General features: G+C 40.9%; 4 protein-coding genes and 4 long non-coding RNA genes across 10 annotated transcripts in view; 2 read left to right on the top strand and 6 right to left on the bottom strand.

Annotated features, from left to right (window-relative positions):
* The first annotated feature begins 8,304 nt into the window (after nt 1-8,304).
* Nucleotides 8,305-226,232, top strand: cemip (cell migration inducing hyaluronidase 1). 3 transcript variants are annotated; one of them, XM_086071134.1, is made up of 30 exons: nt 8,305-8,450; nt 8,978-9,042; nt 78,737-78,915; nt 79,962-80,099; nt 82,748-82,886; nt 96,679-96,915; nt 101,510-101,689; nt 105,476-105,546; nt 105,844-105,939; nt 110,589-110,710; nt 120,119-120,266; nt 120,900-121,091; nt 136,572-136,741; nt 141,277-141,486; nt 145,496-145,701; nt 169,273-169,342; nt 172,349-172,477; nt 176,827-176,912; nt 178,702-178,833; nt 178,900-178,935; nt 186,214-186,366; nt 188,912-189,092; nt 189,446-189,661; nt 190,751-190,962; nt 200,265-200,450; nt 211,003-211,207; nt 214,048-214,134; nt 215,223-215,380; nt 215,640-215,740; nt 222,014-226,232. In XM_086071134.1, the coding sequence occupies exons 3-30, from the start codon at nt 78,861-78,863 to the stop codon at nt 222,139-222,141; spliced, it is 4,044 nt and encodes a 1,347-aa protein (XP_085927260.1). In that variant the 5' UTR covers nt 8,305-8,450; nt 8,978-9,042; nt 78,737-78,860; the 3' UTR covers nt 222,142-226,232. The 3 variants fall into 3 exon arrangements, with proteins under 3 accessions (XP_085927260.1, XP_085927261.1, XP_085927262.1); XM_086071135.1 differs by lacking the exons at nt 8,305-8,450; nt 8,978-9,042; nt 78,737-78,915; nt 79,962-80,099; nt 82,748-82,886 and adding an exon at nt 86,531-87,662; XM_086071136.1 differs by lacking the exons at nt 8,305-8,450; nt 8,978-9,042; nt 78,737-78,915; nt 79,962-80,099; nt 82,748-82,886 and adding an exon at nt 86,532-87,666 and having other exon boundaries at nt 222,014-226,231.
* Nucleotides 32,689-33,909, bottom strand: LOC147178129 (uncharacterized). The gene is made up of 3 exons (XR_015094311.1): nt 33,820-33,909; nt 33,621-33,694; nt 32,689-32,862 (listed from the first exon to the last, which is right to left on the bottom strand). It is a non-coding gene; the product is annotated as an uncharacterized LOC147178129 (long non-coding RNA).
* LOC147178130 (uncharacterized) lies at nt 199,165-210,013 on the bottom strand. The gene is made up of 3 exons (XR_015094354.1): nt 209,950-210,013; nt 209,811-209,874; nt 199,165-199,933 (listed from the first exon to the last, which is right to left on the bottom strand). It is a non-coding gene; the product is annotated as an uncharacterized LOC147178130 (long non-coding RNA).
* A 2,499-nt stretch (nt 226,233-228,731) lies between the features above and the next one.
* On the bottom strand, nt 228,732-231,856 carry LOC147178131 (uncharacterized). The gene is made up of 2 exons (XR_015094422.1): nt 231,403-231,856; nt 228,732-229,593 (listed from the first exon to the last, which is right to left on the bottom strand). It is a non-coding gene; the product is annotated as an uncharacterized LOC147178131 (long non-coding RNA).
* A 5,727-nt stretch (nt 231,857-237,583) lies between these two features.
* LOC147178132 (uncharacterized) lies at nt 237,584-237,974 on the bottom strand. The gene is made up of 2 exons (XR_015094396.1): nt 237,858-237,974; nt 237,584-237,772 (listed from the first exon to the last, which is right to left on the bottom strand). It is a non-coding gene; the product is annotated as an uncharacterized LOC147178132 (long non-coding RNA).
* Nucleotides 237,975-244,482: 6,508 nt separating this feature from the next.
* On the bottom strand, nt 244,483-265,122 carry mesd (mesoderm development LRP chaperone). Its single transcript, XM_086072376.1, has 3 exons — nt 264,941-265,122; nt 250,826-251,058; nt 244,483-244,868 (listed from the first exon to the last, which is right to left on the bottom strand). Exons 1-3 carry the CDS (start codon nt 265,085-265,087, stop codon nt 244,604-244,606), a joined length of 645 nt encoding a protein of 214 aa, XP_085928502.1. The 5' UTR covers nt 265,088-265,122; the 3' UTR covers nt 244,483-244,603.
* Nucleotides 253,957-257,075, bottom strand: LOC147178134 (uncharacterized). Its single transcript, XM_086072459.1, has 2 exons — nt 256,657-257,075; nt 253,957-256,146 (listed from the first exon to the last, which is right to left on the bottom strand). The coding sequence occupies exon 2, from the start codon at nt 255,331-255,333 to the stop codon at nt 254,149-254,151; it is 1,185 nt and encodes a 394-aa protein (XP_085928585.1). The 5' UTR covers nt 255,334-256,146; nt 256,657-257,075; the 3' UTR covers nt 253,957-254,148.
* Nucleotides 265,123-286,977: 21,855 nt separating the features above from the next.
* The window catches only part of tlnrd1 (talin rod domain containing 1), a 3,012-nt gene continuing 1,631 nt past the window's right edge, over nt 286,978-288,358 (top strand). Inside the window, exon 1 of the mRNA XM_086070488.1 lies at nt 286,978-288,358. This exon is cut by the window's right edge and continues 1,631 nt beyond it. Coding sequence (XP_085926614.1) covers nt 288,341-288,358 — 18 coding nt within the window. The 5' untranslated portion in view covers nt 286,978-288,340.

The raw sequence follows: 288,358 nt of genomic DNA on the forward strand, positions 1-288,358 counted from the left end.
GGAACTAAGATTGAAATTAATTTTTTTTCCCAATCCCTCATTCCAAATTCACATATGTCGTGTTCAATTTCCTGAAATACCTTGCTATAGATCACAGTTCCCCATCCAACACATTAAAAATGCCTTGCATATCACTATGTAGCATATCTCTGAACAAGGATCACATCCCATTCCGACCACCAACTTTCTTTGTCCAGTCCCCCAGCAGAAGGCAGGACGGCAGCTGTTGTCAATGTTCAATCCTGGCCAGCAGGGCGGCTGCTGTGGCAGCAATGTTCAGAGCAGGCATTTAGATTTCCTCTGGATGCAAAACAGCCATAGGAGAGAAGTCACTGGAATGAGACGTGTACACAGTCACTGGGCATTGAGGAATTTGAGCATTATGATTGTCTGTCGGCACAGGAGGAGAATGACTGTGCTGCGGCGCGAAGCTCTTTGACTCTTTGTCACGTACATCCAAACGTTGGAAATTGCTGTCTGCAATGGCGGACTCGATGACACATAGTCTTTCTGAGAGCTCACCTGACCAAAAAATGCACACTCGTTGATGCAATGCATTAAAAATGCCAGATTGAGGATGTGGGATTATAGCAAGATATTTCACTTCCCGTTTTCTTAAAAATATTTCAAACTTGTTCTTTTTAGAATGCCCCTCAAAAACAGCCACTAGAAATACTTGCGAATACAATGTATCAGTAGAGCTGGGCGCATCCCGTTTGCAGATAGTCATCAAACCCCATCCGCTTTGGAACTTAAGCATCAGTTTCTGAAATGACACACTCAGAAAAAAAAAAAACATTAAACATCATAATCATTATGTTGACTACAAAAACATTTATAACTTCTCATTCAACTATCCTAAATCCAGCCACAGCTGTACGGATATAGGGATAATTATTTTAACTCAACATAGCTCAATACAAAATGCTATTATTTCATCATTATTCCTTTAGTTGCAATTGCCCAAAAAAGAAAAAGTTAACCTGGCTCGTCTTTATCAAAAATAGTATAGTATAAAAGACTGTCAATTGTAGTCACTAAAAATAAAAACACTAAATTAATATTTTTCTACAAGAACTTAGCAACAGCCTTAAAAAACTGTTACTTATTTTGTTTTATCATCCTTCTCTTACCTATGAAAGAGAAAAACTCACAATACGAGGACACATGACTAATCCCCCACTCACACTCAAACCCCCTCTTTTTCCATACAGAGGAGGAGAGAAAATTTCTTCATTTAGCATCCCTCAACATCGCAAAACCCATTTTACCACATTCCTTTTCATTACTTTATTCCATCTGCCATCATCTCACCAGTCTAAACTTACCCAAAACCAACTTACAGTTAAGAATATTGAAGAAAATCAAACAAAACCTCCCAATATCCAAACACTTCCAATACACCCCCAACAGAGCAGCCCCCACCTTTTTTTAGAAGCTAGTTCCAATTTAAAAGCACTTGCTTTGTCCAATTTCACTTTCGGACTCTCCCTCATTTCCAAAATTTCGTTCAAGAGAGTCTCCAATCGTGTTACAGAGGCGGTTACGCCAGCTGCCAAGCCGTCAGCCGCGGCCTGTAACATAGACCGAAGTGGTCCAGAATTTTTATCATTACCACTATGCCAATCCACATCAAGATTACCGCTATTTACCGTCAACATCGGTGCCTGCAAATTCTGCAGCATCTGAGCCGCAGGCTTGTACGGCGAGCCTGTAAACGGGTTAACAACATCAGACAAAACAGCCACGAGTGGCCCGCTGCTTGCCAGAGGTGCAACAATGTTAGCATCACAATTAGCCACATCCTTAGCACCCGCCTTTACCAACGCTCCTCGAGCAATTTTAACCGAACTGCCCATCGCCAACATTCTAGCATTCCTCATCATTTGATCCACATTTCTACAATTTCGTCGTACTTCTCTACCCCTCAAAGAAAACACAAAAGTCTGTCGTACCATTTTTTCCAGCGAGAGCCGTTTGTTTACACATGCTAATTCCACAGCTTTCATCAGACCGATCAAACAAACCGTGGACATCAACGGTGGGAACCAACCCTTGTCGCAAGCAGCCGTAACCCAATCTATCAACAATGCTTGCATCTTTCGCCGACTCTTTTCTCGTATGGTCCCAACTGCAACTCCGGAAGCATGCTTAACTTGCGCGTCCAAGTTCAAATTTCCACTATGTACCGGAAGTACATTAAGATCAAACCATTCAGTATTACGATCAAAATCGCCCTCCATTATTCAGAGTTCTTACCACTCGTAGTTCCAACAAGTGTATATACTACCTAAGCAGTATTAATATTTATCAATGCAGTGACGTCTCACTTTACAATATGATAGTTCAATAGGGTAAATTTATTCGACAACGTTTAAACAACCGTACAACGAGCAACACAGAAGCTCACAAAACACACAGAACATACAGCACAACATATAACATACACAGACAACGAATACACAACGAATCACGTGACCTATCGTTTCTAACAGACAGCAGTGTCATCCAATTCCGCTGTGCCAAAACTGTCTCTCTTTTACTGCATATTTCATGCAAGGCGCTCGTTCAGCGCAAAACCAAAAAAAATCACGTAATCTTGCGATCGCAAATATAACGGCATAAAACCCAATGTCCGTTGTAATCGACCTGACTCCCCCAACTGTTCAATTTCAACAGGGCGCGCTTTTTTAAGAACTTATTACGTGTAAATGGAATGGAAGCTAAAACAACGTCATGCCCACTAAGATTAGCCCCCCCTTCTTCAATAACTGTCTTATATTTCATAAAACAGGCGCGCTACCATGACGTCCTTCATCTTTAATGCAAGGACAACTCTCTACGTCCAACGGTCACAGTCTATCGGCTTTATTAGTGAAAAGATGAAATATTACCACTTCAACCTGTCAACATGGCTCTGTCCCCAGCAGCCGCGCGCATTAACCGGTCCGGGCCAGCACGTTCGTCACCACATGCTCCACCCGACGTAGTTCAATGTCGTAGGAATTTTTAGAACGACATTAAACTACAACTTGTCCACACAGACCTCATGTAAAAAATTTATACAATTTAGAAGACGAAAACAAGTTGCAGCGATCCCAAACAGACAGACCTTCTCTACGTGGACAAAAGTCTCCACTTACCGTACTTAATTATCTAGGCCTAGAAGTTCCATTCATTCATGAAATACTGCAGCTCGAAATCCTCTTAACACCATTCAGCGTCGGGGGTCACCAATTGTTGGAAATCATTTCTCTGATTTCTGCGTGTTCAAATAAAATTCAAAGTTGAAGTCTTGTGGAGAAGTTTTGCTAGCTTTATTTCAGATTCTGAAAGCCACTTGGAGTTACTGCTCAATCATGCAGCTCACCCACAAATGTGTTCTTCTCAAAGTTCATGCATGCATATATACAGAAAACGTTCCCACCCCCTTCATTGACAAAGAAAGTACCATTTGGTCTATCAGAACATGTGACATTTCCTGTCAAAACAAGTCTACACACCCCCTATCCTTATCTCTTCCTCAAGGATGTGGGCAAACACCTTGCCCCCGCCACCTCCCTGCACCAGGGACCCCCCATAAAACCCCACACAGAGCACAGCCCCCGAGGAAGAGACTGTGCCCCCCCTTTGATCTTGTCCTGTCAGCAGAGTGAAATACAATCAGGCCATCTCCCATTGAGTTCTTTCAGTCCTTAACAGATGTGAGGTAAATTATTGGCTTCCTAGATAAACTATTGAACTCTGTAGCAGCTTCGCACCAGAGATTCCCGCATATCTGCCCTATAGATTCCGACACCTCACTTCCTTAGGGGGAAAAACAGACCACATTCTACTAACATATGGGAACAGTTTTACATATCTAACTAAAATCAAAAACACTTTGAAGAATATATATTGAAACAGAAAAACAATGTTAATAATCCAACAGCTCCTACATACGCATTCAAAAAGCAATTAAAGACAATAATATCCAGTGTGGTTGGACGTAAATGCATTCTTTAGCGTGCTGTTAATACAGTGGTATGTTGAAGTCAAGGAGGAAGAGGAGGGACGAAAATGCCCAATACTGTATACTTAAACATTTTTATAAACTGACCGTCCTTCACTGTCACGGACCTTTTTGACTAACTATCCAAAAATAAATGTCTACAGATTGGCAAAATAGGTAGAAAAATCACAGGGATTACTCCTAGTGTGAAAGATCAAAGATGGCGGTTGCCGACGTTTTCCAGGTCTGGTCTCGACATCCTGCCAGCCAACCACTGATCACCACAGATTTGTACTCCTACATTCACAAAGTAAGGGTACAAAAACGTTCTCCTGTATGCCCTTTTGATAGTTAGGACCATTTATTAGGGGTAGGAATCTTTGACTGTCTCACGATTCGATTTGATTCCGATTTTTGGGTCTGCGATTTAATTCAGAATCGATTTTCAATTCAGAATCATCTTTGATTCAAAATTATTTGATTGACAATGATTTCTGCTTCAATTTATAGAATTTTCATGACCTACTCCAGTCTGGTTTGCAAGACAGAATGATGAATGGAGACATTAAAATATACTAAACACACAAAACAAAGAAAATTACATACAGTTCACACTTAAATGCAAACACACTTTGTTTAGCTTGTTTCCTGAACAGACCTAGCTCAAGGCTAACGCACAAACAAAAGGGCCATTGACTTGCTAATGCTAATTAGCATGCTACTTACCCAAAAGAATGGCTATTCATTCAAAACGCTTCAGGAATGTATACAGAGAAGCATCTTAACATTACTCACCGGCATATGCTATTTCTACGCTCCAAAAAAACAACTTTTATTGGCATAACTTGATCGTGACTTTTTCCTTCTACTCTAATGTGGCTACAACTTAACTGTGTATCAGAACGCGCTGAACCACATTGCCCCATAGTGGCCAAATCGTATACAAAATATATATAAAATAATTTAAATTAAATCTATTTTAGGACATTTAAAATCGATTCGGAATCGTACTAAATGAGAATCGATTTTTTGGGGGGGCACGTCCCTACCATTTATGTACCTTTTTAACCATAAACAGTACTTATTTGTACCCAAAGGGTTCAAGCAGGGCCGGACTGGGATCCATTTTTAGCCCTGGAGTTTCAGGGCTCAGACCGGCCCACTTTAGTTCACATTTTAATGAACATACACAATTTTACAGTTTGTGTATCAATGTAGATTTGGTGAGCATTCCCTCCAATGATATTCATATTGCATTTTATCAAAAAATTAATTTACAATTGAATGTTCTTTCAAGAGCACAATCAGTGTTTATTTGAACAAGTTTGTGAACATAAAATGGGCCAAAAAAGGACAAAAATAAACCAATAAGCAAATGTACATTAAATGGGATAAGACATTTTACAATTCACAAGACACACTTACCAAATTTAGTTAAATCATTAAGATTAAGGCAACTAACACTGTACTTCCTATTAGTACTCTTATTTTGAAATGTGTTCTCACCACTTCTGGTGCACATTACTGAGCTGACACCAACTTGAAGAGAGCAACTGTAAACATAGGAGCTTTCCCATCATGCTTTGTTAATGTTACTAGTAACACTTGTGATTGCGTTTTGACTCTTTTATGTGTTATTTTTGTACAGACAAGGTTTAATATAGTTGTAATTTTTATTGTTTCTATTTGTGGATTGAAGTTTTGCTACTTTTGATATCAAATTATTGTAACTCAGTGACACCCTTTTAGTAACAGAGGCAGGCAGTCAGTGCCATATATAATGGCCTGTAAGGATCATTGCATTTACAGTTGATTGACAATGAGACAATCAACATAGGAGTAGGTGGATATTTTAATTACTTGCTGGTTATATGTGGGCTGCTGCTATGTGATTTTGAGATTCGCTGCCCAAAATATAGGACGGCCCACCTATTTCAATCCAGATGGCTCAGTCCAGGCCTGGGATGAAGTATGAGCCCTGTAGGGTACATTACAAACAGTTGTACTTACATAAATGGACCCCAACAGTACCCTTTTTTTCTGACAGTGTACAATAACAGGAACCCGACTGGCTGCCTAACTATGTCACACATCAGAAGAAGTACAATGATGACTGGCGTATGTGACTTAACCCCTGCGAGCTATTTAAACAACACAAAAGACAGCCTTTTACACTAGGAGCTACATGAATGTTTCAATGAAATACAATTGAGAGACTAACGTGAATTGAAGCATACATCCATTATGGACATTTTTAACACATTTAAGCACTTATCATTCATACAACAGGAAATATATAGCTTTATGATAAATTAAATAGGCCCGGATTTCACACTGAGTAAGTAAATGTGTGAGTAAATTGAGACAAGATGGTCAATATTTAAAGCACAACTCAACAGGAAATCAGATTCTTAAATCAGCGCTGAAATGGGGTGTTGCCTGGAAGACTGTTGCGTTACGAATGGGAAGAGCGTTGGGCGTGATCTGGCTGTGACTGACAGGAGCAGCGAAAACTATGATCTAAATAATTTCTATACTATGGACAAACTATGCTAAATAAACTAACCAAATGCAATGCTAATACATCACTAACCTGAAAATGGTAATAAGGATGTTTGCAAAACACTAGCATACTACTACAACAACTCGTGAGTACGAGATTGAGCCAGTAGGTGGCAGAGCGACTTCGTCACACTTGACAAGTGACATAGTAACTGACTTCTCGTATGAGAGGACAAACAGCCACATTGTGTTTATCCCAGTGTTTACCCTAAGATGGCGGCAAGCACACGGTTTTGGCCCCAAATTGTAATTTTCAACAAACATGCTCTAAAATGTTGAAATAATGACCAGGACATGTAGGCATGTAAACTGAGCACAGTTTATACAGTTTATCAGCATAAAAGATTATTTAGTTTGAGTACCTCTTTAATTTTCATAAATTTTGTGACATTTGCAGTGGTGTGTACGACGGCGTATTAAGGCCACGTATAAATATATATATTTTTAGAGGGTGGGGGCAATATTATGAGAAAAAAAAAAGAAAATTTTAATGAAGTGGCAAATTTAAAAAACGTACAAGTAGCGTGCTACTCGGATGTTTGTGCCAAAACCTTTCGGTCGGGTTTTCAAATAAAGAGATAGTAATTGCTTTAGCAGAGATTAACCATATGATGTTAAGCATTCACTCTTTGAAGCATTGGGTACGGCCAGCGACAAAGACGCCTCGCTTTGCGAAGGTGTACAATGCTAAAGTTAAGTTAATTTGTTAAAATGTATATTTACTTATATATTTATGTTTCCAGAATTATTATTTACACATGAATACATATTGGTATTTTTTTGTACAAGGAGCTAATTTGATGTGTCAAATCTACTGTTACCTAAAGTATGCTAGCTTCTGATTGGTAAGTGTTTAGTCAGCTGATAGAATATCAGGAAGTGTTGTCACTCTAGCTGCTATGTATGATGAGTAAAGTTTAAATTAAGAATGCATCCATCTTGATCCTGCTTTTTTATCGTCCTATTAACCACCAACGAATCCTCACATTAGACTATAGCTACGCAACATGTATTTGTCGTAAGTTTCTGAGTATTTGCGAGTTTTCGCTCGAAATATTACCCCCTTCTAAATATATATATATATGGCCCTAATATGCCGTCCTGGGTGTGCAATGAGAGCTTTGAAATGAAAAATGGTTGGTAAACACTGCTGTAGCCTGCTTTAGATTCCTTGGTGTCCTTCAAGCACTCCATAAGTGTGTTTGATTGATTGTTTAGAATAAAGCAGTCATGAAAATGAAACATACTCAAAACATATAAATACACAAACTGATGAGTTGAGAATTCATGACATTCAATCACTCACTGGTTCTCCACATGGTAATGTGGAATGTGCTCATAACCAGCTGTTTTGTTGCACATCAGGCAGTTAAAAAGAGCACTGCAGTTTTTTCTGGTATGCAGTCTGCTTAAGTGGCTGGTGCCCAGCTGTCCCTTTTTAAAATGAAAAAACAAAAAACAAAAAAACATACAAACAAAAAAACAAAAACGACAGCCTAGTTTTTCACAATGTCAATTAAAGACACCACCACCAAAAATTAGACATTCAAGCAAGAACGTTACAAATAACAAATACTGATCAGTTATTATATGTGGACGCACTACCGCACGCAAACTCATACGCGCACGCGCGCGCGCACCCACACCCACACCCACACGCACCCCCACACCCCCACACACGCACACACACTCAAACAAGCGCCTTCACAGACACGCGGTGGGCGTGTCTTTCCTCCTGCACGAGTAAATAGAAGCGCGCTTCTGTGCTCCCTGGTCGAGAAATGACAGTGTCTCTTCGCTCCGGTACCGGCACCAGCAATTGCACATTTGCTCCATCACTTCACGGCTTCGAACTGTCAGGTTCAGAGATCCGGCACAGGTTATTTGCCACCTTTCGGTAAGAATGTACCCCTCTTTAACCCTTGTCGTTATGATGGTTTGTATCCAATGACTGTTACTCTTTAACACATCCTGAATATAACCAATTGTGTCATATGTCCGCTTGGAGCCACAAGTGTGCTTTGTGCTTTGTGTGTGTGTGTGTGTGTGTGTGGGTGTGTGCATGTGTGTGTGTGTGTGTGTGGGGGGGGGGGGGGGGTGCGTGCGTGTGCGTTTCACGCTCCTCGGCTCTAAAAATGCGGGTCTCGCTGTCTGCTGCCTGGAGGTAGCTTCGGTGTCATTAAGTGGGTAGTGAATTGTTGAACGCACTGTCATGCTAAGTTTGACGAAGGTAGGTTTGACACTCACCGTGCGTGCAAGTGCGATTTAACTAAAATTACCACTGTATAGTGCACAGAATGTTTCGCTTGTGCCTAGCATGGTATTCCCTTATTCTATTTAGAAATCTAAGCCATATACTAATAAATAAATAAATAAATTGAAATGCTTTTGATTTATTGGTCTACTGTACTGTTGTGTATGCAGTGCCCAGTGGCTGGCTGACACTAGAAGTAACAAGTGCAGTCTGCAGTGCACCCCACAAGTATAAAGTAAGTGTTATTTTCTCTTCTTGGCAATCAAGCAAATGAAGGGCTTCAGTCTTCTTGTTTTCGGGAATTATCTTCCCCGCCGTTTTAGCCCACGTTTCCTACTCTTCTTACTGTTTGAAGAAGATAAAACAAAAAATGTGGTATGTAAAAAACAATGTCAGTAAATAAAATACCATATGGGATTAAAGCAAACAGATCAGTCAACAGAGTCTAGTAGTCTACAAATAAAAAATAAAAAATGGCTCCAATGTGTAATATTGAATCAAGAAAAAAAAGCTTCCCTTATACAAGAGAAAGAATGTCATATAGAGAATAAATAACGCTGCCATATAAAATGAAGTTTTCAAGTAAAGTATCAAAGTAAAATAGATGGGCATTCCCTCCAACGATATTCATATTGATCAAAAATGTAATTTACAATTGAATGCTCTTACAAGAGCACAATCAGTGTTTATTTGAACAAGTTTGTGAACATAAAATGGGTCATAAGGACATAAAGAAACCAATAAACAAATGTACATTAAAAGAGATAAGACGTTTTACACAGTCACAAGAGATATTTACCAAATGAAGTTAAATCACCAAGATTAGGGCAGCTAACACTGTACTTCCTGTTAGTACTCTTATTTTGAAATGTGTTCTCACAACTTCTGGTGCACAATACTGAGCTGACATGCAAACTTGGAGAGCAACTGTAATTGTAGGAGGCTTTCCTATCATGCTTTGTTGCTTTTACGAGTAACACTTGTGATTGTGTTTTGCCTCTTTTATGTTATTTTTGTACAGTAAATGTTTAATATAATTATATGGTTATTATTTCTATTTGTGGATTCAAGTTTTGCTACTTTTGATATTGAATTATTGTAACTCGGTGACACCCTTTGTAACAAAGGCAGGCAGTCAGTGCTATATATATATATATATATATATATATTATACTGGCCTGTAATGAGTTGTAGATGTAGTTACAGTTGATTGTACTGGCCTGTAATGAGTTGTAGATGTAGTTACAGTTGATTGACGATGAGACGTGACATGGATACTCTTTATGTATGGGCTGATTTCAAAACGCAAAACGAGCGATTGTGAAACAAATGTGTTGGCTCCTCCCCGCCGATTTGTGGCCTGAAATATAGGGCTGCCCACCGGGAAATGTCCCGCCCCTCCAGATAACATTGTATTATTGTTACATTTCTTTTAGCATGATAATACAAATACACATGTAAAGACATTTTCATACAGTTTTATCTTTTTTTCCAAGCATGGCAATGTGATACTACACAAGTGACGGAAACCACAGCTGGTTACTCTTTTTTAGGTCAGATTTGTCACTAAAGATTCATTCTAACTTTTGTGGCTACACAGTGAGAAATGACAAAAAATAGCACCCATGCTAACAATAAGCTTCCCCAGTTGTGTGTCTTGACCCTACATGCTGTAGCCAAGCATGTTCCTTCTCAGTCAGCCCTCTGCTGCAGCAGCAAGTGTCATTGTGTCATTGGTCTCCTCTGGAATAAAATGTGTGTTCAACAGCCACATGTTAGGAAGTAAATACATACCTTTACTCTTTTTAGTTTTTGTGTGTTAGCGTGTATAGTTCCAACTGGTGATTTCAATTTGGCAGTCAATTTGCAGTTTCCCGCTATACTATTTTTAAATGGAAAACATCACTAGAACAGAGCCAATGAGTTGGCCTACTACACAGTGGAAAGGCGCCCTATTAAAAGTGACTAGGATTGCACTAAAACTTGCAAATGGTCCATTTGGAATAAAATTACATGGTACTGTAATATGGAAGCAGTTCTTGGATGAGACATTTCTATCTTTTTCAATTCAATAACATACTGCATTTACATGAGCGCTGCACGATATTGGAAAAACATGCAATATGCGATATAGTTGTGGAATATAGCGATATCGATATTATTACGATATTTAACTCATTCACTCCCAGCCATTTTCACTGAAACAACCCCCTTCGCTCCCGGCTGTTCTACTGGATTTTGACTGATTTTGCAAAGTCTGCAGAATATTCTGTTCTACTGCTATAAAAATATGGATCCTACCAAAAGAAAGATTACAGTCTCTTCTTTCATCAGGAAAAAAGTATACTTGTATCTGTTTCCGTTTTGCAGCAATTAGCATGAGAATAGAGCTAAGTTTCATCATTATTCACAAACCTGTTGAAAACACTGGGAAAAAGAGCTTTGCAACATAGCCCTGGCTGATCTCTTATACTCTGCTGCCACCTGCTGGCCGTTTTTTGTAATAACTACCATTGCTTCAACTGTTCTCTGCAGTTCTTCTATATGTTGTAGCATTAAAAAAAACATTAACAAAAAGGTATAAATATGTCTTTGGGACACTTAAAACATTTAAAATAGAACATGTAGATGATGACATAGAAATGTTTTTGGGTGCTAATGAGTTAAGAATAGGGTTGCGATATTGACCCATGCAATATGCATATCGCAAAGACATGCAATACGTTTTTATAGCTTTATAGCTAAGTTTTATAGCTTTATAGTTTTTATAGGGGGTTGCTTCGGGGGTCGGCTAGCTGCTTGCTACATGCTAGCATTGAATATCAAGGGTTAAATTAAGCTCCCGTTTGAAACAAAACACCACAGTCATGAATGTAGCGATTTCCAGCCAGTTGTAATTCTGAGGTCTATTTTATGTATCAATTTATGTATCAATAAAGACTCGGCAGCGATGCCTTTGTAAGCTAACGGCAGTAGTCATCATGAAACCTGAGAAGCTTTACCCGGCCTGTTGTATCGCTAGATGGATATGACGCATATCCCATGATGCGCGCCGTAACCATGGACGCAACTGTAACCATGGACGCCGCCATATTGGTGTAGCGTCGCTGGGAGTCTGGAGGTGCTCCCATCCCAGCATGCTTTGAGGCGCTAAGGATGGAAATAGTGTTTACATTTTTTTTGTTTTTTCAAATTTTTTTAAATTAATTATTAGTGATGCTATCAAGTTCGCTGTTATGTGGTGATTTTAGTTTTCCTGTGACACAGTGATTGTGCATGACGTGGAATAATGAATTGCCTACATTGTGTGGCTTTGAAAGCGAAGGTAAGTGAGATCTTCTGCTTATAGAAAGCAAATTGTGAACTGTTCCACACTGGCTTGTGAGCGTCACGTTGGGTTTGCGCTCATGAGGGGGGACAAAAAAAAGAAAAATAAATGAATGAAGGGACCGAACTATCAAACAGATCGGCTTTATCGGTTTTCAAAAAACATTCCAGCCCTAATATATATATATATATATATATATATATATATATATATATATATATATATATATATATATATATATATATATATATATATATATATATTAGTGATGCACCGAAAATTAAAATAAAATTCAAGCCGAAAGAACATGGCCGAAAGAGGATGTTGTGGTGATGCAAGCAAAAAAAATAAAAATACCCGCTGCAAGCAAGTGTCTGTTTGAATTAAACACCAAACACGGGAGTGAGTGTCCGCCTCTCCGTTTGTGAGTACCGGAAGCTTGATTGTGCACACCGGAGAAGGAGAGGGTCGCTTGGTAAACTATGTAAAAAAAAAGAGCGGTGCCGAGTACTGCAGTACAGGTGAGCCACTCTTTCGCCTGCAGCGCCTTCCTTTTTTTCTTTAATGAGACCCTCAAGTGCTTCCACTTTTTCACTTGCATTCTGGTGACCGTGCTAAATACTTTAGCTAATGTTAGCACTATTGCTATCAACAGTTTTAAACAAGTAAACACTTATCACTATCTCTGGGTGACTACAGATCTGTACAGGTCTCCGTGTGTGACTTTGCACTCCATTCCCAAAGCCGATTGGCTTGTGCGAAGAAATTAATAAATTTTTAAATGTTGGTCAATATGTGAATGTCCCGATTTTAAGTGCGCCGCACCGTGTCCCGCTACAAATAGTCTACAAATGCGTCATCCGCACCGCACCGCACGCATCCGTGCCCGCCGGTGCGAAATACTGTACATTGACTATAAAGTGCAATTGCACCGCCAGAAAATGCTCAGTTGCTCACCCCACGTTTGGTGTTTAATGTACCATTTGCCAACATGTCTCTGATGTCTGTGGTGTGGACGCATTTCAATTTATATTGTGCTTTTGTTAAAATGCCCGTGCTAAATAGGCCTAAATATTTTATAATAAAATTATTGATGTTAAATTAATTATAATAAATGCAATAATAATAAATGTGTTGTCGCTGCAATTCAGTTTGTTTATGTGGAAACTTGTAGTTCAGACCTTCTCAATGCGTGGATTTTCAACAGTGTAAGCAGAGAGTGACAGTTAGTTTTACAGTGTTGATAGAGTAGTATTAATTTTGCTAGCACCATTCCACAAAGCCTTGCACAAGTCCTCTGGAGTCTTGGTCATTCCGTCATTAATGAGGCTGACATTAATACAGTCTTATGATTTGTGTTTCTTTCAATGTTTAGTTTGGTGTACAATCTGTTCAAGGAGCGTGTGGTGTGTGTGTTTATAGATCTAAATCATCTTCCAGATGGCAAAGTTAAGAAAAATAGGGCTGGTTGGGTGATAAGCGCGTTTGAGGATGAATGTGACCAGTGCAACTTGATTAATATTTATTACTTTTGGATTAATCCAATTCCAGACATGTTAATGAGGACAACATAAAAATAAATATCACTACAATATATATTTGTATACAGTGGATCCCTTTATGCCTTATCCCTTGCATGGAATAGTACTGCAAATAGCAAAAATCTGTGCAAAACTGACACCCATTGAAATGCACATTTTTATACTGTATATTTATAGAAAGACAGACAAACAGACAACGCTGGATGGATGAGTGCGGATGGATGAACTTATTGATTGAAGGCCATGTGAAACAATTGCCTAGTTACATGAGGAAAGCTGATCACCTCACAAGCAGACAGCTAGACAGACATACATCGCTAGAAAGCAATATTTGTGGAGGTATCTTCACACAAACGCGCGCACACGCACGCACGCACGCAAGTGCGTCCTCACACACACACACACACACGCACACCCCCCCCCCCCCCCACACACGCGCACGCACCCCCCCCCCCCCACACACACACACATAAAGTATGAAACTACATGGTTACGGTGCGTGACGTCAAAGAACATATGTTTAGTCTGCAGGGGCAGTACGGTTTGTGTCCTCACTTATCCATGTAGATAAATTGTTTTCTTGGGTTGGGAGGGGCTGGTGCTTGGAGAGCAGGAATGAGCAGGAATGCTCTGAGGTGGGTGAATGGAGGAAAACACCACGTTGGCGGTGTTTTTAGAGAGAAATTTGCATTTTAATATGGTTTCAAGCAAACAACAACAACTGATTTTGCATATGGGCCCCTTATATTAAAGTGTGCTTTTTTTTTTAAACTCAATTATATGTATTGCTGCTGGAATTTCTCCACTGTGGGATAAATAAAGGTGTATCTTATCTAACCCTAACCTAATTCTAACCCTACAATGCACATCAGAATATATATTTACTGTATACTGTATTGACAACAAAAAACATTGCATTTGTTATATGGTCCTATGTTCATTCATTTGTTTATGTAGTTATAGTAAAATCTTTTACAGTGTTCCCTTCTATAAACTAAAAAAAAGTAAGCCTGCAAGTGAGGAAGGAAATACTTTTTATAAAATCCCTTCCTGCTTACTTTGAAACTTTTTCATAAAAGCAATATGAAGAACATGACTTTTGGCAGCTGCAAAGCTCAAATTTTCCAGTCTAGGTTGTAGTTTCCACTCATGCAAACACACATAGAAAGACAAAGAGAAGTCCTGGCAGAGGGCTGGCATGAGGGATGAGGGCAGACAGCCAAATGCCACATTTTACTTGACAAAACCATCAAGTTTTAAAGAACATATGAGTTACTTCTGGTCAGGCCTGCGGGCTGCTATTTGTGATGCCCGGTGTTTTAAATATGAACAATAACTACTGCACTGTATAGGAGGTTGCATGGGCAGAATTCAAAACTAATCTTTGAAGCATCTGTCAATTTCTTAATGAGATGTGAAATTGTTAACAGCAGTTGCTTGTCTGTCTCCACTAGCTCCACATATCTTTCCCCTAATACCATAGGGCAATAAACTAAATAAAAAGTGCAACACAACCTTCATGGAACGCTTAATGTAAAATAATTCATAGTATATATATAATTGTGCTTGCTGTATGTTTGACAGAAAAATATGTTTGAATCTCATACCACTTGAGGTACTTGAATACAGTAATTCAGTAACTGTTTACAAATCTTAGTACAGCCGACTTAACATTGAGATCAATCAAAATGATCTGTACATACACAGTACATACTCACATTATATAGAACCAACACATCCATTATTCATTAAATTAAATCTCTCAAATTCTATGACCTCGACGAATTTAAAACAGCTCAAATAATGTACAATGTATGTACAATAATCAGCTTTGCCACAGTATTCAGAAGTTATTAAAAATCAAAGAGGGGTGTTGGTATGAGTTAAGGAGCACCAGTGACTTGAAACACCCCCCCAATAAGAACAAACATAAAGCAAATGCGTGTTTCTGTTAAAGGGGTTAATCTGTGGAACAATTATTAAACTGGACTGAAAAAATGTGAATCAATTACTGCATTTAAAAAGAGGTTTAAAAAGATAATGATACAAAAATATGTAAATGAGGTATAAATGTAAATACATTTGTACGGGCATGTATGTTTATATGTGTATATACTCATGTGCCTGTATGGGCTCACATATATCCAACAATTAATATTTGTGAATTTATTGTATTGTATATGTAGCGCTTTACTTAAAGTAAAGTACCACTGATTGTCACGTCTATCTAAGTGGGATGAAATTCGTTCTCCGCATTTGACTCATCCACTGAGGAAGCGCCGAGGAGCTGCAGGGGCTTGCGCTCGGGGATCATTTGGTGATCTAACCCCCCAATTCCAACTCTTAATGCATTTTTATGGTCTTTGGTATGACCTGACCGGCGATAGAACCCATGACCTCCCAGTCTCAGGGCGGAGACTCTACCACTAACCCACTGAGTTGGTCTGTCTCTCTCTCTCTCTCTCTCTCTCTCTCTCTCTCTCTCTCTCTCTCTCTCTCTCTCTCTCTCTCTCTCTCTCTCTCTCTCTCTCTCTCTCTCTCTCTCTCTCTCTCTCTCTCTCTCTCTCTCTCTCTCTCTTTTGCGTATATGTAAAGAATAAGGGCTTACAACATACCAATATATCCGTGCACTAAGATAAACATGTGTTGTTTATTTTCTATTCTTCAATTATTTTGTTAGTAAATAAGAACAACTTATTAGTATATTAACATGATATAAGTATTAGGGAGTAGGACTAGATACGTTTTTGTACTTCTTCCTACTCCTTTTGAACATGTAAATTATTATACGATTGATGAATTACTTTCTTTCTTTCTTCATTTTTTTTTTAACTTCAACTTGTATTTTATATTTGTAATGTGTTTACCGGTATGTTTATATGTTCAATAAAACCAAACTAATACTTATAGACTAAGAACAATAAACAAAAAACAGTTTAACATATTACATATCGGTAGATTAATATTTGGCCAGGTTTGTTATTACAAGTAATTGTCCCCCCCCTCATGTAATCTCCTAAAATGTTATACTTTAGTGTAATGTCATAGTTTAAGATTTGATTGTTGGTGCACAATAACCCTTGCCTTTGCCCGTCATATGAAAGGCCTCCAAACAGAGTCTAAAATTTTTGAGGATGGTTGAATAGATGGAGACACTGAAAAATAATTGCTATCATATCTCCTCATCCACTTTCTCACAGCGTGCCCCGCACTCACACCCGGAAGTGACGTGTAAAAGCTCATTATAAAGTCGTTTGGAGTTGACTGGTAAAAACATTGCTGTCATTTTCTAGCAGAAAAGTCATGTCATCATCATTGCTCTCTTTTTTTAATTAATTTTTTATTAATTTTTATTTTGAATGTGGATGAGTATGTGTGTGTGTGCGTGTGTGTGCATGTGTGAGTGTGTATTCATTAGTTCACCTAAAACCTATTAAAAATCCCATACCGTTCACCTAAACCGAATACTTCAGAATCCAGCTAGAGTCGTGAGGTTGTCAGGAGACCCGAGGAAGGATCAAAGAAAAGAAAGGAAAGTGAAATACAGCACCGACCAGACATTACCTACTACCCACCGAGTTACCAACCAGAGTCTTTCACCAACCCCAGAAACATCTAAATTCCAACAAATTAGGGAGACCTCAAGATACCAAGGGAGAGACTAAGGAAAGGAAGGAAGTGCAGATGAAGCAGAGGGAGATCCACAGACACCAGCCTCCACCGATTCAGCGACCAGAGGAAGAAGCAGATTGTGTTTGAGTTTCGATAGATGCTGGTGTGGTGGATCTGGCATGCATGAAAATATCCACCAAAAAGGGGAGCCGTCGACCCCTGCTAGGACAGAGCAAGCGCAACACCTCAGGGCCCCCCAGGCCACGGCAGTGCCAAGGGACAACCCCCGGGCCTCGCAGGGGCCACCGGCCGGAGAGCAAACCCAGGAGCCAGGAGTGCCCCCCATCCCAACACGGCCCGCGCCCCCAACCCAACGCAGCAGGACGGGGCACGGCAGGCCCGCCAGGCACCCCACCGGCCCACAGCCCTCGCTCCATCATACAATGACGGCGTAATTAATAACGGTTTCTTAGCGTCCTAAATTAGCGATTGAATATGAGTTCGGGCTAGCGTTGGGTTGATGTTGGTCGCAGCTATAATGTCAATAAAGTCTACGATAAAGAAATCCTAAACTAAAAGGGAAGTCACGCTAGCCATCATGCCACAACGTGGGCCAACCTCAAAGTAAAAGTCTACTAAGGCTATTTGATTTGCTGTCATTGTATTATTTGGTAAACTTTATTTAGAATTTAGCCTTGGGCGGCGTGTTAAGTTGAGTATGTTTCCGCTTCCTTGACGTGATTGGTGCCCACTGTGAATGTCAACTGTGATTGCGTACTGTTGTTTTTTTCCCACCCCACCAACTAATCAGCGGATTGTGGGCGATCCGAACAGTGGGGCCTGACCCGAACCGACCACAGATCAATGACGATCCGTTGCACCACTACTAATTGGAAATAATTTTGAATCTTGTCTGGGAAATAGCAGGTGAATTTGTTCTTTCAAAGGTTTGCCACCCTACATTACTGTTATAGATGGTACAGCTGTCATAGTTTATACAACATGTTAATGAATACCTGTATAGCTCAATTCTGATAAGTTATAGTCACAGAGCAGTAGGAAAATATAATATAGTAGCAGAGGAAATGGTCTCCAGCTACATGTATCTTGGGGTAGATTTTTCTGAGGACTTTACCTCTCTATTTCAACTGGAAGCTGCAACATGCCGGACTGGGGAGCTGTGTCTTGAGGAGCTTCAACAGATGTGATGTGGAGGGTGTCTTCAACACCAGAATCATGGTGTGGCACAGTAGCTGCAGGGCTGCATTTATCTGTGGCGGGCTGCCACATATGTATTTCGTCTGCTTCTAAGAGATGACCAACATTATTTGTCAATTTATAACCATTGTATTAACTTTTGTTTGCTGCACAAAGATGCTGCTATGCTGCAAATGGGCATCTGCTAATCGATACTGCTTTCCTTTGTAGTACGATTCTGCAAATGCAGTACCTCGAATGACTGAAGTATCAAAAGTATAATGTAATTCTGAGAATCGATCTTGGCAGCATCAGCTCAAACAGTATACATTCCCCAAGCTGCTCCAGCAGACGTAATCATCACAACACACATGCCAACTGACTACGAGCATGGTGATTGATGTATTTTTTCCCCTCCATGCATATTTTAGAGAGAATAACTGTCCACAATTACAAGTTGTGTAACTTGTCTTTGTGAAACAAATAAAGATATACGCTGTACATGCAAACGCCATAATGTGATGACTTTTCTTTAAAACACTCACAGCTTTCAAATATTTCATCTATGGTTAATAATACCATCAAAAGATTCACAGAATCTGGAGAAAATCTCTGCACTTAAGCGGCAAGGCAGAAAACCAACAACCCTGTGACCATTGATCCCTCAGGCAGAAATGCATTAAAAACCAGCATCATTGTTTCAAGAATATTGTCATGTAGGCTCAGGAACACTTTAGAAAACCATTGTCAGTTATAACAGTTTCATCTCATTATCTACAAATACAAGTTAAATCTTTACCATGCAAAATGAACGTCATAGATCAACAACACCCAAAAACGCTGTATCTTTTAAGGACTGACGGCAAGTGGAAAAGTTTGCTCTGAGTCCACATTTCAAGTTGCTTTTGAAAATCATGGACGTCGTGTCCTTCAAGCCAAAAAAGAAAAGGGCCATTTCAATTATCAGCACGATGTTCAAAAGCCAGCATCTGTGATGATATGGGGATATATTAGTGAAAAGGCCTAAAGCAGGGTCACCAACCTATTTGACAGTGAAAGTTACTTTTTGGTTTCTGATTAATGCAAATAAATGAAATACATTTGCTGGAATCAAAAAGGCTTCGAAAATATCTATAAAAATATATAACAAATAACACATCCGATGACTGTATTTTGGTGAAATGATTCAGTCGTCCGGTAAGCGTAAACGGTAAATGTTCTGATCGGATAGCTTCAAACCCTCCTCCATGTTTTCCTGAATAATCAGCAAGTTTTATACTAAAATAAGATCTGTCATTGTTAATGTTGCAAGGGGTTTTAACCAACTAACAGTAAACAAGTACAATGAAAAAAACTAAACCATAATTTTTGACCGTGTGTCCAAATGTTTTCAAATGTTTTGTGTTTTTGTACCTTATACCTAAAAAAAAGAAAAGAAAAGAAAAAAGTACAAATGTACAATATATCATCTATCGACCATTCCCCCCCCAGACTTCACAATATCTCTGAATGAAATTGTGGTTCATGACTGTGAATGTACTCATGGGTGAGGAGGGAAACCTTTTATTAAATTTTGAGGGACACCGGGAGCCAATGCAGTGATAAGATAAGATAAGATAAGATTCACATTTCATTATCCCACAGTGGATAAATTCACAGCTTTACCAGCAGCAATACACATCATCACACATCATATATAAATAATATGTATCACAAAAAATACTTATGTAACCTATAGTTAAATAAAAACAGAGAAACACAGTAGTGCACATAGATGACATCATCATCACATTTGTTAAATTTGAAATTAAAACATCACATCACACCACATCAATGGTCTACCGAGAGTAGAGCTGATTGTAAAGTCTAACAGCAGCGGGTAGGAAGGACTTTCGGTACCTTTCCTTGTTACAGCGTGGGTGAAGAAGCCTAGCACTAATGGTGCTCTCCATGGCTCAAACAGTCCCACACAGGGAGTGGGAGGCATTACCCCGGATAGATGACAGTTTTGTCACCATTCTCCTGTTGCCTACCACCTCTACCGTCTCGAGACCGGAGCCCAGAACAGAGGGAACAGGATGACGAGTACAGGTGCAAACAAAACCAAAACTAGCAAGACAGGACACAAATCCAAAACAACAAACCTAAGCATGATATACACAAATCATAACAATAAATAATATTTGCTTTATTTTTACATTTTTTATGATCAATAGGAACAACATTCATTGTGTTTGTGTATGTGTGTGTGTGTGTTTTAAAGTGCTCTAGAGATAAAGAGAGTTGAAATGGTGTAAACCTGGCTTTAGAGACTTTTATTGAATTGACTCTTGAAACACTATTCTTGTTTTAGAGGATGTAGAGCTAAATGTCAGTCGCAGCCAAGCGTTATCTATCTTTCCCGCATTTGCTAAAATGAGAATGATGATGAGAAAATGAGAGAAAATGTGAGGTCACTGAACATGTGTATAAAGCTCAGAATTGTAATTAGCTCTCATTTTAAGGTCACAGTGTGAAGGAAACTAAGAATAGTTAAATGTTAGTTTATAACCAGTATGACTTTGACCCTTAGTCTCATATGCATCTTACAGTAGATCTCCCTGATGAGGATATGTATAGCTTGTTAAGTCAGTTACAAATTACTATTGTATATCATATTTTAGACCTAAAATTTACAAGGTCCTTTTTTCCGCAAACCTCATCATCATAAGCTCTGTAACTTCCATACAAGCTCGACATAATTTATGCTTGTTGATTAAATATTTCTTTCATAAGTTTTATCTCGATTGGCTGGTAAACAGTTCAGGGTGTACCCCACTGTAGCGATAATTGATGTTGTCTTTTGGACGAATTAGTAATTTGATCAACGCTTGAGGAAGTCGTAATTCCCTCAATCGCTTATAGGGGCACCACGTTCTGTTTACTTTCAGTTTGGAGAAACACAACGTATAAAATCCAAATTCTCATTTATTTATTCATTCATAATCTGAAGTCGCCACATTCAATGTTCGTGGTTCTTTGTATTACTAAAATAATTACTAATCCACTCGGACACAAGCACGATTGAGACTGAACTAGATTAAAAAAAACATGCATCTATTCACTCCGGTTACACATACAGAATCAAAATACTGCCTACCTATCATACGGTGGAAAGAAAAGGGATACAAATAAAACTAATAAATATAAGATAGGAATAATTTAACGAGGTAGAAAGAAAAGGTTTGACTTGCCAAATCTGTGAGATATTTGAAATGGAAGTTGCACCAGCGATATGTCAAATTAGCTATGAGACGTGCAACTTACTGGAGTGAGTTGGATGGAGTGAGCGGAGGGGAGATCGGTTGAAGAAAAAAAAATGCTTCCAAAAAGGCAAGGCAAAAGAAAAAAAAAAAATTGTTCCACAGTCGGACGAGGGGCAACACAGCTCAGCTCAAGGTGGATTGGGTTTTCAGGCACGGTCGGGACTTCAGGACAAAGCGCGCGAGAAGATCCGCATATCAGCTGGCTAAAACCCGCTACTGAGGCCGAGATCTGCTGCGTCCCGAGGGAGACCAGCCGTTGAACCAGCTCTCGCCGCGATGGGACACTTGGAGCAGGTGCTGGTTGACGCACGGGAATTGCGCACTGCCCGTCCAAACTGTGGTTGCTGGGTGACACACGGGGTCACGAAAAAGTTTGTCGCGACTGTGTCGGCGAGGTGGGACGAACACAAAAAAAGGAAAAAAATATGAAAAATTAAAAAGCCCCCCAAAATGTGTCAGGAGGGCGCACGCCTGGATTTGGTGCACGGCGGCAGCGGTGCGATCGCCAAGTCCGAGACACTTGGTCGTTCAGGGAACGTGGTTGAGGAATGTGGCACAGCACCGGGTAGTCCTTTTGTCAGTTCGGGTCCAGACGGAGGGGAGAAAATGGAAAATAAACAGGAACAGCGGCCGGAAAACGAGAGAGAGAACAAAGTTCGCGCCGGCTGTTTTAAAGTTGTGGGGCGTGTTCTTCTTCTTTTGACTCGACTCAACTCCAAGACTTTTTAAACTCCAAATTATTTAAAGAATTAATAATTAAATTTGGTCAGGCTTGCAAGTTAAGTTCTTCCAAGCAAAACATGTTATTGTTACACATATCAACTAATAACGCATCATGAGATCATTTCGTTCTTTCTGGAGTAACTAAGAACTCTCTTGATTTACCATCATCATTCAGGTTGAAATACATATGACATTCTTTTCCAAACAAAAAAAACCCATACATGATGTGAAACATTCAGTTGTGCATAAATTCACTTGTATGTGATGAATTTCTTATGTGAAATGTGTAAGATTGCTTTGTGGGTCATCGGTGTTCCATGTGAGGGCAGTTCCGATCGTCCCCACTTGAAGGTGCTCTGGTCTCATGTAACTTTCAAGAACGCTGGAATGTGACTGACCTGGATTTCATTGGGCGATCTGGTTCATTTTTATTTATGACTCTAACAAACAAACAAAAGGGGAGGAGATGGAGCTTTCCGATAAAATACTTTGGTGCCATAAAATCGTGGTTCTGGCTGGTAAAAAGCAAACATTCACATCCTGGTGACATGGCCGGTGGTTGACTTCAAAAGGGTGGAATCCCTTTTGGCCGTCTCTGGCTGAGGTGAAAAAGGGGGAGAGCTGAGACCTCTCGACCCCCACCCCAGGTTGACCTTGCGCATATTTCCAAGAGTGAAATGTTTGAGGGAAGGGAGAAACAAAAATTGAGGGTGACTGGCAATATTCGTTACACCACCTACTGCCCAAAGCCATCTGGGATAAGGTCCAGCACCCCCGAGACCCTTGTGAGGAATAAGCGGCTCCGAAAATAGATGGATGGAAGTTTTATCTCAACTATAGTGGCTGATCAGATAGTTGGATTATCCACTACTCATAAAGCCAGTTATTTTGTGCATAGACATAGTGTCTATGTTAACAGACTTTAGTGATTTAAAGATGAGGGGTGAATGAAGCCATTGACCTTTGAGGTTCCTCAACATTATGTTCATTATTCCACAACAGTATGTAGCAAGGCAAAAATTGCAGCACCTCTTCTAGTTATTTGTTAGAAAGTATCACTAATTCAAACCAAGCTTTAAAATCAGTGACTGATGGTAATGTTTAAAAGGCAAAAAAATAAAATAAATGGAAAAAGAAAATATGTAGAACATCTTAGGTATGCACCCACTGATAAGGTGTGTTTTGTTAGTGTATAAAATAAAAGGCATTGGGAGAGAAATTCTCAGCTTGTGTAAACATTTCTGAAATGCCAGAAACAAAAAACATACATTATGTACATCTATTCAAGTGTGCAATTTTGGAACTTCTGAATGATCTAAGGGCTCTCTTGGAGCCATTCACGAGAAATAGTTTATTTTACTTTGTTTCTCTTGAACTTCTCTCAGCTTTATCTTTTCAAGTGTACTGACCAAACTTTTAAATGTTACACAGGATGGGCACGTTCATCCCATGCACTCGGAATTGGCTTTTATGGAGTTAATTGGTGGCTTCATTAAAATTGTCGTAATAATCTATATGTTTTCTTGTTGTTTACCTCTTTCACTAACACTTCCTTCTTTGTGGTGGTCTCCCAAATTTTCCATGGTGAAAACCTGGTGAGCTACCTAAGCGCTAAACCCTCTCTTAAAAATGTCAGTCTCAACCACTTTTACAGCTACTGACAACAGAATATCCAATCTGTTAGTGAGTGAACATTCAATTCAGCACCTGCTATTTGGTATCTTAGTAAAAGCTAGCAATCTTAGTGGATCACTCGCAAAACACATAGACAGCTCAACAGTGCACGCAGACTGCGAGAGTAAAGATGCAATTTAGCACCTGCTATTTGGTAGTATTAAGTAGCAGTATAAGTAGGAAATCAGGCCCATTGTGAGTTATAGGCATTTTTGTGACATAACTATGCTTTTGGAGGAATTCATTGCCTCATTTATTCATTGGCTCATTCATTTATACTACCAATTCTGTCACAATTTTGTCTCCATTTTCAGCCAACAAAATATGATTACTATTTCTATTTTCAAGATAGTTCCTGTTGTTAATAAAAAAGTTGTTCATTTTTTTTAATTTAAGGAAGAAGTATCTGAATGCTTATAGTGTGCTTATGTGTAAGCTTCTGTTGCGGCAAGCATGCACCACTAGTAACATATTGGAGAACTGAGCAGCTTGCATTCATATCTTTTGACTCATATCTTCGACAAGATTGCTGTTGATTGAATATATCAAAGTCAAGTGCACTGACCGCTGAGCTCAAAGCCTGGATTGCTAATTCAGAGGCCAGCACTCTCGTGGGTATTCCAAGGAGTGAAGTTTGACATACATTGTGTCACAAACACCTTCCTCGAAATCCGGGTAATGGCACCATTGTCCAGCCACACCCGAGATTCAAACCCACAACGCAAACTGTGTCACCAAGTAGAAGTCTTCTGAATCCTCAAACAAGGGTTCTGGCTGCTGAGTTAGCAGATGACTGAACAGTGCAAGATTGGAACCGTTTCATATTATACAGTACATAAGACTCGAACTAGCAGCATTTTCATTTCACCAAACGCAGACATCCTGTACTGCACTAATGACTAGTGACCGGGCAACAATAGAAAATAAATCATGCTTCATTGTACAGTCCAAATAAATGAGAACATTGAGACATCAGCAACATGTTTCTGAAAGCTTAAACATTGATAAATATTTTACAGAGATTTGCAACAAATGTCTGAAATTAGAGAAAGACAGTTTGTGCAGAATGAAACATTGCTTGGAAAGACTTTGCAAAAGTATTTCCGAAATTAAATTTTGTGGTGGGAGGAGCTGTAACAAGACTCACTCATGTCAGTCTTAAAGGCCTTTTCATAGATGGTATTCACATGACCTCATGTTACCCACATTGTGTTCCGTTCACGGGTAAAGGGAATGTCGAATGTCGTATGTGAACAAAGGAGTGTCCATAGAAGAAACACATGGAAGTATAAATCGAAAAGATTTCCAACCTACAAAGTCTACCAAATTGTGTTCTGACCATTTTATTTAAGGTAAGATTGTTGATTGTTGAAGATGTAATGCGATCGTGATATGTATATGTGACCCGCTCTGGCTAAAAATAGATCAAGTGGTTGAAAGTTTAGATTTTGAGATTCCTCCAAATACCCTCTCTAGCACCTTTGCTGTTTTAATAGATTTGGACTGATTTTGCAAGGTCCACAGAATATTCTGTTCTATTCCTGTAAAAAATGGAATCTACCAAAAGTAAGACTAGAGTCTTCTTTTATCAGGAAAAATAAGTATATTTGCATCTGTTTCCATTTTGCAGCAATTAGCACTAGAATATAGCTTTATGATAGTTTTATCATTATTCACAAATCTGTTTAGAACTGTGGGTAAATTAGCTTTTTTCAACATGGCCCTGGTTGATCTCCTTTGCTCTCCTGCCACCTGCTGGCCGTTTTTTGTAACAACCATTGCTTTAAGCCACCTCTTCATTTCAGAAGCTGTATCAAAGCCTTCTGTATGCTCTAGCTCTAAAAATTTAGAAATAAGTTTTTGGGTTTGAATGAGTTAAGCACTTTAAGCTTTAAGCACCCAAACGACAGAGTACGTTTACAGAGAAGCATAATATATGTATTGGCGACAAAATTGAAATTATTCAAAGCCCATATGAGATGTGGGATGTGCGTTAGAAATAAGGGTAAAATACACTGAAGGGTGAAGGCAAAATGAAAAAGTGTTCCAAAAACAGAGGCGTCATCATGTGGTGCGGTGCCATACTATGGATCAAAACACAGATGCAGAATGTAATATTGATTCGGATAAGATGAACATGTGGATACAAACAAGTATAAATTAGCCACACAAAAAAATATATTTTGTCTCATAGGAATCCATAATGAAATTCTGATACTCGTTGCCTTTTTATCCTCCATTCCTTTTTTTTCCCCTTTTTTTTTGAGAGCTCAGTATTGTTCATTCGGTAATTTTACCGATTTGACATGTCATCATCATTGCTCTCTTTGTTTGTTTTTTGTTTTTTTATTTCATTTTTTAATTTTGTATGTGCGTGAGTATGTCAATTCCTAATGCTGGACGGCTTTTTCTTTAGCCTTCAGGTTTAGCGATCCAGGATATCCCATTTCAAGGCGAGGAACAAGTCAGGGTGGCTGTCGATTGTGCTTTGGAACACCTGAATGAGACCGCAAAAACAATATGACTCAGTGGATTTTATACTGCACAAACTCAAATTTTTAATTTTTTTTAATTTTTTAAACCTCTCCAAATAAGAAATATATAGTCACAAGTATTTACCAATAATAAAGTGAGCCTCAAAAACCCTGTCAACATCAGTCAGAATCAAGGTTTTGAGCTTACAGGTTTACCCTCCTAATCGCTCGCAGCCATTCCTTTCTTTTTATCAGGCCCCCAACGGGCCATACAATTGATGGCACAACAAGAATGAACCAACTACCTCTCTTACTCCTCCTCCAAAACCATAGAACTACATGTAAAACATGCTGTTTCTTGCCACCCAGCTCCTGTGATGCAACGCGCAAAACATAAACGACGTCACACAGGAGTCTCTTATAGGTTTAAGATAAGTTCACAGATAAAATCACTAAGGAATTATTTTGACTTCTCTTTTTATTGCAGCCATTGTAGATACAGCTCATAACATTTGTATTATGGCTTTTCCATATTTAAATATTTGATAGTCAGAGGAAACCCTAGTTTGGATTTTCCAACACTTTCAACCAAGGGAATATTTGGGCCATTTCTCCAGGAATGTTGGAGTGTTTAAAAGAACTGGCTTCAGTCTGACATTCTAAAAGAAAGGACAGGGCGATCTGAGGACACAGTGGATCAAGCTTTTCAACTTCTCAACTTGTTTTTACAGAGAACCTGCTTTGATTATGGAAATACTGTTTGCAAACAATCATTCACCCATTTATTTTCTATACATCGCTTCTAGTTATAGATATGTATGTCATTTTATTACATATTACTTTACTGTAATTTACTATTAAATGAAATGTTCCAGCGGCACGGTGGCTGACTGGTTAGCACGTCCACCTCCCAGTGCAGAGGACGTGAGATCAAGTCCGGGCTTCGGCCTTCCTGGGTGGAATTTGCCTGTTCTCCCTGTGCTTGTGGGGTTTTTCTCCGGATACTCCAGTTTACTCCCACATTCCAAAGACATGCATGGCAGGTTAATTGAACACTCCAAAATTGTCCATAGATGTGAGTGTGGATGGTTGTTTGTCTCTGTGTGCCCTGCTATTGGCTGACAACCAGTTCAGGGTGTACCCTGCCTACTGCCCGAAGTCATCTGGGATAGGCTCCAGCGCCCCCCGCAACCCTTGTGAGTACAAGCGGTTAAGAAAATGGATGGATGAAATGTTCAAACATTGATGAAAAACTACAATATATCTTCACTTTTTACATAGTGTATGCACATCTGCCTTTGCTATTTGTACATTCACAGTGTGGTATGGTATATAGTACAGTAAAAGTGCAGAAGCCAAATATAATTTGTGGTATCCTTCAATATGTCTGATATCCGCAAGTATTTACTTTTATTTGTCTGTGATTCTGTGATACACCTATTTTCTCATGTACCTAATAATAAATTTTAGGTGAGCCAGTTGAGATGTTTATTCCAAATGTTAGATTCCTTTTATTCACCAAGCATTAGACTGTTTTACAAGTGATAATCAGTCTCTTTCAGTCAGTCCTGATATATTTGACCTGGATGCCAAGGGCTACTCTGGGGAATTGCTGGCTCACAGACTTCATGGCTATGATTAAAAGTGATGTGTTGGATTGTGGCACTTTGCATCAGCCTCTAAGCGTCTTTGCTCTTTCACAGTTCTATATCCTTCAGTCTTTAAAGATTTTCAATCCCATTCATTTTATCGTAGTGGCCTTTTTACTCATATTACAGTTGCTACTTCTGCTTTGGCAAAACAAAGTTACTCCAGGATGATTTTTGCATTAATATATACTCTTTAGGTCCTTCCTAGTTATGAGTTTAATTTGTTCCGTGACCACACCTGTAACCCGAAACATTCATAAGTTATCTTTCCTCATTGGAATGGATGGAAATGCCATTAATCTTTTCCAGTCCTTCCAAAAACAAATGCAATCTGTTTTTTAATGTGAAAAATATGACTTTATGACATGGTAACTACATATAATACATCCATAACACAATGATCCACTTTCCTGCATAAGCGTAATATGCATAAGCATTAAACACCAACATCTTAACACAATGACCACAGGACCCAACCCAAAACACTCTGACCCATGTGACTATGACCCAGTGACCCAACCCAAAATACAGTCATAACAGATTTAGTAGGAATATGATTAAATTTGATATAGCAACAACATGTAAAATGTCTCCAAAGCCCAAACGCTATACAGGTTTATTTAATGTAAAGGAAAAAAAAACATTTATGCTGATTTATACCTGCTGTGGATCTCTCATGAAAGACAATTCGATAGGTGTCTCGATACATGGGAGGCGATACAATTCAAGAATGTAATGATTTTAAAATGAATTTGGTTCATTATATATATATTTTTTTCCAATTCTAATTTTATTTTTATTTTTTTATCTCACCCCTGCTCTTAGGTCACTGCATTATATTAGTTTACCACTAGATGGCCCAAAAAATATACACACTGGCCCTTTAAAGGGTTTTAACAGTCAACTGCAAGATCACATTATTTTTTCTCTCAAAAAACATATTCTTGTAGGCCACACAAAATAGAGTTTTGTTTAATTTTGCATACAGAGGTGTTACCACTAAATATCTGTCGTGTATACTGTAAAGATTTTGATACAGTCTTGTACCAAATGTATGATCCATTGCAGTGCAAGGCATTACTAAGTCAGACAGTTGATATTTGAGGGTGTTTGAGGCCGTATGTATGTGTGGCATCCCTCAGTACTCCAGACTCAACTTCCATGGCTTTAGTGGTTAGCAAACACTATAAATAGCTGTGATGACTCAGAAGTTCCCATGTTTTTTCACCAAGTATAATTTTATCATCGGTCCATGCAGTCAAACATATTAATTTTGTTCTCAGTGAACTTATTTTATTTGAAACTGAAGTTTTTATTTATTCATTTTTTATTTGTTTGCTGTTGTTTGGAGGAGTGCCTTGATACATTTGATTGGCAAGAGATGTCAAAAGACAGCAAGAGAATGTTTTGAATATGACAAGTATGTAAAAATGCCACAAGCATTACCAGGCACTAGAAAGTAAATTAACACCTTTGTGTCCACTTTTTAGTTTTTGGCATGTTTAGTTTTTGGCATCCATCGATGGGTTTTAGCTGAGATTACCATTCATTGTGGGAATGCTGTTCTATGGCTGGAGTGTTTTCCAGTGGTTAAGGGAAAGGACTGGTGATCAGTGTAGCTGGGTTCAAATTCCGCTTTGACCACTCTTTAGTACAAATGCAATTCTGAATGATCATTGTCAAAATATTACACAGCCATTACTTTTGATGTCATTCATCATTATAGTTATTATTCCATTCTATATTCAAAACTCAAATTCAATGCAAGTTCAGTATGTACTGATGTATTCACTACAATTATATACGTCACAGATTCTTCTATGGCAGCAGTGGTTCACTGGTTAGAGCAATTGCCTGACACCACGGAGGACCTGGGTTCAATCCCCGCTTGGATAACTCTTCAGCTAGTGCAGCGAGCACCTTAGACATACTGCAGTTCAAGTGTTCTTTTTATTCATTTATCTTTCAACTACAATTAATTATTTGTAATTTTCTCAGAATTTATCTTTCAATTTACTTCATGAGCATTCAGCGCAGTATTCAACTATTAACATTCAGCTATTCAGCATTCCCACACAATTTCTCCAGACAATGCACGTTGTCTAGTTACATAATAATGTTTCACAAGAATTCTACATTATTGTAACTGTAACTTCAGATTTCACTTTTGTAAGTATTGCATTTGTATGCAGTACCTGTATTACAAGTAAGATTTGGCTTTAAAAAAATTATATAACAATCCCAGTTGTCCTTCAGCCATATACTTAAGGTATGCATCATCTCTACGCACATGTTTAATATCTAAATCAGGAAGAGGAAGTGATTGCGTTGTGTTGAGTGACAACATTTATCTTTGCTCTGAGGAGCAGTGCATCAACTAGTGGATTACCTGCTGTGCCTAGACACATTAATCCACTGATGGGACCTCTGAATGGTGGCTGCACCCCAAAAATTTGTCCCATGCGATGCTGAGGTTGCTGTTTCTGGCTGTTTAAACCACAAATCTGTGAAATGTCAGCGGTCTGTGTTGAAGGAAAAGAGCAAACAAAGTGCTGTTTCATAACCTTAAGGAGGGTGTGTGTAAACTGTGTGTGATATTTCAGGTCAAACGGTGTAATTTAAGATTGCATTGTCTCTGTATTTGTTAGAAGTAGACAAAACCACAGACACTTTATTTCCCAGTTGTGCTATGTCCGTGCTGTATTTTATTTATTTTTACATTTGACAACTTTCTGTCCTGTTTACATGATGCCTCTAATAATATTGGGAAGTAATGAGCTCTATACAAATCACAGTCATGGCCAAAGGGAAACATTTAGTCAAACAGGTTGAGGTGATTTGAACGTAATTTACTGTTGAAGTCTTTGATTATAATGTCACTGCATTTTAGTTATTTGTGTGAGTAAGTTCACCTAAGAGGTCAGCTGCTAATATATGGTAACAGCATTACAAGGTCTTGGCATACAGACCGCTTATCAGTCCATAACACTAAACCCTTCTGGTACAAGACACAAGTAACTCTTTAATTTTGGAATTTTTATTTTCTCAAAAACATTCATACCTTTTCTCTACTTTCAGGCAAGTTGAAATGTGTGTGTGCAGTGACTTGTCATGTGGAGAACTCTGGAGTGATTGCAACACCTTTGAAAAGCGAGCAGTTGCATTTTGGTGCATGTGAACATTTGTTCATTTGATCTTGGGATTCATAATTACTTTTAAACCAATCTATATTAATTTTGACCCAAATATTAATGAATTATGAGATTGGATTGCACAATTGGAATGTCTGATCATTATTATCATTTAGTCTTCAAACAAACAAACGAACAACCAAAATAAATAAATTAATTGGATTTTTGTTATTTAAAATGAGTGCAGACTTGTCGCCAGAGCCCACTCTTAAGGGGGACCCCAATTATTATCAATACACTACAGACAACATTAACTTGCCCCATACATCCGGATAAATTCATGTAGCACTGCCGTGCATCCATCCATTAAATGGCGCCCGCTGACAAGTATTATCATAGACAGTCTTTGCAGTACATACACATACAGTAGACAGCAACACCGTTGTGAGTACGTTGACGCCACAGCCATATTTGATGAGGCAAAGTGAAACAATTTGTAAAGATGCCTTGTTCACTTTCTCTTTGGAGATGTATCATCAAGCCACAACTCATTGGATTAATAAGGAGCCATTACCTTTGATTGTATTATCCCATTCTAACTCAATCTTACTATTTATTTGCCGATTTAATGGCAAATACAATTGCCACATTCAATATCCAATCCAGCGGATGTGCTGACATATCGCTTCAAACGGGACACCTGTTTGAACAGTGTTACAGCAGAATTAAAAAGGAAAGCAAAATCCAACCTCATTTTAGATGCCCAAATGATGTGGCTCCCGTGGTTTCTATTTTCAAGTGACTCTTTAGCTGCCGACTAATGTAGTATGTCACTCCTCACTTGCCCTACGCTGGTTGTGTGCCCCAGCGTCCATGGAACTCTTTATTTCATACTACGTACGTACATGTTATCCAGACATGTCTTGCCACAGTACACAAGACAAAAAAAAAATAACTTGCAGCTTCACTTTGAAAAATGTACGGACGGCAACATTGACGTATTTGTCGCGTATAAGCCAGCGTACCTAACATTATTTTCAGTAAGGCCGTGATTGGCTGTTGCAGATAAGACTGGCCATCAATCAAACAAAATCACACCACTATTTCTTCATATTTTTAATGTCTTAGTGATAAACAACTCAACATTAGTATTTTAAAACACAAAAATAGCTACTATTAAAAATATAAAATTATTAAAAATGTTTATTTATTTCTATGCTTCAAATGGGGGGGGGGGGGGGCATAATCATCTTGCTGGGCGGGCATGGACCCCTATGGCCCATCCATGGCGGCGGGTGTGGATGAGTAGTTAGCACACTGGGTATCTGAGTTCAGGCCTTCCTCTGTCCTTTATGCCCTGCAATTGGCTTTCAAACCTTCTTGTCCAGTCAGCTGTAATAAGCTCCAGCTCACCTGTGACCCTAATGAGGATACATGGTAAAGAAAATGGATGAGTATGGATGGGTTAGTTAGTTAGTTAGTTAGTTAGTGAAAAGGTATGAATTGAGTATACAGTAAGGCAAACTTGACTCACAATTTCTCTTTGATGACCACATTAAATTAATGACAAAGAAAGTACCCCACCTGCAGTGGTGTAGTGGTCCTTGAAGAAAGTGGGTATACTTGAAAGTTCCACTTTTTTTTTTTTTTTAAGTAGTCCAGAAAACCGTCCTGTTTAAGATACATTGACGTAAGAAAAATCCATAATTTTTACTTGCTCGCAATAATAAAATTATTTAGCAATTTGTAGTTATTGCTGGTAACAAAGGCGGCCAGAGGCGGGCGTGTCAATGAATTTTGAGCATCTGTCTTTCGACAATCATCAACAGTCAGGACACCCTTCAGTCATTGTCAATCCGTCAATAATTCAAGCCAAATGGTAATGTAATTAACAATCCGTCATTTGTCATTCCCTCAGCAAAACGGACGTCCGCCATGGCATCCGTCGTTGACTTTACTGGCGGAACTTCCGTCAATATTGACGGAATGCCCACTTTTCCCCCCGACCTAACTTTAGCTCTATGTGCTAGGCATTACTGGCACCTAGTTGTAGAAACCGCACACTGCATAACACACTTCCAATTTTAAGACCACCACACAAAATTAATCACCATTAATAAAGTACATTTCATCAAATTATTATCTTAAACAATCATCACGAATAAAAAATCCTACTTACACAGAGAATTCACTCTGCCTTTAGCACATTGAGTGCAGAACGGATTGACGTCAATATTGACGGAATGCCCACATCTGATAAATAATGTAAAACAATATTTAGTGAACAATGAACAAAAATTTTGAAAAACTATTAGATCTCAATATTGTTTTAGGCAGAATCTTAAAGTACATATCTCCATTCTTGTGTTTTAACTTACTTTAAAATCAACTACAAGCCTAGCTACTAAAACAAAACTAGATCATGTAGGTAAGAGTGTAACCGGCCGTGCCTATTGCGGGGATCGAAACAACACCGCAAGTAGTCTCTGGTGTATGAGCGCGATGCACTATGGTTAAGCTAAAACTCCGGAATGCTGACGGCGCTCAGGACATTATTAGAAGGACCATTCACCCTGTCTATGACCCTCCCTACTCTGCTTACAATTGGCTCATCAGTTCTTATGCAAGTTAGCCAATCTAATCAGCAAAGGCATCGCCTACCAGCCAATTAGAGGCAGAGGAGGGTGGGCCATTGCTTCACCATCTTCACATATTACTGAACAGTGCGCATCAAGGAGGATTTAGAAGTGGGTAGACGCAAAACTGAGGATTTAGAAGTGGGTAGATGCAAAACTGACTGAAAAAGAAGTGGATATATGCCATATACACGCATATACCCTGAACTACACCACTGCCAGCCTGTCTTTGACATTTCAGTCTCTGTTTGATGGACAAGTACAGCTATGTTTTCTTTTCTTTGCTTTGTAATTAGATGTTGCTGACTGATGTTGAAGTACTTATTGCACATTTATGAGTTCAACTATTTGTAACTTTATATCCTGCATGTGTCAACATGTCAAGGCTGAGTTTAAGCTTATTAAGATCATGCTGAAACTCAGCTGACTGTGTGCGGTCGTGCAAGTGTCAACAGGTCAGTGAATGGGGATCAAACTTGGGAAATGACAACAATGCAGTGGAACGTTTTCAGAATGGTAACCACAAGTGACATCTTGGCCAAGACAACATGGAGAACTTGAAGTTGATGAAATGTTCAAATTTCATGGCACCAAACATAGTGACAAAACTATAACAACAGTATTGGTCAAATACATTTTCACAGATAGACATACTGAAATCGTTGCAACAAGTTATTTTTTTCAATACAAAAATAAAATAAAAGCAGCATTCCAACTGTAAACCGTGGCAACCAAAATACAATTTCAAGCATGCAAGATCTCATAACATTTATTTAAAATATAAAATAACTTGACAACAGTGATTATGAACTAGAAAAATTCCCGCGGAAATTTTGAATGGGCCTGCTAACTCTTGCAACTCTTTTCAATGAGCTGAACAGTTTAAAATTTCAACCGTTGAAATCGCTCAAGAAATGTGGAAGTTAACCATAATCTACTAAAAGTATTACTGCCCCTTTAAGAAACATGCACATTCACGCAGACACATTTGATTATAACCAACATTTCAATGAGCTGAAAAGTTTAAAATTTAAACCATTGAAATCGCTCAAGAAATGTAAAAGTTAACCATAATCAAGATCAAATAAAGTATCTTACTGTCCCTTTAAGAAATATGCACATTCACGCACACACATTTGATTTTAACCAACATTTCAATGAGCTGAACAGTTTAAAATTTCAACCATTGAAATAGCTCAAGAAATGTAAAAGTTAACCATAATTAACAGTATGTTACTGCCCCTTTAAGAAACATGCACATTCACGCACACACATTTGATTTTAAGTAACATTTCAATGAGCTGAACAGTTTAAAATTCAAACCATTGAAATCGGTCAAGAAATGTGGAATCTACCATAATTAACAGTATCTCACTGCCCCTTTACAAAACATGCACATTCACGCACACACATTTGATTTTAAGTTGTGAGGAGACGTCACGCACCAACACTCCATTGATTTGTATAGGATTACGCTCACCTCAAACAAAAGCCTCTCGCGACTTAACGGTTGAAGATGCAGATTCCAGAAATGGCTCGTTAGAACGGCAAGGGTTTGGGGAACGCGAGCATGTTCTCAGTTTTTTAATCGGATGAAAAATGACCAAATGAGAGCAGGTTGAAAACTTATGATTGATCGAAAATGAAGAGGGAAAAAGGGCGAAAATTACATTGAAAAGAGATCAAAAATGTGCGACTTCTCCTCGCTTAAAGTGAAAATAAAGGTACTAAATGAAACCTTAGCCAAATAAAACTTAGTTCTTCAGAAAGCAGAGGCTTGTGGCTACAAAATGTGCGAATTTGATGTCTAGTGAGCAAAGATTGTGGCCATGGTGACGAGTTGAAGTGAAACTTTTGGAAATAGATTTTTTGGTTCCCGTCACTGAAGCCTTAATTGGGTATCAGAGTGGCGATTACACTCACTGTCTTTGAACCCGCACAGGGGGAAGAGCTTTCATTCCTTAATTTTTTTTTTGACACTGAGTTAAAGATGACAAAAATTCCAACAAAATGAGCTAATTTTCATATCAATCGGTTAACGTATGCGCGCGCAGCGTCTCTTTGAAAAAGGTGCTTGATGTGTGATTTTGTCTTTCCTTTTCCCATTCATTCCTATGGGACTTTTATTTGGGAGTTTTTTGGGAATAGCGTCGCCATGGTAACTGGGAATTCTTATAAAAATAATAGCGCACCGAGTCAGATCGAGCCGCATCGTTTGATACCTCATTTGTCCCGGTGCGATCTACGGTACGGGCCGCATTTTAGCAGAAAAAACGCGGAAGATTAAAAAATAAGAAGAAAAACTAGAAAAATTCCCGCGGAAATTTTGAATGGGCCTGCTAACTCTTGCAACTCTTTTCAATGAGCAGTTTAAAATTTCAACCGTTGAAATCGCTCAAGAAATGTGGAAGTTATAATCAACTAAAAGTATTACTGCCCCTTTAAGAAACATGCACATTCACGCACATACATTTGATTTTAACTAACATTTCAATGAGCTGAACAGTTTAAAATTTCAACCATTGAAATCGCTCAAGAAATGTAAAAGTTAACCATAATCAAGATCAAATAAAGTATCTTACTGTCCCTTTAAGAAATATGCACATTCACGCACACACATTTTATTTTAACCAACATTTCAATGAGCTGAACAGTTTAAAATTTAAACCATTGAAATCGGTCAAGAAATGTGGAAGTTAACCATAATCAACACTATGTTACTGCCCCTTTAAGAAACATGCACATTCACGCACACACATTTGATTTTAAGTAACATTTCAATGAGCTGAACAGTTTAAAATTCAAACCATTGAAATCGGTCAAGAAATGTGGAATCTACCATAATTAACAGTATCTCACTGCCCCTTTACAAAACATGCACATTCACGCACACACATTTGATTTTAAGTTGTGAGGAGACGTCACGCACCAACACTCCATTGATTTGTATAGGATTACGCTCACCTCAAACAAAAGCCTCTCGCGACTTAACGGTTGAAGATGCAGATTCCAGAAATGGCTCGTTAGAACGGCAAGGGTTTGGGGAACGCGAGCATGTTCTCAGTTTTTTAATCGGATGAAAAATGACCAAATGAGAGCAGGTTGAAAACTTATGATTGATCGAAAATGAAGAGGGAAAAAACGGCGAAATTTACATGGAGGAGATAGGCGCCAAAGTCCGACTTCTCCTCGCTTAAAGTGAAAATAAAGGTACTAAATGACACCTTAGCCAAATAAAACTTAGTTTTTCAGAAAGCAGAGGCTTGTGGCTACAAAATGTGCGAATTTGATGTCTAGTGAGCAAAGATTGTGGCCATGGTGACGAGTTGAAGTGAAACTTTTGGAAATATATTTTTTGGTTCCCGTCACTGAAAGCTTAATTGGGTATCAGAGTGGCGATTACACTCACTGTCTTTGAACCCGCACAGGGGGAAGAGCTTTCATTCCTTAATTTGTTTTTTGACACTGAGCTAAAGATGGGAAAAATTCCAACAAAATGAGCTAAAATTCATATCAATCGGTTAACGTATGCGCGCGCAGCGTGTCTTTGAAAAAGGTGCTTGATGTGTGATTTTGTCTTTCCTTTTCCCATTCATTCCTATGGGACTTTTATTTGGGAGTTTTTTGGGAATAGCATCGCCATGGTAAGTGGGAATTCTTAGAAAAATAATGCCGCATCGAGTCAGATCGAGCCGCATCGTTTGATACTTCATTTGTCCCGGTGCGATGTACGGTACGGGCTGCATTCTTGCGGAAAAAACTGTGGAAGATTAAAAAATAAGAAAAATAAGAATAAAAAAAATAAACCCTTTTTCTAGGATAGTAATATGTGCCTGCTTGCTCCGCAAGCAGCAGCTTCGCTGCTGCTTGCTCCGCTTAGCAGGCCCATAACTAGAAAAATTCCCGCGGAAATTTTGAATGGGCCTGCTAACTCTTGCAACTCTTTTCAATGAGCAGTTTAAAATTTCAACCGTTGAAATCGCTCAAGAAATGTGGAAGTTATAATCAACTAAAAGTATTACTGCCCCTTTAAGAAACATGCACATTCACGCACACACATTTGATTTTAAGTAACATTTCAATGAGCTGAACAGTTTAAAATTCAAACCATTGAAATCGGTCAAGAAATGTGGAATCTACCATAATTAACAGTATCTCACTGCCCCTTTACAAAACATGCACATTCACGCACACACATTTGATTTGAAGTTGTGAGGAGACGTCACGCACCAACACTCCATTGATTTGTATAGGATTACGCTCACCTCAAACAAAAGCCTCTCGCGACTTAACGGTTGAAGATGCAGATTCCAGAAATGGCTCGTTAGAACGGCAAGGGTTTGGGGAACGCGAGCATGTTCTCAGTTTTTTAATCGGATGAAAAATGACCAAATGAGAGCAGGTTGAAAACTTATGATTGATCGAAAATGAAGAGGGAAAAAACGGCGAAATTAACATGGAGGAGATAGGCGTCAAAGTCCGACTTCTCCTCGCTTAAAGTGAAAATAAAGGTACTAAATGACACCGTAGCCAAATAAAACTTAGTTCTTCAGAAAGCAGAGGCTTGTGGCTACAAAATGTGCGAATTTGAGGTCTAGTGAGCAAAGATTGTGGCCATGGTGACGAGTTGAAGTGAAACTTTTGGAAATAGATTTTTTGGTTCCCGTCACTGAAGCCTTAATTAGTCACACTCTAAATAGGCGACTTTTCCCCTTTGCTCACTGTCTTTGAACCCTCACAGGGGGGAGAGCTTTCATTCCTTAAAATTTTTTTTGACACTGAGCTAAAGATGACAAAAATTCCAACAAAATGAGCTAATTTTCATATCGGTCGGTTAATGTATGCGCGCGCAGCGTGTCTTTGAAAAAGGTGCTTGATTGGAGTTGATCTCTTTCGGATTCCCATTCATTCCTATGGGACTTTATTTGGGAGTTTTTTGGGAATAGCGTCGCCATGGTAACTGGGAATTCTTAGAAAAATAATGCCGCACCGAGTCAGATCGAGCCGCATCGTTTGATACCTCTTTTGTCCCGGTGCGATCTACGGTTCGGGCCCTATTTTTGCGGAAAAGTCGCTGGAAGATAATATAAAAACTAGAAAAATTCCCGCGGAAATTTTGAATGGGCCTGCTAACTCTTTTCAATGAGCTGAACAGTTTAAACTTTCAACCATTGAAATCGGTCAAGAAATGTGCAAGTTAACCATAATCAACAGTATGTTACTGCCCCTTTAAGAAACATGCACATTCACGCACACACATTTGATTTTAAGTAACATTTCAATGAGCTGAACAGTTTAAAATTTCAACCATTGAAATCGCTCAAGAAATGTGCAAGTTAACTAAAATCAACAGTATGTTACTGCCCCTTTAAGAAACATGCACATTCACGCACACACATTTGATTTTAACTAACATTTCAATGAGCTGAACAGTTTAAAAATTCAACCATTGAAATCGCTCAAGAAATGTGCAAGTTAACCATAATCAAGATCAAATAAAGTATCTTACTGTCCCTTTAAGAAATATGCACATTCACGCACACACATTTGATTTTAACCAACATTTCAATGAGCTGAACAGTTTAAACTTTCAACCATTGAAATGGGTCAAGAAATGTGGAAGTTAACCATAATCAACACTATGTTACTGCCCCTTTAAGAAACATGCACATTCACGCACACACATTTGATTTTAAGTAACATTTCAATGAGCTGAACAGTTTAAAATTCAAACCATTGAAATCGGTCAAGAAATGTGGAATCTACCATAATTAACAGTATCTCACTGCCCCTTTACAAAACATGCACATTCACGCACACACATTTGATTTAAGTTGTGAGGAGACGTCACGCACCAACACTCCATTGATTTGTATAGGATTACGCTCACCTCAAACAAAAGCCTCTCGCGACTTAACGGTTGAAGATGCAGATTCCAGAAATGGCTCGTTAGAACGGCAAGGGTTTGGGGAACGCGAGCATGTTCTCAGTTTTTTAATCGGATGAAAAATGACCAAATGAGAGCAGGTTGAAAACTTATGATTGATCGAAAATGAAGAGGCAAAAACGGCGAAAATTACATTGAAAAGAGATCAAAAATGTGCGACTTCTCCTCGCTTAAAGTGAAAATAAAGGTACTAAATGACACCTTAGCCAAATAAAACTTAGTTCTTCAGAAAGCAGAGGCTTGTGGCTACAAAATGTGCGAATTTGATGTCTAGTGAGCAAAGATTGTGGCCATGGTGACGAGTTGAAGTGAAACTTTTGGAAATATATTTTTTGGTTCCCACCACTCAGACCTTAATTAGTCACGCTCTAACTGATGCAAGAAAGGCGACTTTCACCCCTTTGCTCACTGTCTTTGAACCCTCACAGGGGGGAGAGCTTTCATTCCTTAAAATTTTTTTTGACACTGAGCTAAAGATGACAAAAATTCCAACAAAATGAGCTAATTTTCATATCGGTCGGTTAATGTATGCGCGCGCAGCGTGTCTTTGAAAAAGGTGCTTGATTGGAGTTGATCTCTTTCGGATTCCCATTCATTCCTATGGGACTTTATTTGGGAGTTTTTTGGGAATAGCGTCGCCATGGTAACTGGGAATTCTTATAAAAATAATAGCGCAGCGAGTCAGAGCGAGCCGCATCGTTTGATACCTCTTTTGTCCCGGTGCGATCTACGGTTCGGGCCGCATTTTTGCGGAAAAGTCGGTGGAAGAATAAAAAAGAAAAAAAACTAGAAAAATTCCCGCGGAAATTTTGAATGGGCCTGCTAACTCTTGCAACTCTTTTCAATGAGCTGAACAGTTGAAAATTTCAACCGTTGAAATCGGTCAAGAAATGTGGAAGTTAACCATAATCTACTAAAAGTATTACTGCCCCTTTAAGAAACATGCACATTCACGCACACACATTTGATTTTAACTAACATTTCAATGAGATGAACAGTTTAAAATTTCAACCATTGAAATCGCTCAAGAAATGTAAAAGTTAACCATAATCAAGATCAAATAAAGTATCTTACTGCCCCTTTAAGAAACATGCACATTCACGCACACACATTTGATTTTAACCAACATTTCAATGAGCTGAACAGTTTAAAATTTCAACCATTGAAATCGGTCAAGAAATGTGGAAGTTAACCAAAATCAACAGTATGTTACTGCCCCTTTAAGAAACATGCACATTCACGCACACACATTTGATTTTAACTAACATTTCAATGAGCTGAACAGTTTAAAATTCAAACCATTGAAATCGGTCAAGAAATGTGGAATCTACCATAATTAACAGTATCTCACTGCCCCTTTACAAAACATGCACATTCACGCACACACATTTGATTTTAAGTTGTGAGGAGACGTCACGCACCAACACTCCATTGATTTGTATAGGATTACGCTCACCTCAAACAAAAGCCTCTCGCGACTTAACGGTTGAAGATGCAGATTCCAGAAATGGCTCGTTAGAACGGCAAGGGTTTGGGGAACGCGAGCATGTTCTCAGTTTTTTAATCGGATGAAAAATGACCAAATGAGAGCAGGTTGAAAACTTATGATTGATCGAAAATGAAGAGGCAAAAAGGGCGAAAATTACATTGAAAAGAGATCAAAAATGTGCGACTTCTCCTCGCTTAAAGTGAAAATAAAGGTACTAAATGACACCTTAGCCAAATAAAACTTAGTTCTTCAGAAAGCAGAGGCTTGTGGCTACAAAATGTGCGAATTTGATGTCTAGTGAGCAAAGATTGTGGCCATGGTGACGAGTTGAAGTGAAACTTTTGGAAATAGATTTTTTTGGTTCCCGTCACTGAAGCCTTAATTGGGTATCAGAGTGGCGATTACACTCACTGTCTTTGAACCCGCACAGGGGGAAGAGCTTTCATTCCTTAATTTTTTTTTTGACACTGAGTTAAAGATGACAAAAATTCCAACAAAATGAGCTAATTTTCATATCAATCGGTTAACGTATGCGCGCGCAGCGTCTCTTTGAAAAAGGTGCTTGATGTGTGATTTTGTCTTTCCTTTTCCCATTCATTCCTATGGGACTTTTATTTGGGAGTTTTTTGGGAATAGCGTCGCCATGGTAACTGGGAATTCTTATAAAAATAATAGCGCACCGAGTCAGATCGAGCCGCATCGTTTGATACTTCATTTGTCCCGGTGCGATGTACGGTACGGGCTGCATTCTTGCGGAAAAAACTGTGGAAGATTAAAAAATAAGAAAAATAAGAATAAAAAAAATAAACCCTTTTTCTAGGATAGTAATATGTGCCTGCTTGCTCCGCAAGCAGCAGCTTCGCTGCTGCTTGCTCCGCTTAGCAGGCCCATAATAATAAACCCTTTTCTAGGGTGGATAGTAATATGTGCCTGCTTGCTCCGCAAGCAGCAGCTTCGCTGCTGCTTGCTCCGCTTAGCAGGCCCATAACTAGAAAAATTCCCGCGGAAATTTTGAATGGGCCTGCTAACTCTTTTCAATGAGCTGAACAGTTTAAACTTTCAACCATTGAAATCGCTCAAGAAATGTGCAAGTTAACCAAAATCAACAGTATGTTACTGCCCCTTTAAGAAACATGCAAATTCACGCACACACATTTGATTTTAAGTAACATTTCAATGAGCTGAACAGTTTAAAATTCAAACCATTGAAATCGGTCAAGAAATGTGGAATCTACCATAATTAACAGCATCTCACTGCCCCTTTACAAAACATGCACATTCACGCACACACATTTGATTTTAAGTTGTGAGGAGACGTCACGCACCAACACTCCATTGATTTGTACCAAAATCAACACTATGTTACTGCCCCTTTAAGAAACATGCACATTCACGCACACACATTTGATTTTAAGTAACATTTCAATGAGCTGAACAGTTTAAAATTCAAACCATTGAAATCGGTCAAGAAATGTGGAATCTACCATAATTAACAGTATCTCACTGCCCCTTTACAAAACATGCACATTCACGCACACACATTTGATTTTAAGTTGTGAGGAGACGTCACGCACCAACACTCCATTGATTTGTATAGGATTACGCTCACCTCAAACAAAAGCCTCTCGCGACTTAACGGTTGAAGATGCAGATTCCAGAAATGGCTCGTTAAAACGGCAAGGGTTTGGGGAACGCGAGCATGTTCTCAGTTTTTTAATCGGATGAAAAATGACCAAATGAGAGCAGGTTGAAAACTTATGATTGATCGAAAATGAAGAGGGAAAAAACGGCGAAATTAACATGGAGGAGATAGGCGTCAAAGTCCGACTTCTCCTCGCTTAAAGTGAAAATAAAGGTACTAAATGACACCGTAGCCAAATAAAACTTAGTTCTTCAGAAAGCAGAGGCTTGTGGCTACAAAATGTGCGAATTTGATGTCTAGTGAGCAAAGATTGTGGCCATGGTGACGAGTTGAAGTGAAACTTTTGGAAATAGATTTTTTGGTTCCCGTCACTGAAGCCTTAATTAGTCACACTCTAAATAGGCGACTTTTCCCCTTTGCTCACTGTCTTTGAACCCTCACAGGGGGGAGAGCTTTCATTCCTTAAATTTTTTTTTGACACTGAGCTAAAGATGACAAAAATTCCAACAAAATGAGCTAATTTTCATATCGGTCGGTTAATGTATGCGCGCGCAGCGTGTCTTTGAAAAAGGTGCTTGATTGGAGTTGATCTCTTTCGGATTCCCATTCATTCCTATGGGACTTTATTTGGGAGTTTTTTGGGAATAGCGTCGCCATGGTAACTGGGAATTCTTATAAAAATAATAGCGCAGCGAGTCAGATCGAGCCGCATCGTTTGATACCTCTTTTGTCCCGGTGCGATCTACGGTTCGGGCCCTATTTTTGCGGAAAAGTCGCTGGAAGATAATATAAAAATAATATTAAACACTTTTCTAGGGTGGATAGTAATATGTGCCTGCTTGCTCCGCAAGCAGCAGCTTCGCTGCTGCTTGCTCCGCTTAGCAGGCCCATAATAAAAAAAATAAACCCTTTTTCTAGGATAGTAATATGTGCCTGCTTGCTCCGCAAGCAGCAGCTTCGCTGCTGCTTGCTCCGCTTAGCAGGCCCATAATAATAAAAATAAGAAGAATAAACACTTTTCTAGGGTGGATAGTAATATGTGCCTGCTTGCTCCGCAAGCAGCAGCTTCGCTGCTGCTTGCTCCGCTTAGCAGGCCCATAATTATCATGCAATGATAATTCTGTTGGGTCACAAAAAAACTAGCCTGGATAAATTAATGGTACCTTTTTTAGAAAAAAAAAAAGGCAGGACCTTTTGAGGCAATCACTGCATAAAAATTATTTAATTAACGCTCAAGAGACTAGTATACCTTGGCCCACTTTCATAAGAAAACTGCCTCAGCTGTTTTAGCTTTCAACTCCTTCCACAAAGGTTCTATGGGATTTTATTTTTTATTTTTTTACTTTCCTGTCGAATTAGTCATAGGGCTGAGACCAAGCTTAGTGGCACTCAGCAGCACATATTGGTCTAGAATGTCTTGACATTCTTGAGATTTCTTCTCGGTAAAGTGATTGTATGTTTCATATGTGACCCGCTCCGGCAAAATGGTCCGGATGTCGGAAGGATGTTTATCCAGCTACACACGAAAATGTACAGTTTGCACGAAAAGGTCGATTTTTAGATTTCTTCACAAATAGCCTCCTTGGGGTCCCAGCAGCACAAAGGTAAAAAAATGTAATAGAAGTGTATGAAAATAAGCAATTATTAGACAGTATGCATCGTAACCAAGTAGTGTTTTTTGCCTTGCTGCTAGCTAGCGCCGCATCTTGCACCTGTTTATTAAAACCAACCCGGATTTCCTCTCCTTAAACGGAATTCACAGATGGTTTATATAAATGTTGTGAGTATAAGCGGTTCTGATAATGGTTGGATGGATGGACATAGCAACCAAAAAAAGTCGAAGTCCACCATAATGAATGCATGGTTTTTCCTGTGCCACCTCCAACTAATTTGTTCGCAACTTCCAGCCTGAGCCACTGATATCGCTCAACACAGCGCTCCAGCTGTGTTGATTGAGCTCAGCAGCAACGCATTTTAACTGCAGTTGCAGTGTTGCGCCATTAGGGAGGCGCTATATCAACAGCAGTGCACTGGAAAGACCTGAAGCAACAACCGAAGAAGAAACAGACTTTTTTTTTTTTCTCCCCCCTTCTAAAAAAACAAAACTTTAAAGTACCAAAGAAGAAACAGATCATGGAGCAACCGTTGCACATGCTCATTTCCTGATTGTGAGGCAGAGGTGGCACACTCCAGCCATCGACAAAGTCATAAAAACACAGTATATACAATAAACATAATAGTGTTTTACAACAATGCTGAATAGATTTACGATTTATCATGTACTAGTGGATGCATTTTTAATGAATGTAGTTAAAAAATGGCAACAAATTAATGACAACTTTGTATTCATTTAATTTCTAGTCCCTGATCGTAAAATGGCAGCTGGAGGGTGGTCGATAATGGTATAGGTCACCGCCGCGAGTACCGATTAAAATAAGACTGGTATTGGCACCGATACCGATACCTGGTATCGGTAGACATCCATTATAGTCAGGGTGATACCACCTCTGCCTCAATTTGAGCCAGGAAGAACCCTGGAATGTATGAATGAATGACGCGCACATCATAACACGCCATCATATCTTAGAAGAGCGTCGTCACAGTCCGGTTACGTGCTTTGTAATCCAGAGATAATCTTCAATTCCGGGATCTCTTTCTTAATGAATCAATTTCTACTTTTAATTTAAATGACTACATTCACACTAAGGCATGGCCACTGACGAGGTGCAAGCGTTGAGGAGTCAACACATTGTCAGGTGCTGTTACTCGATCTGCGTTGCTGTCACTGACATGACTGACACAGCAAGTCCGGATGAGTAAACTTCTTCCACATACACAATATCACTATTTCTCTCAAGTATTGTTCACAATCCAGTTTTAGGCCCCGTCCAGACGGAAGAAAAGCCGGCTTCGTTCCTCAAACAAATCTCGTACACACAGAAGCATTTAAAGACTTGCGTGTGTCCAAAAGCCTTTTAACGGCTGTAATGTATATGCCAAGTCTGGAGTGGCGCTGTAGCGCGGCCACAGGGAGTTAACGGAAAGCGTAGAAGAAGAATCAGCGAAGAAGACGAACACTTTTTATTTGAACTTTATTGCAATCTACAGAACAAACATGGCTTTGCATGTATCAATACAACATGAAAAAGACAAACACAGGAGAAGTGACAATGGCGGGTGATAAAATATTTTGCGCAAAACGACTACGACACGGCTATCCTCCATTGTTGTTGACAGACTGACGGTTCGCGCACAGTCACGCGAGAATTGGCGCATACGTCATCAATCTGCGACAATGCGTCGTCATCGAGCTGCGACCATTACGTCATCACTGGAGCAGTATCCTGCATATGGTGTCCAGACGGATGCATACGGGGCGCGTTTTGAAATCTTTCCATTCTGGAGCCCAGCTTCAAAAGTGATCGGTTTCAAGCTCCGAAACCGCGCCATCGTGTGGATGAACGGCCTGAACGGTATGAAATTTATGAGGATACATTGAAACTGGCTTTCGTGTGGACGGGCCTAAATATGTGATAGTAGCACTTCTCCTTTGCTGAGATAATCCATCCCACCTCACAGGTGTGCCATATCAAGATGCTGATAGGCACCATGATTAGTGTGCCTTAGACTGCCCACAATAAAAGGCCACTCTGAAAGGTGCAGTTTTATTTAATTTTATTTTTTTATTTGTGGCAGTCGGCTCCAATCAGGTCTGAGTAATTTTCTGAGTCCCCAGAACCCCCCTAAAAAATAAATACAATAAATAAACTAGAAAAATTCCCGCGGAAATTTTGAATGGGCCTGCTAACTCTTGCAACTCTTTTCAATGAGCTGAACAGTTTAAAATTTCAACCGTTGAAATCGCTCAAGAAATGTGCAAGTTAACCATAATCAAGATCAAATAAAGTATCTTACTGTCCCTTTAAGAAATATGCACATTCACGCACACACATTTGATTTTAACCAACATTTCAATGAGCTGAACAGTTTAAAATTTAAACCATTGAAATCGGTCAAGAAATGTGGAAGTTAACCAAAATCAACAGTATGTTACTGCCCCTTTAAGAAACATGCACATTCACGCACACACATTTGATTTTAAGTAACATTTCAATGAGCTGAACAGTTTAAAATTCAAACCATTGAAATCGGTCAAGAAATGTGGAATCTACCATAATTAACAGTATCTCACTGCCCCTTTACAAAACATGCACATTCACGCACACACATTTGATTTTAAGTTGTGAGGAGACGTCACGCACCAACACTCCATTGATTTGTATAGGATTACGCTCACCTCAAACAAAAGCCTCTCGCGACTTAACGGTTGAAGATACAGATTCCAGAAATGGCTTGTTAGAACGGCAAGGGTTTGGGGAACGCGAGCATGTTCTCAGATTTTTAATCGGATGAAAAATGACCAAATGAGAGCAGGTTGAAAACTTATGATTGATCGAAAATGAAGAGGGAAAAACGGCGAAAATTACATTGAAAAGAGATCAAAATAGTGCGACTTCTCCTCGCTTAAAGTGAAAATAAAGGTACTAAATGACACCGTAGCCAAATAAAACTTAGTTCTTCAGAAAGCAGAGGCTTGTGGCTACAAAATGTGCGAATTTGATGTCTAGTGAGCAAAGATTGTGGCCATGGTGACGAGTTGAAGTGAAACTTTTGGAAATAGATTTTTTGGTTCCCGTCACTGAAAGCTTAATTGGGTATCAGAGTGGCGATTACACTCACTGTCTTTGAACCCGCACAGGGGGAAGAGCTTTCATTCCTTAATTTTTTTTTTGACACTGAGCTAAAGATGGGAAAAATTCCAACAAAATGAGCTAAAATTCATATCAATCGGTTAACGTATGCGCGCGCAGCGTCTCTTTGAAAAAGGTGCTTGATGTGTGATTTTGTCTTTCCTTTTCCCATTCATTCCTATGGGACTTTTATTTGGGAGTTTTTTGGGAATAGCGTCGCCATGGTAACTGGGAATTCTTATAAAAATAATAGCGCACCGAGTCAGATCGAGCCGCATCGTTTGATACCTCATTTGTCCCGGTGCGATCTACGGTACGGGCCGCATTTTAGCAGAAAAAACGCGGAAGATTAAAAAATAAGAAGAAAAACTAGAAAAATTCCCGCGGAAATTTTGAATGGGCCTGCTAACTCTTTTCAATGAGCTGAACAGTTTAAAATTTCAACCATTGAAATCGCTCAAGAAATGTAAAAGTTAACCATAATCAACAGTATGTTACTGCCCCTTTAAGAAACATGCACATTCACGCACACACATTTGATTTTAAGTAACATTTCAATGAGCTGAACAGTTTAAAATTCAAACCATTGAAATCGGTCAAGAAATGTGGAATCTACCATAATTAACAGTATCTCACTGCCCCTTTACAAAACATGCACATTCACGCACACACATTTGATTTTAAGTTGTGAGGAGACGTCACGCACCAACACTCCATTGATTTGTATAGGATTACGCTCACCTCAAACAAAAGCCTCTCGCGACTTAACGGTTGAAGATGCAGATTCCAGAAATGGCTCGTTAGAACGGCAAGGGTTTGGGGAACGCGAGCATGTTCTCAGATTTTTAATCGGATGAAAAATGACCAAATGAGAGCAGGTTGAAAACTTATGATTGATCGAAAATGAAGAGGGAAAAAACGGCGAAATTAACATGGAGGAGATAGGCGGCAAAGTCCGACTTCTCCTCGCTTAAAGTGAAAATAAAGGTACTAAATGACACCTTAGCCAAATAAAACTTAGTTTTTCAGAAAGCAGAGGCTTGTGGCTACAAAATGTGCGAATTTGATGTCTAGTGAGCAAAGATTGTGGCCATGGTGACGAGTTGAAGTGAAACTTTTGGAAATAGTTTTTTTGGTTCCCGTCACTGAAGCCTTAATTAGTCACACTCTAAATAGGCGACTTTTCCCCTTTGCTCACTGTCTTTGAACCCTCACAGGGGGGAGAGCTTTCATTCCTTAATTTTTTTTTTGACACTGAGCTAAAGATGACAAAAATTCCAACAAAATGAGCTAAAATTCATATCGGTCGGTCAACGTATGCGCGCGCAGCGTGTCTTTGAAAAAGGTGCTTGATTGGAGTTGATCTCTTTCGGATTCCCATTCATTCCTATGGGACTTTATTTGGGAGTTTTTTGGGAATAGCGTCGCCATGGTAACTGGGAATTCTTATAAAAATAATAGCGCAGCGAGTCAGATCGAGCCGCATCGTTTGATACCTCTTTTGTCCCGGTGCGATCTACGGTTCGGGCCCTATTTTTGCGGAAAAGTCGCTGGAAGATAATATAAAAATAATATTAAACACTTTTCTAGGGTGGATAGTAATATGTGCCTGCTTGCTCCGCAAGCAGCAGCTTCGCTGCTGCTTGCTCCGCTTAGCAGGCCCATAACTAGAAAAATTCCCGCGGAAATTTTGAATGGGCCTGCTAACTCTTGCAACTCTTTTCAATGAGCTGAACAGTTTAAAATTTCAACCGTTGAAATCGCTCAAGAAATGTGCAAGTTAACCATAATCTACTAAAAGTATTACTGCCCCTTTAAGAAACATGCACATTCACGCACATACATTTGATTTTAACTAACATTTCAATGAGCTGAACAGTTTAAAATTTAAACCATTGAAATCGGTCAAGAAATGTGGAATCTACCATAATCAACAGTATGTTACTGCCCCTTTAAGAAACATGCACATTCACGCACACACATTTGATTTTAACTAACATTTCAATGAGCTGAACAGTTTAAAATTTCAACCATTGAAATCGCTCAAGAAATGTGGAAGTTAACCATAATCAACACTATGTTACTGCCCCTTTAAGAAACATGCACATTCACGCACACACATTTGATTTTAAGTAACATTTCAATGAGCTGAACAGTTTAAAATTCAAACCATTGAAATCGGTCAAGAAATGTGGAATCTACCATAATTAACAGTATCTCACTGCCCCTTTACAAAACATGCACATTCACGCACACACATTTGATTTTAAGTTGTGAGGAGACGTCACGCACCAACACTCCATTGATTTGTATAGGATTACGCTCACCTCAAACAAAAGCCTCTCGCGACTTAACGGTTGAAGATGCAGATTCCAGAAATGGCTCGTTAGAACGGCAAGGGTTTGGGGAACGCGAGCATGTTCTCAGTTTTTTAATCGGATGAAAAATGACCAAATGAGAGCAGGTTGAAAACTTATGATTGATCGAAAATGAAGAGGCAAAAACGGCGAAAATTACATTGAAAAGAGATCAAAAATGTGCGACTTCTCCTCGCTTAAAGTGAAAATAAAGGTACTAAATGACACCTTAGCCAAATAAAACTTAGTTCTTCAGAAAGCAGAGGCTTGTGGCTACAAAATGTGCGAATTTGATGTCTAGTGAGCAAAGATTGTGGCCATGGTGACGAGTTGAAGTGAAACTTTTGGAAATATATTTTTTGGTTCCCACCACTCAGACCTTAATTAGTCACGCTCTAACTGATGCAAGAAAGGCGACTTTTACCCCTTTGCTCACTGTCTTTGAACCCGCACAGGGGGGAGAGCTTTCATTCCTTAATTTTTTTTTTGACACTGAGCTAAAGATGACAAAAATTCCAACAAAATGAGCTAATTTTCATATCGGTCGGTTAACGTATGCGCGCGCAGCGTGTCTTTGAAAAAGGTGCTTGATTGGAGTTGATCTCTTTCGGATTCCCATTCATTCCTATGGGACTTTATTTGGGAGTTTTTTGGGAATAGCGTCGCCATGGTAACTGGGAATTCTTATAAAAATAATAGCGCAGCGAGTCAGAGCGAGCCGCATCGTTTGATACCTCTTTTGTCCCGGTGCGATCTACGGTTCGGGCCCTATTTTTGCGGAAAAGTCGCTGGAAGATAATATAAAAACTAGAAAAATTCCCGCGGAAATTTTGAATGGGCCTGCTAACTCTTTTCAATGAGCTGAACAGTTTAAAATTTCAACCATTGAAATCGGTCAAGAAATGTGGAAGTTCACCATAATCAAGATCAAATAAAGTATCTTACTGTCCCTTTAAGAAACATGCACATTCACGCACACACATTTGATTTTAACCAACATTTCAATGAGCTGAACAGTTTAAAATTTCAACCATTGAAATCGCTCAAGAAATGTAAAAGTTAACCATAATCAAGATCAAATAAAGTATCTTACTGTCCCTTTAAGAAATATGCACATTCACGCACACACATTTGATTTTAACCAACATTTCAATGAGCTGAACAGTTTAAAATTCAAACCATTGAAATCGGTCAAGAAATGTGGAATCTACCATAATTAACAGTATCTCACTGCCCCTTTACAAAACATGCACATTCACGCACACACATTTGATTTTAAGTTGTGAGGAGACGTCACGCACCAACACTCCATTGATTTGTATAGGATTACGCTCACCTCAAACAAAAGCCTCTCGCGACTTAACGGTTGAAGATGCAGATTCCAGAAATGGCTCGTTAGAACGGCAAGGGTTTGGGGAACGCGAGCATGTTCTCAGTTTTTTAATCGGATGAAAAATGACCAAATGAGAGCAGGTTGAAAACTTATGATTGATCGAAAATGAAGAGGGAAAAAGGGCGAAAATTACATTGAAAAGAGATCAAAAATGTGCGACTTCTCCTCGCTTAAAGTGAAAATAAAGGTACTAAATGAAACCTTAGCCAAATAAAACTTAGTTCTTCAGAAAGCAGAGGCTTGTGGCTACAAAATGTGCGAATTTGATGTCTAGTGAGCAAAGATTGTGGCCATGGTGACGAGTTGAAGTGAAACTTTTGGAAATAGATTTTTTGGTTCCCGTCACTGAAGCCTTAATTGGGTATCAGAGTGGCGATTACACTCACTGTCTTTGAACCCGCACAGGGGGAAGAGCTTTCATTCCTTAATTTTTTTTTTGACACTGAGTTAAAGATGACAAAAATTCCAACAAAATGAGCTAATTTTCATATCAATCGGTTAACGTATGCGCGCGCAGCGTCTCTTTGAAAAAGGTGCTTGATGTGTGATTTTGTCTTTCCTTTTCCCATTCATTCCTATGGGACTTTTATTTGGGAGTTTTTTGGGAATAGCGTCGCCATGGTAACTGGGAATTCTTATAAAAATAATAGCGCACCGAGTCAGATCGAGCCGCATCGTTTGATACCTCATTTGTCCCGGTGCGATCTACGGTACGGGCCGCATTTTAGCAGAAAAAACGCGGAAGATTAAAAAATAAGAAGAAAAACTAGAAAAATTCCCGCGGAAATTTTGAATGGGCCTGCTAACTCTTGCAACTCTTTTCAATGAGCAGTTTAAAATTTCAACCGTTGAAATCGCTCAAGAAATGTGGAAGTTATAATCAACTAAAAGTATTACTGCCCCTTTAAGAAACATGCACATTCACGCACATACATTTGATTTTAACTAACATTTCAATGAGCTGAACAGTTTAAAATTTCAACCATTGAAATCGCTCAAGAAATGTAAAAGTTAACCATAATCAAGATCAAATAAAGTATCTTACTGTCCCTTTAAGAAATATGCACATTCACGCACACACATTTTATTTTAACCAACATTTCAATGAGCTGAACAGTTTAAAATTTAAACCATTGAAATCGGTCAAGAAATGTGGAAGTTAACCATAATCAACACTATGTTACTGCCCCTTTAAGAAACATGCACATTCACGCACACACATTTGATTTTAAGTAACATTTCAATGAGCTGAACAGTTTAAAATTCAAACCATTGAAATCGGTCAAGAAATGTGGAATCTACCATAATTAACAGTATCTCACTGCCCCTTTACAAAACATGCACATTCACGCACACACATTTGATTTTAAGTTGTGAGGAGACGTCACGCACCAACACTCCATTGATTTGTATAGGATTACGCTCACCTCAAACAAAAGCCTCTCGCGACTTAACGGTTGAAGATGCAGATTCCAGAAATGGCTCGTTAGAACGGCAAGGGTTTGGGGAACGCGAGCATGTTCTCAGTTTTTTAATCGGATGAAAAATGACCAAATGAGAGCAGGTTGAAAACTTATGATTGATCGAAAATGAAGAGGGAAAAAACGGCGAAATTTACATGGAGGAGATAGGCGCCAAAGTCCGACTTCTCCTCGCTTAAAGTGAAAATAAAGGTACTAAATGACACCTTAGCCAAATAAAACTTAGTTTTTCAGAAAGCAGAGGCTTGTGGCTACAAAATGTGCGAATTTGATGTCTAGTGAGCAAAGATTGTGGCCATGGTGACGAGTTGAAGTGAAACTTTTGGAAATATATTTTTTGGTTCCCGTCACTGAAAGCTTAATTGGGTATCAGAGTGGCGATTACACTCACTGTCTTTGAACCCGCACAGGGGGAAGAGCTTTCATTCCTTAATTTGTTTTTTGACACTGAGCTAAAGATGGGAAAAATTCCAACAAAATGAGCTAAAATTCATATCAATCGGTTAACGTATGCGCGCGCAGCGTGTCTTTGAAAAAGGTGCTTGATGTGTGATTTTGTCTTTCCTTTTCCCATTCATTCCTATGGGACTTTTATTTGGGAGTTTTTTGGGAATAGCATCGCCATGGTAAGTGGGAATTCTTAGAAAAATAATGCCGCATCGAGTCAGATCGAGCCGCATCGTTTGATACTTCATTTGTCCCGGTGCGATGTACGGTACGGGCTGCATTCTTGCGGAAAAAACTGTGGAAGATTAAAAAATAAGAAAAATAAGAATAAAAAAAATAAACCCTTTTTCTAGGATAGTAATATGTGCCTGCTTGCTCCGCAAGCAGCAGCTTCGCTGCTGCTTGCTCCGCTTAGCAGGCCCATAACTAGAAAAATTCCCGCGGAAATTTTGAATGGGCCTGCTAACTCTTGCAACTCTTTTCAATGAGCAGTTTAAAATTTCAACCGTTGAAATCGCTCAAGAAATGTGGAAGTTATAATCAACTAAAAGTATTACTGCCCCTTTAAGAAACATGCACATTCACGCACACACATTTGATTTTAAGTAACATTTCAATGAGCTGAACAGTTTAAAATTCAAACCATTGAAATCGGTCAAGAAATGTGGAATCTACCATAATTAACAGTATCTCACTGCCCCTTTACAAAACATGCACATTCACGCACACACATTTGATTTGAAGTTGTGAGGAGACGTCACGCACCAACACTCCATTGATTTGTATAGGATTACGCTCACCTCAAACAAAAGCCTCTCGCGACTTAACGGTTGAAGATGCAGATTCCAGAAATGGCTCGTTAGAACGGCAAGGGTTTGGGGAACGCGAGCATGTTCTCAGTTTTTTAATCGGATGAAAAATGACCAAATGAGAGCAGGTTGAAAACTTATGATTGATCGAAAATGAAGAGGGAAAAAACGGCGAAATTAACATGGAGGAGATAGGCGTCAAAGTCCGACTTCTCCTCGCTTAAAGTGAAAATAAAGGTACTAAATGACACCGTAGCCAAATAAAACTTAGTTCTTCAGAAAGCAGAGGCTTGTGGCTACAAAATGTGCGAATTTGAGGTCTAGTGAGCAAAGATTGTGGCCATGGTGACGAGTTGAAGTGAAACTTTTGGAAATAGATTTTTTGGTTCCCGTCACTGAAGCCTTAATTAGTCACACTCTAAATAGGCGACTTTTCCCCTTTGCTCACTGTCTTTGAACCCTCACAGGGGGGAGAGCTTTCATTCCTTAAAATTTTTTTTGACACTGAGCTAAAGATGACAAAAATTCCAACAAAATGAGCTAATTTTCATATCGGTCGGTTAATGTATGCGCGCGCAGCGTGTCTTTGAAAAAGGTGCTTGATTGGAGTTGATCTCTTTCGGATTCCCATTCATTCCTATGGGACTTTATTTGGGAGTTTTTTGGGAATAGCGTCGCCATGGTAACTGGGAATTCTTAGAAAAATAATGCCGCACCGAGTCAGATCGAGCCGCATCGTTTGATACCTCTTTTGTCCCGGTGCGATCTACGGTTCGGGCCCTATTTTTGCGGAAAAGTCGCTGGAAGATAATATAAAAACTAGAAAAATTCCCGCGGAAATTTTGAATGGGCCTGCTAACTCTTTTCAATGAGCTGAACAGTTTAAACTTTCAACCATTGAAATCGGTCAAGAAATGTGCAAGTTAACCAAAATCAACAGTATGTTACTGCCCCTTTAAGAAACATGCACATTCACGCACACACATTTGATTTTAAGTAACATTTCAATGAGCTGAACAGTTTAAAATTCAAACCATTGAAATCGGTCAAGAAATGTGGAATCTACCATAATTAACAGTATCTCACTGCCCCTTTACAAAACATGCACATTCACGCACACACATTTGATTTTAAGTTGTGAGGAGACGTCACGCACCAACACTCCATTGATTTGTATAGGATTACGCTCACCTCAAACAAAAGCCTCTCGCGACTTAACGGTTGAAGATGCAGATTCCAGATATGGCTTGTTAGAACGGCAAGGGTTTGGGGAACGCGAGCATGTTCTCAGTTTTTTAATCGGATGAAAAATGACCAAATGAGAGCAGGTTGAAAACTTATGATTGATCGAAAATGAAGAGGGAAAAAACGGCGAAATTAACATGGAGGAGATAGGCGAGAAAGTCCGACTTCTCCTCGCTTAAAGTGAAAATAAAGGTACTAAATGACACCTTAGCCAAATAAAACTTAGTTTTTCAGAAAGCAGAGGCTTGTGGCTACAAAATGTGTGAATTTGATGTCTAGTGAGCAAAGATTGTGGCCATGGTGACGAGTTGAAGTGAAACTTTTGGAAATAGATTTTTTGGTTCCCGTCACTGAAGCCTTAATTGCATATCAGAGTGGCGATTACACTCACTGTCTTTGAACCCGCACAGGGGGAAGAGCTTTCATTCCTTAATATTTTTTTTGACACTGAGCTAAAGATGGGAAAAATTCCAACAAAATGAGCTAAAATTCATATCAATCGGTGAACGTATGCGCGCGCAGCGTGTCTTGGAAAAAGGTGCTCGTTTGGAGTTGATATCCCATTCATTCCTATGGGTTTTTCCTTCCTTGAATTTTGGGTGGTTTTTTGGGAATAGCGTCGCCATGGTAACTGGGAATTCTTATAAAAATAATAGCGCAGCGAGTCAGAGCGAGCCGCATCGTTTGATACCTCATTTGTCCCGGTGCGATCTACGGTTCGGGCCGCATTTTTGCGGAAAAGTCGGTGGAAGAATAAAAAAGAAAAAGAAAAATAATAAACCCTTTTCTAGGGTGGATAGTAATATGTGCCTGCTTGCTCCGCAAGCAGCAGCTTCGCTGCTGCTTGCTCCGCTTAGCAGGCCCATAACTAGAAAAATTCCCGCGGAAATTTTGAATGGGCCTGCTAACTCTTTTCAATGAGCTGAACAGTTTAAACTTTCAACCATTGAAATCGGTCAAGAAATGTGCAAGTTAACCATAATCAACAGTATGTTACTGCCCCTTTAAGAAACATGCACATTCACGCACACACATTTGATTTTAAGTAACATTTCAATGAGCTGAACAGTTTAAAATTTCAACCATTGAAATCGCTCAAGAAATGTGCAAGTTAACTAAAATCAACAGTATGTTACTGCCCCTTTAAGAAACATGCACATTCACGCACACACATTTGATTTTAACTAACATTTCAATGAGCTGAACAGTTTAAAAATTCAACCATTGAAATCGCTCAAGAAATGTGCAAGTTAACCATAATCAAGATCAAATAAAGTATCTTACTGTCCCTTTAAGAAATATGCACATTCACGCACACACATTTGATTTTAACCAACATTTCAATGAGCTGAACAGTTTAAACTTTCAACCATTGAAATGGGTCAAGAAATGTGGAAGTTAACCATAATCAACACTATGTTACTGCCCCTTTAAGAAACATGCACATTCACGCACACACATTTGATTTTAAGTAACATTTCAATGAGCTGAACAGTTTAAAATTCAAACCATTGAAATCGGTCAAGAAATGTGGAATCTACCATAATTAACAGTATCTCACTGCCCCTTTACAAAACATGCACATTCACGCACACACATTTGATTTAAGTTGTGAGGAGACGTCACGCACCAACACTCCATTGATTTGTATAGGATTACGCTCACCTCAAACAAAAGCCTCTCGCGACTTAACGGTTGAAGATGCAGATTCCAGAAATGGCTCGTTAGAACGGCAAGGGTTTGGGGAACGCGAGCATGTTCTCAGTTTTTTAATCGGATGAAAAATGACCAAATGAGAGCAGGTTGAAAACTTATGATTGATCGAAAATGAAGAGGCAAAAACGGCGAAAATTACATTGAAAAGAGATCAAAAATGTGCGACTTCTCCTCGCTTAAAGTGAAAATAAAGGTACTAAATGACACCTTAGCCAAATAAAACTTAGTTCTTCAGAAAGCAGAGGCTTGTGGCTACAAAATGTGCGAATTTGATGTCTAGTGAGCAAAGATTGTGGCCATGGTGACGAGTTGAAGTGAAACTTTTGGAAATATATTTTTTGGTTCCCACCACTCAGACCTTAATTAGTCACGCTCTAACTGATGCAAGAAAGGCGACTTTCACCCCTTTGCTCACTGTCTTTGAACCCTCACAGGGGGGAGAGCTTTCATTCCTTAAAATTTTTTTTGACACTGAGCTAAAGATGACAAAAATTCCAACAAAATGAGCTAATTTTCATATCGGTCGGTTAATGTATGCGCGCGCAGCGTGTCTTTGAAAAAGGTGCTTGATTGGAGTTGATCTCTTTCGGATTCCCATTCATTCCTATGGGACTTTATTTGGGAGTTTTTTGGGAATAGCGTCGCCATGGTAACTGGGAATTCTTATAAAAATAATAGCGCAGCGAGTCAGAGCGAGCCGCATCGTTTGATACCTCTTTTGTCCCGGTGCGATCTACGGTTCGGGCCGCATTTTTGCGGAAAAGTCGGTGGAAGAATAAAAAAGAAAAAAAATAATAAACCCTTTTCTAGGGTGGATAGTAATATGTGCCTGCTTGCTCCGCAAGCAGCAGCTTCGCTGCTGCTTGCTCCGCTTAGCAGGCCCATAACTAGAAAAATTCCCGCGGAAATTTTGAATGGGCCTGCTAACTCTTTTCAATGAGCTGAACAGTTTAAACTTTCAACCATTGAAATCGCTCAAGAAATGTGCAAGTTAACCAAAATCAACAGTATGTTACTGCCCCTTTAAGAAACATGCAAATTCACGCACACACATTTGATTTTAAGTAACATTTCAATGAGCTGAACAGTTTAAAATTCAAACCATTGAAATCGGTCAAGAAATGTGGAATCTACCATAATTAACAGCATCTCACTGCCCCTTTACAAAACATGCACATTCACGCACACACATTTGATTTTAAGTTGTGAGGAGACGTCACGCACCAACACTCCATTGATTTGTACCAAAATCAACACTATGTTACTGCCCCTTTAAGAAACATGCACATTCACGCACACACATTTGATTTTAAGTAACATTTCAATGAGCTGAACAGTTTAAAATTCAAACCATTGAAATCGGTCAAGAAATGTGGAATCTACCATAATTAACAGTATCTCACTGCCCCTTTACAAAACATGCACATTCACGCACACACATTTGATTTTAAGTTGTGAGGAGACGTCACGCACCAACACTCCATTGATTTGTATAGGATTACGCTCACCTCAAACAAAAGCCTCTCGCGACTTAACGGTTGAAGATGCAGATTCCAGAAATGGCTCGTTAAAACGGCAAGGGTTTGGGGAACGCGAGCATGTTCTCAGTTTTTTAATCGGATGAAAAATGACCAAATGAGAGCAGGTTGAAAACTTATGATTGATCGAAAATGAAGAGGGAAAAAACGGCGAAATTAACATGGAGGAGATAGGCGTCAAAGTCCGACTTCTCCTCGCTTAAAGTGAAAATAAAGGTACTAAATGACACCGTAGCCAAATAAAACTTAGTTCTTCAGAAAGCAGAGGCTTGTGGCTACAAAATGTGCGAATTTGATGTCTAGTGAGCAAAGATTGTGGCCATGGTGACGAGTTGAAGTGAAACTTTTGGAAATAGATTTTTTGGTTCCCGTCACTGAAGCCTTAATTAGTCACACTCTAAATAGGCGACTTTTCCCCTTTGCTCACTGTCTTTGAACCCTCACAGGGGGGAGAGCTTTCATTCCTTAAATTTTTTTTTGACACTGAGCTAAAGATGACAAAAATTCCAACAAAATGAGCTAATTTTCATATCGGTCGGTTAATGTATGCGCGCGCAGCGTGTCTTTGAAAAAGGTGCTTGATTGGAGTTGATCTCTTTCGGATTCCCATTCATTCCTATGGGACTTTATTTGGGAGTTTTTTGGGAATAGCGTCGCCATGGTAACTGGGAATTCTTATAAAAATAATAGCGCAGCGAGTCAGATCGAGCCGCATCGTTTGATACCTCTTTTGTCCCGGTGCGATCTACGGTTCGGGCCCTATTTTTGCGGAAAAGTCGCTGGAAGATAATATAAAAATAATATTAAACACTTTTCTAGGGTGGATAGTAATATGTGCCTGCTTGCTCCGCAAGCAGCAGCTTCGCTGCTGCTTGCTCCGCTTAGCAGGCCCATAATAATAAACCCTTTTTCTAGGATAGTAATATGTGCCTGCTTGCTCCGCAAGCAGCAGCTTCGCTGCTGCTTGCTCCGCTTAGCAGGCCCATAATAAACCACTTTTTCTAGGATAGTAATATGTGCCTGCTTGCTCCGCTTAGCAGGCCCATAATAAACTTTTTCTAGGATAGTAATATGTATATAAAGGTACTAAATGACACAAACCCTTGCTGTTCTAACAAGCCATTTCTGGAATCTGTATCTTCAAGGCTTTGAGTTGAATGTTTTGTTTTTTTGTATTCTTTTAATGGGCATAATATAAATATATATTATAATATATATTTATAATATATAATTATAATATATAAAAATATTTATCAAATAAATGAAAACAAAGTTCTATTTATCTTTTTATTTAATTAATAATGAAAAGACCTCAAAGTACAATTTAAGGCACATCCCCTTCCTTTAAACAAGGAGAGTGAATTACAAAGTAGCCTTGAAAAATAATTAAAGTAAGCCAGTTACCATCTGTCAAACTCATTTCCAGTTACCAGCCAGGCACTCGTTGTTAATGCTAATAGCTAGCTGCTTGCCTCTTACGTCGGAGACTTCTGCCATATCATACAATGACGGCGTAATTAATTACCAGTTTCTTAGCGTCCTAAATTAGCGACTGAATATGAGTTCGGGATAGCGTTGTGTTGATGTTAGTCGCAACTATAATGTCAATAAAAACTACGATAAAGAACTCCTAAATGATTCACAGGGAAGTCAAGCTAGCCATCACGCCACAAAGTGGGCCTACTTTAAAGTAAACGTCTACTAAGGCTATTTGCCGTCAATGTATTATTTGGCAAACTTTATTTTGAAGTTAGCCTTAGTGTAGTGTAACTTTTTTCACGAACCAATCAGCGGATTGTGCGCGATCTGAACCGTGGAGCCTGATCCGAATCGATCACAGATCAATGATGATACGTTGCACCACTAATACATGCTAATGCTTTGGAGTGATTCATCCATTTCGCCCGTCATGACACGGTTTGTTTTTGCATAGCTTTCTCGACTCAGCTAGTGCTGATTGAGTGGGTTATGCATTATGGATATGTAATGTGTTAGGGCAGACACATTACAGCTTTGTTAAGATCAACAAACCTGTCAAACAGCGGACATTCAGACAGATTAATAGATGAGTTGGGAATACTCCATTTTCCTCTATATAGCAGTCCAGCCAGACAAATCAACCATTTAATACAACACCGTCACATTGGACTTGCTAATCCAATATGGGCTGGCATGGCTCACTGTTGAGATGAGTGTTTGGGAGAAGTCATTTATCAGGGATGGGAGGGTTGTTAGCCAACCTCACGTCAACAATGTAAAAAGGAGTTACTATTTCTCTGCATGTAGGCGGGTGGAAGAATTTTACGTTAGTTTAAAGGTGATTTGCACTCTATGACTTGCGTCTGCCATCGCGTAACTGCAGACTCTGTGTCAAGCTTGAGGCAGCCGATCGGAGCTGTGGCCGTAAGGTGGTCGGTGCCTGTCGTGGCAGCAATCCCTGAACCCGCTGGTGGACACCAGCGGCAAGGGATGCCGTCAAGCTAAAGAAAGAGTCCTATCGGGCCTTTTTGGCCTGTGGGACTGGGCAGCTGACAGGTACCGGCTGGCCAAGCGGTACACGGCTTCAGTGGTCAGCTGAGGAATTCGGTGAGGCCATGGAAAACGACTTCTGGACGGCTTCGAGGAAATTCTGGTCCACCATCTGGTATCTCAGGAGAGAAAAGCAGTGCACCATTAACAATGTGTATAGTGGAGATGGGGTGCTGCTGACCTCGACTACTAATACTTCGAAGACCTTCTCAATTCCACGCCTTCCTTTAAGGAAGCAGAGTCTGGGGACTCTGAGGTGGGGTCTTTTATCTCTGGGGTCGAAGTCACTGAGGTGGTTGGAAAGCTCCTCCGTGGCAAGGCCCCAGGGGTCAATGTGATCCGCCTGGAGTTTTAGGAATTCATCCACCCTCGGTCAAAACAAAATGTTGGTCAAAACAAAATGTGCAAACATGCCGCATCGTCCAATCAGCTCGAAGTATTGTACAGCAAGCCCCCTGTCTCCGCGACCCGCTCAGCACAGACACTCCTATTTATCAGCTACACTGTCACACGCGCATAAGATGGCAACTGAAACAATAACAAATACACAACACACACGGATGGTGAAGTTATATATATATATATATATACATTATTATTATTTTTTTTACTTGCCTCAAGGTCTCATGAGACAGAAAACTCACCAAAAATTACACGGACCTACAGCGGATGGCTTTAATTGCAGCACTGACATCTCTGCTCCGCAACTAATGACATGGCAAATAGCAGTCTTTGCGACTAGCAAGTCGTGTTTTGTTAAATCGCAATTACATTGCAAATGCAGTTAATGGTTCAGCCCTACAGTGAGAAATGTTTGAATCTGACCTCTGATACTTGACTCTTCTCACACAATATCAGCATTGTATAGTGTGTATCAATTTCATCATCCAAATTCAGATGTAATGTACACTTTATGTTATGTTTGGCGACTGCAGTGTTTGCGGAGGATGCTCTTGATGTTACTGAATTTAAGTAGATAACGTTTTCTGTTCTGCTATAGCCAAAAGAACCATCCTGTTTTCACTTAACTAATCAGTCTTATGTATTCTTAAACATGTAGTATTGTTGGACAGAAAATTTAATTACAAAAAAAAACAGCATAGCAGTTGAAGCGTGCCAGTGTTTTGAGTCTGAGTTTATTTGAACATTATAAAGAGTAAAAACAACACAAAAACAATAACAGTAATAAACATACAACAACAACAAAATGAAATAGCTACAAAACAAGCAAAATTCAACAAAGCACACCTAACAACGATTTTGCATGTTCAAAAGGGAGTGGGAAAAAGTCGCAAGACTTATTAAATCCCCTCCCTTCTCCATATTTTCTTAGTTTACATCAATGGTAATAAATAAAAAATACAAAAATATATTGCTGAGGATAACAAAAGTAACTAATAATGAACCACTCCATAATAATAATATAAAATAAATACTCAGAGAACTCATCATTATAAATCCACAGAAAATATAGTAAAGTACAACCTCGATCCAAAAAGCCAACAATAATAAAACACAAGACACGAACCATAGTAAACATAAATATGTAGTCAACAAATCAGCAACACTCCTAATCACTTAGTGGTTGTCTACCCCCCTTCCATTCCTTCTGTATCTCGTAAATACATAACTTTTATATTTAGTTTTAAATTGATTTATATTTGTACATTATTCTAAGTTCTCACATTGACTGTTTCATAATTTCACCCCACAGAAAGATATACAGAACTGTTTGTTAAAATAATGTTAATTTTTAAATTGTGTTCCCCTCTTAATTTTAACCCCCCATCTTTCTCTCTTTTCTCTAATTTTTTGAACATTTTGTGGTAACATAATATTTTTATTATCTATGTTTTATTATTTTATTATTATTCATTATTTATATCTGAAAACTCAATATATCAACACATTTTAAGAGTTTTGACCAGCCACAAATACCCAACCTTATGTAAGATTCTTATTGCCCTTTTTTGTAACATTATTATTGAACTGATTGAACTTATGTAATTATTCATTACCCAAATTTTTGCCGCAGTAACTAAAATATGGCAGAATTATGGAACAGTACAAAATGTGAAGCGAATTGTAATCAAGTATCCATTTGACTTTATTCAATACTGCAATGTTTTTTGATAATTTGGTATGTATGTGTTTATTGTGTGGCTTCCAACTAATTTTCTCATCTTTTATGACACCCAAAAATTTATTTTCTTGAACCTTGTCAATCTGCACCCCATGAATCTTTATTTGTATTTGTACATTTGTTCTGCAAATCCCAAACAACATGAATTTTGTTTTATATAAATTTAATGATAGTTTGTTTCTGCCAAACCAGATTCTCATTTTTTTCATTCCTTCGGTGATTTCATTCAATAACTCGTTAAAATTTTCCCCAGAACAAAAAAAATATTGGTATCATCGGCAAACAAAACCAGTTTCAGAACATCCGATATCTTACAAATGTCATTCTTCTTCTTTTCCTTTCGGCTTTTCCTTTCAGGGGTCGCCACAGCAAATCAGTTGCCTCCATCTAACCATGTCCTCTGTATCCTCTGCTCTCACACCAACTACCTTCATGTCTTCTTTAACTACATCCATAAACCTCCTCTTTGGTCTTCCTCAAACCTCCTGCCTGGCATTTGTAAACTCAGCATCCTTCTGCCAATATACTCACTATCTCTACTCTGGACATGTGCAAACCATCTCTGTCTGGCCTCTGACTTTATCTCCAAAGCCTCTAACATGTGCTGTCCCTCTGATGTACTCATTCCTTATTCTATCCATCCTGGTCAATCCCAAAGAGTACCTCAGCATCTTCATCTCTGCCACCTCCAATTTCTCACTATCTAAGATCCTGTTGAACAACCCAGTCAGAAATTATACTGCTACTTCTCCTAGGGACTTCCATACCTCCACAGGTATATCATCAGGACTTAGCGCCTTTCCACACTTCATCCTCTTCAATGCCCTACTCACTTCCTGGTTCACAACAGTCACCTCTTCTATTCTTCGTTCTCTCTCATCTACCTCATTCATCAACTCTTGAAAGTATTCTTTCCATCTTCCCATCACACTACTGGCATCTGTCAAAACACTATGCTTTATTACCCTAATCTGCTGCACGTCCTTCCCTTCTCTGTCTCTTTGCCTTGCCAACCTGTATAGATCAGTATCTCTCTCCTTACTGTCCAACCTAGCATGCAAGTCATCGTAAGCCCCTTGTTTGGCCTTTGCCACTTCTACTTTCACCTTATGCTGCATTTCCCTGTACTCCTGTTTACTTTCTTCAGTCCTCTCAGTGTCCAAAAGTACTCCTCCTCCAGCTCACATCCTACTTGTGGCGCATTCCCACTAACAACATTGATCATCACACCTTTAATTCCTAGCTTCAGGCTCATCACTCTATCTGACACACTTTTTACCTCCAGGACGTTCCTAACAAACTCCTCCTTCACAATAACTCCTACTCCATTTCTCTTCCTATCTACACCATGATAGAATAACTTGAACCCTGCTCCTAAAATTTGTTCCAACATTCAAAGTCCCTACTCTCAGTCCTAGACTCTTGATGTTTCTCTTCTCTTTATTCCTACGGACACACCTTCCTCCACTCCTTCTTGGACCAACTGTAGTCCAGTTTCCACCGGCACCCTGTAGGTCAACAGCACTGATGGCGGTCGCTGTTAACCCGGTCCTTGCCCGATCCGGTATGGAAGTCATATATTTAATTCATATGTTTGATTTGGCCAAGGTTTTATGTCGGATGCCCTTCCTGACACAACCCTCTGTTTTTATCCGGGACCGGCACAAGTCACTTACAAATGTCATTGATATACAAAATAAACAATTTGGGGCCCAAAGCCTAAGGGGCTTAGGGCTGTGCCTTGGGGCACACCTACCACATGCAATATCCAAGTAGGATGAAGATAGATCACCAAGCTTCACATACTGTTGTCTCTTATGTAAATAGCTCTTAAATACTCCAATAGCATACGTTTGCTCATCAATAGCACTTATTTCTTCAATCGCTTCTGTTATTGCCAGTGACGTTGATCTGCCTGCTCTGAAACCATACTGGCTGTCAGAGAGTAATTTGTGCTTTTCTATAAATGCATCCAAACGATTATTAAACAGTTTTTCTAGTATTTTTGAAAGTTGGGGAAGTGAGGAAATAGGTCTGTAATTAGTGAGGTGATGTTTGTTTACAGTTTTGTACAGTGGAATGACTTTGGCTATTTTAATTTTGTGTGGGAATGTACCAGTTTGAAATGATAAATTACAAATATATGTTAATGATTTTGAAATTCCTTCAATTACTTCTTTCACTATTATCATATCCATATCATTATAATCGGGTTTACTTTTTGTTTTTAAAACTTCTAACAATATTCAATATTTCTTCTTCTCTTACTGCAGTAAGAAACATTGAATAGGGATTTCTGTCTATAAAATCTTCCACAGTCTTCTCAGTTTTGAGATTTTTCTTCGTGTGCAAGATCAGGTCCTATGCTTACAAAAAAAATATTGAAAACATCATATTCCTTTAATATTGTTTTTGTTTTCATTTAATATTTTTCTACAATAATATTTCTTACTTGCCCTCATAATACGAGTTGATTTATTTTTATATCTTTTATATTTATTTTCCAATTGTTTAGTTCCCAGTCTCACACATTTCCGGTATAAGGTATTTTTCTTTTTACAAGCATTTTGCAATCTCTTTGTGATCCATGGACAGTTACTATATTTTCGTTTGCGTATATATTCCTTAACTGGACAATGCTTATCTTATATGCCGTTAAATATACTCAATAATGTTTCAAATGCTTTATCTACAGTTTTTTGTTGATATATTATCTCCCAATTTCGGGTCAGCAGCTCATTCTTAAAAGCTTCTATTGTTTCTTTCTATCTGTTTACCTATTTGTCTGTTCTTGTACTTTTGATCATAAATAATAAAAACTGGTAGATGATCACTTATTTTTATTGTTTCCCATTTCATTAGTATTAATATTGTCAATTAAAGTGGCACAGTTCGATGTAATTCTGGTGGGTCAAGTTATCTTTGGAAATAAGCCCAAACTGTACATTGTGTTGATGAATTCATCCGTTATTTTATTGAAATCCAAATTATGGTTTGAGGAACTTCTTAAACACACAGGTTTCAATTAATGACGTTTATGAAGGATTTTACAACATTGCAGGGGCTACTTTATGGAGGACCAAAAACGCCAAAATAATAAATAAATAAATAAATAAACTGAAGATAAAACTAATATAACAAATATCATACAAAAATAATTGTAACGAATATTGCCAGTCACCCTCAATTTTTTTTCTTATTTTCCTTTTTAAACACTTCCCCCTGGGGTATGTGTGTGTGTGCCTTAAACCTGTGTTTTCTCAAACCAACCAGAGACAGTTCAAAAAGGAAAAACTCTTTGAATTTCCCTCCAGCAGGGACTAGATTTCGTTTTTACAACCCACAGGAAACACATAAGCAAGCAGACTAGCGATACGATAAGATAAGACCACTTTTATGGTCTGGTCTATTCACAGGAATCAGCCATGTGTTTTTGGAAACAATGGCCCTTGGAAGTTATACGGTACAACAGTGCCCTCCAGCGGCCACTATTGGTATTATCCTCAAGAATCCTGCCGCTCATAATTAATCTGAAGTCTACATAATTAGGACATAAACGGACTCTATGTACTTGACTGACATCAAGTGACTTCTGTTGTTTATCTTTGTACACAATCTGTATGTCTATCTCAAATGAATGATGTGTGTAACTTCTGCAGCCATCTAAGTTTAGCTAATTAGTAAGCTTAGCGGATTCAATAACTTTATGATCGTGGTAATGTTTGAAATGTATTGAGAATGATAAATGAAGCATCTGGCTTGTCAATTCTGATAAAAAATTATCAAATGCTATCCCAAAAGCTTGGTCTCAGTCGACCAAGTCTGCTTCAAGCTCACGGAAGAGGCGGGACTACTGCTTGACACCTCCCGGGACACCAGTTCAAAAGCCAGCGCGCGAAGGAACTTCCCCCTCTTCTTCGCTCTTCTCCCTCTTCGCTCTTCTTGCCTCATGAACTTCTCCTGACCCATCATGAGAGACGTGGTCGCCGAACACGCTGAGAGCGACCACGTGGCTTCCTTCTTGAGCCATGCCGCACCCCCCAAAGCACGCATCATGCAAGGACTCGCAACCACACTGCGCATCCCAAAACGCGTTGTGTCTGTTCCTGCCGAGAGCCGACCCACCTACCTTCCGCTCACTGAACCACACAGCGTCCCGCCGACCCGGTTCCACAACAGCTGTTAGGCATCGCGCCGCTGCGCGCCAGCGAACCATTTCTGCTCCAGCCATGTGCCCGAGACGCCCCGCAGCACCCAAACCAACTGACTGCGGCCTCTCAACCGCGCAAGCACATCACTACCAACCGGGACTTGTGCCAGCCAAGGACCTGCCGCAGCCTCCACACCGCGCGAGCACCTCTCCACCAACCGGGGACCTGCAGCGGCCTCTCAGTCGTGCGGCCATCACCATCAGCCAGAGACTCCAGTGCAGCATTCCAGCTGTGCGTGCGCTGACCGCTCAGATCGCCTCCAACGGAGTTTTCTTCAACTGAGGATCGACGCTCGCTGAGTCCCTCTCTCTCCCGTGCGCCTTCATTGCAATCTGACCATATACCACTGGCCCAACGCTTATTCAAATAAAAAAGGGTTGACAGGTCAAAATGCTTTCATCTCTATTCACCAGCTACCTTTTTCATTCCTTTTATCTTAGTTCGTTATGTTGCATGTTTTCTTTTTATCTTTGATTCACATTTTTTATTCCGTTTCATTAATAGGTTGGGCTGTGACGGATATATGTGTGTGTTTACTAAATAAATATGTTGTCTAGAAATTCAATTTCTGCCAAATCATTTGTGTTTACTGAGTGGATTAGTAATTCTCTTATTAAAGCAAATAACTCCTTGATTAACAAAAGTAGCAACTTCAGATTATGAATACGTGATAATAGGATTTTTATCGTTTAATTTGCTCCTACAAACAAGCAAAGTCAACGTGGTGCCTCCAGAGGTTGCTGAGCAAATTACAACTCCCCTCAGTACCGTCTAAATTTCTCATTCGCCATTACAGCAACCCAAATAATCGCTACATTATATATATATATATATATATATACATACACATGTATGTATATATATATATATATATATATATACATACACATGTATGTATATATATATATATATATATATATATATATATATACACATGTATGTATATATATATATATATATATATATAGAGAGAAACTCAACTTATAGGTCTACCATCAATATTTATGTTCATGTCATGATCACTGTATTTATGTTTATTCATACAGAAGACAATATATTTGGTTTTACTAATATTCAAAGATAATTTATTTGAAAGAAGTGTTTACCTTTTCTAGCTGATCAATATGTTTATGTGACACAAATAAATTTAAAAATAGATCCCTGGGGAACTCCAAATTATATGTTTTCCATTAATATTTACATATTGCTGTCTGCCATAAACATAGTCCCTGAACCACTATAGTACTATACCCCTGACACCGTAATGGTCCAACTTCCCAAGTAAGATAGAATGATCGATTGTATCAAATTCCCTTGAGAGATTGAGAAAAACACAAATGCCAATTTCTCCTCTCTCAAAAGCATAATTTATTTTCTCAAGCAAGTCTAAAATGGCTATACACGTGCAGTTTTGTTTTCTGAAACCTTGCTGCGAAAACACCAGTATATTGTGTTTTTCTAAATATTCTACTAAATATTCTAGTCTCTTAAGTAACCCACTCTTTCTAGAACTTTTGATATGGTTGATAAAATTGATCTCGGTTTACTCTATATACTGGTATTACTTATAGACACATTAATTTGTTTTGGAACAATGCCAGTCAGTCTCCATAACACTTCACTCTGTCCTCTCTCACATTGATAATAAGGACATGCATAACTTTATTGACTTCTGTTCAGCATTTAACAAAGTTACCCCCTCCAAGATAATTACCAAACTCATGGATCTGGGTATCTGTGTTTTCATATTATTGAACTTTCTGACTTACATGCCCCAATTTGTTCGGCTAGACCACCACTTCCTCTCCACTAAAACCACCAGGAGCAGCTTTTTCTCTACTACTGTTTCCCTGCTTAGCTCTACCTTCTCACACCCCACCCACTCTACAAAACATACACCTCAGGAAGGTACCCTGAGTGGTGCAACAGATTGCCATGTTTGCAATGTGTGAGTTTACAGTCTCATTAACTATGCAGCTAGAAACGATAATTAGCCGATAAACAACTGACATTAGCTTACTTACCGTTCTTTGTGCAACTTCAGATGTTGAACGAAGTTTGAAGTTGTTGCCTCTCCGTCAGTGATCTAATCTTGGACATACTGCAATTCATTTTTTGTTGACTACCTCATAGTTTTTGTAGCCAAACAAGTAAATATATATATATATAATGTCTAATATGGCAGTTAGGATTTAGGAACACAACTTTACGTGCAATATAAGGCAAGATACATAATTATTTTATACATGGTCCATGTATAAAATAACAAGGTATCCTGCCTTACGTTATATTGCACTATATATGAAGGCAATGTTCTATTTTTGTTTTCAATAATGAAAAATACATCTAAATGCAATTTAAGGCACATTCCCTTCTTTTAAACAGGGAGAGTGGATTACAAAGTAGCATAGTTCCACAATAAGAAAAGCAAGCCAGTGTTGGAAATCGTTTCTTTGATTTCCTGCGTGTTCAAATAAAACTCAAAGTTGAAGTCTCGTGAATAAGTTTTTGCCAGCTTTTATTATTCAGAATTCTGAAGTCACTTTAGAACCTTGCTCAAACAGCATCTGGTCTAGAAGTGTGCCCTCTCTTTCCGCTCTCCCTCACTTATACAAAAAACAGTTTACTCCCCCCTGTCAGCTTGTCCTGTCAGCAGAGTGAAATACACTACTTGATAATCTTACTTCAGTTCCTATCTTAGTCCACTCCAGATGTGGGTAAACAATTGGCCCCCGTCGCCTCCTCGCACCAGGGATTTTTATGGACAGACCTTTGCTTGCACTTTCAAACATCCTTTCATTTAGATAACTCAGAACCCTTACTCTTACATTTCTTTCCAGGGAGGAGAACAAAAGACTATAGATTGACTAACATATTAATTAACTGTTGTCTTATTATTACACATTTCTAACTAATATCAAAAACAATTAAAATATAAATTGAAACAGAAAAACAATGTTAATAATCTAACATTCCCTCATTTGAGCTCTCACGAGCTCAACACATTGAAACATTTTTTTCTTTCTTGTTCAAAGGAAAATACCAGCCGGATCTTCATCATCGCAAACAGCAACGCAACATTAAGCAATGGTTGTGTGGGGGAAAATAGTTATCATTAAAACATCCCTTAAGCAGGAGAGGAGGTAGTTTAGTAGTCATATGGCATTAAAGAACAATTTGATACATTAAAAGATTTTTTAGTGGAATAAGCATAGCATATGTGAGGCTTAACATGAAATGTTGTTCAAGAAAGAGTGTCGCAATGTATCGGCAGATGTAGATGCGTTCTTGCTTTGAAGTCATCTCTGGTTTGTTCTTTGTTGAATGAGAAGAGTGTCACGGTAGTTTTTCTCTTCTTTCAGGATTTCGGGGTAGACTTCCCTAAATTCTTCGATTTGTCGCCGGGATTATTCTGCCCGAAAATGTGACTCTTCGTGGAATGATTGCCCAAGAAAAGGCACTTGATTTGATCTCGGTTGACTGATGTCCTCAAACGGCCGCTCCAGAACCGGACACTGTCATCAGCTGACGTTGTTTTCCCAGTTTGGGGTGATAAGATTGATGATCATCAGGTGATGAGATTGCTGAGCCTGGGACGTTTCCGGCAGCCTTGTAGACCAGTTGTGGAATTTCGTCTCCCCCTCCTTTGAACTCCGGATAACCTCTCCCTCACAATCCGAGAGCGAAACATTTTCACATTTAGTCTCTCATAAACTCACATACATTTTATTTGGAGAAAAAACCCTGATAGTTTTTGTTAGTTGGGATTAGTAAATGTTATTTGATTAAGATCCGTAGGTCCTGCGCTGTCTGTTGGAACAGGAAAATATCTATTTTTGTGACAGTGAAAATAGAGCCCAGCCTTTGATTGAGTTGAATGACATTCGCTCATTCATTAATACAACAGACAGAGCTTGTAAATATTTATTTTTCAAATAGGTTTCATATAATAGTAGGTAATTTTTTACCACGATATTTACTGTTCTAAATTTGCATGACTGTGCCTTTCACCATCCTGAAAGGAATCATTTTACTAGCATATCATATAATCTCAACCCAGAACCTCACGACCGGCCGGACCGTGACCTCCCTGGCAGAGACTCATATATTCTTTTGCAAACACTGGGCTCCAAACATTACATTTTTCAATTGTTTCTGAGATAAAATATATAATATAATATAATTACCTTCATTTGGCGATATGCATTATTGTCTCCGCTTGCTTCAAACTTACTTTGTTTCTGACAGCTTGATTTCCTCCTTTGTAGATTTCTCACATTCAGACTGTGGATTATCACTTCAAAACATTTTCATTTTTTAATCTACTAATTCGTCTACATTAATACATTTTTTAAACATAAACTCTCCTATAAACACCCTCCTTTTGACAAAGACCCACTGATCTTTTCAAACACATCAAGATAAAGGGAGGAAAAAACAGAGACCTCGTAGCTCATAAATAAAGAATACCAGACCATAGCTTTTCGCAAAAGACGTCGTAAATAACACAACCCTCTAAATCAGATTGTGAGGTAAACGAGAGAGCTGCAGGACACTGCAATAAAAATGACACTAGTATATGAGGACTTTGGGGATATGAAAAAATAGAGGTAACCACATTAATCTAATTGAGGATACGAATTACACAAAACCTACAAATATCTACCATCTCAACGAGTAAAACAAATGTATTATAATCAAAAGCAAAAAATAAAAAATAAAAATACTCCTAGATTTAAGCAAACTAAAAATTATTCTCAAACTGCATAAATCACAGTGCTGTGAAAGAAAAAAAATATATCTAAAATTGACCAGCAAACTCGCTGTTATTTGTTAAATAACATTAACTCAGTACAATAAGATATATGGTACAATATTATGTATATAGAACATATACTTAGATAATATATATATATATTTATAATATATACTACTGTGAAGACTTCTACTTATTGCTGCTCTTGTTATTCTATTATTTTTTCTATACTATAGCTGCAGCTGGACGGAGTCCAGGAAAAAGTTCCCCACGGGGAAAATGAAAGTATATCGTATCGTATCGTATTAGTCAAATTCCCATTGTACCAATTCAGAAACTGATTCTCCCAAGAAAATAGGCAAAAATCTAGTAGGCTAAACCCAATAATAAATAGAGTAATTAAGATTGAAATAAATGTTCACAATCCCTCATTTCAAATTCACATATGTCATTTTCAATTTCCTGAAATACCTTGCTATAGATCACATTTCCCCATCCAACACATTAAAAATGCCTTGCATACAACCCGTGTAGCATATCAATGATTGAAGGGTCGCATCCCAGTCGGACCACCAGCTTTTAGTAGTCAATGTTCAGTCCTGGCCAGCAGATGGCAGGGCGGCGGATGTGTCAGGCAATGTTCAAAGCAGGCATTGAGATTTCCACTGGAGCCAAAACAGCCGTAGGGGATATGTCTCTGTAATGAGGCGTGCACACAGTCACTGGGCATTGTGGAATTTGAGCATCATGTTTGTTGGTCACAGAGGAATGACTTTGCTGCGGCGTGAAGCTCTTTGATCTCTGCCACGTCCACCCAGACGCTGGAGGTTGCTGTCTGCAATCGTGGACCCGATGACACATTTCGGCCCTCCCAGGCGCTCACCTGACCAATGAATGCACCCGCCTGATCCAATGCACTTCAAATGCCAGACTGAGGAGGATGAGTTCTATAGCAAGACAGTTCACTTCATGCTTTCTCAAAAATATGTCAACAATACTTGTGTTTTGGGAATGCCCTTCAAAATAGCCACCAGAAATACTTGCATATACAATGTATCAGCAGCTGGGGCGCATCCCGTTCGCAGATAGTCATCAAACCCCCATCTGCTTTGGAACTTAAGCATCAGTTTCTGAAATGACACACTCAGAGAAAAAACTAATATTAAAAATCATTATTATTATGTCGACTTCAAAAACATTTATAACTTCTTATTCAACTATCTTAAATCTAGCCACAGCTGTACAGATGTAGGTATAATTATGTTTACTCAATATAGCTCAATACAAAATACCATTATATTTTCATTATTCTTTTTTTCATTTGCCCAAAAAAGAGAAAGTTAACAAGTTTATTGTCTGTATCAAAAATAATATAGAGTAAAAGACACTAAAAAAACACTAATCTAATATTCTTCTACAAGAACTCAGCAATATCCTTCAAATACTCTTACTTATTTTATTTTTTATCATTCTTCTCTTACTTAGAAAAGAGAAAAACTCCCATCACGAGGACACATTATACTCTAACCCCCAACTCACACACACACAGCCCCCCCCTTTTTTCCTCTGTTTTTTAGAGACAGGGGGGGAGCGGAAAAAGAAAAAATCTTAGCATTATCACATCGCAAAACCTATTTTACCACATTCCCATTCGAAAAACAAACGCCATTATCACACCAGTCTCATCTTACTCAAAAACAACACCAAACTTACAGTTAAAGATATTGAAGGAAAACAAACAAAATCTCCATACGCACATTTCTCACTCACAATCACAACCCACCAGGGTAGCCCCCACCTTTGGAAGCTAGGTCACACACGATTACTCAACAAGTCTCCCAATTTCTCAAACTTTTGCAAGTACATACGAACACACTCTTTATTCATTTTAAAATAATAAACGGTTTTGTTCTATCAATTTATCGTCTGCAAATCTTGCAGCATTTAAACCGCAGTTTTGTACGGTAATTCAGTAAATGGGTTAATAGCTTTAAACAAATCACCCGTGAACGGCTCAGCATATTTCGGAGGAGAAGTTATTTTAGCATCAAAATCAGCCACTTTTTTAACACCAGCTTCTGTCAACGCCCCCCGAGCGATTTTAGCGGAACTGGCCAAAGCCAACATCCTAGCATTTCACATAATTTGATCCACTTTTTTACAATTTCGTCCGACACTCCTATCATTCAAAGAAAATATAAAAGTCCCTCGTACCATTTCGTCCAGCGACAGCCTTTCATTCAATCAATCAATAGTTTTTTTCATTTTTCGTCGACGTTTTTCCGCATGGCTCCGACTGCAACCTCGGAAGCATTCTTAACTTGTGCATCCAAGAATAAGTTCCGACTATGAACCGGAAGTACATTTAGGTCAAACCATTCGGTGTCACGGACAAAATCGCCCTCCATTTGTAGTTTTAATTATTCACCACTTCAGTTTATATTCTACTCAAGTCGTATTAATATTCATCAATGCAGTGACGTCTCACTTGTAGTTCAATAGGTTAAATTTATTCGACAACGTTAAACAATTTCACAAGAACAACACAGGCGCCCACAAAAACATACACACATACCTTGAACAGACATAAATAACAAATCACGTGATCTATCGATCGCATAAACAGCGGTACAGATCCAATCCCCGCTGCGTCAACCTGAACATACCCTCAATACTGCTCTTTTAGCAGGGCGCGCTTTTTAAAAATAACTTATCACGTGCTAAATGGACGCTTATTAGAGGCATCATGAACTACCCACAAAGCGGTCCTCACCAACAAAACTGCCGAGGCAGGCGCGCTCACCATAATCTCTAGAATCCTTAGTGGAAGAAAAAAAATCTCCACGTCACCCCGTAATCCTCTTTATCTTCATAAAAACAACTATTATGGTCTATCGGATTCTTCGCAGTGGGACGAAAAAAATAGATAAAATCATAAGCCGCTACTTCACCCTGTATCCAACTGCGCATCACTTTCCAGGCCAGCACTTTCGTCACTTTAATGCTCCACCCCACGTACGTGTACAGTTCAATGTCGTAGGAAAAATCCCAAATCAAGGACTCCGCGTCCCTCTCTTAATAGAACGACATCAAACTACAACTTGTTCACACAGACCTCATGTAAAAAATTAGACAATTTAGAAGACGAAAACCAGTTGCAGCGGTCCCAAACAGACAGAACTTCCCTACGTGGATAAAAGTCTCCACTTACCGTACTTATTTATCTAGGCCTAGAAGTTCCACCCGTCCGTGAACGCTGCAGCTCGCAAACATCTAGAACGTCACCATTCCTTCAAGAAATCACGTCGGGTTCACCAATTGTTGGAAATCGTTTCTTTGATTTCCTGCGTGTTCAAATAAAACTCAAAGTTGAAGTCTCGTGAATAAGTTTTTGCCAGCTTTTATTATTCAGAATTCTGAAGTCACTTTAGAACCTTGCTCAAACAGCATCTGGTCTAGAAGTATGCCCTCTCTTTCCGCTCTCCCTCACTTATACAAAAAACAGTTTACTCCCCCCTGTCTGCTTGTCCTGTCAGCAGAGTGACTACTTGATAATCTTACTTCAGTTCCTATCTTAGTCCACTCCAGATGTGGGTAAACAATTGGCCCCCGTCGCCTCCTCGCACCAGGGATTTTTATGGACAGACCTTTGCTTGCACTTTCCAACATCCTTTCATTTAGATAACTCAGAACCCTTACTCTTACATTTCTTCCCAGGGAGGAGAACAAAAGACTATAGATTGACTAACATATTAATTAACTGTTGTCTTATTATTACACATCTCTAACTAATATCAAAAACAATTAAAATATAAATTGAAACAGAAAAACAATGTTAATAATCTAACACCAGCCAAGCAACAGCTGTCAAACTACTGTTGCAGCTAATGCTAACAGTTAGCTACTAGCCACGAACGCCGGAGACTTGTACCGTATCGTGGAATGATGGCGTAATTAACTTGCAGTTTCTTCACGTCCTAAATTTGCTATTTAATATACTTTCGGGGTGGCATCATGATAATGGTGGTCGAAAATATGTAATTTTAATAAAAACGTTGATAATGCAAGCCAAAATGTCAAAGGTCAAGCTTGCATTTACGCCACCCTGCAGGCAGACTTCAAAGTAAAATCAGCCAAGGCTGTTGCATTGGTATCAATGTATTATTTGGTTAGCTTTATTTTGAAGTGTGTTTGCGCCTTTCCGGCTTCCCTGACAGGCTGAAATGTCTGAATGATGGTGTTGCACAACACCAGCTCGCACAGAGGAACTTACTCGTTAACATACATTTTAATCTTTTTGTTTTGGTGGAAGAAGCAAGTCTTTTCAAAGTCAAAGGGCTCAAGTCCAAGTGAAGTCACAAGTCATTGTTGGTAAAATCCAAGTCGAGTTGCAAGTCTTTTAACTAGGGGTGTGAATTGCCTAGTAACTGGCGATTCGATTCATATCACGATTCATAGATCACGATTCGATTCGATTAATCCCGATGCACATCTATAATTTGATTATTGCGATTTTTTTAGATTTAGAAAATACAAATCAGTAAACTTGTACATGTACTCTGTAAGATTTGTATGAAAATGTATTTATTTATCTTAAAATTCAGGCTTATAACTGAGCCACTGCATTTAACAAACAGGTTGCAGTCTGTCTCATGTTTGAACAGCACTGAAATAAAATATTAAGGCTTAATGTTCCATTAATATAACATTCTTCCATGCTTAATGTGTGAATCCTAACCCTAAGTAAGACGTTTTGTTGAATATTCCCATAAAAAATGTATGTTTAAAAATCGATTCGGCCGCATATCGAATCGACTGTAATATCGCGATATATTGCCGAATCGATTTTTTCTAACACCCCTACTTTTAACATTTTGTCAAGTCAAATCTAAAGTCGTCAAATTCATGACTTGAGTCTGACTCGAGTTCAAGTCACATGACTCGAGTCTACACATCTGATAGCGACTGCCAACTTTCGGTGGTTTAAAAACTTCCATCCCTCCTTTGACCAATCCCATGAAGGCAATCAGTTTGAAACAGCCAACCAGCAGGTGCCACCTGTTCACAATCCAGGCACTCAATTGCTCACATTTCCACAACACACACGCACACACAACCCCACACACACACACACACACACACACACACACGCACACGCACGCAGGTTTGTTTTACTATATTTGTGGGGCCATCTCATTGACATAATGCATTTCGTAGCCCCAAGCCCCCTCCTTACCCTAACCTCAACCATAACCCAATCCAAACCTAAACTCAAAAACCAAGTCTTGACGCTCAAAAAGAGGTCTAAACTTGTGGGGCCCAGCAAAATGGCCTCATACGGACGGGTGGGCCCCACAACTCTGTGAAATCCCCCACTATGTAACAAAAACAAGACCACACACACACATGCACACCCCTTTCTATCTAAAACCTATAATCACCACCAACAAACTGAACAAAAATGAACAGGGTCATAACAAATAACAAAGTTGAATTTATCTAAAAATACAGTAAACAAATTTAACTGAAAATATGCTGCACCCAGCTCGTTAAGTCATCACCAACATACTGCTGGTTCTCCAAGGACAAAATCACAATATATGCATAATGAAATAGACAGCTAATTAAATTTTCCCAAAAAGATTAATCACTTACAGGATTGCATTGCAATCATTTTCCCCTCAGTGATCTCCCCAAATGTCTGTAGAATCTAATTAAATACTGCACAATCAAAATTTGGGCTATGTGGCACACTTAACAAAGATTCTGCCATTTATTACACGTAGAAATATAAATAGTCTGCAGGGGAGCTTTTTATTCTGGTAATTTACTAGTTCAGGGGCAATTACACATGCAAAGAATTGTTATTTTTACACATCTGTAATCAGGATGAATTTACCATCATTGCAAAGCAAAGCAGACCATATTGCCCATGGTCAATTACTCATGGCCTTCAATTTGGGAAATTTGTGAGTTTAATGTTTTTTTTGTTTTTTAATATAAAAACCCTAAAATGGAATGGTATTTAGTGGGCTAGCAATATATGCCAGGAGAAATTAAAGGATATTAAAATCAAGCCAATTTAAACTTTTAGTAAAGGGTTACTAAGATCTTGTCATGCTGGAATCTTGGGACAAGCTATGTTAATAATATTGTAAAGGTGTACACGTCATGTACATTCATTTTTGCATATTTTCTTTTTCAGATCTCTTTGATAACCGCTCCCTGTGAACTTGGCACACTGCTACTCCATCTGCAGCCCAGTGGGAGGTCCAAAACGACCTTAGAAGGCCTCTGGTGTGAGGTTGGTTTGTGGGAAGCCGAGAGAGATGAAGACATGTTTTGTGTTCTATGCAGCTCTGCTGTTCCCCAGCATCCAAGCATGTGAGTTCACTGACCTATTTCAAAATAGAAAAAGTGAGTTAATGGCACCTAAAACACTACCGTAAGTGTCAAAATCAGGCCAAAGCAATATTTGAAAATAATGTTTTATGTTATGTTAAGAGGAAGAATCTTTTTCTGCTCCTCTTTGAGCTTAGCCTGGCAAGCCACACTCACTTCGTTCATAGACAGCGATTCGGCTCCAGCCGAAAACAGGCCGGCCAATCAAATTCGTCTATTTGCGTGACGTTGTCTTCGTGAGCAATGTTTCTCTTTACTCCAAGTTTTTCCCGCAACGACATAAGTGATTCACTACTGTCTCTCTTTGGCTGGATGTTGGATTTTTACTCAGAAAAAAACAAATACTTCAACGAGTCGCTTTTCTGACGTCACTCCGCTTTTTGCTCATTGGTTCATTCCACTGTCTGTTAGCTCAAGTTTGCCCCACCTCAGAAATGCGACTGAATGAACGGTTGACCAATCCAGACTCACTCTCGAGTAACTGTACCGGCAGTGAAAAGATGCCGGTGAAAGCAGCAGCGGCAGCCGGTGCGGAATCACAGCCGTCCGCCGGTTCTAAAAGCAGCAACGGCCGTTATTGACAGTGGGTGTGTATGATGAATAATGCTAGCAGATACGATCACAGGCCTCCAGTGTCAGACAAGGCGAAACAGCGAGAAAAAACAAAAACAAAAAGCAAGAGCAAGTCAAATGCGCGAGAAAGTTTTCGAAACTGTCTTCCGGGTACAATGGCCTTTTATACACATGACATGGGTCACCTAGGGGACACTGACTACGTGTCTATTTGGTATGCATTGTCGTCTGCGCGTGTGCGAAGACACTTTGCGTGCTGTTCAGCACCACCACTTGGCGGTCAATGAGGGACGAAATAGAACCTTCATTTGTGAGCTGTTGTAATCCTTTTTTTCTATTACAGTTGTCACTCAGTAATAACCAATATTAACTCATTTGTGTTTTGCATGAATAGATGAGACGTTCCGTGGATTACTGGAAGTGTAACTCTTGTTTCCTCTCGCACACTCTTACAGTGTGTCCTGACAAAGAACCTGGGCTGAAGCCATGGATGCCAGGACATAGTATACATCATCGTGTTGTCATCAGTTATGGCAGGAAGGTCCTCCTCACAGCTTCTGCTACTGTACACTCCATTGAGATTCTTAATGGGGGTAAGTCAAAAAGCAATTTTTGACCCATTTTTTTTGCTCTGTGGAGCAGCACCTTGTTTGATCCAACAAAGCATCAAGGTCGTCTTTATATCAGCTTTTTTTCCCTTTTTCGTCTGAAACTCTCGAGTGATCCAGTGGCCACTCATCGTGATTCGTCAGACTCCCTGTCAGCTTTGTCTGAGAATGTAGCTGTAAAGTCTCCTCTGAAGTACAGTTTATTATTCGCCATGGTGATCTAGCTTGTGAAAGCTCCAAAGCCAAAGCTTCCATTCTGAATTGCAGTTGCCCAGCGGCGCAAACCCACGGGTCCCGGCAACAAAGATGTACATTGAAATGAATATAACCATCAAAATGACGGCCCTGGGAGATAAAGTAAAAACATTTTATTTTATCAGTACCACTGATTGTCACCCACCTAAGTGGGGTGAAATTCGTTTTCCACATTTGACCCATCCCATGAGGGAGCAGTGAGCAGCAGCAGGGGCTGCGCTCGGGAGTCATTTGGTGATATAATCCCCAAATTCCAACCCTTAATGCTGAGTGTCAAGCAGGGAGGCCAATTTTATAGTCCTTAGTATGAACCGACCAGGAATTGAACCCACAACCTCCCAGTCTCAGGGCGTACACTCTACCACTGAGCTGATGGATCTAGGTCCAAGTAAGTTTGCCTCGCTCTCCTGTGCTGCACTTCCATATCTGCTGTTGTCACTCTGGTCCTAATTTTTATTTATTAAATTTTTTAAACTTTATACATGGCGAAGACATTGCAGCCTACGGGTGCCTCAATGGGCCAAATTTCAAATGCTTGCGCATTGACTTACCACTCAGGGTCCTCGTTCTGCTGGGGGACTTTAACACTCACGTGGGCAATGACAGGGAGACCTGGAGGGGCGTGATTGGGAGATTAGATCCACCCAGCGTTCCTAAAGGCTCTGGATGTTATGGGGCTGTCATGGTTGACATGCCTCTACAACATCGCTTCGACATTGGGGACAGTGCCTCTGGATGGACACACTGTGGTGGTGGTCTCCATTTTTAAGAAGGGGGACCTGATGGTGTATTCCAACTATAGAGGGATCACATTCCTTAGCCTCCCTGGTAAGGTCTATTCAGGGGTGTGCTGGAGAGGAGGGTCTGTCAAGAAGTCGAATCTCGGATTCAGGAGGAGCAGTGTGGTTTTTGTCCCAGCCGTGGAACAGTGGACAAGGCTGCCCTTTGTCACCAATTATTTTCATGACTTTTATGGACAGAATTTCTAGGCGCAGCCAAAGCGTTGAGGGGGTCCGGTTTGGTGGCCTCAGCATTGCATCTCTGCTTTTTGAAGATGATGTGGTGCTGTTGGCTTCATCAAGCCGTGATCTCCAACTCTCACTGGAGCAGTTCACAGACAAGTGTGAAGAGGTTGGGATGAAGATTAGCACCTCCAAATCCGAGACCATGGCCTCAGTCAAAAAAGGGTGACGTGCCCTCTCCGCGTCGGGGATGAGATCCTGCCCTAAGTGAAGGATTTCAAGTATCTTGGGGTCTTGTTCACGAGTGAGGGCAGGATGGCGCGGGAGATCGATAGGCGGATCGGTGCAGCGTCTGCAGTGATGCAGACTCTATATCGGTCCGTTGTGATGAAGAAGGAGCTGAGCCAAAAGGTGAAGCTCTCAATTTACCGGTCAATCTACGTTTCTACCTTCACCTATTGTCACGAGCTGTGGGTCGTGAATGAAAGAACAAGATCCCGGATACAAGCGGCCAAAATGAGTTTCCTCCGCTCTCCCTTAGAGATAGGGTGAGAAGCTTGGTCATCCGGGAGGGTCCTAGAGTCGAGCCGCTACTCCTCCGTATGGAGAAGAGCCAGTTGGGAGGCGTCCAGGACGACCCAGGACACGCTCTGGCCTGGGAACACCTTGGGATCCCGCTGAAAGAGCTGGTTAAAATGTCTGGGGAGGGAAGTCTGGGCTCCAGACTCCTATTGAGGTGGATTACAACATATTGTGGTGCGCCACCTAATGTGCAAAAGGAGCATAACAATTAGTAGGCGTCTGATTGAAAAAAATGGGAGGCTGCACTGGCAAGACGTGCGGCTCCACTGCGCTGGTGCCATGATATGTCAATCATTTGCCGTCTGCGGGGTCCAATCTCATTTGAGCAGGGGCACGTGCCATCCCGGCCTCCCCTCTGGCTCCGCCAGTGACTGCAATTGATGTGACATCAATTGAAACTATGTCTAAAAAGCACAATGACTCTTACTTCTTCACATTTATAAACGCTGCATTTTACTTAGGTCTCACAAACAATGACTTTGGGAGCATGCTATGCAATGCGCTGTTTCTACAACTAGGTGTCAGTAATGCCTAACGCATGGAGTTCCATGCGAGCCTGACATTAAGGTCAAGTTTGAAAAAAAGTAAGCATTCTGTCAATATTGACGAAAGGTCAGTCAGTCCGTCAATGATGGATGCCATGGCAGACGCCCATTTCGCAGAGGGAAAGACTAACTGTTGACGATTGCCAAATGACAGACGCTCAAAATTCATTGACGCGCCCATTTCTGGTAAATAGCATAAAAGAAAGTAAATGTCTGAGGGTAATGGAGCTTCAATAATGTCTTTCTTTCTTCTTCCTGTCTCCTTTACTTGTATCTCTCATCTGTTCAGGGAAACTGGTGATTGCTGACACCAACCGTCCAATTCTTCTTCGGACCAAACACATTCTTATCGGAAATAAAGGGGAACTGCACATTGGAAGTCCAGACTGTCCTTACAAGGGCAACCTTACCATTTCTCTGTTTGGAAGGTAGGCTTGAGTCAAGAATTTAAAACGTGGTTGTATATTATACGCACACGCACACACGCACGCACGCACGCACGATAGAGTCCGGGCTTGGAGTTTGCATGTTCTCCCCGTGCTTGCGTGGGTTTTCTCCGGGTGCTCCGGTTTCCTCCCACATTCCAAAGACATGCATGGCAGGTTAATTGAACACACGAAATTGTCCATAGGTGTGATTGTGAGTGTGGATGATTGTTCGTCTCTGTGTGCCCTGGATTGGCTGGCAACCAGTTCAGGGTGTCCCCCGCCTGCTGCCCAAAGCCAGCTGGGATACGCTCCAGCGCCCCCTGCCACCCTTGTGAGGACAAGCGGTTAAGAAAACAGATAGACCGAACATGCAAACTCCACCCAGGAAGGCCGAAGCCCGGACTCTATCTCACGTCCTCTGCACTGGGAGGCGGACGTGCTAACCAGTCAGCCACCGTGCCGCCCACAATGTCATCAGACAAAAAACATAAAATTATTTGCAAATTTTGACATTTTCAAATCATAAAATAAAAAATACAACTTTTTGCTCAGTGCAAGCAGACACGTCATCTTTCAGTTGAGTCTTTCGGGTTCTCACCATGCCTGCCAGTCCTCAACCAGGGCCGCATTTTCTGTATACAAGCAATGTGTCCGCGGAAATGCTCCCACGCAGTCAGCCAAGCAGAGTGCTTACCGAAGTTGCACAACACCTTTTACAGATTTTGTAACTCGTGCACGCACTGTAGAAATTGTTATATGCAGTTGTTCATTCAAAGTAACAAAAGTAATAATTGCCATTCAAAACGGGATAAAGTTATTCATTGGAAAACCTTTTATTTTGCATTGACAGACATCAAGTTTGATTTTTACTGGGCTAAATATACATCCAAAGGACCCAAAATAAAGTTTTTGATTTTCTTCCAATTAAACTCTTTTACTGCCACGCGTTATCCAAAAAACAACCCAGACAGCGCCAGACGCTTTTGAGCATTTTAACTAATCTTTCAAGGCAAACAGAATATTGTGTGCTTTGACTACATAAACAATGGATTTGGGATCACATAAAAGATCGCGTTCCATTCTTTCATTCGGGAAAAAAAAGTATTTTTCTACCTTATTCCGTTCTTTAGCCATCACCATTTGAAAATAGGTAATTTGAGTGACATTGAGCGAAAATTGAAAACAAGCTTTTTGTGAAAAGATACATTTTCTGCACAACAGTGACTTTGACACTAATATATTTTGTTTAGTGATGCTCTGTAAATTAGATTTAATGTGACAAAGGTTTTGATCAGTCACGTCATCCTTGAAAACGTTCTATTTCATCAGATTCGTCATGTTTCAGTGTCATTCCCTGATACCGGGAGCCCATTAAAAATAGATACAATGCTGCCATCTGCTGGCCATAGTAAGTTGCTTTTTTGTGATTTTTACACCCAGTCACAAAAGGAATGCTGCGCAAGTTCAATTGCCCATTGAGAAAAAAAAAAACAGAGTAAACGTCAATGAACGTCTTTCGCGGCATTCATTTGGATTTTAGTATACGTCATTATTACGTTTTTGGCACTAAAAGAGTTTAAAAAAAATCTTCATGCTGTCCAGGTAATATATTTAGTTTGAGTCAAATGGACTTGCACATGCGCATTGAAAACGATAACACGTCAGTACCACAATGGCAGTCATTGAACAAAGAGAAAACTCGAGCCTTCTACAACAACCTAAAGAGACTGAGATCAGATGATGACATGATTTGTCTTCTGTAGCAATGGGAGTGGTAATGCTCTTTGGACTCTTATGCTCTTAATGTGGAAAATCCAAAGGGGTTCAGGTTTACCTTTGATGCTTTTCAGAAGATCCTGATGGATCTTAAATTCAACAAGATGAGCTCCAAGATTTTCAAATTAAATAATGAAATCCATACTGCACAGTAGTATGTGTGGCATCTATACACATGCTTGTGTGTTTGCGGTATCCACAGTGTGTGCACCTTTGCTTGAGTGTATTTAATTTTGTTAAGATAAGCAATTAGCTAAAATAAGCTAATTTTGCTGAGATAATTTTGCTTATCTTGTGTGTATTTAATTTTGTATTTAGATTCAGGTAGCCTTTACAAGTGGGAAGAACCTTAGCAGCACTCCTCCCCTACCTTAGGCCACTAAACTTTGTTGCACCTAGCCATGTGTGCTGTAGCCATTTAAGGCTTTGTTATTTTGTCGGGCTTTGAGTGAGTGTTTTGAATGTGGTAGTTTAAGGGTCAACGTTGCTTTCAGAAAGCAGTCTTTCATTTGATATTGTTTAATTACAGCTTAGATTATGTAGGCCTGTTACCACGTATGTATGTCCGGGCTAATTTGCTTCTTAAACAATCAGTTTTTTGTTGTTGTCTGACATCTTTTGAAAAGACTGCCCATATAAATTATATATATATATATTCCAGTATTCTCTATCCTTCTCTCTTCTGCCTCTAATCCTCTCCATCCTTTCCTCTTTTCCCATCTCCACTCTGCCTTCTCCAGCTTGTGCGTGTGTGTGTCTGCATATGTGCGTGCGTGTGTGCTCATGAATTCACCTAAAACCCTTTTAAAAATCCCATACTGTTCACCTAAACCGAATACTTCAGAATCCCGCTAGAGTCGTGAAGTTGTCAGGAGACCCGAGGAAGGATCAAAGAAAAGAAAGAAAAGTGAAATCCACCGGGTTACCAACCAGAATCTTTCACCAACCCCGGAAACATCTAAATTCCAACCAATTAGGGAGACCTCAAGAGACCAAATGAAAGAATGAGGAAAGGAAGGAAGGATAGGTGAAGCAGAGTGAGATCCACAGACATCTGCCTCCACCGATTCAACGACCCGAGGAAGAAGCAGATTGTGTTTGAATTTCGGTAGATGCTGGTGTGGTGGATCTGGCATGCATGAAAACCTCCACCAAAGAGGGGAGCCGTCGACCCCGGCCAGGACAGAACAAGCACAACCCCCCAGGGCCCCCCAGGCCGCGGCAGCGCCAGGGCACAACCCCCGGGCCATGCAGGGGCCACCGGCTGGAGAGCAAACCCAGGAGCTCGGAGCGCCCCCCACCCTAACACGGCCCGCGACCCAAGCCCAACGCAGCAGAACGTTGTTGTTGTCAAAGGCCTGTGTTGTTGTCAAAGGCCTGTGTTGTTGTCAAAGGCCTGTGTTGTTGTCAAAGGCCTGTGTTGTTGTCAAAGGCCTGTGTTGTTGTCAAGCTAAGCCTTGTCACAGTCTAGCCGTCTATGTCTCAGTCTAGCCGTCTACGTCTAGCCTAGTCTAGTCCTCGTCTCAGTCTAGTCTAGTCCTCGTTGCAGTTAAGTTCTCCACGTCCCGGCTAAGTTCTCCCAAGTCAGCCCCGGTCAAGCCGGTCCCGTCACGGCGACCAGCCTCCTCTCCTCTCGCGCCATCCTGTCACGGCGACCCGTCCCCACTTGTTCCAATATAGTTTCCCCTTTTGTTCACAATTCCTGTCTCTTCGCCTTTAGGTCCACTCTCTCCTACGCGCACCTTTACATGACAGAATGATCCCACCAACCAAGGACCCAACTAGAGGCATATGGACCGTCCCGGCTCCACGGCAGCCCCAGTCTCAAGCTCTTTTCGCCTGTGCCGCTGCTGCCCCTGGCTTCCTCGCCTGTGCCGCCGTCTCAAAGCCAGGATTCAAGCCCAGGCGGGGCGAGCACTGCGGCCGTCCTCAGACCCAGCGGCGCAAGCGCCACGCTCAAAGGCGGATCCAGCCCTTGGCGCTACATTCCTTGTGGCCACTCCCTGATCCGGCTCTGTCGCCGCTTTTGTCAGGCTGTCTTCAGCCCGTTAATGACTTCCGACACTGGCTCTGTCTAAGGGCAGTGTTCACGCCTTCCTACCCGTCCCTGCCCTCCCCGTTTTGGCTACATTTTGTTTAGGTACTGTCACGTTTCGGTTTTGTATGGGTTAGGGTTTTGTTTATTTTAGTTAGTTTGTTGTGTCTTTCTGTGATTGGTGTGTTTGTTGTTTCCCCTGTCTCGTTATGTCTGATTACGTGTGCCTGGTCCCTTCCCAGTGAGTTTGACCAATTGGTGCCCTCTTCCTATTGTGTTCCCCAGGTGTGTCTTATTAGTGTTGGTGTATTTAGTCTGTTGTGTTTGTCCAGTCGGTGTGGGATCATTGTCTACGTCAGGTGTCAAAATCCTGTGTGGGAGTCTATGTTTCCTCAGTCTAGTCGTCCTCGCTCCAGCCAAGCTTCCCAAGTTCTGCCAAGTCAGCCCCGGTCAAGCCAGTCCCGTCACGGCAATCAGTCTGCCCCCCGCTCAGTCCCGTCACGGCAATCAGTCTGCCCCCCGCTCAGTCCCGTCACGGCAATCAGTCTGCCCCCCGCTCAGTCCCGTCACGGCAATCAGTCTGCCCACCCGCTCAGTCCCGCAGCTTTGGCCCGCTGGATCGTTTGTCCGACACTATTATGAGCCTCGCCGCCTTATAGGTGCAGTCGGAGGGCTACCTGGAGTTGACGCGCACTCCTATCAGCAAGATGGGTTGCTGCCCGATGGTGAGGTTGGAGCGCATGCTGCATCCGAGCAGGAGACCTCTGTAACGGGCAACTGCGCTGTGGGCAGCTAAAAGATTCAATAATGTAGATTGTGTCATACAACACTCGCAGATTGCGAGTAGGATATACTGCAACAGACAGGACAGGTCGTCTGGTGGTGGGTGCACTGCTTGACGAGTGTGATATCCTGCCAAACAAGATCTGGACAAATTGAACACTCTCCACAAGGAATTTCATGGGGTGGGTAAGTCCACTATTAATCTTAGCATGTGTATGGTTCATGGGAGAATAGCTGAGGGTGTTGTCATTTTGTGGAATATTAAATATGATCCACTGGTGAAGGTGGTACGTCTAAATGTTGACTAGGCCATTGGGCTAGAGTTCAATCATAATGAAAATAAATTTACTATTATAACTATCTATATGCCTTATGAATCATATGAGAATGAGTGGGAATTTTTGAGTCGATTAGCTTTTATTCAAGCTTTTGTAGAGGGCAATAGCTCCTCCTGTGTTCATAAAATGGGTGATTTTAATGCTGACATGTCAGGTAGCAAATCCTTATTTGCACATCTACAGCAATTTTGTGATGACTCTAAACTATATCAAGTGCAGCCTTATTGCCAGACAATAGTTTTACTTACATTAGAGAAGCTTGGCAAACAACATCTTGGTTAGACCACATTTTGACCACAGCTGATGCTCATGAATCACTGCAAAGTATAGAGATATGCCACTTCTTATCATGTACCTTTTGCTGTTATGATAAATATTGATTATGTTCCCCAGTTGGCCAACAATAGTAAGGCTGTCTCCCTAACTAAATTGGATTGGTCAAAAATTAGCAGAGGGGATCTGGCTGAGCACTCTCTGTTGACTGACAGCTTTTTAAATGATATTGTGTTGCGTAAGGAGGCCTTAATATGCTCAGATGGGAACTGTAAGGCCGTACATCATGATAAGTGTGCCATGTATGATGACATTGTGAACTGTTTACATGTGTCCACTGCAACTTTACATAAATGTATCCAACATATGGGCTGGGTGAAATGAGTTTGTGGCTGAAAAACATGCAACTGCCAGAGAGGCCTTCAGATTATGGTCAAATACAGGCAGACCAAGACAGGAGGTGTTATTGGATAATAAAAAGCTTTTTGAGCATTTGGGCTCAATTTAAAAATGAATTTAATTTTAAGAAAAATGAAAAATCAATGAGAGCTTGCTAAAAAGCTTCAAAATAAAAATGTAACAGATTTTTGGCGAGATGTCAAGGCCATGAATAACAACAAGGCTCCGCTACATTTAGATATTGAAGGTGTTTCCAGGTGAACCCTGGAAAAATTGCTGAGGTATGGCAGATGCATTATTGTAACCTTTTAAATTGTGTTGAACAAAATAACATTATTATTGATCCTGACCATATTGGGCTCATAGGAGAAATAATAGTCAGACCAGCAGGTATTTACGATGCAATTCACATGCTGGAGAATTCAAAAGCATGTGGCATGGATTGCATTACTGCAGAACATCTAAAATATGCCAGCAACAGACTCATCCCACTTGTAGCTATATACTTTACTGGATTTTTGGTTCATGGTGTCTTAACCAATTCTATTATGTCTGTATTGTTAGTACCAATACTAAAAGATAAAGTTGATAAATTGAAAAGTTTGGACATTTATCAGCCAATTGCTCTAGCCAGTATCTTCTCTAGGGTACTGGAGCGAATTCTGCTAGCAAAGCTGGAAATGTTTCTCCTATCCACTGACAACCAGTTTGGTTATAAGCGAAAACATGGAACTGACCACTGTCTATGCACTTAAAGAGATTGTATCTAGGTATTTCAGCCTCAATACATCTGTATTTTTAGATTTTATTGATGCAACTAAAGCTTTTGATAGAGTTAACCATGACACCAAGCATTCATTTTTGTTTTTTTGGGGGGGACTGTTAGAGTACACAATATTAAGTATTGTACTCTTTGCGTGTTCAATTAACTGAATGGTGAGATTCTGTTGAAGAAGTTCCTTTGCAAAGGTATTAATTACCAGAAGCTTCTGATCACACAATTGAAGTCACCCAAGCAGTGCTCTGTTCAAATGTGTCCTTCTCTCCAGCCCACATCATTATTTATTCACAAAGAGGGTTCATAGAAAGGTCAGCCCACAACACACCTGGTTACAACTGAATGAATACAAGAGAATCCGTTCCCATGGGTATAAATCAGATTAGAAAAAATACAATAATAATAAGCCTGACTCCCTTCCGACCAGTAGAGACCGGCCCTCCCATTTAGAGATAGCGAATGAATGTTTGAACTCGTTGCCCTTCCTCATGAAAGTAACACAGACAAGAATACAATTCATTGAGCCTACACTGAGTCAACTAAATCCAAAACGGCTAAAATATAAATTAAAACTAAAAAACAATGTTAATAACTCATCATTCCCTCATTTGAGCTCTTGAGAGCTCAACACATTAAAACTTTTTTTTTTTCAATGTTTGTGTGGTAAAAATAATTATCCTTAAAACATCCCTTTAGCAAAAGAGGAGATAGTTTAACAATCATATGACATTAAAAAACAATTTGATACATTTAAAAGATTTTTAGTGAAATAAGCATAGCATATGTGAGGCTTAACATAAAATGTTATTCATTAAAAAGTATCGCAATATATCGGCAGACGAATATGTGTTCTTTGAAGCCATCTTGTGATGAAGTTCTTTGAAGGTCTTTTTTTTTAATGAAAAGAGTGTCGCAATAGTTCGTCTCTTCTTTAAGAATTTGGGGTAGACTACCCAAATTCTTCGATTTGTCACGGGATTATTCTGCCCGAAAAATTTGACTGTTCGTGAAATGATTGCCCAAGAAAAGGCACTTGACTTGATCCGTTGACTGATTTCCTCAAACGGTGTCGAATGATGTCAAAACGGCCGCTCCAGAACGATCACTGGGTCAGCTGACGTGGCTCCAGGTCGGAGGTGATAAGATTGATGATCATCAGTTGATGAGATAGCCGAGCCTGGCACGTCTCCGGAAGCCTTGTAGACCAGATGTGGAATTTTCTCTGTGCAGAGAACTGCACAAGATTTCCTCACCAACCCCCTGGGGCCGTTCTCCTGAGTGCAGAACATTTTCATTTTTAGTTTCTCATAAACTCACATAAATTTTATTTGGAGGAAAAAACCCTGATAGTTTTTGTTAGTTGGGATTAGTAAATGTTATTTGGTTAAGATCTGTAGGTCCTGTGCTGTTGGAACAGGAAAATATCTATTTTTGTGACATTAAAATAGAGCCCAGCCTTTGATTGAGTTGAATGACACTCGCTCATTCATTAATATAAGACAGAGCTTATAAATATTTATTTTTCAAATAGGTTTTGTTCAATAATAGGTAATTTTTTTAATTTTTTTTTACCATGACTAAATTTGTTCTAAATTTGCATAACTGTGCCTTTCATATCTCTTATTCTCTTCCCAGAATCCCATGACCGGCCGAATCCTGGCATGCTGGGAAAAACTCACATATATTCATATTATCTATACTCTTTTGCAAACACTGGGCTCCAAACATTACATTTTTCAAATATGATTCTGAGATAAAAGATATAATATAATATACTTACCTTCATTCGGCGAATATGCATTATTGTCCTTGTTTGCTTCAGACTTACTTTGCGATCGATTTCCTCTGGTAGATTTCTTCATATTCAAACTGTGGATTATCACTTTCAAACTCATCCTGTCAATTAGAGTGTAGGCCGATACCCCACAACCTTTTTAATTTTGTTTTTAAGTTTGATTTTAATTTTCTAACTCGTCTACATTGGTTAATTTCTTAAACATAAACTCCCTCATTTGACAAAGATCCACTGATTTTTTCAAACACGTCAAGATAAAGGGAGGACAAAATAGAGACCACATAACTCAAAAAACGTCATAAATAACTCAACCCTCTAAATCAGGCCATGAGATAAACAAAAGAGCTACAAAACACTATAAAACTGAGCATAAGCAAATACAACTTAAGACACTAATATATGATGACTTTGGGACCATAAAAATAGAGGTAACCATATTACTCTAATTCTCCTAGAGTCCCGAAAATTATTTAAACTGCCAATCAACCTCACCTCTTTTACAGATTAGTGGGGCTGAGGATAAAATCACACAAAATTTACAAATATCTACCATTTCCTAGATTTAATCAAACTAAAAATCATCTTCAAACTGCTAATCTTTCACATATTAGCGGAGCTCATAAAAAACACAGCACACAAAATATTTCTGGGATTTATAAATCACAGTGCTATAAAAAAAAAATCTAATTTAGCCATCAAACTCTTAGTTAGTCTTTTACTTGTTACTACTCATTTTATTCTATTATTTATTTTATACTATAGCTGCAGCTGGACGAAGTCCAAAAAAGTTCCTCACGGGGAAAATAAAAATATATCATATCATAACATATTAATAAAATTCCCATTGTACCAATTCAGAAACTGATTCTCCCAAAAATATAGGCAAAAATTTAGTAGGCTATAGATTGAAATAAATTTTCTCAATCCCTCATTTCAAATTTACATATGTTGTTTTCAATTTCCTGAAATATCTTGCTATAGATCACAGTTCCCCACTCAACACATTAAAAATGCCTTGCATACACCGTGCAGCATTTTACTGAATGGATCACATCTCATTCCGACCACCAACTTTCTTTGTCCAGACCCCCAGCAAAAGGCAGGACGGCAGCTGTTGCCAATGTTCAATCCTGGCCAGCAGGGCGGCTGCTGTGGCAGCAATGTTCAGAGCAGGCATTTAGATTTCCTCCGGATGCAAAACAGCCATAGGGGAGAAGTCACTATAATGAGGCGTATACACAGTCACTGGGCATTGAGGAATTTGAACATCATGTTTTTCTTAGGCACAGGACGAGAAGACTGTTGCTCTGCGGCTTTTGACCTTTGATCTCTGCCACATCCATTCAGACGCAGTCTGCAATGTGGATCCGATGACACACAGTCTTTCTGAGAGCTCACCTGATCGTTGATACAATGCATTAAAAATGCCAGACTGAGGATATGGGATCATAGCAAGACAGTTCACTCCCTGCTTTCTCAAAAATGTTTCGTAAAAAACACAGGCTCTTTTTTTTTTTTTTTTTTTTTTTTTTCCCAATACCCCTTCAAATAGCTACTAGCCATACAACGTATCATCAGCTGGGGCGCATCCCGTTCGCAGTTTGTAATCAGTGAAGGCCATCAAACCCTCATCTGCCTTGGAACTCAAACATCAGTTTCTGAAATGACACACTCAGAGAAAAAACAAATATTAAAAATCATTATCAACATGTCAATTTCAAAAACATTCATAACTCCTTATTCAACTATCTTACTTCCAGCCACAGCTATACAGATGTAGGCATAATTATATCAACTCAACATAGCTCAAACAAAATGCCATTATTTTATCATTATTCTTTCTTCATTTGTCCCGAAAAGGGAAAGTTAACAAATTAACCATCGTCATCAATCATTAAAATATAAAGACTATTAGCTCAGTCACTAAAAAAAAAAATAATAATAAAAAAAATAAAAAATAAATAAAACACTAATTCAATATTCTTTTTTCAAAAACTCAACAATATCTTTCAAATATTATTACTTATTTTATATTGTTTATCATTCCTCTCTTACCATTTTGACAAAGAAAAAGTCCCATTACGAGGACACATTATGCTAACAGCGCACAGCCCAGCCCCCACCTTTTTTTCTAACCTAGAAACGGGGGGGGGGGGGGGAGGAATCTTAACATTATAAATCGCAAAACCTATTTTATCATATTCCCATTAATAAAACAAACGCCACTATCACAACAGTCTCATCTCACACAAAACAACACCAAACTTAGTTAAAATATTGAAGAAAAACAAACAAAATCCCCATATGCACACTTCTCACTTACAAACCCCCACCTTTTTTAGAAGCTAGGTCACACACTCAAATGCATACGCACACACTCTTCAGTCATTATAAAAAAATAAACGGTGTTATTCTATCAATTCGTTGTCTACAAATCTTATAGCATTTAAACCGCAGTTTTATACGGTAATTTCAGTAAACGGGTAACTTCGAACAAACCACCCGTAAACTGCTCCACAAATGCTGGAGTCATTTTAGCATCAAATTCAGCCTTTTTTCATTACCAACAAAGAAAATACAAAATTCTGACATACCATTTTGTCCAGCGAAAGCTTTGTATACAATCGATCCATAGTTCGTTTTTTCATTGTTCATCGACGCTTTTATTTTTCGCTGAACCGGAAGCGCATTCAGGACAAACCATTCTATATCCGGGTCGAAATCGCCTCCATTTTGTTTGTAGTTTTTGATGTTTACTTTCGGTTTCAACACAGTGACGTCTCACTTTTAGTATTAATAGTTCAATATGTTAACACATATGGCCACACACAGACAGACATAAGAATTACGTGACCTCTCGTTTATACACAGCGGTTACCCAATCCCGCTGAGCTAAACTGTTCTCCATATATTGCCAAATTTCTGCAAGGCGCTTATTTTTTAAAGAAATTGTCACGTACCATCGAATTCAACCGTGGAACAAAAGGAATTCAAACGGGAATCCTGACCTCAAAACTACATATTGTAGAAGCGCCAACAAAATAAAACAAAAGTTACACGTAATCTCTCGATTGCAAATACAGTGATACAAAATCCAATCATCGCTGTAATCAACCTGGACCCCTCAATACTGTTCAATTTCAAACAGGCGCTTTTTCAAATAAAAGACATATTACGTGTACGAGAACTTTCACACCAAGAGCCATGAACAATTATGTTACTTGTCCTCAAATCCGGTCAAAACTGCTAAAAAAGCAGAGCGCACACCATAATCTTCGCGATCCTTAGTAAACAAGAAAGACTTGTTACGTCATCCGGCAAACCCTTTTATTCAATATATATTATGGTCTAAGGATTCTTCATAGCGTTGACGAAAAACAAAACAAATCAAAAAATTAACCGCTATTTCTTCCTGTACAAAAAAAGCTTCATCACTTCGAGTCTGCATCACGTCACCTTCAAATGCACCACTCCACGACGTGTTTAGTTCAATATCGTCGGAATTATCAACTCTCTAACGACATCAAACTATAACTTGTTCACACAGATCTCATTTAAAATTTAGACAATTTGGGAGACGAAAAACCAGTTGCAGCGGACCAGACAGACAGAACCTCTTCTACGTGGATAACAGTCTCCACTTACAGTACTTTATTTATTTAGGCCTAGAAGTTCCGCCCGTCCTTGAACGCCGCATCTAGCTCCACGTCCGTTCGGTTCAACGGAGGAGACCATTCGTTATAATTCAGCGTCGGCGGTCACCATTTGTTAGAGTAGACAATATTAAGTATTGTACTCTTTGCGTGTTCAATTAACTGAATGGTGAGATTCTGTTGAAGAAGTTCCTTTGCAAAGGTATTAATTACCAGAAGCTTCTGATCACACAATTGAAGTCACCCAAGCAGTGCTCTGTTCAAATGTGTCCTTCTCTCCAGCCCACATCATTATTTATTCACAAAGAGGGTTCATAGAAAGGTCAGCCCACAACACACCTGGTTACAACTGAATGAATACAAGAGAATCCGTTCCCATTGGTATAAATCAGATTAGAAAAAATACAATAATAATAAGCCTGACTCCCTTCCGACCAGTAGAGACCGGCCCTCCCATTTAGAGATAGCGAATGAATGTTTGAACTCGTTGCCCTTCCTCATGAAAGTAACACAGACAAGAATACAATTCATTGAGCCTACACTGAGTCAACTAAATCCAAAACGGCTAAAATATAAATTTAAACTAAAAAACAATGTTAATAACTCATCAGGACACTTCTTCAACCTACATCTAATGTTCTCCTGGCTGAACAGTGGCGTTGTGACTACTGCAAAAGTGCTCAGAAATATTTTCTGTCACTTAAAAGCGGCAGTTCATCATGAAATCTAAAAGACAAAGGTGCAGTTCTGTGTTCATTTATTCAACTCAAAAGTGAATTAGTAACAAAGCCGAACGCCATTTCTGTAGACAACTATGTCCGAAGGAATGATTCTGTGACTCAGCCCCTTTTATCTGCGAGCGGCGAGCAAATGCCTTCCTTCGCTGGTTGGATTTAAGGCTGTACGATACGGACAAAATTTCACATCTCGTGGTTTTTGTCAGACATCTCTATTCTTTGGTTTTTGACTAATCATGAGACTGCATCGCTTCAGTGTTTTATGGCGTCTGCATCTTGCAATTTGTTATTTTATTGATACTTTACTACTCATGATATTAATACATTTTATTTTGTGTTATCTCATTTAACTTGTCTCTTCTGCAAAACTGATACAAGAACGATATTACATGGGTTCAGTGAAAACTAAGCACAATCTAAAAGGATCATGTGTAAAAGGCATTGTTTTAGGCATTATTAGAACTTGGTGACAGTCTTCAACATTAACAAGCTTGGCAATAAAAAACAGAACTGAACTCACATTGTACTGCAGTGTGCTAATTAATTTTATCCTCCAACATAAGTTGTTGTCGTTGTGTTTATGTGCCTGCATGTAACTGTCTCGTTTTAACCACATCACTGTGCGTTGCGTGTGTGTATGTTTGTGTGTGGATTGACATATTAAAATAAAAGTTTGCCTCTCGTGAACGTTGTAATGTGAGGACTCACACGAATTCCAGCGATGTCAACTGTGTCAGCCTGAATCAAGGTTTGACGTTTGGTGGCTCCCATTACAACACGTTGCTTTGCATCACTTTTTTTAATCCATCAAAAGGCAGCAGAAGACGCAGGTTGCTACATAAATATGACGTGGGCGGTCATTTGGCCGGTGACGAGTGCGCGCTGGCCGTATACATCAGCTCCCCTCCTCCTTGCCTTCCGATTTGAGTCTCATCAGTCAGTTGACGTGACGATGAGGGCGCCCCGGCACTCACTCCACTAACTCGATGTGGAAATGTCCGGTAGTCTAGCGAGTAAACTAGCTAGTCTTGTTTCGATTTTTTTTGGGCGCCTGTACGCCACTGCGTTCTCGAATATATTGCGCCCTGGGTGGTCACCCAGGTCGCCCAGAGCAAAAACCGCCACTGGACCTGTGTCTGCAATACAGAATGACTTGACTTGTATGTACTATTCTTTGCAGCTTTTGTTGTTGTTTTTAATGACTCTTTCACATTTCTGTTCTCAGGTCAGATGACACTGATCAGGAGCACAGCTATTTTGGGCGCAAATACATTGGTGTCGGGACTGGAGGGACGTTGGAAATCCATGGGGCAAAAAAGCTCTCGTGGACTTTCTTGAATAAAACCCTCTACCCTGGAGAAAGCCACCAAAATCACTACTTGATGGAGAGGAGCTGGGGGAACCGAGGCATTATTGTCCATGTAATTGACCCCAAGACTGGAGAGATACTGAGTAGTGACAGGTGAGTGGACACTCATATTGTTGGCTATTTCTCTGTCTGTCTGTCTATTAGAGACAAATATGAAAACAACCATTTTAAACAATTTTATATTCTGTGTCATGTTACTTGGGATTAGTTAGAATATGCACGCTTTGTTTGTGTGTCTATCACTGTACCAAATCCCCCCCAAATACTGATTGTGATTTATTCATTAATTAAACCATTTGTTGTTTCAGTTTTGTAGGGGTTGGGGTTTTGTTTTATTTTGGTGGGTTTGTTGTGTTTGTCTTGTGTTTCCCCTATCTCGTTATGTCTGATTACGTCCACCTGTGTGTCTTTCCCCTTCGCAGTGTGTTTGACCAATCAGTGCCCTCACCCTATTGTGTGTCTCATTAGTGTTGGTGTATTTAGGCCCCATCCACACGAAAGCCAGTTTCAATATATCCTCACAAGTGTCTTACCGTTTAGGCCGTTCGTTCACATGATGGCACGGTTTCGGAGCTTGAAACCGGGCTCCAGAGTGGAAAGATTCCAAAACGCGCCCCCGTACGCACCCGTCTGGACACCATATGCAGGATACTCCTCCAGTGATGACGTAATGGTCGCAACTCGATGACGACGCGTTGTCACAGATTGATGACGTATGCGTCAATTCTTGCGTGACTTCGCGCGAATCGTCTGTCAACATCAATGGCGGCTAGCCGTGTCGTAGTCGTTTTGCGCTTGAGCTTGCTTATGCTTTTGCAGCAAAATATTTTGCTTCTTTATTCCCACGTTCAACAAGCGGTGTTGTACTTGAATCACCCGCCATTGTCACTTTTCCTCTGTTCGTCTTTTTTATGTTGTTTTGATACATGTTTGTTCTGCAGATTGCAATAAAATTAGGGAATGAAAGTGTTCATCTTCTTCGCTGATTCTTCTTCTACGCTTTCCGTTAACTCCCTGTGGCTGTGCTACAGCGCCACTCCAGACTAGGCATATACATTACAGCCGTTAAAAGTCTTCAGCGTCGTCTTTTGGACACACGCAAGTCTTGAAATGGTTCTGTTTGTCTGAGATTTGTTTGAGGAACAAAGCCGGCTTTGCTTCAGTCTGGACAGGGCCTTAGTCTGTTGTCTTTGTCCAGTCAGTGTGGGATCATTGTCTTTGTCAGGTGTCGAAGTCGTGTGTCGTTCTTGTGTGGGAGTCTGTGTTTCTTCGTCGCATTATGCTAAACACTGTTTTTAGTAAGTCATCCACGTTTTAGTATAGTCGTCACATCTCAGTCTTCTTCGCCTTAACTATCAAGTCTTCCTCGCCCTCATCACGAAACTTTCCTTCAAGTCTTCCACGGTAAACCCTGCCATCCACGTCAGAGTTACGATCCCTGGCTACAGAAGCAGGCTCTAGGGACGTGGAATGTAATTTCTCGGGCAGGGAAGGAGCCCAAGCAAAGTTGAGAAGCTCCAACTAGATATAGTCTGACTCTCTTCTACACACAGCTTGGGCTCTGCTGCCATTCCACTCAAGATGGGTTGGGCACTCTTCCACTCTAGAGATGCCCACTGTGGGAGACACCGAGCAGGTGTTGGCCTACTTATGCCACCTGGTGCCTGTACATTGTGGTGGACGAGAGGGTAGTCTAGTAGTCTCCCTTGAGTTGAGTCCTGACTGTGGTTTGTGCCTATGCACCAAAAAGCAGTTCAGAGTACCCACTCTTCTTGGAGTCCTTAAAGTGGGTGCTGGAGAACACACCGGCTGGGAGTCCATCATTCTGCTGGGGAATTTCAATGCTCACGTGGGAAATGACAGTGAGACATGGAGGGACGTGATTGCGAGGAACGCTGCCCGTACAGAACACAGATCACAGAGTGGTGTTCTATTATTGGACTTACTGTATGTGCTCGTCATGGCCTGTCCATAACAAACACCATGTTCAAACATAAAGGTGTCCACATGTGCACTTGGCACAGGAACAACGTAGGCCGCAGTTGAATGATTGACTGATCTTTCATCAGATTTGGGAATGCAATTGTGCTGGACACTCGGGTGAAGAGAGGCGCTGCGCTGTTAACCGATCACCACCTTGTGGTGTGTTAACGCCAATGGTGGAGAAGATTTCACTCTGATCCTACATGTGTTTTGTGGACTTTGTTGAAGGCCTTCGACCATGTCCCTCAGGCAATTGTGTGCGGGGTGCTTTGGGAGTACAGGTACCAAACCTCGTGATACGGGCTGTTTGTTTTCTGTATGACCGAAACAGAGTTTGCTCTGCTTTCGTTTCCAGTGAGGGTTGGACTCTACTAAAGCTGCCCTTTTGTCAACAATTTTGTTGTTATGGGCATAATTTCTAGGCACAGCCAAGCCATTGAGGGTGTCCGGTTTGGTGGTCTCAGTATTGCATCTCTGTTTTTTGAAGATGATTTGGCACTGTTGGCTTCATCAAGCCGCAATCTCCAATTCTCACTGGCGTGGTTTGCAGCAGAGTGTGAAGATGTTTGGATGAAAATCAGCACCTCCAAATCTGAGACCATGATAATCTGTCGAAAATATTTTGGAGCACCCTCTATAGATTGGGGATGAGATCGACAGGTGCAACGTTGTGGCATTTGCAGTGATGCAGACTCTGAATTCATCTGTTGTAGTGAAGTAGTTCAGCTTTCAGGCAAAGCATTCAATTTAACAGTCGATCTACGTTCCTACCCTCACCTATGGTCACAAGCTGTGGGTCGTAACAGAAAAAACAAGATCTCAGATACAAGTGACCCAAATTAATTTCCTCTGCATGGTGTCCGGTCCCTTTATAGGGTGAGAAGTTCGGTCGTCTGGGAAGGACTCAACAGTCGAGGCTGGCTGGCCTTACAGAGTTCCAGCTTGTGAATGCATGCATGTCAATCAGGGTACCAGAAACAGTATCATTAGTGATTCACAGAGTTTGGTTCTATTTCTGATATCAAATAGTACTTTGAGTGATAAAAGCATGCAGCAAGGCTCACTAGGAAAGTACTGCATGATGCAATTGCAGGCAGTTGCATCATCTTGGCATAGTCGTAGACAGGAAGGGCAACGAGCACAGTTAAGCTTGACAAACGCAAAACACTAAGTGATCATCTTCCTGATGCATGGTAGTTGGAGTATCCAATTGCCTTCTCTGGGAGCTCCTATCGGACCCATGTTCCCTCTCATATAGAGGTAGGAATTTCAGATAGCTGAAAAACCGGTCACAAAATGGTATGGAGGGAGTGCAGGTAGACCTGAAACAAGTTTCCCAATGTGGTTCTCAATAATCTATTTGGGCAATGGTGCCAAAGTCTGGTCCTCTAGAGCAGTGGTCCTCAACCCTGGTCCTCGGGGACCGGTATCCAGCCTGTTTTCCATGTCTCCCGCAGCCAACACAGGTGATTCATATTATCAGCTAATTAGCAAGCTCTGGAGAAGCCTGATAACGATTCCCACCTGTGTTGGCTGTAGGAGACATGGGAAACAGGCTGGATACCGGTCCCCGAGGACCAGGGTTGAGGACCACTGCTCTAGAGCACATATCCAGCCTTTTTTTAATGCCTCCCTCCTCCAACACATCTTAATAAAATAATCAGGATTGTTATCAGGCTTCTGCAGAGCTTACTGATGAGTCGATCATTTCATTCAGATGTGTTGGAGAAGGGAATTGTGGAAAACAGGTTGGATATGGGTTTTGTTGAACCGGACTTTGACTGCAGGCAGCATTTGAATTTTGCCCGACAGATACCATGTTAATAGTTGCTGATGGTTCACAGGGCTTCTTCAAAGAAGAAGTCCTCTGTTAGGTGTAGGTTTAGGAGCCACAAATGAAAGTCAAATAACTTAAATTTCAGCCAAAATTCTTATGTTAGGCCTGAAATCATGTCAACAATAACATGGCATGACATATATATATCTACATATATGATATATTCTGAAGTCTTGGAATAATGTGAGTATTCCAGTTTATCGTTAATGTTCCTTGTTGCCACAGGGTATAAATAAAGTGTATAGTTTGTACCCACATAGGCTGCATGGGGTAAGGCCTGCTAATTCGCTCAAAATCCTCCTTCTCAGTTAAGGTATGAGTAAAGTACACATTTCCTGAGTCTTTGGACTCTGGTGAATATTCCACTTTTTATTTTCTGTCTCTTATGTACTTTGATGACACAGGCCTTAGATAAAGGCGAAAATTGGCGAAAAATGTGTGCGTGTGGGGGCTGTATATGTGGTTTTGATGGTTTGAAGAGCTATATTTGACTAAGTGTTTCACAAATTGGCTTAAACTAAAGTTTAGAATATGTCATTTAAAATGATACCAAACACAGCATTATCAACCACTGATAAGAATCCTTAAGTAAATCAGGATATGCACCAGTGGCAAAATGCGTTTTTTTCACAGGTATGCCGTTTACTTCATGAGGTGATAACCACTAAAAAGCTACCAGTCTCAGAGGTTTATCATATCAAAACATAAACTTGGGATGCATAGTTATAAAAAAAAAAATCACAACTAGAATTTGCCGACCAAATGGTACCGGTAAGTTGTATATTGGGCTTTGGCCCAAGGATTAGTAAGAATTGTCACCATCTCGATTGCCCGCTCACAAAACTAACCTTCCTGTCATTCCCACAGGTTTGACACATATCGCAGTAAGGATGAGAGTAATCGCCTAGCAAAGTATTTAGATCGTGTGGATGCAGAACTCATTGTAGCCATGGTGGTCAATGATGAGGGCTCCAACAATTTGGAGGACTCTGCCAAAAAGAGCATCTTCAGTCTTGGCAGTCAGCATATCAACAGTTTGGGATTCAGGTGAGCGCACAAGAAAACAAATCCTTTCAGGACATTTTCAGCTGTTGCTTATACACTCAGGGCCAAATCCACTATAGGTTTGTTTTAGCGCAGTTTGCTGCGAGTCCTGTCTTATGCACATGTAGTGTACTTTATCTAGGATGTTAGTAATACACTTGAGTCTGTTCATGATTTTGAAATGTAGCCGCAAGCGGGCACAAGCCAGTGTCTTCCTGTCCCAATCCCGGATAAATATAGAGGGTTGTGTCAGGAAGGGAATCCGACGTAAAACTTTTGCCAAATCAAACATGCGAATCAAATATATGACTTCCATACCAGATCGGTCGAGGCCCGGGTTAACAACGACCGCCCTTGGTGCTGTTGACATACAGGATGCTGGTGGAAACTGGACTACTGTTGGTCGAAGGAGAGGAGGAAGGTGTGTTTGTAGGAAGAAAGAGAAGAGGAACACGAAGAGTCTAGGACTGAGAGTAGGGACTTTGAATGTTGGAACTATAACAGGAAAATGTAGAGAGCTGGTTGACATGATGCAGAGGAGGGAGGTGGACATACTGTGTGTTCAGGAGACCAAGTAGAAAGGGAGAAAAGCTAGAAGTTTAGGAGGAGGGTTCAAGCTGTTCTATCACTGTGTAGATAGGAAGAGAAATGGAGTAGGGGTTACTGTGAAGGAGGAGTTTGTTAGGAACGTCCTGGAGGTGAGAAGAGTGTCAGAGTGATGAGCCTGAAGCTAGGAATTGAAGGTGTGATGATCAATGTTGTTAGTTGGTATGAGCCACAGGTAGGATGTGAGCTGGAGGAGAAGGAGAACTTTTGGATGGACCTTGATGAAATGAAGCAGAGCATCCCTAGAAGTGAGATAGTTGTAATTGGTGCAGACTTCAATTGACACGGTGGTGCAGGAAACAGAGGTGATGAGGAGGTGATGAGGAGGTGATGAGGAGGTTTGGTATCCAGGAGAGGAACGCAGAAGGACAGATGGTGGTTGACTTGAAATGGCTGTCGTAAATACTTTCTTCCAGAAGAGGCAGGAACATAGGGTGACCTACAGGTGTGGAGGTAGGAGTACACAGGTAGACTACATCTTTTGTAGACGGTGTATCCTGAAGGAGATCAGCAACTGCAAAGCAGTGGTAGGTGAGTGTAGCCAGACAGCATATGATGGTAGTGTGTAGGATGACTTTGGTGGTGAGGAAGACAAAGACTGAAAAAGGAAGAGTGTTGTATGACTTTCAGGAAGGAGTTGAGACAGGCTCTGGGTGGTCAGGAGGTGCTTCCAGATGACTGGACAACTACAGCAAATGTGATCAGGGAGACAGGTAGGACAGTCCTTGGTGTGTCATCTGGAAGGAAACAAGATAAGGAGACTTGGTGGTGGAATGAGGAGGTGCAGAAGTGGATCCAGAGAAAGAGGTTAGCTAAGAAGAAGTGGAACACAGAGGACTGAAGAAAGTAGATAGGAGTACAAGGAAATGCAGTGCAAGGTGAAAGTAGAAGTGGCAAAGGCCAAACAAGGGGCTTACAGTGACTTGTATGCTAGGTTGGACAGTATAGGAGGGAGAGACTGATCTATACAGGTTGGCAAGGCAAAGAGACAGATGGGAAGGACGTGCAACAGGTTAGGGTAATAAAGGATAGGAATGTGTTGACAGATGCCAGTAGTGTAATGGGAAGAGTGTTTTGAAGAGTTGATGAATGAGGAAAATGAGAGAGAACAGAGAGAGAGAGTAGAAGAAGTGACAGTGTGGACCAGGAAGAAGCAAAGATTAGTAAGGATGAAGTGAGAAGGGCATTGAAGAGGATGAAGAGTGAAAAGGTACTCGGTTCTGATGATATACCAGTGGAGGTATGGAAGTGCCTAGGAGAGGTAGCAGTAGAATTTCTGACTGGGTTGTTCAACAGGATCTTAGATAGTGAGAAGATGCCTGAGGAATGGAGGAGAAGTGTGCTGGTGTCCATTTTTAAGAACAAAGTAGACAGAGTTGTGGCAGCTACAGAGGAATTAAGTTGATGAGCCACACAATGAAGCTATAGGAAAGAGTAGTTGAAGCTAAGAAGACTAACGGCAACGGTGAACATCTGTGAGCAGCAGTATGGTTTCATCGTCAGAAGGAGCTGCATTGTGTCTTTGTAGATCTGTAGAAAGCTATGACAGGGTGCCCAGAAAGGAACTGTGGTTTTGTATGAGGAAGTCTGGAGTGGCAGAGAAGTATGTTCAAGTGGTGCAGGACATGTATCAGGACTGTAAGACAGTGGTGAGGTGTGCTGTAGGTGGAGTTTAAAGTGGAAGTGGGACTACATCGGGGATCAGCTCTGAGACCCTTCTTGTTCGCTATGGTAATGGACAGGATGACAGACAAGGTTAAACAGGAATCTCCATGGACTATGATGTTTACAGATGACATTGTAATCTGTAGTGAGAGCAGGGAACAGGTGGAGGAAAAGCTAGAGACGTGGAAGTTTGCCCTGGAAAGGAGGGGAATGAAGGTTAGCCGTAGCAAGACGGAGTATCTGTGTGTTAATGGGAGGGACCCAAGTGGAAGAGTGAGGTTACAGGGAGAAGAGACCAAGAAGGTGGAGGAGTTTAAGTATTTAGGGTCAACAGTCCAGAGCAATGGAGAGTGTGGAAAATAAGTGAATAAGCGTGTGCAGACAGGTTGGAACGGGTGGAGGAAAGTGTCAGGTGTGATGTGTGATAGAAAAGTTTCAGCTAAAATGAAAGAAAAGGTTTATAAAACTGTGAGACCAGCGATGTTGTTTGGTCTGGAGATAGTGCCACTGAGGAAAAGAAAGGAGGCAGAGCTGGAGGTGGCAGAGATGAAGATGCTGAGGTTCTCTTTGGGAGTGACCAGGATGGATAGAATCAGGAATGAGTACATCAGAGGGACGGCACATGTTAGAGGCTCAGGAGATAAAGTCAGAGAGAGCAGACTGAGATGGTTTGGACATGTCAAGAGGAGAGATAGTAAATTAGCAGAAGGATGCCGAGTTTCCAAATGCCAGGAGGTCTAGAGGAAGGCCAAAAGGTTTATAGATGTAGTTAAAGAGAACATGAAGGTAGTTGGTGTGAGAGCAGTGGATGCAGAGGACAGGGTTAGATGGAGGCAACTGATTCGCTGTGAAGAACCCTGAAGGGAAAAACCGAAAGGAAAAGAAGATTTAATTATGAACAAAACATACAGATAATAAGCATATTGCAAGGCACAGTAAGAGAACCGTGTGTCTCTGCAGCTCAACACTGCCTGACTGAACCTTATTTCCCACTACGCCCAACATCAACATGTTACAACTAGCATGATGCATGACTTAAACACTCTTAATTCACTCCATTTGTGTGAATTTGAACGTGCTTGTCTATTTGTGCCCTGGGATTGGCTGGTGACCGGTTCAGGGAGTACCCTGCCTCTCACCCTAAAACAGCTGAGATAGGCTCCAGCATGCCCACAGACCGTAGTGAGTTTAAGTGGTTAGGAGAATGAATGAATGAATGTACCTCTTATTTCTATTGACACAAACGTACTATGTGCTATACTTTATGGTGACACGTTCATGGGCCCACATACGCGCACAGAGCTCATTTTGTTCCTCTCGGAAAGCACACTGAAATAGCTCATTTAATTAAGGTGACTGTGTATGTGTGTAAGGTGACTGTGTATGTGTGCACGACTGCGTGTGTGTTTTTTCCTTCCTTAGCTACATATTTGTTCTGTCAGTCCTGTTTTTCCCCCCCATGATTAAAAAATAATAATAATTTTTACAGTTCATCTATGGCGTCCTTTTTCTCCACAGACATCCATGGTCCTTTATAGTTGTGAAAGGAAAACCATCTTCAGCTGTAGAAGATCATGCTCTCTATGAAGGTAGGAACCTTTTTTTCAGTCTATGCTGTCCAGTGAGTCAATTCCTTTCCAGCGTACACAGGGGGAAAAAAGTCTTGAATTGAGTTAATCCAAAGTGAATATATTAATAATGACCTCATAATTAATTAAACGCATATTCACTTTGGATTAACTTAATTCAATCGTGTGTTACCAATTGAAGCAATTTTATTAAGTTGGTCAACAATTAAATTTGTAATATTAAATTGGTTCAACAATTATTGTTTTAGATTGTAGACTAATGTATTTTGCATTTTTTTGTTTGTTTTTTGTTAAAAGGGACCAAAGCCTCCTCAGAAGCCCAAAGCTCCTGTGTTTTTCAGTTGAGCTATGCAGAGCATTTCACCATCACAGCCAGCAGCCAGTGGTTGCAAGGTACCTCTTCAAACCATTACACTGTAAACTGTTGCTTTTCAGACCTCGATGCAAGTTCAGCTCAAGCCTGGTATTTGTTCCAGAGACGTTTGAATTTGGGGAGGGGGGTCGGTTCACAACATATCCATGCTTCCGTTTGTATCTCAGTTTTCGGTTTGGTTCGGTATATGTTGACTTTTGGAAAAATCAATAATGTCTTGTAAAGTTAGGTTAAAAGACAATGAGCACAAGAAGTATGTTCACAGCATTATTACGTGATGCACATAGACTGACGCGTTTGTACAAACAGCGATTTCAAGTGAGTTGTACTTTCTCCAATGCAAATTCTGTGACGTCTTGGAAGTCCGTCTTATGCACCAGAGGTCTTGCGTTGGAAAAATACTTACCTGGGGCCTAATGTACAAAGACTTGCGTGGCTTTCATACTAAAACACGGCATACGGCTAAAAAATCCAGATGCATAAATCCAAGCACATTCTTTTCATACATCTCAATCAATGCAGAATAGTTGAGTACCAGACTCCTCCCACTCCACGCCCGTACATAAATATACAAATTAGTATAGTGGGAATGATTACCCTGCATGATCAGATAATCACATTGTAAAGCCATGAGTCCCAAATAAAAAAACACAAAATTTAACCTGGAGACGCTTGTAAACAAAGTCAAGGCCCGAAAAACTATTATTTTAGTACTGTCATACTGTCCTCGAAAGTCAACAACTCCATGACGAAAAGCTTTCAGGGTATGTCGGTTGTCTCTGAACACCATGTTGAAGGGGCATCAGATTGTTATTGCAGCGGTTTAAACTTGAATTTAATAAAAGGTCCGACTGCACAGACAAACTCCGCAAAGCTCCCTGTTGAGGCACATCTGCCGCCGCTGATACTGGATGAATGATGCGTGTTAAAGGAACATTGATCAGTTTGTGATCTTGGAGGTTTTAACTTAAAAGAGGCTTGCCCAATCCTGGTCCTCGAGGGCTGGAGTGCTGGAGGTTTTAGGTGTTTGCATCATCCAACGCACCTGATCCTAAAGATCAGGATCGTTATCAGGCTTCTGCAGAGCTTGCTGATGAGCTGATTATAGCAATCAGGTTTGTTGGAGTATGGAAACATCTAAAACCTGCAGGACTCCGGCCTTCGAGGACCAGGATTTTTTTTTTAAATACTTTATTTTTTTTAAACATTTTTAGAAGTACAAACATGAGAGGAGGAGGGGAGAAAAAAGGGCTAGAAGGTCACAATAATGATTACGCTTTGTAATTACAAACACTTAGCTTTTTTGCATACTGCAATCATTATTCGAAAAAGGTATGCATCATTGTAAGGTAAAGATTCAGGAACCAACCCAAGAAACAATGTAAAAAAAAAAAAAATTCAAGTTGGACTCCCCATACAGTGGACATTAATTTTAACGCCATTTCCAAGTAAAAATAACTGGGCATGTCTAAAATATATGGGCCTGGTCTGCCTGAGAATAACCACAATCTCTCCAACATGGAATATCAATAGTGCACAATTTTGACTGTCGCTTAGGTGTAATAAAATAACGGACCAAACTCTTCCAACAAAAATCTCTCCAAATAAATGAGTTGGTTGTACAGATTTGAGACCTCCATCCCTCTAACCAGACGGCATCAGGTATCTCTATCCTTGTCTTTTTCCCATTGATGTTTGATATGGAACTGTAACATCATCTTTCAAAACACCAAGGGACCAGTAGAGCTGTCCGATGATATGTTTAGGATTTGATCCTTTATAAGCATCTATAAACATTCGAATCAGCTTGGGAGGAGTATGCAATTGGGGACATTGTATTTCTTTGTCAAAATAATGACGAACCTGAATAAATCCTGTCTGTTTAAACCATACTTTAGAGACAGAGCCTGGAAGCTTTCAATTAGTCCCTTACTAATTATTCCACAAAGGGCAGTCACACCAAGGTGAGCCCATTGCATTGTCTGATTCGATGAACATGTATGGCCAGTTTGAAATGCGGATTGTATGAGGGCCAGCCCAAAACCCCAACCTGCCTATGTCGTTGAAATTACTTAATTACTTGCAGCCATGTTTCATGGATACATTAACACAGGAATTGTTTAACTGCAAAACTGTAGTAGTGCAATCCATACATCTAAGAGCAGTTTATATTGGGGTTTTAATCAATGAGAATTCTAACCCCTTCCATTTAGCCTCAAAAGACTTGGTACACCAGAGTACTAGCGGTCTTAGCTGGGCTGCAATGTAACGCCTGAGGCAGGGCAATGCCATGCCTCTACCATCCCTAGGTAACTGCAGGAGAGAGTACTTGATACGAGGTATTTTTGAGTTTTATACATCATTCAAATCTGGATATAAGCTTGTCCCATTCTCTAAACTGACTCAGTGGGACCTCAGCTGGTAAGGCAGTAAATAGATACAATAGCTTGGGAAGCATAATAATTTTAATCGATCTTATCCTATTGCCAATATTCAAAGAGAGCACACCCCGTCGGTCTAAATCATATATTTGTTTGGTGATGTGTTTATAATTTACGGCAAACATAGAGGACAGATCCTTTGGCAGGAACACTCCAAGATAATGGATACACGATTTGTACCAATCAAAGTTGTACCTCTCGGTTAATTCAGGAGTAGTAGAGAAGTTAAATGCTAGAGTCTGTGTTTTCTGAACATTCAGTGATTAACCTGAAAGACGGACGCTCAAAGGTCATTGATGCGCCTACCTCTGGTTTACAGACGTTTAAAGGGAAAGTCAAGTCAAAAATGTTATTTACAGGAATATATTTATACTTTACAAGATCATCTTGCTGGCCGGATTAAACCCCTTTGCAGGCCTTATCTGGCCTGGAGGCCATACGTTTGACACCCATGAATTTGCCACTTCTCATCTTTCATCTGATTGGAATTGTATGAAAGTAATTCCCCAGTCATACAAAAAATTCTTGACAACAGCCTATATGCTCTGTGGGCAGCCTACCCAATGTCATTTTTCTATAAACGTGGGTTCCACAGGCGGCAGAAATTATTTTTCAAAGCAATTATTTCCTTGCAGACATGAACACCTTACACTGTTCTCATCTCCTGGCCCTTTTAGAAACATACAGCAATCATCGGAGCATAAGTGCCTGGTCGTCTTCGTGTTTGTGATGTCACGTGTGATCACGCGAGAGCTTTCCCTCAGAGGACAGGATTCTTGACCAGTGGTAGAATATAACCTTTATGTGTATGGAAAGCTGTAATGAGATTATCTGAGCACATCACGTACAATATGACCAAAATTGTTAAATGCCCGCTTTTTTATCTTTATGTGATGGGTCTGAATCTTTTAAGATTTGAAAAATTAGTGTTTTGTATACAGCGATGTCATTTCCATAATTTTTGCTTAAATTTTGTGGCTTTTGTTATTTGTCTGATTTTGTTGTTATTTTAGTTGTTTACTTTGTTAAATTATTTGCTATAACCCGAACAGGGTTTCAGGGTGAATTTAAGTGGTACATTTTGACGAGGAATAAGGGGTGAGACTAGGTAAGTTGTGTGACTTCTTCCTACACTCTTTTCCAACAGAATCTTGTTTTGAAATTGAATACTGGTAGAACAAAAATGCTGCTCGAGCTAAAATTTGATTTTATCTTGTTGTATATGTACAAATGTATACATATATGTATTTTTATTTTCAAATAAAGTTTGTCTATATGCAACTGCAAGATCTCCCCTTGCGGAATATGTAGTTGTCCACACATGCGATATCTGCAATTGGACACTGCCGTGCACCTCCCAGTCGCGTATCCATGTGTGACACCTAGTCGTGACGCGCAGTCAGATGGGTACTATTAAAATATTTTCAAGATTATAATTATAATTACCAATAGTTCAATGAATTGATTTCTACAATCATTCAGAGGGATTGTCCCATGTTGTTGTCATATTTATGTATGAAATATATTCACCACCACACACAACTCTGTCTGCCTGTGTTTCCATGTAGTGCACCAAAATCGCATTACACCACCTGCTCCATGAGATGGACGTGGTTTTACCGAGTCTAAAATCTACCAAATTTGCAGATCCACTAGAGGGCGTGTAATAGGAAACGCCCTAGGTCCGTGGAACACCTAGTGATGCACGGTGCGGTCTACCAAATTAAAATGTGCCCGTTTTTACGCCAAACGCAGTCTACTTTCTGTGAACAAAATATTAAGACTGTTGGGGGCGCGGCAGCTTCATGTGCCAGAACACCCAGAGAAACAACATTGCTCCAAACATGGTAGACTAGACTTGTGCCTGCATCAAAATGAAGGTACATCCATTTTTACACCAAGCGCACGGGTGCCAGTCTACCAAAATAGAGCCCTCAAGACTTACATGCAAAAGGCTGTTAAAATCAATTGTCGTGGCCACAATGACATTGCCATGCGTCTAATTATGTTATATATAGGGCAACCCACATCAAATGTGTTACCGGTTGCACACTTCGTACATTTCAACGTCCTGCTTCTGTGCATACCATATGAAAGGGACAGGCAAATAAATCCCAGCTGCACTTTTATTGTAATGCACAAATTTTCCAAGAATACAGTATTTAAGATGGCATAGATGTAAATGAAATCTGACATTCAATCCCACTTTGTGTATTTGTGTCCCGCAGAGGCTGAGTGGACAGAATGGTTTGACAGGGATGATGAAAGAGGATCTGGTGACTGGGAGAAACTGACAGATCTGCGTGGGGCCTATCCGGACCGTCTGTGTAACAGTCCTCTGGACATTCAGGTAAATCCTGTACATGCATACAGTTTGTATCCTATACCTTAATCAGAAATTTGAGGATCATTAATAATTACAGGATGTGCTGCTTTTTGCTAAAAACATAACAAAAATATCTCAAGCATTGCCAATTCACCAAAGCATACAACCTTAAATAACAGCAAATACCATTTGCCTTTAGGTACAGGGTTCTATATTTTTTGATTACCAGCCAATGTGGCAGGTAACCCTCTAAAGTTACCTGACAAAAGGAATTTCCTTCCTCATACTACTAGCTCTGTTAATTTCTCGCAATGGTTGCACTCTAGACCAGAGGTGGGAAAACTCTGTCGAGGGCTGGAGTCCTGCAAGTTTTGGATGTTTCCCCTCTCCAACACAGCTGGTATATGATCAGCTCATCAGCAGGCTCTGCATAAGAGTGATAACGATCCTGTTGATTGGAATCAGCTTATGTTGGAAGAGGGAAACTTCCAAAACCTGCAGGACTCCGGCCTTCGAGGACCGAGTTTGCCCGCCCCTGTTCTTGACTGCAGCATGAAATACCAGCTTTCAAATAGCCAATGGGCGTATTTAACATCACGGCACAGTATTTATTGGAAATGTAGAAGTCACTGAATTTGGACGCTCTTGGTTCAGATTCTGGTTACTCGCCTCAATTCGACTTCCTAATGATTCTCAATTTTGATTCTTAAAAAAAAAAAGAGCTAACCAGTGGTTTGTTTGTTTTTTGATGAAATCATATGAACTTCTGTTTTCAATTGTTCCGTAATTTAATGAACTGTTTGCTATGAGTTTCTCAAAGCATTTAACCAGTATATTGAAGGGTCCGTATCATGTAAAAATAAATTTTGGGGAGCTTTTAACAATGTTAAAATGCTAATTCCTCACCAAAACACCCCCAAAGTGGTGTTTTCCTCTGTTCACCGATCTCTGAGCACCGTAGGTCATTCCTTCTCTCCGAGGACCAGCCCCTCCCACCCAAGAAAATGAGCGGGTCCACACTAGCTGACGTGTGCAAGTTAGGACCCACCCCCGCATCACCTCTGCGGACTAAACACACGCCCCCTTTCTCTGAGAAATCCGTGCTCGCAGGATAGTGATAAATATAGCCTTTATCAGTAAACATTATACCACATATCTCACTTTGATGAAATGGACATAATGAGATACATGTGGACATCTTGGATATTACAGATCCCTATATTAAGCGTGAGGAGTACTTTTTTACTATCGCAACAGCAGATCCTATCCTGACAGTGTTGGTCTGCAGCCAGGTATTCTTGGGCAGTAGCTTCCCATTAGGCAAATCAATCTTATCCTTCACATTTGCAATGCCAAAGTGCAATGATAATTGGCCATCTTAAATTTCCAGAAAGGTTCCAGACGTGCTGCGGTTGACACTTGTGTAAACTACAAGTGCAAACTTTGCAGTGATGAATGTATATGAGCGAATGGTAGTGGGTAGCATGCTCACCCTGAAAGCAGAAGTTCCCACGCAGTGCTTTTTTTTTTCTTCCTCCATTACAATTTGTTGCAGTCCTCAGTGGCAAACGAGCCGTTTTGTTTCAAATGTTTATTGAAGAATTGAACAGCCATCCAATTTCCACATTTAATCCTCAAAATACGAACCTGTCGTCCCCAACAGGAAAATACGCATGTTTTTCAAATCACCGTAACTCCGGTACCATTAGCACTAGCAACGTAATAAAAAAATTAAAAAAAGAAGAAGAAGAAAACAAACAAAAAAACAGACTGACTGCTATAATAGTAGTATCTAAAGTGTTTTAAAGAAGACAAGGTTGTACTGCAGCGGCTTGCTGGTCTCGCTGCGGCCTCTAAGCCACTTGCAGGAGTGTGCAAACGAGGCGCTGGCCGGGAGGCTCGCTGGCTGCCTTCAAGACTACCTGCCGCGACGGATTGTGGGGCGTCTTGGTGGCGCCGGTGCATTCACTCGCAGCCTCCCCGCTGCTGGAGGGAGACCGGCGGGCCGCTAGGTCGGTCAGTTTCTGGAGAGCTCCAGAGTTTTGTGAGTGGTGCGCACAGCAGTCGGGTAGGGCGAGAGAGGTGCAGCAGCCACACGGAGAGAGGCGGAGTTTTACTGAACCGGGCGTCTTACTTCTGTGTTAGAAAAATATCAAGCAAAATAACTCATATTTCATAAGAAATTACATCGCCATGGTGTCAAAGGTAAGATTTAATCATATATATGCCTATAGTTAATGGTGGAAGGGGTTAAAATAGTGTGATATGGACCCTTTAATATCAAACCTATGAACATGATTTTTTCACAAGAAGAGAGCTTTATTTTTGAGAACCTCAAGAATATACAATCATGCATACTAAAACCATGTTCTTGAACACCTATTGATGGGCTAATCTAGTGTTGACAAACACAAAGCTGCATTTGAGGGTTATGCTGAATATACTGCATGTACGTGTGTATATGCTGTGTATGCTATGAGTTAAATGTTATCATGGTAATTTGCATTTGTGTGTAACTTGTCAGCTGTTCGAAGCTGCTCTATGGAGCAATTTTGCCCAAAAGTATATTGCTTTATTATTTGACCATGTATGACTCAAACATCTTCTAACTAGCAGAAAACAACTTATCTGTTCACAACGGGTACTCATGCAAGCCTCTGGCCAATTGTTAGATTGGATTCAGGTTCAAATTTCCGGACCTCTGTCTGCAGATGTGTCATGTGCGTAGTGTGTATGTGAAGAAGGGAGTGTGCAGTTTCATTTTTCGGCCACACATGACAGTAGCGATTCAAATTCAATTTCCTCCAATTGAGCAGCTTACATTTCCAGTTAGTTTAACTTGTTTTCTTAATTTCGACACTCACCCAATTCTGGCTTTGATCCGGTCGGTGTGTTCTTTGATATTTATGACGTGTTGTTGCACCAGCAAAATTTAGTGGTAGCCCGGGTATAGAGTGACTAACTGTCCCCGTGTAGCGTGTGCACGCACGGCTTTTGAAGCTCAATTCATCATCCCGTAAATTGGAGTCGTGGCCCACAAAATCAGTGCTTGCCCTAATAATAATAATAATAATGGTAATTTTTAAAAACTAATGAGAGTTCGGTGCAATTCTGTCAACTGTAACCACGACAACAACAAGGCGTAGCCACGGACTTTCATATGTACAGTAAGTCCGCCTGTGTGAGTAGTAGGGATGGGTACCTTTCACATTTGAACCGGTACTGTTCCAATACTCGGTACCTGGGAATCGATACCGGTACTCAACGGTACCAATTTTCTGTACTTTTGTACTCGCTCTCTTTTATTTTTATTTTTATTTGTTAAATTGTATTTATTAATTTATTTGGGTGTTAGCAAATATGTTCATAATTGTTTATTTAATAGTAAAATATTTTGAAAAATCAATTTCACAATTACCTTTCAATATGTAAAACATTAAAAAATAAAATTGCATTCAAATGTGCCAGAGAGGAATAGTAAAAAATAAAGGTTTAACATTTTACAATTACTGAAGTATAATTAATAAACATAAGCTAATATTACAAAAAACGAAGAAGAAAAAACTGTGTGAATCTAAGTTCTGTGCAATGAACAACAGTAAATATATAAATTAATAATAATTGATGCAGTTGTGCAGTTGTTTTTCAAGGACTGTAAAGCCTGCCGCGCAATGAACTCAAATTTTGAACCCACGTTGGACTCAAATATTAAAAAATGACAGTTGGAAGAGGACATGATATGAACAAATAACTATTTGATCCAAATTAATCATTTGAATGTACCCGACATAGTCTGTAATGTTCGCTACATTTTGGCCACAATCTTTTGCTAATTTAAATATGGTCACCAGTAGTATATCCAAATTACAATGTCTATATACCTTAACAATGGTGAAGCCGTGTGCCTTCCAGCATGATTCCATTCGCTGGGGGAAGACCGCTGCGACACCTTCCTCAGCCGTGCGCTGATTTTGCGGGGACATTGCCAGCTTACTATGGAGAGAAACGTGTGTCTTTATTTTCAATCAACCAAAAAAGAGATTTAAAAAATATATATATTTGCAAGCAAAAAAAAACAATTGCAAAATTAATGGATTTGTATAATTTTTTTGTTACTTTTGCAAGCAAGTTTTTAGGTTTTGTTTGCAACTCCTGACTTTTGGTTGCAAATCTGTTTTGCGGTTGCGGATCTGTTTTTTGGTTGTGAATCTGTTTTTTGGTTGCAAATCTTTTTCTGTCTTGTGTGGGCCCTCTGCTCAACCGATGATAGAAGCCTTTTCATTGGTCAGCTTGGAAGCCGCTGAGACAACGTTCATTGGTCAGCTAGGGGTGTGACAATGTCTATCTGACAATTCCTGGCTCATTGTACAGTCGGCGCTAGCATCGAGGTAAATATTGCAAAAAAAAATAAAAAATCACTTTTCTGTTTTAGTTATATCTTACATTTATCTAAAAGCAACCCTTGATCTGTCGTTTATCCGGTGCATTGGTCTAACCATTACAATTAGCGTAATCACTCTCAGCATTGCTTAGCCATGCTAGCTAGCTAGCTCTCATAGTCTGATACCTGACGTATTTATTAAACTATGTTGTTGGCAAGTCTAAACACTACAAATACACGGCTCACTGGGATGGCTGTTAGTATGAAGTTTTGTTTGTTTGTTTTACTCATAAAATAAGTCTTTGCATTCGCTTCACATACAAGCAGGACTGCGAGTCGAATTTATTTACAGTAGTTGCTCCCCCTACGTCTTGTTGTTTGAAGTAGAGATTACATTTGTGATAGTTGGGAATTAAAATATTATGTAATAATTTTAATCTGTGATTGTTATATTGTTTATTGCTTGTTAACTCTACAAATCATATGTCAAACACATCTTACCTGATATATATATATATAGATAGATATATATATATAGATATATATATATATATATAAAATAAAGAAAATTTGTTTTCATCGGTGACATAAACAAATGTAATGTCTCTTTGGACCAATCTGCAACTTCCTTGATTGCAGAGACCGCAGCATTGAGAGTCTGCAAGAAGATGTCTTGACCAGATTTGAAGGAATAAGAGGTTGGATTTATTTGCTGTAGTGCAAGTCCTTCCTCTGACAAAGAGCATTGGATGGCACATTGGATGGCACATACGATGACCCCGTGCACTGTTCACTGCCATGGTCCAAAGAAAGGGGCTCTTCAGATTGATGGATCTGGAATGTCAAATTAATTCATGAAAGCTACAGTAACTCTATGGACTGATATAAAGATTTAGAAAGGTCACAATATTATACTTTATTTTACCCAAATTAGCATCTGTCAAAAGGTCGGAAGTTATCACATTGAATTAAAAAGAAAATCTTGGATGATGTTTTACACTAAATTATATACACTACTCACAAAAAGTTCGGGATATTTGGCTTCTGGGTGAAATTTCATGACAAGCCTTAAAATGCATTCAAATCTTTACAGGTGAACTTAATGTGACCTTCTCTAAGCTTTTGAATGCACATGTTTAAGTACTTTTTGCACAAGTTGCTGTTCTCTAACAAGGAGCTTAACTCCAAAATTCACAAACAACAATGCTCCGGCTCATGGAGGTGGCATCATCAGGAAACAGCTTCTGGAGATTGGTGTACCTCAAATGGAATGGCCTGCACTTTCTCCAGACAGGAATCCTATTGAAAACCTGTGGGATCAGCAGAGTCGTTGTGTAGAGGCTGGAAACTCTGCACCCCAGAACCTCAATGCCCTTCAAGAAGAGTGGAACGCCAGCAGACAATGAGGCGACTTGTGAACAGCATGAGACGTCGTTGTCAAGCTGTAATTGATGCTCAAGGGCACATGATGATTTATTGAGATGTTGAAATTTCTGGTTGTGTGGTACCCACCATTGATGTTAACTTTTGTTTCAATCAATTGTTTGAGATGAGGAAATCACCAGTGCATCCTTCTACTTAGAGAGAGATTCCAGTGTGGTGGAACCACTCAAAATGTCCTAAAATGTCCTAAAATGTCCTTCATACTAACAGCTCTCCCAGTGAGCCGTATATTTGTGTGTTTCGACTGCCAACAACATAGGTTAATGAACGAGTCAGGTATCAGGCTATCACAGCTAGCTAGCATTGCTAAGTGAGTGATTACGCTAATTGTAATGGTTGGACCAAAGCACCGGATAAACGATAGACCAAGAGTTGCTTTTAGATAAATATAAAATATAACTACAACAGAAAAGTAAAAAAAAAAAGAAGAAGCAATATTTACCTCGATGCTGGAGTTGCCTGTAGAATGAGCCAGGAAGAGTCAGATGGACATTGCCACACCCCCAATCGTCACACCTACATTCTATCATCGGTTGAGCAGAGGACCTTGCACTAGACCGAAAAAGATGTTCAACCAAAAACAGATTTTCAACTAAAAAACTGATCCGCAATCAAAATACAGATTTGCAACCAAAAGTCAGAAGTTGCAAACAAAACTGAAAAACTTGCTTGCAAAAGTAAAAAAAACAAAATACAAATTCATTAATTTTGTTTGCAATTAGTTTTTTTGTTTGCAATTAGTTTTTTTGTTTGCAATTAGTTTTTTTGTTTGCAATTTGTTTTTAAAATTTGAAATCCCATTTTTGTTTGATTAAAAATAAGACACACATTTATCTCCATAGCTTCCGCCCGGCGCGGAGGCTTTCATACTTCATAAACTATATTTGTTTGGATTGGCGGCGCAAAAATCCCGCTCGTTTCCAAACCCGGAAATATAGGCATCACAGCGCCGTTCGCGGCCAGGACCAGGTTGCGTGGATGCTGCGGGGCAGATCGAGGCGGCGGCGGCTCGGCTGAGAGACCGACCGACCGCCGCGGCTCAGCTGTGAGACAGACCGACCGACCGCCGCCTCAGTACCCGCTTGCTGCCCGTCACTACCGCCAGCCGGGCTCCCATGAGCCCCGACCGCGCCCTCGTTCTTCGTACGTGAAATCCTGTGCGAGTGGGTGACGTCAGTACGCTGGTGCACGTTGCGTTCAAGTGCGCCTTGGAAAATCGTCAACTCTTCCACTCCTGCACAGTAACAACTCTGAAACTTCAGAACCGACACAAAGTTTGATTTTACGTGAATCGGTGCTCTGAAGTACCGACCGAAATCGGTTCATACCACAAAAAGTACCGTCTTTGGTACCCATCCCTAGTGAGTAGCTCACAAAAAGTCCCCCGTTGCCTTCATGGCCGCCAGACTATCGTAAACTATAATAGCGCTGAACCACCATAGTTGCTTTTTCATTGTTGACCCACACTTTTCATTGTTGATTAAACACTTTCAATCATAAGACTTTTCCCATTGAAGCAACGCCGGCATAACAAAGATGTTGTTGCCACAAAAAATAAAAATAAAAATGCAACCGCTGTGCCAAAGTACTGTCTTCACACGATGGCACTGTTTGGGGATGGCTGCTATAAGTAAACAAAACATTCTAAATTAAGCTTGCATGGATGTCAGTACAATGTAAATATTGTAATACTTTTGTTATCATTTAAAGCATTAATATTGTGCTCAAATTTAATAAGTTCATTTGAATGATTTTAGTATGAATCATCGCCATGAAAGCATTTGTAAAATATAAAAATGCTTAATATGAAATCTCCCAAAACGTATGGGCCACCAGTGCAAATTATTTGGTTGAAGGCACAAACATGTGCAGAGTGTGACATTTTCTGATAATACTTATTACTTACCATCTTGGACAAATGATTAGGTACTACTGCTATTACTAATAATAATAATGCATTGGATTTATATAGCGCTTTTCTAGACACTCAAAGATGCGTTTCAATGGAATGGATACATTATTCATGCACTCACACATTCACACTGTGGTGGCGGTAAACTACTTAAGTAGCCACAGCTGCCCTGGGGCATAATGACGGAAGCGTGGCTTTCAGTGTGCGCCTACGGCCCCTCCGACCACCATCAAACATTTGCACCTTCCATACACCAGTGTGAGTAGCACTGGAGGCAATGTGTGTGAAGTGCCTTGCCCAAGGACACAACGACATGACTTTGGGAGAGCGGGGATCGAAGCCTACCTTCTGGTTACTGAACGACCGTTTCTACACCCTGAGCCATGGCCACCACGAGTACTACTACTACTACTACTACTACTACTAAAAGTACTCCTAAAAGTACAAGTACTACTGCTACCACTAGTACTATATGTACTACTACTACAGGTACAAGTACTACTACTACTACTACTATTGCTACAAATACACCTACTACAAGCACTACTACTACTACTACAAATACGCCTACTACAAGTACTACTACTACTACAAATACGCCTACTACTACTACTACTACTACTACTACTACTAAAAATATGCCTACTACTACTACTATAAATATGCATATTACTAGTACTACTACTACTACTACTGCTGCTGCTACAAGTACTACATGCGGCTTTCCACCTTGCAAGAGTCAGCATCTCCTTACTCCATTGCTTACTCAAATTTTTTCCTTCCTTGTTTTCTTGTTTCTTTGTTTCCTGCTACTTTATTTTCTGCTATTTTTCTTCCATCAACTACTTCTAGATTTCTGGATGAATTCAAGCCCTTCCAACTTCAGCATGTTCAGCTCATTCTAAGTCATTCTATACCATTCCATGTCATTCAATATCATTCAACATCATTCAATTGCATCATTTTAAAGTCCATTACAATTTCAAAATATTGTGAATATTCACACCATGAGTGCTTCCATTTTTTTCATTTCCAAAATTCACATCTTACTCACAATTCCCAATTATGTACCCTACTATTCCCCATTCATTCCCAATGGCAGATTCAACAATACACATTTACATAATTTTAAAGTCCATTACAATTTCAAAATATTCCAAATATTCACACCATGAGTGCTTCCATTTTTTTACCCACAATAACCGATTTTGTTTTTCACCTCAAACGCTTTCAGGTCGGAACTGGGAAAAGCGAACTGGGATAAATGGAGCGGCGTGGCTCAGTGGTTGAGTGGTCGTCTCCCATCCGTAAAGGTTGCAGGGTCGGTCTTCACCCCTGGTGACCATGTCAAAGTGTCCTTGAGCAAGACACTGAATCCCGATTTGCTCCCAGTGGACCCGGCAGCGCCTTGCATGGCAGCAGTCGACCACTGGTGTATGAGTATGTGTGTGATTGGGTGAAGGAAAGGTTTAATTGTAAAGGGCTTTGGGCACCATATGGTGTAGTTAAAGCGCTATATAAATGCAGTCCATTTACCATAAATCTGACTTCCGACCTTCCATGTCATTCAATATCATTCCAGATAATTCCTGTTTTTCATTCAGCCTCATAGCCTTCACACACAAGTTTCTTTAGAAATTGCACGTTGTCTATTTCTGTATAAAATATACTATTTTCTATATTTCTTTCTTTCCAGGCTGAGACAAATGATGGCATACCTTCTAACCAAACAGGGGATGTGATCCACAAAAATAACAAAGATTATGGTTTTGTCTGCCGCAATAAAGACCAAGCTCATGGTCTCTGTCACAACTACAGAGTTCGTTTTTTGTGTGGAAAACTTGGTAGGCTAATTGTATTATTTTCAGAATGTTTCTCTCTCTCTCTCTTTTTTTTAATTTATTTTTAAAATATGCTTCTCAATCGAATATGCATAAATTAAAAACAATTCAGCTTGACAATACAGTAATTGTCATCACATGATGAATGAAACACAGTATGTGTTGGCAGGCTTCTGTTTCGCAATCTTCTAACCACATTTTGTAGTGTATCTTGTTTGTATAAAATAATTTATATTAATGGCTTAATAATTGAACCTGAGTGCTACCACAGGGTTTATATTTGGTCGTAGTGATATATATATTTTTTCAGATTAGGGTATTGATTGTGTCTTAAGTCTCAGAACTTTGCTGGTGTGTGGTGCAAAGGGAATTTCTCTGCTTTAAGCATGAGCAACAGGCATGACAATATTTCAATATTTTTTTCAAGAGTCAGAAATGTTTCTCTGGAGCATTGTCACAAAGTGTGTTCCATTTCAGTTATATTAACACAATCACAAGAGGAAAAACTATCATCACAATACATTATATAGCATACATTAATGACTCTGTATTTCCACGTTTTGGATATTACATTCTTAGCTGTCAACAGTCATTGTCCACTGCTGTAGTTCTAACTCTCTATCTCCAATCCTGCAGTCCGTCCTCAGGCCTCAATTTCCATTGACATGTGGTCGAACAGCACAGTTCTGGATCTTGCAGACAAGCCTGTGGGTTGGCAACCTGGTGACCGGGTGGTGGTGGCCAGCACTGACTACTCCATGCATCAGACTGAAGGGTTTAACTTAATTCCTTGCCCGACTTGCACAACTAACCAAGTCAAGGTTCAAGGTGAGGAATGTGACTCACAGCACAATCTCATAACTTAAAATGTTTTGAAACTTAAAATTCAAATTTAAAACAGTAAATTAAAAATTCTTAATTCGTGGATTGCATTGCATGACTTATCTTATTTGATCAAGCTTCGTTTGTAAATACTTACAAAGGAGGGATGTTAGTGCGAGGCTGGATGTTTCTGTGGTTCAAGATAAAACACAAAAAAGAGAAAAAAAAGTGAGACTGGAATTTGCCAAACTGCATGTTGACAAGCCACAAAGCTTCTGGGAGAATATCCTATGGATAGACTAGACGAAACTGGAACTTTTTGGCAAGGCACATTGACTCTTTGTTTACAGGTGCAAAAAGGAAGCATAACAAGAAAAAACACTGTCCCTACTTTGAAACATGGAGGAGGCTCTGTTATGTTATGGGGCTGTTTTGCTACATCTGGTACAGGGTGTCTTGAATATGTGCAGAGTAACATAAATTGTAAAGGTATCCAGGTATTCTAGAGAAAAAAATTCCTCGTCACAGGTTATGGGGTTTGCAACAAAATATTTACCCAAATCATAAAGAATGGCTAAGAACCAAACATTGGACTATTTAGATGTGGCCTTTAATTAGCCTTGATCTAAATCCCATTGAATACACGTGGTAGGAGATGAAACATTCTGTTTAGGAAAATACATGAATAAATAAATGAATAAATAAATAAATAAATAAATCACCCTTCAAACTGTAGACAACTGGTGCAGTTTTCCCATGGCTAGTGAGCCAAAATAACTGCTGAGAGGTGAAGAAGTCTCATTGAAAGTTTAAATCATTTGATTAGTGAATTCCTCAAAAGGCTGTGCAACAAAATATTAAGTTAAGGGTACCATTATTTTTGCCCAGACCAGTTTTAATGATTTTTTTGTTTGTTTTGTTTTTGCATGCTTTTAGCATTCCCACAATAAGCGAAGTGCGCATTGCGTGAAAATCAAGTTAAAAAAAAAACTTGCTACCAAACAAAGCCGTCATTTGAATGGCGCCGAATGGAGTGCTGAAAGTGTTTGCGTAACTGCACACCTTAAAGCTTGCAAGCATTGTTTTAACGACTTTCAGCCCTAAGTGACAAAACGACAGATGCCCTTGGTGCCATTCCTAACTGTCCTGATGGAGTTTATTGGCAAAAAAAAAACACCATTGCAATGCTTGAGAAGACAGAAGTGTACGCTGGTAAACCTCCGTTCACTCTTCCTAATTTCCAGACAGAAAAGAACGGACGTATAAGAGGCTAAAATAGTTTTTTTATTTTTACACATTTATTTTGTCAATATCCTGAAAGCGAGGGAACAGACAGAAGCATCACGAAGCTCGCTAGCGGACGTACGTGTAACCAAACTAATTGAGTGACAGTCATTTAAGAACCTGCTTTTAGCCCCAATTGACCCCTTCAGTGAAGAAAGCTCCTACCCGTCTCTTGATCGCGTTGAAAAAAGGAAAATGCGAAATTAGGCTATAGAAACAGGTTTTGCGAACTGCTGGCAAGAACGGATACACGTCGCATGTTTTGACCGGATACTTACATTACACGAACGTTTGTAGTCACAAAGCAATGGCGGACGATAAAGTAAGGTATGTTTGGGGGGGGGGGGACGAAACAGAGTTGTTGTTATTTTTATTAACTCTTTGACCCCCAAAAACGTTTAATAACGTTTAGTAAAATCCAAATGAGCGCCGCCAAAGATGTTAAAAGACGTTCACTATGTTTTTTTGGGGTTTTTTGGGAAACGGATGGAGGAAAGCCTTGGCAAGCTGTGCTGAAAGTATCAAGCAGGTCGAGTTAGTATAATGACTATTTTTGGGCACTAGATGGCAGCTTTGACTCTCTTTGGACAAGATCGGGTAGGCGTCAGTAGAAGACGTGAGGCGAAGCTAGAGTGTTGAGGGGAGAATGGCTGAGGAAGCGAAAATGGCGACCGGTTGCAAGCAGCTCACGCTTGAGCATTTTTTTCAAAGACGAAAAGCATCGACCAATACTAACGAGCATATTGATGATGATGATGGTGACTCCGAGGTTGACGCCGAAGTTGGAAGAGTTGACACCGAAGTTGGAAGCGTTGACGCGGCGGCTTCGATCACGTCGTAAAGCCTCACCGGCGAGCGATGCTAACGGCGGAAAACGAGCACTTCTGCACAGGCGGACGTTCAATCGGACGATGAAGAGTACTCCGAGTCCAATGCATATTCATCGGAGGAGTGGGTACAGTCTGATCACGGAAAAGACACTGGTTCTGGACTACGATGCCACCATGAATGGAGTGGATAAGATGGATCAGAACATCTCTTACCACCCGGTATAGGAACTGAAGGACATGAGGAAATCAGACGTAACACCAGGTCACCGTATCATGATCCTGAGAGTAGACTTGATGACAACATGGCCAAACACACACTGCAGTATATACCTGCTATTCCCCGGAAAAAAAGGCCGGCAAGAAAGTGTTGTAGGGTCTGCACGCGAAGGAGCAATCGCAGTGAAACTAATCTGTGGTGCAAATCCTGCTGCGTCCCCTTGCACGCAGGGGAGTTTTACACAATATACCACACAAAAAGAAAAACTGTGTAGTTGAAACATCCACACAATTGTAAATAGTACCACAGTTGCACACATTTGTAAATAGTTTGCCAAATTGTTTTGTCAAATTGTTACACTGTTGAATGTAAATAAACGTATTTTGCTATCAAAAAACACTTTTTCATTGTTGGTGGTAGTGTTTTACAGAAGTAAAGCACTGTTTAGGTGTTTGAGCATCATTCATGGAAAAAAAAAAGGTGTCAAATTCACTAGAGTGCATGAAATAATATCGTTTCACAAAAAGCTTGATTTCTCCGTATTTTGGTCCAAAACATCGCATTTGGGTGTAACTAACCTATTTTCTATTGTTGATTACTGAAAAACGGAATAAGGTAGAAACAAACTTTTTTTTCTGATGAAAGATGAGAGTTCAATCTTTCATTTGGTAGTATCTATGTTTCCATAGTCCAAACACAAATTTTTCTGTGGACCTTGAAAGATCAGTCAAAATGCTTAAATCGGCTGGCATCCACATATCCTCTTTTCTGAAAATGCTTGGCAGTCAAATAAATAATTAAACAAGCGAATATTAATGCAATTTTAGAAAACAGCAATGAAACACCACGGTTTATCAAGAATTACAAAACCAGACTAATATGATGTCATCGCACAGCGCAGTCACTTCCTTTTCTTCTTCTTCTTCTTTTAAATTACTGGTGGATCACATCTCTATTGTGTATACCACCACCTATAGTGGCGGAGTCTCCTCTCAATATTCACAAAAGAAAAACAGATGGAAACGGGCATAAGTCGCATGTCCATTTTGCGCATATTCAATAAATTCACTTAAAAAAATTGAAACAAGTGGTTGGAAACCCCACTAGTGGCGGGTGAATGCAACCAGCCTGGGAGCCTTCAAAAAGTGAAGAGCATTACATCCAAAAACCTTGATCGATTGTCACCAAAGTTTATGTGTGCATCGCTATTCGCCCAAATCATACTCCGAAAATAGTAGAAGTTGGAATGTTTCATTTTATTGAAGTCGTAAGCATTGCCTCTTCATATGCCCCAGAGAAAAAAATAAACATTACATCATTTGTAAAAAACAAAACAAAAAACATGATCGGTTGTCACCAGAATTAATCTCCTAGAGAGCAAATATCTGGATACAAGTGTAGGGTGTCCGGGCTCTCCATTAGAGATAGGGTGAGAAGGTCAGTCATCCATTCAGGACATGATAAATACATTAGTGCCCCCGATACGATGTGCAACTAGATTCCTGTCTGACAATCACACCGTAGTGAGTTGTTTTAAACAGAGTAAACGTAATAGACAGTAACTGAAATGTAACGGTTTTAAGTTGGTTTACATTTAGTAAGATGGCACGTTGAAAAAAATATTTATTAGTAGTTACTACTTACAGTAGGAGTGTAGTATTTTATTAGGCAGATTCATATTAAAAGCATTTTAAAAGACTGATAGTTACTAATTTGGTCTGTAACATGTCAGAACATTAAATAGAGGTTGTGGGTTCGATCCCATGCCATTGTGACCACACCGAAGTATCCTTGAGCAAGATACTGAGCCCCCAATTGCTCCTGATGTTGCGTCATTAGTAGGTAAATGAGTAGTCGAATGTAAAGCGCTTTGAGGGCCCTGAAAGGTGGAAATATAAATGAAGTACCATTTGCATGAATGACACGTATGAACATCCGTATTGCCTTGCCTCTTTAGTGTAAAAAGTCAGTTATATGAATGAGAACATCCAGCCAGCATTGGTTTCTCCATCTTCTGCTTATCTCAGCTTAGGTGGCCGCAGCTGAGACGGACACAAGCCCCTGACTCACACATACCTTTAAACAGTCGAATTGTGCGAAACTTATGAATTAATTCATTTAAGTTACAAATTGTTTGTTACAATGTATTAATGAATAGTATAACCTCCTCTTTTATTTATTTATTTATTTATATATATATATATTTTTTTTTCTTTTTCTAAGAGCTCAGTATTGTTCATTCGGAAATGTCATCATCATTGCTCTTTTTTTTTTTTTTGTTTTTTTTTTTAATATATATATATATATATATATATATATTATTTTTTTTTTTGTGTGTGTGTGTGTGGGTGAGTATGTGTATGTGCGTGCGTGCGTGCGTGCGTGCGTGTATTTGTTAGCTCACCAGAAAACCTATTAGAAAAAATCTCATACCGTTCACCTAAGCCGAACACCAGGAGACCCGAGGGGACCGAAGAAAACCAAGGAAGGTGAAATCCTGCACCGACCAGACACCCCCCACCAGAACTCCTCCCCAGCCCAAGAAACATCCAGACCCCAACAAATCCAAAAAACATAAAATCAGGGAGGCCTCAAGAGACCAAAGGAGAGACCGAGAAAAGGAAGGAAGTACAGACGAAGCCGCGTGAGATCCGCAGACACCAGACTCCACCGATTCAATAACCTGAGGAGGAAACAGATTGTGTCTGAGTTTCGGTAGATGCTGGTGTGGTGGATCTGGCATGCATGAAAATCTCCACCAAAGAGGGGAGCCGTCGACCCCCGCCGGAACAGAGCAAGCGCAACACCTCAGGGCCCCCCAGGCCGCGGCAGCGCCAAAGGACGACCCCCGGGCCCCACCAGGGCCACCGGCCGGAGAGCAAACCCAGGAGCAGGAGCGCCCCCCGCCCCGACACGGCCCGCGCCCCCGGCCCAACGCAGCAGGACGGGGCACTGCAGGCCCACCAGGCACCCCACCGGCCCCCAACCCCCGCCCCCTCCACTACCCCCCGCCCCCCATCCACCCCCGCCACCCACCCCAACCCAGCCCCAGCCGCCCCCACGCCCCCAATCCCCCAGACACCCCCCACCCCCAGCACCCCCCCCCGCAACCCCCACCACCGCCCCCCCCCAACAAAGCCCCCCCCCCCCCCCCCCGACCCCACCCCGACCAACCGGCAGCCCCCCAGCCCCCGGGGACCACCCGCACCCAGGCACCGGCGCCGAAGAGGGGCCGGACAGCGGAGCGGAGAGGGCAGCCGCGCCTACCCCACCCCCCGCCGTGTGGAAGGACGGAACACCGGGGGCAGAAGGGGGAGATGGGGGCACCGGAGGGCGGCCGACACCCCCGAACCCCAGGCCCAGCGGGGGAAGGCCCCGGTCGTCACCCCAGCGTTCTTTGTGAAAATTAACCCCTGTTACTGAGTCCGCCAGCTCGCGGACTGGCGAACTCTACCCCTAAACCGTGAATGTGACCCCACCCAGTGTATATACAAGTGTGTGTGTGTGGTGCATTAAAATTAGGAGCAGGTGAACCGGAGCCGATGGAAATGATATTCCCACGCTCCGATCCACCCGCCACCCAAGCATGTTGCTGAGTGTATGTGGTGCATTAAAAAAAAATAGATAGGGCGGGGGGGGGGGGGGGTGGCGACACGGACAGGGGACCGCAGCACTGCTCTATACTGCGGCCCCCAACCGATGGCACCCCCACAAGCCCCCCCCCCACCCACAAGTTGTGTGGTGTATTAAAATTGGAGGGGAGTTGTAGGGTGAAGACGGTGTTTCCACCCTACCCCACCCCCCAAAGTGTGTTATGTGCCCTATATGTCTATAAAAGTGTATTGTGCAAACCTAGTGTAGTGAGTTAAGAGGAGTGACCAGCGGGGCCCTCCCCAACCGGGCGGGGGCAGGAGGCGCACCGGCCCACCAAGCCCCCACCCACCCCACCAGGACCCCGGCGGGCATATGGGACCCGTCCGGCGGGGCGATAGGGCTCGCCCCCCGGATACTGGGTCCCGCCCGAGGTGTCAGGACGCCCACCGGAGCGGGGCGGGCACGACACAAAACCCCAGCCACCCCCGCCGGCCCTCATAGCACCGAGACCCGGGCCATGGATGGAGCCCCCGGCCCAGGGGAGGGGAAGGAAGGCGTACCGGGGAGGGGGAAGGGAAGAGGGAAGGGGACGACAAGAAGGGCAGGGAGCAGCGGCAGGGACGCAAGGAGAGGGGGAGAGGAGGAGGAAGGGTGACGAGGGAGAGGGGACAGGGAGGCGGAGGACGGGCGGGGAGAGGCGAGGAGGGAGAGGCAGCAAGGGGGAGGAAGGGGGAGGGGAGAGGGAACCACCGGGCACCCCGGCGGCCCACAGGCCCCGAACCGCGTCGCCGGGCCCAGAGCGACGGACCGCGCCGGAACGGCGCCGCCCCCGACACCAGGGAAAGCCCCGCAACGCAGCACCCCCCAAGAGACCCAGGGAACGGCCAAGACGCAGCCGCCACCCAGCAGCCAACAGAGGGGCAGACCCGCCCACTCCCCGCCAGGGGGGACAGCACCCACAGAATTAACCCACTGGCATGCCGTGAATCCGAATATCAACCCCTGGTGCCCATCGGAGGTGAATCCGCTCGATCCCGCTGGCAGCAGCCGGGTTCCTGACTATAGAAACACAACCATTAGTTACAAATTGCCTAATACAGAAACATCAATGCAAGTTATAACGCTGCTGTGGCTCTCGCTAACAGGCAGAATTAAAATCCAAGTTTAGGTTAAAAAATTCTATATACGTAGACCATGTTTCTTTAAATTTTGACATTTGGTTTTTATTTGAGGCAGATATTTTTTCCATTAAAATATGATTTGTGAGGAGGTTAGACCATTGGTCGATATTCAAAATTTGTTTATTTTTCCAGTTAACAAGAATTGTTTTTTTTGGGATAGTAAGGGCTACAAGTATAGATTGAAATTGTTTATGTGGTAAGTCAATTGTTGTTAAGTCACCTAGCAAACACAAGTTTGGAGAGAACGGTATCCTACAGTCCAAGACAGCGGAAAGTTTTTCTAAGACTTTAGTCCAGAAACACATAACCGGAGTACATAACCATAAAGCATGAAAATAAGTGTCTGTAGTGTTTTGTAAACACTGGAGACAAATGTCGGAGTCTGAGAGTCCCATTTTCTTCATCATATATTGAGTAATGTATGTTCTGTGAATAATTTTATATTGGATAAGTTGTAAATTTGTGTGTTTTGTCATTTTAAAAACATTTTCACAAACTTGAATCCAAAAGACAGATTCCGGAGCTATAGACAAGTCTGTTTCCCATTTTGAGATGGGTAAAGACGTTTTATCAGTATATGAAAGTAACTTATATATTTTTGAGAGTTTTTTTGTTGTTGTCGGAGAAAGCTTGGTAATATCTTTAGCTAAAACAGGCGGTTGGAGTGTACCCTGGAGTGTTGGAATTTGTTTCTTTATCATACTTTTAACTTGCAAATAATGTAAAAAGTTTCCGTTTTTTATTTTATATTTTTGGAGCAAGGATGTATATGATATAAACATATTATCTGAGAAGAGATGGTGGAGATGTGTAATTCCTTTCTGCTCCCACACATTCAAATAAAACGATTGGTTGTTAATTTGAAAGTCGGGGTTATGCTATAGGGGAGAAAGCCCGCTGGGCTCCACTTGGGCTTTTGTCATTTCTAGTGCCTTCCACCAGGCAGTCAGGGTGGCGGAAATCATTGGATTTTTAAAGCAGTTATGTCGCTTAATCGATGTTGTAATAAAGAGTAAATCTAGGAGTCTGAGGTTATTACAATCCTTCTGTTCTAGTTCCAGCCAACAGTTAGTATCTCTATTGGGTTGTGCCCATAAAATAATATATTGTAGCTGGTTGGCTATATAATAGTGCATAAAATTTGGTGCCTCTAGACCTCCTTTGGATTTATTTTTCTGAAGAGTAGATAGACTAATCTTTGCTTCTTTTTTTTTTCCAGTAAAATTTTGTAACGGCTGAGTCCAACAACTGGAACCAGTTAGCCGTAGGTTTAAATGGAATCATTGAGAAAAAATAGTTTATTTTGGGTAAAACTTTCATTTTAATAGTGGCTATTCGTCCTATTAGAGAAATAGGAAGATTATTCCAGCGCTCCAAGTCACTATAAATGCTATCCAGAAGTGGAGTGAAATTGAAATTAACTAAATCAGTTAATTTAGGTGAGATTTTTATGCCTAAGTATTTTAAATTACCTATAGGAAATGAGTAGTATGGGTCCTGGCTTGCAGGGTTCCATGAATTTTCTGTAATAGGTAGAAGTGTTGATTTTGTCCAGTTAATAGAATAGTCTGATAACTGTGAGAATTTAGTTATTAAGTTAAATACTTCCCCTAACGAAATACCAGGCTTTTCTAAATAAAGTAAAATATCATCGGCATATAGATTAATTTTATGTTCTGTTACCCCAGAGTGAATTCCTTGAATCATTCTTTCCTGGCGTATGGCTAATGCAAGCGGTTCAATAAATATTGCAAATAATAAAGGCGACAGTGGGCATCCCTGTCTTGTGCCTCTCTGTAGAGTAAAACTCTTAGATATAATCCCATTAGTAGTAACAGTAGCTTTAGGAGAATCATATAATACTGACACCCAGTGAATAAATGACTTCCCAAAGCCAAATTTATTTAAAACAGCAAAGAGGAAGGACCAGTTAACTTTATCAAAAGCTTTTTCTGCATCCAATGATATAATAACTGCCTTTTTATTATGCCGCTGTGACATACTAATAAGGTTAAAGAGCCTTCTAATATTATTAGTAGAGTGACGCTCTTTAATAAAGCCTGTTTGGTCGCTATGAATGATTGTCGGGATTACTGTTTCTAATCTAGATGTAAAAGCCTTAGTGATAATTTTAATATCAGTGTTAATTAGTGAAATCGGACGGTAACTTGATGGAAGGGTGGGGTTATTTATTTATATTTAATAACACTCATTTCCGTGCTGTGGACAGGGGACCGCAGCACTGCTCTATACCGCGGTCCCCAACCGATGGCACCCCCACAAGCCCCCCCCCCCCCCCCCCCAGTTGTGTGGTGCATTAAAATTGGAGGGGAGTTTTAGGGTGAAGACGGTGTTTCCATCCTACCCCACCCCCCACAAAGTGTGTTATGTGCCCTATATGTATATAAAATTGTATTGTGCAAACCTAGTGTAGTGAGTTAAGAGGAGCGACCAGCGGGGCCCTCCCCAACCGGGCGGGGGCAGGAGGCGCACCCGCCCACCAAGCCCCCACCCACCCCACCGGGACCCCGGCGGGTATATGGGACCAGCCCGGCGGGGCGATAGGGCTCGCCCCCTGGATACTGGGGCCCGCCCGAGGTGCCAGGACGCCCACCGGAGCGGGGCGGGCACAACATCAAACCCCAGCAACCCCCGCCAGCCCCCGGAGCACCGAGACCCAGGCCTTGGATGGAGCCCCCGGCCCAGGGGAGGGGAAGGAAGGCGTACCGAGGAGGGGGAAGGGAGGGGGGAAGGAGACGACAAGAAGGGCAGGGGGCAGCGGCAGGGCCGCAGAGAGAGGGGGAGAGGAGGAGGAAGGGTGACGAGGGAGAAGGGACAGGGTGGCGGAGAACGGGCGGGGAGAGGCGAGGAGGGAGAGGCAGCAAGTGGGAGGAAGGGGGAGGGGAGAGGGAACCACCGGGCACCCCGGCGGCCCACAGGCCCCGAACCGCGTCGCCGGGCCCAGAGCGACGGACCGCGCCGGAACGGCGCCGCCCCAGACACCAGGGAAAGCCCCGCAACGCAGCACCCCCCAAGAGACCCAGGGAACGGCCAAGACGCAGCCGCCACCCAGCAGCCAACAGATTTATTTTTCCAGTTAACAAGAATTGTTTTTTTTGCGATAGTAAGGGCTACATGTATAGATTGAAATTGTTTATGTGGTAAGTCAGTTGTTGTTAAATCACCTAGCAAACACAAGTTTGGAGAGCGGTCCAACCCCCGGCTCGGAAGAGGAAAGCAGTGCGTCATTAACACTGTGTATAGTGGAGATGGGGTGCTGCTGACCTCGACTCAGGACGTCGTGAATTGGTGGGGAGAATACTTTGAAGACCTCCTCAATTCCACCAAAATTTCTTCCTTTGAGGAAGCAGGGTCTGGGGACTCTGAGGTTGTCTCACCTATCTCTGGGGTCGAAGTCACTGAGGTGGTTGGAACACTCCTTGGTGGCAAGGCCCCGGGGGTGGATGAGATCCGTCTGGAGTTCCTAAGGGCTCTGGATGTTGTGGGGCTGTGGTGGTTGACACGCCTCTACAACATTGCATGGACATTAGGGACAGTGCCTCTGGATTGGCAGACCGTAGGGTGTATTCCAACTATAGAGGGATCACACTCCACAGCCTCCCTGGTAAGGTCTTTACAGGGGTGCTGGAGAGGAGGTTCCGTCAGGAAGTCGAATCTCTGATTCAAGAGGAGCAGTGTGGTTTTCGTCCCAGCCGTGCTTTGTGGACTTGGAGAAGGCGTTTAACCATGTCTGGGAGTCCTGTGGGGGGTGCTTCGGGAGTACTGAGCCCCCTGATACGGGCTGTTCGGTCCCTGTACGACCAATGTCAGAGTTTGGTCCACATTGCCGGCAGTAAGTCGAATTTGTTTCCAGTGAGGGTTGGACTCCACCAAGGTTGTCACCGATTCTGTTCATAACTTTTATGGATAGAATTTCTAGGCGCAGCCGAGGCGTTGAGGGGGTCCGGTTTGGTGGCCTCAACATTGCATCTCTGCTTTTTGCAGATGATTTGGTGCTTTTGGCTTCTTCAAGCAGTGATCTCCAACTCTCGCTGGAGAGGTTCGCAGCCGAGTGTGAAGCGGTTGGGATGAAAATCAGCACCTCCAAATTCGAGACCATGGTCCTCAGTTGAAAAAGGATGGAGTGCCCTCTCCGGGTCGGGGATGAGATCCTGCCCCAAGTGGAGGAGTTCAAGTATCTTGGGGTCTTGTTCACGAGTGAGGGTAGGTTGGAGTGGGAGATTGACAGGCGGATTGGTGCAGCGTCTGCAGTAATGCGGACTCTGTATCGATCCGTTGTGGTAAAGAAGGAGCTGAGCCGAAAGGCAAACCTGTAGATTTACCGGTCGATCTACGTTCCTACCCTCACCTATGGTCACAACCCACAGCTTGTGACCGAAAGAACAAGATCCCGGATACAAGCGGCTGAAATGAGTTTCCTTCGCAGGGTATCCGGGCTCTCCCTTAAAGATAGGGTGAGAAGCTCGGTCATCCGGGAGGGACTCAGTGTCGAGCCGCTACTCCTCCGCGTTGAGAGAAACCAGTTGAGGTGGCTCAGGCATCTGGTTCGGATGCCTCCTGGACGCCTCCCTGGATGTACCACATTTGAAACCGTTTATTTATTTATTTATTTTTAGCCCAAGAAACAAAAGGCCAATTGCTCGGCACTAGGCCTCAGCGTGGGGGTAGCAGACCCCTGACCTACAGTAGGCTGTCAAAAATAATGTAAATTGCCCTTGATTGCACTGATTTTGGAGCATATACTACCCTCAAGATAATCTCTTCCAAAGACATATTGATGGAATGTTGGAATGAATGCCATATTCTGCACAGTTTACCAAGTATCGTCACTGTCGATGTAGAGTGAGTTTGCAAGCTTGTGTGTTTTTGTTTTTTTAGTTCAATGCAGTCAGATTTGAACAACCTAGAGTACTGTGTTGGAGTCAGAGAAAGGTGTTTGAATTGACCCAGGTCCAGTCACAGCCTATATCCTGTAGAAGTGTGTGTTTCTTAATGGGCTTATTCATGCTGATTTAAACAAATATATCTATATATGTGTGTGCGTGGGTATGTGCGTGGGTGTGTGTAAACTTAAGACGCAGCCATAGGACATTTTTGTTTATATGAACAAATTAATGTGTTATTTTGTTTCTTGTTTATGCTCTGTTATTTATATGTACTTATTCTGTTTTCAGTCCTGATTTGTCAACTGATTCAAATACATACCAGAACCAGAAATACCAAGGTTTAATATGTGGTGTACACTCACTTATAGTTCCTGACACCCTAATCCTAAACAACTGTGGATTGAGGATTTTCAAGTCTGAAGGAGATAGGCGATGGGGGTATTCCACAAAAAGAAAAAGTCAGAATTATCCGGTCCAACGAGATGGATAAGATGGTGGATTGGTGGATGATGGTGATTGGTGGATTTTTCACATTTTCCTATCTTGTCCATTATTATTAGATTTTTAGTTACCTGGTTTTTAAATTGTCCTTTTTATAACACTTTTACTGAAAACTGAAACTGGATGGTAGATCAACACTTTATTAACATATGAATTGCATTTTTAAAACAAAATAACAAAAAGAGGAATATAAAATTATTCAGGGGTCAAGAATAACGATGGCCAGATGGCCCATGGCCATCACGTGACTTTGTCGGGCCACCTAAAGTTTACTAATGGTGGCCCGAATGGTGAAGTGGAAACTTCTCGGGCTGCCTTTTTTTTTGATTGCTAAAACACATTATTTTTTATTTTTTTAAACTGCACACACAAAACTCCAAACATCACGCACACATTGCTAAACTCTGGCATCCCTTAACAAAACTTTTTGACATCAAATCTCTTACAGGGGCCTTAAGGGCTTTGACACTTTTTTACACATGACTGCCACCTCTGGACTAAAGTGTAAATGCAGCCTCCATAATGATCGTGCATGAGCCATGCAGGCTTGTACGAGCACAAGCGAACAGAAACTCCTCTGGCAAGAAGCCACTATTTACAGACTAGCTAAGATACACTTCAACTAATAGTATGATAGAAAGATAATGATAAAACAATGATAGAAAGAGCAAGTCTGAATAAATTGCTTGCACAGATAATCTAATCCCCCAAATGCCTATATTTAGAAAAGCTTTATAAGCTTATCCACTTAATTGTTGTGAACACGTTGGGGCTTTCTCTACACATCAGGGCAATGTTTCTGCATATAGATTTGTAAAAATCTGTAATTTTAACATTTCAACTTCCTTAATGCAGCTCTAACATGTCCACAAAACGGCACTTGTGATTTCATTTGGTAAACACAGCCATATTAAACACAATTAAGCTTTTGGCTGAACACTACCAACCATGTACAGAACACTCAAGAGCAAAATTCAAAACATTTATATAGAAAAGGAACACACTGAATCAATGACAATGGCCACTTCTCTCAGACAAACCTTGTGTTCTTTTACAAGCCTTGTCCACATGTTTCATCTCACTCTAATTTGAACACAGCACGTCCCGGAAGAGGCTATTGATTGGTTAACATAGGGAAAGATGTGAGGGTAAGCCAATCAAAGACAGTCTGACACTGTACTCAACACAGACACACAAACCCAGCTTACGCACACACAATACATACAAAACTCCGGTAACACGCCAACCAACACGCTGCAATGGCAAGTGCGCATGAAACTGAGAGTGGAGGCTTTTCAGAGTGGAAATACAAGCACTACTTTTATTTCCTGCGGATAAAGGACGCTAAAAACATCGTAGTAAAATGTAAGTTATGTGTTGGACATAAAGAATTGTCTACAGCGACGAAGAGCATTGCAAATCTATTAAAGCATCTTCAATCATTGCATGCGGCAACAAAACTTGTTGCCAAAGACCCAAAATGATGGACCAACATCACCTAAACAGATGAAGATCAATTTTAATTCGCCACAGCAGCATACAACCAAGGCATAATTTGATAGAATGATTGCCAGGTATGTTGTTGAGGAAATGCTTCCCCTCTCAATGTTCCGTTCAGAGCACTGATCAGCAAAATACCAATGAATGCAGGGCCAATGTGCAGGAATACATTTTCCAAAGACCTCAACAGTGAATATTGTAAATGGAAGAAGAGCTCAAAAACACATTTGATGGGTTAGAATATCTGTCTACCACTGCAGATATATGGGCTGCAAATTATAAAAGTTATAGAACAGAAAAGCATGGGTGGTCCTGAAACAACTCATGCACCTGGGCAGCCTTGTGAAAGTATACATTGTCCCAAATTATCACAGAGTTGACTCACTGTGGGTTATCTGTCATGATCAGGTCGGACAACCATATCAAACAGGCCGTTAAGAAATTCAAGTAGAAGGGCTGTGTAGGATACCATGGTGGTTCCTGGCCACGCGCATAGTGATGTTGCCACCAGAAAGGCCTGGGACCTCAATTATGTCTGGCTGGCCAATCACATTTCTTCCCGGCGCCTCTTCTTTCAGGTTGAACTCAGCCTCATCCATGAAGATATATTCATTGGCTGTGTCATAGTCCTGGATATGCTGAAGCAAACACATTATGGACACAGAGAGACAGTATGCTAGTGAGACAATATAGAGGGGAGGAGAGTGTGTGGTGTTTTGACTTTTTAATCTTGTGGGGGTTGAGCCATGCGAGGAGTCAGTTTTGAATTGGTTGTTTACAAACACAAACGGACAAAACTAAAGACTTCACCTTTAATTGTAGTAAAATACCGACTTAGTACAATCAGTAAAGTGATTTCAGTGATTTGTTTCTAAATGCATTCAACAGCCTCTGTTTGAAGATAAGTGGTAAAAACACTCATGTATTCAGTACCAGACATTGATCTTGTGAGAAGTGTTGCTTCTACTTTGGTGATCATTGTAGAATTCCTGTTTCTGGACTGGAAATTAATTGCTACAAATTAATTGGCTTCCATTAAAGGACACAGGGATTATTAAAATGGTGGAAGAATATGTGCAACCACAAATAGCCCATTATTAATTAATTTATTTATTTCCATCCATTTTCTTAACCGCTTGTCCTCACAAGGGTCGCGGGGGGCGCTGGAGCCTATCCCAGCTGGCTTCGGGCAATAGGCGGAATACACCCTGAACTGGCTGCCAGCTAATCTATTTATTTATTTATTTATCAATCAATTTTCTTTCATCAATCATCTTGATTTTTTTTTTTTACGTAACCGTTTTAAAAAACGTGGCAAGTTTGTGCAACATTTGTTTCATCAGTGCATGGCATAATTCAGGATTTAAATAGCTAACCAACTATTGATGCAAGCATTCAGGTCGTACATTGGGGGGTGGGGGGAATAGAAATAGAAAACCCAGCTCTGTATGGATATGTGTATGTGTTCACAGGTAAAGCCCATTTTATTCACATGGGTGAAGTGGTGGATGGGGTGGATATGAGAGCTGAGATTGGCCTGCTGAGTCGTAACATCCTAGTCTATGGTGAGATGGAGCCCAGCTGTTATGGCAATGAAGCCTGCCAATTCTTTGACTTTGACACCTTTGGAGGACATTTGAAGGTACAGTATTCTTACTAACATTTTTTTCTCACCAGATAAATATTAAAAGATATGTTTTTTAATTATGTCCAGTAGTATGTTGTTTTCCCCACATAAAAGGCAAACGAACCATGTCACAGATTCATGTTTTACATAAAACAGTTGGAAAAAAATATTTTGATGGCTTGTAACCATTAAGTGAATAATTTGTTAAACTGCAGACACATCTTTCTTTTCTATCCTGTAATCACTGCAAACACTAAACAAGAGTCACATGGATGTTTTGCACTAGCCAAGAAGAAGTTTTTCATTGGCCCAACCTACATAAACGGAATAAAAATGCAACACTTCTGTTTCCCATTATTTATGAGCTGGCTGGACTCCAAAGTTTTGAAACTTTCTACATACACCAAAGGCCATTTCCTTCATATATTGTACACAAATCTGTCTAACTCATGTTTGCTGGAGGCTGGCCAAAATTGAATCGGTTTGCATAACCAAAGAATTTCTGCACAAACTGTCAGAAACCATCTCAGGGAAGCTCACCTGCATGCTCGTCATCCTTATCAGGGTCTCGACCCCACTGCAGTGCATCGTCGTAGCAGACTTGAGTTGATGACGTCTGGCGTTTTGGAGATGTTTTGTTTTTTTACACACACTCACACAAACATTCAAGGTCTCCTGGATGGGAAGCAAACCCACGCCGTCTGCATCAAAGGCAAGGGACGGTTTCACTCCGCCACCCAGAGCCCAGCATTTTGGAGAGGTGTGTCAGGTTTTGTATAGGGATTGAGAACCCAAACGCAGGAAGCAGGGAGGTGAAGCTGGTATGCTCAAAAAATATAATTTAATTAAACAAGAGGCTAACGAGGTACTCCATCTCTTCCCCCACTTCCTCCTCCGTGCAAAAGCTGCTCCCTTGAGGAGAAAAAAAATGCTAACTGAAAGTAATTACAGCGCGTTAAAATTGTCAAAACTGTTATGGCCCATGACTAGAGCTTGCCACTTTAGCCGCCAAGTAAAGCTTAACGAGCTGCACGAGGACCGCAAGCCACGCAATGAATATACCCGGTTTACACCCTTGTCTGTAAGCGAAGTGTGCATCTTGGCGGCGCAGTGCATTAAGGGTCGGCCGGTTAGTAGCTGACTATCAAACTTTCATTGAAAGCTAGTGGAATCCAGCGGAGGGAGCTCTGATTTGGAAAATTTCAACCGCTGGAAAGTTTATGTTTTTTATTTAATCTATTTTAAACATGCATAGCATGTGGTTTATTGATAGCCCTCTGCTGGGACACAACAGTTAAGCTTAGTATTTGGTTGAATGTGGGCACTTTACCGGGAGCCGGACTGCTGAGCGATACCGCGGGGCGCGAGGAAGAGACGGGTAGGGGTTCTTCACTGAGGGGGTCAAGGGGCTGGTAGCATGTTCTAAATGCAGTGTGACTTGTGTGACCCGAGGCACCTAGCGTGGTGGTTATGCCCCAGCTGGCGCATTTAGGATATTTAGTGCTGACAGCACAGAATATAATGAGATGTCTTTAAGTGAACTGTTGTATAATGTAATATGCTGCATTGCTGAGAACTGTAATGTTTCTGTAAATGACTTGTTTTGTAATGTGTATAGTCCAAACACTGGCAACAAAGCACAAATAGTGTTGTTCTGGCCACATAGCATACAGCGAATCAATCGCCAATGTGACATATCACATATGCCACAATAATATATAAAGCCAGCACAATGTAGAAACATTTCTCTATTTAAAAAGTGACATTCACTGGAAAACGATTTCAGGTTGATCTTATATGATCACTTCACTCCATTAGTTAGTAGAAAATAAATGTTTGAGTTCGACAAATGCTGATTCAGGGGGATCCATTTAAACATAACTTTACAGGATGTAAGCCATGTCAGAGGTCCGCTCTTTGACTATAGTTGTGAATAAATTGCCGGTAAAAATGGTCAAACCGCAGGAACCTCTGTAACTGCTTCCTTGATGTAGGATTTGGCCATTCAACTGCAGCCGGGATTTTGGCTGGGTCGGCTCGAATCTGGCGTCTGAACTGAACTGAAAACTGAACTGCGTCCAAATGTAATTCACATTTTTCCGCTTTTTTAGAAAGACAGTTAGCTAATAGTCTCTGAAGAACGCACATGTTGCCGATGTTCACTGAGGTTTTGGGCAAAAAAATCAGAATGTTGTCAAGGTAAACAGAAAACATTCAAGATGTCTCTCAGCACATCATTTATCAAGCACTGAAACACCGCGGGTGCGTTGGTAAGCCCAAACGGCATAAGCAGATATTCAAAATATCCTAATGGCATCTTGAACGCAGTCTTCCATTTATGCCCCTCCCAGATCCAAACCAGGTGGCACTGCGTAGATCGAGCTTAGTAAAGACAGTAGCGGCTTGCATAGGAGCAAATGCGGAATCCAATGGGGTTAGTGATTTGACTGATATTAGACATGCTAAGAGCTGCCCCCTCTGCAGAGAACAAACTAATGCTCACAAAAGCAATGCCTTTCCCCCCCCAATTTCTTTTAAAGTAATATAAAATAATTGACCTGTTTTAGTGCAGACAAATCTTGTTACAGTAAAATATTTTGCAGCTATATGTTGAGTCGCTGTCATTCTTTAAGTCATCCGAAACTACGCTATGCAAATTGAGACAACTATACATGAGCAAATACGGTCAAGCTGTATTTCCCCCAAAAAAGGTGCGACCAAAACGTGTGGTGCGACCAACTGAAAAAGTTGGTAGCAAAAGTTAGTATAGAGCCCTCAATATCTTTTGTGTGCACTATTTTGCAGCAGTGCTGACTTTTAATTTTGATTTGAGAATTGCACAATACATTTTGGTAATATCCAAAGTAATAAATGTATTCTTTCATTGTTTTTTTAAAATCCATATAGCTTCTTTAAAGGACTATGTAAGCCAGTAAGCAAATTATTTATATATTAAAAAAACAACAACACTTAATTCTATACCGTGATATATATACCGTTACCGTTGAAGGGATGCAGTTTATACCGTGATATGAATTTTGGGGCAAATCGCCCAGCCCTACTCCGGCAGGACCAGTAGATGGCCCGACTCGCTCTAGTCCACATTCCCTGCACCTCTCCCTCATGCGATTGTCCAGTCTTATGCTAAAAGCAATGAGGTTCTCCAAGTTAGTCGTTTCATCGCACACAATAAGTTCAGCTTTAATCACAGAGTTCAGACCACAGAGAAAAATGCTACACAGAGCCCTGGTCAACAAACCCGCTCTCTGCGGCCAAGATCTGAAACGTAATAGAATAATCAGCGGCTGACTGCTTACCCTGAACATAGTTTAACAGCTGGCCTCTCCTTGCTTTAACGCTATGTCTATCAGAATTTTAAAACTACTAATTAGATCACCCAGAGCCATCATTTTAACGGCTTGAGCTCTGGTAATGATGTAATTGCTTAAAATTATTATTCCACGTAAATACACGCCTTTTGAGTAGCTACTAAAGCTATTATTTATTACATTCTTTAATGTAAATGTAAATTATGTATTGTAGCTCCTCTCCTGGGACTACTGGAGTCCACACAGTATCCCCCGCCCCACTACCACTCAGACGGTAAGGTTGAGGTGTTGGATCTTTCAGATGGAACCAGTCAGCTAACTGTTCATAACTTGTTAATTGTATTTTTATTTTATTTTTTATTTTACCCACATTGCTTCTTTCCTGGATAATATATATACAAACATACATGGAGAAATAAAAAGTGGTATATTTACAATAGACATAAGGGATCTCCCTGTATTTACAATATATGAAAAATTAAGTATAAATACTGTGTAATAGGAAACTCCATTCATCATAAAAGACACATCTAGAAAAGCAGTAGAACTTTTAAGAGAAGATTTGAAGAGGCAGAACTGGGATCACGTATATACAAACGATTTAAATAATACCTATAATTCTTTCATGACCACATTCACACATGACCACATTCACACATTAATATTGTACATAAATATTGTAAAAAGATTACAATTCATGCACAAAGCAGGAAAAATACTACTCATAATCCTTAGATGACAAATGGGTTGAAAAATGCTTGTAAGAAAAAAAATCTTCTATATAGAATGTTTCTCAAACATAGAACAAAAGATGCAGAATCTAGGTATAAAACATTTAAAAATGAACTTGTACTTGTGGATGGTTTTGCACGTACAAAGCACATTATTGTGGGCACAAAACACATTATTGTATGAACGAAAAACATTCCAGTACTCACAAAACATGCTTTTGTGCACAGTATTTCCCATTGCACTTACATAATTGTGGCTTTATGAAATGGCCTTTTTTGTTACAGTGACAGTTACAGTGTATTGGTCTGGTTGTTTTAGTCTGATTGTCTTACAAAGCTCTACTTGCTGTCTTCATCCTATCCCTCAAATTCTTCCCCTTTGTTGCCTTTACCTTTGTTCAGAAACTCACTCTGCTTACTGAACTTTGGTCAAACTGCTTTTTAGCTTTTGTTGAAAATCAGACTAACTGATTCTCTCTGCTCTCATTAGGTAGAGCGAGGGTTCAAGTCCGCACATTTATCTGGTGTGGAGCTGCAGCACATGGGCCAGCAAACAATGGGACACTACCCGATCCACTTCCATATGAATGGTGAAGTGGATGAGAGGGGAGGTTACAACCCTCCCACCTATGTCAGTGATCTATCAATCCACCACTCATTCTCTCGCTGTGTCACCATCCACAGCTCAAATGGACTTCTGGTGAGTTCAGCTCTTTTATATAAACAACACAGTGCAGTGCATAATAAATGTATTAGACCACCACACAATGGTTATGTCACAGATACACCAACTAAATACTGCTGGTATCAGTAGTGGATCTCCCTAAAAATAAAATGTTTGTCTAAGTAGGTTTGCAATAGGAATAATTTGACATTCGCTGTCCATATACTGTATAGCTGCTGTCTAATGGGCTAATGCACTTCTGCCCGAGACTGATGACCCTTCATAAATGATTGTCGACAATGGGGTGGGCTGGAATAGAATGATTGTCTGACATTTTTCATTTTGTTGCGGATGACACCTACCCCCTTAGCACACCACTGACTGGCAATTAACAAAATCAAAATCAGATTTGGTCGTAAAAAAGTAGAACCTCACTCAAATTTACAATCTCTTATTATTTTCATAACAATTAGTCTAACACATTGTAAGCGTATTTTGAGTATGTTTTTATTATTATTAACTCTTTGACCGCCATAAACGTTATAAAACGTTTAGCATAAACCTACGGAAGGGCGCCGAGGACGTTAAAAGACGTTCACTATGTTTTTTTGTTTTTTTTGGGGAAACGGGTGCAGGAAAGTCTTGGGCAGCTGTGCTGAAAGTATCAGGCAGATCTGGTTAGTAAAAGACTCGTTTTGGCCCCTAGAGGGCAGCGATGACTCTCTTTGCACAAGGTTGGATGGGCCGCCCACCGTGGGCGTCAGTAGAAGACGTGAGGCGGAGCTAGAGTGTTGAGGAGACATGGCTGAATAAGCCACAATGGCTGACCAAGCAACCGGTTGCAAGCAGCTCACGCTTGAGCATTTTTTTCAAAGACGGAAAGCATCGATCAATACTAAAAAGCGCATTGATGTCGACGATGATGATGACTCCGAGCTTGACGCCAAAGTTGGAAGCCTTGACGCGACTGTTATGATCACGTAGTAAGCCTCACCGGCTAAGCGCGGCTAGCGCGGCTAGCGCTGCTAAGGCCGGAAAACGCGCACAATAACCGACCGGGTACTTCTACACAATCGGACATTCGATCGGGCGATGGAGAGTTGGCATCGACCAATGCAGATTGATGATGATGGTGATGGTGATGGTGAATCCCGAGGTTGACGCCACAGTTGGACGCGGCCTTTATTCTCACGTCATAAAGCATCACCGGCTAGCTCTGCTAACGCCGGAGCTGCACATGCGGACATTTTGTCGGACAATGAAGAGTACCCCGAGTCCAATGCATATTCATCGGAGGAGCGGGTACAGTCTGATCACGGAGAAGACACTGTTTCTGGACTACGGCCACCATGAATGGAGTGGATAAAATGGATCAAAACATCTCTTACAACCCGGTTTAGCAACTGAAGGACATGAGGAAGCGAGACGTAACACCACCGTAACGAAACCGTAGCATGATCCTGATATTAGACTTGATGGCAACACACACTGCAGTATATACTTGCTATTCCCCGGAAAAAACGGCCTGCAAGAAAGTGGAGCACGCGAAGAGGCAATCTGTTGTGCAAATGCTGTTGCGTCTCCTTGCACGCAGGAGAGTGTTACAAAAAGAAAAACTGTCGTTGAAACATCCACATATTTGTAAATAGCACCACAGTTGCACACATTTGTAAATAGTTTGCCAAATTGTTGTCAAATTGTTACACTGTTGAATGTAAATAAACGTATTTTGCTATCAAAAAACACTTTTTCATTCTTGGTGGTAGTGTTTTATAGAAGTAAAGCACTATTTAGGTGTTTGTGGCATCATTCATGGACAAAAAGAAGTGTAAAATTCACTAGAATGCATGAAATAATATCGTTTCACTAAAAGCTTGATTTCTCCGTATTTTGGTCCAAAACAGGCGAAATTGGATGAAACTAACCATTTTCTATTGTTGATTACTAAAGAACGGAATAAGGTAGAAACAAACTTTTTTTTTCTGATGAAAGATGAAAGTCAAATCTTTCATTTGGTAGTACGTGTGTTTCCATAGTCCGAACAGAACATTTTCTGTGGACCTTGAAAGCCTCTTAGTATGTAAAATTGCTGGTGTAACTTAATATTGTGTCTGAATTACCGTTTTTGTTTAGTTTTTCTTACACGTGGCAATGCCATTCCCTTTTATCAAATCGACAAATAAGACGGACTGTAGTCTCAGGTTGTCACAGTTAGACTCTAAACCAGGGCTGGGCAAGCTCGGTCCTCGGGGGCCAGAGCCCTGCAGGTTTCCCTTCTTCATCAGAGCTGATTTATGATCAGCTCATCAGCAAGCTCTGCACAAGACTGATAATGATCCTGTTGATTGAAATCAGCTTGTGTTGGAATAGGGAAACCTCCAAAACCTGCAGGACTCCGTGCTCTCGAGGACCGGGTTTGCCATCCCCTGCTCTAAACCAAAGAGGTGGATGAGGCAGCAGCACTAGTTCATTGATCAGAGTGTTTCTGCTGTCTTCGTTTGCAACGTTTTAGAATACGCACTTTAGCAAGGAACTATAACCAACACCGCAAAAATTGTAATGTAAAACAGAAAACCTGGTCTATCCTGGAATCGCTGTTGGCTTAATTGAAAATCCTAGTGCCTTAGTTTAATATAAGCATATAAGCGGCACTCTCAACAATGTGTGTAAATCTGTCAAGTTCAAAGTTAATTCAATTTCAAAGTTTTTGTTTTACTTTAATAAACAAATTTAGTGTTCAGAAGTGCTTTGTGAATTAATAATCATCAACTCAAAAATAATCACTAAATTAGTTGAACAATTCATTTAATCGACTCATTGTAAAGGTTACAATGAGTCAGTTGGTCAGTCGGTTAAAGGATAGATTAATTGGGAGAAAAATAATCGTTTGGAATGGCCCTAGACTAATAAGACACTACATCAGCGACACGTGTTTCACCACGAGTGTAATTCATCCGATACAGCCGCCACAGGCGAGAAACACACAGACGATAAATTGCATCATTAATTAAGTAAACGAGGAGCAACTTACACAACTTAAACATTAACTTGATTACCTAAAAATATCTAACCAAAGGTGGGCATTCCGTCAATATTGACGGAAGCCCGTCAATCCATCAATGACTGACGTCCATTTTGTTGACGATTAACGATTGATGAGAAATTTGGGAATATTGACAGATTTAGCATTGCCGGAAGTGGGTTTTGGTTCATCAATGTAATCACCAATAACCGTCCGTGTCAGGGGTTGACAAATGGCAAAAAGAAAACATTGCCCACTTCTGCAATGTCTCTCAAGCAAGTTGAAAAAAAAAAAGAACAGCATCAGACGAATGTGCCGACACGAGCAACAACTCCAATGTTTGCTGGCGCTCCCTTCCTTGAGTCGCGTGATGCCTTCACAATCACTTGGATCACCAGAAACTGAATCAAAATGAATTGGAATTGCTCAACATGAACAATTACATTGAAAAACTGAATTAGAATCACATAAATTGAATTTGCATTTATTACTGTTACCGTTCCAGCTTACGGGACAGTTGCTATGTTTTGAACAAACCGGGAGATTAATATCACCACCTTGGCTTTCCACAGGACAGAATTTATACACGATACACCATTAGAAAACTGAGTTCCTGGATATTTGAATAATGACTAACATTTTAAAGGTGTATTCAAGGATCTTCTCATTTTCTGGCCCTTGTTTTCCTACAAGAGGAAAACAAGGGCCACAATAGAATATTATCAAGAGGAAAATGAGGGGCAACCAGACCCAAAAACATAGAGTTGACAGCAAGCATAAAGAAAGCCTGGGATTCCAGGACCCTCGGGCAATGCCACAGCACATCAAGGCAGTGATTAAAGCAAAGGGATTCCCTAGCAACTACTGAAGATTGACATATCGTTTTGAAAATACTGTCCATCCATCTAACCATCCTTTTATTCCATACAAAACACTAGGAAGTATGCTTGGGTTAGGGTTCCCACTTGTCTGTAAAAAAAAAAAAAGGGGAAAAAAAGTAAAACCAAATGTTCTCCTTTGCAGGTAAAAGACGTGGTGGGCTATGATACGCTGGGCCATTGTTTCTTTACAGAGGATGGTCCAGAGGAGAGAAACACATTTGATCACTGCCTGGGCCTCATGGTCCGAGCTGGCACTCTACTGCCTTCAGACAGAGACAGTAAAATGTGTCGTGGCATCACTGATGGAGCATACCCTGGATATGTAGCCAACCCACGGCAAGACTGCAGGTAAGAGAATGGCTGAACGGTGGTTAGCCCATTAAGAGGATGCATTTACAGTATGAATAGCTCTACTGCCTTTTGTGCCTCAGAATCAATCAGTTCTGACAAAAATAGACCCAAAATGAGTACAGACTAGATGAACATCTGGTGAACATCAGCTGAAAAAGAATGTGAACTCATCCTATGCAGCTGCAGTGGAGCTAGGAGCAAAAATTAGATAGATGAAAAGGTCCGATAGATTTATTAAAGTCTGTAAACTGTTTGCAAGCAGCCCACAATAAACCATGTCGTGCTGCTTACGTCATCTATCGCGCCTCTTGCTCCGGACCAGCCTCACTTGGCATAACACCAGCCTGGCCCACATTAGTAGCAAAACGTAGCAATCAACATGTCCTCACCACTGTGGTCGTTTTTCTCCATGGCTGAAGATCAAAACCTGTTCAGCAAGGATTCCGAGGGGGAAAGAAGGCTTCTGCTCACCTGAAAATTCATCATTGCTGTGAAGCTGTTTTGAAAAAACATGAAGCAGCAGCTGCAGCAGCTAATGGCGCCAGGGGCGTAGACAGACATTTTTCATTGGGGTGGCCAGGTTGAAACCATGATTTATATAGGTGTGGCCATAAGTTCATACCTGAAATGTCTAAATAAATGGTTCTTAATCATGCAGCCATACCGTTCGCATGCCGACTTTGGGCTGCGAGCACCGACTAGTGGGCTGCATAAAATAATGTTATGAATTCAATGCATTGGAGCTGTTAATTGTCAATGAGATGCTCAGTTACGATAGAGCTTTCTGCCACTTGGCGGCAATAAGGAAAATGCCAATTACTGACCTGTACACAATAAGTAGAAAAGGAAACCGAACAGCGAAATTCACGACTATTAAAAAAAGTTATTAGTTATTATTATTTTTGTGTTAGTAAACAGGACTCAAGACTCTGAGCTTAATTTGATACAGGAATTCTTTGCCTGTTTGGAATCTTTTTGGCTGTCAAAGTTCACACATTAATAAATGTCTTTTGATGATCACATCATGCTATTTGATATTGTTTCAGGTTTTTATAAGTGGATTTGATTTCATAATTGAATCATAATATTTGAATGGACCATTTTGTATAAGAAATACAGGTTAAAAAGAACCCTTGGTTTGTTTTTATTATATTGTTTTCTGTAGTTCTTATTTATTAATTGTTTTATTGTGTCCTTTTAAAATATCAACTTGTTCCTACTGTACAAGATTGATACATCAAATTTCTTCTTTTTGTGTCAGATTTTACATAAATTTGTTTGTTTAAAACACTGAACATTAAACATACAAATAAATAAATAACAAAAACAAGTAAATGATGCCTTTTCATAGACTAACATAGGCCGACATTCACATAGGCAACATGACAACTGTGTCGAAAAACACACCCGCAGATGCGACACAGTTGTTTGTTGATTTAAAAATAATAATAATATTGAAGGTTTATAATAATAAATTCAGGTTTGTGTGAACGTGAAACTTTTCACAAGCTGCACAGTGCACACCGTTAGTGTGTTGTGTTTTTGGCGTGGTTACGGCCAACAGTAACTGTTCCAAATAGGTATTAAAGAATTGTTGATAGCTCGCCGCTTGGGCTGATCCTTTCTTACATGCTACAATATGTTCTTCAATATTTACTGCTTCGTGGGCGGTGCAGGTAGTAGACGTAAAAGAAGAGGTCATGAACAGGGCACAGCAGACACACAGGGAGAGGCGGGGTTTTAGTGATCTGTTCCTCTTACTTGCGGGTTAGAAATAGAATGACCAAAATAACTCATATTTCAAAAGAAATTACATCACAACTGTGCCAACGGTAAGATAAAATCATATATAGGCTATGCCTATAGTTAACTGTGGTTAAAATACTGTGATATGGGTCCTTTAAAGCATTAAGAGTCAACACTGAATGTAGAGTAAATTAATCCTGGTCACATGACTTTATTTGGTCAAAACACATCTGTTTTAAAGTGCAGAGCATAACAAAGCTTTTGGCTTGACAGTAGGCGCTGGAATTTACCTGCCGCAACATCATTCACCTTCCAGCACAGTATAAGAAGAATTTACAATTTCTTGCTGACATCTGAGGCTGGGCTAGTGGACTTCCTTGTATTTGCTTGCATTTCTTTTCCTCTTCCATTACAAAGTATGTAATGTATGTTCCATTTATGTATGAGCAAGTAAGCGATAGAAGATGGATGGATGGATTGATGGGTCAATTAGTATAAAGCAGCTCAGTTCAAGAGCGCTCCCCACTCCTGAATCGATGCGTCAACCTCGACCACAAAAGGAAGGTCAGAGTTAGGATGAATCAGGACCAGGGGGTTTACAAACATGTGTTACCTCGGTTGTTACGTGCCGGGTGGCACTTAATTGATGTTTGGCGCGCGGGTAAGACACATTGTGGAGGGAAGTGGCGGAAACAGGGGCACACTGCAACAAAACGGGGGGACATGAGAGGGGCAACGACACGTTTGGGCCAACATGACAAAACACGAATATCGGGCCACTCTCTCGACCTTCCAACTGCCCTAGTGCAACAACGAATGAATAATGGCTTAGTGAATGAATGGACAAACTTATGGCGAAGTCATACAAATGAGTAGTGGAATGAATGACAAATTTATGGCTAACATGCACTGTTGTGGAGATATAAGGAAGGAGCTGATTCTTTTGAGGAGCTAACTGGAAACACGACGGTGTACCGGTCAGAGCACAGGCAGGAAGAGACAGGTGTGATTCAGTAGTCTTTACTGAATGGATCATTTCCAGGAATATACATTGATTGACATGAGGCTCAGCATTATATTGAATTTAGTTACGAGTTCACGTTCATGCGCTGATGTCTCACGTTGTTACGTGTTACACATTTCATTTCCTGTTCCGGTTGAGTCAGGTGCGATTCAGTTTAACTAGTTAAAGCCTATTTACTTTATGAAGCACCTTTACTCACCTCATTGATGCTCTTTTACGTACTGCGTTAATGACAACAAAGTAAGTACTCGTTTTGTGCCTTTACTCTTTAAGCCTGCCGCAGTCCGTATGCTCATGAGCCAGTTAGCTACATTAGCCCGCTAGCATCATGCTGCCGTCATTTGCGGTCATTAAATGGACAGCAACATGAAAAATCTACTTTTTGGACTTTTTAGTCATGTTAAAATTCTAATTCCTCACCAAAAACATCACCGGAGAGGTGTTTTCCTCCATTCGCCCCTCTATAGCCAGGTTTCCAATGACGGTATCTACTCTACTCTACTCTACTCTACTCTACTCTACTCTACACCACACCAAAAAGCAGTGTGTCTCCACTGCCACGGCCACCACCCGGGAGCCCCTCCTCGCCAGTGATGTTATGCTAAAGTGACCGCAGTAGCGTGCACTGCACAAACGGGCAAAAACAATGGAGGGCGCAGATATTTAAAATCTCTGACACTTGTGTAAACTAGCAGCAGGCTTCAGCCGGCTTGCGGGGGGCGCGGCAATCACACGGGGAGAGGCCGGGTCTTAGTGAACCGGGCGTTTTACTTCCGTGTTAGAAAAATAACCAGCAAATTACATCATCATGGTGTCAAAGGTAAGATTTAATTATTATATGCCTATAGTTAACTGTGGAAGGGCTTAAAATACCGTGATGTAATCCCTTTAATATTCGAGTATAAACATATGCTGTATTGTATTTGCATATTGTAGTGTCCCGTAATGTTGTGATGTTTATCGCTCCTCCTAGTGTTATTGTGGGTGGGGTAGATTAATGTTAAATGTATGTAAGCTTCTCATGCCGTCACTAAGTGCAGTTATTTTTTACGGCCAAGGAATGGCGTCCTTGTGCTGTGGTTCTTTTGGAACCTTTTTGTATTGTTGAGATGCTGTATGTTTGTTGCGCCAGCATTTTGAACATTACTGTATATCTTAGTTATATATTGAAGCCTTTGTTTATTTGTATTAATATTGGGACCTGAAAGTAATAATTATTTTCTGAATTTCAGACTCATTTCATTCAATTTCATGCTCAATTCCTATTTAATTTCAAGTCATATCTCAATTTCGTTTCTATTCAAATCCAATTTAATTTCAAGTCAATTTAAGCCTATTTCAATTCAATTCTGAAGCCTCATGTCAATCAATGTATATTCCTGGAAATCATCCATTCAGTAAAGACTACTTAATCACACCCTGGAGTCCTGTCTCTTCCTGCCTGTTCTCTGACCAGCACACCGTCGTGTTTCCAGTTAGGCCCTTAAAGAATCAGCTCATTCCTATTATCACCACAACAATTGGATGGTGACATTGAGCGAAAATGTAAAAGATAAGATGAAATTAAGCTTTTTGTGAAAAGATACATTTTCTGCACACTTTGACAATAATATTTTTGTTTAGTGAAACTGTGTGATTTCGATTTAATGTGACAAAGGCTTTGATCATTCACGTCATCCTTGAAAACGTTTAATTTCATCAGATTCGTCACGTTTCAGTGTAATTCCATACTACTGGGAGCCTATTGAAAAGAGATACAATGCTGCCATCTGCTGGCCATAGTTAGTGGGTGTTTGGGGATTTTACAACTCCAATGACAAGGCATTGCAGACGTTTCACTGGCCATTGAGAAAAACAAAAACATAGTAAACGTCAATTAACGTTTTTGGCTGCACTCATTTGGATTTTAGTATACGTCATTAAACGTTTTTGGCGGTACAGAGTTAACATAAATCCACTCTGGACTCTGAAGTGCTCTACGGTGCTACTGCCAATACAACTGCTGCTGCATCGGTGGGAGCCATACATAAACAGCCAAAAATGAATCGTCGCGGGGAAGGAGAAAGCCTGCTTCTACTACTGCACCTCCTGCTGCATCATCGCCTGAGAATCGTCGTTCCTGCTCAAATATGTGTTGACCTCAGGGTGCCTAACAAGGCCATTGTCAGTAGTGACTGCCACCCTTTGCCACACATGGAGGAGCTGTTACCTGAACTATGAGGAGCTACAGTTTTCTCTACCATTGACTTCAGCCTTTCACCAGATGATGTTGCACCCAGATAGCCGTGATATAACTGCATTTATCACACATGGTGGACTCTTTCGTTTCTGCAGGGTCCCAGTCGGCCTGGCTTTGGCTCCCTCAGCCTTTCAAAAAATGATGATGATCATATTTGCAAATCTTCCAGGTGTACAAGCCTACTTGGATGATGTGATCTGTTATGGAGCTACGCAGCAGGAGCATGATTTACAGAGAGTGTTGCATGCCCTGAATGATGCGGGGCTTACACTGAACATGCAGAAGTGCAAGTTTAACCAGACCTGTCTGCGCTTTTTAGGCCACACCCTATCCAAAGATGGCTTGCACCCTGACCAGGATCAGATCAGCGCAGTGGCGAATGCGCCTTGCCCACATGATACATCCTCCTTACGATCTTTTCTGGGTTTTGCATCATGGTACAGTAAGTGTATCCCTGATTTCTCCACTGTTGTGGAACCACTACGTGCAACACTCGGGGAAACCACTGAACTGAAGTTTACATGTACTGCAGAAATGGGAGTATAGCTTTGCTGAGATTAAGAGACTGATAGCTGAGAGCCCAGCTCTAGCACTGTACAACCCTGAATTCCCTACTTTTGTGACTACTGACGCTTCTGACTATGGCTTGGGAAGTGTACTTACTCAGCTTCATCCAGACAACACTGAGCGGGTTGTAGTTTTTGCATCCAGGACACTCTCCCCTGCTGAAAGAAAGTATGTGGAACATGAATCCCTGGCATGTGTCTGGGCAGTAGAAAGATGGCGAACCTATTTGTGCTTCGTACAAACCACCAAGCACTTATAACCTTGCTTACATCCAAAGGAACAGGCCGTGCAGGACTGTGAATTGCAAGATGGTCGGCGAGACTGCTTTGCTTTACATGTGATGTTGCTTACCGTCCTGGGAAGCAGAATGTGACTGCTGACTGCTTGTCCAGACTTCCTCTACCTGCCGCAGGGGAAGCTGAGGAGCTACCGGACATGGTGGCAGCTGTTTTTGAAGACCGCTTGCATGCCATTTCTATGCCAGAGTTCAGCACCGCCTGAGACTGCCCTGAGATGATACTACTGCGCCGTCAGATACATAAATGTTGGCCACGAAACAAAAATAAGGTGATGGAGGAACTTGCTCCTTACTTTAATGCAAGAGATGAACTTGCAGTGACTGACTCGTGAGAGGCTCTGACCGCTTGATTGTTCCCACTTCACTACGGTCCAGAGTTGTTGACTTGGCACATGAAGGGCACCAAGGAATTGTGCGTACCAAGCAGAGACTGCGAGAGTTATATTGGTGGCCGCTCATGGACAAATGTGTACAGGCGACGATTGCTTCATGTGTACCATGTCAATATAATGACAAAACAGCAAATACAGCACCAGCACCACTTATGTCAGTACCATGGGAAAAAGTGGCTATTGACATTAAAAGCCTCTATGAGTGTGCTACATTAGGCTGCAGATATGCCTTTACACTCAAGGAGTATTACAGTATGGGGCCTGAGGTGGCTTTTGTCTCTACAGTTACCACTGACGTGATTATTTCCTTTTTTGCCTCAGTGTTCAGTTGTGAAGAAAATCCCTCCGACTTGGTTTCCGATAACGGATATCTGTTTACATCTCGTGCATTCGCTACCTTTCGCGTGTATTACCCAAAAGCAAATGGTGCTATTGAAAGATTCAACAGAGTACTGAAAGAGGACATACAGACTGCTGAAAGAATGCGTAGACCATGGAAACAAGCAGTGACAGAGTTTCTACTGAACTATCGTGCTACAACACATGCGACAACAGGAGCTACTCCATTTGAATTGCTGAGGAACAGGAAGATGCGCACAAAGCTGAATGTTCTTCCTGTCTCACACAAAATTAAGTCTCACGAGCAAGTGAAAGAGACAGTGAAAAACAAGCAACAGAAAAGCAATGAGTACACAGACAAGAAGGCAGGAGCTAAAGTACCTTTTTTTCAAGTGAATGACACCGTTCGTGTCTGGAAACCGGAACATGTTAAAAAGGGATCATCCAGATTCACAGAACCCCTGATAGTTGTTAAGAAAGTTGGACCAAGCACTTATCTACTTGTGATGGCCGGAAGGGGAATGCATCAAAGCTTGCACACTTTCGGAAGGAGGCACCAACCCGCAACAAAACCATGCTTGATGGATATACTTGACCTGAGAACGAGTTCCAAGAAGTTGTGACAGGTCCAAGGCGAGGTTTAAGAAATAGAAATCCACCTAGATGGTTGACAGGCTTTGTGAGGTAAACAATAAGAGGGAGATTGTATTTGAGGATTCAGGTATTTTTCTAGAAAAAAAATGCTGTAATTGGAATTTTTTTTTCCATAAGAAAAAAGAAAAGAAATATAACCTCACATGTGACTAACTTTTCATACATTTCATTTTATGATTGACACTAAGAAAGTGATGCTAATTCTACATATGAATGAGGATTTAATTGTTAATATATAATTTTTTTATGCTCTTTGAATAGTGTTTATTTTGGGTCATTTTATTTAGTTATTTTTATTATTTTTTTTTTCATTTTATTTCTTTCTGATACCATGTACTTAAATGCTTTAAGATGTGGAGTCCTTCAAGACAAGAGGAACATGTTGTGTTATGTTATGGAACATGAATACCTACAGAGGGCGCTCTAAGCCTAGAGAAATGAGTGTAACAAGAGTTACTGCATGTAATAAAGAGTGAGGAGGAAATAAAGTGGAGAGAAGTGTAAAGACATTGCTCGTCTGGCTGAGTACTTAATTTCATTTTGCAAGTCAGATAGAACAAAGCCGAACGCCATTTCTGTAGACAACTATGTCTGAAGGAATGACTCAGGAGTGACCCAGACCCTTTTATCTGCAAGTGGCGAGCAGTGCTGGTTGGATTTAAGGCTGTACAATATGGACAAAAAATTCATCATCAGTGTTTTATGGCGTCTGCATGCTGCAATTTGTTATTTTATTGATACTTTACTACTCATGATATTAATTATTTCATTTAACTTGCCTCTACTGCAAGACTGATATAAGATCGATTTTTTTCTGGAGAGCTCAGTATTGTTCATTCTGTAATTTTACCGATTTATCATTGCTCTCTTTTATTTTATTTTTTATTTTTTTATAAAATTGTATTTTGTATGTGGGTGAGTATGTGCATGTGTTTGTATGTGTGTGTGCATGTGTGTGAGTGTGTGTGAGTGTGTGTATTCATTAGTTCACCTAAAACCTATTAAAAATCCCATACCGTTCACCTAAACCGAATACTTCAGAATCCAGCTAGAGTCGTGAGGTTGTCAGGAGACCCGAGGAAGGATCAAAGAAAAGAAAGGAAAGTGAAATCCAGCACCGACCAACATTACCTACTACCCACCGGGTTACCAACCAGAGTCTTTCACCAACCCCAGAAACATCTAAATTCCAACAAATTAGGGAGACCTCAAGAGACCAAAGGAGAGACTGAGGAAAGGAAGAAAGGACAGATGAAGCAGAGTGAGATCCGCAGACACCAACCTCCAACGACCTTCAACGACCAGAGGAAGAACAGATTGTGTTTGAGTTTCGATAGATGCTGGTGTGGTGGATCTGGCATGCATGAAAATCTCCACCAAAGAGGGGAGCCGTCGACCCCTGCCAGGACAGAGCAAGCGCAACACCTCAGGGCCCCCCAGGCCACGGCAGCGGCAAGGGACAAACCCCGGGCCCCGCAGGGGCCACCGGCCGGAGAGCAAACCCAGGAGCCAGGAGCGCCCCCCACCACAACAGAAGGGGAGATGGGGGCACCGGAGGACGGGCGGCACCCCCGAACCCCCACTCCAGCGTTCTTAGTGAAAGCTAACCCTGTTACTGAGTTCGCCAGCTAGCCGACTGGCGAACTCTACCCCTACACCCCTCTATCCCCACGCTCCGATCCACCTGCCTCCCAGTCATGTCAGTGAGTGTATGTGGTGCATTAAAAAAATAAAAAGGGGGGGGCACGGACAGGGGATCGCAGCGCTGCTCTATACTGCGGTCTGCCCCAACCGATGGCACCCCACCCCGACACACCTGCCCCCCCCCAGTTGTGTGGTGCATTAAAATTGGAGTGTGTTATGTGCCCTATATGTCTATAAACAAAAGTGTATTGTGCAAAACAAGTGCAGTGAGTTAAGAGGAGCGACCAGCGGCCCCCCCCCAACCGGGCCGCCCCCCCCCCCAACCGGGCCGGGCCCCCCCCCCCAACCGGGCCGGGGCAGGAGGCGCACCCGCCCACCAAACCCCTACCCACCCCGGCGGGCATATGGGACCAGCCCGGGGTGCTAGGAGGTCCACCGGAGCGGGGCGGGCACAACACAAATCACACCCACCCACCCGGCCCCCGAAGCCCCGAGACCCGGGCCTTGGATGGAGCCCCAGGCCCAGGGGAGGGAGAGGAAGGCGGACAAGAGAGGGGGAAGGGACGGGGGAATGAGACGACAAGAAGGGCAAGGGGCAGCGGCAGGGCCGCAGAGAGAGTGGGAGAGGAGGAGGAAGGGTTACGAGCGAGAAGGGACAGGGAGGCGGAGGACGGGCGGGGAGAGGCGAGGAGGGAGAGGCAGCAAGGGGGAGGAAAGGGGGAGGGGAGAGGGAACCACGGGGCACCCCAGCGGCCCACAGGCCCCGAACCGCGTCGCCGGGGCAGCGCCGCCCCGGACACCAGGGAGAGCCTGGCAACGCAGCACCCCCCAAGAGACCCAGGGAACGGCCAAGACGCAGCCGCCACCCAGCAGCCGACAAAGGGGCAGAGCCGCCCACGCCCAGCCAGGGGGGGACAGCACCTATAGAATTAACCCACTGGCATGCAGTGAATCCGAATATTAACCCTTAGTGCCCATTGGAGGTGAATCTTGAGGAGTTGGTGATTAAGGTGTCGTTCCTGCTGGCAGCAACTGGTTTCCTGACTATAAAAACACAACCATTAGTTACAAATTGCCAAATACAGAAACAGCAATGTAAGTTATCGCGAGTGGTGGCAGAATTAAGTAACCAGATTTAGGTTAAAATATTCTATATACGTAGACCATGTTTCTATAAATTTTGATATTTGGTTTTTATTTGAGGCAGATATTTTTTCCATTAAAATGTGATTTATGAGGAGGTTAGACCATTGGTCGATATTCAGAGTTTGTTTATTTTTCCAGTTAACAATATTTTTTTTTTTTGCAATAGTAAGGGCTACAAGTGTAGATTGAAATTGTTTATGTGGTAAGTCAGTTGTTGTTATGTCACCTAGCAAACACAAGTTTGGAGATAAAGGTATCCTACAGTCCAAGATAGCGGAAAGTTTTTCTAAGACTTTGGTCCAGAAATACATAACCGGAGTCCATAACCATAAAGCATGAAAATAAGTGTCTGTAGTGTTTTGTAAACACTGGAGACAAATGTCGGAGTCTGAGAGTCCCATTTTCTTCATCATATATTGAGTAATGTATGTTCTATGAATAATTTTATTTTGGATGAGTTGTAAATTTGTGTTTTGTCATTTTAAATACGTTTTCACAAACTTGAATCCAAAAGTCAGTTTCCGGAGCTATAGACAAGTCTGTCTCCAATTTCGAGATGGGTAAAGACATTTTATCAGTATACGAAAGTAACTTATATAGTTTTGAGAGGTTTTTAGTTGTTGTCGGAGAAAGCTTGGTAGCTAAAACAGGCGGTCGGAGCGTACCCCGAAGTGTTGGAATTTGTTTCTTCATCATACTTTTAACTTGCAGATAATGTAAAAAATTTCAGTTTTTTATTTTGTATTTTTGGAGCAAGGATGTATATGATATAAACATATTATCTGAGAAAAGATGGTGGAGATGTGTAATTCCTTTCTGCTACCACACACCTAAATAAAACAATTGGTTGTTAAGTTGAAAGTCGGGGTTATGCCATAGGGGAGAAAGCCCGCAGGGCTCCACTTGGGCTTTTGTAATTTCTAGTGCCTTCCACCAGGCAGTCAGGGTGGCGGAAATCATTGGGTTTTTAAAACAATTGTGTCGCTTAATCGATGTTGTAATGAAGAGTAAATCTAGAAGTCTGAGGTTATTACAATCCTTCTGTTCTACTTCGAGCCAACAGTTAGTATCTCTGTTGAGTTGTGCCAATAGAATGATATATTGTAGCTGGTTAGCTATATAGTAGTGTATAAAATTTGGTGCCTCGAGACCTCCTTTGGATTTACTTTTCTTTTTTTTCTTCTTTTTTTCTTAAGAGCTCAGTATTGTTCATTCGGTAATGTCATCATCATTGCTCTTTTTTTCTTTTCTTTTTTTAATTTTGTATGTGGTTGAGTATGTGTATGTGCGTGCTTGCGTGCGAGTGTGTGTGTATTCGTTAGTTCACCAAAAACCTATTAAAAAAATCCCATACCGTTCACCTAAACCGAACACCGCTGTCAGGTGACCTGAGGAAGGACCAAAGAAAATAAAGGAAAGTGATATCCAGCACCGACAAGACACCACCCACCGGGCCACCAACCAGAGTTCTTCACCAACCCCAGAAACATCTAAATTCCAACAAATCAGGGAGACCTCAAGAGACTAAAGGAGAGACTGATGAAAGGAATGAAGGACAGACGAAGCAGAGTGAGATCCACAGACACCAGCCTCCACCGATTCAATGACCTGAGGAAGAAGCAGATTGTGTCTGAGTTTCGATAGATGCTGGTGTGGTGGATCTGGCATGCATGAAAATCTCCACCAAAGAGGGGGAGCCGTCGACTGAGGTGTTGCGCTTGCTCGGTCTGCTCCAGGCCACGGCAGCGCCAAGGGACAAACCCCGCAGGGGCCACCGGCCAGAGAGCAAACCCAAGAGCCAGGAGCTCCAGTAAAATTTTGTAACGGCCAAGTCCAACAACTGGAACCAGTTAGCCGTAGGTTTAAATGGAATCATTGGGTAAAACTTTCATTTTAACTCTTTGACTGCCATAAACGTTATAAAACGTTTAGCATAAACCTAGGGAAGGGCGCCGAGGACGTTAAAAGACGTCCCCTATGTTTTTTTTTTTTTTTTTCAAAAACGGGTGCAGGAAAGCCTTGGGCAGCTGTGCTGAAAGTATCAGGCAGATATGATTAGTCAAAGACTCGTTTTGGCCCCTAGAGGACAGCGATGACTCTCTTTGCACAAGGTTGGATGGGCCGCCCACCGTGGGCGTCAGTAGAAGACGTGAGGCGGAGCTAGAGTGTTGAGGAGACAATGGCTGATCCAAGCCACAATGGCTTGACCAAGCAACCGGTTACAAGCAGCTCAGCTTGAGCATTTTTTTCAAAGACGGAAAGCATCAATCAATACTAAAAAGCGCATTGATGTCAACGATGATGATGACTCCGAGCTCTACGCCAAAGTTGGAAGCTTTGGCCTGTTACTATCACGTAGTAAGCCTCACCGGCTTAGCGCGGCTAGCGCTGCTAAGGCCGGAAAACGCGCACAATAGCCGGCCGGGTACTTCTGCACAAGCGGACATTCGATCGGGCGATGGAGAGTTGGCATCGACCAATGCAGATTGATGATGATGATGATGACGACTCCGAGTTTGACGCCAAAGTTGGAAGCCTGGACGTGTTTACGATCACGTAGTAAGCCTCACCGGCCTAGCGCGGCTAGCGCGGCTAGCGCTGCTAAGGCCGGAAAACGCGCACAATAGCCGGCCGGGTACTTCTGCACAAGCGGACATTCGATCGGACGATGGAGAGTAGTCGAAAAGCATCGACCAATGCACATTGATGATGATGATGATGGTCACTCCCGAGGTTGACGCCGGAGTTGGAAGCTATACGCGGCCGTTATTCTCTCGTCATAAAGCCTCACCGGCTAGCGCTGCTAACGCCGGAAAACGCGGAGCTGCACAAGCGGACATTCGATCGGACAATGAAGAGTACCCCGAGTCCAATGCATATTCATCGGAGGAGCGGGTACAGTCTGATCACGGAGAAGACACTGTTTCTGGACTACGATGCCACCATGAATGGAGTGGATAAAATGGATCAGAACATCTCCTACCACCCGGTATAGCAACTGAAGGACACGGGGAAGCGAGACGTAACGAAACCGTAGCATGATCCTGATATTAGACTTGATGACACACTGCAGTATATACTTGCTATTCCCCGGAAAAAAACGGCCTGCAAGAAAGTGGCACACACGAAGAGGCAATCTGTTGTGCAAATGCTGTTACGTCTCTTTGCACGCAGGAGAGTGTTACAAAAAGAAAAACTGTCGTTGAAACATCCACATATTTGTAAATAGCACCACAGTAGCACACATTTGTAAATAGTTTGCCAAATTGTTGTCAAATTGTTACACTGTTGAATGTAAATAAACGTATTTTGCTATCAAAAAACACTTTTTCATTCTTGGTGGTAGTGTTTTATAGAAGTAAAGCACTATTTAGGTGTTTGTGGCATCATTCATGGACAAAAAGAAGTGTCAAATTCACTAGAATGCATGAAATAATATCGTTTCACTAAAAGCTTGATTTCTCCGTATTTTGGTCCAACACAGGCGAAATTGGGTCAAACTAACCATTTTCTATTGTTGATTACTAAAGAACGGAATAAGGTAGAAACAAACTCTTTTTTTCTGATGAAAGATGAAAGTCCAATCTTTCATTTGGTAGTACGTGTGTTTCCATAGTCCAAACAGAACATTTTCTGTGGACCTTGAAAATCAGTCAAAATGCTTAAATCGGCTGGCACTGACGGCATCCCTTTTCTGAAAACGTCTGGCAGTCAAAGAGTTAATGGTGGCTATTCGTCCTATTAGAGAAATAGGAAGATTATTCCAGCGCTCCAAGTCACTATAAATGCTATCCAGAAGTGGAGTAAAGTTTAAATAATTTAAATCAGTTACTTTAGGTGAGATTTTTATGCCTAAGTATTTTAAATTACCTATAGGAAATGAGTAGTGTGGGTCCTGTCTTGCAGGGTTCCATTAATTTTCTGTAATAGGTAGTAGTGTTGATTTTGTCCAGTTAATAGAATAATCTGATAAATGTGAAAATTTAGTTATTAAGTTAAATACTTCCCCTAACGAAATAGCAGGCTTTTCTAAAGAAAGTAAAATATCATCTGCATATAGATTAATTTTGTGTTCTGTTACCCCAGAGTGAATTCCTTGAATCCTTCTTTCCTGGCGTATAGCTAATGCAAACGGCTCAATAAATATTGCAAATAATAAAGGGGACAGTGGGCATCCCTGTCTTGTGCCTCTCTGTAGAGTAAAACTCTGAGATATAATCCCATTAGTAGTAACTGTAGCTTTAGGAGAATCATATAATACTGACACCCAGTGAATACATGACTTCCCAAACTTTTTCTGCATCCAATGATATAATAACTGCCTTTTTATCATGCCGCTGTGACATGCTAATAAGGTTAAAGAGCCTCCTAATATTATTAGTAGAGTGACGATCTTTAATAAAGCCTGTTTGGTCGCTATGAATGATTGTCGAGATTACTGTTTCTCGTCTAGATGCGAAAGCCTTAGTGATAATTTTAATATCAGTGTTAATTAGTGAAATCGGACGGTAACTTGATGGAAGGGTGGGGTCTTTGTCTGGCTTTAATAAAAGTTGAATTGCTGCTGTATTCATGTGTGGGCGTATGTGACCATTAGTTTTAATTTCTGTTACTACTCTTAAGAATAGTGGAGCAAGCATTAACCAGAAGTGCTTAAAAAATATAACCAGATAACCATCCGGGCCAGGTGCTCTGCCATTAGGCATACTATCTAGAGCACTGTACAACTCGTTTATAGTAAGTGGCGCATCTAACATATCTTTATATTCAGTAGTTAATTGAGGTATATTTAAGCTACTGAGGAATGCCTCAATATGCTCAGGGTTAGGCTTGTTAGTTTCTGAGTATAGGTTGCAATAATAGTTATAAAAAATGTGATTAATTTCTTCTGGTGATTGTGTGCATTCACCAGTTGTCCCTTTAATAGCCATTATAAGAGATTTTTTTTGTATTTTGGAAGTCAGTCCATATTTGGTTATTTGGGTGTATTGCGTACTCATCCGTCAGTTGTTTAATTTTATCTTCCAAGTCTTTTTCTAATTTTTTATCCTGTTTCTTTTTATAAGATGAATATGATATAATTTTACCTCTAATTACTGCTTTCCCAGCTTCCCAGAGAAGAGATGGAGATAAGTCTGGAGAGTCATTTATTTCCCAAAAGTCTGCCCACTCTCTTCTTATAATTTTGTCAAATTCTGCTTCGTTTAGCAGTGATATGTTAAAACGCCATGTCGGGGGTGGTTTAACGGTATAATTGACTTGTAGGGAAAGGGAGACTGGTGCATGGTCGCTAATAATAATAGGATGTATTTTTGTAACAGTTTTATCAGCAATAGAGTTATTTGTAAGAAAAAAATCAATTCTTGAAAAAGTCCGGTGCACAGCGGAAAAGAAGGTAAATTCCTTCTTATTTGGGTTTTTAAGTCTCCAGCTGTCGACGAGGCCAAAATCATCCATATATTCCCCTATTACTTTAGTAGATTGTAATCGCCTTATGCATGTTGTATTATTAGAATAATCTATTAATGGATTTAAGACTGTGTTAAAGGCTCCTCCAATAATAATAGTAGAGTTCGCTGCTAATTCAAACAGCTGAGAGAAAAATTCATGGAAAAAGGCCGGATCATCATTATTAGGGGCATATAAATGACCAAATGTATATATTTTATTAGATATAGTCACCTGAATAATAATGTATCGGCCCTCTGGGTCTGTTATTGTATTATTTAGAGTAAAGAATAAATTATTATGTATGAGTATACAGACTCCTCTTTGTCTACTGTTATAAGGGGCAGAGTACGCTTGGCTAAAATTCTTATCAATAAGTAATTTTTCTTCAGATTTTTGTAGGTGGGTTTCTTGTAGGAGGCAAATATCTGCTTTTAATTTTAAGAGATGGTCTACATATTTTTTTTTTTTTTGCCTATGAGCGAGCGCCACAAACATTCCAGGAAACCAGAACTAATTTATGCATGCAAACAATATAGACTCAGTCCTGTGTATATATCTGTATAAGCTATTTGTTAATATTGGCATGTTATAGGATAGAATCAAAGTGGTTAGGTGGTTTATGTAATTTGTGTAAAATATGAGGTAACGTGTAAGTAAATATAACTGTGAAAAAACGGGGAGGGAGGTGAAAGTGAAGGAAATTAGCGGGGGATTAAACATAACAATACACCAGTAACTGGTAACCTAAGCGAGATTTTTTGTTGAAATATATTTTAGATATAGTTATGTATTAATATTATATTTGTAATATAGCCTAAACATAATGAGTATTCATATTTTAGGTTTTATAACCACATATACAGTATATGTATGCATCTAATAATCGAACAAAGTTTAGTTCCACCAATGCCAATTAGAACAGCCAGGGAGTGGAGTTGGGGTTACGGAATAGTTGGCCATCGATGTATAGCTTATCAACGACTATCGTAGTCCGTTTACCCTCCTGCCTATTTTGTCTCATTATAGTAACAAAATATCAATCTAAAGGGATCAGGTGTAACGTGCATTGTTTATTATAACTGGGTGACAGACTTCAACATTAACAAGCTTGGCAATAAAAAACAGAACTGAACTCACATTGTACTGCAGTGTGATAAATTATTTTATCCTATTTTTTCAAATTTAATTTATTTCAACTACAACAACTTTGTTTCCTCGTTACTGCTTCTTAAATTACATAATAAATCAAACATAACACAAAACAGCAGTTTAACTGCTACAAATGCACAGATGTTGCTACATCTTAAGAGTAAAGTAAAATTTGAGGATATTTTAGCAGGCTTCAACATTCAGAATGAAAATTCTTCTCGAAAACGGGTAAATATTGCATGGTCGATACAATTTTCACTTTACATCTGATAAAATGTGGGGCAGGAGATAATCCTTGTAAAATGTTTCTAAAACAGTGATGTTATGTCCTAATGGATGGGCAAGATCACAAGATCCAGAGGAGTCCATAACACCAGGTGACATGTGCCAGCTCGTGTCAGATACAGGTTTCCCTGAATCTGATGCCAGTAGTTGTGGGTCTGCTTTAGTTTCATTAAGCCAGTATCTAAAAAAAAAAAAAAGTCCTTTGCCTCTGCTGCCTGAATTATCGTCTTCTTTCTGGCTGCATAAGAACATTTTACCTCAATGATGCAGTCATCAGATACCATTGCATCTGGGGAACCACCAAGCAGGCCGCTGTCAGACAGGAACATTCCACTCTCCTGGACTGTAACAACAGTGCGCTTTGTGTACTCTTCTTTTACCTTTTGCTCATGAACGATTCCCCAATCACAAGCCTGGGGGCAGAAAGATTATTCCATAAACAATGGCAACACAAGCATATCTGATATTTTTTTCATTCTTTTTTCCAAGCCCTGTCCTGATTTTAAATAAAAAAATAAAAATAAAAATAAAATAAAAAATATATATATTTAAAACTTTGACTTTCCAATAGTTTCAACCTGATTTTGTTGATCTGAACCATTATATTTTATATGAAATAACAGGTGTAGGTTTATCAATTCAATGCATTGTTCTTCCTTTTTTTTTTATCAATTGTGTAGTCAAAACATAATTAAAGTTTTGGTCAATTCATGTAGGTGCAAAAGTAAGTGAACCCTGAGCTGCATTGCTTAAAACAAGCAGTCAAGTCGGATCAGGTAGGACAAATTGGTAGCTAAACTAACCACTGAAATGGACCAAAAAAATGAGAGAGGTTTAGCGAAGAAATTGTGCATCACTGACAGAAACAGAGACAAGACCGCGTCACTTTAGTCTTACCCAGGTGAACCCATACAGGTCAGTCATGCTGAGCGGAAAATAAATCTCAGGGGACCTCAGGAAGTGGGTAGTGACAGCACATCTGTCTGGGGAAAGCTATAAAGTAATCAAAAAAAAATCAAGCTTCATTCCACTGTGAAGCAGATCACTGCAGATCACTAGAGATCACTGAAAATTACTACAATCCTGCCTAGAAGTTAACGACCTTCTAAAATATCAGCAAGAACCACAAGAAAAATGATAATTCAGGTAAAAAGCCAACTTGAACATCACATCAAGGGATTTGCAGACTTATTTTGCTGCATCTGGGACACATGTGCATGCTTCAACAATTAGACAAAAAGTAAATCAACAAGGCTTTCATGGAAGACTTTCTAAGAAGAAGCCTCTGCTCACAAAAAATATCAAAGCTGCCCATCCTAACTTTACCATTGAGTACCTGGACAACACTGAATCTTTTGGGAAGTCCCTTCTGCGGACAGATGAGTCCAAAATTGAACAGTTTAGTCACAACTAAAGTGTATGTTTGGTGAAAAGTCAAAACTGCATACCAGCAAAATAACTTTCACCCTAGAGCAGTGGTGGGCTATGTCGGTCCTCGAGGACCGGAGTCCTACAGGTTTTGGAGGTCCCTCACTTCCAACACAAGCTGATTCCAATCAACAGGAAATGAAGCATGGGGGTGAGAATGTTAAGTTATGGGCTAGCTTTTCATCCTCAGGACCTGGACAACTCCACATAGTCCAGGGAATCATGAATTCAAAGGAATATTGTCAAATCCTGGATCATAACCTGAAGCCGTTCTTTGTGAAGTTACAGTCTGGTAGAAGATGGATCATGCAACATGACAATAATCCAAAGCATTCCAGCAATACAACCAAGGAATGACTGTCTGAAGAACAAACAAGATTCATGTTCTGGATGTGCCCAGTTAAAATCCTGACCTAATATCTTTCAAAATATTGTGGTGGGACCTGAAGCGGGTAGTTAATGCTAGACGCCCATCCAACCTCTCTCAACTGGCTGCATTTTGCAAGGAAGAGTGGCAAAAATTACCCCAAAGTAGATGTGAAAGACTGATAAATCGTAAAAAAAAAGTGTGTACTTTTGCATCCATGAAATCTGAGTTTTTCTTAAATCATCAACTTTTGTTCAAGAATGAATGACAATATTAGCATTCTTTGTGTTCAAATCCATTATTTTCAATGTCAGCATTGTAGATTTGGGTATGAATAAACATTTAATAAGGTTATCGGCCCGATATATATATACATATATATATACATATATATATATATTTTTTTTTCCGGGTTTTCTGCCTTGGTATGCATCGCTTTCTTGGGCGCCGGAGATAGACTGGGTGAGACAGGTAGAGATGAAAACTCGTCCGCCAATTCCTCCATCCTTGGTAGGGCGAGCGGAACAGTCGTATAATCATGGCAATTGTCAATCAGCGGGTTCACACTTGCGCTCGCATTGTTAGCATTAGTCGCTAGCTGTAGCTTCGTTCTAGAGAAGCTCGATCTTTTGCCGTCGCCGTTCGACATTTTGCTACTTGACTTACTAAAGTCAGCTCTTCTTCAACTTAAGAACTGAAAAAAACATTTAAAAGTCTGAGTTGATACGATGTTTTTACCGTTTATCTAACATAAACCTGCGCTGTTCGGTAGTAAGCGTCTACTTACTCGGCCATCTTGGGACGCCCCCCCCAAAGCATAAGCAAGTTAAGGAGGCTGCGCAAAACGATTACGACACGGCTATCCGCCATTGTTGTTGACAGACTGACGGTTTGCGCGCACTCACGCAAGAATTGGCGCATACGTCATCAATGTGCGACAATGCGTCGTCATCGAGCTGCGGCCATTGCGTCATCAATGGAGGAGTATCCTGCATATGGGGTCCAGACGGACGTGTACGGGGCGCATTTTGAAATCTTTCCACTCTGGAGCCCCGTTTCAAAACTGATCGGTTTCAAGCTCCGAAACCGCGCCATCGTGTGGATGAACGACCTGAATGGTAAGAAACTTGTGAGGATACATTGAAACTGGCTTTCGTGTGGACGGGGCCTAAATACACCCACACTGATTGACTCAACAAGACACACCTGGACGAGACACAAGTGGGTGAGGGTACTGATTGTTTGACCACTAGGGGAAGGAAAGACACACACAGGTGGAGGTGGTTACACATGACAGGACAAGGGGAGAGACAAGGAATTGCACATTACCTCTTCCGTCTGCTACCCTCTGGGAAGAGATGTAGGTCCACCAGACTGGTCCATAGCCTCTACCCTCAGGCAGTGAGGCTGCTAAATGAACAACCCCCTCCCTCTCTGCTACCTATACATCTTCATATTCCACCACTGCAATAACTATGGTTTAGGTCTTGCATTGTTGCAGCTCCAACACAACTATCCACTCTGTTGTTTATTTCCCCATCCCCCATTCCACGGACTGGCCTTTAGCACTCTATTTTTCTTATAGAAGTATGATTAATGCATTTTACTTCTGCTGGGTTTGCTAGACATTCCATATGCACTTCTGCACTTTACAGACACAATATGCCAGTATTTGGGGCTCATAACATTTTCTCGTTGTTTATAACCATGTTATTTGCAATGACAAATAAATATTGAATTGAATTGAATTGAAAACACTGATCACACAGACAAAAGACAAGAACACCCCAAATAAAAAAAAAACCAACCCCACAGAACCGAAACATAACAAATACAATGTAAATTTTGGGAGACTTACTTCAAGATCTGTTCCTGTTTTTTTTCTGTCCATGGTCTCATTTTTATGCAGCATGCAATTTGCCTGGCAATTTAAAGAGAAATTTTAAAATTAGATCACAGATTCGCATGTTCCTAGCATTGCGTGTGCCTCTCAACCTTTTCATATAGTTCTGTAATAGACTTAATTGTCACATCCAGTAATTCCGCTGAGTCCCCAACGTCAAACTGGTCACCCAGTGGACACGTGTTGAGAATTTCAGGAAGGAGGTGATGACGGTGAAAGGAAAAGAAAAGAAAAAAGGGCTGTGCCTGGTAGAGCTTTACTCAAAAAGTTAAAAGCAACAACATGACAGTCCTCAAGATGACAAGTGACTGCTGCTGTTACGGAGCGCATCATGGCAATGTGTCATATCCTTCCAGCGACGCTGCAGCCATTCATATTGCATCGAGGCAGGTACAACCTCGGAGTATTGTTCCCAAGTTCGCTACTATCTTTAGTGTCCTTAACCATCGCTATTGCGTCTTTTAATCCAATGCAAGATTTCTGGTACATAAAATGAACGTCGGAATTACAACTGGCTGGAAATCGCTATGGTCATGACTGAGTTGTGTGTTTTGTTTCAAACGGGACCTTAGTTTAATCCAAGGATATCCGATGTTAGCATAGCACAAATCTAGCCGACAATCAATCAAGCAATGGAAGCACACAGTAAATAAAATGGTCAATTAAAAATCAAAAGTAAAAAAAACCTCAAGTATAAAAGTAAAAATCAACCAGGAAAAGCTTTTTTAAACCTGTGGAGCTAAGACACTTATAAGTGAAGAAAAACCTCACGGTAAGCCAGCAAACAAAACTAAAAAGTTTGCATACTCAATTATCTCAACTGTTTAGTTACAAATATACCTGGTGTGAAATCTGGGCTTGTATAGTTGAACACAAAGCTGATATATTTTCAAGTAACCATGACTTCGTCTGTTGTATGAATGGTATTTCATTTATTTGATCACTGCGATTGGCTGTTAGCTAGCGAATCAGCGCACGGGGCACAAATGCAGATACGCAGTACTCAATTCAAATTAATGGTTTTGCAGGGCAGCACACATGAATATTAAAGTCCCCCATTAATATGATATGATCACATTTCAGCATGATTCCGGTAAGAAGATTTGCAAAGTCGTTTTAAAAGTCCTTATTGTATTTTGGAGGTCAGCAAGTTACACAGCACAGCAAAGTTTGGCTGACAAGAAGGTGGCTTCAAAGCTGTGATCGATGTGGTAAATAGACATCGTTTACATTTAAATTTGTTTTTTTTAAATAGTCGCCTTTCCTCCAACTCGCCCGATGTCCTCGGAGCGTCCAAGTAAGCACAGTGAGATGGTAGTAATTCAATCATAGCGATGGACTCACCGGCGACATTTCAGGTCCCCGTCAGGCAGAGGAAATCCAAGTTTTTGGAAAGTAAAAACTCTCTCAAAATAAAGTTTTGTTTGTTAATGACCGCGCATTTAACAGCGCGATCCTTGTGGGAGCAGCAGGGGTGCATGGCTGTTCCGTCCGGCGGTCTCGAGGAAGCTCCTTCAAAAGCTGGAGGTCGGCACTGCGTCTAAAACGCTGAGGGCAGCACGGCCGAAGCTTTTCTGGTGAGGATCGGTAGCAGCCAGGAGTCGACAAGGTCCAGAATACGCCACAACGGAGTACATGCATTCGGGAACGAGCAAGGGACAAAGGGGAAGATGACTTTGTCTCTTTGGATGTTTAAATTTTTTATATCCCGTTCCCGTAAAGAGGTTTCCGGTTGCCTTTAGGAATAGCGACTACCGCCGCCGGTGGTATGGAGGGGAATTACTTCCCGCGCATGCGCTGAAGGTACGGAATGGTCGGTGCGAAGTGTATTTATGTCACTTTTCTACGCGACGTGCCGACGTCTGGGCCGACGCGCCAGGGGGTAGGCGTCGTCACGTTTGGCCGACGTCGGATTGGTGTCTATAGGCATTTAGTCTCTGTCCCCCCCAGTTCCAAAATCCCATCTGCGCCACTGCTTTGGCGGTGGTTTTCCAGGCCCAACGATCTAACCATTTGCATAGGAAAATCCCCATTACATACGGTACGTTTACCCTTGATTTGTCCAAAGAGATGTCCAATTCCTTGTCTTTAACTTTTGTTACAAACCAAAGCTCAATTAGCTTTTGTGTAGCAGCTGGTAGACTGTGTGTGAGAGTGCATGTATGTGCACCAGAAAATGACTGACATATTATTTGGTCATGCCTTATGTCACAACATTCTCAGATAGGCTGGTTCTGTTGCACCCGACATGTCTTAAAATAATAATTAATGTCAATTTCTAGGCATAAAAGGGGGGCAGAGATGGATGCTTTTTGAAAAGATTACTTTCATGATATTCTATTGCTGTGTTATACAGACAGTTTTAACATAGGACAAAAAAACGATAAACTTTTTCAATAAACATTTTCAAAATATGTCTAATAGACAAGGCAAATATCAACTTTCTCATAAAACTTTTTTTCTTAATATGCCTTTTGATTATCACTGAAACATAATTTATCTAAAACCTTTAATCAAAACAAGATGTACTTTCCAGACCTACCAGAGAAATGTTTCTCTCGCTACAACTGAATCAATTCTTCATTCAAGCTGGTGTGGCCTTCACACTGTTTTTCTTGTGACTCTGACTATCATTATTTGAGTTTTCTCCAAAAATAACCCCCTTAAGCCACCCCCCTAACACCACCACCCCCAAACTCCCAACACAAGTTCACATCCTTCATCTCTGCCAGGTTGTTCAGCAAGTTCGCTTGAAAGGAGACACTGATTTTTCCTGTCCTCTTTTTAGGACATAAACATATCATGTAGCAACTTATGTTGACAGAAGCCACGTCAAATGAGGATAACTGGTGTTGCAAAGAGTAAACAGGAACTGTTACTTTTTTCCCTCCAATTCCTCTTCCCACAGTTTTACTCTTGTTTTTTTGTTTTTTTAGTGCAACGTCAACTTTCTGGATTGCCAATCCAAATAACAACCTTATGAACTGTGCTGCTGCAGGCTCAGAGGTGAGTTTCTATTTTCACTTTTAGCCCTCTCAACCACTTTTCTTCCCCTCGCCATTTTGACTCTATTATGTTGTCAGGTCAGATTAATAACTGTTGTAACGACTATCAGCGGATTGTAAATTTTGCAACCTCATCCAAGATAAAGGAACTTGTTGGTTGACTAAGAGACTGTCTCACCTCCACAGACAGACAGCCCCCACTGATGTCTGGAGACTGACAGGAAAAAAATAAAAAATAAAATACCTTCTCCAAAATCTGTCTTATTTTGCAACAGAACAATGAATTATGAAATGCTATGTATTTGCCATTCTGAAATGATGACCCTATGAAGTACTGTGAGGGTATCATGTGTGTGGCATATTCTCCACTTAACTTTTCATTTGTGCACGTGTTTAACTGTTGTAAGCTACATGTTACATCCTGTTAATGTGTTCGACTGTCCATGTTTGCACTGATTGAATCTTGACCTCACAACCTTGTCAAAGATGGGATAAAAAATTGTATCTGATCATTCGGCAGTCTCCCTTTCAAATGGGCTTAAAATGGTAATTTCCCATTTTTATGTTTTTCTTTGCTGTGCGGCGAGCCGGCAACTTACACTACCCTTGTGTCGGCTTGTGACACGACAGGCCCAGCGTGAAACATAGTTATCTCTGCCAGGCTCAAAGGATTGCATGGTAGCCGACAAAGGCTCTCTCCCAGATTTTTAAGAAACACAAAAAATGTTAACCATTTGCATCATAAGGAGATGATTTAAGCAAAAAAAAAAGCAAAAAAATCACTTGGGCAATTATTTTAAGAGTAAGACGATATGTATTATTTGGACTATTAATGGGCCATTTCATACAAGTTTGATAGCACAAGATTAATACTCAAACCTAGAAGAAAGCGCGCCACACAGCATTCTGAAAAGATATGGGAAAACCCCTCCCCCTTCGAGTCAATTAAAGGAAGTCTGCCAACTAGCAACATTTTGCCACCTCAACAAGTACTTGTTATTAAAGCTTGTAACAAAATAACTGTGTGGCATGAGTGTGAAAGGAGCCCTTATGGGTACAATCAGGAACACCTTAATCAGCCCAGTGGGTCCCAGATGGGAGATAACTGGGTTACCCATATGGGTTTTAGCAAGGGCCCATATGAGGCCCAACTTGAGCCCATCTACACAGCAAAAATTGGTTAAAAGTACAGGGTGATTCACAAAGAATACACCAAAATCATTACACGATATTTAAATAAATAATAACAATAGAAAACTCTAGCTTGGACACACGTTCTGTGTACGGTATCTTAAAATTTGTATTTCATGTTTTCCAAGTGATTAATGTGGCCACCACAGGCAGCACAGACAACATCAAGCCGATATGAGAATTCCTCCCTCTCCAGAAAAAAAAAAAAAAGAATTCCTCCCAAACCTCAGGTTGTCGCAGTCCACCGTATTGTTGATTGCAGCTGATATTTGATCTTCCATGTCATCGATATTTGCTGAAAGTGTTGGAACATCAACTTTGTCTTTAACATAACCAGTACTCCACCCACTCCCCAACCCCACCCCCAACTACATGAAATAAAAACTTGAAGGTACATACATCATGTGTCCAAGCTGGAGTTTTCTATTGTTTTTAATTTTTGAAATATTGTGTCAATTTGCGTGATGACTTTGGCGTATTCTTTTTTAATCATCCTGTAAGTTACAAGGAGATTTCAACTCCTGAAGGGTAATTTTAATATTTTCTGAGTTACATGGTGCCCAAACTAGGTGTTATTTTACAGAGTTGCAGATTAGAGATGTAATTAATTAAGCTCTACCTTCGCAGCGAGGACTTCTTCCATCTAAAGCACCCACAACTCGACCAGAGATATTGTAAGACTTAAGCCATACTGCGTTGTGGAGAATGAGGACTTTCAGGACATGATAAAAACATTAGCGTCCCCGATATGATGTGCAACTAGATCCCTGTCTGACAATCACACCGTAGTGAGTTGTTTTAAAAACCAGGGTATTGAACGAGTCACACACAGGCAAAAACATAAGCATGTGTAGAGTAGAACACAGCAATAAAGTGCCAGCCCTTGTTACTGATAATGAAATATGATAGGTGACATCATCGTGATGATCAAGTTCAGCTATTGTTTTACAAGAAGAACCTTGATAAGCATTAAGTATACATCAACTTATTTACTGCATGTATGGGTAATATACAGGAACTGTCACAAGAGTAAACATAATAGAAAGTAACTGAGATCTATCTGTTTTAAGTTAATTAGTTTACATTTAGTAAGATGGCACGTTGAAAAATATATTCATTAGTAGTTACAACTTAGATGTGTAGTATTTTATTAGGCAGATGCATGTTAAAACAGCATTTTATAAGACTGATAGTTACTAATTCGGTCTGTAACATGTCGGAACATTACTTGTGCAAAAATGTTGCTCACTGTTTTCCAAAATAAAAGCAGATGGGTGCAAATGTGCAAATTACGATTTTTAGATAATTTTTAAATAAAATATTCAAATGATTAATGGAGTGTCAAAATAATTGTAAATTAATTTGACAATTGACTAATTGTTGAGTAATCAAATAATCGCTGCACCACTACACCGAATCGAATCAAATCGTAATTCTACTGAATCGAACCAAACTGAATCATTCCATTTTAAAATCGAACGTCCTTATATCGGATCGTACCGCACGTATCGAGATGCTTATCGAATTGTCTTGATTAGAGGGATTTACACTTCTCGTTAACACTATGAAACAGACAAATCAATATGCAACACTTCATTTCTATGAATCTCTGGAGGTGTGTACATTTTCAAATGATCATTTCTACAACATTCCTTTGTGAACGTAACGGTCCCTTAACTGGTGAGTCATAAAACAGGCCTGTGGGCTACCTCGTTGCTATCTGGTGCACACGGGCACCACGTTGGTGACCCCTGTGGTAGATGACAGTAGTATGATATTGTCTGTAAAGCTTTTTGTTTATGTTTGTGTACCTTAGGAAACAGGATTCTGGTTTATCTTCCACCATGTACCTACTGGACCATCTGAGGGGCTGTACTCGTCTGGAAAAACAGAACACACACCTATGGGCCAGTTCATCAACAACAGAGCTCATTCCAACTACAGGGTGAGTCTGAAAATAATAAACAAATCCATCCATCCATACATACATACATTCTTCCATCCATATTAATACATTGTTGGAGCAATGTGACACGGCGCGACACACCAAAAATCCATACATTTGAATATTGACCAAAGTTTAAAAAAATAATAATAAAAAAAAACTTTCATCGCACATCGCCTCGCGGCTTCAGGAAGAAACGGACTGAACGTCACACACAGTGTAAGTGTTAACAAATTGAACTGTACCAAGGTAGTTCTGTAGTGTTAAACTTTAACCTAAGTATTTTGCATGGCAAGGCGGCACGGTGGCAGACTGGTTAGCACGTCCGCCTTCCAGTGCAGAGGACGTGAGATCGAGTCCGGGCTTTGGCTTTCCTGGGTGGAGTTTGCATGTTCTCCCCGTGCTTGTGTGGGCTTTCTCCGGGTACTCCGGTTTCCTCCCACATACCAAAAACATGCATGGCAGGCTAATTGAACACTCCAAATTGTCCATAGGTGTGATTGTGAGTGTGGATGGTTGTTCGTCTCCTTGTGCCCTGCGATTCGCTGGCAACCAATTCAGGGTGTACCCCGCCTACTGCCCGAAGCCAGCTGAGATAGGCTCCAGCGCCCCTTGTGAGGACAAGCAGTTAAGAAAATGGATGGATGGATTTAACATTACCATCGCTGAAAACGTGAAAGCTGAGCTGACATGTACCACAGAGAAAAAAGGAAGATGCTGCAGGAGAAGAGTGAAAGAAGTGGAAGCTCGACATGGCTCTCTTTTCTCGACCCGATGAAATGCTGTGCAGGAGTTGTCTTCCTAGCGACCCTCGGCCCCTCTCATTCTGCGTTGTGCGAGATGAAGCGGCTGCTACCGCACACTGGATTTCAAACAAAACAAACAAGATATGCTTTAATTGTATATTTCCATGCTTATTTTGAGGGGATTTCCAGATAGGTCAACCTTTGCCTCCCAGGTCAGGCCTCGATACACCAATCCAACGTCGCAAGTCGGAAAATGTACGGGCGTATGCACTGGTATGCAGCTCGAGGCCTACGAGCATCGGCTAGCTATGTGCTATGCTCGCATCGATTATACTCGGGTTAAACCAAACTCTAATTTGAAACAAAACACCTCAGTCATAAACATAGCAATTTTCGGCTAGTTGTAATTCCGACGTCTATTTCATGTACCACAAATCATTTGTTGGATTAACCCATTAAGGCCTAAAGTGCCTGGCAAAACATGCCTAAAATCAATGGGTGACTTAAGAGTCACTCCCAAAAAAGTTTTCCTGGAAATTCAACAATATTGTAATGCCTAAAATTGCCTACTAAATAATTGATATCTCAGGTCCTGAAGCAGATAGAAACGTAATTTATTTTAGAGTTTACACCTGTGGCGTTCAAACAAACCTAAGTTTATTATTATAAACAATATTTCTTTAAAAAGTAAAAAAAAAAACTGTCGCATCTGCGGGTATATTTACCTTCAACAACTGGAGCGTAGTTGTAATAACCTTGGGTGATCGAGTGGTAATTATTCGTCACCCATTCCTTTAAAAGGCCATCGAAATATTCAACATCCTTATTGTCTACAATCATATTTCTTAACAATATGTCACTGACGACTCGTGACACTGATTCAAATTCCTCAAACGCCACGTTAATCGCATAATTTATTTCATTTGCGTCAGGTATAAATAAAATTCCAGGACATGCTACGATGGCCTTGTCACCCTCTCGTGTATATTCTGATGCATTTCATCGGCTATGATACCAAGAATTGGTCAAAACAAGACAAAATGACGTATCCGCGTTCCCGGCTTTAAGAGGAGAAGTACGCTGGAGCGCTTCCGGCTGCTGCTGGCTGTTTTGTGCCTGGAAGTTCTTCTGCAAGTGCCATTGCTTCCTTCCCACATGACTTGACTGTGGCTTTTACATCATCAAGAAAGGTTGCCTTATACCTGGGATCCGTAAGACTTGCTATGTTCAGCACATTCTTCATTTCTGCTGTATATCGTAGCTGCCCCAGCATGTCCTCTCTGATGGCCCTTTTCATTTGTTTGGTAAGATTGCTGTCCTTATCTTGATTTTCACTTTTGATGTGCTCCAGGACTGGTTGCAGGGCGGAAAGTGTGGCCTGTTTCTCGGAGGCCAGGGTATCATTGAAATCATGGAACGGGCAAAGGAGCTCACTTAAATCCTCCAGAACAGTGATGTCACTGTTTTTAGTCATGAGATGTCATGTGTTTTGGTCTCCTGCCAGCACCCTACAGATGGCCTGCTGCAGCTGCAAGAACCTGGAAATCATTTCAGATATGGAACCCCATCTGATGACCACATCATGAAAGAGTGCAAGTGGATGCTCATTAGGTTTTAATTATTCCTGCTTCTTTTTAAGGTCTTGTTTCCGTTTCCAGTTTCAAGAGAACCCCTGCACTGCATGTCGGCATGCTCTGGTAGCGGAGTCCACCTCGCTGATTACCAAAGTCCTTAACTTTGGTAATTGCCAGGTTTAGATTGTGGCTGAGACAAGAAGAACAGACACATGGAAAATCCTCAAAGGCTTCCTTCATGTTACTGGCATTATCTGTTGTAATTCCACACAGACTATGTTTCTTTATTTTCCAATCGAAGAACACGTTTTCCATCATTTCACTGATATGCTCTGCTTTGTGGTCATCTGGAAAATACTGCGTCTTCAAACAATGAGTTGAGTTGCCAGTTGTTGATCAGGTAGTGAACTGTAAAGCTCATGTAGGATTCTCCATCACCACCGGCGCTGGTCCACAAGTCTGTTGTCAGTACAAACCACACCCTCTGCCAGCTGCTTCTCCACACTTACTTGTACATCCTTGTACAGGTTTGGTATTTTATTTTCAGTAAAGTAGGTTCTGCTTGGAACTTTGTACTGTGGAACTGCACTTTTCATGAGGTGGAGGAAGATTTTTTTCACAATTTGAAATAGCATCATGTCTTTTGCAACGAAGAAGGCCACAGCTTTGCTCAGACCTTGGGCTTGTTTAAAAGAGGGAGCATAGGTCACACACTTTCGTTTAAGACCGTTCCTCTTTGATAGATTTTTCTATCTTTGCTTATTTGATTATTTTTCATTCATACTTGTTTCAGTTTCCTATCACAGTAGTTAGAGTTTGGCTTCCGTTAAGTTCCCAAGTAGACTACAAAATAAAGGCGCACAAAATCAAAACCTTATTGTATTTTGTGTGTATGTTTTAACAATTTATATTAACCCGTAACCTTAATTTTAATGACTGATTTACCAAGGTTGTCATCTGTTATCCTGATAAAGTTATCAAAAACTTGTGGTGCACTGAAGGCTAGCTTATAATATAAATATTAAATTTGAATCTCCTACAATCAACGAATCAATTAATTATTTATTTGATGATAAATAATTAATTGAATAATTGATTGACACGATTTTACCCTACTGTACAACTCCGAAAATAATATTTCCTTAAACATATTCCCATGTCCAAAATCTAATGGTATATATTTCTCTGTAGCTGTGAAATGTAATGCCTGTGTATCATCTATAATTAGATTCATATTAATCTGTGAAATGTATTTATTCCATTCAAAAGGTCAAATTTTAAGATTATTGATCCAGGGCCCACAATTTCAAGTATTTATTTGTTTTGTTTTACATTATTTGGGCTTACAGCCCATAAAACAGACAAAAACAGGATACTCCCAGTGTTTTGCATGGGAAAAAAAGGATGGATGACATTTCCAAAACAATATGTCAATCTTCAAGAGAGGAAAATGAGGGCCACAATACAGCATTATCAGGAGGAAAATGAGCCCACCAGACACAAAAACAAAGAGCTGACAAGCATCAAGAAAGCCTGGGCTTCCAAGACCCCCAGGCAATGCCACGGCGCATCAAGGCAGTGATTAAGGCAAAGGGATTCCCAACCAAATATTGAAGATTGACATATCGTTTTGGAAATACTATCCATCCATCTATACATCCATCCATCCTTTTTTCAAAACACTGGGAAGTATGCATGGTGATTTCTTCACAGTATTAACAGTATTTTGTGGGTTCCATGAGCTGGAAGCCCAAATAATGTAAAAATAACAAAGAAATACTTGAAATCACTTTAATTGTGGTCCCTGAATCTATAATCCATGAAAGTTTGCTTTTTTAATGGAATTATGGAAATTATTCAACGTTTTGAGGATATTCTAATGTTTTTGACGAGCACCTGTATTATGATTTAGATGTATTTGATGATACAATATACTGTTAATGTGAAACAGTTTCCAGCTGCTGAATCAAGTAATAATAGCTCAGATTTGTGCTCAGTGCTTGAAGTGAATATTTTTCCTTTGTTTCAGGCTGGATTCATCCTAGATAATGGAGTCAAGACCACTCAGGCAAATGACAAGGACAAGAGACCTTTCCTGTCACTGGTTGGGGCTAGGTAAGAAATTGTTGCCATCTTTTCCATTAGTTTTTCAAATCTTTTAACTATGCTAAGGGATTTTGTTATAATATTAACTAAATCATCTGTAAATGGTTGGCACGTCTGCCAGTCAGGCATTTCTGTGCTCACAAAGACCTGGAGAAAAACAAGGCAGAACAATTTATACATTAACAGAAAATGCAATGATCATGATTTTTAGAAAAAAAAACACGAAATAATTTTAAAATCATAATAAAGTACAAGATTAGTCAAAAGGGCATCAAGGTTGAGGTTCAAAGATACATGGTTTATCATTGGTGAGGGTGGTAAAAAAAATTATAGACATCCATGACCCCATAGTAGTACCAATAGAGATCTTTTAAAGGTTTCTCATCCAAGCTGCTGTATTTAGGCGTTTACCACAAAGCAAATGTTTTTATTAGAGCCCGAGCAGCGACTGCTACAAGGTCCCTATTGTTTTTGTAGAAATTATTCTTTTTTTGCACAATGAATCGCATTTTTCGGCACCTAAACATGCACAAAAACTCACCAAAATTTGCACACTCATCGGGCCTGCCCCCCAAATTTTTTATTTTGAAGTCATTATGCACAATTATAAGAAAATGGCTCAGTAGTGTCCGCTGCAGTGGAAAAATAAAATACAATCCTGGCACCTAGGGCTGGCACCTGACCTAGGGCTACAAAAATTTCCTTTGCCACAACAGAGGAAATGCTTAATAACTCTATATTCTCCAAAAATCCCAAACTTTACATGAATATTAATAGTCAGACATCTAAATGATAACATCAAACAGTTATACATACAGTGCCACCTATATATATATATACATATATATACCAAATAAAATACTACATACTGTGCTTTATTTTTAATTCACCCAATGATGCTATGATTTTGTGTGGCCCACCCAAGGTATTTTTCAAATCTTTTAACTATGCTAAGGGATTTTGTTATAATATTAACTAAATCATCTGTAAATGGTTGGCACGTCTGCCAGTCAGGCATTTCTGTGCTCACAAAGACCTGGAGAAAAACAAGGCAGAACAATTTATACATTAACAGAAAATGCAATGATCATGATTTTTAGAAAAAAAAACACGAAATAATTTTAAAATCATAATAAAGTACAAGATTAGTCAAAAGGGCATCAAAGTTGAGGTTCAAAGATACATGGTTTATCATTGGTGAGGGTGGTAAAAAAAATTATAGACATCCATGACCCCATAGTAGTACCAATAGAGATCTTTTAAAGGTTTCTCATCCAAGCTGCTGTATTTAGGCGTTTACCACAAAGCAAATGTTTTTATTAGAGCCGAGCAGCGACTGCTACAAGGTCCCTATTGTTTTTGTAGAAATTATTCTTTTTTTGCACAATGAATCGCATTTTTCGGCACCTAAACATGCACAAAAACTCACCAAAATTTGCACACTCATCGGGCCTGCTCCCCAAAAATTATATTTTGAAGTCATTATGCACAATTATAAGAAAATGGCTCAGTAGTGTCCGCTGCAGTGGAAAAATTAAATACAATCCTGGCACCTGACCTAGGGCTACAAAAATTTCCTTTGCCACAACAGAGGAAATGCTTAATAACTCTATATTCTCCAAAAATCCCAAACTTCACATGAATATTAATAGTCAGACATCTAAATGATAACATCAAACAGTTAAACATACAGTGCCACCTATATATATATACATATATATACCAAATAAAATACTACATACTGTGCTTTATTTTTAATTCACCCAGTGATGCTATGATTTTGTGTGGCCCACCCAAGGTATGGGCCCCACGAGGATGCTGACCCTTTCAAACCCAGAGTCCCAGCTCACATTCACCATTTTATAGCCTATAAGAACCAGGACCACGGAGCCTGGCTGAGAGGAGGGGATGTCTGGCTGGATGACTGCCAGTGAGTACAAACTGAATGGTTGATTTTTAGTGCCTTAAAATGAACCTGAATGTATTTATTTTGTAGATTTGCAGATAACGGCATTGGCCTCACTCTGGCAAGGTAAGACCTCTTATTTAATTGCAAATTTATAAATCAATAATAATAGTACAGTATATGTACAGTATGATGATAATTTTCATCCCTCAAGGGATAAATGTAAACTGCTATATATTTTTGTTACACATGAGTAGGGGTAGGGGGTGGGGCTGGGGTGGTTGGGGGTGGGGCGGGGTTTGTGTTGCGTAGACGAACGATTCGATGGACGAATCTTTTGAACGCTTCTTTTTAATGAACTGATTCTAAAGATTCAGTTCACTTAAAAGAACTGTCATGCCCATTACTAGTATACATCGGCCAATTGACTCTGACTTGCCCTGCGTCGAGTCGACAGTGTTGAGTATCACTCGCTCATGTTGCTGGTCCATTGCTCGCTGACAAGATTGAACCTTCTTTCATATTGTTAACTGGCAGTCTGCAGCGTTCTTGTTATCAAGTAAAAAATTTATTTTGTAGTGGCGGTGCACATTGCTCTCATATTTACGAGTTGTTCTAATCTACCCAATTGTACATCATGTGATAGCGTGTCCCCCTTCCCATGGGCTCACCACCGATGGGAGGGGCCAAAGGGGTCGGGTGCATAGTGGGCTGGGCGGCAGCCAAGGGCGGGGACCTTGGTGGTCCGATCCCCGGCTACAGAAGCTAGCTCTTGGGACATGGAATGTCACCTCTCTGGCAGAGAAGAAGCGCAAGCTGGTGGTGTGTGAGGCAGAGAAATTCCTATAAAACTACATATAGTCGGACTCTCCTCCACACACGGCTTGGGCTCTGATACCGATCTTATAAATCAATAATAATAGTACAGTATATGTACAGTATGATGATAATTTTCATCCCTCAAGGGATAAATGTAAACTGCTATATATTTTTGTTACACATGAGTAGGGGTAGGGGTTGGATTCTCTTCCACTTTGGAGTTGCTCACAGTGAGAGGTGCAGAGCAGGTGTGGGCATACGTATTGCCTCCCGGCTTGGCGCCTGTACGTTGGGGTTTACCCCGGTAGACGAGAGGGTAGCCTTCGGGTGGGGGGACGGGTCCTGACTGTTGTTTGTGCATATGCACCAAACAGCAGATCAGAGTACCCACCCTTTTTGGAGTCCTTGGAGGGTTTGCTGGAAAGCTCACATGGGCAATGACAGTGAGACTTGGAGGGGCGTGGTTGGGAGGAACGGGCCCCCCGATCAGAACCCGAGTGGTGTTCTGTTGTTGGACTTCTGTGCTCGTGTATAACATAAGGGTGTCCATATGTGCACTTGGCACTAGGACACACTTGACCGCAGTTCGATGATCGACTTTGTAGTCGTGTCATCGGATTTGGGGCCGCTCGGGTGAAGAGAGCTGTCAACTGATCACCACCCGGTGGTGTGTTGGCTCCGATGGCGGGGGAAGATGCCGGTCAGACCTGGTAAACCCAAATGTATTGTGAGGGTTTGCTGGGAACGTCTGGCAGAATCCCCTGTCAGAAAGAGTTTCAACGCCCACCTCCGGCAGAACTTCTCCCTTGTCCCGAGGGAAGTGGGGAACATTGAGTCCGATTGGACCATTTTCCGCACCTCCATTGTCGAGGCGGCTGATCGGAGTTGTGGTCGTAAGGTGGTCGGTGCCACGACAGGCACTGACCACGACAGGCTCTGGCTCTTGTGGGGCTGTCGTGGTTGACACGCCTCTACAACATTGCATGGACATCGGGGACAGTGCCCCTGGATTGGCAGACCGGGGTGGTGGTCCCCCTTTTTAAGAAGGGGGGCCGGTGGCTGTGCTCCAACTATAGAGGGATCACACTCTTCAGCCTCCCTGGTCAGGTCTATTCAGGGGTGCTGGAGAGGAGGGACTGTCGGGAAGTCGAATCTCGGATTCAGGAGGAGCAGTGGAACAGTGGACCAGCTCTAAACCCTCGACAGGGTCCTCGAGGGTGCATGGGAGTTCGCCCAACCGGTATACATGTGTTTTGTGGATTTGGAGAAGGTGTTTGACCACGTCCCTCGGGGAGTCCTGTGGGGGGTTCTTCGGGAATACGGGACACCGAGCCCCCTGATAGAGGCTGTTTGGTCCCTGTAGGACTGATGTCAGAGTTTGGTCCGCATTGCCAGCAGTTAGTTGGATTCGTTCCCAGTGAGGGTTGGACTCTAGCCAAGGCTGCCCTTTGTCACAGATTCTGTTCATAGCTTTTATGGACAGAATTTCTAGGCACAGCTGAAGCGTTGAGGAGGTCCGGTTTGGTGGACTCAGTAGAGCATGACATATCGTTGAATGGAAATATCACTTTGAGGTTTTGAAGAAATTTGGATGTAGCCCAAACTTTATAAAATTGATTACAACTTTATATGGTAGCCCTACTGCTGAAGTAAGAACAAATGGAAACTTATCAAAGCCCATTTTCCATTAAAAGGGGCTGTAGGCAAGGTTGCCCACTCTCATCATTGCTATTTTTACTGGCTATTGAACCTCTGGCAATTGCAGTGCGCTCTCATCTTCATCTTACTGGTATAACTGTTGGTCCTACTGAACACCAAATTGCACTATTTGCTGATGATGTTATTTAGTTTCTTTCAAAGTTGAGCGACTCCTTACAATATATATTGCAAATTATATCTTAATTTGGTGATATTTCTGGCTACAAAATTAATAAAAACAAATCTTCCGTTTTATTGCTGAACAATAATGACAGGTTAAATCCGATCCCCGAGGCACTGCAATTTAATGTTGAAACACAATTCAATTATTTAGGACTACAAATTTTGCCAGGACTCAATCAGGTTGCAGAAATCAATTATAATAGCATAAGGGCAGAAATGAGAGACTCCATTGATAGATGGATGCCATTAACAATGTCTGTGATTGGTAGAATTAATATTATAAAAATGAATATACTACCTAAATTTCTCTATATTTTCCAGAATGTTCCACCTCCTTCTGGATTTTTTGCACATTTCAGAAAGATACTGATATAGTTTATATGGCAAATTAGAAGATCTAGACTTAGATTGTCTTTATTGTATTTGCCTTATGATCAAGGGGGACTAAAATGTCCGGATTTACAATTATACTTTTGGGCTGTACATCTAAGATTCATGATGTTTTACTATTCTTATTCTGCAAGTGCAAAGCTACCACATTGGGCAGAAATTTAATCACAAGGGCTGAAATTAATATTCCCTTCATATTTATATTCAAATTCTATTGGAAAATTGGTTTAAAAAAAATATGAAAAATCCACTGCTTAAAAATATGATAAGGATATGGGGGAATTTTAAGAGATTTCCGCCGTGATTCAAATAATGTATCTATATTTAGTCCACTTTGGGGTAACCAACAGTTTATACCTGGCAAAGTTGATGCTGCCTTTAAACTTTGGTGCAACAGTGGAATAGAAACAGTCCAAGATCTCTATCTGCCTGAATCTGAGGTGCTAATGAGCTTCGAAGAGCTACAATATAAATTTCAGCTGATTAATAAAAAATGTTGTAGGTACCTTCAGGTCAAAAGTTTTATCCAACAGAACCAAAATAATCAGTTGATTAAACCTACTCGAACACCATTAGAGAAAATGTTGACAAAGGATGGGCTAATAAAGGGTATACTTTCTGACTTGTATAATTTTCTAATGTCCCAAGTTTCAGAAAGCTCCAATGATAAGTTGGGAGCCTGGAATTTCGAATTGCCTTTGGTTCTGTCGGAGAGAGATTGGCAAAGAGTATGTACTCTTGCGCACACCAGGTCTATTAATACACGTCTACAACTCATTCAATTTAAATGGTTAATGAGGGTGTATGTGACAGCAATGGACCTACATAGGTATAATGTAAACATTCTGGATATTTGTCCAAAGTGTGTGGAACATAGGGGTACATTACTATATTGTATGTGGCAATGTCAGAAGATAGTATTGTTTTGGAAGGAGGTTAAAAATGTGATGGAAAAGATTATCCTTAAATCTGTACCCCCAGTTGTTTTTGTTTGGCCTCTACCCTGAGAGACATACATTTTCTCGTAACGAATAAACGCTGGAACAATGGAAACGGCAAATGTTAGCAATTCTTTCATTAGAAACAATTACATATGTTTTGAAGGGCAAAAAGGATACATTTGAAGCGATCTGGAAGCCTTTTATTTCGTTCATAAAGAAATGATGTTGTACGTAGATTGGATTTATGGTTATTTAAATTGAATAGGAAAACTTAAGGCACTAGTTAGTGTTATGGGTACTTATTTTGTTTATTGTGTAAATACATCCTGGCTTGTATTTTTTATTTTTATAAAAACAGTTATGAGAAAAAATAAGTACATTTTAAAATTATTCCCTTTTTGTAATTATTATTTTATTAGAGAGTAATCTGAAATTAAATTAAATGAAAATCAATTAAATGAAAATCAATTAAATGAAAATCAATTAAATGAAAATCAATTAAATGAAAATCATTACAGAGTAATCTGAAATTTCTTAACAAAAATGAGTGCAGTATTGTTGCATCAAATTTCAGAATATCATTTAAGTGGTCGTCAGTTCATCCTCCAGCGGACAAAAATTGCTTTTAGTGAAAAAATGCATTTGTTTCTGACCTCACTGGCGAGATTGGACCCCTTGATGGGCCGGTTCTGGCCTGTGGGCCGTATTTTTGACACCCCTGACCTTGGCAGTTGTAAAATGGTCACCCTAGCCTCTCCCCATTAACTGGTTTCAATATATTTTTGTTTCAATTTATTTTTGTCCCCAGTCAAACTATCACGACGGATACAATTAAGGGCTTTTCTTGCATTCAATACAAGCAGTTTCCCCTGTCTCGTTTTCTCTCTTTGTGTAAGTAATTGGAAAACACATTACAGTTTCGGCTAAAATGAAAGGAAAGATTTATAAAACTATAGTGAGACCAGCAATGTTGTTTGGTCTGGAGACAGTGCCACTGAGGAAAAGACAGGAGGCAGAGCTGGAGGTGGCAGAGATGAAGATGCTGAGGTTCTCTTTGGGAGTGACCAGGATGGATAGAATCAGGAATGAGTACATCAGAGGGACAGCACATGTTAGAGGCTTTGGAGATAAAGTCAGAGAGGCCAGACTGAGATGGTTTGGACATGTCTAGAGGAGAGATAGTGAGTATATTGGCAGAAGGATGCTGAGTTTCCAAATGCCAGGCAGTAGGTCTAGAGGAAGACCAAAGAGGTTTATGGATGTAGTTAAAGAGGACATGAAATAAGTTGGTGCAAGAGCAGAGGATGCAGAGGACAGGGTTAGATGGAGGCAACTGATTCACTGTGGCGAACCCTGAAGGGAAAAGCCAGAAGGAAAAGAAGAAGATTACTAAGAAACTAGAAAAATTTCCACGGAAATTTTGAATGGGCCTGCTGACTTGGTGGAAACACGCAATACTTGGAGCAATAAAATTTAAACCATTGAAATCGGTCAAGAAATGTGGAAGTTAACCATAATCAAGATCAACTAAAAGTATCTTACTGCCCCTTTAAGAAACATGCACATTCACGCACACACATTTGATTTTAACTAACATTGAAATGAGCTGAACAGTTTAAAATGTAAACCATTGAAATCGGTCAAGAATTGTGGAAGTTACCCATAATCAACAGTATCTTACTGCCCCTTTAAGAAACATGCACATTCACGCACACACATTTGATTTTAACTAACATTTAAATGAGCTGAACAGTTTATAATTTAAACCATTGAAATCGGTCAAGAAATGTGGAAGTTAACAATAATCAACATCAACTAAAAGCATCTTACTGTCCCTTTAAGAAACATGCACATTCACGCACACACACTTGATTTTAACCAACATTTAAATTAGCTGAACAGTTTAAAATTTAAACCATTGAAATCGGTCAAGAAATGTGGAAGTTAACCATAATCAAGATCAACTAAAAGTATCTTACTGCCCCTTTAAGAAACATGCACATTCACGCACACACATTTGATTTTAACTAACATTGAAATGAGCTGAACAGTTTAAAATTTAAACCATTGAAATCGGTCAAGAAATGTGGAAGTTAACCATAATCAACATCAACTAAAAGTATCTTACTGTCCCTTTAAGAACGCATACACATTTGATTAACTTGAGTAACTTGTTGGGAGAGTCACGCACCAACATTCCATTGATTTTGTATAGGATACGCACACCTCAAACAAAAGCCTCTCATGACTTAACGGTTAAAGATGCAGATTCCAGAAATGGCTCGTTAGAACGGCAAGGGTTTGGGGAACGCGAGCATGTTGTCAGTTTTTTAATCGGATGAAAAATGACCAAATGAGAGCAGGTTGAAAAACTTATGATTGATCGAAAATGAAGAGGTAAAAACGCCGAAATTAACATTGAAAAAGAGGCGAAATAGTCCGACTTCTCCTCGCTTAAAGTGAAAATAAAGGTACTAAATGACACCTTAGCCAAATAAAACTTAGTTTGTCAGAAAGCAGAGGCTTGTGGCTACAAAATGTGCGAATTTGCTGTCTAGTGAGCAAAGATTGTGGCCATGGTGACGAGTTGAAGTAAAACTTTTGGAAATAGATTTTTTGGTGCCCGCCACTCAAACCTTAATTAGTCCGCTCAAGCCGATGCAAAAAAGGCTATTTTCACCTATTCGCTCACTGTCTTTGAACCCGCACAGGGGGGAGAGCTTTCATTCCTTAATTATTTTTTTTGACACTGAGCTAAAGATGGGAAAAATTCCAACAAAATGAATCGCATGAAAAATGTGAAAGTAGATTCATGTCAAAAATGGTTGAAATAAAATATAATAAAGAAAAGGAAAAACATATGTGTGAAGACCACAGCCTTCATACAATTAGAGATGTATATAGATAGACTGTGTTTTTCAGAAGAGTCTCTAATTTAGTGGGAAAATAATGATGTAGCAAATGTGTATCGATGTGTTAAAAGGTAAGGCCGTGTTTGGGGTGGTGCGATACTTACATTTGAGTACTTGCCAAAACTGAATACCAACATGATCTAATAATGGCATTATGTTTTCCAACTATGATGAGAATGTGTTTTATTTTCAACAAATATTGTTCAAAACTACAGAACACAAACTTTTCTTAAACATGGCAAACGTTCATCTCAGATCTTATACTTGTCATTACTGCCACTTGAATGTTGATTATGATGATGATTATTATTAAAAACGTTGGAAAGTACAACTAACGGTTGTAACGGATGTGCTGCCGACTCACTGACGAATACTGTACAGTAACAACAATAATAAATGAATAAATTCCTCTATTGGTTGTAGCTTTAGATTCTTCTAACATTTATTATCTGTGTCTGCAGTGGAGGAACGTTTCCAGATGATGATGGTTCTCGTCAGCAGGTGAAGAATTCTCTGTTTGTGGGGGAAAGTGATAATCATGGAATGCCACTCCCTGATAACAGTATCTGGGGCCCAGGGGCTGACATCAGTGGCAGGACCCTCCCGCGAGGCATGTAAGTGAAAGTGAAAAACTCTTCATCACACCACAATCTTAAAAACACAAAGTGGATGGAGATGAGATACCATCACAAGTCATTTAAAAGAAAATCTATTTCAGCTAGGAAACTATTCAACAAACTTGCTCTGGTGCCGAAGTTTTCATGCATATACAGTGCTGCTCAAAAGTTTGTGAACCCTGCAGGCATGATCAGACTTTTTGTATAAAATATTAAATAACCTTGTTAAATGTTAAGTCCTACCGAAATCCATAATGCTGACATTGATCACTTGAACAAAAACAATGATAATAGTGTCATTCATTCTTGAACAAAGGTTGCAGATTTAAGAAAAACTCAGATTTCATGGGTGCAAAAGTATGTGAACTTCTCACTTAATCGGACATTGCACCTCCTTTTGCAATGAAAACTTCATCCAAACACTTTCTTGCCGATTTCTTTCACATCTACTTTGGGGGAAATTTTTGCCACTCTTCGTTGCAAAATTCAGCCAGTTGAGAGAGGTTGGATGGGCGTCTAGCATAAACTGCCCGCTTCAGGTCCCGCCACAGTACGGTACTTAACGCTATTACGCATCACGATAAAGGGTAACAGCTCTGTACACAAACACTCATGGGTCCATTTCACAAAGCATGTTCAACAAACACAGAGACTAACCCTGAACAGCGAGTTGACATACACTGAGAGGAGGAAACTGTGTTTTCGGTTCCAGGACAGCTCATTTGAGGTAGTTATATCAACGCAGAGTAGTTTCACCTGGCGTTACCACTACACTAAAAAGACAACATCAAAGGAGCTCCGATTTGTCGAGTCACCATGGCAACGGGGAAGCAGAGCGCTGCGCCGCCCTCTGTTTCCGCGTTTTTTACCCCTCTCAACTGGAAATCGAAATGGCGAATTTGAACATGTCAAAGTGCAACACCGCAGAGGAAGGCGGCGTGGGAAAATGTTAGCTGCTTGGGTCAATGTGTAAATTTAAATGTAGTCCTTTGCAATCACAATAATATTACAGGGGAAACCTGTTGAATTCATTTAATTTAGGTGCAATCCTGCGGGGGAGAGGCGCACTTGACTTAAGATGAAATATAAAAACATTATTCAAACGGTTATAAGAAAAAAAGCGCAGCGCAACACACAATAGGCTATATGCTGTGATGTGAGCGCATGACTACGACGTTGGTAATGTTGTAAATGTAAGGACGGATTAAGTTGTGTATGTAGATGATGGACTGTGATGTGAAATGGTACCACTCAAAAACATAACTGTCCGGAAATGCACGGTGGACGGTCTAATAACAATCTCATTACTAATATTTAATTCCCTGCGCATTAATGTGGCACCTTTATCAATAGGGTCATTGTCAAAAGGACATGCCATGTTTGTGACAAAAGTGGACTTAACGCGCTAGATATTTGCGTAAAAACCCGCCGCAGGGGACTTTATGAATGAGAAAATGAAATGTGTGTGGCTGAAAGGAGGCAGGGAAAGAGAAAACCTCGAGGTTCATTGTGAAAAACCTGCTATTGACCAGGTTAGGTTCATGGACTCTGTTACTACGGTAACTGACCGAGAGCTTAAATGACCTATTTTTGTGAAACAGGATAGTGTTATCTCTTTTCCTCTGGTTTCAGTTACCTCCCTTTCTGAAACAGAAGACACAAAGTTTCCCACATTTCAGGGTTTCTTGACCTGCTTTGTGAAATAGACCCCAGGTCTATAGCAAAAATACACTGAAAGGCAAAACGAATAAGTGATCCATCGGCACGAAAAAACAAAGGTTGCACCACCATTGGCACGGTGCCATACTACGGATTGTTGCAACACGCAAAAAAACAATATTGACTCAAATTAGGGTTTTCTGTTCAGAAAGTTGTATTTTATTGGAGTAACATATTATGCTATCCATTAATGATGTATTTTGACGGCTCAGGCTTTCTTCCTGTGCTTGTGTTTTATTCAGGTATTCCTACCAAATTCCTCAAACTTGCATGTTAAATGAAGACTCTACATTTTCTAAAAAATATGTAATTATGAGTGTCAGTGATTGTTTGTCTGTATTTGCCTGCAATCACCTGTCGCACAAAGCCGTCTGGGACAAGGTCCAGCTCACCCATGACCCTGAACAAGATAAGCAGTATTGAAATCTTAAATCCATCGAAATTTGGTGAGAACCCTCCAATCGAAGAGTTCATAAACAATCACTTGCAATCCATCCAGCCCAAACAAAATTTTCTTTATACAATGAATTTTAAAAAGTCTACAAACCCATGTTTAAATGCCCAAATATTAATGTAATACAGTAATATGATATTATAAAATAAGATCAATATTAGAAATTTCCGAATGTTTCCACCACTACAGCTATATGCAAAATTGCCCAGTCTACATTGTGCTATGCTGATTGGATCCCACTCCAAACACAGAGTAGCAATTTATTATTCTTGTGTGTAGTTGAGCATCTATTATGTCAGACACAGCTGTAATTGTATTATAGTATGTTATATTTGAACATAAGTTAGCCATGGGTTTGTTTCTGTGCAGTGATTTCCCTATCCGGGGTATGCAGATCTACGATGGGCCCATCAATGTGCAAAACTGTACGTTTCGTAAATACACTGCTCTGGAGGGACGCCACAGCAGTGCTTTTGGTTTTAGGCTCAACAACTCGTGGCAGAGCTGCCCCAACAATAACGTGACAGACATCACCTTCGACCATGTGCCTGTGAGTCACAGTTGTGTGTTAAACTAGTTTGTACAAATATTTGGCAGTGTAGTACAGATTGCCTTATTAGGAGACTGCATTTTAAAACATACAATAAGTATACATACACTTTTACCATCAGTAAATCAGATGCCATTTTATCTTTAAGAGGAATAAAAAAGACAATTTGGCGCAAACATTTTGTCTCAAGTTGTCAGTCGTAAATTAAAATACAGAATTACATAAGTACATTAAGGTGGTACACAAATGACTATGAATGAATAATGTATTGAAATGTTATTGATCGTAAATATTTGTTAATACATTTCTGTATAGATTTTTTTGCTAAAAATGACTCGCTCTGCTTCACATAGATCACATCACGTGTGTTTTTTGGGGAGCCTGGTCCATGGTTTAATAAGATGCAGATGGATGGGGACAAGACTACTATTTTCCATGACATTGATGGCTCAGTGAGTGAGTATCCCGGAGCTTATCTGGTTAAGGAAGACAACTGGCTGCTCCGTCACCCTGAGTGCATTGATGTGCCTGACTGGAGGGCTGCCATCTGCAGTGGGCACTATGCACAGGTAGGGCATTAATAAATCACTAGATTGCCCATCCCCAGGTCATGTTGACCATTTTGCCCTATCCCCCTAATGAAATCCCATTGGAAAGTCATTTTGATCTGAACACTTTTAGCTAATACCCTATCCTTAGGCACTTTTTAAGTTAACTTGTTGCCTGATTACTTCACAAAAGAACAACACCGCTACTCCTCACTCGGTCTTGCAACTGACTGGCTTTGTTCGGTTCAGAGTGGGACTGTTGGTTGAAGGGGGATGAGAAATAACAATTTGCTTGCTCACTCAGCTGTCTTGACTGCTGTTTGCCTCAGAGGAACAGGCGCGCGACACCGTGCCTTCTTGCCCGAGAAAGGTGCCTCCCAAAAGCTTTGCATTGACAACAGTTTTCTTGTTCACAATATTGTGATGAACACATTGGCAATAGGTGCAATTCCTTCTGATTAGACAGCATTTGGCGCAGCATGCTATTGTTGCATCATGCCTGTAAATGCGCTGAAAAACACACTCATGGGGTTCTGTGTGAACATGTTTTTTTTTTTTTTTTAATAATGTAAGAAACACACTCTTCTTCATACAAACACAGGTACTGCTATATCGCGGTTACACTGTTGGTTGTTCCATCACGGGAATATACGGTTTAGCCACCTTATTCCGAGGGCCCTCATGGAGAAACAATTCTGCTCCCGACTTCCACCATGAGACTTGCAGTCATAATTTTAGTATTTGTTACATGGGGTTTCGTTTCATGGAGCGTTTTATTCAAACATTTTTATTCCCCCCTTTTCTAAATGACCGTAAACCCCCGTTGCATTTAGAGTGACTTGCACAACTTGGGAACTTGTTGCACAGTTAGCGTTTGTACAAACAAGCAGAAGAAGTTGAATGATTTTAATCTGTGACTACAAAATGAACTAAGGTCATCGTTCCAAAAATTAAGTAGTTTATAGTTTTTTTTTAACAATACGTTACTTACTATGTGCCAGTACCCTCAACATTTAGTCCCCACTAGTAAAATGCTGAATATTGGTGCTGATAATCGGCCCGGCTGATAATCAGTCTATCCCTAATTTAAATTGAGTTTGTTTCCTACAGATCTACGTCCAGACACGTAATCCTGCTAACTTGAACATGCACATTGTCAGAGATGAGTACCCTGACCGACCCCTGACATTAGAGGGTGCGTTGGGAAAGAAGAAGCACTACCAGCAGTTCCAACCAGTCATCACATTGTCAAAGGGGTACACCATCCATTGGGACCAAGCTGCACCTGCTGAGGTCATCATCTGGCTTATTAACTTCAACAAGTAAGTCAGCAGAGCATCCAACATCATACACAGACACAACTATGATGTACAACAGTCACAAAAAGCATTTTTATAGCATTTGTTTCAGAAGAAATAGATAGATATTTTTTTTAACTCCAAAATTTTATGAACCCTAAAAGTTGTTCAATAAACATCTGCTTAAAAATTTAAGAACTGGAATTCTAAATGTGATACGCAAACATTCATTAAATGCTTTACTTTAATGCATGAAATTATGTTTATTGCTCAAACACAACCTGTGCTACCTTAAATGTAGCCATCCGCTGTCATGCTAAAGGATCATCTATGGTCAAAATTAATATTGCGATGAATTTGCGTTAATTAATGATTAATGCAATATTTTTTGTGATTAATTAATCAATTAACACTTTAACTTTGACAGCACTAATTTTATCAAATTTTGATGCCAATATTTTCCCTTTTTGTGAAAATGAATATCGGCTTCAAATATCGGTTATCAGCGTCTTTGACTAATAATAGTCGGTATCGGCATCGGCCTTAAAAAAAACATATCTGTCTATCTCTACTGTATACAGTAGTGATGATAGGCTGACACTGAAGCTTCAAAGCAAACTTTGAAGCAATGACGTAGATTTCCATTGAAGCACTGCTTTAAAGCTTGCTTCAAAGCTTGCTTCAAAGCTTGCTTCAAATCACAAGACAAATGACGTATGAAGCAACAATTGCTTCATTACCTTGAATGAACCACCTGATTGGTCCAATCGGATGATCATGTAGTGAGTCGTGAGTGGCACTATCAATGTAAAAATTTCGTAGCAAGCGCCTTAGCAGTTTGTGGTTATCTCAGTAGGCACGACATTCGGCTTAAATATCCCAGGGTCTAGGTATGTTACCCTGTCTGGGTATTTTTGTTTGTTTGTTTTTGGTTTATTCGTTACTCATATTTACATTTATTGATATAGCGTTAGGATATCCCTAATTCACCCATCCTTTCTTTGAACCGCTATTCCTCTCTCATCTCATGGGTTTCAAATGCCAAACATTTTCATGAACAGCATAATTTGTCCCTTGTGTTGTGGATGATTTTACTATTGAGGTTGTGAGATTTAAAAATAATAATAATAATAATAAAAAAGTGGAAGAAACCTAACCTTGCACACTGCGAGCTGAATTCTTGCAGGATTTGGAAGTTCACAAGCCTCCAAGAATCCAACCTTGTACCAAGCTAGCTGATGTTCACTGATCCGTACACTTTTTGTATGGACCAATCACAAAGCGGTATTGTGTTTGGGGGCGGGATATGCTAACCTGGCAATAGCCAGATTGATATTGTGATTCACTCAAGGGAGTTCTCCACAATATCAATCTGGGACTGCTAATTTGCTCAGGAAAGGTGGGACATTCTGTACAATACTTCAAGCTGATTGGACGATGCGGCATTGTGCACGTTTGTTTTGACCACAGATGAAAATCTCGTATTCTTTCTCGTTGAAAGGGGAATGGGGGGGGCACGAACATATTTACCAGATAAAAATGCATGAAGCACTTCTCGCTGTTCAACATTCAACAAGGAAACGGTGAGTAATTCTGCAAGAACAGAATTAATTGCCGCGTTCATTCACCCATGTTAGGTTTGTTTGTTTGCCCCAGCGTCAGCGCTGGCTTCCTGGTTTTGTCACAGCTGTAGCCCCAAACACAATATCCTCTGTGATTGATCGGTGGAAATCAACGGGCTTGGTACTGTGAAGTCACAAATACTGCGAGAATTCATCTTGCAGAGCAAGGTTAGGGATATGCAGCTGTGACAAAAAGATGTGCCAAAGCAAGGAAACAAATAAACCTAACATGGACGAATGCATGGACGCTGCAATTAATTGATTTTTCGCATTACCCACAGTTTCCTTGTTGAACAAAGAACAGCGAGAGGTGCATCGAGCTTTTTTAACTGGTATAAATGTTTGTGCTTTTTTTTTTGTCAACCTAAAACAGCAATGACATTTTTATCCGTTGCTGTGATTGGTCAAAACAAAAGTTTGGTAAACGTGGACAAGTTGCACAATTAGCTTGAAGTATTGTACTGAATGTCCCGCCTTTCCCGAGAAGATCATATTGGAGTGGTCCCAGATGAATATTGGGGAGAACTCCCTTGCGTGAATTACAATTATCAATCTGAAAAGTGTCTGGGAAGAAAAGGTGCCTCATTCGAGTGTCCCCCACCCCACACAATTGCCATAGTTCCACAGCCACACCCAACCTATGACATATTTCCCCAGAACTGTCGAATTAGAAACATAATGCACATGCTCATCACTAATTATTTGTTATTATTTATAAGTATTTTGCATGTTTACATTGAGTTTTAGTGGGCTAGGGCATGTGTGAGTGTGCGGCTGAGCGCATCAATTCCAAGCAGATGTTTAATCCAGTGCAGTCCTGCATTTCACCAGGAGAGGGCACAATCACCAAAGCTTCAAAAACTGAACCCATTTTCGAACCAATTCATCCAAGTGGTTCGGAGCTTCACAAAAGCTTCATTTGGCCATCACTATTATACAATACGATTCTGTTGCCAAAAGTTCTGTAAATAACTACAGTAATCATTTGCTAATTAACATGTGTCACCATTTCATAACTATACACATTCACAAATGGGGCCAAACCTACATTACGTACAAGAATCATATTACCACATAACTGAGGAATACAATATTTGGACTCAGTGGCGGCTGCTGGTCATTCACGTAGGGGAAGCTCATTTATATCCTCGGATTAAACACCACAGTCATGAACGTAGCAATTTCCAGCCAGCTGTAATTCCAATTTTTAAAGCTTGCGTTGGATTAATAAAGACTCGGCAGTGATTTAGGAAGCTAACGCTTGTAGCCTACTAGTGTCATCATAAAACCCGAGAAGCCTCCGAAGCTGTACCCGCGTAGCAATATGATTGGCTGTGACTTCACTAGAAGGCTATGACGCACATGCCATGAGGCGCCACTATAACCATGGACGCGCACCGTAACCGCGGACGGCTCCACAATAGGTATGTGCTAATGAGGGGGAGAAATAATAAAGAGTTGCGTGAAAGGACCGAAGGAAACTCAGACGGACCGAATTGGAACTATTAAACTGATCGAATTAAATGGTTTTCAAAAAACATTCGTAATTAATCGCATGACTTCACTAGTTAACCTATGATTAATCGCAAATGTTCTATCTGTTCTAAATGTACAATAAAATGTACAATAAAAGTTTTCATACTCTTGCAAACATAAAAGTGGGAAAAAATGCAAAACATAGAAATGTGGCTGCATCTTTTAGTCATTGAAACAGTAGTTTCATAATAATTAATAAAATTTAGTTAAAATTAAAAAGATGTACTGTGCTGTACAAAACGAGTGTGATATTGATTAGTATTGGTCATTTTTCTTCCACTAGATGGCATGATTGCATTTGTAAGATGGTGACAGCTCAGTGCATTTTTATTTTCATATTAAGAGCTATCTTATCTTTATCATTAAGTAACTTGTGAAATTATGCACGTTTTTTTAAATTGTAAAATACAACTTAATCCCAGTCTCCACAAATATATGCATCTGCATTGGAACATAGCCATGAAAGTGCAGCCAATATACGGTGAACTGGTCCCCGTTTAAAGAAAAAATGTATATCAGCAAACAACCTGATGTTTTTTTTGTGTTTTTTTTATCACAATGGGAACACACTAACTACCTATGTGGATGAAATTGGAGCAGAGGTGCTCAGGCAGAGGGCATACCGAGAAAATCAAATAAAATGGTAACATTATCATTTCAAGGTGAATGAAATTGTTAAATATAAAGGGCCTTACCATTAACATGAAAATAACACAGGAATTGCTGACGTTCTGCCGAGGGAAATTCTGTTTTAAATAAAAGTATAACATAGGCTCAGTTCGACTATGTCCTGGTGAAGAGGAACATATTTACTTACAATATTTCAAAGTATACGGTTAGGGTTTTGTGCTAGAGTCTGAGATGTGAACCCAATTGCAAGGAGGCACAGTGAACAGGTAGAGGGAATGTGTAAACGTGGTGAATTATTGACAAGACCAAGTGGGCAGGAAAACCAAGACTTTGACTAGACTGGACTTGACGTGACTGGACTTGACTTGCCTTGCCTTTATGTGACTTGGCTTGACTGGCTGTGGAGTGGCTAAGGCTTGGCTTGCTGTGGATTGGCTGAGGCTTGGCAGACCTGAGAAGACTTGACTGAACTGAGAAGACTTGGCTGAACTGAGAACACTTAACACACAACCTGCCACACGTAACACCAACAACGACAATGCACCCACACAGACTGAACAAAGACAGCAGACTAAGGCCCCATTCAGACGGAAGCAAAGCCGGCTTCGTACACACAGAAGCATTTCAAGACTTGCATGTGTTGAAAAGAAGACGCTGAGGACGTTTACCGGCTGTAATGTATATGCCAAATCTGGAGTGGCGCTGTAGCGCAGCCACAGGGATTTAACGGAAAGCAAAGAAGAATCATTTTTTCCCCCTAACTTTATTGCAATCTACAGAAACATGGCTTTGCATGTATCAAAACAACATGGAAAAAGACAAACACAGGAGAAGTGTCAATGACGGGTGATTCAAGTACAACACCGCTTGTTGAACGTGGGAATAAAGAAGCAAAATATTTTGCTGCAAAAGCATAAGCAAGCTTTTTTTCCCCTTTATTAACCATATTCAAAAGAACAAGCATACAAAGAAAGTTGTATACAATTGAACAAATACATGCCAGGGGGTACATACATAGGTTATGTGCATTCAAAGAGTTTATAAATTGTACAAATACTGATAGTTTTTAAAGCCTTTTTGTTAAGTGAGCTACTAATCAATTTTATATAAGAAATAGTATCATTATAAAAGTGTTTAAAGTTTGGTTTTTGGTTGCTGTATTTGCATTTGTGGAGATATAATTTAGCTAAGACGATCAACAAGTTTATAATAAAATATACATCCTTTGTTTGCGTTCCATAATAAAATAAAACATTCTCCCGTTTTAAACTAATGTGTGAAAAAGTGAGCAGAATTCTGCTCTCCTTTCTCTATCCATCCTTTTCTCGAACAAACAAAAGCTCCTTCAGCTTTTTAGCGGTAAAGCTCATCTAATTTAAGTTGATAGGTCCTAATTTGCAATTTATCCTCCTCCGAAACTTCATCAGGTGGCATTTGGTATATTGATGATATTTGCATTATCAATTTTTGTTCTTCTGCTGCCTTTGACTTAGCCACTTTAGCTCCATACTGTCTCAAGAATTTACCTGTCTCAAATTAAAAAGTTCCCAGTTCATTCTATAAGACTTTTCTTTATTTGCCTTTTTCCTAAACATCTTTAATAAACGCAAAATTTGACACTCTTTGTCTTCCGTGTGTTCGTTTTGTTCCGGGTAAAGAGAATGTTGATTTTCTGAATACAGACTGGAGATCGGTGAACAGTTCCTTCGAAGGATTTATTTTACAGAATATTCCGGACACAAGCGGGTTTACAGAAGCACAGCTGTTACTCGCAAGTGTGTCGTTACAGCAGACTCCCAATATTCTTATACTATCTTGAAGAGCGGTACCACAGTTTCCAGCAAACAGTTCAACCAAAGTTGACCGGACGTACAGAGATAAATTCAAGGACACTATTCAGACACAAAACAAAAGCCCATTTGAGGTACTATCTTGAAAAAGTATTACAACTCCTCCTTTTTCCCTCAGCCTCCACCCCCCCCCCCCCCCCCCCACCCGCTTTCTCCCCCTTACCAAGACAGACACCCACAGCATTCAATCATAAGTTAAATGGCCCTCCGATGTGAAAATAGAGGAGGTTTCAGACCGGACATTCCCTAGTATAAGATAAGACTTCAGCTACAGACAAATGGCCCATTGATGGGAAAATAGAGGAGGCCCCCCAAACATCATTTAAACACTCACCCAGCTCTACTGAGGAAATTAAAACAGTTATGACTAAATCTAAACAGTTATAACTAAATCTGGGCAGAAGACGCTCAACAGTATTATTTGTTGTAGAAAGTTGCAAATTAATATATATTGCTCTGTGGTCAGTGAGTGGCGTTGTGAGGATATTAACTGTTGCATTGTCCTTAGATAGACTGTTTGAAATTAACCAGTAATCAATACGTGATTTCCTTGAACCAGATCGGTTACTCCAGGTAAATGCAACTTCATCCAGGAATTTCTCTCTCCAAATATCAGTTAGATTAAATTTATCCATAAAAGCCTCTATTCTAGAATTTGTTCTATGACACAGTGCAGGAGGCCATCTGTCTATAGTATCATTTAAAGTGGCATTAAAGTCTCCACCAATTAAAATAATTAAGTTGGGATATTTAGAAAGCCAAAAAGAAATCCTCATATCTAATGAATCAATTAGTTTGTCTTTTTCAGGTTTGGAATTATAACCATATACATTCACAACTAAAAAGATGGCGTGATGACATTCAAATATAGTGGCCTAGAGAGTCACAATCTGATCGTAGAATATTTCCACCAATATTTCCACCAAAAGTACCTTTGTGAGTTGTGACCCCGCAGACCTCTCCGAACCATGCCAATACCACGTATCATTACCCCATTGGGACTTCCAGAAGTTCACATCAGCAGCGAGGCGGCTACAACCTCGGAGTGTTGTTGTCAAGTACTATCTTTAGTGTCCTAAACCATCGCTATTGCGTCTTTTAATCCAGTGCAAGATCCGGCATCCCAAATGTGGGCCTTTCTATAACCATAGCTAGCCCTACTCTGGCCCTACAATGGGCCAGACAGCTGGTTTCTTATATCACATTTAAATAATAATAAAAAATAAAATAAAAAGACTCCACAACAATTTCAGCATTATTAAAATATGTTTATTTTCTCATTAGGACATATTTTCTTGAAACAGAACATTTGGTTTCTAGTTTCTGCTGGTTACAAGAAATACTACCTTAACTGTAAAATATTTAGGCAAAAACACCTAAGAATAAGACTTTTGTTAAAAAAAGTACACTAAAAACAAACACTTGAATCAGGTCTCTTGAAGCACTCTTAAACACACACAAAAATAAAAATTCAAAAAGCATGCATAAACTTCCTGCATTTTATTTCTACTTATAGGGATACTTGACTCATTGAACCATTTTCAGCAGTAAGAAGTTAATATTTTGAGTATAATTAATGTGATATCAATATTTTTCATGTACAAATAATACCTTTAAAAACTAAATTTTCCACTTGCTATCTACTGAAGATGACATCACCTGTGCTGAGGAAGTAGGTAACGACTAATCATGGCTCAAATGTTTCCTGGGTTTTGTCAAAAATGATGAAGTTATCAAATTAATTCTGGACAAAATATTAACTTTTCGCTGCCAAAAATGGTTCACAGAGTCAAGTATCCCTTTAAAAATAAGGTACACTTTTACATCCACCTCATGATTTACTACAAACAAAGTATATAATAAACAATGCATTTTCAATATATTCTCCCAGAAAAAAAATAAAGCAATACATGTCACATTTACGACATTATTGGCAATTTGGCATAACGTTACCCAACTAGTGCCCCAACTAGTCTAAACACAGTATTGTGATTAATAATCCGTTTGTGAAATATGAGTTAAGCAGGAAAATCCACCCATAGTTATCCATCTTAAAGAAACCCCGACTGTAATGACATGTTTGCTCTATGTTATTTAGGTTGTTACTAACATCATAACTATGAGATTCATTTTTCAAAAATCTTTTTCAGTTTAATACATTTTTTATCAACTTTATTTGGACGTTACGCCTCCATTGTTATTTACATCACAACACATTCAGTGTGTAGTGACGTCGAATGGCAGCTGGCTTTCTGCCGAGCAATGTGAAACGCCTATTTAAAAAAAGCAAGGTAAGCCTCGTAGCGTTCCTAAAGAAACAACATGCTATCGGGAGAGTCACCCAAGACCCCCCCTCCCGCCGCCGTGCTCTCACCATTCAGCAGATGCATTCAAGAGTTTTGATCATCCTTTTAGGAACTCTACGGAGACTTAACTTGCTTTCGTGATAGCCGTTTCACATTGCTTGGCAGAGAGCCAGCCGCCATTCTACGTCACTACGCACTGAATGCGTTGCGACATAAATAACAATGGCCACATACATCCAAATAAAATTTCCGAAGGGAGGGGCTATGGGTAAAATAAGTGGGATGGTCAGTGACTGGCTACCACAGTAAATTGCTGAAAAGACCAATGGAACCTGTAAATAAATTGTTGGGATTGTTTTTGCACTGGACTTGCACTGTAAATATTTTTCACATTTTTGATGCTGTGTTGTTGTAAATAAAAACACCTCACTGAAGTTCTTCAACTGCACCATCATTTTCCCCCATTTCTGAAATGAACCCGTGACATATGTATACATACCAGATGAGTACAAAGCAGTGGAGGCGGCTGATCATTCAAATGAGGGGAAGCTATTTTTTTTTAATGCCTCAAACAGATCATTCAGTCATCACGCAGTAGCCGAATGTCTGGGCCCACTGTTCTATAACCCCCAGAGACGCTGATGGCAGGTAACAAGCCCAGCATTTATCCACTGATCGTCCAATTTTGCGCAGTGGAACAACCCACTCTACAAAGCAGCGCCCGACTGTGTAAATAATTAAATAAAAGTGCAGTGGATCTGCAGGGATGAATTAGAAGGTAGTTGTGTCAGTTATTTGTGATAAGTAGCTGATTCTGAACATAAGATGAAGGTATTAGAGTGCATAAATTGTACACACAGTAGTGCATATTTCCTCACTTTCTTTTTTAAGGGGGAGAGACATTTAGAGGAAGATGAGCTTCCGTTGCAGTCTTAGAACAATCACCACAGGTACAAATAAAAGCCCGGACTTTTTAACTGCGACTGCGCCTATCAGCTTGCATCTTCCCGTCAGTGTGGAATGTTCAGGGCGAGCACAGATGCCAAGAAAACTGAAAAATAGTAAGAGTTTCTTTGAGTGCACGTACTCACATCATACGTACACACATCGTACATTAACTTGACAAGAGGCCTCAGTTACGCTTTACGCCAGAGGTATTAGTCGTGAGTAAAACAGTGACTAACTCCACAAAGTACCTTTAAATAGCTAGATGATAAAAATCAAACTTTGCATATTTCATCCTCAATTTTGAGAGACATTTGTAATGTAAAAAGTAAGTGTTTGTGACCAGTCAGAATAATTTAGAGTATTTGTGTACGGTATTTTTTTAAGTAATCGCAGAACACTAATCTTTTGGATTTCTGAATCATCTTTTATTACAGAATGGACTGGATCAATGTGGGTGTGTGTTACCCACAGAGCACCACCTTTGTTGTCATCTCAGACATTCACAATCGCCTGACCAAACAGACCCGCAAGACAGGACTCTTCATGAGAACCATGCAGAGGGAGAAGATCAACCACTCACACCTGACCAGAAGCTATTACTACTGGGAGGAAGACACAGGGTCAGACAGACACACATCCACACACACACCCACGCCCCCCCCCCCCCCACACACACAACTGTAACAAAAAACAAACACAGAGTATTTCGAAAACTATAATTTCCGCTATTGTTGTCCCAGGTCTTGACATGGTACAGTCCAAGTTTGAAGTCAATCGGATGAAACCCCTAGGACAGGGGTTCTCAATTAGAAATCCAGAACTTTTTTTTAGGAAGTCATAGGTCCACAGCCTTGTGCGTGGTGGCGAAAAAAAATTCTCTCCGGATGTGGACTGCGGTTCGCTAATTGCGGACCTAGGCTATAGGAGAATAATTGCTGTATGGGTGAGGAGCAGGATGCATTACGCCGCTGCTCCTGAGCTAGTGACCCAATGTACATATTTAAACTTGCCAATCTGGACTTTATTCTTACTTAACACCTGTTGATTACTAATGTTTTATTGTGTGGTAATTTAAAGTTTTGGCCCAGCTAAGACCACCTCCTATTCCAAAATGGAGTCAGCTTCCTAGCATGGATACTGTTGAATCACTGACTGCAAACCTTTTTCATTCTACCAACCTACCTCAAGTCTAACATCAATGACAAATGTCATCGTTGAAAGACAAATTTAAGAAGGCAGTTGACGACATGCAAGAGAAGCTTGAAGGACAAGGTGCTACTGACTGACAATGCCCAGATCACAAAGTTAGATGTTAATCTTAGCTCATTGCTGGCTGAGATGACCTACCTTGGAGACAAATGCAAGGATATATACAACCAACCAAATTCGTGTCACATCTGCCCCTCTTACCCAAGGAGTCGCTACTGGCCATCCGTACCCCTCCATGATAGGCGCCGCAACAGAGAACTACCGCGGCCATTTGTGATCAGTGTGCACCTTTTCCACGTGCGTAACAAGTTACTAAAAAAGTCAAAGGGTAGGAAGATTTTGATTTTTCCAGACTAAACTACGGCGGTGGCTACAAAGCAGGCTAGCTTAGAGACTGAAACAATGACTACGGCCTTGCTCGGGAGTGAAGCTTGGCCTTCTGTGCCCGGCGGTTCTGAGACTGACTTTGCCGGACAACAACATGCGCACATGTTGGATGACCCGGTTCACATGGCTGACTTTGTCGCTAAAAACCTGAAGCTGAACGTGGCTTTGCGTGGCTTAGCGGAGGAGGTTACATTTTTATGCCGTTTGCCACTCACACTGGTGTATGAATGGTGCGAATGTTTGGTGGTGGTCGGAGGGGCCGTAGGATCACACTGGCAGCCACGCTTCCGTCAGCCTGCCCTAGGGAAGCTACTTATGTAGTTTACCGCTACCAGAGTGTCAATGTGTGAGCGCATGAATAATGTATCCATTGTAAAGCGTCCAGAAAAGTGCTAAATAAATCTTATGCATTATTATTCCACCCATTTTCTTATTATTCCTCACAAGGGTCGCGGGGGTGCTGGAGCCTATCCCAGCTGGCTCCGGGCAGTAGGCGTGGTACACCCTGAACTGGTCGCTAATCAATCGCAGGACATTATTATAATTATTAGGGATGACCGATAACCAAATCTTCAGTACTCACCGATACCTAGTGCCGATACCATTACTAATTATGATACATACATTTTCCATAAAAAAAACAATGACAGATAATTTAAAAAAAATTACATATTTATCCCAACTATAGCAAATTACCTTAAAATTAAATGAAATTAATGGCAATTATATATTTGTCATTTGTAATTGTATTTTTTCAATTTGCTAATAAAAGTAATTTTGCATAGACCACACAATAAAAGGAATTACAAAAACATCGATAAATAAGATGAAACAAATAATCCAGTGGCCCGGAAAAAAAAGTCCCAATCAAAATATGTGTTTGTACAACTTCTTTTTAAGGAATACAGTGAAGTGCAAATAATTAAATCACAACACAATCTTCAACACAATAGACCTTAAAGTAGTTTAGTAATATCTACCATGTTAAGAATTCCTCAAGGTGTTTAGTGTGTAATGTTTAATTATATCTTGTTTTGAAACCCATGCTTGTAATTTTGAAGGCTGCTCTGTATTTCCATTTCGTGTTTCACGTTCTCCGTGTCATTCATCTCATAGCAGTGCACAGTAATCAATGACGATATAATATATACAAGGATATGTCATCACTTCATAGCTAATTAAATTGTTGAGTACAACTGAAGACTTATGCTGCATTCGAGGATGGTCGGAAGTCAGACTTTTCTGACTTCAAATTAGGAAGTGTGTAGGGGAACGCCCCTTTGAACTAAAAAATCCCAATGGGGTACCGCACGATTGCTATTTTTAGAACGCAAGGTCACGTGACTTCAGCAGCTTGAACCGGAAGTATGTAAAAAATGAAGCCGGTTCATTGACGAGCAATGCAAGTAGTGCTTGTTTTGTTCTCGTTTATCTCCGGGGAAAAAAACATGCTGAGTAAACACAGCTGTTATGGAACTTGCAAAACCTAATCCAGACACTACAACCGTCCACATATGAAGGATGTATTCTTTATTCATTCTCCAAAGCCAAAAACTCAAAGGGATAAATGTGAACAATGGGTGAACTGCGGACGTTCAAAAGAGCTGTTTAACGCCAAAAGTGAGCCTTTCACCTTCATATGTAGTAAACATTTTGTTGGGGGCCATGCATGCATGTTCCTACGATGACAATCATGCTCTAGCCGGCCACCGCCATCCCGAAGAGGTAAGCGATTGTCTTTATTTTATTTTTATTTTTGTGCGTTTGGCACTTCCCCGACTGCCGAACGACAATAATGAATGCCGAGGAAAAAAGCTAAAATGGAGTTGCCACTGTTCGGACCTGTCTTACTTACCGCCTGATTTTTCAATTTTTTTTTACTTTCGTGCAGCTGTGACATGTATGAAAATGTATCTGTAGGGCCTTTTCTGAATTAAGGAAACTGGTTTATTAGCGGTGAAGGGTATAATAAGTGAAATAATTTAGGTATAGCGAGTTTTGTTGGTTGTGCCCAAGAATTTCCGAGTAGAATGTAGTAGAGTAGAAAATGTACCCCCAACAACTGTTAAAGACATAAGACAACCAGATATGACAGACAGGCGGCATATGGTGGTAAAGGAAGGATAGTTTGTTGAAACTGGAGAATGTCAGTGTCAGTTGTGTAAGACGATGTTTTGAGGGGGAGAAAAAAACCCGTAATCTCTGGTATAGGTCGGCTCTTTTCCTCGTCTATTTCAGCCATCTACACTCAAGCAATCTCCTTAATTGAACATTAGTATGTTCTTCGACGTCTATACCAGTGAATTTGGCACCAAGGATACCATTCTCTGACAGAATTAGTAGATTTAGCGCAGTAGACATCTTGCTAGGAGACTGTTTGCATCTAGCATGACTAGCCGGCCGAGTTTGACCCCCTCGCTAGACTTATGAATATTAATTAAGAGTGATGACTTATATCTTGTGGTACCCTATTGCAAAGTAGGGGAAAAAAAGTACTCTGACTTCACCGATGGACTACAATGTGACGTCACTCTACAATGGCGACACCTTTGGAAACATAGACCATGAATGTTACAACATAATTTACTCGAGTATAAAACTAGATAGAGTTCTTCATTCACTTCCGACCATCCTCGAATGCAGCATTATGTGCTCTCTGTGGCGGTCAATAAATGCAAAATAACCATTTCAGCCTTTAGTTTCTGTAGTGTTGATTCCGGTCAGAGAATAAGGAGTCTGGATTGTCTTGAATGCTTTTAATGGCAGCAGGTGGAATCACATGTTATTGAATACATGTGTGGATATATATTGTGTGTGTGTGTGTGTGTGTGTGTGTGTGTGTGTGTGTGTGTGTGTGTGTGTGTGTGTGTGTGTGTGTGTGTGTGTGTGCGTGCGTGCGTGCGTGTGTGCGCATGTGCGTACTGAAACAGAAGGAAACAATATGCAGGAATTAGTATACATAAAACCCAAAGGGAAACGAAAAAGCCACAATACAAATATAATGTAGTACAGGGAGTCCTCAAGTTACGGCGGAGTTCCATTCCTATGCTGGCAATGTAACCCAAATTTCGACTTAAGTCGGATTTCCCCGTTGAAGTCAATATTTACATCAAAATACTTTGTACAGTAATAAAAAAAAAAAAAAAAACATTTGCGTGACCGGGAAGAGCCGGAACCAATATTTCGTGTTTCAAACTTAAATACAGCCGACCTGCTGTTGTACGTCCGTTGCTGGAGGTAACAATACAATTTTAAATAACTTTAAAATGGCGTGATTACTGTGGGAAATTTACGAAAAAGAAGGTGGTACGGACGAGGCACGGGCGCCGTAAAGTCGAAACGGCGTAGGTCGCGTGCGACGTAGTTCAAGGGCTCCCTGTATATATAAGAGTTATAATTGCCGTCTGCGAGGGTCGTAAATGGCACCGTTCTATTTTTAGCATCGCAGCTCGAAGACGTTAACGAGGCAATTAAGCGCACGGCAAACATAAACGAGGCAATTAACTCTTTTACTGCCAAAAACGTTAAATAACGTTTAGTAAAAACCTACGGAGGGTCGCCAAAGACGTTAAAATGTTTTTTTGGGAAACGGGTGGAGGAAAGCCTTGGCCAGCTGTGCTGAAAGTATCAAGCAGATCTAGTTAGTATAATGACTAGTTTTGGCCCCTAGATGGCAGCGATGACTCTCTTTGGACAAGATTGGGTGGGTGTCAGTAGAAGACGTGAGGCGGAGCTAGAGTGTTGAGGGGACAATGACTGATGAAGCAACAATGGCGACCGGTTGCAAGCAGCTCACGTTTGAGCATTTTTTTCAAAGACGAAAAGCATCGATCAATACTAAAAAGCACATTGATGTCGACGATGATGATGATGGTGACTCCGAGCTTGACGCCGAAGTTGGAAGCGTTGACGTGGCCGCTATGATCACGTCATAAAGCCTCACCGATGCTAACGCCGGAAAACGCGGAGCACAACCGAGCACAGGCGGACGTTCAATCGGACGATGAAGAGTACCCCGAGTCCAATGCATATTCATCGGAGGAGTGGGTAAAGTCTGATCACGGAGAAGACACTGGTTCTGGACTACGATGCCACCATGAATGGAGTGGATAAGATGGATCAGAACATCTACCACCCGGTATAGGAACTGAAGGACATGAGGAAGCCAGACGTAACACCACCGTAACATAACCGTATCATGATCCTGATAGTAGACTTGATGGCAACACACACTGCAGTATATACTTGCTATTCCCCGGAGAAAATGGCCGTCAAGAAAGTGCACGCGAAGGGGCAATCGCAGTGAAACTAATCTGTTGTGCAAATCCTGTTGCGTCTCCTTGCACGCAGGGTAGTGTTACACAAAAAGAAAAACTGTAGTTGAAACATCCACATAATTGTAAATAGTACCACAGTTGCACACATTTGTAAATAGTTTGCCAAATTGTTGTGTCAAATTGTTACACTGTTGAATGTAAATAATGTATTTTGCTATCAAAAAACACTTTTTCATTGTTGGTGGTAGTGGTTTACATAAGTAAAGCACTGTTTAGATGTTTGTGGCATCATTCATGGAAAAAAAGTGTCAAATTCACTAGAGTGCATGAAATAATATCGTTTCACTAAAAGCTTGATTTCTCCGTATTTTGGTCCAAAACAAGAGCATTTGGGTGAAACTAACCATTTTCTATTGTTGATTACTGAAGAATGGAATAAGGTAGAAACAAACTTTTTTCTGATGAAAGATGAGAATTCAATCTTTCATTTGGTAGTATGTGTGTTTCCATAGTCCAAACACAAATTTTTCTGTGGACCTTGAAAGATCAGTCAAAATGCTTAAATCGGCTGGCACCCACAACATCCCTTTTCTGAAAACGTCTGGCAGTCAAAGAGTTAAACACGGCAAAGTGAGCTACAAACATGTATAACACACATTAAACCACATATCTAGTGTAGGTGATATTACTCATGACAAGAGTACTTACATATTCTCAGTAAGGCACACCGAAATGGTGCTGCCCGAAGTAATGAAATGAACGTGTTACCTCACGAGGAGACACACGGGAAACGAATGAGACGGAACAAAACTTTCGTTCCCCCCAGTCTTTCTGACAGTTCCTTACCGAAAAATGGCCTCCAGAGCAGAGACCGATACCATTATCAATATCCGTCGCGAGTACCAATACTATGAAATATGGCCTGGTATCGGCCCGATACCGATACCTGGTCTCGAAACTCGCCCATCTCAAATTTGTATTTAGTTTGCGGCTGGTTCATGTGGGCTGGTAACTTATTATAAAGGGTTCCAGGTCCAGGTCCAGGTCCAGGTCCATCATGCAGTATCTTCTTCATGTTCATTGTATGCCTGCCTGCTTTCCTTCTTTCAATTCAATAAGTTTGATATTTTTCCATTTAGCTAGATTTTTGTCGTCATCAAAATGGCTCCGCAGCTACTCCACTTTATGCCGCAACACGTTTCCATTAGTGATTGTAGGATTGCTATCCTCCACGTTCGAGATGCTGGTTTCAACTGTCGTGTCTGATTGTTTTTTTTGTTTTTTTCTGGAGAGCTCAGTTCATTCTGTAATTTTACAGATTTGACATGTCATCATCATTGCTCTCTTTTTTAATTTATTTATTTTTTATTTATTTATTTTTATTAATTTTTATTTTGTATGTGGGTGTGTATGTGCATGTGCGTGTGTGTGAGTGTGTATTCATTAGTTCACCTAAAACCTATTAAAAAATCCCATACCGTTCACCTAAACCGAACACTTCAGAATCCAGCCAGAGTTGTGAGGCCGTCAGGAGACCCGAGGAAGGACCAAAGAAAAGAAAGGAAAGTGAAATCCAGCACCGACCAGACACCACCCACCGGGCCACCAACCAGAGTCCTTCACCAACCCCAGAAACATCTAAATTCCAACAAATCAGGGAGACCTCAAGAGACCAAAGGAGAGACTGAGGAAAGGAAGGAAGGACAGACGAAGCAGAGTGAGATCCACAGACACCAGCCTCCACCGATTCAACGACCAGAGGAAGAAGCAGATTGTGTCTGAGTTTCGATAGATGCTGGTGTGGTGGATCTGGCATGCATGAAAATCTCCACCAAAGAGGGGAGCCGTCGACCCCTGCCAGGACAGAGCAAGCGCAACACCTCAGGGCCCCCCAGGCCACGGCAGCGCCAAGGGACAACCCCTGGGCCCCGCAGGGGCCACCGGCCGGAGGGCAAACCCAGGAGCAGGAGCGCCCCCCCACCCCAACACGGCCCGCGCCCCCAACCCAACGCAGCAGGACGGGGCACTGCAGGCCCGCCAGGCACCCCAAGAGTCCACAGCCCCCGCTCCCCCCCACCCCCCATCCACCCTGCATTAAAAAAATAAATAGGGGGAGGGCGCGGCGGGGACACGGACAGGGGATCGCAGCACTGCTCTATATTGCGGTCTGCCCCAACCGATGGCCCCCCCACCCCAGTTGTGTGGTGCATTAAAATTGGAAGGGAGTTGTAGGGCGAAGACGGTGTCTCCACCGTGTGTGTGTGTGTTATGTGCCCTATATGTCTATAAACAAAGCGTATTGTGCAAAACTAGTGCAGTGAGTTAAGAAGAGCGACCTGTCGTGTCTGATTTAATGAAAGAAATGTTGCTTGTCACTTTATTCAAAGTCGCATTCCTTTTCCTAATTTCTTTGGGAATAACCTCGTCATCGTTTTCGAGCTTTAGCGCAAGTAGGATTAGCAGGGTTAAGCATCCATGACGGCAGTAGTTTTCAAACGAGTCTGCACACTTCGCCTGCCTTGTTCCATAGTGTCATTTGCACCACCAAGTCACACCAACTCTTACTCAATGAGAAGAGCAAATATTTACGAAGAGTTTATATTCCAATGCTCAAATTTTTTACGGAAGACAAGAGCTTGTCTAGCGTGCTGCCATTTTCTAGGTTCCCATCACGTGACTCCTTCTGGAAATACACTACAGGGAGTCCTGAAGTTACAGCGGAGTTCCATTGCTATGCTGGTGATGTAACCCGAATTTCAACTTAAGTCGGATTTCCCAGTTAAAGTCGATATTTACATCAAAATACTTTGTACAGTAATTTTAAAAAACATATTTGCGCGACCTGGAAGACGCCGGAACCAATATTTCGTGTTTACGCAAGGACATTCATTGCTAACGAACGGTAGAGCGGAGCTAATTCAAACTTAAACACAGAAATGTGACGCGCCTGATGGCGAGCCAACCTACTAGATGGACGTCTATTGCTGGAGGTAACAACAGAACAACAGCCTCAAGTTGTATGTTGAAAATGTTCATGCTAATCTTTTTGGGCCAGCAGAGAAGGCCTTGAAGGCCCTGAATGCACGCCTCTGTGTAACAACAAAACTGTGACCAAGCAATCTTTAAACATAGCCTACTGTAGCGATGGTGAAACCACAGACTCCTCCATATGTTCAAATACAGGCATGAAAATCCTTGAATTATGAACTAGTTCATTTTGGAACAATGAACTTTATTTGAAAAATTTAAATTATGCACTATGAACTAGTTAATTTTAAAATTTGTGAGCTGAACTTTGAAATAGTTTGCGTTGAAAATGAACTTCCCAACACTGAAGGTTGCAAAGATGTTCGCAGTTTACATTTATTTAACTCCATAAAAATTGTATAGGCCTACTTTTGCGCATTTTACGAGTTGTCACTCTATTTCTTATAAAGCATCATTTATTTATTTTTATACACTGATATGGTCTTCTAAACTCCCTGAGTTCTAGTGCAGCCCTGCTTACCTTTTTCACAACTGACCCGTTTTCATGCCTGTATTATAGTATCAAGTACGACCCGACCGATATGCATCTTTTTAGGCTGATAACGATTTTTGGCAGGACAAAATAATACTGATTACCAATAAACCTGCCGATTATTAAAAATTAAAAATGTATATTTAATGCATACAATTATCCACCCCACCCAATTCCTTTTCAGTGGGTGTCACTTATGCACAAACTTTTGCTATTAAGATTCTCTGCTTTGAATGACAAGTCCAGAGTATGACCTTATCAACAAATTTCATGAAGTATACAAGGTTATTGTATAGATTTATGTGTTAATAATAAAACCATTCTTACTTGTGTACAACTGCTGTTAAGCGTTAACCTTTTTTTTTTCTTTTTCTTTTTTATCTTACAACATTCTAAGAAGCCACAACAAAAACTACACAAACAACCTTTAATGCATAAAGAAGTGAACATTAAAAAAAAAAATGTATATGCGCAACTAATTTTAACTAAACAATAAACACACACTTTAAACTAATATTATTAAAACTGAAAAACAAACACCACAATCCATCAACAAGGAACACAACTTAACAAATAATATGACATACCTCGTTCCACTCACCAAGGGTGCTAATCGTTTGGAAACAATGACTCAGCAGATGAGTCTACATCCTATATGAATAAAAACAATGCGTGAACTAATGCCCAACAACAGCAACAATGATGAATAAATAGTTAAAAACCAACTTGCATGAAGAAATCATTCAAGTCTGAACAGCAGCAGCACGCAGAGCAGTACGGAACGTTCGCCGTACCAAACAAAGATGGAGTGAGTGTTGCGGATGGTGAGGAAATAATTGCCTCCTCACCTCAACAACACTTGGCTGACAGTGCATGACTGCCACCTAGCAACCATCCAACATAATGCCGTCATTTACAGACACTGCAAACATCAACCAATTCAAAATGACTGACAAAACAGTGCCTTCTAAGTAAATTATGTCCTGCCTTTTTACAGCAAAGCTGTAAACAGTAAGCGTCAGCAGGCTATCCATCCATCCATCCATTTTCCAAAACCCTTATTCTCAAAACGGTCACTGGCATGCTGGAACATATCCCAGCTGTCTTAGGGCGTTAAGCGGGGTACACAACCACTAATGGAAAAATAGATTTGTTTTATTAAAAAAAAAAAACTAACTACCAGAACAATATTGCATTCAGAGGTCCAACATTTTGGAAGGACTTGGATATGTCGTTGAAAAATATATCCTCTTATTCTGTTTTTAAAAACTATTGAAGTTGCATTTACTCTCATCCTGATTATAATTATTTTACATAGACATTACTTTGTCTATTTATAATGAAATCTTAAATCCATTTTTATTATATGTACCTCTTATTCTCTGATCTTTCTTTCCTTAGTTCAGTTTATTTTGTTCTCTTGTTTTGATAGATTGTATTGTCTATCTCGAATGAATCTTTTTGTTCACATTTTTTTATCTTGTATAAGCCATTATACTAATTGAATTGAATTCAAATAAAATCTGTGTGATTTTTCGATTGCCAAGTCAGAGTTATTTGTATTCATTAATTCATATTATGTGAATGGATTAAATTGTGTGTGTGGGTGGATTAGCTTTTTTTTCTTTTTCTTTTTCTTTTTTTAGTATCACACAGGCCATTGTTTTCACTCAAGTCAAAACTTTCAAACAAACCAATGATTGCTTGTGAGATGAAATAAGAAAACTTGTGTGTGTGTGTGTGTGTGTGTGTGTGTGCGTGTGTGTGTGTTTTTTGCAGCCTACTCTTTTTGAAGGTCCAGGCTCATAACGACAAGGAGCAATTTGCCTTCTGCTCACTCAAAGGATGTGAGAGGGTAAAGATAACAGCTGTTATCCCTAAAGGCAGTCCACCCAGCAATTGCATGGCTCAGGCCTACCCAAGACACGCTGAGATGCCTGTTGTAGATGTGCCGATGCCCAGAAAGATCCCAAATGACAGACTGGTGAGAGATTGGAAATAATCAAATTTGTGCTCTAACAGTGTTTACATGCTCAGTTTGTGGTGGACTAGACAACATACATTTTGGAAAGATTGTTCATGTTCATGTTTGGTTGCTGAATGTGGTTCAACATAAGGTTTATCATTAAAGGTGCATTGTGGAGTTAAAAATGTTAATGTTAAAAAAAATTATACATGCATACTTTCTCCACCAATGCCCAGATGAGTACAAAGAGCCCTGACTTTTTAACTGTAACTGCACTTATCAGCTTGCATCTTCACTTCAGCGTGGAGTGTTTTGGGCTAACACTCCACAGTTTTTTGGAGGGTGTAATGTGGAGACAGTCCTCCAACAATAAACGACCACATAGGTCGCTTTGACATGTGCCAAATTACGACCAAGTGTTACGTATTGTAGTTTAGCGACCCCTATCGACCATGTATATAGCGGAAAAATGTGTCTAGTAACCGGGACACAAACCCGGACCGTCTTGTCGGAAGACAAGCGTCTATCCAACTGAGCTAACTTGCCAGTAATTCTTTTTAGTGTTGAGTACATGTTTTTTTTTATGCCAACTATACTACAACATCACTGAGACTCTTCCTAACCTCAACCATTACAGTAGTGTCCCATGTGAAGACGTAACGTGTACAACCTCACTGAAAGCCTTTATCCTAACCCCAACTTTTAGTCCCAGTGACAACGAATTGACATACATGTCAACACTAACAAACACTTAGATACCTACCGGCCTGTTAGCTCAGTAAGATAGACATTCGTCTTTTGACCAGATGATCCGGGTTTGAGTCCCAGTAACTGAAATTATGGTTCACTATACTATTTTCTTCGCTATTTAACATGGCCGGTAGAGGTTGCTAAACTACAATACGAAACACTTGGTCGTATTTTGGTACATGGTAAAACGACCGATATGGTTTATTGTTGGACAACTTGTTGGGAGGTTGATGTCATGCTCGTCCTCACAGCCACAGTTGTTAGCAAGCGTACGACACAATTGGGATGGAAACTGAAAAAAAAAACAAGAGGCTGGCTTCAAACACAGCCCCAACCCAAAAAAGTGAAGCGTTTATTCAAGCGCACATACATGAGCTTGACACAGTGACTGCAGTTATGCTTTAGGCCAGAGGTGTCAATTGCGAGTAAAAAAAGTGACCAATTCCACAATGTATCTTTCACCTGGACTGACTTCTCTTGTCATCTAGAGCAGTGGTTCTCGACTGAAGATGACAGCACAGTTGCTCAGGAAACGACCATTCATAGCTCACCTGTTTTCTGAAGCTGAACTGTGATTGGTTGTTACCTGAGACCTGAGCAACTGTGATGTCCCAAAAACTTTACAAATATGTATATTTTTACTCATTTTGCTCATTTTTCGATTAGCATCAGCGCTAAGCGACTGAGATAATTGTCAAGAGTCCGTCGTAAACAGAGAGAATCTGAATATTCAAAATAAAATATTTTTAAGCCTCGGCTAATCAATTAACCGGAAATATAGTAAGTTGTTTATTCTTTCAACTGTGCGGCCTGTTGCGGCCCGGTCCAAAATGACCCAAGGCCTGGTACCGGTCTGCGTCCCGGTGGTTGGAGACCACTGGTCTACAGTCCAAAAGAGATTTAAAGGGACCGTTGCTCTTTCTGAAGCTATACAGATTGCTGGAAATACAGATTTCCCTCTCACAGTAAAGTTAAAGTACCACTGATTTTCACAGCCTCCTAAGTGGGGTGAAATTTGTTCTCCGCATTTGACCCATCCCCTGAGGGAATGGTAAGCAGCGAGGGGCCGCGCTCAGAGGTGGGCAAACAATAAGAGAGTTATCGACCAGTTATTTTGTGACAATGTCCTACAACCATTCTCCGACCTATTTTCAAGACAAATTTTCCCTACCTCAAAATGACATGTTCGGGTATTTTCAGATTAGACATTTATGTCACATGCAATGAAGATTGAAACGTTATTACAAATTCTGTATCAAACCTGGAAAATTAATTTATTAATGTAACTAATCGTCAACTACCTAACAAAAAACATGTTTCTCATATATACAGAAATTTGATAATGGATGCAGTAGACAATACTTTAAACTGACTTAAAAGTGGGAACTGGAGCTGAATGTTTTAATTGAGGATGAAAAATGGGAAAAAAATATGCTTACATTTATTAATGCTTACATTTATTAATGTAAATAAGGCTATTTACATTAATATATGGAATAAATTTGATTGGAAGATGAAGACAAGGTTCTGTAGGACCCCCTTGGTGGTATCCAAATTTGTAAATAACCTAACTTTAACAATGTTGGAGAGAGTATGAAATGGTTGGTGATCATTCGCACAAATTCTGGGACTGCCCAAAACTGCTCTTTTATTGGAAAGGTGTTAAGAGCAAGATAGATAGAGCTCTGGGGATTAATTTGCTATTCACCCCAAAAGAGTTCCTTTTTTATTCTATGCCTGAGGATGTACATCAGAGATCGAAAATACCTGATACATATACTCATGATGATTACTAGAAAGATGGTGACAACGCAGTCTCCTACAGTGGCTCAGTGTAAGCAGAAGCTTATATATGGAATGGAAGCCTTAACTGCGAAACTACAACTGAGGTTGGCTGTGTTTCAAAGAAGATCGATGCCTATAGAGAGATGCCTCACTAACTGACTGGGTTCTGACATTAGGTTGTTTTATATGTATATACTGTGTGTGTATGTGTGTATATGTATATATTTTTCATTTAGATTCATATTCACTTTTCAGTCATCAGCTTTCTTTAACTTTCAAGGTCCCATGATGTTGTTTTCCTGTCTTCCTGTTGTTGTTTTCAGCACTCATCAGGGCACTTACTGGAAGTCAAACTAGAGTCCTATAATACTCGGTTCTTCCACATCAAAGAAGACTTTGCCTTTACTGAGGTAATCATTTTTTTCAGCCAATCTTTTGTGTGACTTAAGATGTGCATACAATGCACAATCATATTACAAGTGTAGGTTTTGAATTACAATTCAGATGGCACTCAGTCTTATGTAAAGACTTGTGCTGTGGAAGAGTGTTATGTTCAGACTTTGAATTGCCATTGAGCCAGGGCACCACCGGTACAGTTGGGCTCAAAACCTGGATTTACCCCCAACCCTTTTTTTTTCATTTAACCTTTATTTAACCAAGAATGTCCCGTTGACATTAAAAACCTCTTTTCCAAGGGAGTACTGGCCAAGAAAGGCCGGAAGTTACAGTTGCAACAAAATTAAAATGACAACATATGTCAGCAAAAAGTAAGTTTCAACACCATTTAAAATTACAAGAATAAAATAAAAGGGAGTTACAGGTGCCTTGCTCAAAAGGCAACTCAATCTGCTAACCAGACTGATGGCCTTTCCCACATCCCAAAAAGAGTAGGGTCGATTGAGATTTTTAACCAAGGTTTTTCTGAATTCAAAGTTCACCAGGGAACCCTGTAAAACAGGTGTCATTATTTGTGCTATATTGAAACGTTTGGCAGCAGAAATGGGGAGGGAAAAAAATCTCTCCCCATTCCAAAAAATCAGCATCTATTGTAGCTAAACACTGCCGTCAGACTTTGAATTATTATTATTTTTATTTAGGGGAGCGGGAAGTCTGGACTTCCCTGATAAAGCTTCTGCGCCCGCAACCTGACCACAGATAAGCTGTAGAAAATGGATGATTTATTTATTTGTTTCATTTCCTGACTAGGTATAAAAACCTGCTATACTGTAACTTTAATTACTTCAGAGCGCAAATAAAGTAATACTCAACCTGAATATCAGTATATTTAAGCATTCAAGCTGGTAAGCATTTAAGCAGGTCACATTTGCCTCATGTAACCTTGAATGTAGACATTTTCCTTTTTCCTTGTCCTTTACTAAATGTACCTTCTGTTTTATAACTTTATTTACAAATACTGCTTTAAGCATCTGATCACATTATGCTGGACAGTGTGAATAGTAGCATTTAAAACACTAATGTGATTGGTTGGCAATGACAGGTCAATGGCAGAAAATTGTACCAACCAGAAGATGGCGTGCAGCTTACCGTAATCAATGGGCATGATGGGAAGGTGGTGGAGAGCAAAGGCTTCAGGAACTCAATCCTTCAGGGTGTGCCTGCGCAGATCAACAACTACATCAGTGGGCTGAGGGATGGGTAAGATGAAGCTTTGAAATTACCCCAGCAACACAAAACACAAATAGTAGATTCATATTGAACTGAATATCATTTTGGATTCACTAAAAATTTGACGAAAAGTGCAAAACTGAAATGAATGCTTTCTTCTTACAACTTTGTGAAAGGTGGTAAATTTGTGTGACTTGAACCATCATTTATTTTCATAAACATCTTGTCGTTTGGTGTGATTGGGTTTGACTAAGATTGTATTTCAATGCTGCACGTACCCTTTCTCCAGTTCTGTTGTTCTCCTGACATCAAAAGGACGTCTGGTGACGAAAGGTCCATGGACCAAAGTACTGGAGCGACTAGGAGTGGACTCAGGCAAGCCACTGAAAGGTAATGTTTAACAACAGCAACAATCATTTATTCAATTAGACAGTGATAAAGTGCATCTATTTTTTTTTGCTACCCAAGGAGAAAGAAAATATCGCCCCCACCACCAAACTCTCAGCCACAACTTTAAATAGCATTATTCCTCTATACATTTGCAAGTACACCTCTACAGAGGAGCTAATAACTCCTTGCACACTCTCTGACAATCGGGCACCACTGCCACCCCTTAAAAGGAACCCCGACTGTAATGACAAGTTAGTTCTATATTATTTATTTGGTTGTTAGTAACATAACTATGAGATTAATTTTTCATAAATATTTTTCAATTTAATAAATTTTGTAGAAACTTTAGTACACCGCCATTGTTATTTACATCGCAACACATTCAGTGCATAGTGACGTAGAATGGCAGCTGGCTCTCTGCCGAGCAATGTGAAACGCCTATAAAAAAAAAAGCAAGGTAAGCCTTGTAGCGTTTCTAAAGGACGATCAAAACTCTTGAATGCGTCTGGTGAATGATGAGAGCACCGCGTGGGCGATAGGCAGGGAGCCAGGTCCACTCCTCAGGATATTTTTGTTACCTTTTTTGACTATGATTATCTCATACCTTAGGCCATCACAAGTTGATAGGGACCACTCCCAACTTAGGGCCGTTTGGTCACAGGGGCCAAAAAACACCCCTTTTGGGAAAAGCTTCTGACAAAATGGTGTAATTGCAAATGTCAAGGTACAGCAACTGCATAAATGGTCAGAAAACTCTAAAATTGTACATGGTGTATCCTGACACATGGGTAACTAGCAGGAAAATAATCATGGGATCCCAGTATTTCAATTCTTAAATATCACCCTTAACATACCCTAAAAGATTTTTATAAAATGTCTCTCTGCCTGACAAATTACCATCAAAAGTGATTCATTTCAAACATTTTATTTACATCTAACTTCCTCAAATGTATTTTAAAAACATCCCACATCTGTAACCTTTAATTTAAGTCCAAGATGAGCTTTCTGTTTAAAGTATTAGAGGAGCTATGACCAAAATACTCCACTGTACCCTAATTCGGAAATTGAACTATAATAAAATACAACTGGATTTTAATCATCCTCTTCTTCCTGATCATCATCCATATTCGTATGGATTTCATCAGCTGCTAAGTCATCCTCATCTGTTTCCTCTTCTGCCAAGACATCACAAGGGCTTTGGGCAGTGGTGTCAAAGTGCGGTTGTCGAGGGCCTGAGTCCTGCATGTTTTAGAGGTTTCCCATATTCAACACAGCTGATTCATATTTAAAGTCATCAGCAAGCTCTGCGGGAGCTTGATAATGATCTTGATCATTGAATCAGGTGTGTTGGAGTAGAGAAATCTCGAAAACATGCAGGACTCAGGCCCTCAAGGACCGGACTGTGGCACCTGTGGCTTTGGGGATGATGTCCCCCTCAAACCATAGTGGTTCTCTCTGGGTAGTGCTCATGAGCCTTCTTCCAGACACATATCTGGAAGTTGACTCTTCTTATGTGCTGGAAGGTGCTGGAAGGGCCCTCTCTGTTGACCTCTCCACCTTCCCACCTTGCAAGAGGGTCCTCTTCCATTACATAAGAAGAGTCAACTTCCAGGTACAGCGGCTTGAAAAAGTATACATCCCCTTTTAGTTTTTCAACATTTTGGCACGGTACGACCACATCACTGAAATTTTATGTGAAAGTTAAACACAAAGTGTCACACAATCTTGAAGTGAAACAAAGTGTCTATATTATTTCAAACTTGTTTTATAACAAAAAAACTGAAAAGTCGGGTGTGCAAAAGTATTCAGCCCCCCCTGAAATAATACTTTGTCGAACCCCCTTTTGCTGCAATTACAGCTTCAGGTCTTGGGGTATGTCTCTATCCAGTTTTGCACATCGAGAGGCTGAAATGTTTGCCCATTCATTCTTGCACAACACAGCTCAGCTAGGTTAGATGGAGAGCGTTTATGTGGATTGAGTACCAAACAACCACAAATTTACCAAGACAAGACCGTGCTTCCAAAGTTTCTGACCAAAGGAGGAGGGCACTCATCACTCTAAATCAGGGTTTTGTCAGTTTGCCAGGAGCCATGTAGACGACACTGCTGAAGTGGAAGAAGTTGCTCTGGTCAGTAGAGATCAAAATGGAACTTTTTGGCCTACATTTCAAACATTATGTTTGGTGTAAGAACAACTCTGCTCACCAGTCTCAATACACCAACCCCCCTGTCAAACATGGTTGTGGGAGCATCATGCATATTGTTAAGAAATGTTCACAAGTCTGTTAGATTAGGCCTCTTAATGAGTAGATAGGCGACTTGAGCTCGGCCGTTGTGTCTTTGTGTCCTGTCCTGGCTTGCCGCCATCTATCTGCACTCTGGCGCACTTATCCAGTTGAAACCAGTTAAGACCATCGGGTCACACATTTTCACATGGGCTAGGCTGAGCCGTCTCCCGCGTTGGTGGCAGCTGAGACAGTATAACAGTAGAGACCATTTTGAATTGAGCAGACCTTCTTCCGCATTCAGCAGATAAGGCTCCACAGCTGTGCACTCGATCTTTCTTGCATCCAGTAAATAGTTCAACTGAGAATATGCAGTTGTTATTATTAGTATAGCAAGCAATCAAGATAAAAGAACCCGAACTTTACAAGTCCTTTTTATTCCTTGTCAGGATCTTGTTCTTTTTTAAATCTCTATTTGGTTCCCGGATTTTGTGTGATCGTGTTTAATGTTGCGCCTTGATACCTTGGTCCAAACAGATGAGGATGATTTAGCAGCTGATGAAATCCATTCAAATATGGATGATGATCAGGAAGAGGAAGAAGAGGATGATTAAAATCCAGTTATATTTTATTATAGTTAAATCTTATGGTTAAGTGCACTCTACTATTTCTCCATTTGGCTACACAGAATGTTAATCTATTAAGAAGTGTTCACAAGTAATTTTTATTCTTTGTCAGGATCTTGTTCTTTATTATCCCTGATTTCGTGTAATCATGTTTAATGTTGCGCCTTGATACTCTGGCCCACCTGGGGACATAACATTATTCACTTTTATGTAATTCACTTTAGATAGTATAGTACTGCATAGCTCATGTTTCAAATATTGATTACAATTTTTATTTAGATGCATACAAATAGCTTAATTCCAGTTGGAATGGTAATTGTGGAATTTTTAATTTGTTTCCAAATTAGGGTACAGTGGAGTATTTTGGTCATAGCTCCTCTAATACTTCAAATAGAAAGCTCATCTTGGACTGAGAATACAAATTTGGGATGTTTTTACAATACATTTAAGGCAGTTAGATGTATAATAAAATGTTCGAAATTGATCAGTTTTGATGGTAATTTGTCAGACGGAGAGACTTTTTTTTTTTTTTAATCTTTTAGGGTATGTTGAAGGTGATATTTGAGAATTGAAATACAGGAAGCCCTTGATTATTTTTTCTGCTAGTTCCCCCATGTGTCAGGATACACCATATACAATTTTGAGAGTTTTCTGACCATTTATGCAGTTGCTGTACCTTGACATTTGCAATTACACCATTTTGTCAGAAGCTTTTCCCAAAAGGGGTGTTTTTTGGCCCCTGTGACCAAACAACCCCGAGTTGGGTTTGGTCCCTATCAATTTGTGATGGCCCAAGGTATGAGATAACAGGAAATCATATTCAAAAAAAGGTAACAAAAAACATCCAGAACGAATGAAAAATTTCAATTTATTTTGATCAGTCATAAAAGAAAAAAAATACAACACACAGGTCAGTCATAAAAAAAAAACCATACAGACCGAAAAGGCATAGGCTGAAGGTCACGCTTATTTTCGCCCATCCTTTTAACAAAATCTGAACACACAAAACGGTTTGTCACGATGGGGTGGAGGACCCAAATGCAGGGAGGCAGGAGTACCACGGCAGGGATGCATGTAATACTGAACACAATTTAACAAAACACTAACAGGGGAACAGGGTAAAATTCTAAATAAACAGAATCAACAATAATAAGAACAATAACAATAACAAGAATAAACTTAGTATTAAGCATCATCACGAAATCATAAACCTTTGAAAAGTTTGCCATCATGCTTCTACTATTTATAGGTATAATTGAAAAAGCACCTACCTATTTAACCTCTAGATTAAATTGTTGTTCAGTATAATACCTACATTCATTGTACATATGGAAAAAAATTGCTGCCGGATACAAATCACATTCCCTATCATTTGTTCCATTTTCATGTTGTTCAAGTGTTTCATATTAACAATCAGGATATGAGTTCAGAAGGGTAACCATCTAATTTCCTCCAGCCGCTAAATTTATGAATGTCCAGTAGCCATATAGTTCAACTCATAAGTACTTTTGTATTCTCCAATGCCTCACAGATCTCCAAAAACAAAGTAAAGCATGTACTAGACATAAGCATTCCATTGACAGTTCTCACAAATGCCTCTTGCTCCATATCCGTCCAGCTTCCACAAAAAAAAAGGAAAAGAAAAACAAGGAAAAAGGCTTATACACAGTCGACTCACTTGAAGTAATGCTCGCCATTGTCCATTCAATATCATCGGAATTGTTCCAGTTCATCAATCTCCCGAATAACGACAGATTTCCCCTCTCCGGGGCATGATCCATTCGTGCGAATCCATACCTTACAATCTCTTGTCCACGTTGCAATTTTTTTCTGTTTTCTCAGTAAGCGAGCACATCTGGCAATATCAGCATTTCTATTTGTCAAATATTCATTCACATAGACATTTGTCCCCCTCAACTCGTTTCCTTGTCCAAGTAATTCTGACTTATGTTTACAATTTGCAAAGCGAATAATAATGTTAGGCTCCGCTTGTCCAGCTCCTTTAAAAAGTCTCCTTGGAATAAGTGACAGGATGAAATACTTTCCTTTTTAATGTCTATTTGCTTACTGTGGAAAAAATGTAGCGCCTGTTCCTCAAGAGATTGTTGTTCCTCACACGGAGCGTCCTCACCCCTAAACTCTCCACGGTGTGTAGTTCTCAATCTATAAAATATTGTTCTAAATCCTCGACTCTCCTCTCCAAGAAAGCAATCTTGTAATCTTTTTCCTTCATCATTTTCTCTCTTCACCTCCTCCTTTACCAATTCCTTCATTTCCTTCAACAAATTTATCAGTGTGATATCTTGTATCACATTCATTTTCCCCGTGAGGGTGTCCAACGATTTCTTAAACTCCTCCATCCCTCGTCTGCTTTGGGATCTTTCCATCAATTTTAAACAAAATGTTCTTTGTGTGATGGTTCAATGGAACTCTGATGAAAAGTCTGATCCTAAGGTTTATAGGTGTTTAACATTGCTCGGCAGAGAGCCAGCCGCCATTCTACGTCACTATGCACTGAATGCGTTGCGACGTACGTCCAAATAAAGTATCTGCAAAATGTATTCAACTGGAAATGATTAAAAAAAAAAAAAATCTCCTAGTTACGTTAGTAACAACAAAATAAATAATCTAGAGCAAACTTGTCATTACAGTCGGGGTTCCATTTAAAACACGCGCACTTTGTTCTATTACAGGGGGGGAAATTATAACATATTCCCTCGAGTCTCAAACCCCCACCCTCCACCCAACCCATCTGAGGACAGCAGTAAGTCAATGTTCACCAAAATAACAGCCCACTAATGAACAGTAGATGGTGCTGTTTGATATTTGATTTTAAAAACCCTTTCATGCACAAATTCTGATGACCTACAACAAGATTTTTTTCCCCTCAATTATTTTTATTACTCTTCAGGCATGACAAAATAAAAAAAAAATTTAGCATGGAGTTTCTCGCCTGTTTCACACTCAACACTATTATTATTTTTTCGCTGCTGGAAATGGGCTTCCATAAGTAACCACTAGCCGTGAACGGGTTAAAAAAGTAAAAAAAAAAAAGCCAAACATTAGCAACTATCCATTTCTGGCTACATACGAGATGACGAACAGATGACAGATGACATACTAGTCAGATTTTATTGACACACAGAAAAAAAACTCCCTTGAACCACAAACAGAACTGTCATTTTTGGACTGGGGAAGTATGCTCAAGTAACCAGAGAACCCACTCATCATCCAAGCTTCACACACACACACACACACACACACACACACACACACACGCGCGCACCCCCCCCCCCCCCACACACACACACACACGCGCGCCATATTTGACACAAATCAAATCCAGTAAATCTTACTTAGAGTAAAAAATCCACATCAGGTCCTCAGACTCCTCACATTCCTACAATGCGTTCTTCCTGCAGATAAGTTGGCTTTTGTTGGCTTCAAGGGCTCGTTTCATCCTGACTGGATTCGTTTGGAAGTGGACCCGAACATAGCCAAGATTCACCAGGTTCTGCCAATCCCTGTAGTCCACAAGATGAAGCTATGAGTGACAGGCAGAATGTGAAGGACAACAAAGAGGCCATGTGGCTGTAATCTAATGACAAAACACACACACAGTAATACACTGTACATTGACTGCAGACTTCTCTGCTCCAAGCAACTGGTCCAGGTCCAAGTGGTGTGTTTCAGAAAGGGAATTATGTGTTTGGGTGTGTTGAGAATGAGAAGCACTATCCACGATGAATCTAAGACCACCTCATTAGTAGATGGCTTAAACTCGACGTAGTCCCTCCTTACTACTGCTGCTGCAAAATTATAGCGGACTCTTAAATTAACAGGCAAGTTAGTGACTCTGCACTTATACGTTATTTCATGAGCACGTTAGTCATTATATTGTTAGCATTGAGTCCTGCTGTAACTAATGGTAGTTTTATGTAAATATGAGCTTATAAATCACCTCATATCCTGTGATAGCTAAACCATCAAAGTTTATTTTGGAATGCAAATGCTAATGCTAATGCTAGAAAAACAAAACATCTATATTGGATTATGCACATGTGCTTTGCATTAACTCATTCAAACCCCAAAACATATAAATATGTTTTTTAATACTTTGTCCTGCACTCCCCAAAATGTATTTATACTTTTTTTAATGCTTTTTTTATGCTAGAGCATACAAAAGGCTTTGATACAGCTTCTGACATGAAGGGGTCGCTTAAAGATATTACCAAAAAAATGGCCAGCATGTGGCAGCAGAGTATAAGAGATCAGCCAGGGCCATATGTTGCAACAAGCTCTATTTCCCAGTGTTTTCAACAGGTTTGTGAATAATGCTAAAACTTAGCTATATTCTAATGCTAATTGCTGCAAAACAGAAACAGATACAAATATACTTTCTTTCCTGATGACACTAATCTTTGTTTTGGTAAGTTCCATGTTTTTATAGCAATAGAACAGAATATTCAGAGAAAAAAAACTAGCAAATTTGCCACTTTATATATGGCAAAATTGTGAGAAAATAACTCGTAAATTTGCGAGTTTATAAAGTGACACATTTGCGAGAAAAAAACTCAAAAACTTACGAGAAATACACGTAGCGTACTACTCTGATTTTTGTGCCAATACTTTTCGGTCCGGTTTTCAAATAAGGAGATAGTAATTGCTTTAGCAGATTAACCACATGATGTTAATATTCGAAGTGTCGGGTATGGCCAGTGACAAAGACGCCTCGCTTTGCAAAGGGCCACACCCTGAGGATCAAGCATTTAAGTTAATTTGTTATTTTTCTTCTTCTTCTTTTCCTTTCGATTTTTCCCTTCAGGGCTCGCCACAGCGAATCAGTTGCCTCCAACACACCCTGTCCTCTGCATCCTCTGCTCGCTCACCAACTACCTTCATGTCTTGTTTAACTACATCCATAACCCTCCTCTTTGGTCTTCCTCTAGAGTCTAGACCCTCCGGTCTGGCATTTGGAAACTCAGCGTCCTTCTGCCAATATACTCACTATCTCTCCTTTGGACATGTCCAAACCATCTCAGTCTGGCCTCTCCGACTTTTTCTCCAAAGCCTCTAACATGTGCTGTCCCTCTGATGTACTCATTCCTGATTCTATCTATCCTGGTCACTCCCAAAGATAACCTCAGCCTCTTTGTCTCTGCAACCTATAGCTCTGCCTCCTGTCTTTTCCTCAGTGGCACTGTCTCCAGACCAAACAACATCGCTGGTCTCACCACAGTTTTATAAACCTTTCCTTTCATTTTAGCTGAAACTCTTCTATCACACATCACATCTGACGCTTTTCTTCACCCGTTCCAGCCTGCCTGCACACGCTTCTTCACTTCTTTTCCACACTTTCCATTGCTCTGGACTGTTGAACCTAAATACTTAAACTCCTCCACTTTCTTGGTCTCTTCTCCCTGTAATCTCACTCTTCCACTTGGGTCCCTCACATTCACACACAGATACTCCGTCTTGCTACGGCTAACCTTCATTCCATTTTAAGTTAATTTGTTCAAATGTATATTTACTTGTACATTTATGTTTCCAGAATAATTATTTACACATTCATTAATTTTGGTATTTTTTTGTACAAGTAGCTAAATTGATGTGTCGAATCTGCCGCTCTCCGTCATTCACTTGCATTTACCTAAAGTATGCTAGCTTCTGATTGGTTTGTGTTAGTCAGCTGATAGGGAACCGGGAAGTGTTGTTGCTATAGCTGCCGTGTATGACGACTTAAATTTAAATTAAGAATGAATCCTCTCCATCCTGCCTTTTCATTTTATGAATAGTGTCCCCCAATAACCACCAACGAATCCTCACATTAAACTATAGCTGTTGTACGTGTATTTCTCGTAAGTTTCAGAATTTTTTTCCTCGCAAATTTACCACTTTATAAAGTCGCAAATTTGCCACTTTAGAAACTTGCTCAGAAAAAAAGGATTACCCCCCAAAACACACACAAAAACTAAAATTATACGTGGCCTAATACGCCGTCATACCAGAAAAAGCGATTTTTACAGGAAAAAGTCACGAAGAGGCTTTGGAAAGTTGCCAGATTTTGCAAGAAAGTCGCCAAGTTGGCAACACTGGTTAGTTAGACACCGCTTCACCCTAGGTAAAGAAAAATACTGCTTTTCTTTAATTAATAACATTCGATCATAATGAAGCAATATGGCATTGTCATTGCAAACATTTATTTTCAAATTCTGAAAGTAAAAAAACAAGTAATTATTACAAGCAAAAGATTGTCGTAATAGTTGATGAGAGAATACAGATTTGTGAGATTTTTTGTATCACCTGAATTTTAGGATATTGGGATGCACAATCACTTGAATAACAAACTAACTTGGTGGGAATGAACGGTGCATCATCTTTGAACGTGCATCATCTGCATCCTTCCATGAAAGTGATGATATAGATATTCTGTGGAACTGGGGGGTTACTGTAAATGTTATGAAGAGAGAAAAGACAAGTATATTCCTTGCTAGCATCCAACACAGGGTTGTGTAGTTGTGCTTGTAACTCGTATTTGTGATACATCTCTCTGTACTTTTGAATCAGCAAGAGGCCCATAACAAAATGATCTGCTAAATGGCAAATTATGGCGTTTTTATAGGTGTCATTTTTTTTATTTAAAAGTCCTACAGAAACATTTGTTCCAATCTGCACCCTTCCCTCCGCCGAAATAGCTGGTCTTTTTTCGGGGGTGTAGGAGTAATTCAGTGTTTTGTATATTAAAAAATCCCCATATATGGCATATATTTTATACTTATTTATTGTACAGACTCCACCAATCCAAATCTACAAGGGACATCATCTGAGTTGTATGGTTGTTACCGTCCTGTGTATATGACTCATGTAGAGATTATAAATTCATTTTTCAACCTTCTGCAAACATGCATATGAATTGGTCACTTTAAACAAAATGGATGTGATGTATAAGTGATTTGAGCTTGTAAACTGAAAAATAAGTTAATGTTTGTCATTTGAGACTTTTGTACTGAAATAAATGATGCTAAAAACAATGTTGGAATGGCATCTGGTTATTCATAGAGGCCCCAATACCATACATCGCTCTCCTGTGAAAAACACTTATGTCTAGGGATGTCCCGATCACATAATCGGAAAGCGAGTTTTCAGCTGATCGAACATAAACGATGGGACATTTAAACTTTTAAAGGTCACAAAGCTACAAAATAATCCAAATGTGCAAAAAAAAAACATGTGTATGGGCCCCACAATGTAGCAAAAACAAAAGCGCGCATACACACACACACTCAAGTTTACTGTTAAATCAAATAGTCAGCCAAAACTCAGTGTTACTGTGAGTTAATATGGTGAATTGTAGTGATTCATAATTTGCCCAGGGAACGTTGGGACAATGGGGATTTCCGGGTGGGGAATGTGTTGTTGTGACTGACTGAGCGGAAGGAGTTTAGCCTGTTAGCTTCTCTCACGCTGTGTAGTGTTTCGTATATTGTGACCTTGAAGCTACTGTCAATAAAGCGCCAGCAGTTGGCTCCATGGTTCAACACTCTGTCTCTGACTCCTGTCCCTGCTCGCTAAATTGGTGACCCTGACTTGTTGAAGTTTCCGAAGCTGATAATTTATCGAATTGAGCAACATGGCGAACTCCGCCGTTCTCAAGTTACCGAAGTTTTGAGAGTTGTCCGCGGCGACGTGGTTTGTTCAAGCAGAGGCTCAGTTCGCCCTCTGTGGAATCACCGATGAAGCCACGCGCTACTTCCACGTCGTGTCCGCACTCTGGAGCGCCACGGTGGCCAGAGCCGTGAGTTTCATCACCTCTCCCCCGGCACGGGAAATGTATGCGGGGCTCAAAGCGTACCTCCTTAAGACCTTTGAGCTTTCGCGGCCGGAACGTGCTTGCCGCCTCTTCCCTATCCAAGGCCTGGGGGAAAATAAGCCGTCCGAGCTCATGGAGAAAATGCTGAACCTGCTTGGCAGGAGCCCAACTTTTTTTAACATTTAGTATGGCTCAATATTAGACCAAGTAGTCCGTACATTTAATGCAAATGATTTCGTTAAGCCTGGTTCACACGACTGGAGAATTGGCCCGATTTTAGCCCCGAATTTCCCCTCCCGACAATCGTAAGGACGCGCAGACAAGCAAACGATAATCTTAACAGATAATCCTGCCGTGTATGTTGACACCACACACAGCGCATCCCGATATCGACGCTCGGAAGGACCTCCGACTTGAAATCGGGGATATTCAAAATGTTGGATTGTTTTTGCCCGACTTCACTCCGTGTGCTGTGTGCCCCGAGGACAAACCAGCACGCAGCCGGCTGACAGGAACGTGCAGCCAATCAGAAAGCGAGCCGGCAAGGAAGCCAGTGGGGAATCCAAAATCAAAACATGAGCGAGTCATGAAGCAGCAGGAAGTCCGTGCATGCGCTCTTACACTTTTTCTTTTTTTAATTTAATTATTTTTTATTATACACGCACACACACATACTACACAAATAAACCTGGTCTCCGGGTGGGACGCAAACCCGTGCTGCCAGCACCGAGGGGCACGCATTTACACTCCTTTAAACAACGCATGTTCTTTTTATGCCGCTTTTTGGGCTGAAAACCAGGAAGTATCGCGACTGGTCCTGCATGTTTGTTGAATCGGAAGTCACGTTTAATTTCGAGAGATTTTGCAAGACTTCCCGTCACTTTCATGAATGAACTCGGCTCATGTGTGGTGTGTTTTTTGTGCAATGTGGCTATACACCACACTCTTTTTTTTCTTCTCTTTCACGTGTGGTGTGTCTCAGAGTTTGGAAGTTGGCCGACAATTTTTAAATCTTGCCGTGTGAACCAGGCTTTATGGAGCATCATTAATCGATTGTGTTGTGTTTGTGTCAGGCCAGCCTTCTTTCTCACAGCTGCTGGCATTCTTCTGGGTGCGCGGAGTCCCCAGCTGCACAGCTGAGAGTCATCGCAATCAGCTCAGTATTTAGGTGCAGCAGAAGCTGTAGGACTTTGTCGGATTATTACGTTGATGTTGCTCACGCTCCTCGTTCCGAATTCTGACTCTCCTGTAACGATTTTTGTCTAGTAGTTTTGCCTTTTTAATCCGACGACGCCATCCAGATGGGACTCCGTCCAGCCATTTAGTTTAGATTGGATTTCCTTTTGTACTTTTATTTTCTAGACTGCTGATATCGCCTTTGATGCTCCTTTTGTTCTGTTTTGGTTTTCTACTTTGTATCGCATATCCTCACGTACTCATTGTGCTCTTTTTGTTATGAAATACTTTGCTTCCAACTTACCTGCTCGGCTCTGCAGTCCGCTTTTGGGGTCCAGTTAATCAGTCTTAATGCCTAACATAATAATCCGACCAGTATTATAGACTCCGCAGACCCCTATCAGTTTCACACAATACTGACTAATCAAGGACAGATGATTGGCCAGCATGAACGTCATTGCGCTCGCTCATGGAAGCAATGACTGCTTTGTCCGCAAACGTTGATGTCTCAGGTGCTAAGTTAAGCAAGTATGTTCCTACGTTAACCAAAGTACTCAGTCTGTCTCCGGGGAGGCTGCTCAGGACTTATCGCTTCCAGTGTCGCTTCCAGTGTCTAGTGCGCAAGGGACACGTGCGCCTGTGATACCACACCGTTCACGTTATGCTGGGGAATTTGGCTTGTGCTGACAATTCATACATCAGTGCACTTTAGTATTCGACCAACAGCTGGTAACCAGCCGACTTGTGCAGCGAACTCCAGCCTGACAGCACCTCCTGGACAGTCATCTGGGCCGCGCCAGTGCACCGTGTGAGTACTCCCCGGGTAAAGAACTTATGTATGAGACTCCCAAGGACTCTACCGTTAAGAAACTGCAATTGAAGGGAGAAATTAGTTGTGCTGGTCGCCGTGATAGCCTAACTGTGCTTGTTGACTCGGGTGCGGATGATAATTTTGTTGACTATTCCGTGGTTAAGTCGCTTAATTGCCCCTTGCTTAAAATGTATAAACCTAAAGAGGTTTCTTTCTTTTTTTCTTGTGAGCTCAGTATTCGTAATTCAGTAATCTTACAGATTCGATATGACATCATCATTGCTCTCTCTCTCTCTTTTTTTGGTCTTTTTCTTTGTGTGTGTGTGTGTGTGTGCAGGGGTGCGTGCGTGTGAGTGTGTGCTCATTAATTCACCTGAAAATCCCATACCGTTCACCTAAACCAAATACTTCAGAATCCAGCTAGAGTCGTGAGGTTGTCAGGAGACCCGAGGAAAGACCAAAGAAAAGAAAAAAAAAAGTTAAATCCAGCACCGACCAGACATCACCTACTACCCACCGGGTTACTGTTAGATTATTAACATTGTTTTTCTGTTTTAATTTATATTTTAATTGTTTTTGATATTAGTTAGAGATGTGTAATAATAAGACAACAGTTAATTCATATGTTAGTCAATCTATAGTCTTTGTTCTCTTCCCTGGGGAAGTAAGGTTTCTGATTCAATCTAAATGAAAGGATGTTTGAAAGTGCAAGCAAAGGTCTGTCCATAAAAATCCCTGGTGCGAGGAGGCGACGGGGGCCAATTGTTTCCCCACATCTGGAGTGGACTAAGATAGGAACTGAAGTAAGATTATCAAGTTGTGTATTTCACTCTGCTGACAGGACAAGATGACAGGGGGGAGTAAACTGTTTTTGTATAAGTGAGGGAGAGCGGAAAGAGAGGGCACACTTCTAGACCAGATGCTGTTTGAGCAAGGTTCTAAAGTGACTTCAGAATTCTGAATAATAAAAGCTGGCAAAAACTTATTCACGAGACTTCAACTTTGAGTTTCATTTGAACACGCAGGAAATCAAAGAAACGATTTCCAACATTACCAACCAGAATTTTTCACCAACCTTTAGAAACATCTAAATTCCAACAAATTAGGGAGACCTCAAGAGACCAAAGGAAAGACTGAGGAAAGGAAGTAAGGATAGATGAAGCAGAGTGAGATCCACTGACATCAGGCTCCACCGATTCATCGACCTGAGGAAGAAGCAGATTGCGTTTGAATTTCGGTAGATCCTGGTGTGGTGGATCTGGCATGCATGAAAACCTCCACCAAAGAGGGGAGCTGTTGACCCCAGCCAGGACAGAGCAAGCACAACACCCCAGGGCCCCCCAGGCCACGGCAGCGCCAAGGCACAACCCCCGGGCCCCGCAGGGGCTTCCGGCCGGAGAGCTAACCCAGGAGCGCCCCCCACCCCAACACGGCCCGCGCCCCAAGCCCAACGCAGCAGAACGGGGCACGGCAGGCCCGCCAAGCACCCCACCGGCCCACAGCCCCCGCTCCCCCACGACTACCCCCACGACTACCCCCCACCTACACCCGCCACTCACCACAACCCAGACCCCACCGCCCCAAACCTCCAGACACCTTCCCCACTCCCAGCACCCCACCCCCACCCAGCCACACGTACCCCCCCCCCCCCACCTACCCCACCCCAGCCACATGTACCCCCTCCCCCCCCCCCACTTACCCCACCCCAGCTAGCCCCCCAAACCCCGGGGACCCCCCGTACCCAGGCATTGGGGCCGGACAGCGGAGCGGTGAGGGCACCCACGCCCACCCCACCTCCAGCCGCGTGGTGGGGCGGAACACTGGGGGCGGAAGGGGAGATGGGAGCACTGGGAGACGGGCGGCACCCCCGAACCCCAGGCCCAGCAGGGAAAGGCCCCGGTCGTCACGCCAGCGTACCTAGTGAAAGCTAACCCTGTTACTGAGTTCGCCAGCTCGCCAATTGGCGAACTCTACCCCTACGTGGATGTGATCCCACCCAGTGTATATAAAAGTGTGTGTGGTGCATTAAAATTGGGAGCAGGTGAGATGAAGCAGAGGGAAATGATATCCCCCCGCTCCAATCCACCTGCTTCCCAGACATGTCAGTGAGTGTATCTGGTGCATTAAAAAAAAAAAATTGAGGGGAGCGTGGTGATGTGGCGGAGATACAGATGGGGGACCGCAGCATTGCTTAATACTGCGGTCTGCCCCAACCGATGGCTCCCCGACCCAACACAGCCCCCCCCCCCCTCCCAGTTGTTGGTTGCATTATAATTGGAGGGGAGTTGTAGGGCGAAGACGGGGTCTCCATCCTACCCCCCCCCCCCCAAAGTCTGTGTTATGTGCCCTATATGTCTATTAACTAGTGCAGTGAGTTAAGAGGAGCGACCAGTGGGACCTCTCCCAACCCGGCGGGGGCAGGAGGTACACCCGCCAACCACACCCCTATCCACCCCACACAACTCGCAAACGAGATCCCGGCAGGCATATGGGAACAGCACGGCAGGGTGATAGGGCTCGCCCCCTGGATACTGGGGTCCGCCCGAGGTGCCAGGAGGCTCACTGGAGCGGGGCAGGCACAACCCCCCAACCCGGCGTCCGGTCCCTGGAGCCCCGAGACCCGGGCCGGGGGGAGGAGATGACAAGAAGGGCAAGGGGTGGCGGCAGGGCAGCAGAGAGAGTGGGAGGAGGAGGAAGGGTGAAGAGGGAGAAGGGACAGGGAGGCGGAGGATGGGCGGGGAGAGGCGAGGAGGGAGAGGCGGCAAGGGGGAGGAAGGGGGAGGAGAGAGGGAACCATGGGGCACCCCGGAGGCCCACCCGCCCCTAACCGCGTCGCCGGGCACGGAGCGACATAACGCACCGGGGCGGCGCCGCCCCAGACACCAGGGAGAGCACCGCAACGCAGCACCCCCAAAAGACCCAGGAAACGGCCAAGACGCAGTCGCCACCCAGCAGCCAACAGAGGGGCAGAGCCGCCCACGCTCAGCCAGGGGGTACAGCACCTATAGAGTTACCCTTAGTGCCCATTGGAAGTGAATCTTGAGGAGTTGGTGACTGTAAGGTGTCATTTGATGTGGTCTGCTCGATCCTGCTGGCAGTAACTGGGTTCCTGACTATAAAAACACACACATTAGTTACAAATTGCCAAATACAGAAACAGCAATATAAGTTATCGCGATGTGGTGGCTCTCGCTAATAGGCAGAATTAAGTAACCAGATTTAGTTTAAAAGATTCTATATACGTAAACCATGTTTGTATAAATTTTGATATTTGGTTTTTATTTGAGGCAAATATTTTTTCCATTAAAATGTGATTTATGAGGCGGTTAGACCATTGGTCGATATTCAGTTTGTTTATTTTTCCAGTTAACAAGAATTGTTTTTTTAGCGATACTAAGGGCTGTAAATGTAGATTGAAATTGTTTACGTGGTAAGTCAGTTGTTGTTAGGTCACCTAGCAAACACAAGTTTGGAGATAAAAGTATCCTACAGTCCAAGATAGCGGAAAGTTTTTCTAAGAATTTAGTCCAGAAATGCATAACCGGAGTGCATAACCATAAAGCATGAAAATAAGCGTCTGTAGTGTTTTGTAAACACTGGAGACAAATGTCGGAGTATTCTATGTTCCTTTTTAATGTTATTGATTAGGCCTACAATGTTTTTGCTCATACAGATCTAACAGTCCTGTCACCAGAGACAGGCAGAGTCCAGTATTGTGACAGCTAAGCCAAGAAGCCAAATTTGATGTGACTGTCAAAGAGCATGTTAATGAATGCATACAGAAAAGCAAAAGCCAACATGAGGCCGGAACTAAAGGCGGATGATTACTTGTTACGTTGTTCTCCAAGATATATGTCAACAAACTCATTGACAGAAGCACCAGATTAATAAAATAATCGATTTCTAAAGAAGGGAGGCACGAATGTTTTCTGTGCAGATTGACACCACACAAGATATTACCTCTACAGACCAGTGTGCTGTGATAGTAAGATATGTCACTGATCCATGAGAGGCTCATTGGGGTGGTGGACTGTGAGTCATCAATTTTGTGGAGCTACTCAGGATGAGATATGGATGTTTTTTTGTCTTAATATTTTTGATTTGATAAAACTGCTTCTTTTTCATGTCCTCTTTTAATCAGTAGCCTACTGCTGTTATTGGTTAATTTTTGTATGCTTTGTTCATTGTATGTTCAGTTTTGAAGATTTTGTCATGGTTATCTGATTGACATTCTGTAAATTGACAGGAGTTGGACAATGTTTTTGATATTTGTTATCATTGTAATTTGTACTATGCATGTATGTGATTTGACTGCCTTTGATAAAACTTAGCTAATAGCTACTATTGCATTTATGTTATTTTATTCATTTATTTTGCATTTTCACCTTTAGATGGAGTGTGCCTTTTTGCATGGATATCTGCACCACTTGGTTACATAAAGTTTCAGGATTTTGTTTACTTACCTTCTAAATAACCTATTTCTGATCTTAAAGGTTTTGAAAAGTAGTTCATATGTTAGTACAGTCACAGTAGCTGGCTTGGTTGATTCTATGTGAATGTCACCGATAGGCTATAGGAATTATGTTTTGATTTAGTGGTATGCAACGTTAACATTTTTATACCAATTATAGTAAGGCAGGCATCAACGTGGCATCCTAAAGTGCTTTGAAGGTCAACATCTTAAGATTCTCTTCAGTTTGTACCACCAAAATGATGAGACCTAAATTTACTGTCACCGCTTATTGTTTTGTTGGAATGTGGCAGGAGGGGAAAAAATGGCCTTTGTTTTGTGCGCATCAAGGGCCTCTCCAACTCAAATTCCCATTCTATTGTTGGCAGTTGATGAATAAAGACGTGTTTCCAGTCAGTCGTATACGCTCCTTACTACTGCCACATTGGTGACCCCGAACGTTGAAAATGTTTCGAACAGCGGATGAAGAGGTGTCCTCCTCGGCCATGTCGCCCCAACTTCCGCAACTTGCAGCCGTAACCGCTATCGCGAGGCTGCCGGAATTCTGGCAGAGCGACCCGGCCTCGTGGTTTCAGCATGTGGAAGCGCTTTTCCACTTACGAGGAATCACCGCTGATGAGCCAAGGTATTACATGGTTGTGGCGGCCCTCGACCAACTGACTACACGTCGTGCTATGCAGCTATTGCGCGCACCTCCACAGAGCGGGAAATACGCTGCGCTCAAACAACTTCTGCTCAGGAGGTTCAGTTTGTCGGACTCGGAGAGAGCAGACAGACTCCTTTCCCTGCCCGGGTTAGGCGATGGCACAGCAGTGGACCTCATGGACAAGATGCTGTCGCTGTTAGGCTCGGATGAAGGCGGATTCGTTTTCCCGCACATTTTCCTCCGGCAGCTACCGCCTCCGGTACGCGCGGTGTTGGCTAACTCCGCTTGCCTGGCGTCCTGCGATTATCGTGCCTTGGCCGAAGAAGCGGATCGAGTGTTGCTGGCTACGAGACGATTCGCCGTGCAAAGTGTGGCAGCCGATCACCTCCTGGAGGCGACGCCGGACGCGGGCCCGACAGTGGTGGCCGGAGTGGTGACACGGAAGCGGTGCGAAAGGGCTCGCTGTTTCTTCCACCAGCGGTTCGGCATCAAGGCTAGACGTTGTGTTCCCCCCTGCACTTTCGAAGCTCCGGGAAACTCCAACGCCGGCGTTCCACAGCGGCTGTGGGCGCCGGCAATGAAAGCGAGCTGCTCTTCATCACAGATTCGTCATCAGGGAGACGTTTCCTGGTGGACTGCGGGTCGCAAGTCAGCCTGCTTACACTCACCGCCGCGGACAAGGCGGCCAGTAGCAGCGGACCGTCCCTGTGTGCAGCTAACGGCTCACCCATTGTCAGTTTTGGTTCCAGGCTGGTGACTGTGTGCTTCCATGGACGTGAATTTCAGTGGAACTTTATTGTTGCTTCAATCACGGTTCCAATTATTGGCGCGGATTTTCTGTGTGCAAATGGACTGCTTGTTGATGTTGCTAACCGCCGTTTGATTGATGCTGTTTCTTTCGCCACTTTCCCGTGTGAGGCTGGGGGACTCGGACCATTAGCACACGCACATTTTTTGGCATCGGGCGACGTTTATCAGCGTTTGCTGTCTGATTTTCCGTCGTTGACGACTCCCGCCTTTTCCACCGCCGATACTAAGCACGGGGTGGAGCATTTCATCCCCACCGTTGGCCCGCCAGTTTTTGCCCGCGCGCGCCGACTTGACGCGGCCAAATTGGCAATTGCGAGGGAGGAGTTTGCTACAATGGAGCGTTTGGGGATTGTGAGGCGTTCTAACAGCCCGTGGGCTTTGCCCTTACACATACATGGTGCCTAAAAGCGATGGTTCCTGGCGGCCTTGCGGTGATTTCCGTCGGCTAAACAGTGTTACTACGCATGACCGTTACCCCATTCCACACATTCAAGATTTTTCCGCGCGTCTGGCTGGCACCACAATTTTTTCTAAAGTGGACTTGGTCCGTGGCTATCACCAGGTGCCTGTGCAGCCGGTAGACGTGCCCAAAACGGCAGTGATAACCCCGTTTGGGCTTTTCGAATTCCTGCGCATGCCTTTTGGCCTGAAAGGGGCTGCACAGACTTTCCAAAGATTGATGGACTGTGTTTTACGCGACCTCGACTTTGTGTTCGTCTATCTTGATGACATTTCGGTGGCCAGTCCTTCACCGGAGGTACATCTGTCGCACTTAACGCAGGTTTTCAAGCGCCTCGATTCACATGGCCTAATCGTCAATCGATTCGGTCTTACTGAGATTGATTTTTTGGGCCACTGTATATCGGCGCAGGGTGCAGTTCCGTTACCTGCCAAGGTACAGGCAGTGATTGATTTCCCCCGCCCAGCCTCGGTTAAGGCGCTGCAGGAGTTCTTGGGCATGGTTAATTTTTATAACCGCTTCCTTCCGCGTGCAGCCCACCTCCTGCAGCCTCTTTACAGTGCCTTAAGGAACAAGAAGGCTAAAGACCCCCTCGAGTAGTCTCCGCAACGGGCACAGCCGTTTCAGCAAGCTAAGGACGCCCTCGCGAGCGCGGCCCTCCTCGTCCATCCGATCTCCACTGCGCAGGTGGCCTTGACTACAGATGCGTCCGATATAGCTGTACGGGGAGTGGTTGAGCAACTCGTGGCGAATGTGTGGCAGCCCCTTGCGTTTTTCAGTCGTAAGTTGCGGGATGACGAACGCAAGTATAGCGTTTTTGACTGGGAGTTGCTGGCGCTGTATCTCGCGACGCGACATTTTCGTTTCCTTCTTGAAGGGCGCCGTTTCACGGCTTATGTGGATCATAAGCCGCTTACGTGGATCATAAGCCGCTTACGTGGATCATAAGCCGCTTACGTTTACGATGTCAAAGGTTACTGAACCGTGGTCGGCCCGCCAGCAGCGCCACTTGGCGGCCATTTCCGAATTCACGACAGACGTTCGGCATGTGGCTGGTAAGTGTAACCCTGTGGCTGATTGCTTATCGCGCGCGATTGTATGTCCAGTCCAGCTCGGGGTTAATTTTTCCGAGATGGCTACCGAACAGTCCGACGACCCTGACATCCGCAACCTCAAAGCGGCAGGTACGGCTCTTAAACTTGAGGATGTGGTGATGCGCGAAGGTGATCCCGCTCTCCTCTGCGATGTGTCCACAGGCCGCCCCCGACTCTATCCACTCCCTCTCACACCCTGGCGTTCGTGCGTCGGTCAGGCTGGTTGGTGCCAAGTTTGTCTGGCCTGGACTGCGTAGGGATGTCAGGGAGTGGGCGGCGGCGTGCGTGGCTTGTCAGCGTGCCAAAGTTCACCGGCACACCAGGGCGGACCTCGAACCTTTTCCGATTCCAGCTAGGGGTTTCGACCACGTGCACGTTGATCTGGTAGGCCCCCTCCCTCCGTCGCAGGGTTTTACGCATCTGCTCACTATGGTAGATCGGACCACGAGGTGACCGGAAGCTGTCCTCCTGTCCTCCACAACTTCGATGGACGTAGCCCGCGCGTTCCTGTCGTCTTGGGTCGCGCGTTTTGGCACGCCGTCCGATATCACCTCGGATAGGGTCTGCCTTAGCGGAGTCCTTGGGTGTGCAGGTACACCGCACTACTGCCTACCACCCACAGGCCAACAGGTTGTGTGAACGTTTTCACCGGTCGCTTAAAGTTGCGCTGCGGGCTGCGCTTTCCGACGGTAACTGGGTCGATCGTCTTCCTTGGGTTTTGCTCGGGTTGCGTTCGGCTCCGAAAGAGGATCTTAACGCCGCCCCGGCCGAGTTGGTGTTCGGTCAGCCTCTTCGCGTCCCGGGTGAATTTCTGCCCGAAGGTCCCGACGCGCGGCCCTTTCTGTCGGGGATGCCCCTGACTCCTGCACCGGTTCACCACTGTGTTCCTAAGGTTTTTGTACCGTCGACACTTATGTCTGCCCGTTTTGTTTTTGTGCGCCACGATGCCCACCGGTCGCCCCTCATGCCGCCGTATGACGGCCCGTTTCGGGTGCTTGAGCATGGGGTTAAATATTTTGTGCTTGATATGGGTGGGCGTAGGGAGTCTGTTTCGTTGGATAGGCTCAAACCAGCTCATTTGGTTGTAGGCGATGTGCGGTTGCCAGCTCGGGTCCCTCGCCGTGGTCGTCCTCCGAAGCCCCCAGCCTCGTTTCCGCACGATGATGTTGAGTGTTCTCCTGCTCCTTTTTCGCCTGCCCCCCCTGCTCAACAGGTTTCACCTGCTCCACCGGGAGATGGGCTGCGTAGTCGATGTGGCAGGCTGGTGAAGCCCCGAGGTTTTCCTTTTGAGTGCTCTTCTGGGTGTTCGGGAGGGGCCTGTGTGGTGGACTTTAGGACCATGCCTCTCACCCAGTAGGCATACAGCAGGGGGTGTGTTTTATATGAATGTTTGTTGGCGCAATATTCGCCATTCTATTGTTGGCAGTTGATGAATAAAGATGTGTTTCCAGTCAGTCGTATACGCTCCTTACTACTGCCACAATGTAATACTTATGTATATCTTATATGCAATTGCTTTTATTTTGCCATGTTTTACTCTGTTGTCTGCAACCTGACTGGCATTGCAAATACTGTACCTAAACTGGATAAATAAAGGTTAAATAAATACATGATTTAATTGACAACTCGAGTTTTTAATCTTTTTAAATGTTTGCATGGCAAGGTTTTTTTTTGTATGTGTTTTTTTTAGGGGGGTGGTGGGGGGAGGGGCAAATTGTAGATTGCAACTGTTTATTTGTACACCTAAAATACAAAACAAGCAAAGCCAGAAGCCGGGCTGATTTTTCAGTGCATGTCCGCAACCTGGAGGACATCTGCCTGGCCGTACATCACTTCTTGGCCTGGCGAGTTCCTGGCTTGCAATGTTAATTTCACTGACTGAATCTATCCCTTGTGCGCTTTCCTGTTGACATAGAAACGCAAAATGAATGATAGTTGGCAATACTACTAGTACTGTACTACTAGTTACTGTAAGTAAAATGTCTTACCGACACAGATGAACACTGAATGAGGACTTCTGCTTGAAAGCATGATGAACATGTCCATCTACAACAGCTGTAAATTAAAACACATGCACAAAAAATGTCACAGATTAGTATTAGATGATGTGTCTGTAATGTCTGCATACATTTGCATTTAATCTTCAACAGTTGGCTTCTTAATATTTATTGAGGTGCATTTTTTTTTTTAAATGTGCAATACATTTTATTTCAATTATTATACAGACAATGTATGTTCTTATACCTAAGTGCAGTGTCTATAGTTAAACTCAATAACTAAACTTAATGACAATAACTTCAAATATACTTTCATCCATCCATTTTTACAAGCAGCTTATTACTTGATTTGGCTAAATTGTTTTTATGTAGGTGGTGAGATATATCCAAAAGGAATTTTTTTTCTTATTTTGTAAAGGGACAAAGGCAAATTTGACATTTTTACAGGAAACTTACTCAACACCTGATAACTTTTGGGGTGGGGGGGGGGTTGAAGCAATGGGGAGATGGGGCCTATTTTTGTCATGGTACCTCGAGGTCTGCAGGGGTCACTGCTTTACTTAATAACTTAGTAAGTCAAGTAATTTCCCATTATAAACATGAACATGGCCACTGGCTGACAACATTAAGCAAATTTTAACAAACATTTATGGATACAATACTATTAACCAGAATAGGTTATTGCTAGAAGAAATTGCCCTTCACCTTGACCATCTCAGGCTGACATATTCAACCAACAATGTTAAAGTAGGAGGTGACATGAACATTGTCCAAGATGATTTTTTTTGGACAAATGGCAATCCAAATATACAGCAAGTCATCCGTATGCAACTTTCAATACCTTTAGCAATGAACAAAATGTTGTGGATGTATGGCGTTATGCCAATCCAGGCATAACGAAATTTACATGGTTTAATGCAAACCATAAATCAAGAATTGACAAATGGCTTGCAGCAAATGATTTGTTATCCTCTGAAGTGAGCTCTGATATTTCTGTTGCACCTCTTACTGATTATAGCCTTATTTCTTTGATTTTAAGACCTCCAAACAAAAAACAGATGACATCAAAATATTGGAAATTTAACTTCAACCTTTTAAATTATAGTACTTATTGTGATGGTATAAGATCCATTCTCTCTTATGTTATGGTTTTGGAAGAGCTGGTTTCCCGTCAGTAAATGGGAATTCTTCAAATTCAAAGTGAGACAATTCTCTATTTCCTTCAGCCAAAATATTGTAAAACAAATAAAAATAAAAATAAACTCCAGCATACACACTCAAAACTGTTGGGTCAAATTTAACCCAATTTGGGTTAAATTTGACCCAATTACTGAGTTTAAAAAAGGACCGACTACTACTTGGATCAATTTGAGCCAAAAATTGGGTTATTCAGTTTTGACCCAATTTTTAGGGTTAAATGAATACAACATATCGGGTCAAATCAATGCAACAGTTGGGTTATTCCATTCCTCCTAGATTTGAATTTGAACGAGTGGTGAAAGCACTGCCTAAGGAATTTGTTTCTCACAAAAAATATAGTTGAACATCAACGTGTCGACCCACAATTGGGTACCATTACTATTCAAGAGATTTCTCTCACTGACAAAAATGTACAAACAAATTCATTAGACAGTGTCTTACTGAAACTCTTTTCCCTGGTAAAAGCAACAATAACATAGGGAATAAATATGACAAATTAGCCATTACAAAGCTATGGTCACTTTATTTAAAACTTCCTATTCTACCAAAAGTGAGAGACACACTAACATTTTGAATGTTGTTTATCCTGCTAAAGATTTGTTCAAAAAACTAACACATCTGATTCATTATCAGGATCGTTACCAGGCTTCTGCAAAGCTTGCTGATCATTAGATTCAGCTGTGCTACAGGAGGGAAACATGGAAAACAGGCTGGATAAGGGCTCTCGAGGACCGAATTTGTGGTAGAAGGTGCACATCTCTTATTAGAAAGGATAGGAAGGAAGGCTAAATCAAAAATATTAAACTTACATCTTTCCCGTTTGTAGTCGTGTCACACTGTTGGGGCCGATCCATTATGTTTAAACTAGTGATGCACCGAATATTCGGCCGTCGAAAATTTTCTGCCGAAATGGCTGTTTTTTTTCTGCCGAAATGAAATTAAAGCCGAAAGAATATGGCCAAAATGGGACGTTGTGGTGACGCAAACAAAAAAAAACTGCAAGCAAGCGTCTGTTTGAATTAAACAGCGAACACGGGGGTGAGTGTCAGCCTTTTCTTTTCGCTGGCTTTATACCGTGTGAGTTTGCACCGGTCGGTCACAGCAGCAGCTCCCGGGGGTCCATTACGAACACCAGAAGAAAGGGGCGTCGCTTGGTGTACAACATTTAAGCGGGTCGAAAAAAGACAGAACTGCCGTGTACTGCAGTACAGGTGAGCCATTCTTTCTCCTGCAATGCCTTCTCTTTTTAAAAAAAATGTTTTTATAAGCGCCGTTTTTTTTTTTTTATAAGCGACCCTCAAACGCTTCCACTTTTTCACCGGCATCCCCGTGGCCATGCTAAATACTTTAGCTAACGTTAGCACTATTGCTATCAACAGTTTTAAACACGGAAACACTTACCGCTATCTCCGGGTGGTGGGCAGACCTGTACAGGACGCTGTATATGTGACTTTGCAGTCTGTTCCCAAAGCCAATTAGCTGGTGCGAACAAATGTATTAATTTATTTTTAAACGTTGGTGAATATGTGAATGTGCCAATTTTAAGTGCGCCGCACCTTGTCCCGCCGCACGCATCTGTGCGAACTACAAAGTGACTATAAAGTGCAATCGCACTGCCAGAAAATGCTCAACCCTCGTTTGGTGTTTAATGTACCATTAGCCAACATGTCTGCAGTGTAGCCACATTTAAATTTATATTGTGCTTTGTTAAATTGCCAGTGCTAAATAAATATTTTATAATAATATTATAATTTTAATTAATTATAATAAATGCATAATTTTGTTTTGGAAGCAGGGGCAAGGCTGGACTCGTGGACATTTTGGAGATTGACCTAAAACAAGAGACATTGTAACATTTGGAACTTTTCTTGAACACAAGAACAAAGAAATGTGCTATAATTTAATTTTATGTTTAGCCAAATTCTTTATTCATAAACAAAGACTTCTTAAATCACCCCCCATCTTTAATGTTTTTCTAATAGAATTTGAGTTATATTTGAAATCCCTTAAATCAGAGGTGGGCAATCTCGGTCCTCGAGGGCCGGAGTCCCTGCAGGTTTTGGAGGTTTCTCACTTCCAATACAAGCTGATTCCAATCAACAGGATCGTTATCAGGCTTATGCAGAGCTTGCTGATGAGCTGATCGTATATCAGCTGTGTTGGAGAAGGGTAACGTGCAAAACCTGCAGGACTCCGGCCCTCGATGCCCACCTCTGCCTTAAATGTATCAAGTCTGAGCGATATGAAACATTTTTTTTTAATTGTTGACTCTTATGGAAGTAAATTTGTATTTGTTTTGTTGAGTTTTGAATTCATTGTTTTGTATTTAAAAGTGTGAACTGTGAAATATATATATATATTTTTTAATTATTTTTTAATTGTTTTTTAGCTACCTAGGAGGTAAATGAGCAGCATGGGAGCTAGCTAGCACCTGGGACTAAAGCCAAACTGTAGCAGAGTTTTTACTTTCTGGACCTGGATTTGCCACCTCTGACTGAGAGTGGTCGCTGGTCTTCTCCTGCAGGCGGGGCAGTCGTCCTTTAGGATCCTTGGGGGGGGGGGGGGGGGGGGGCTGTGGCGCTATTCACTTTTTGTGGGGCGCGCTGCAGGTGGGGTGGGGGTTATCCCAGGGATGAAACTGCTCCTTTTGGTCGGGCCCTTTCAGTGTGGATGAGCTCCTCCCGGCTGCCTTTCCTCATGTTTTGTGTGTGTGTGTGTGTGGTCTTGTTTTTGTTACATAGTGGGGCCAACATTTTGGGATTTCATAGTTGTGGTGCCCACCCGTCAATGTGGGGCCATTTTGCTGGGCCCCACAAATTTAGACCTCTTTTTGAGGGTCAAGACTTGGTTTTAGAGTTTAGGTTTGAATTAGGTTTTGGTTGAGGTTAGGGTAAGTAATAGGTGTAGGCAATCATTTTTGATGGTTGGGGTTAGGGGAAGGGGCTAGGAAATGCATTGTCAATGAGATGGCCCCACAAAGATAGTAAAACAAACCTCTGTGAGTGTGTGCGTTGTTTTTTTTATTGTACTATGGATGTTTTAATTCAGCACATTAATATATGAGGTGCTATTTAATTAAAGTTTGATTGATTGATGGATAATAATGTGAATTATGTGTACCATTGTCAAATGCTACAAATCAGCATGGAATAGACAAAAAGGCGCTTTTTTTAATCACATACCAAAGGTCATTCGTGAATTCAAATTCAACTCAACTCATTGTATAAAGTCCACATAGTATAGAAAATGAACACATGGATCTTCTTCCTTAAAAACATTGAACCAGCCTTGACGTTTTACACTGCCCGACAAAATTTGCAGATGTCTCATGAGAACAGGCCTAAGGATGAATCAGGTGGTCCTTTGGTGTACCTGCTGTCACTACATTAGTGATTTCTGTTCGGTTTCTGTTTTCTGTTGCATAGTCGACCAGGACAAAAAAAAACAAGACCAAAAAAAAAAAAAAAAGCTAATGGAGGAAAAATATAATAAAAGGTAAACAAGCAAATGCACATCGTCAGTGAATATTATGGAAAAAATAAAAATTATTTCCCCCAACTTTTGTATATAAAAAAAAAAAAACTTCATAGTGTGAAAATCAAGAAGAAATGTGCAAGCTGTTTTTTTTTTTTTTTTTTACTTATTGAAAGCATATTAATGCATTAAAATGAAGGTTGTACCCTTTAACAATTTTGTGAGTTCTTTGTTCAGCTTAGAGGTTAATATAAAGGCCTAGATACACCAATACAACGTCGGGAGTTAGCGTTGGGCCTGTTGAATCTGCGTCGGGGGCATTTGATCACTGTGATTGGCTGTTAGCTAGCGAATCAGCGCACGGGACAAGAAGAGCAAGTGACAACGCGGATAAACCGTATTCAACTTTATGGTTTTTCAGGACAGCACACGTGAATATTAAAGTCCCCCATAAAGAGGATATAATCATATTTCAGCATGATATCGGCAAGAAGATTTGCAAAGTCGTTTAAAAAGTCTTGTATTTTGGAGGTCGGTAAATGACAGCACAGCACAGTGACAGTTTGGCCGACTTCAAAGGTGTCTTCAAAAATTAGATCAATGTGGTCAAAATACATCATTTACATTTAAATTAGTTTGTTTTTTTAACTAGTCGCCGTTCCTCCACCTCGGCCCGACGTCCTTGGAGCGTCCAAGTAAGCACAGCCAGGCGGTAGTAATTCAATCATAGCGGTGGACTCCCCAACGACAGTCCAGGTCACCGTCAGGCAGAGGAAATCCAAGTTATTGGGAAGGAAAAACTCCCTGAAAATAAACGTTATGTTTATCAATGACCGCGCATTTAACAGCACGACCCTTGTGGAAACAGCAGGGGTGCATGGCTCTTCCGTCCAACGGTCTGGAGGAAGCTCCTTAAGAAGCTGGAGGTAGGCACCGAGGGCAGCACGGCCGAAGCTTTTCGGGTGAACCGGCGATCGGTAGCAGCCAGGAGTCGACAGGGTCCAGGATACACCACAACGGAGTACATCCATGCGTTCGGGAATGAGAAGGGGCCTTAGCTTGTTCCAGCACCCGTTTTCGCTTCACCAGCTGGCCGGCGCCGCTGTCAACACGGGTATGTTTACGTTTTTATATCTCGCCCCCACGTGCCGACGCCACAGGGGGGAGGTGTCCGGTCACATTTGGCCGACGTTGGATTGGTGTATCTAGGCGCACGCGCACACACACGTAGCGGCGGAGGTTCGCAGGTCTTATACCGGTGTTGCCCCACCCCCACTTCAGGGGTCCTGTGCCTGTGTCTCAGGTTTCAGGGTTGGTGGAAACTTACCAGCTTGGTTGGACTTTTGTGAAGAATCATCAGTTTGATTTTTGTTAGACGAGATTCTAAGGTCAAAATTCAATCAATGCAAACACACATCAAAATAAATGCTACAGAGAGCTTACAACTGTTAAACCGTGCACACAAACGAATAGTTATGTGAGGAATATACCACACAAATTAAACACATTCAGGATACTTCATGAAGTCAACATTTTAAAAATGGCAAACACTTTACATTTCATAATTATTTTTTCTGTTGCAAAATAAGACACTCAGTCAGGTTTCTAGAAAGGTTTTTTTCTTTTCTTCTGTCAGTCAGACTTCTGAATTCAGAGAGCTGGGTGGGGGTCTGTCTGTGGAGGTGAACGCCCCCCCCCCCCCCCCACACACACACACGCACACACATACCACCACCACCACCACTTTGGCGTGACCAGGACAAAGAGATGAAATTCCTTTTACCTTGATGACGATGTAAAATTTACAACCGGCCAATAATTGCTACATGTATGTCAAGGAAACCGTAAGACTGATTTTCGTGAATACCGTTAGGATCTATACAAACGGAAAGCGTATTTGTAGCGCAGTATATAGATCAACAAAACACCAATGGGAGTCATCAGCAGTCATGGGAATCAACCCAGTAATTATTTATTAGTTCAATGATAAATTACCTTGAACTTCAACCTGCTCATGTGGCCCTGCAACTTCTCAGACAAATCAAGACAACTGTGTCACTCCATCATAGTTCCTGTTTCCCATGGCTGGCTCTGTTACCTTCCAAATCTACCTTTGTGCTCTCAGTCTTCTTTTTGCTCTTCTTGGCGTTCACATCATTCTCCAGCTTGTGCTTGCTGTCGTCCTTCTTGGCAGGCTTTCCAGGGAACACCTGGCCTTCGACAGTGACGTCCAAGCATCGCTCCTGGGTCAGCAGGAAGTCTTTGATTTCCCAGGCTAAGCTTCCATCTCGCAACATGAAGATCACCCTATTGGAGCCCACCACAAATCTGCATGGGAGCACAGAGAACAGGTGTATTGCTGTATATTAGATCGGAAAAATTAAATTCAAACGAAGCTTTACAAACTGTACATTTCTCTATAAAATACTTAGAAGGTTTGGATTTAGTGATGAATCAGTGAATTGCATTAAATCTTTATATCAGGATCCACAGGCAAGGATCAAAATAAATGTAGTTTGACTGGACGATTTAACCCGGAAAGAGTATCCACTATCAGGATTTTTGGGGCCAATCACTGATCACTGGTCAGCGAGTAAAAAAAAGAAAAGAAAAAAGATATTTGATCACTAGGGATGTGACGAGATCTAACGGGATTGGAACGCCACGAGATTTCTCGTCCCTCCTTAGCATGAGATCTTCGAGATTTTTATATTTATTTAGCTTTGGCTTGTTGAGTAGGGATGGGAATCAAACCAGTTCCCCAGTGTTTCAATTATTTGGCATTGTTTGCTAAATGCTGTGATCAATTACACTCGTGACAAAGACATCACCACGCACATTGCGTAACACAACATGTGTGGTGATGTTTACGAGCATCGCTAGAAACATGCCGCCTAATGCGAAAGTTTGATATTTTACAGGAAAAGAAAAGCACAAATCAACTTGTAAGTAAGATCTTTTCTATAATGAAAAAAACACTACTATGCAAAAGCATTTGTACACAGAACATAAGATAACTTTAAATGACTGTCGCGTTTGTGAACCGCTCATGGGCACTCAACCCAGCAGCAATAGTGGCGGCGGCATTAATGTAACCACGCTCTCTCCTGTCAGTACTCTAGGTAATTGTGTTAACGTCATTTTGTCTTATTGTAGAACATGCCATTACTAACTGCTAATGTTAAAGCCCGTATCTGACCCAATGACTAATACAATCTTATATAAACCATTGGAAATAGTGAGGGTATTTGAGCAGTATTATGGCGAATTATATTCACAACCGCCATCTGTGAGTTAAGAAAGCAAGGTGGAATTTTTAGACACTTTGGATTTGCCAAGTATAGGTCTGCAACAAAATGAAGCGTTGTGACGGCAGAAATCTCAGCGGAAGAAATTCAAAAAGCCATCAATCGAATGAAATCTGGGAAAGCGTCGGGAATGGATGGTTTTGAAAAGTAGTCCGATGGCTTTAGCTGCGGCCCTTAGCACCGTTAGCACGCTAATACTGTAGACGCCCTAAACACTGGCAACAGGCACCCTGCAATACAATGTCACCGTAATTAAGTCTTCTTTTAGTGCCCTTAATTGGCGATTGAACGTGATTTCAGTGCAAAGTTTTTTGTTGACTTTGGTTGCAATAGTTTATGCCGGCAATATTAACGGCAGATACATGTTCCACAAGACGAGTCAAGTCATCCGTTGCGCCGCGAAAGACAAAACGCTCCCGGGAAAAACCTCAAAATAAAAGTGTTCATTGGCATTGCGTTCCACATATTACTTGGTATGGGAAGGTTTATTTTGAAGTTGGCCTACTCTCCGCATTGGCGGTGTTTTCCAGATGTATCAAATACATTTCAATACAAGACCAGCCTTACTCTGCCTCAGATTGGCTTGTGTCTCTTACGCCGGAAATCCGGCACTGTGCCGGAGTACTTAAAGCCCTGCAATTAAGACAATGAAGTTAGCAATGAAGTTGATGCTAAACCATGTTTATTTTCATTTTTTATATATATAAAAAAAGTATAGATAAAAGAATCAATACAAAATTGAATCATTAAGCAGAATTGAAAATGGAACGGAAATAGTAAAAATCTTTTCAATTCCCATCTTTATTGTTGAGCCAGAAGTGCAATTATTGTAGCAGCATTTGAAAAATAAGCTTGTAACAAAAATTCTCTCTCCTGTTGATATTTACATTTCCGCTTTAGAGCTAAGTCATTAATTTTGTTGCAGTCTGCTCAATAAAAAGAAAACATTTTGAAAACTGGAAAATTTACATTCGATTTATTTAATATTAAAAATGTTAAGAAAATCTCGTCTCGTGGACTCAATCTCGTCTCGAAAATCTAATTGACTAATCTAATTGACACCCATTGAAATGCGTTGAAACAAATACACTTAACTCTTTGACCGCCATAAACGTTATAAAACGTTTAGTAAAAACCTACGGAAGGGCGCCGAGGACGTTAAAAGACGTTCACTATGTTTTTTTTTTTGTTTTTTTGGGGAAACGGGTGGAGGAAAGCCTTGGGCAGCTGTGCTGAAAGTATCAAGCAGATCTGGTTAGTATAATGACTCGTTTTGGCCCCTAGATGGCAGCGATGACTCTCTTTGCACAAGGTTGGATGGGCCGCCCACCGTGGGCGTCAGTAGAAGACGTGAGGCGGAGCTAGAGTGTTGAGGGGACAATGGCTGATGAAGCCACAATGGCTACCGGTTGCAAGCAGCTCACGCTTGAGCATTTTTTTCAAAGACGGAAAGCATCGATCAATACTAAAAAGCGCATTGATGTCGACGATGATGATGACTCCGAGCTTGACGCCAAAGTTGGAAGCCTTGACGCGACCGTTATGATCACGTAGTAAGCCTCACCGGCTAAGCGCGGCTAGCGCTGCTAACGCCGGAAAACGCGCACAATAACCGACCGGGTACTTCTACACAATCGGACATTCGATCGGGCGATGGAGAGTTGTCGAAAAGCATCGACCAATGCACATTGATGATGATGGTGAATCCCGAGGTTGACGTCACAGTTGGACGCCACAGTTGGACGCGGCCTTTATTCTCACGTCATAAAGCATCACCGGCTAGCTCTGCTAACGCCGGAGCTGCACATGCGGACATTTTGTCGGACAATGAAGAGTACCCCGAGTCCAATGCATATTCATCGGAGGAGCGGGTACAGTCTGATCACGGAGAAGACACTGTTTCTGGACTACGATGCCACCATGAATGGAGTGGATAAGATGGATCAGAACATCTCTTACCACCCGGTATAGCAACTGAAGGACATGAGGAAGCCAGACGTAACACCACCGTAACGTAACCGTAGCATGATCCTGATATTAGACTTGATGGCAACACACACTGCAGTATATACTTGCTATTCCCCGGAAAAAACGGCCTGCAAGAAAGTGGAGCACGCGAAGAGGCAATCTGTTGTGCAAATGCTGTTGCGTCTCCTTGCACGCAGGAGAGTGTTACACAAAAAGAAAAACTGTCGTTGAAACATCCACATATTTGTAAATAGCACCACAGTTGCACACATTTGTAAATAGTTTGCCAAATTGTTGTCAAATTGTTACACTGTTGAATGTAAATAAACGTATTTTGCTATCAAAAAACACTTTTTCATTCTTGGTGGTAGTGTTTTATAGAAGTAAAGCACTATTTAGGTGTTTGTGGCATCATTCATGGACAAAAAGAAGTGTAAAATTCACTAGAGTGCATGAAATAATATCGTTTCACTAAAAGCTTGATTTCTCCGTATTTGAGTCCAAAACAAGCGAAATCGGATGAAACTAAACAATTTTCTATTGTTGATTACTAAAGAACGGAATAAGGTAGAAACAAACTTTTTTTTCTGATGAAAGATGAAAGTCCAGTCTTTCATTTGGTAGTATGTGTGTTTCCATAGTCCAAACAGAACATTTTCTGTGGACCTTGAAAGATCAGTCAAAATACTTAAATCGGCTGGCACTGACGGCATCCCTTTTCTGAAAACGTCTGGCAGTCAAAGAGTTAAGTAAAAAAACAACAACAAAAACACTGATAGAATAAAAATTAAATACAGCAGGTAATGTTTATATGATTACAACATCTCTCTTTGTCTGTGTCAACACAGCACAAACAGCACTCTCAAACGGGCTGTTTTAGGAGATCGGTTTTGATACGTCACTAGGTTCAGCGCAAACTCCACCCTCACAATTTTGAATCCCTCGCGTGGACTGGCTGGTTTCTGCACGCTGGCTCGCGGAAGCCTCTTTGTAGAAAGGCAGACCTCTGCCCGCCAACTCACGGAGCAGAAGAGCCTTGGATATGCCCACCAAAATCCTTCGTTTGAAGCTGGGTTACCAGTAGACTATCTTGTGGAGCCTGTATTTCTACAATAAGGCAGAATTACAAAATAAATTATTTTGATACAGTATTAGGGCATCCAGAGGATGGTTGTTGTTGCTGCAAAGCTCAGGTTAGGTCCACTTTAAACATCACAACTGTCTGGTAGTGGCAACTGTGATTCACTGAATGTGCTTGGCCGGCCCGGAAGTTAATGTTACGTACGCGGAGTCTTCTTCTTCTTTTCCTTTCGGTTTTTCCCTTCAGGGGTCGCCACTAGGGTTGTCACGAGAACCGATATTTCGGTACCAAGTCGATACAAAGATTCTGAAAATGTGATGGTACTGCCTTTTCTACAACACCCGAAGTACCGTTGGTATTGAGGCAGCAGATCTGGCCGCGTCTTTTGTGCTGTTTTGGGGGTGTAAATGAACGGTTATCTGGCAACCCATGCAAGTGGGGGGTTGTGCTTGCCCTGTCCTGTCCAGGGTCGACGGCTCCCTTCTTTGGTGGAGGTTTTTTATGCCTGCCAGATCCACCACACCAGCATTTACCGAAATTCAATGCTTATTCCTCTGGTCGCTGAATCGGTGGGGGCTGATGTCTGTGGATCTCACTCTGCTTCATCTATCCTTTCTTCCTTTCTTTAGTCTTTCCTTTGGTCTCTTGAGGTCTCTCTAATTTGTTGGAATTTATATGCTTCTGGGGTTGGTGAAAGATTCTGGTTTGTAACCCTATGTGTAGTAGGTGGTGTCTGGTCGGTGCTGGATTTCACTTTTCTCTCTTTTCTTTGATCACTCCTCGGGTCTCCTGACAACGTCACGACTATCGGAATTCTTAAGTATTCGGTTTAGGTGAAGGGTATGGGATTTTTAATAGGTTTCAGGTGAATTAATGAGCACAAACTCACACGCACGCACATATGCACAAACGCACACAAACATACGCACACACACACGAAAAAAAGAGAGCAATGATGATGACATGTTGAATCGGTAAGATTACCGAATAAACAATACTGAGCTCTCTCAAGAGAAAATTGCTCTAAGCACTGAATTAACTTGACTTATTTTTGAAAAGTGTCATTTGATGCTGAAAGCCAACATGCATTTAATCATTTCAGTGAAATTATAATCAATTTCCTGATATAATAGGCAGTTGGTATAAATGTATATCACTTAGCATAATGGCCATGGATATATTTGCAATGTACAGTCGGAGGAGGGATTCTTAACCCCCAAACGTCCTGATTACTGGACTATGCAGATTACCAAATGGGGAAAAGTTGATATTTAACATTAAATTGTGCCAATACTGTAAGTAATGTAGAAGCAGACGATATATTCCCACGATGGCATGACTTTTTTAAGCAAGTAAATCAGATGTATTATGTGGGAGTTATTGCACGGAAAAAAAGGGAGGAGAAAAATAAGTAAGAATAAAGAATGCCAATAACATATGCGGTAATGCTTCCAACATTCCCACAATTAAAGAGATGTTAAAATTAAATAAATGTAAATAAAATGACACCCACAATGTAGCTAGTTATTTTATTTGATGTAAAGAAAATCGGTTTCCTGACTTTTTACTAGTAAAAAATTAAATAAATATTTTAAAAAAATACACAAAGGCTATTTGTGATTGGCTGGTCGAGGCCATGAAGGTGGAACTTCCGCCTCTCATCATTTCCGTATCCGTTCCAACACGCATACGCAACAAGGCTAAAAATAGATTATCTTTCGGGCTCACAATAGCGCAGAATGACTGAAGTGAGGGAGGTTGTTTTTGCTGTAATGTCTTATTTCGCTGATCTGTTCAATGACGTCATTGATCGATCGTGCAAATTATGACAATTGGTGGCAAAGAAACAGAAACCTTATGAAATTGTGGTGGTACAAATTGGAGATAAAATGTCAAATGTGGTGGGGCGATCCACACACTTTTAATACCTTTGAATGTCATAGTTGGCATTGAAGAGGCTGCCCTGCCACAGGCCTGTGATCTCCTCAGTCTCCTTTTCAGTGGGTTCCCCTGACACCGTAGCAAAGACCATCAGCGTGCGACCCTTCTTGGACATCTTCAGCAGATCTTCAGGTTTGGACTGGTCAATCTTGGAGAAGTCGATGGGAGGAGGAGCTCGCCGGTGCTCTGGAAGATCACCTTCTTCGATTTCATCATCTTTCTGTGTAGATAAGAGAAGAAACGTGGCAAACACACAGAAATGGAAAATGTTGTCATTAAACTGTGGTTCACTTATTCATACATGTGTATTGTGGAAGTGATTGTCATTTTACTTTAAATTTACATTAAACTAAAAACAGACTACCAGAGTTCCTACACATTTGAGATTTCAAAAATCTATTCTTTTCCAGATCCTAATTTTCACTTTTCGGTTAAAAAAAATAATCAAATAATTTAGTGATATTTTAGAAACTAGATGTGCATGTCAAAATATAAACTTTCCTTTGGCTTGCAGTAGGGCTGACTTTAAAAATAAATAAATGAATAAATAATCGCATCGATATTCCTTTTCATAGCACAATAAATCGATTCATAAAACCATGAATCAATACTTTGAATACGGCTTCCCCCATACATGAACTCATTTGCTCCCAAAATTTTATAAATATGTTCTATTTTCAATCTTTTAAGTGTCCCAAAGACGTATTTATTTTATGCTAGCGCATACAGAAGGCTTTGATGCAGCCTCTGAACTGCAAAGAACGGGTGAAGCAATGGTAGTAATTACAAAAACGACCAGCAGTTGACAGCAGAGTATAAGAGATCAACCAGGGCCATGTTGCAACAAAGCTCATTTACCCACAGTTCTAAACAGATTTGTGAATAATGATGAAAACTTTGGTATGTTCTAATACTAATTGCTGTAAAACAGAAACAGACAGAAATGTACTTTTTTCCTGACGAAAGAAGAGACTCTTATCTTTCTTTTCGTAGGTTCCATGTTTGCAATACAAGACAATATTCCGTGGGCCTTGCAAAATCAGTCAAAATCCAGTAAAACAGCCGGGAGCAAAGGGGGTTGATTCAGTGAAAATAGCTGAGAGTGAATGAGTTAATGTGCCTTCTCGCGTCACGGGGAAGTTTATTTTACAAAAAAAACAACACCACAGAAATATGCCCGAGGTGAGCACATACTCCGTTCAAAAACTCGTTGTTCGAGTGTTGTTCAAAGGTGCCCTTCTGTTACTTAGAGTACCCCCAAGAGGAGCCCAGTGCATATAAAGATTGAACCAGCTCCAGCAGGAGCTGCTCTGAGCTGCTGATTGCTGTATAACATTAGAAATGGGCTGTGTTTTAATTAGAGCAGTTTTTTTAAATCAGATTAATCCCATTTTAGAATTTTGATTAATCACGATTCATCGCTTAATAAAAAAAGGCTTTTTTATCACCATTTTTTCCCCACCAAATTTGAAGAGCACCGGTTATGTGTTAATTATTTTGACATTAAATGGTATGAGGACGCCTTCAACATTTTTTTACCCACTGCACACGCTCATCCTCCTCTTTTTCTAATCACCTAATTACTTGCATAATTTAAAATGGGAAAAAAATGACCACAATACGCAAACATTTATTAAATGCTTTACTTTAATTCACGTATTATGTTTATAGCTAAAAAAACCTGTGGTACCTTAAACGTAGCCATCCGCTGTCACTCTAAAGAATAATCTATGGTCAAAATTAATGGTGCGATTAAATCTGCGTTAATTCATGATTAATGCGATAATTTTTTGTGATTAATTAATTAGTTAACGCTTTAACTTTGACAGCACTATTTTTAATGCAAGCGGATCGCATCGTGGGTCTCCCTTTTGAAAAATACACATAAACGGATGCAGGTTCTGGTTGGATGAAACTTCCACTATGGAAAAGCTTTTCTTTTTGCCATATTTTTAAATTGCTAATGTCAACTAAAATTATTCAGGATCGACTGAGGCAGATGTGGTACCATCCTGACCAGGGATAGGCGACTACTAGTGGTGCAACGGATCACAAAAGTCACGGTTCGGATTGGATCACGTATTAGTCACGGATCAGATCGGTTTTCGGATCAGCCAAAAACAAAAAACAAAAAAAAGATAAATAGTACTTTGTCTTCATTTATATTGTAAAACGTTTTTCTCATTAAATAAAATAAAAATCTATCAAAAATGTCTAATATAGCCATTTAGGAACACAAGTGCAATATGAGGCAGAGGCAGGCAAAATCGAAAAACATTAACATTGAGTCGTCTGATCTTTTTCTATGCATATCCGAGATTTCCAAAAGTGTACAGTCATTGAACGCACCTAGAGTCCACTGCAGAATGCAAGAGAGTGCTTGCTTTTCCTTTTGCTTCTCCGCGATAAATACTTTACAAAACCTTGTTTCTAAAAATGAAAAACACGTGTGTTCTTCATGTATTTATTGAAAAACATGTGTTGTACCCAAGTCAGGGTATAATTATTATTATTTTTTTTTTACAGCAGCTGCTAACACCGACAAACATTTCGCATTTTGCATCAACATTGAACCTTATCTATAGTTTCATATAGACTGGTGATGCACGATAACCGTTTTTGCCACCGATACCGATAACTTCCTGCTCCTCAACACCGATACGATAACGCATAACTTTTTTGGGGGAGAAACTACAAATATATCTGTTGTTGCAGCTTAAAATAATAAAGGGTCATTGAAGGATATGTTTATCCGATGGTGCCCATTTTATGAATTATGTGGTGTGACTAAAATGAAACAATCAATTTGGGACTTTTATTTTGATATACATTTCAAGATAGGCATTTGTTTCATCCACAAGACAGCAAAGAACCCATGGGAGCAGCTATCAGGTTTGTACTATCTTGCAACTATGTACAGGCATGTGATTTGACCAAAGTGAAATTATCTGAAAATTTAGCCGGGGGTCTGGGGGCCGCAGGCACCCAGCTAGGTCCAGGGCAGCGCCCTGGTGGGGGGGCCAGGGGGGCGAAGGCCCCCTATTAGCTCATGGGTTTTCCGTGATTTTAAGTACTTTCAATGCACTCAGATGACAAAGAAATAGACAAAACAACAGCATAAATTTCCAATGTATATTGAACTATCCCATATAAAATTGCAGTTTTAGTCAACTCAAAATCAGTCACATTCAAAAATTATTTATGTCATAAATAATGTTTTTCTATTTTTTGCTCATTAAAACATTCAACATATTTACAGGAATATACAAGTGTTCATTCTTGAGCACAATCCATTCACATGACACAAACACTACTTCCTCCTAGACTTCATTGCTTTGGAATGGGTCTTTCTAGCCTGCTTCTGTGCAGCTTTGATGGTTCTTCTTGAGGCAGCCTTGCTCATTTGAGTGTCCTGTTTCACAGCAAGTTCTGTTCGTTTTGCAGACAACATAGCTGCTTCTGCATCCTTCTCCTCCCTGTACCTTTTGGAGGATGTCCTCAGATTTAGGCACAGTTTGGACTGCACAGGATCCATCAGAATGTCTTTCCTGCCAAAATGGCTGACAGAGGTGGTCTTTCTTGCTCTTAGGGCATATTTCACAGTCTGAATAGAACTGTATGTGGCTATGTCCATTCTGCATGCTCTGGGGTTCAGGACATCACCCATGACACTGAAAGCCCCCTCTACTTGAGGCCCATGGAAGCAACTCATGAGAGCCTTCACCATCTTGGCCAAGGTTGGGTATCTTCCAACAGCAAAGACTTGAGCCCACCAACGATCCAGTGCAATTGCCTTCCCCTCTGAGTCCAAAGGTGTTGGCAACTCACTGTCCAACTGGTATTCTCTCACCTCGAGATCATAGTTCCCCAGCTCTGACTCATCAAGGACATTGGTGACCAACGATGACAGCTTCTTCAGTAGGTTTAAAGTTAAGCTGTGTCCTCTGGCAAGTGGGTCAATGGCAGAGGCTGCTTTCAGAAGCTTGCTGTTCATGGGCAACTTTTTCTGAAGGTACAGTCCACATGCCAGATATGCTGCCTTGGCTTTGGCTTTGAACTTGAACACAACTGACGACTTGTTGGAAGAATCCATCAATTTGCTGGTGACACCACCATAGAAAATATCCTTTTCTCTGAGTTGGTTGGCTTTGTTGTTCAGCTCAATTTCTGTCAGTTTACAGCCTTGAATGGACTCTGGCTTCAGGAAACAGGACAAGAACTTCTTGAAGAAGGCCACTTGCTTGTCGTTCAGCTTGTGGATCATTGGTGTTTTCGTCTCAAAGGTGATCACATAGTTCTTCAGCAAGGGCAGAACTGCTGTGTACAGGTTGAGGGTGAGAAGCGTATCCAATCTTGTGAAGAATATCTTCTCATAGATCCTCTGCTTCCTCCTCCTTCCTTCCTCAGTCATGTGCTTTTTGCCTAAAGCTGATTGTATGTCTTTGAGTTTGGCTTTGACTTCTCTTGGAATATCCTTCTTGTGGTAGATGGCCATGATGGTGGGGAGATAGAGTTCTTAATCTTCTCTGCCAAGAAATGCATGGTAGAAGATGGTAAAGACATCCATGAGGCGTAAGGTGGACATTGAAACATCATAGTTTGAAAGCCATCGATGGCTGACAAATCTCTCTGGCATGGTGAAGGTGATGCCTGTAAGAAAGCAAATTTCTTGAAGAGCTTCCTTCAGATCGGTTGACCACTTGAAATCATTGAAGAGATCATTATGGAGTCCTTCAATCTTGTACTCAAATGGCTTGCAAAAATGCTTGGAGGCGTTGTGGATGTGGTGGCAGGTATCCCCATCTATGTCAAGGAGATGTGGTGCTGGTCCCCCTCGCAAACGCGTCTCAACTCCAGATTTGGAACCCCGCATCACTGCACATGAGTCCATCAACACAGACACCAAATTGCTCCAGGGAATATTGTTCTTGGTCATGAGGGCTGAGAGTTCATCAAAGAGAGATTTGCTGTCAACTTTAACAACACTCAAAGATGCTAAATGTTCCACCACAACAGACTTTGTCAACGGGGAGAAATAGCTGACGAGTACACACAGGACACGGTGTAGATTGTTGCTGGTGGACTCGTCAATGTTCATTGAATAGTGGGAGGATCTTAAGTTTGTTAAAGTCTCATCAAGCACAGTGCGAGCAAGGCCATACTTCATTTTGTATGATGCACTGGTTCTATCCATGGACAGTCCATTCAGAGCTTTTGGATCCCTTGCCAGTTCCTTTGACAGTGTGATGAGCTTTGGGGCCATGGTGAACGGAAGAGAATTTTCGGCCAGCACTCCCAACAGCATTGCCTGAAGAATAAAAGAAATTCAACAATAATCAGTAAACAATTAAATAATTTAAATAATTATTTGAATTATAATCCTAAATGTCATGCGACCAAAGTAAATAAAAAAGGATTTAGTCTAAACTTGCATGCACATTCACATGTCAGAGTATTTATTATGGTAACAAAAAACGTTGCAAATTAGCTACAAAATAATAAATTATCTTTAACCATTGGAAATAATATTTACCATGCAATAAATCATTTAATCAATCATTCTTAATTTAATACATAATGCATAACAAAAACATAAAATACCTCATGCAGCAAGCTCTGGTAAAAACACAATCATTTCGATCATCTCTGTACTAACTGCATACTGTAGACAGTCAACATATTGAAAACTGAAAGTGCTAACATGCAGCATTCATTTGAGTTTGTGGATTAACCATGTTAAATAGTTAAGGCCATTTTTATTACGTTATAATATTTTCGAAAATTTGATTCCGATTAATTTGAAAAGTTTACCACCTACCTCAAAATTCACGACTATCAGCAACTGGTGCAGGTTGTTGGGGTGGATCACGTCTCTCCATTACCGCTCCCGATTGTGATGTCAATAAGGGATGGAGGCCATAAAGTTTTGGAGTTTTCGTTTGGGCACCAAAACTTCCAGCGATGGAATAATTTGTTGTTCTTGACTGGAGTTCTTTTACGTGTTTTTTGCTCTTTGCGTGACTTTCAAGAGCTTTGAAACCTCTCCCGCCATAGTCAATGGTATCACGGCACCAAATGCAAAGCGCTTTCCCGGCACGATCGATCTTCCGAATGAAGTCACTGAACAAATTCGTCACAGTCTTCTTTCCAACATTTGTCGATATATCCTTCTCTAACCAGTCCCAGCGAAACTTGTTTTTTACGAGTTTGTCAATTTCCTTAACACGCGGAGCATCTTTGCGTTCGATCACGGACATCTTTCTTTAAACACTCGGCAAAAACGTGTGCGAAATGAACAACCGCATACTCTTATACCTTTATAACAAGCGCGTTTATTGGTCAACAAACAATGGCATACTCTATGCCTTTATAACAAGCGCGTTTATTGCTCAACAAACAATGGCATACTCTATGCCTTTATAACAAGCGCGTTTATTGGTCTACAAACAATGGCATACTCCTATGCCTTTATAACAAGCGCTCTTATTGGTCAACACGGAGACTTCCGCCAATCGCAAGATCGGTTTCATTTCAGTTGCGGAAACACTAAAACGGAATGCTGTAGAGAGACGAAATCGGATTTTTTTTTTTGGGGGGGGAGATAAAAAAAAAGCGGAATTCCGCGAATTAGCGGAAAAATCACATGCCTGTATGTAAAAAAAAAAAAAAAGTTACCCTTATAGGAACTGGTACATAGTGGTCATATTTTTATTATAACTTTACTTGTATGGCTATCTAGCTTGTTTTGTTTAGATGGCTAATTGTTAAGCTTAATAACTTTGACTTCACTTGAAAATATTACGTGGTGTGATAAATCATCAAATTAGATGTCCTCAATTGCAGTTGATAGTAAAAGTACAGATGATAGCAATTAAAAGAATAAACACAATTTATGTTGTTGTTTTTTAATTAAAAACATAAATAACTGTGCTTGGTCTGAAATTATTATCCGGCAATTGCCCTAAAACATTTAAATCTCGCTTCTTACTAATATAGCGTGGTCGGAGGATGACAAAGTGGTCAAGCTCTTATGCTTATCAGTAATTATTACTGGTAATACAGTTGCCTGCGTTTTGTTGCGACTCCCGCTAGTATTTATTAATGCTTCAACAAATACATCAGTCACAAAATTATTTACATAGCACTAGTGATGTTTCAACAATGCACATTGCACACACATTTTAAAATAAACCCAGGAACCCAAAAATTGTAGTTAATGCCTACCGGCTATTTTGTAGATATTGAAAGGACCGCAATAAAAAAAAAATATGACTCACCATAGAGTAGCTGAACTTCAACGAGTCATGGCCATTTGTATTCAGTGCTGTCGTAGCGTTTACTATCCATCCATACATTTTCTGAGCTACTTATCCTGACTAGTATTAGCCATTTAGCTAAGTGAATGCTCGGCTCAGCTGCCCTGCTTTACTTTGCCTCGTACGGCGCCCGCCAGACTAACATGCCGACACTGGTCTCGCTGGTTGCACCTTGAGCCATCTTGTCTGAAACAGGGATGTGATTTGACCAAAGTGAAATTATCTGAAAATTTAGCCGGGAGTCTGGGGGCCGCGGGCACTCAGCTAGGTCCCGAGCTCATGGGTTTTCCGTGTTTTTAAGTACTTTCAATGCACTCAGATGACAAAGAAATAGACAAAACAACAGCATAAATTTTCAATGTATATTGAACTATCCCATATAAAATTGCAGTTTTAGTCAACTCAAAATCAGTCACATTCAAAAACCTTGGACTGCCTTTGCTTTTAAAAACTATCACTGAGAATATCATCATATATATTTACCATGCAATAAATCATTTAATCAATCATTCTTAATTTAATACATAATGCATAACAAAAACATAAAATACCTCATGCAGCAAGCTCTGGTAAAAACACAATCATGCATTCGTCGAATGCATGATTGACTAAGATAATCTCTGTAACTGCATACATCAAGACAGTCAACATATTGAAACCTCTAAAGTGCAAACATGCAGCATTCATTTGAGTTTGTGTCAATGATTAACCATGTTAAATATTTATGGCCATTTTTATTACGTTATAATATTTTCGAAAATTTGATTTCGATTAATTTGAAAAGTTTACCACCGACCTCAAAATTCACGACTCTATCAGCAACTGGTACAGGTTGTTGGGGTGGATCACGTCTCTCTATTACCGCTTCCGATTGTGATGTCAATAAGGGATGGAGGCCGTAAAGTTTTGGAGTTTTCGTTTGGGCACCGAAACTTCCAGCGATGGAATAATTTGTTGTTCTTGACTGGAGTTCTTTCACGTGTTTTTTGCTCTTTGCGTGACTTTCAAGAGCTTTGAAACCTCTCCCACCATAGTCAATGGTATCATGGCACCAAATGCAAAGCGCTTTCCCGGCACGATCGATCTTCCGAATAAAGTCACTGAACAAATTCGTCACAGTCTTCTTTCCAACATTTCTAGATATATCCTTCTCTAACCAGTCCCATCAAAACTTGTTTTTTACGATCTTGTCAATTTCCTTAACTCGCGGAGCATCTTTGCGTTCGATCACGGACATCTTTCTTTAAACACCCGGCAAAAACGTCTGAGAAATGAACAATGGCATACTCCTATGCCTTTATAACAAGCGCGTTTATTGGTCAACAAAAAATGGCATACGCCTATGCTTTTATAACAAGCGCGTTTATTGGTCAACACGGAGACTTCAGCCAATCGCAAGATCCGTTTCATTTCAGTTACGGAAACACTAAAATGGAATGCTGTCGAGAGACGAAATCGGATTTTTTACCACTTAAAAAATTGTAACATTTTATTTTTGGAGATAAAAAAAGCGGAATTCCGCAAATTAGCGGAAAAATCACATCCCTGCTGAAAGTGCGGCCGGTAAATGTCGCTGGAATTCGTCAATTTGTACTGTACTCCAATGTTGATTAAGTCCACACGATTATAGTATGCAGCAACGAAGGTAAAAGCAGTTTAAAACAGAAAAGGCATGGCGGCCCGGTCGTGACCACTACGGATTCTGAGCATTCTCGGCTGCCAAAACTGGCCACCGATGCGTTGCCTCGGAACTCTGGGCCATCTGCATCGGGCAGTCGCCAAGCTTGACCATTGGCTAACTGTTTACTTTTATTTTTTTCGTTAAAGTCGCACACACACACTCAAACTCACAACTCGGTAAGCGATCCGGCGGGGCCTGCTCAAAAGCAGGCAACCCGCACCACCTTGCCATCTAGAGCCCAGGCTCACGTTTACTTCTGAAGTCGCACGCAACGGCACCATATTGCTTCCGACATGCAGCGGAGGCTTGGGCTCTTAAAGTGATAGTAACTAGAGCAAGTTGAGCAACGTTCTTGTATTTCAATATCGGACCAATAGAAATTACGTATTTTTTCCCCAATATTAGTCCAATAACTATCGGTCCGATAATTATCGTGCATCCCTTATATAGACCAACATGGATGAAATATTGACGTCATGATTTCGCAAACACACACGAAGCTCACCGTGAGCCCTCATTCCTCCTGAGTGGGAAGCACAAATGGAACGTACCATCGGTCTTGTTAATTTGGCCGCGCCTGTGAGTCGTCCTCACTCACCGGGCGTCCAAAGCCCTCCGGCGGCCAGCAAACCCACCATTCCCGAAAATGGAGCCATGTAGGGCTGGGAAAAAAAGTCGACTAAGTCGGTTGGATTGACCACAAAAACTTGTAGCTATTTTAAAAATAAAATAAAATAACATATTTGTGGCACCTGGAAGTTGCCGGAAACAATATTTTGTGTTTCCACAGGGACGTTTATTGCTGACGGAATCCGACCAGCATTCACTACTAGCAACTAAAATGGTTCCTAGGGATTATTTGTGGTCTCTTCAGACTGAAAAGGAAGACAATTAGCATTGCTACATGTCTGATGTTTGTAACAAAACAATCCGCATCAAAATCGCTAAATAAATGAAAGAGTTCTACTTCTAATGAAATTATTGGAGCCAAACAAACATAAAATGGCGGCCCTACGTGCGACAGCATTAGGAAGGCGGTAATCTACTAAAACAGAGAGCAAGACTCACTCCTCCCGATACAGCTCTGACTCCTGCTACAAGTTTTGTTCTGTTTTTTTCACTCTTCCAAGTAGCGTGTAGGCTAAGCCGTCCAGCATTTGCCGCGGTACCCCCGCCGCGGGCTGACCTGGAACATAAGCACCACCAGCACGACAGGTCGACGTTTGATGACTGGCGGGCCGACCCGGAAAAGAAGCGATACCCTACGGTGGCGGGAATGCTGGGCGAGGCCCGGACATATTTTGCTCTCATTCGTATAGGGCTGGGGGATATAAACGGTATATTCAATATAAGGTATACATTTTTCTTCCGTGTGGCAAACTGGGAATCAAAATTCGGCACCGACATTTTAACATTTTAATGATTCCGGGAGAACAGTAATGATAGTCCTGGTTCCACTCGATTACATGTTATTGATGCCTAACCTTTACATTAGCTTCTTCGCACAGACAGTTGTTTTGATCACGTGGGCGCTACTGGATAGAAGAGGAGTGGAGAACGGAATGGGCTGCTTGTATACGAGTGCTAATATCGGAGATTTTGGATGTAATCCAATCAGAATCCGATGTTGTTTTTTGCTGGTATCGGATCCTGACACCCCTAGTTGCTCTGCTGTTGCAACACTGATAACTAGGAGTTGTTCAGATACCGATACTGGTATCGGCAGAGGCCTCGATAATGCATTAAAACAGCGGTATCGGTATGGGTGAGTATTAACAAGTAACATGCCAATACCATTAATACTGACGCTAATATAGGACTTTGGATGCAGCATCTTGTGTCTAGCATGTGCACAAACTACATTTACTGATGTGTGACATGTTCACTGCATGCCGATATCCTATTGGCCTTTAAATGCTTTGAAGCAATGGCAGGACAGCTTTTTCATGTTGAGAAAAAAAACAAAAAACTAAGATATCGGTATGGTATCGGCATTGGCCTATACTGCAAAGATGGGTATCTGAATCGGCAGAATAAACGGTATTGGAACAACACTACTGATAACGTCCTTACACTGTATAGTGCATCAAACGGTGTGTGCGAAACTTAACGGGAGCTTAACACACACTTAAATGCACTTTATAACGTTCCAAGTTCAGACGTAGCCAGGAACAAATATTATTTGTGCTTTATGCACTTTGATGTATGCCTGGGTAAGATGTGACCAAAATTATTATTTACAGTATTTTATTTATGTTTGTATTAAATGTATTTTATTTGTATTTAAATAAATAAATAAATAAACACCCCTGGTTCTGGTCAATAACACCTTTATTATTGTGATTTATGATGTCTTTAATATGCCTTTACCATGTTTCCAAATTTAAAAGGGAGATGAATAAAAGTGAATATCTTTCATCCATATTGGTTTGAAATGTGTCATTGTCAGCTGTTTAGTGGGCGCCGAATATGTCTGGCCCGGCTAAATTTCTTGATTTGAAAATTTGGCCCAACTGAATTCATAATTGAATAGCCCTGGCATAGATGTATAATGAAAGAGATGACCAGACACTTGACAATAGAAGGAGGATCCCAAGTTGATAAATATTAATTGATGCATGTCTCTGGTTGCTGTGTAAGACTCCCTTCCCACGGCGACGACTTGTGAATACTGTAGTAATGGCTGGATTTTGTTAAGCCCCCTCCCATACAAGTGTATGGGGAGAGATTTGTTTAAAAAATATTCACACAAATAAATTTGTGATTTTTCACATGTGCTTTTTAAATCCACAAATACATCCGTGATTTTCACATCTACAAACATTTTCGCGATTTTCACGTTTTTCAGATCCACAAACATATTCGCCATTTTCTCGTGTTTTTCAAATCCACAAACATTTTCTTGATTTTCACGTGTTTTTCAGATCCACAAATGTATCCGCGATTTTCACATCTTTTTTAGTTTTGTGTGCGCATTTTCCATGACTTTTGCTTGCGAGTTGTCAAAAGTGCGTTTGTGGATCGTTGCGCACGTGCATTTATTTTTTAGACAAACATCACGCTGTTTCGAGATATTCACACACAACAACCCTCAGATATTCACATGTGTCTAAGGCCCGTTCCTCCGCTGTCCACGGGGAGGCAGCGTTAATGTCTCTATTGAACGGGAACTAACAGTTTCTGTTTCTCGTTTAAAATTGGACTTTGAAAAACAAAAATCGAGTCTTTATCTGACCTGCCATCATGTGTTTATTTTGCACAAGTCGGGAAATAAAATGCGACCTTAGTTTGTTTCCCTTGAGCTTGTTCGAAAGACACTCTTCTTCTGCTGTTAAATTTTCTTCTTCTACGCTAATAAAGCAGCAGCAGCCCACTGATCTGTATAAAACTATAACTTGTGGCGGGGTGGTCACTATTTTTTAACAAGTAGACAGCACAGTACGTGTTGCTTTGAAGACCCCCTTTTTCTTTTAATCGCCCAGTTCATTAGACCCCAATATTAGATTTGGCAGAGGCGTCTTTTGTTGAATTAGTTATAATTCTTTAATTAAAACAAATATACAAGTTTCCTCCTGTAAACATAATTAAGAATGTAATTCATACATATATTTAAGGCAAGTATAATGTATAATGTCTCAAGTCCTCTTGTTTAAGTTTAACAAATTTAAGACATCATAAATCATGCTGTTCTTGAGAGGAGTAACGGCAGCCTCGCGGCTTCAAAAGTCTTATCCAGTAATATATACAGATCAGTGCAGCGGCCAAAGAGCAACAGGCAGTCTCTTGTTTCTCGTTTAAAATTTGATATTTAAAAACGGAAATCGAGCTGTTATCAGATATTCTATTATGTGTTGATCTTACAAAAATCGGGAAACAAAATACGACCTTAATTTGTTCCCCTCGAGTTTGTTTTAGCTTCACTCGAAAGACACTCTTCTTCTTTGGCCGCTGCTGCTTAAGTGGCGTAGAAGAAGAAAATTTAACAGCAGAAAAAAAGGGTATTTCGAGTGAAAGCAAAACAAGCTCAAGGGAAACAAACTAAGGTCATATTGTTTCCCGACTTGTGTAAATTAAACACACAATGACAGGTCAGATAAAGACTCGATTTCTGTTTTTCAATGTCCAATTTTAAACGATAAACAGAAACGGTTTGTGCCCGTTCAATAGAGACAGTAACACTGCCTCCCCGTAGACGGCCTTAGACACATGTGAATATCTGAGGGTTGTTGTGTGTGAATATCTCAAAACGGCGTGTTGTTTGTCTCAAAAATAAATGCGCGTGCGCAACGATCCACAAACGCACTTTCGACAACTCGCAAGCAAAAGTCATGGTAAATGCACACACAAAATTTTAAAAAGACGTGAAAATAACGGATACATTTGTGGATCTGAAAAACATGTGCAAATCGCGAAAATGTTTGTGGATTTGAAAAACACGTGAAAATGACGAATATGTTTGTGGATCTGAAAAACGTGAACATCGCAAAAATGTTTGTGGATCTGAAAAACACGTGAAAATCACGGATGTATTTGTGGATCTCAATAACACATGTGAAAATCACAAATTTATTTGGGTGAATATTTTTAGAGAAATCTCTGAATACAAGGGGGCCGATTGATACACCGATGAAAAAAATCTCCCTATTTGTCACAAACCAAAATTGGCAAGTATGATTGTGCCACGAGCTATAACACATTCACTGGGGCAGTTTTTTTTCGTAAATAAAATATACAGAGCAGGATTCGAACGCCTGACCCAGCACTTTCGGGGCGATTTACAATCGCCGCTATTCCACAAACTGGTACACATTTACTGGCGCAGGGTTTGTACTTGTGCTCGCGCGATTCGTGGCAAAACACCGGTCACGTCAAAATAACCACTTCGGGGAGGGAAAATGTTTTAATCTCATGCAACCGATACATCAAAGTGGCAAAGCAACCTTGTGACAGTCGCTCCAGCAGCAGCAAATTCACACTCAAGGGCAGGCTGGTCTTCAAACTAGCATATTTGACGACGACGTTATCGAGGACGCATAGTGGGTACGGTAGCCAACGGCTACGGGCTACTAACGATCGACTAAATAAAATGCAGCCTGTTACAGTACCTCCCACTGTTCAAGAAGACGAGCCATATCTGCATCATTGTAGTCTCTTATGTCCTTTTTCTTGGGCTTAATTTTACTCTCAGTAGCTAAAGAATAAAGCAAACAAAAGAGCAGTGCTACATATTTCCACTGAAAGTCAGACGCCATGTTTACAGATGGTCTGACCTGATTGGCTAGCGACTTTGCAAGTTCGGTCACAAGACTTTGGGGCACGTCTCAGCAGTAAAAGTAGACAGGAAACGAAAACGTTGGTTAAGGGATTTTCAAAGTAATTATTTTCACCACACATATACTGCAGTGCGTACTGCATGGGTCAGTTTTGAAAGCCAGAGCTACTTTGTGGGTACAGTACTGATTAATACCAAGGGCTACAAGTTTGATACACACTTATGAAGTAAGTTTATGGAGTTAAATTAGGGTAAAAAGTTTTGTACTTGAAAAATGAAACTTGAAACTGAAAATTGTTGTCTTGATCTTGAATTTTGCAAAAAATTAAAATGTATTCAAAATAAAACTAAGTGTGTTGGGGGGAAAAATTGGGTCAAAATTAATTTTGATTCACGTGGGTCATTCTTTTGAATAAATTATTATTTTCACTTTTTGTTTCAATATATATTTTACAGTGCTGCTCAAAAGTTTGTGAACCTCTTGAGCAATTTGGACTTTCCAATTGTTTCAACCTGATTTTGTTGTTCAATCTGAACCATTACATTTTATATGAAATAATAGGTGTAGGTTTATCCATTCAAGCATTGTTCTTTTTCTTCTTTCTTTTTTTAAATATCAATTGTGTAGTCAAAGGATGAGAGGAAAATAAATCTCAGGGAACCTCAGGAAGTGGGTAGTGACAGCACATCTGTCTGGGGAAAGCTATAAAGTCATCTAAAAAAATTTGCTTCATCATTCCACTGTGAAGCAGATCATCTGCAACTAGAGAACACTGAAAATTACTACAATCCTGCCTAGAAGTGGACAGCCTTCTAAAAATATCAGCAAGAACCACAAGACAAATGATAATTCAGGTAAAAAGCCAACTCGAACATCACACCAAGGGATTTGCAAGACCTCTTTTGCTGCATCTGGGACACATGTGCATGCTTCAACAATCAGAAGAAAAGTCAATCGACAAGGCTTTCATGGAAGGCTTGTTAGGTAGAAGCCTCTGCTCACAAAAAAGATCAAAGCTGCCCATCTCAACTTTGCCAGCGAGTACCTGAAAAACACTGAAGTTTTTTGGAAGTCATTTATTGCGGGTATTTCATTTATTGCTGGTATTGTTTGGAACCTAACCCCAGCGAAAAATGAGGGAACACTGTAGTGCTGAAATCAAAGTTATGCTTGAAATGTATGCTTTTGTAAAAAGCTATTTTTCTCAGTGTGCGAATGCAAATATTGACAAAATTTTGCGTTCCCTCGCAGCCTGTGCATGGAGTTCCAATTATCCCTCTTTCCAGACCTCAGAGAAAACGATTTCTTTGACAGTGGACTTCTGGACAAAAACCTTCTACAGTTTTGTTGTATGGGACTTATTCAGGTGAGTTAATTCTGATATACTCGTTATAATCATTTACTGTGTGTGTGTGTGTGTGTGTGTTTGTGTATGTGAAAGTACGCTGGGAAGTTGGGCACAATTAATACATATTTTATTAGTATTTATTATATTGTTATTTTATTAAACATTTTATTTCTAATAAAATAAAATGAAATGGAACATGAGAATGGGAGAGTGAAAGAAGATAGTGGTGTGAGGGGACACAGGAATAAGATGAAATGATAGAGATGGAAGTGGAAAGGGGAGTATGAAAAGGTGAGAGGGAGAGGAGGTAGACAAGAGGGGAGGAGTGAGGCAAAAAAAGACAGGCGGGACTAGAGTGCGAAAAGGGAGACGTGCTCTCATTTCTTGCTCATTTTAAAGTTTTTCTTGCTTTGGTACATTTCTGGCAGTACGGTGGGTGAGTGGTTTGTGTGACATATTGCAATATTGTACAAGGGTCATGTGACTTCTGTATGTTGTTGACAACTGGGGGCAGCGTGCATGTGCATGGGAACTTAGTGGGTTGCTGCTGAACGTGGTGGCCTGCTGTAATTTCTGCAAGCAGCTGAAATAAAAGTTTTAATGTAATAGGTTTATGAACCTTACAGGTTTCCGTAGCTAAAAAGTAAAGAGGTCGTAAAGTGTGTTGGTGTCGTAATTATGCCACGACTGCCTTGAGGTACATTTGCTAATAAAAAAAAAGAATGTTCAAGGAACACCAGGTCGTTACGCCTCATTAATATAACATGGTGTCAGAAGTGAAAGTGGAAGAAGAGTGACGTTATGGCGCAGTTTCAACCTCCACCGAGCCTGAGTCTGGAAGGCAATCTTGCCGAGAATTGGCAGAGTTGGATCCAGCGTTTAGAGCTCTGCTGCTCTGCCAGCGGCATCGAGGAGAAGTCAGAGTAGGTGCAGTGCACTACGTTAAAGTATGTAATACTTTCAATTATGGAGAGGACGAGAAGGACAAAATAAATGTGCTAAAGGAAAAGTTTCAGGACTACTTCGAGACCCGAAAAAAAATTACCATACATACGGCACATGTTCTTCACAAGAGGCCAAAAGCAGTCAGAGTCAATTGATTCGTATGTAACGGATTTAAAAAACAAGGCCAAGGACTGTGAATTTGGACCATTGAATGACTCCCTCATATGTGACAAAATAGTGTGTGGCATTACAAACGACCAAGTGAGAGGCAGACTGTTAAGAGAGGCAAATCTATCATTAGATAAAGCCATCAATATCTGCCGTGCAAGTGAGATAATGACCAGCCAAGTTAAAGCACTGACAGAGGAAGTTGATATAAACAGATTACAAACGGCCAAACGCAAAGTTAAAAAGAAGGAAGCCCCAAATGAAGCAAAGCGAGACAGATTGCAGCAGATGTGGATTAAAACATGGAGCAAATACATGTCCCGCTCTTGGCCAAACATGCAACCTGTGCAATAAGAAAAATCACTTTGCTAAAGTGTGCAGATCACGGACTCAACAACGTAAACAACAAAGAAAGAAAGTTCATGTAGCTGAGCAACATGAAGACGAAGAAAGCATGTTCATTGGCACAGTAATAAAAGAGGATGAAAAGCACATGAGTATGATGGAGACTGCACATGTGAAAAGTGAGGAAGAAAAATTGACTCAAAGTTGGAAATAAACAATAAAACAGTGATATTTAGACTCAACACAGGCACAGATGTCAGTCAATGTCAATGTCAGTCAAAACATTGAAGACACAGAAAGTCAGAGGCAAGCTCAGGACAAGCAAAAGCAAACTTGTTCCATTTTTTGGACAGAAGATGGCACCACTTGGAACTAGAACAGTGACATGTGTTCACAAGGGCCACAAGTATGACATTGACTTTGAAATCGCCCAACAGGATGTTCCCGCTATATTGGGAGGTGACACCTGTGTGGAACTTGGGTTGGTGAAAAGAATGCATGCAAGTTGGAAAAGAAAATGACATCTTGGAAGAATATGCAGATATTTTCAATGGATTAGGATGTTTACCAGGAAAGCATCACATACAGATAGACCACAATGTGTCATGTTTTGGGTTCTGTTTTCCTTGTGTGTCTCCCTTGTTCTTGTTTAAGTGTGATCCTGCCCTTCCTCGTGTGATCCAATCAGTGCCCTCAGCCACTTGTGTCTTGCCCCAGGTGTGCCTTGTTGTGTCGTTAGTCTGTGTATTTAGTCTGCTGTCTCCCCGCTGTCTGTGTCGGTTCATTGTTGTTTTTCCCCCTGTGATGCTGCCCGTTTTTGCCTTGGATTTCCCCCCCATGTCATGCTGCCCGTTTTGCCTTGTTGTTTTCTCCATGTTATGTTTTTCCTTGCAATTTAGATCTCGCCTTTTGTTTTGTAGAAATTAAAATCCCTTTTTTGATTGAATCTCTGCCTCCTTGCCCTGTCTTCCCGCATTTGGGTCCTCAAGCTCCCCCTTCTTGACACAATGTTACACTTGTTGTGCATGCTCCCAAAATAATTCCTGTGGCATTCAGAGACAGAGTCATGAAGGAACTGCAACACATGGAGGAAATGGGAGTGGTAGCCAGGCAGACAAAGCCAACTGAATGGGTAAACAGCATGGTGACTGTGGTCACACCCAAGAAAATCCGTATCTGTATGGACCCAAAAGACATTGAACAAAGTCATTATACGGGAGAATTACCCTTTGCTCACAGTGTTGGAAGTTGTGTCCTGTATGCCAAATGCAAAATACTTATCTGTGCTGGATGCCAATCAAGGTTTTTGGCAGATTGAGCTTGATGAGGAGAGCTCGAAGCTCTGTAAATTCAATACCCCCATTGAGAGGTTCAGGTTCCTGCAGTTACCGTTTGAAATTTAATCAGCACCAGAGGTGTTTCAGAGGGCTATAGCACAGATGATCGAAGGTCTTGAGGGTGTGGTGAACATCATTGATGATCTGCTTGTGTTTAACTTCAATAACATAAATTCAGCCGAATTGGACGTTCCATGATGAAATCACTCATTCATCTGGGTTAATGTTCAAAGCAGCAAAGCTTATTGTTCCACGACAGTTGAGACAAGAAATGCTACAAAAGACGGGACTGAGCAAGAGGAGGCTGGTTGCCGTGTCGGGACTGAGCGAGAGGAGGCTGGTTGCCGTGACGGGACTGAGCGAGAGGAGGCTGGTTGCCGTGACGGGACTGAGCGAGAGGAGGCTGGTTGCCGTGAAGGGACTGAGCGAGTGGAGGCTGGTAGCCGTGACTGGACTGACTTGACCGGGGCTGACTTGGGAAGCTTGGCTGAACGTGGAGAACTTAGCAGGAACGTGGAGAATTTAGCAGGAACGTGGAGAGCTTAACTGTGACGAGGACGACTAGACTAAGACGTAGACAACTAGACTGAGACGTAGACAACTAGACTGAGATGTAGACAACTAGACTGAAACAAAGACGATTTAACTGTGACGAGTAGTGATGGCAGTGCGACACTGAAGCTTCGATACAAGCTTCAAACCCTGAACTACAATTCCATAGAACCACTGCTTCAAAGCTTGTTTTGGTGCGGAAAAAATCACGTGACATATGACGTCCGAAGCAGCGACTGATTCGTTGTCCGAATGAATCACTTGCCTGGTTCGCGGTCCAATCACGTGATTCTCGATTCTGACAGGTGACAGGTTGAAACAGTTTTGAATTTGAGCGTCAACCCTTTATAACCGCTCTAAACAATGTACTATTCGTGGGTTGTCGGTGTGTAGTTGGTGCTGTTGAATTGTCATTGCCTTGCGTTGTTACATTTGGTCATTCATGGAGCCAGCCAGGAAGAGAGGTCGTTCTGAAATGTGTGAACACTTCAATCTGATCACTCCTGATAAGGTCGGTGTGCTGGCTTTTTAAAGTTGTGTATATAGATCAGAATCAGAAAAAACTTTAATTATCCCCGGGGGACAATTATTTATTGATTGATTTTTTTCGAAGGGCATTTTTTTTTCGAGGCGCAAATTAAATAAAAAACGTTTTGACTTGGACGGGAATGGAACCCGAGTTACCCGAGTGGCAGGTGATAATTTTACCACTGAACAACCAATGTTTGGTTGTAAAGCTTATATAAAAAGGCTTTACCTTTTTTACTTTCTTCAATTGATTTGACCTCAGTCAGGTGCATGTGTAGAAACAGTATATGTAATATGATTAGTGTACCCATTTGGCTATAGCTTTATACAATCAAATTGCATTTTTATTTAAAAATGCTTTCTCTACAGGTCCAGTGCTTATCTTCTTATCTTTGAGTGTCCCCCATGACCCCCTGTCAGTTACACAAGCACACCCAACCTATGCCATATCTTACCAGCACTTTCTCCTCAATAACAAAATACACACATTCATCAGTCTTTATTTGTCAATAGAACATGCTATTCGGTCTTAGTGTGAGTCCATCAAAGAATTTTCAAAGCAAAGATGCTTTAAATCCACTGCAGCCTTGCAGTTTACCAGTAGAGGTCACTGTAACTGAAGCTTCGAGTAATGAACCTATTTTCAAAACAATTGGCTCAAGTGGTTCAGTGCTTCACAAAAGCTTAATTTGCCCATCACTAGGGACGAGGCTTAGCTAGATGCGACGGGAAACATAGACACCCCACACAGGACTTTGGCAGCGACACAGGACTTTGACACAGGACTTTGACACAGGACTTTGACACAGGACTTTGACACAGGACTTTGACACAGGACTTTGACACAGGACTTTGACACAGGACTTTGACACAGGACTTTGACACAGGACTTTGACACAGGACTTCGACACAGGACTTCGACACAGGACTTTGACACAGGACTTCGACACAGGACTTCGACACAGGACGTAGACAATGATCCCACACTGACTGGACAAACACAACAGACTAAATACACCAACACTAATAAGCCACACCTGGGGAACACAATAGGAAGAGGGCACCGATTGGTAAACACACTGGGAAGGGAAGAGGCACACAGGTGGATGTAATCAGACATAACGAGACAGGGGAAACACTCAGAAACACCAATCACAGAAAGACACAACAAACACACCAAATTAAACAAAACCCTAACCTATACAAAACCAAAATGTGACACCGGTACACATCCGGTACCAGGAAGACCCTGGGAGAAGGTAGGGACTGATCTGTTCCACTTCAGAGGATCTGAGTTCCGACTGTGTGTGGATTATTATTCCAAATTCCCTGTAATTGCAAAGCTGAGCAACACCACCAGTGGTAGCGTCATCGTCACACTCAAATCAATGTTTGCAAGGCATGATGTTCCTGATGTTGTTATCTCGGATAATGGACCGCAGTATCCAGTCCTGTCCATGCCCAGTCAAATGGTCAAGCAGAAAGGACAGTTCAGACTATTAAAAATTTGCTGAAAAAGACAGAGAGCAATGGTGACCCCTACATCTCATTGCTGGAATATCGCAACACGCCATTGGAGGCTATATGATTATCGCCAGCACAGTTGCTGATGGGACGGCGACTGAAAAGAAGACCCCAAACCTTGAATTCCCTGCTTACACCTGATGGAGCTGCTCAGATAGAGAGTCAGTTGCGAAGGAAGCAAGAAAAGCAAAAACTGTATTTTGACAAGCAAACCAAGAGACTCTCTGAATTGCAGGCAGGTGACAACGTCAGGATGCAAACAGGAGAATCCTGGCAGCCAGCAGTGGTGTTGCACGAACATGAGCAACCAAGATCTTTCGTTGTTCGTACACCGGTTGGGAGGCTGTACAGAAGGAACAGGAAACATCTAAGGAAAACTGACGAGGAAACCTTTCACACTACCAGTGACTTTGAGATCAGGTCAAACACGGATTCAGAGGCACAAATTGGCAGTTACACTACTCACATAAGTTTGTCAGAGCACACAACTGATACAGAGAAGCATGGTATGCTTACTGGACAATCAGATATGCCGTATGGCACCAAATCTGGTGCACTAGTGAACTTATCTGCTAGATATAGAGATGAGTAGTTGCTTGAAAAACAAGTGTGTTTTCTTTTGGTAATTCAGATATTATGATTACCATGTTGATTTTCATGTTCTTTACAATGTGAATTATTTGTATTAGTAGTATGCAGGAATTGCATTTGATATTTTTGTTGTGTTTGGGGAAAAATGTCATCCATAAACAAAGGGGGATGTAATGTAACATGCGTATGGGGACTCGGCGGGTTGCTGCTGAACGTGGTGGCCCGCTGTAATTTCTGTAAGCGGCTGAAATAAAAGTTGGAATATAATAGGTTTGTGAACCTTACAGGCTTCCATAACTAAGAGGTAAAAAGGTCGTAAAGTGTGTTGGTGTTGTGATTATGCCATGACTGCCTTGAGGTACGTTTGCTAATAATAATAAAAAAGCAAGTTCAAGGAACACCAGGTCGTCACACCTCATTAACTCTTTGCCTGCCATAAACGTTATAAAACGTTTAGCATAAACCTAGGGAAGGGCGCCGAGGACGTTAAAAGACGTCCCCTATGTTTTTTTGTTTTTTTTTGAAAACGGGTGCAGGAAAGCCTTGGGCAGCTGTGCTGAAAGTATCAGGCAGATCTGATTAGTAAAAGACTCGTTTTGGCCCCTAGAGGGCAGCGATGACTCTCTTTGCACAAGGTTGGATGGGCCGCCCACCGTGGGCGTCAGTAGAAGACGTGAGGCGGAGCTAGAGTGTTGAGGAGACAATGGCTGATCCAAGCCACAATGGCTTGACCAAGCAACCGGTTGCAAGCAGCTCACGCTTGAGCATTTTTTTCAAAGACGGAAAGCATCAATCAATACTAAAAAGCGCATTGATGTAGACGATGATGATGACTCCGAGCTTGACGCCAAAGTTGGAAGCCTTGACGCGACTATTATGATCACAAAGTAAGCCTCACCGGCTAAGCGCGGCTAGCGCGGCTAGCGCTGCTAAGGCCGCAAAACGCGCACAATAGCCGACCGGGTACTTCTACACAATCGGACATTCGATCGGGCGATGGAGAGTTGGCATCGACCAATGCAGATTGATGATGATGATGATGATGACTCCGAGCTTGACGCCAAAGTTGGAAGCCTTGACGCGACTGTTATGAACACGTAGTAAGCCTCACCGGCTAAGCGCGGCTAGCGCGGCTAGCGCTGCTAACGCCGGAGCTGCACAAGCGGACATTCGATCGGACAATGAAGAGTACCCCGAGTCCAATGCATATTCATCGGAGGAGCGGGTACAGTCTGATCACGGAGAAGACACTGTTTCTGGACTACGATGCCACCATGAATGGAGTGGATAAGATGGATCAGAACATCTCTTACCACCCGGTATAGCAACTGAAGGACACGAGGAAGCGAGACGTAACGAAACCGTAGCATGATCCTGATATTAGACTTGATGGCAACACACACTGCAGTATATACTTGCTATTCCCCGGAAAAAAACGGCCGGCAAGAAAGTGGAGCACGCGAAGAGGCAATCTGTTGTGCAAATGCGGTTGCGTCTCCTTGCACGCAGGAGAGTGTTACACAAAGAAAAACTGTCGTTGAAACATCCACATATTTGTAAATAGCACCACAGTTGCACACATTTGTAAATAGTTTGCCAAATTGTTGTCAAATTGTTACACTGTTGAATGTAAATAAACGTATTTTGCTATCAAAAAACACTTTTTCATAGTGTTTCCATAGTCCAAACAGAACATTTTCTGTGGACCTTGAAAGATCAGTCAAAATGCTTAAATCGGCTGGCACTGACGGCATCCCTTTTCTGAAAACGTCTGGCAGTCAAAGAGTTAATATAACAAAAGTTGAAACGCAGTACAGTGCAACCTTTCGTCATTGCATCAGAAATAATACATGGTACCAGGAGTAAACGGACCTCGACTTTGGCGGTCGTGAGCCGCGGGACGAGGGAGCAGCGTTATCACGCCACGCGGAGCTAAAGGCTAAGCTAGCTGAGAAATTTGGCACGGTGTGAGCCTCGACGGATGGATTACATTGGATGAAAATGGAACAGCGAAAGTCTCCGAGCGAACTTAAACTGACAGGTAATGTTGAAGAACAATGGAAATGTTCTAACAGCAATTGGGGCCACGTAGAAGAGCGGCCAGCAAAAAGTTGCACTCCTTTTGACGGTGGCGAGATCTGAAGCTATAGATGTCTTCAATAGCTTCCAATTGATGGAAGATGAACAAAAAGACTCCGATGCAATGCTGAGTAAGTTTGAACAATGTTTTACACCCAAACGTAATGAAACATATGAGAGGTATGTGTTCAACTGCAGAAACCAAACGGAAACAGAGGAATTTATTACTGACTTGAGACTGAAATGCCAGTCATGCAACTTCGGGGAGCTGGCAGACTGCCTTACCTGGGACAGGATTGTAATGGGTGTCAGAGATAAAGGAATCAGAGAGAAGCGACTGGGTTAAGTGGATTTGACACTGGAGAGGGCCATACAGATATGCCTGATTTTTTATTTTTTTTTGGATTTGTTGGAATTTAGATGTTTCTTGGGTTGGGGAAGAATTCTGGTGGGTGGCCCGGTGGGTGGTGTCTGGTCGGTGCTGGATTTCACCTTCCTTGGTTTTCTTTGGTCCCCTCGGGTCTCCTGACGGCGGTGTTCGGTTGAGGTGAACGGTATGGGATTTTTTCTAATAGGGTTTTGGTGAGCTAACAAATACACGCACGCACGCACGCACCCCACGCGCGCACGCACATACACATACTCACCCACATACAAAAAATATAATATATATATATATATATAAAAAAACAATTAAAAAAAACAATAATAATAAACAAAAATAATAATAAAGAGCAATGATGATGACATTTCCGAATGAACAATACTGAGCTCTTTAAAAGAATAAAAAAATAAAAAAAAAAAAAGATATGCCAAGCCAGGGAAATCACCCAGCAGCACCTGAAATCCATGGATGGGGGCATGATGAGCGAGGCTGTTTGCGAGATACAAACAATAGCGACCAGACAGACCAACAAGCAAGTGAAAATAACTTTGAATGAGGCAGGAAACATCAACTACGGGCATGTGGCAACTGTGGAGGAGAGCATTTGCCTCGTCAATGTCCAGCCTTTGGAAAGGAATGCCGACTATGCGGGAAGTTGAACCACTTTGCGCGTGCAAGCAGACAACGGTGGCCGACGGAAAGGGAAAGGAGAGTGAACCTAGTCCAAGGTTCAGATGACGAGGACATCGAGGAGCTTTTCGTGGGATTAATCGACATATTACAGTCCGATGATAACCAGTGGACTGAAAAATACAATGTGAATGGGGCAGACATCGCATTCAAAGTTGACACTGGAGCCCAGGCTAACATCATCGCAGAGACTGAGCTACAGGTAAAATCTCATATTGAGAAAAAGACAAAACTGAGACTGATAGCATAAAATGGGGAAATCATACCTCACATGGGAACATGTAAAATGATGTTAAGAGATGGTCATAAAACCCATGAACTTGAATTTGTCATTGTCAAGGGCAAAAAGAACACATCACTTTTAGGCTTGAAAGCAAGTATCTTACTAGGACTAGTGAGATACACACAAATGATACATAAGATACAGTTAGAGGACAACTATAAACCAGTAATCCACCGGCCTCGTAAAGTACCATTAGCCTTAAGAGATAAACTCAATACTGAATTGCAGCAGTTAGAAGAAAGTAAGCAAAATCAATTTTCCTTGTATGTATATGCTTGATGAGCCGGCATGGATCCGCACGCTGTGACAGCGAGGACTTCTTCCAACTAAGGCACCCACAACTCAACCAGAGGAAAGGTAATAACGTTCTTTATAACCCGGTTTATTGTTAAAGAATTAAGCCATACTACGTTGTGGAGAATGAAGGCTTTCAGGACATGATAAAAACATTAGCGCCCCGATATGATGTGCAACTAGATTCCCGTCTGACAGTCACGCCGCAGTGAGTTGTTTTAAAATCCAGGGTATTGAACGAGTCACACATAGGCACAACATAAGCATATGTTGAGTGGAACACAGCAATAAAGTGCCAGCCCTCATTACTGATAATGGAATATGATAGGTGACATCATCTTGATGATCAAGTTCAGCTATTTTTTCACAAGAAGAACCTTGATAAGCATTAAGTAGACATCAACTTATTCACTGCATGTAAGGGTAGTATACAAGAACTGACACTGTCTCGCAAGAATAAACGTAATAAAAAATAACTGAGATATAACAGTTTTTTTTTGTTTTTTTTAAGAGCTCAGTATTGTTCATTCGGTAATATCATCATCATTGCTCTCTTTTTATTTTATTTTTTTATTTTTTATTTTGTATGTGGGTGAGTATGTGTATGTGCGTGTGTGCGTGCGTGTGAGTGTGTGTGTATTCGTTAGTTCACCAAAAACCTATTAAAAAAATCCCATACCGTTCACCTAAACCGAACACCGCTGTCAGGAGACCCGAGGAAGGACCAAAGAAAAGAAAGGAAAGTGAAATCCAGCACCGACCAGACACCACCCACCGGGCCACCAACCAGAGTTCTTCACCAACCCCAGAAACATCTCAATTCCAACAAATCAGGGAAACCTCAAGAGACCAAAGGAGAGACTGAGGAAAGGAAGGAAGGACAGACGAAGCAGAGTGAGATCCACAGACACCAGCCTCCACCGATTCAATGACCTGAGGAAGAAGCAGATTGTGTCTGAGTTTCGATAGATGCTGGTGTGGTGGATCTGGCATGCATGAAAATCTCCACCAAAGAGGGGAGCCGTCGACCCCTGCCAGGACAAAGCAAGCGCAACACCTCCGGGCCCCCCAGGCCACGGCAGCGCCAAAGGACGACCCCCGACCCCCGGGCCCCGCCAGGGCCACCGGCCGGAGAGCAAACCCAGGAGCAGGAGCGCCCCCCACCCCAACACGGCCCGCGCCCCCAACCCAACGCAGCAGGACGGGGCACTGCAGGCGGGTGGGGGCAGGAGGCGCACCCGCCCACCAAACCCCCACCCACCCCACCGGGACCCCGGCGGGCATATGGGACCAGCCCGGCGGACGCCCCGGACACCAGGGAGAGCCCCGCAACGCAACACCCCTCAAGAGACCCAGGGAACGGCCAAGACGCACCTATAGAATTAACCCACTGGCATGCAGTGAATCCGAATATTAACCCTTAGTGCCCATTGGAGGTGAATCTGCTCGATCCTGTTGGCAGCAGCTGGGTTCCTGACTATAAAAACACAACCATTAGTTACAAATTGCCAAATACAGAAACATCAATGTAAGTTATCGCGATGCAGTTAATTTCGGTGAGATTTTTATGCCTAAGTATTTTAAATTACCTATAGGAAATGAGTAGTGTGGGTCCTGGCTTGCAGGGTTCCATGAATTTTCTGTAATAGGTAGAATTGTTGATTTTGTCCAGTTAATAGAATAATCTGATAACTGTGAGAATTTAGTTATTAAGTTAAATACTTCCCCTAACGATATAGCAGGCTTTTCTAAATAAAGTAAAATATCATCGGCATATAGATTAATTTTATGTTCTGTTACCCCAGAGTGAATTCCTTGAATCCTTCTTTCCTGGCGTATGGCTAATGCAAGCGGTTCAATAAATATTGCAAATAAAATAAAAATAAAAATAAGACAGGGGTTTCTTGTGCCTCTCTGTAGAGTAAAACTCTGAGATATAATCCCATTAGTAGTAACTGTAGCTTTAGGAGAATCATATAATACTGACACACAGTGAATAAATGACTTCCCAAAGCCAAATTTATTTAAAACAGCAAAGAGGAAGGACCAGTTAACTTTGTCGAAAGCTTTTTCTGCATCCAATGATACAATAACTGCCTTTTTATCATGCCGCTGTGACATGCTAATAAGGTTAAAGAGCCTCCTAATATTATTAGTAGAGTGACGATCTTTAATAAAGCCTGTTTGGTCGCTATGAATGATTGTCGGGATTACTGTTTCTAGTCTAGATGTGAAAGCCTTAGTGATAAATTAATATCAGTGTTAATTAGTGAAATCGGACGGTAACTTGATGGAAGGGTGGGGTCTTTTTCTGGCTTTAATAAAAGTTTAATTGCTGCTGTATTCATGTGTGGGCGTATGTGACCATTAGTTTTAATTTCTGTTACTACTCTTAAGAATAGTGGAGCAAGCATTAACCAGAAGTGCTTAAAAAATATAGCCGGATAATCATCCGAGCCAGGTGCTTTGCCATTTGGCATACTATCTAGAGCACTGTACAACTCGTTTATAGTAAGTGGCGCATCTAACATATCTTTATATTCAGTAGTTAACTGAGGTATATTTAAGCTACTGAGGAATGCTTCAATATGCTCTGGGTTAGGCTTGTTAGTTTCTGAGTATAGATTGTGATAATAGTTATAAAAAATTTGATTAATTTCTTCTGGTGATTGTGTACATTCACCCGTTGTCCCTTTAATAGCCGTTATAAGAGATTTTTCCCGATTGCGTTGAAGTTGGTTTGCAAGAAATTTACCTGATTTGTTATTATATTCAAAGTTGTTGTATCTCAATTGTTGTATTATAAACTCTGTCTTTTTAGTAAGCATATCGTCTAACTGTATTTTTGTATTTTGTAACTCAGTCCATATTTGGTTATTTGGGTTTATTGCGTACTCATCCGTCAGTTGTTTAATTTTATCTTCCAAGTCTTTTTCTAATTTTTTATCCTGTTTCTTTTTATAAGATGAATATGATATCATTTTACCTCTAATTACTGCTTTCCCAGCTTCCCAGAGAAGAGATGGAGATAAGTCTGGAGAGTCATTTATTTCCCAAAAGTCTGCCCACTCTCTTCTTATAATTTTGTCAAATTCTGCGTCGTTTAGCAGTGAGATGTTAAAACGCCATGTCGGTGGTGGTTTAAAGGTATAATCAACTTGTAGGGAAAGGGAGACTGGTGCATGGTCGCTAATAATAATAGGATGTATTTTTGTAAGTTTTATCAGCAATAGAGTTATTTGTAAGAAAAAAATCTATTCTTGAAAAAGACCGGTGCACAGCGGAAAATAAGGTAAATTCCTTCTTATTTGGGTTTTTAAGTCTCTAGCTGTCGACGAGGCCAAAATCATCCATATATTCCCCTATTACTTTAGTAGATTGTAATCGCCTTATACATGTTGTATTATTAGAACGATCTATTAATGGATTTAAGACTGTGTTAAAGTCTCCTCCAATAATAATAGTAGAGTTCGCTGCTAATTCAAACAGCTTGGAGAAAAAATCATGGAAAAAGGCCGGATCATCATTATTAGGGGCATATAAATGACCAAATGTATATATTTTATTAAATATAGTCACCTGAATAATGTATCGGCCCTCTGGGTCTGTTATTGTATTATTTAGAGTAAAGAGATATAACTGTTTTAAGTTAATTAGTTTACATTAGTAAGATGGCACGTTGAAAAATATATTCATTAGTAGTGTAGTATTTTATTAGACAGATGCATGTTAAAACAGCATTTTAAAAGACTGATAGTTACTAATTATCGATTCAAGAATTGCGCGCTGTAATATTGCGATATATTGCTGAATCAATGTTTTTAACACCATTAATATATCTATAAGGGGTGTGCCCTAAAATCGATTCTAATAAGAATCGCGATTCTCATTTAGTACGATTCAGAATCGATTTTAAATGTCCCAAAATCGATTTTACTTAAATTATTTTATACTGTCTTGCCTTTGTCTGTGTGTGCCTTTATTTGGAGCGCTGTTGATGTTGTACCCGATTTGGCCACTTAGGGGCAGTGTGGTTCCACGCAGTCTAATACACTGTTAAGTTGTAGCCACATTAGAGAGTAGAAGGAAAAAGTCAAAATCAAGTTATTCCAATAAAAGTTGAAGCAAATATATAAGATATAGATAGATAAATAGATAGATAGATAGAGAGATAGATAGTAGAACTCTAAAAATGTATGAACGTTTTTTCTTGATCTTTTCTCCTGTCTTGAATTCTCATATGTATTAGTTAAAAATGTCAACTTTTACACATAAAGGGGAGCTAAATGATTTTTTTTTGCCTGCAAAAATGTGTTGCATGTGCCCCCACAGTTAGACAAAAACAAAAACAAGGATTGTAAATTAAGACTCATGTAACAAAAGGTTGCACAAATTTACAAAATACTCACAATAAACAAGATCTTTTGGGGACAATCTGCCATTATTTAATTAACTGGCATTTTGTCATTTGACTGCAAGAGGCTTGCAGGAATACCCATTGTGAACAGCTAAGGTGTTAATCTACTAATTAGAAGGCATTTCAGTCATAAATGGTCAAATAAAAAGCTTATTGTAGTTATTTTTGGGGGGAAATTTCCATATTGCAGCTTTAACTACAAGCTTAGCCAGCTTGGTGGCACACTGGTAAGCACGCCTGCCTCACAGTTCAGCAGTCCAGGCTTCAAATCTAGCCTCCAGCCTTCCCGTGTGGTGCTTCCATATTCTATGGGTCCCTGCATGGGCTGTTTGCTCCCACATCTCAAAATCAATCAATCAATCGATCGATCAATCAATCTTTATTTGTATAGCACTTTTCATACAAAAACTCCAAGTGCTTTACATATTTTAAAAACAAATCCCCAGCCCACTGTCCGACCCACAAAACACCCCCCCCCCCCCCACACACACACACACACAAACAAGCATAGTCGGTTTATAGTTGAACACTAAATTGTCCCTTAATATGTGTATGTTTGTTCCCCTATGTGTGCCCTACAATTGTTTGGCAACTACCTCAAGTTGAACCCCACAAATTTTGTTCATACTGAATCAGAAATTCCATTCAGGGTAAAGTAATACAAATTGACTGTAACAAAATCAAATTAATTAGTTTATTCCGAAGTAAAAAGTTACTTGGATGTAACTTTTTTTTGTATGTATTTGATTTATATTAAATCGAAAGTGATGCTTTCAATATGAATATGAATATGGTCAGTGTTGCAACATAGTGGCATTGACCATGTAGAAATCATAGTTTAGCCCTAATCATGCATATAATAAAGCTGTTTCCACTCTAGCTAACTCCACCCAATGTCACTGAGCCCAGCGCAGCTGCAAGTAGTACAGAAGCAGCACTCACACTGCATTCATCACAACCAACCCATAACCAAGTTGCAAAGGGATTAGTTTATTCTGTATGCAAATAGTTAATGAAAATCCTTCCTGCAGTTAGGTTATAATTTTTATAATTACAAGATGATTACATGTACTCCTATGTACAAAATAGAACCATTTCATTTGGAGGGAATGATTTGTATACTTGTGTTATTTTATTTGTATGTTATTTTTATCTTCATATTGTCTGTGAATGAAACCTGACTAAAGTGACAGTATATTGGGAGCCAGCATTAACTCATCTGTAAAAACTTTGGGCTGGAGACAAAGATGTCTAACTTTGTGAATGTCCTTACCCTGAGGATCAAGCATTTAACTCATTCACTGTTATTGACTGTTATAGATGTCAAAAATTCATTTGAACTATTTCTATTAGTTTAACATTTTTTTCCACTTTTATTAACAAGGGTATGGAAACCTAGAATTTTTTTATTGTACATTTAAAACAGATATAAAATTTGTGATTAAGCGTGAGTTAACTCATGAAGTCATGCAAATAATTACAATTTTAATTGCCCGACGCTCCTAATTTTTTATTGTAATTAATCGCATGACTTCAATAATTAACTCATGATTAATCTTAAATTTGATATCTGTTCTAAATGAACAATATTTTTTTTTCTAGGTTTTCATACTATTGTTAACAAAAGTGGGAAAAAAAATTTAACTAATAGAAATAGTTCAAATGAATTTTTGACATCAGTAGCCGTCAATGGCAGTGAATGAGTTAAGTTAATTTGTTACTTGTACATTTATGTTTCCAGAATTATTATTTACACATTCATACATTTTGGTATTTTTTTGTACAAGTAGCTAAATTGATGTGTCGAATCTGCCGCTCCTCATCATTCACTTGCATTTACCTAAAGTATGCTAGCTTCTGAATGGTTAGTGTTAATCAGCTGATAGGGGATCAGGAAGTGTTGTCGGTCTAGCCGCCGTGTATGACGTGTAAATTTTAAATAAAAAATAAATCCGTCTCTATCCTGCCTTTTCATTTTATAAACAGTGTCCCATTAACCATCAACAAATCATCACATTAGACTATAGCTACGCTACATGTATTTGTCGTAAGTTAGTGAGTTTATTTTCTCGCAAATTTGCCACTTTATAAAGTCAAAAATGTGCAAGTTTTTTCTCGGAATGTTACCCATCCCTGCATGTGATTAGTCATCAAATGTGTTTCAGAGCCAGTCTAATGTTCAAGCGCGTGCTAGATGATTCCGGCTTCCACGAGTGGTACTTCGGCCAACACAAAAGTGTTTTTTGCTACGGTGATTCTAGTACATTTGTCCCTGCTGAATCGTGTTTTTCTTCACCAGTCCAGACGGCTAACCCGACCAGCCTCCATTCCTTAGAGAATCAAAGGACCCCCTTGAATGACCATCAGCTTTCTGGCTTCACCCAGAAACTCATTTATTCGCTGCCTGCCTTGCATTGTTCATGGACTCTGGTCACCAGTCTGCTCATGTCATTGAAAAAAACACCTCAACTCAGACTATCTGCCTCCTCTTCACTTTTGGGTCCACGTTCAGCAAAGCAACGGTACTCAGCCGAATCATATGTTTCAGGCTAAACCACTTGTTGAAGAAAAACTAGCACTTTTCTGTTCATCTATAGCAGGGGTGCTCAATGCGTCGATGAAGATAGTGTATTGGTAGATCGCATGCATCGCCGTGGCACACGACCAAGGCCACTTTAATGCACGGGCTTATCTGGGCTGGAGCCCAGGAGCCTATCAGAATCATTAATAAAAAAAATAAGACAATTTGTTGATTTTCTGTCAATCATGCATGAGATGAGCAACCTGCGGCAGCAGACGATTCTGGGCATTGCTGTATTCGTAATAGGGCGTGTCCCAAGAGAGGGCCTATCAGAGGTCTTAACAATTTCATATACTAGTGTGCCACTTGTTCAACTTTCTGTCAGTCATTTCGCCGCTGTGCTAATTTACCAACCACGCCCACTCCGCCAGTCCAGGAGGGCTGGATTTGGCGAAGAAGGAGGAGGAGAAGTGGGAGGTGAGACGGCATAAGCGGCAAAAGGGCCCCCACGACTGCATCCACCACCACCACCACCACCAGCAGAGGAGGAGGTGCCTCCTGACTGCACGCTCCAGCCATCCACCAGCTTCACTGCAGCGACAGCGCTTTGCCCAGCCAGTCCGGAAAGGGAGACCGGGGCATTTGAAGGAGGAAGAGGACGACAAAGATGAAGCCACTCCTCAAGAGTCTCCGGTTCGTCCTGCTGCTGCTGTAGGAGGGGACACGGACCCAGACGACCCTTATAACCATAGCCGTTTGTTTCTATAGGCCAATTAGGCAGCTGGCTAAGGCCTCCAAGCCACCAGGGGGCCCCCAAGCTCTATGTGTAGTCTTACCTGAAGACGATTAAAATGTCCTGTCTTTATCTGTCTCTAATATTTGTTTATTACATCCCTTTTATGCTTAAAAAAATAAACATAGGAAATAAATAAAATAAACTGTGATGATAAGCAGTGGCTGGTGTATTTGTGTCACACAGTTAGTGACGTAGAGCTTCTACGTCACTGTGTGAGAATGATTGACAGCTACCCATTAGCGAGAGTACTAAACAAAACAGACACCATAATGGCATCAAAAAGAGGTGGCGTGGAAAACGGAAGAAAAAGAAGACTGAAGAAGAAAACCGGTCAAAAGAGAAAGGTAAGGCACTTGTTGGTGATAGATAGTTGGAGGCAAAACCATTTTATTTTATTTTTAGCATTTCAATTTGTTTTGCTAGCCAGCCCGCTAGCCATGGGCATTTATTTTATTTTATTTTTATAGATTTTAACCTTCTCTTGGCCAGCCTCAAGTTCAACTAGTATAATATGTAAATTATTGTAGAAAATGCTTAAAAGTGAAAAATTTGTAATTGGGTACAATTTTAAAGAGACACTATACATCACAATTTTTAATATAAAAATAAATACATTTTAATATTCTGTATTACTGCAATATTATTGTAAAAATAGGAATATTCACTCTTGGTCTATTTGCTTGATAACCTAAGGAGCTTTGTCTTTCCAGGAACAATTCTAAAATATTTTGGAGCTCCAGATATTGAGACAGAGGGATCTTTGGAACTTCCTGACCAGGATGCAGCAAGGTCATCTTCATCTACATATTTACATGGTCAGCTGCCTGTTTTTGGTAAACCAGTGGCTCCTGTCCATAAATGTGAGACTGTGATATTAAATAAGCATGATTTCAAATTAGTTTGTTTTCCTTGTTGCACTTTAAAATAGTTTGTTTTGTTGTGTTTTATTTCAATTAAACATATTTTGTTTGGCATGCAAAGTTTTGGGGGTAAAAATAGAGTCAGTAATGGTCTGAAGTGCTTCAGAGAGTTGTGGCTGTAGTGATTTTTGTTGTTGTCAGACTGACTTTTAGAGGTGCGGACTCTGTATCGGTCCGTTGTGGTAAAGAAGGAGCTGAGCCAAAAGGCAAAGCTCTCAATTTACCGGTTGATCTACGTTCCTGCCCTCACCTATGGTCACGAGCTGTGGGTCGTGACCGAAAGAAAAAGATCCCGGATACACGCGGCCGAAATGAGTTTCCTCCGCAGGGTAGCCGGGCTCTCCTTTAGAGATAGGGTGAGAAGTTCGGTCATCCGGGAGGGACTCAGTGTCGAGCCGCTACTCCTCCGCGTTGAGAGGAACCAGTTGAGGTGGCTCGGGCATCTGGTTCCTGGACGCCTCCCTGGGGAGGTGTTCCGGGCATGTCCCACCTGCGGGAGGCCCCGGGGACGACCCAGGACACGCTGGAGAGACTACGTCTCTTGGCTGGCCTCGGAAAGCCTTGGGATCCCGTCGGAGGAGCTGGCTGAAGTGGCTAGGGAGAGGGAATTCTGGGCTTCCCTGCTAAAGCTGCTGCCCCCGCGGCCCGACCCCGGATAAGTGGTAGATGACGGATGGATGGATGGACTTTTAGAGGAAGCAGCCACCAATTTGGTGATGTCCACAATTGTAACTATTTGGGATGTATGAAACTGTTAAGCCAACTCCTATGTCTGCGCCTGAGTCATGAATCTGCCACGCCTTGTCAGTTTTCTCCCCCCACCCCCACCAACACCAAAAAAGAGGTAGATCGCTGGAGGTTGGCTGCTTGAAAAGTAGATCTTGGGGCAAAAAAGTGTTTACCGATTCGACATGTCATCACCATTACTCTCTCTTTTTTTTTGTTTTTTGTATGTGCTTGACTATGTGCGTGTGTGTGTGTGTGTGTGCGTGCGTGTGAGTGTGTACTCATTAATTCACCTAAAACCTATTAAAAATCCCATACCATTCACCTAAACCGAATACTTCAGTATCCAGCTAGAGTCGTGAGGTTGTCAGGAGACCCGAGGAAGGATAAAAAAAACATTTAAAAAAGGAAAGCGAAAACCAGCACCGACCAGACATCACCTACTACCCACTAAATTCCAACAAATTAGGGAGACCTCAAGAGACCAAAGGAGAGACAGAGGATAGGAAGGAAGGATAGATGAAGCAGAGTGAGATCCACAGACGTCAGCCTCCACCGATTCAACGACCAGAGGAAGAAGCAAAATGTGTTTGAATTTCGATAGATGCTGGTGTGGTGGATCTGGCATGCATGAAAACCTCCACCAAAGAGGGGAGCCGTCGACCCCGGCCAGGACAGAGCAAGCACAACCCCCCCGGCCACGGCAGCGCCAAGGCACAACTCCCGGGCCCCGCCAGGGCCACCGGCCGGAGAGCAGAGCCAGGAGCACCCCCCACCCCAACACGGCCCGCGCCCCAAGCCCAACGCAACAGAACGGGGCACGGCAGGTCTGCCTGGAATTCTGACCTTAACCCGAATATTGACTGCATGTAAACGTAGTCATTGTAGTCTGTGGACACTCTGGCTTTATCGTGTCGTTTGGTGACCAAGTAATGGGTGTCAAACCTTTATGAACATATTGGGAAAAATATATAACTTTACTACCATGGCATTTCACACGCTTGAAATTTAGAAATTAACTGCCCTGCCTAGTCAAGCAGAGATGCCGTTAAGACAACGATGTATCTGTCTTGATCAATGAGAAGCCTCAGAAGCGCTGTACTATTGCCGATCGTGTTGTAGCACAATAAAAAATAAATAAACTACAAAACATGCGATAGCAGACTCTTAGACAGACAAAATGTTATCGAGCAACAAAGAATACTGTAAGAAAATGTTACATGTATTTTGCCTACAAAGAAATCCACTCAAGTGACATTCAACAGCAAGATATGGGTTTAATAATTAATTTTCATGTGTGCTTAATCATACAAAAGTGAGAGTGGTTCGAAACATGTAATCAGCTTTCTACATATATTTGAACACCGTGTGCCTTTATTTTTGAAACATCCGGTGTGTGCGTGTGTGTGTGTGTTAGCTCGCTGGGTTGGCGGTACGCTTGATTCGGGGATGTCTCATGGCAAAACTACGAGGAGTTAAACAGCAAATGCAAAGCCGTCCCAAAATTTCCTCCGATCTCTCCCTTGAAGTCCGTTTATCGGGGGCTGTCGACTTCCCCAAAATGGAGGGTGGTTCGATTCGCGTACTCGAATGGCTCCTTGTGTCAGTGTTGTTGCTACAAGTTGGCTCACTCCAGCGGCCGTTCTACGCGACCACACCCTCCCCGCTTCCTCATAGTACTGCAGCGGGAGCGCGCAACGCCACTTTGAATCTCTGGTAATAACGGCCGCTTCTTCCAAACTCATTTTTATTTTTGGGGACACTGTTGCCTGTTCTCGAAGTGGATTACATGTCGGACGACCACCGAGCGGTATGGATATGAAAAGCGTTTGGTCACAGAATCTGTGCGGGGTTTCACGCGCTCTGGTCCCGTGTTAAGACGCCAAGGAGGAGACATACGGGCGATGCATATGGAGTCGAAGCGACCGCTAGTGTGTAACCCCGGGTTGTGTTTGAAGAAGACTAGGTTGAAACTGGATCGTGGGGTCGGCGTGGATGGACTTTAAACACCCCACGCCCCGGCGGGATTAATGCAACGATGGCGCTGGAGGGAAAGTCACCTCTTCTCGCTGTCCAGAAGTGCTGCCCGGGTGGTGCCCCGTCTGTAACCAGCCTGACTACGCCACACCGGTCAAACTTATTGGGAACCAGTCGGACAAGTTGCTTGTCTAGATTTGCCCCTATTCGAGTTCACATAGGATGATATACTATTGATTAAAACCGAAAGAGACTGAAGTTAGTTATCTAAAAAGTGAGTGTTTTTTGTTTGTGTGTGCGGTTTTTTGTAGCCCCCCCCCCCCCATGTAACTTGAATATTTCACCATTGTCAGTCTGCACTTTGCCTTTTGGAAGGCAATTTAGTTGGCACTGCAGTTTGTGCTTTACGTTTTATATTCAACCTGTGAATTTTTCTGTTCCATTATAATTCAGGGTATTTACGTTAATACACAAGTATTTGTAAATGTCAGAGGGAAACAAATGGGGGACAATATGAATGTCATTTCAGTAATGCAGTAAATGTATTTAGTGTATCACCTGTGTTTAGAATAACATACTCCAGTGCATCATCATGTAATTTACAGTTGATATGCCATATTGTCAAGGAATTTAAGGAAGACTTTTGGCCAGTTTTTTTGTTATTTTAAACTGCAGCAAGCATTGGTTTGATATAGAAATTTCTGAAACAGAACAATGCAATTTGCAGTGACAACAAAAACAGAAAACTATAAATAACCGTCAAAAAGAGCGGTTTGACCACCCCAACCCCTACTCCCCTCTTTATTATGGCTAGTGGTGGCTCT

Source organism: Leptonotus elevatus, chromosome 3, assembly GCF_054856555.1.
Source record: "Leptonotus elevatus isolate MCC_2025b chromosome 3, RoL_Lele_1.0, whole genome shotgun sequence".
NCBI classification, from domain to species: domain Eukaryota; kingdom Metazoa; phylum Chordata; class Actinopteri; order Syngnathiformes; family Syngnathidae; genus Leptonotus; species Leptonotus elevatus.

Excerpts from the sequence above, each read along its gene's own strand:
- cemip (XM_086071134.1), top strand. The coding sequence starts at position 78,861 with ATGAAGACATGTTTTGTGTTCTATGCAGCTCTGCTGTTCCCCAGCATC. Across the intron at positions 82,887-96,678 it reads ACCATTTCTCTGTTTGGAAG|GTCAGATGACACTGATCAGG; the intron begins GTAGGCTTGAGT and ends TTCTGTTCTCAG. Across the intron at positions 215,381-215,639 it reads ATCAGTGGGCTGAGGGATGG|TTCTGTTGTTCTCCTGACAT; the intron begins GTAAGATGAAGC and ends CCCTTTCTCCAG.
- LOC147178134 (XM_086072459.1), bottom strand. The coding sequence starts at position 255,333 with ATGGCCATCTACCACAAGAAGGATATTCCAAGAGAAGTCAAAGCCAAA.
- mesd (XM_086072376.1), bottom strand. The coding sequence starts at position 265,087 with ATGGCGTCTGACTTTCAGTGGAAATATGTAGCACTGCTCTTTTGTTTG. Across the intron at positions 251,059-264,940 it reads GTCTTCTTGAACAGTGGGAG|AAAGATGATGAAATCGAAGA; the intron begins GTACTGTAACAG and ends TTATCTACACAG. Across the intron at positions 244,869-250,825 it reads GCCAACTATGACATTCAAAG|ATTTGTGGTGGGCTCCAATA; the intron begins GTATTAAAAGTG and ends GCTCCCATGCAG.